A 288358-nucleotide genomic window follows, 5' to 3' on the forward strand; every position below is an offset into this window, starting at 1 on the left:
TCTTTGGAATTTGGCACCAAATTCTCCAAAACAAAGCACCCACTTTGTTATTGAAGTGTACCTTACTTGGGCACAGTGAACCCTAGCCGAGCACCGGCCGCGGATGTTGGTTGAAATTGTACCCCCACATTCTTTTCTTTCAGTTTACTCGAAGTCAAAACAAATCGAGTGCAAAACAAGTCCGGCGCCGTATGCCGCCAATACGGTGTCTCAATTTCAGAACATTCCAGCTAAGGTTCACCTGAGTTCAGAACCTTACCCGGCCAATTCGGCGCCTTGATTTCGAAACAAAATAAACAATCTTTGTTCCAGCGCGATCAATATGATGTCGCGGTTCTATATCATTCTTTCGGGTTTATTACCCATCGTTGTCCCAAGCGTAATTGAAATTGCATCACACCGACCGGACCTAACGCGGTGCAACACGATCGCACCCGGCCACCACCGGACGATGATGGGTTATAAAAACTAGGTCAGTAACGAATGGTGCGATTTTCGTTGCTTCCAATATGCCGCGCGTGAGGTAGGTAGACCCTACGATGAAAATTGAATCTAAAATCCTCCGGGCAGCTGTTGGGAATGTGAGGTGAAAATGCATTTTTGTTTCAGTTGAATTGACTTTGAATATCGGAAGGCGTGGGAATATTTAGGTCTTTGCACATGTGCAGAAGGTCCTGGGTTCAATTCCTGGCTCGTAGCATGTACAAACGTGTGTTCATAGCAATCGCTAGAATTAGAAATGGATTGCCAAAAAATCCGTTTCACAGTGTAAACCTGTCACATAATGCCTATAACTACCAAGCGAAATGAGTCGCTTTACAGTAATTCTCACACATTCTATCACTTTAAACCTGGCATCCACGCACCAATGCGCGAACTCCTATGCCGAAAATAAACATTTCCCAGCAACACCTCCGATAGCTGCATGACCATGTGCAGGCGCAGAGGACTTAACGGCCTGTTAGCAACAAGCAACTGCAATAATCATTTCCCTTCCCATCGCCACATTGACCCATTGTCGCCTAAAAAATAGATGACCATCTATACTCACACACTGAAGGTGCCTGTTGGTCCCAAACAGTTATCTCATTGGCTCTTCGTGTGAGTGTGTAGCTGTTCTGGCGATACTGGAGTAGCAACTACGGGCGATCAATCAAGCTCAAGCTCAATTTATAGATGCGCTAATAATGTTGCAAAAAAATCACATGAACAATCACTATACGGTCTTGTTCCATTTCGGCAGGTGTACTTATTTTAGGCATTTGCTGCTGTAACTAGTTTTTTTTATCTGTATTAACGAGATTTTTAGCCCTAGACTAGTTCATCTCGGGACCCATGCTTTAACTCCCTTTCGAAGGAAGAACTCACATTTTGTGAGTTTGTCGGAAAAGTCGATCCCAGCTCCTCGGCGTGATAGACTCGTGCTTTATCCATTACACCAGGTCCGCTTCACTGTAGCTAAGTTAGTTTAATAAATAATAACCCTATTTTTGGCCCTCGGTGAGATACGTCCAGTATTTAACTCTATACAAAAATTCAAATCAGTTGGTTTGAAATTGCCAACCAACGCAAACGGCTGACCCGCGAACTCAAGTTCAAACACCAGAAAAGCCATTCGATATCTGCGGTCGGATGCTCCTGCCTGGATGAATCATAAATTTTAGCATATTTTATTCATTATGAACAACCTTTTGACGGGCGGCGATTCGTTCTCCTCATTCCATTAAACTTCACGGTTTTTGTATTCGTCTGCTCTTTGAAGGAGGAATCTGCAAACAAATTCTTGGAAAATGCTCGAAGCAGAACGGGGAAGGGAAAACCAAATGCAAAACCGGTACATCATTACACTTCCACCAGCCAGCAGCCATTCGGCACACCTCGTCTGTTTACATAGGAGAAATGGGATTAAAATGCCTTCTCAAGCTTTTGTTTTCTTAAACATTATCACAATTTCAATTGCAAATATTACATGAACGTTTAGATAGTTATGCACAAATTGATCCTCCTCATCTACCTGTGACGAGTTTTCAGACTGTGAAGAACCTGGTCACAGCCTTTTTCTTCTAAAGATTCTTTGAACCCACCTCCCCACACACCAACCACATTACTGGGCACACTTCTTTTGTCGTCTCCCGGAGGGCAAGAAGTCATTGTTCGAAGGAACGCGATTTCTATCTTTCCTCTCTTTGCACACAGGAAGATTGCTCCCACGAGATGGTGTTTGTGTATGGGCTGGGCTCAAAGAGCTAGCCGGAGGAGTGGGACCTCTCGGCGGGATCTTCATTTGTCTTACTTTTATTGGCCCCAACTAGATGACCCCGGGCCGGGAGCTACGACGATACCCAATGCCATAAAGCGTATGAAATATAACCGGGTGTTAAAGCGTACACAAATGTGAGTTTTATGGGACGATGAACAAATCTTTTCGTTCTGGAGGAGGTTGGTTTGGGGGAGACCGTATGGTTGATGTCTTTCGGGATTATGGCTTTGCATGAGAAGTTGAAAGTATGAAAGAAAATTGAAATTTATGTGACTGCAAATCGGCTTTCAGCAATCGAGTTGGAGTAATCAAGACGAATGTTTCAAGAAATAATTTGGATCTCTAGAATAAACTCCGAGCAGTAGAAAGTAAATTGATGAGATTTCTTTTCAGCACAGGAATATTTTTGATTACTCTTGCAAATAATCACAATACCATAAGACACCAAATCAGCAGAACATACGTATCCCAAGTAACAATTATACTTTTGTGGCAATCCTGAAGTAATTTCTAAGATAGAATCATAAAACTTAGCAATAAAGCTCGTTGTTCTGCAAATCTGAGATAAAATAGGTATAAAACATCCATAAGACTAATCTGGCCCACTCTTCAGGAGATCTTCAAAGCTGCTTTTGAAGACTGCTTTGAAACTAGTTGTATTTATGTACATGCGCTGATGATTGATTATAAGAACTTCATGAAACTTTAACAAGAATATCTTGAGACATGTTGATCTTTTAGCTGTCTTTCTCAAAAGTGTCAACAGTGCATAATAAATAAAATCTTTTACCTAAGCATTATGCAGATGCAAACAAGTTTTGTTTCATGGATGAAATATTAATTGAACAGCGAATAAATTTTCATCGAATTGAAATGGCTAAAACATTTAAATTGCCTGACAGATCATTGATGACAGGGAATCGAAATTTTCCGTGCCATACCCATTTTTTCGTTGATATGCCACCCAAAACAAACGAAAATTACAAAGCGCCTCAAAAATAATATCAATCGAAGACATAAATTTCCTTTAAAAACAAAAGGCTACGCCACTTTTTCAATTCTTTCTAAGCATGGCTGCCGCTCCAAGCGAACAAAACTCATGCAGCCGCCATCAATAATTATTACCTTTAATCCAAACCCCATCAAAACAATGATGGAACCAAGTCACCTTGCATGAACGCTACAGCCTTTATTGAAGATTGTTTTTACTAGTTACGATCTTAAGGCAGATTTGTTCGTCTTAAATGAAACTTATTCGCTTTATACAAGAGTAACAGCCTTTGGCAATTGTTTGTTTACGTTTTCGATGCTAGAAAATTTTCTCTGTACATTTCGCGGTGTTTCGCGTCAAGATGTGCCAATTCTATTTTGTTTCCCTGTATTTTTGCTATTAATAATGAAGTGCTTCTTACTACAATTACACTATTTGGCATGAGCTTGAGCAGAGTCACAGTAAGTACCCATTTCATTTTCGATTCGCATAGCTTTGGCCTGTGTGACAAACTGATTGAAGGCAGGACGACAGCAGCCAGCTACTCGCATTTTTGATTGACCGTAAAATCATTATTTCGTTGACATGATTACTTTTTAGCACAAGAATGGCTAAATTATCAGTGAGCAAACATGTTTATGTGTTTATATTTGCATGAGAACGCGGTTTTTCAACCAATTTGTTACATTCATTATTTGGATTGGTAAATAGTTCGCTGTCTTATCATTATTTCGTATAGTTCTTGTTCCAGAGTAATGGCTCTAGCTCAAGAATAGAAGGCTTCAAGAAGTGTTTAAAGGAGGATTAGCCAGATGAAATGCACTTGAATAAACGAAGCATAAACTTTTAATAAAATATGTTGATGTTATGTGTTGAAAATAACTTCTAATACGCATTAAAATTTATTATAAGATTTAATGCTCTTGTAAATTCAGTTGTTTTATGCGCGAATTTCAAAATTAACTTGAAGACAACTTAAAAACCGCAAACGAGCGAAGATTGTTTTCTCTTGATAAAAACAACTATAAATGTTCCATGAATTGGTCATGCTGTGATAAAGCTTCCATAAAAATAATCAAATCTAAAAGGAATTGAAATTGTTACTTGGGAATGACTCGGTTACAGCATCGCACATTTTGCAATACTTCCCAATTTCATAACAGCAGCAACCAATTACTTCGACCCCAATCCGACGACCTTTCACTTCTTCCTCGACGTGGTAGCTCCACAGACAACAACCCTAGCTTAAGGTAGGTAAGTAGCCGCAAACAGCGAAATGGAAAAGATGAACACCCAGATACGGACTCTCCCTTCAAAACTCTAGTTACGCCGGGGTTTCGACAACAGTCGACAATGACGACGACGGGGTAATTGCCTTCGTCTTGATTCCTCTGTGCACGCGCAATGCATACCTACCTCCCTGACTGCATATGTTAGCCTAGGTCCACGGATGGCGGTAAAGCAAGTGAGGGCAATAGACCTGCGCCTGCGCGAGCCTTGTGATGTTGCAATAGGTCTCGTCTCGTCGTCAATATGCAGGTAACATGCTCTGCATACTTATTCCTCCTTACTTGCTGACGGTAGTTAGAGGTGCATACCTTTAGGTATTCGGTGTTCGACAAGTCGTCATTATCATCTTGAAAAAACCAACGGCGGAAAACGAAAGTGAATCTTTCCCATGTGTATGCGGCGAAGGTAGTCGCTTCCTTGCACGCCATAAGCAGGTAAAGCACCGCAACTATTTTTGTTTGATCGTTATTGTTGGAACAAGCATTTGTTGGCTAACACGTAACATCTTGATTAATGATTCGTCAAACAGATTCAGATCTTTTGAATTGATGCCATTAAGGGTAATTTTTATTAGCTCTTGGCCTGAGAGTCTTGCGTTTTTTGCACGACGATGATCTACATTCAAGTGTTGCGTTTTTGCCAATTTGTACATAAAAATCAAATAGAGTTGGTTCAACTATACAAGTGGAAAGGTGAACCCCTTCGCAAGGAGTGGATTAGCGAGGTCTCCTTTGAAGATATCGGAGACGGTGGAGGTAGCAGCGCATGTAGTGCCAGCGAGGGAAACCACATTTCCTCCCATACACTAGCATGGTGACTTTGCGTCCTCAAGCTTCAAACTTTGAAAATCATTGATTAAACCAGGCTTGTCCGCACTGAACGCATGAAAATTCTGCTCTTTTGATTTACACCACCAAAAACATCGTAATCATATAATTTTCCAATTTTATCTGATAGAAGGATGTTTGAATATCCTAAATGTCACTTTGAACTGTCAAAATATCGCACCGCAGTGCCGCACTGAGCGTACAAAGAGAAATTCACCGGGGTGAATTCACCCGGGTGAAATTCTCTTTGCGCGCACAGTGTGGCACTGCGGTGCAGTTTTTTGACAGTTCGAAATGACATTTAGGATATTCAAACATCCTTCTATCAGGCAAAATAGGAAGGTTACATATATACGATGGTTTTGGTGGTGTAAATCAAAAGAGCAGAATTTTCATGCGTTCAGTGCGGACAAGCCTGGATTAAACAAGGCCACGGGAAACTACGACAATGGCAGAACTCGTGAAGTCCAAGCTTCGGAATTCTACCTATGCGGAGGCTTTCACTTTCACGTGCAGCTTCAAAGTGTGGAACCCAGCCGGGCGGACCTGAAAAGGTCGTCCCGGATTGAAGGGAACAGAGGGCTGCGAACACTGATTGGTCCTCAGCAACCACAAGCTATGACGGCCCTTGGCCCATAGTTGAGCGGAAGAAAAAGAAGGAGAAACTGCAGGACGTGCAGAAGCGGAAGGACTTCTACCTCTTCTTCTTCTTGTCGTAATGTCCCCAATGGGATAAAGTATGCTTTTTAGCTTAGTGTTATATGAGCAGTCTTGTGCATTTGCGAGACGAACGCATTGATACGGTGGCTGCCGCCGCCACGCTCTTTCTTCGAAAATCTCCTGAGCAGCCGAACGCTTGTTAAGAGTCGTTGCGACGCAGAGCTATTTCACTCACTGCTGGGTGACTCTCATCTGAAAGGGCCAGGATGACGGCCAATTTTTTAAGTAGTATTGCATGGCGTAACAAACACAAACATAGCACGCCCTACCCGGGTAGAGGTGAATGGCAAACCAAAAACAAAAAAATAACAATTTTTATTGTCATAACTTATTTTGTCATTCATGAGTTCTTCATGAAGAGCTTGAAACAACATGTCAATAGCATTTTTTTCTGTTCGGAACATAAACCACTGCGACCAATATTTGATCTATTGTGGTATATCCTGTGTCCTTTGTATAGTGCATGTCGTATTACTTTATCACCATTGAGAAGTTATAAAGTATTCGGTTTTGTTACAGTGGTCATTTTCAACTTGATCGCAAGGGAGGATTCTGATTGATAGGTTCCGCTTTGAGCACGCTCCTTTTTCAGACAAAATCGGATCCCCTAACGATAAAGTCAAGAAATGATACCGATATTGTCCATGCATCGGAACCCTAGTCCTTACTGTTTCAAACTAGTGAACACCGAATATTAGATTAGGAATACTAATCCATTTGTCCTTGTTTTAAGATCTATCTCAGCCACACCTAAAACCGAGACCTATCACTTTCAACAAGGTGTGAAATGTAATAAGGACCAAAGTGTTTTCCTTTGATTACTAAGTTATGCTGTTCCACTAGTTGGAAGCGGTTAGGACTAGGGTTCGGTTTGGTAGATCTTTCACCGCAACGCAACCCAAAAAGGCGATCTACCCAAGCTACGGGCTCCGTTAAAGATCGAGCATATTTTAAACCCCCTCAACCATTCATCCTTCAGCACGGTCCGCCTGACACCTTGGATTGGGGTTAGGGCCTGTCCATAAACTACGTAGACTCTTAGGGTGGACGGGGGGGTCTGGCAAAAGTCTACGCTCCATACAAATTTTGAAAATTTTGTACGAACAATAGTCTACGAGGGGCAGGGGGGGGGGTTCTGAGATGGCCGAAAAAAGTCTACGTAGTTTATGGAAAGCGCCTTACCTGTTTGGTGGACTTTTACCACCGGAACAGGTGGTCCGAAGTGCTATTCTAAGCCGGCAGCTACACGGGCAATGTCAATAGCATAGTATGATATCTTATCAAAATATGCCATTCGCTTGTCATTTATCAAATTTGGAAGAATAACTACTGAATGTCCTATTTTGCTATCATAACAAATTTTGCAATTGGTGAGATATTGTTGACCTCTTACGAGTTTGATGAACCATCGCAGTTTTGGCACTTATTAACCCTAAAAGGGATACCTTCATGGCCTCAGTTTTGTCACCTCGCTGAGTGTGTTCCATCAAAGACGAGCTCTGAAAGGCGCCTGGGGTCCAATGGAATAACGAGCTATTATTCAGCACTAATATGGTGAAGTGCTGAATAATAGCTCGTTAAAATATTACAAGATCAAAACATAGAAAAAAAACAGAAAAAATGTCAGCATCCAGCATCGAACCTACGACCTTAGGGTTCACAGGCGGCGATGCTTACCACTCAACTGTGGCTCACTGTTGTAAATAGCAAGTGAATAAGGGCATGCTGTTCTTCGTTTCCACAGCTCAGAAAGGGGCACATGGCATTTCACTAACTTTGAGCCATATCTATGTGTGTATGCGTTTTTTTTTGTATTAACGTGTATTTTAACTTAAATGCTAATTCTTCACTTAACGGGTGTATGTGTTCCATTTCGTGCAGAAGAGCTAAACTTGTTCTTATATTTAAATTTTCAGCTATTTCGATAATAACAAAAACTGATATCATACACTCATGCAAATAAACCTAAGATTATCATAAGGTCTAACTTATGAAATAGCCTTTAAACAATTCATAACGGCTAGAACGATTTTCATAAGGTCAGTCTATGACGCAGAATCGACTCACAGTTTGGCTTTTATACACATTTAGCAACACGATATTCTCAAGCGTCGGTAGCTTCGTGGGTTGGGCACGAGCTCAGTGATCTCGACGTTCACAGATCGATTCCAGTCTGCATCATTCTGTGATTTTTCTGCTCTTTTATCTTATGTATTTAGGTCATAATGGTCCAATGCACGAATTTATGCTGGCCTGCTTACTCTCACGCGAAATTTGACGTTTGAGCGGTGCCGACACCGCTCAAACGTCATATTTCGCGTGAGAGTAAGCAGGCCAGAATAAATTCGTGCAGTGGACCATAAGCATGTTTAATTTCCATAAGGTATTCTTATGGAATCCATACTTTACAGTTATGGCTAAATTTCATAAGGTATTTTGATGAATTTCGGTAGTTGAACTCAACAATACGCGCAAGGTTATCCAAAAGGCAAGAGATGATAATTGGCAAAATTTTGTAGAATATCTTAAATCTGATTCGTCAGCATCTGATATCTGGCGCAAGGTGGTGGGTGCCTTGCAAGGCCGCTTTAAGATTCCGAAGATCCACATTAAATCGAATGGTATATACCAGTGCTGAAAAATTCATTTCGTCATATCTAAATTCAATCACCTACAGCTCATTTTGGAGGCTGAACCTGAGAATATGGCATATGAAAGACTTGTGCAGCTAGACCAATTCTGCTAGAAAGTCACGAAAAAACCGCTATTTTTCGAATATTTAACGTAAATGTCACGGGCTTCCTTTGAAAAATTCCAAATGATATTCACGGTGAATATCATTTAGCATTTTTCAAAGGTGGTCCGTGACATTTACCTTAAATATTCGAAAAATATCGGTTTTTCCGTGACTTTCTTGCAGAACTGCTCTAGCCGCACAAGTTTTTCATATACCATATTCTCAGGTTCAGCTTCTAAAATTAGCTGTAGGCGATTGAATTTAGATATGACGAAATGAAATTTTCAACACTGGTATATACTACAAAACTGCGGAGTTTTTAGCGGACCATTATCACTCAGCAGTTTCAAACACCACTTCATCTCAACCGAATCTTTCTACAACTCAACCGGCGCCAAGTAGCTCAGATGACAGATGACAAACTATCAGATGATGAAATTGATTTGGATACTGGTGACATTGTTGAGTTTACACTTGATGAACTTAATTGGGCTTTGACCAGATGAACGAGTAAGGTAACTGGAACTGATGGAATAGGATATCCCCTTCTTCAAAACTTATCATGCTCTTTGTTAACAACTTTCAACGCAGTGTGGAAGTCAGGTATAACTTCTGAGATTTGGAAGGAGTCAATCGTCGTGCCTATACCTAAAGCCAATCGGAAAGAAGGAAACCCAGAAGAATATTGACAAATTTCTTTGATAAACTGCATGGCAAAAGTTCTTGAGAGGCTTGTAAATAAAAGGTTAATGTGTTGTCTTTAAAAAAAAGGTGTTAACACCTTTGCCTTCCATGGAGATCTAGGGACTGCTGTATACTTTGCAGAATTTGAGGGGTCAATTGATAAACCACTTAAGGAAGGAAAGCATTGCGAGTTTTTGTCAGTTGATATATCTAATGCTTATGACAGCGTAGTGAAAAGCAGTTATCAATTAATTTAAAAAAGTGAATGCTGGGAAGACGAATAATAGAAAATTCAAGGTTAAAGTTCGCAGAATCAAATACTCGCAGCACAACGCGGGGAATTGCTCAAGGCTATTTTATATTATACGAATCAAAATAAAATCTACTATAGCGACTACTTTTACCCGCAGTAAAAGATACGCGTGAGATGGTCGCCTAAGAAAACAGACCTGTCAATCATAGCGCTCTTTGATAATTCTTGGGAAAAGGTCGCCACATGGCCGGGTGATGTGTTGACTACTGCGACTGCACGTGGCATTTGAACTGCGATTGAATTTGATCCATCATTGAAGGCCTTGGCAAATAGTCGCCATAATTGTGCTTTTCATGCTACGCACAATATTCGTTTCACTTTTCCTGATTTACAGACTGATTAGCATGAACCCTATTTTCAAGGTTGTACCAAACAATGTTCATGCTATGTTTGACGGATTAGATCAATCAATACGAACAGAAGAATATAATTAGAATTACGCTATGACATAGTAAACTAACGCATAGCTTTTTCTTATCGCCATATCAGAACGCTCCCCGATGTTCAAAATGTTCTGAGATGCTATTTAACTAAAGAGCACATAATATTGAAATGCCATACTCTGGGAAAAATCCAAATAACTATCACATACTAGGAAATATGAAAAGCATCTTGAAAAAATGATTCAAAACAAGAAGCAAAATATATAAAACTAGCTGTACCCGGCAAACTTTGTCTTGCCTACTGCGTTTTTCGAACTAAGTCCCCGGTCAAAATGTATGGAAAATCGTTTTTCAAAAACTCTAAAATTTTCCATGATTTTTGCCTCATAAACCTTCCTTGGGTGAAAACTAAGACGATCAAAACATCTAGATTAAGCAAAATTTTTATATTTTTTTTTTCAATAAAGCCAGACGCAAAACGTGATTAAAGCGTCCCTAAAAAAAAGTGGCCACACGTTCACTTCATAAGTGGATGGTAGTGGGTTCGATTCCAGCTCCGGCACTTGCATTTTTCGTCAGTTGTCTTCCCCCCCCCCCCCCCAGAGCGGCAGACACCTGACTATCTTCTGAGAAAATGCTCTAACGGACCCGGAAACTTGGGTATCGGCTAACGGCAACTCATAGTGGACCGCCAATCGGACTGGAAAGGAACAAGAGCCACACATCAATATCCTCGTGCTCACATTCTACCATGGACAGGGTAGAACAGTGACAGCAGTGCAAACGCAACCAGTTCGATATAGTAGAACTAGAATAGAATACTTTTAGGTGCTGTACGAAGTGTAAGTGCAGCTGCCAATTGGAATCGCTCACGCAGTGCCCTAGTGGACAAAATAGCTGTAAATTTGGTTAAATGGATGAAGAATAAAAAAAGTTAGTCTCCACAGCTATAGTGGCCCTGTCTCAGATGGTTTTCACCAGCACTGTGATGCTGTATGCCAGTAAGCACTGTACAACGCACGTTTGAAACCACCTGACATCTTTAAATTACAGTTTACTGTAGCCTTTGTTCAGTACGAAACAGGCATATGCCCAAGCAGCACCTGCAACATCATCCAGAATGTAGCTTTCTATGCTTTGGTCTAAATGAGTTGCACTAGAAGCACACAAAACTTCCATCTTGTCAGTTGAGTTGCATTTCAACTCCGAAATTCGTAAAGTTGCGGCTTTGTTTCATAGAAATCACAAATTACCACGTGTTTGACATCGATTCGTGGAGGCGGAGCTTACTTGTTGCTCACAAGTGATAATACAATCAGCTTACATTAAATGTGTTATGTAACATGCATGAAACATCTAACTCTGGTTTGTTTGTTCAGATTAGGTTCCAAATGCGTTACAGAAAACTTGAGCGTCTTTTCATTTTGACAGTTCTCTAACTTGTGACAAAGAAGGTGCAATAAAGTAACAAATGATTTCAGTAGCTTTTATGGTGCGTTGAGCATCGATTATCTCACAGAGCTCTTGGTGTAGTATGTAAGGTGAGTACATAATATTCTTGGTGTCCATGGTTCGAATCTGGACAAAATCTTTTCCCATTTTTTTTATCATTCCTCTTCGTTTATGTTGCATAAGAATTCAGAATCTGCGCTTTTTGGGTTTCAAAGAAGAAGCAATTTTGTTCTGTCGTCCGTATTACGGACAGTGAATAAATCGCAATAAGGTTGCTGTTACTGGCTTAGCAACAAGTCGTGTTGCTTGGGATGTACACGGCCAACCGATGATTCAACAGTGTACACCTTGTGCATTGTCCGATTCCCCCAATCTACATCATTTATTTAAAATTCGTTCCCAACCACTGCATTTTAGCGTTCTTCTGTGCCAACACCCGAAGCACAATGCATTTCATATGCAATGCATCAGAAATCCCTTTTGTGTCCATCCAATCCAGCATCCCGTGCACAGCTCCTTTCCAAGATGAACGAACACATGCAATCATTTGTAATTCCACGTCGCCGATGCTGAGCTGTTCGACATCTTTTACCATCGCCCCGAAAAAAAAATCTCCTTTTTTTCTTATCCCTTCATTGGATACTAAACAACCAACCATCATCGTCACGCAATGAATAACTCGAACTCGAAGGTATGCGATGTGAGCTCCAGAAGAGGAGAAGTCCTCGATGAAATACGACACCGACATCGATGAGATAATTGAGTTTCTGTCCCGAAAAAAAAGGGACACAAATTACCAGTTGCAGGCAGCACGACGAACGACGATGGTGACCACAACGACCAACGGGTTACACGACAGTGCAGTTCAATGACCCCATTCCAGTTCAAGATGGACCGCCCTCCCCAAAAAAGTACAGAGTTTGTTAAATTTTCTTACCTTTAAGGAATGTGCGTTGGGCTCCCTGCCGGTCGCCCCTGACGTGACCCCTATAGGTCCTCCGCGGAGTTCGAATGCTCGATCGACGATGGATACAGCAATCACACACAACAAGTTACTTCTCAGACAGTGGTTGGTTGACGCGACAGCTCCATCGGGGTTCCTGCGGGAAAACAGAGACAGAAGGATGTAATTTTAGTGATTTTCGGTTGACGCTGTGAGGTGCGACGCGACGGCTTGGCGACGCTGCATGAAATGATAATTATTTGGTGCTCAAAAATCCATTAAGAAGAGGAATCTTCAATAACAACCACCTTGTCATGTGCATCTACACCGAAGAAAGCAAATCACATCGGATGCTGGTGGTGCCCTCGCATATGGCTTGCCTCGCGTGTTTCTCCCAACCGACAGTAGCAGCAGCGTTTCGCATTTAATTTATGCGAATCGTGTCGTTCGTCCTGAAATTACTCATTCTGTGTGCGGGAGGAGGAAATTGAGACGGTCTATCGGTGGTGGTGCTTTAGCGACAAACGATGCTCTGCATATGATCCAATCTTTTCTAGGCCCGGTGGGCAAAAGACGACGATGCTACAGATGAAAAACACGTTCTACGTGGCAAATTGAAGAACAAATTGATTTAAGCGAAATGGAATAAAGTGGGATTCGAGAAGCTCTTGGTAGGTGGAAACACCTTTAAAAACCCTAATTAATCCACCTAGCGGTGATGGCGCCTTTCTCGTGCCTTCGAAACCCCATTTCAATAAAAATCAAGCGAAATGTTGATGTATATCGCACTTTTATACAATTAACAGAAATCCATTTCATGATACAAGAAATCATATCGTTTATCTGGCTTTTAATGTTTGAGCCTCAAAATCTTAAGAAAAAGACGCTATCTTGAATTTGAAGCTGCCATTTAGGATTTAAGATTGCCATCTTAGATGTTCTGGTCGCTATTTTTGGCGTCCAGGCATCTTCCCTACGAAAAATATACTTCATTAAACAGTCGCCATCTTGATTTTGGACCAACATCTTCCCAGCCAACCACATATCGTAAATCATTGTGTGGAAAAAATCGTATATTTTTATATATTGAATCAGAATTGTATAATATGTAATATGTATATTTGTTGACAATGATTGCGTAAAATCACATTTCATGCCAAATTAAATTTCAATTGCGATTTTGTTTCATATAGTCGTCTCCGATCATAAAAGGTGCGAGATACTATCGGTAGGATCGCACAGAATCGGATAGAATCGTGAAAAAAACATACATTCTTAGTGTCAAGCTGCAAGTTCGCTAGCATATATGATTTCTTTTTATCGTGGAAATCGTCGCTTCACATCGTATATGAATCTGCTAAATCGAGCTTGCTACCTAAAGGTATGATGGAAATCGGTGAAATCGTATACAACTTTAACAAAGTTGTACATTGATCGTTTGCGTCACACTTGCGTCGTATACCAAGTGAATGAAGTCGTAGAAATCGTACATTAATTTTTACAGTCGCATATGATTGTTACTGCACTTTTAATAGTTGAATCTTAATCTAGGAAATCGTTAATGGTTTTATTTACATATTTATGAGATGGAGAAAAAGAAAAAAAATGTATTCATCACAAATTTGTATTTTTAATGTTGTTGACACATTCCAACCATGGTAGCAATAATTTCAACCAAATATATAGGTTTTCATACTATCAGATGACTTACAATAAGTGATGTATAGATTCCAACAACGATGTGAATTCCGGACCTCTTGCACGGAACCACTTTTGGTGCCACTCAATGCACAACAACAACGCTCCCACCACAAGTCTCGCACCGTACCATGCTAATTTTTATTCGTTTCATGCCATCCACTTTGAACTCTCTATTTTCAACTTGGCAGTATAGCCAATAGAGATAACGCGCAGTTCCCAATCAAAGGACCTAAGTTCGATTCCCACTGAACACCAATTGTTTTTTTTTATTTTGAAAATCTTGAGTCGTATATTGGTACTCTCAATCGTAATAAGATCATGCATAATCGTATATATGGACGGATAAAATCGGCGAAATCGTTGAAATTTTTCGAGAAATCGTAAATTCTGTTGGATGGAATCGCAGTAATCGTATATATGTTTTGATATGGCCTCCACTTTAGTATGTATATGCCTGTTTCGTGCATTGAATACGATTTATTTGTTGCTATATATGTGTGACTATTTCAGTTGCAATTTCGATATAGCAACCAAATTGTTGGCTGGGTTGGATATTCAAGTCGCCATTTTTGGAATCCAGAAATCATCCCCATACCAAATATACCAAAAAAGCATTGTTTCAGGCCCTAAAACTCCATTAAAGAGCCGCGATTTTGAATTCGGAGCCGCCATCTTAAGTTTTAGTGGAGCTTCTGGGCTCCAGTGCTGATTTCCGCACAAAACTCGTCAACCATGATGTATCGCATGATGGGGCTAGTTCAGTTTTATATACGGCCAGTTCTACCGGTGCTGGTCCGGATCACTGAAATGGTCAGAACTTCGGAACGCCTTGGCCGATCTGGACCATTTTTAATAGCAAACAATTCCAGTCAGATTTAAGCTATAATCTGAAAAATCGGTTAATTTGAAGTGCCTTAAAAGTGAGTGAACTTATTTTGCGCACATACATACATAATCCTAATTCGTTGAACTGAGTTGATTGGTATATGCGACTTGATCCTCCGAGCCTTTTTTCGAAAAATCGTTTTTTGAGTGAACATATAGTTTTTTAGCTTAATTTGTGAACATTAAGTTTTTAACAAATAGATTTCAAGATTTTTTTGGTAGCAAATTTAATAATCTTTCAAATGCGATAAGTTTGACCATTTTCAAGTTATAGCCAGTTTGAGAGAAGCAAAGTCAAAAACATGTAAAGTTCAATTACTACGTAACGGTTTACATTTGACCATATGCGTAAAACATTTTTTTTTCACCGGTCTTAGTCTGTTTGCTTGCTAACGTTCATGAGGTTATCAAAAATCCTAGCTTTTCTCTGTCACATATATTTAGCCACTTTCGGAGGGACACCTGAACTGGTTACGGCACTACCGGCTGTCCCTAATGTGGTCCTTACCTATTTCTTTGATAACCAGTCATCAGGTTATCAAAAAAGCCGTTATTTGTTGTACCGCATGCATGGGTTAGGTACTCTTTTATATTTGGCCACATCCGTCGAGACCCCCGGAACCGGTTCCGGACAACTACCGATTCAGACATGGTCTGATACTGTTTCATGATAACCGTTCATCAGGTTATCGAAAATGCCGCTGTTTGATGTGTCGCATGCATGGGTTTGGTACTCTTTTAAATTTGGCCACTTCCGGTGGGACATCCGGAACTGGTTCCGGAACACTACCGGTTCAGATATGGTCTGATACTGTTTTCCTGCTTACCGTTTCTCAGGTTATCGAAAATGCCGCATGCATGGGTTTGGTTCACTTTTATATTTGGCCATTTCCAGCGCGACACCCGGAACTGGTTCCGGAATACAACCGGCTGTCTCTAATGTGGTCCTAACCTACTTCTTTGATAACCAGTCATCAGGTTATCAGAAAAGCCGTTATTTGTTGTATCGCATGCATGGGTTAGGTACTCTTTTTTATTTGGCCACATCCGCCGGGACCCCCGGAACCGGTTCCGGAACACTACTGGTTCAGATATGGACTAATATTGTTTTCCTGCTAACCGTTCATCAGGTTATCGAAAATGCCGCTGTTTGATGTGTCGCATGCATGGGTTTGGTACTCTTTTATATTTGGCCACTTCCGGTGGGATATCTGGAATCGGTTCCGGAACACCACCGGTTCAGATATGGTCTGATACTTTTTTCCTGATTACCGTTTCTCAGGTTATCGAAAATGCCGCTGTTTGATGTGTCGCATGCATGGGTTTGGTTCACTTTTATATTTGGCCATTTCTGGCGCGACACCCGGAACTGGTTCCGGAATACAACCGGCTGTCTCTAATGTGGTCCTAACCTATTTCTTTGATAACCAGTCATCAGGTTATCAGAAAAGCCGTTATTTGTTGTATCGCATGCATGGGTTAGGTACTCTTTTTTATTTGGCCACATCCGCCGGGACCCCCGGAACCGGTTCCGGAACAGTACCGGTTCAGATGTGGTCTGATAGTGTTTTCCTGCTAACTGTTCATCAGATTATCAAAAAAGTCGCTATTTGATATGTCGCATGCATGAGTTATGTTCAATTTGATATTTGGCCACTTCCGGCGGGAAACTCAGAACCGGTATCGGAACATTACCGATTCAGATATGGTCTGAGACTATTTTCCTGCTCATCGTTCATCAGATAATCGTAAATGCCGTGGTTTGATGGGTCGCATGCATGGGTTTGGTGCATGTTCATGTCTGTCCCCTTCCAGGGGTACCGATCCGGAACACCTAAATGGCCATAACTCCGGAACGGCTGGACCGATCCGAACCATTTTCAATAGGAACCAATGGGACCAGATTCTGCGTCGAATGAGCCATTGATCGTTAAAATCGGTTGATATTTACTGTCTAAAAGTGAGGTGACCTTTTTTGTACACATACACACACACACATACATACACACACACATACACACACACGGGCATCATCTCAACTCGTCGAGCTGAGTCGATTGGTATATGAAACTTGCCCCTCCGGGGGCTCTATCAAAATTTCATTTTTGGAGTGAACATCTAGCCTTTCGGTACACCTTGGTGTACGAGAAAGGCAAAAAGCAAACAACGTAGGATCATGTACCCTTGCTTGTATCATTTGAACAAGTGTACTTATTTTAATCACTTGCCGCTATAACTTAGTCAATTTCATATACCAATTGACATGTTTTTTGTATAGGGTAAGATACAGTACGTATTTCACCGTGTGTCAAACATTAAGTCATTAGTACACTCGTATCTTGACAACACTTATTTGCGTCGGGTTCTTTAAAAAAACATTGTTGATTCAATTAAAATTGTGCTGAAAAGATTCCAAACAGTCACAAATTTGCTGAGACAGTATTGTACACGAAACCGGAAGCTTAAACTGATAACTTAGCGGCCGTTCATAATCCACGTAGACTTTTTGGGGGAAGGGGTGAGGTTGAGTTTTGGCAAAGTCTATGCTTCAAAGAAATTTAAATATTGTTGTATGGACGAAAAGCACCTCCAGCATTTCTTGTGATTTCCTCCTGCAATCCCTGGTAACTTTTCTGAATTTCCACCGAAAATTCTTTCAGGAGTGTTCATTAGTAATTCTCAATCCTTTTAAAAATTTTACGACAGTTTTTCAGGAACTCTCCTTTTAATTCTTCCCCTTATCTCTTGAGATATTAATCCGATAATTTCTCCAACGTGGTGGACCTCTTGCGATGATTGAGGCGCATGACTATCACGCCGAAGACCTGGGAACAAATCCCACTCTCGACAAATTTACAAAATAAGTGTTCTTCCTTCATTAAAGAAGTAAAGCGTGGGCCTCAAGATAATCTAGCCCCGGGTAAAAATCTCTTTGATAAAGATAAAAGAAAATGTCCAGAAACTCTTTTGCATATTCCTGAAAGAATTTTGCTGTCGACTCTCTCAATTTTTTTTTGGAAATTCCTTCGAAAATTGTCTCAGGAATTTTTCCGTCATTATTGTATTGAGGAATGCTGTGACAATTTTTAAGAATTCCTCGATCATTTTTTCTTAACTTTCACCAAAAAGTTTATTCGAAAGCTTATTAAATAATAAATTCCCCAGCTGGTTCCTTCGGGAATGTTTAGGATTTTTTTTCTCAATTTTCTTCAAGTATTCTTGTCATTTTTCAAGAATTTCTATAGTAAAATTATAAAAAAAAATCCACTGGAAATTATTTAAAAAATACCACAATCCTTAGGATTGTTTTTATGAACTTTATCTGCATTTTTAATCGATTCCTTCAGCAATTTTTAATGAATTGTTTATACTGTTTTTTTTTATGTTATTAAAAATAGCCATTGTTTCACATTACAATTAAAATTAGGCCAAACGCGACCGATTACAGTTTCGGCCACTGCTACCGAGACCCTTCGTTGCAAAGTAACGGCCACCAACGCACATGTAATCAATCGGCTCGGCTTTTCAGCTAGTCACCGAGCCACTTGTTTTATCTAGTTAGTTTAGTTTGTTTTATCCAGCCGGTCGTGTATGTTCGTCGCTGTTCACTGTGCGGTCCATAGTGTAAGAGATCTGTGGGAGAAATAAATAGAAATTTGTGAGAATAAATTCATTTGATTAGTGCAACAAGTGAATACTTACCTAAAGTCAGGGATGCCATATACACAGATTTATCTGTACTTATTATACAGATTTTTAAGCTTCCATACAGATTTCGTTTTATATTAAATACAGATTATTGAGCTAGAAGGGCCATTTTATTTTTGTATGGGACACAGATTTTTCTCCCAAATTTTGTATGGGATACAGATTTTTGAAAATAGTAATACAGATTTTTCAAAAAATCATCTGGCATCCCTGCCTGAAGTAGAAGAAGCATCCAAAAGGTTCGGAATCTAGGTCGAACATCTGGAGTGAAGACTTGGTGTTCTGGATCTCTTGATTAGATCTTCCTGGCGATTTACTGCAACTTTCCTCCTTCATTCTGGAGTTGCTCGAACCTATTTCACCGAGCCAGGTACGGATTCCGACTTTGGTACAACAGCCATGTTTCTGATGAAATCATTTGCCAAATTTGAAACAAAAATATCCTGCAGGTCCTTAAGTATACTTCCTCCTGAAATTCTTCATGCAGTTTATTGAGACGTTCTTCCAACAACATTTTAGGAAAACCTTAAGCACTCTTTAAGCACAGTTTTAGGAAATCATTTGTGCAAGTCCACAAGGGATTCTCACAGTGATTCTTGTAGGAATTTATTATAAAATTTCTTTGACAGTCGTGACGGCAATTTCGGCAGAACTCCTCAGCAAGTCTTTCTGAAATTTTTGGTACTGTTCCTGCGCTTTTTTTATAAGTTCAACTCAGAATGCAAATCTGACAGTTAATTAAGGCTTCCCTTGAGGCTTCCTTTTGATTTATGAATTTTTTTGGAAAGTTCTTTCTGGTAATTTAAACAATGATTTCTCCGACAGTTTCCTTAACAACTGTTTCGGCTTTTTTTTTATTTTTCTTCAGAAGAAGTATTTCTTCTATAATTTCTTGAAGAACCTTCCTAATAATTTAGTATTTTTTTTTCAACAGTTATTTTGAGAACAATTGAGTTAGCCCACAATACTCTTAGTACAGTGGTCCTCAGCCCTACTGTCTCAGCGGGCCAAAATTTAAATTTATCAACACGGCTCCGGCCGCAATATTCATTTTGATCAAATTTGAATTTAATTTTTCAGGACACAAAAGACACCCTTTATATTTTACCGAAAGAGTTAACCTTATTTTGTAGAAACTTATGGCATCTTCACTCAACTATTTTCTTGTGGCAATTTTAGTGCAAGATTTTTTGTTTACTTTGATAACAACGTTTTTCTTTTAGTTGTTGCAATCTTTCAGCGGGCGATATTTTTATATATTTGAAAATCAGATCGCGAGCCGCTCTAAACCTTTTTGAGGGCCACACTAACACTAACAATTCACAAATGAGTGGCACAGATGTCATTTTATCGATTTCGAGATGAGCATAAGGTACACCGGGGCAAGTTGTAACGGGTGGGGCAAGATGAAACAGCGGGTTAACATGATGTTATTCAATGATGGTAAACAACTTGAATGACATAACACATAGTTTTTAATTCAAACAATCTTTAAACGATAGAAAAATTTTCAAATTGTATTTAAATCTATTCCAAAACTTTGCGTTTCATCTTGCCCCACCCGTTTCAACTTGCCCCGGTGTACCTTATAAAAAAGAAATCTTCAGATTTTAAACGTTTTTAAGATTATTTCTACAGTGGTTAGAATAATTACAACCAATCGGATAAAATTGGGTCGATTTTGAAACTCCATACATTTTGTTTGAGATGACAAGTTCATGAAAAACTTTAAACCTTATTTATCCAATTGTGGGTTTTTGCAACAAACATCCCTTAGCTTCTAATCCTCTCAAATATAAAACGTGAACTATTAGTGTTAATGTAATGTATGTTGTGACGGTTTCATCTTTAGAAATTCCTCAGACAATTCGAAAATGTGTAAAAAATTTGCATTCAGCTAAAATACACGAATCAAAAAAGAAATTTCTGCAGAAACTTATAATGGATTATTCGAAACAATTTCTAAAGATAATATCTGAAGAAATCCTAGAGCGATTCCCCAAAAAAAAATCAAAAGACTGCTTAAATCTTCAGCAAAAATTGTAGGAATTCTTAAACAATTTACCAGAGAAATAAAAAAAAAACGAAATGAACCATGAACAAAATCTCCGAAGGAATTCCCGAAAGAATCCCATAAGGATTTTTTAGAGAAATTTTTCCGTTTTTTTTTTCGGAAATTCCAGAATAAATTTCATCTAATATTAAAATAACTCAGACAATACGAAATATGTAAAGAATTAGCCTTAAATTAAAATACTCAAAAATAACATATTTCTGCAAAAAATCTGAAAAATTATTCGGAACAATTTCAAAAGCTTTGCCTAAAGAAACCCCAAAGCAATTTCCCGAACAAAAATCGAAGAAGGCTGCTTAATAAATTGTCGGAGGAATTTCCAAATAAATATCCGTTTCAATTCCTTAGGAAAGTTTCTTAGGAATTCTTAAACAATTTATCAGAGAATTCTTAAAAAAATTCCGATCGAAACCAAGGACAAAATGTCCGAAGATATTCCCAGAAGAATCCATAGAGGATTTACCAGAGAAATTCCGCCGAGAATTTTGCATTTTTTTTTTTAATTTGATACTAAATTTCATCGGATTTATCTTTAGAAATTCCTCAGATAATTCGAAATAGGTATGTAAATAATAAGCATTAAATTAAAATTCACGAATAAAACAGATGTTTCTGGAGGATTATTCGGAACAATTTCTGAAGATTTTTGCTGAATAAGGGGCTGTCCATAAACCACGTGGTCATTTTTTTGGGACTTTTCAACCCCCCCCCCCCCCCCCCCCCGCGTGGTCATTTGTCCATACAAAAAATTTTATTTGTCCATACAAAATGGTCATTGCCCGCCCCCCCCCCCCCCTCATGACCACGTGGTTTATGGACAGCCCCTAAATCCTGAATCAATTTCCCAAAAAAGTCCGCCTTGTATATTGCTGAAAGAACTTTCAAGTATATTGCTGTTGGAAATTCTGAAGCAAATTTCTTACCAGAGAATTCCCAAAAAAATACCAAAAGAAATCAATGACGATATTTCTAAAGGAATCCCGGAAAAAAAAAATCATTAAGGATTTCTCAAAGAAAACTGCCGGATTTTTTTTTCCACAGCCTTGTAATTCCTTCAAGATCTTCTCTGGCAATTTGTTCAGGGTTTTTGCCGAAAATTTCCGAGACAAAACTTTATATGCAGTTCTCCGTATTTTTTTTTTTTTTAGAAATTTAAGAATCCATTAGTTGGTTTAAGCATTTTACTGGCAATGTGACAAGATCAATTTATTTTGAAAAACCTGAAAATACCTGCAACAATTTCATTGGAGATTCATCCGGAAATTGCTTTTGTATTTCGCAGTTTATAAAAAAAATGTTTTCGGCATTTTTTTTTTTCAAAAATGTTTAAGGCATTAGCTTTTGCAATAGGACAGATCGGTGAAGTACTAGATTTGTAGTAATGAGCTGAATTTTAGTATGGTGAGAAGGTCAATTTCAATTCTCCGTTTCTGCAATGAAATGGTGCAAAAAGCGTGGGTATTATGATTCCTTGTCTAATTTGATGCTGTTTGAGCAAAACTTTGGGTAACAGTGTTATTATTTTCTCCATTCCTTGCAACATAAACAACATATTTATCCAAAGTTTTACTCAAACAGCATCAAATTAGGCAAGGAATCATAATACCCACGCTTTTTGTACCATTTCTTTGCAGAAACGGAGAATTGACCTTCTCACCATACTAAAATTCAGCTCATTACAACAATTCTAGTACTACACCAAACGTGCCCCATTCTCTGGCTTTTTTAAGGGTTCCCTCAGGAATTTTCTTTAGAAATTTTACACAATTTTTCCTAACGGAATTTCTCTAGAGTTTTTCCAAGACGTTTCAACTGCAATATCTTCAAAAATCCTTCCATGCTACTTTTTAAAAAGTTTCTCTGGAATTTGTTCTGTACATCTCTCGTATGTCTCTAACAAAATCAGGAGGTGTTTTCTCGCAAAATATGAATCCAGCATATCCTTAAGAAATACACCTGGATATGTCTTATGCAACTCTTCCGATGACTGCTCCAACATCCTATCCTATTCTTGGCGTAACGTCCTCACTGGGACAAAGCCCGCTTCTCAGCTTAGTGTTCTATGAGCACTTCCACAGTTTTTAACTGAGAGCTTCCTCTGTCAATGACCATTTTGCATGTGTAAAAAATGCTCTGAGCTATCAGAGTTTATAAAAAAACAATTTTATTTCACTTAGTTGATAGATTACAATAAATATCACTCACTTCACACTCGGAACTGACTCAAAACTTCTACCGCTAAACCTTTTATTATCTAAACCTATCGACTCAGCAAAACGGTCCCGGCCAAAGTCTGCGTCGATGTCTTCCGATCCGTCGTCGTCCACGTTGGTTGGGCGCGCGTTGCCACCTCGATTGGATAATTGGCTAGGTCATCACTTCCACGTTGCATCGATCGATGGGCCGATCGATGGTGTCTTCTGATTGGCTGGCATGTGGGCAAGTCTGTTCCTAACGCCTCCCCCCTCAAGTATCAAGCGTCCTCGTTTGATGTTTCAGGAGCTCGAATCTTGGCTCTGGGATGAGTTTCAGCCGCTTCTTCTCAGGATCCTTTCCTTCTGTTTGGGTATTGGAACCACCGGTTGCTTCTACTTCTCCTAGATTCTTTGCTCTAAGTAGCAGAGCGTCGACGTGGTTCTCCTTGGTATCCTTGTTGTGGGTTTTCTTGTAAAGAAAAGCAATGACGAAACAAAGAAATGTTAAAACCAGGAGGGCTAGGCCTCCAAATGTTACCCTCTTGTGTGTGCTGTTAAGAGAAAGTTGAATCTCGCTGAGTTCTTCCAGGTTTTGAATTCGCAGCATGAAGTTTTCCTCTTCGTTGTACGTGTAGTTTGCCTTCTGAAGAGGTTTGCTGTAAATTGGGATCAAGTAGTTTTCTTGGCTTATGACATCAATTTTACCGGAGAATGTGAAATTGCGTGCTCTGATTGTGCAATTCCCGATCTCTATTATAGTTGGTTCGGTAATTATTTTTGAATCCCCGCATGAATCATTCACCTCGATGTTTTCCGCAGTGTCAATAAGGATTACGCCGTCTATGACCTCTTTGACTTGGAATCTTTGTTTTGTACTTACGAGTGGGCACTTTGGTGTTTGATGTGTTAAGATATTGTAGATGCACTCGTCTTCAATAAGCTTGTTACCTTCGCAAATATCGCATTTTGTCGTTTGAGCGTAGATCAGATTGCCGTGTTTTGCCACCAGGTTTATGTCGGTTTCTATCCTCGAATCGTTGACCTTTAACGTGTGAAGCTCCAGCAGGTCGTAGTGGTGTTCGTCTAGTACTGGGGTCTTCACGAGTACCATCGCTTGTCCGCCGCTGATACCGATAGTTGCTGAGCAATACTGAAAGATTTCGTCAAAATAGTTAAGGGGGATGTTTTGCTTCCTAAGTTTCCCTGCGATAGCCTGCTTGTCATGTAACGAAAGAATATTCTTGTTTATGAGGCCTAATCTGGAGAACTCGATTTGTTCTTCTATGGATTCCAATATATGAATTATTTTGTCTGCATTCCAAATGAGATTAATGAACTCTAAGTCGGATCTAAGGTTTTGTACTGTGTTAAATTCTCTAGAGATTGTCGTACTAATTTTCCTTAACGAATCTGTAATGTTATTAAGTTTGCTTTTGTAAAGCTCGTTAATTTGGATTTGCTTGGTTTGGTTTTGTACTAACTTATTCTCCTGATCCTGCAATATTCCTAATCCTTCGTGTATGATCTCCAGATCCTCGTTATCGGGATTACCCGCAATAAATTTAATTGCTGTTCCAAGGACATTCATCAGTGCTCTCTTTGTTCTACGTGGGATTAAACTAGAAAGTTTTTCCTTAGCTATCGTTAACTTCTCCTGAAGGGTTTGCTCTAAATGTTCAACGGTTTTATATGAGTGTGTGATCTTTTCTATGTATTTGATGTTATCTTCAAGGGATACCAAATTAATCTTATGTAGCGTCCTTTCATATCCTGTCCTTATCCGTACTGTTTTTATTTTTATGGCGACCATGCCATTATTGTTCGATATTTCCTTGTATGTGGTCGCATTTACCAGGTGGATGAGAATTAGGGTAAATGATGATGGTTGGACCAACCAAAAAACTGATCATGGTTGGACCACTTTGAAAAAAAGCTGATTTTACCAATATTTTTTTGAAAATTGTCACGTATGTCACAATATTATTAAAACATATCCTCTTGTTCATTGAAATTACATCGACTTTCATTAAAATGTCTTTAAATCTTTTATATAATTCAGAATTTTGTCAAGGGCCATTTTGAGCACAATTAGGGCCCCAACATAACCCAATTTGTAGTGATTATTAGAAGACCTGTTCTTATCAAAACTAATAAACTTTTTGCTCTATACTATTGCGAAAATATGTAAACTTTATGCTGGCAAAATAAAAAAATATCATTTTCTATTGAAAATATCATTAATTACCGAATTAAGATGAACTGATTATTATCATAGTTGGACCAACGAATGATTTTAGTTGGACCGAACCGTTACCATGTTGGTTGCTACGGCCAGCTCTGTTTATTTACAGTTTTCATTGCGCAAAGAAAGCTTCATCACCGACCGGCAGGAGAAAAGGTTGTCTTCCGGCATTCCCGAACGATATCGCTGGATTAATTCGCCCGCAATTAACGGGCAAGATATGGACTGAGTTAAGTGTAGTGTTTTATAAATTGCGGATATCGAACGACACCCGCTACTCCGCTGCCATCCAGACCGGGATTCATGCGCTTCTAGGGAAAAATGAACGACTGCACTTTGTGCATCCATCCGGGAAAACACGGCGGAGAGAACACAAAATCTACACGGGAACTGCTATCTAGAGGCGACTGTGCTGGTGTTATGGACTGATTATGGATGTTCTGGACTCGTGCAAAATTACGCCGAGGAGAGAACGAGTAACGTTAAATCCAAAACAACTAACCCTGCTGCTAAAGGATGTAACACGGATGATCCGGTTGCGGTGAAAAACACTGCGCTGCTTGCTGTCCAAATTTAAGGCGCCATTCATATATTAAGTTGTTTGCGGAAATGAATGCACTGGAATGAAGTTTTTCCGTTATTCGCGGCATTGCAGTATGACTTCTGATCTTTCACAATGACGATTTGGGCTTCGGGAACGATGCTGTGCAAGTGAATTGTTAGAAGAATAAAAAATAAAATCCTTGAAATGTTACAAAATGTAAATATATTATCTCGTTTCATTTCATCGTCACTAACTTCATTAACCTGCGGCCTTCATACATTATTTCCATACTATGTACCCTAGAGAAGAGAAATCATACAAACACACATAAAAATCTATACCAAATAGTGTAGATAGTTCACAGCTTTCTCGTAAGCCATGTTATTATGTTCTTTTTATTAGTTTATATTGATATTACCTTCATTTAGTCTCGTTCATGTGTTTTTGCTAGTTGGTCCAACCATGATCAATATATTGGTCCAACCGCAATCAGCATTGGTCCAACCAACATCAAAATTTCCTGTTCAATAAAAACATTTTAAATAACAAAATATCAAGTAAATTTTGAAATCGCCGTCCTTTTCAGAAACTAGAAGAGTAGAGCTTTCCATCAATCTTTAGTTCATCATAAAAAATGTTTTGTTCATAGGAAAAAAACGACATGTATTTCCATCTCGTAGTGAAACACTACAAACTGGTCCAACCATCATCATTTACCCTAGTCTGGAAAGGAATATTTTTTTTTATTTGTTTAATGTTTTATAATGTTATGGTTTTTAGGATTTTATGTTTTTATTTTTTTAATCCGGTTTTTGTGTATTTTAATGTCGTTACTGTCTATGTATGTAAGCTCATTATTAGTTTTAACTGTTGAAATTTTATACGGGTCTTGATCTTTATTTAGTCTTTGACCGTTTTTAATAAATAGTTTATCATTTTGGTTTAGAGGTTTGGGGCTTTCATTATCCGAAAACTTTTTCTCGTGATTTATTTTTCTCTTATTAAGCTCGACTTTGACGGCCGATTGAATTTTATGAAAATGTTCTGCTATTTCTTCTTGGTTGGTAGAATTAGATGAATTGAAAACTACTTCCCGTGGTTTTTGATTAATTGTAGAATGAAAAGTATTATTGTAAATGTCCACCAAAACGTTCATTATTTCATTAATGCTTAGATCTTTGAATTTTGAATGAAGAGTCCGATAGAGTTCGATCAATGTAGAATGAAATCTCTCTACGATTCCATTAGAGCAAGAATTACTCGCGTGGTGGATCTCGATGTTTAAATTGTTAAGAAAACCGATAAAATCGATGGATTTAAAGGAAGGTTCTTGATCACAAACTATAGTTTTCGGTCTACCGAATTGCCTGATGTGTTCTGTAATTGCGTGCTTCATATCGACTATGGTCCTCGTTTGAAGCGCAATAATGTTTGCGAATTTTGAAAATGAATCAACTATAGTAAGCCATTTTTGTCCCTTCATGAAAAATACATCAATATGGATTCTATCGAAAACAGTGTCGCCAAAAGTACTTTTTTGTATTAGTTGTGGGGGCTTGCGATCGTATTTACTACGTTTGCAAGTGTCACAAGCGTTTATAAAAATTTTGAGCTTTCTGTCGAGCTCTGGAAAAAAGTATTTTTGGAGAATCTGTCGTTTATTTTCTTTCAATCCTCGATGACCATACTCGTGGGTCTTTGCGATTAAATCATCCTGGTCGTTTCCCCATCTGACGTCTTCTAAAAGTGTCTCTGAAATGAAAACTTTGAATATTCTATTAGCAGAGAAATGATTTTTGTAAGTTTCCTGTATAAGTTGTAAGAGAGAAACAGGGGCTTTGATACAATTGATTCCTTTGGGATTTAGGCATCTTTTGAATACGTTTACTATGTCGACTTCGGTATATTCTGGTTGAGTTATGAGGTATCTGTTATATTTTGGGAAAACAGCTTCGTGCGAATCGATGGTAATGTTGTCTATTCTGAATATTAACTGGGTTTTAAAGAAATTTATTGGCCTTTCTGTGCAATTAATGAAATAATCATCGCTAGTATCAGCAGAATGAATAGTCTCCAAATCCTCATCGTCATCAGCTGTATTAACATTTAATTCGTCCTTTGCTTGTATCCTCGATAAAGCGTCCGCTACGACATTTTGCTTTCCGGGTTTATAGACGATCTCATAGTCGAATTCGCTCAACTCCAACTTCCATCTAACGATTTTATCGTTAGAGTTGGTTAGTGAATAAATCAAAGGTTTATGGTCTGTTACAAGTTTAAATCTTCGACCATATAGATAGGATTTAAAATGTTTCACTGCCCAAACTATCGCTAAGAGTTCTTTCTCCGTGGTGCTATATCTTTCTTCTGTTACATTTAGCGTTCTTGATGCGAATGCTACTGGCCGATCTTTGCCTGGTGTACCTTGAGAAAGTACCGCTCCAATGGCGTAATCGCTCGCATCGGTCGTTAAAATAAACTCTTTCTCATAATCTGGGTAGATGAGTATCGGATCTCTTACGAGTATCTCCTTACATTTTTTGAAACATTCCTCCATTTCTGGAGTGATTTCAAATTCAACGTCTTTTCGGAGTAATTTTGTTAAAGGTTTCACTAGTTTAGCGAAATCTTTGATAAATCTCCTATAGTAGCCTAAGGTTCCAAGAAACTGTCTGATTTCTTTAACATTCTTAGGTACTGGCCATGCCCTTATAATTTTGATCTTGTCTTCATTTGGTAACACTCCGTCTTTGGTGACAGTGTGACCTAAAAATTGTACTTCATTTCTAAAGAATTCGCACTTATCAAGCTGAATCTTTAGTCCGGCTTCCTTTAACCGTTTCATAATCAAGTCAAGATGCATTTGATGTTCCTGTAGAGAAGTGGAAAATATAATAATATCGTCCATATAGACGAAACAGCAGACTCCGATTAAATCTCTGAGCATACAATCCATTACGCGTTGGAATGTTGCCGGAGCGTTCTTTAGTCCGAAAGGCATTCTGGTGAATTCGTATTTGCCTGAATTCACAGAAAACGCGGTTTTTTCAGTGTCCTCTTCATCTAATTGTATCTGATGGAAACCAGATGCCAGATCAATTGTGGAAAAATAACGGGCTCTACCTAATTTGTCCAATATATCGGTTATATCGGGTATTGGGTATTTATCATTAATGGTTTTTTCGTTTAGTTTTCTGTAATCGATAACCAATCGAAATTTCTTTTTCCCGGAGGCGTCTGCCTTTTTCGGTACAACCCATACAGGTGCAGTGTATGGAGAAATTGATTCTTTGATTATACCATCGTTCAACATTTTTTTCACTTGTTTTTGAATTTCCTGTTCAAAAATTTGTGGATATCTGTAAGATTTTACGTGGATCGGCAAATTATCGGTAGTTCTAATTTTGTGTTTTATTTTGTGCGTAAACGTAAGTTTTTCGTTTTCGTCGTAAAGAATTTCTAGGTTTTTACGGATTACCTGTTCGAGAGCTTTTTTCTCTTCGTCGTTCATATGCTCATTCCTAAGGCGGTAATCGACGTGCTTCTGAGAAAACTCGATGTTCGGTTTCTCTGCAATTTCACATTTATCCGGCCTGATATCAATTTGGTTCATATTTATCTCAAGAGGTATCTTTGAATGGTTTTGAATTGCTACCGTCGCCTTTCCATTTAAACTTCTGTAGATTCCCGGTAAAATTGAAAATTTACCGAAATTCCTTTCATCTGTGATTGTAAAATCTCCATCCTTTGAAGTTTTTAAAGTCAAATATTGAAATTCTTGTTCTGTTGTATTGATCTTTAGGTCGTTGAGGAATTTTTGTTTCAATTTAAATTCCTTTCTTCCGACTTTCAAGGTGTTTTTTGAAATATTCAGTTGAGCCTTTAGGTCTCTCAAGGATTCATATCCAATCAGACCATCGAAAAATTCATGGAATTTAAAAACGTAAAACTTCAGTTTCTTTTTAATCTGGAATGGATCAAATGAAACCGAATGTGTAATTTCATGAGCCCCTTTAATATTTGCCACCTTTACGCCTTTAACGACGTCGCAGTACTCTAGATTTACGCGGTCAGCAGAAATGTAATTCTTATTCGCGCCAGTGTCGATTAGGAATTTCAACTCGCCTTTAGTGGTGACGAAGGTAATGTACGGCAGAAAGTTGTTGTTATTTATTTGTTTGGATCGTCGCTTAGACCCTGGAGAAAATTTAGCTCCTCACCAATGAAGTAATCGTCCTCATCGGATTCCAAAGTGGTGTCGACGACCGGTGGGGTATCAAATTCTGGTTCGTCTGACTCTGGTTTACTGTCGTCACTTTTGCCGTTAGTATGTGCGTTGATTTGCATTTTTGAACGGGACGTTCTCATTGAGACGTCGTTGTCGATCAGCTGTTTTGATGTATGATTTTTAAATTGTCCAGAGTGACTGGAGGCTTGGTTGCTATTTGGATTATTAGATTGTGGTTTATTATATTGATTCGGATAGCCTGAAGGGCGTTTGGAAAAATGTTGTGGGGTATTAGGTTTTTGTTCCATTTTCTGTCTATAAGCAGCGTTGGAATACTGCATGGTTATGTTATAGGCTTCTTCCAAAGATTCGTGCCGATAACTTCTGACGTGCATGGATAACTTTTCCCCTAGACCGTCAATGAATCTCGTGAGAGTCATGAGGCCGATTAATTTATTTATCGCTTTCGTACTGGATTTATAGTCTTCCATTACCGAAGCGGTTGATTTAATTGCCGTATCTATGCTTTTGATTGTGTTATAGTATTCCGTTATCGTTTTGTTCCCCTGGCTGATGTAAAATAATGATTGGAAATGTGAGGCCAGATCTCTTCTGTCCCCGTAAGCATTCAATAACACATCTTTTATGTCCTCCCAAGTGTTTGGGTTACCCGCTGCTATTAGGATTTCCTTTGCATTGCCGATAATTTTGGATTTGATTGCACGAATTATCTGGGAATACGTAGGAGTATTTTTATGTTTTTCAAAAAGATTTAACGTGTCTTCCACGTCCTCAAGCCATGCTTGGGTTTCTTTTTTGTTGCCACTAAATGGGCTTAAAATTTTTATTGGATCAGGCGTTTGGTATGCCAAAAATGGATCCTCTGCTTTCGTTTGCAATCTCGCTATGGTGTCGAATAGCGATTGCTGGTTGTCCGTAAGCTGTTGAATGTGAGCAATAAGCTCCTCTTTCGTAAGCTCGTTGGCCATTGTTATGTTTCTATTCACGTTGAATAGCACGGCTCGTTTAGATTTCGCGTGTGTGTTAATTTTTGTAGTGGGTAATGAGATTTGAGCTCGATATTCGCTCTCGCTGCAAATATGATTTCAATACACCTTGTGAGCAGTTGGTTGCTCAAATAGAGAACACTAGAGCAGAAATTATATGAGTTCGATATTCGCTCTTACTTCAAACAAATTCCGTTAATGCACTTTTTTTCTTAATGCACATCAAAATAAAAATTATTTGGGTTCAATATTCGCTCTCCCCACAAATAGAATTTTCACTAATGCACTTTTTGTTTCACTTTGTAATAGTAGTAGTTAAATTGGTACTTACAAGATGATTCGTTTCATCAGGGAGTCCGAGTTAAGTTGGGATACGGGTTCCAAATGGCGGGAACAATCCTCCTATAGCCTCGAATCTTGGATATCCGCTCCACGATAGCTAATGCTGGACTACAGGTGCCCTCGGTTGTGCGTAGAACTGCTCCTCTTTAGAAACTTGATGAATGTGATAAACGATGTCCGCTCGGCTAACACTTCACTAAATTTCACCACTTGACTACAAGACTGCGCCAAAAATGCTCTGAGCTATCAGAGTTTATAAAAAAACAATTTTATTTCACTTAGTTGATAGATTACAATAAATATCACTCACTTCACACTCGGAACTGACTCAAAACTTCTACCGCTAAACCTTTTATTATCTAAACCTATCGACTCAGCAAAACGGTCCCGGCCAAAGTCTGCGTCGATGTCTTCCGATCCGTCGTCGTCCACGTTGGTTGGGCGCGCGTTGCCACCTCGATTGGATAATTGGCTAGGTCATCACTTCCACGTTGCATCGATCGATGGGCCGATCGATGGTGTCTTCTGATTGGCTGGCATGTGGGCAAGTCTGTTCCTAACGTGTATATCGTGTGGCAGGCACGAAGATACTCTATACCCAAGGAAGTCAAGAAAATTTCCTTTACGAAAAGATCCTGGACCGACCGGGAATCGAACCCGTCACCCTCAGCATGGTCATGCTGAATACCCGTGCGTTTACCGCCTCGGCTATATGGGCCCTTCATTGTCGGAAGCATTTGCATAAAAACTGTCGGACAAATTTATTGATAAACTACCGGGGGGATTCTTGGAAAACTATAGATGAAGTAATCCCTACAGCATTACCGGAGGAAATTCATAAAAAATCATGATGATTTTCTTCATGATTTTCTCAGAAAATTTCTTCAGGTATACTACCTGGAGTTCCTTAAGAAGTTTCTTTTGTATTTTCATTAACCTTTCAGGACGCGCGCCATCAAGCAATCGATACTACACCGCGATCGCACTGTATACGACGTGCAAGGTAGACGTGTGCGCCGAAGCAATTTTCACCGGCGGCGGCGCTTACAGTAATTTGAGGCAGCGGCGGCGGCGACGCCGGCGCCACGCCGTTTGCCGTATTTGGCGGCGGCGGCGGCGGCGTAATCGGCGTGACCTTTTTTTTTCAGTAAAATTTTAAAAACAATACAGAATAATTTGTTTCCTACATTTAAGTACAATTTTCATCTATTTTTTGTGAAAGTTTTAAACGTATATAAATCAGAAATTTTAATAAAAACTATCCTTGCAAGAGTTATGCTATAAATTTCAGAGAGAACCCTAAGGACGTTTACCAGAAAATTTACAAAGGATTCCTCTCTATAGAAATTTACAAAGTCGCACGTCTCTTCTAAGATATTCTTTTCTAAAACTAATTTTAAACCAGTTCTGTCATGGTAAAATCTGTTTTTTTTTTAGTTCTGTTAGGGTTCTTTTCTGGAATTCCTTGAGGGATTCTGTCGTGCGTTTCTTCAGGAATTCCTCCAGAAAATTCTCAATAGATTCTTCTAGAAGTTCCTGCAGGGGGCTTCCTGGAAGTTCCTCGGATATTCTTCCACGGGTGGGATCGCAAAATTCTTAAGAGATTCATAGAATTCTTCCTTCAGGTATTCTTTTAATTTTTTTTCCGGTGAACCTTAAAAATACCTTCAAAGATTCTTTCAGGAGTTCCTTGAGAAATCCCTTCAGGATTTATTTCTTGACTTTTCTCCAGGGATATCTCAAGAATATATCTTCTTAGAATTACTGCACAGCATTCTCCAGTTTCCCAGAATATTTCTTTTTCGATTCAGAACACTTCACAAGTTCTTCTAGGGGAATTGTATCAGATAGTTTTTCCACTAATACCATGCAGACATTGAGCAAGAAATGTTACGCATAGTCGCGTATCTTAAATTTTAAGGCAACCTCTGATACAGGGGAATTGTGGGTAAAATGAACAGGGGGGGGGGGGGGCAAAATGAACAGGGTGTTGTTTTACAGCAATTAGCGTATTTCTGCATGTTTTAACGATTGGATGCTGTGTGATAACGTAAAACATTATACTTCTGCTGACCTTGAACTTAAAAATTGAATAAACCACTTGATTATGACGAAAATGCCTAAAACCCCACAAAAAATATGCTCTGATGTAAAATTGAGCTTATCTGAATTAAGGTCCATTCGTATATTTTTCACAAATTAAGACATGTGTGATCCCATATTCCAATAATGTACTTTCAAAAGATAATATTCAGTAGAAAAAAAAATAGGTTACGCTTTCAATACAATTTTCAGAACAACTTTAAAACCAGAACGACTTGGGGGTAAAATGAACAGCTGGTTCAAACTTTACCCATTTTTTATAAAATTTTGACCAAACTCGGTATATTGAAATTAATAGCACATATTTTGACACAACTAGTGCAAAAAGTTAAGAAAAAAAGTATTTTGCGCTCATAAAATAAGATTTTTATCCAAAAAATCGCTTGTTTTAGTACATTTTTTACAAATAATTATTCCAGCACATTCCAAATTATTTATCAAAAGTATTAAAAGTGTTGCATATAAAGTTTGTATTAAATTTGTTGGCCTACACTTGAATATATCGAAATTATACATTTAAACTTGTTTTTGAAGACATGTTCATTTTACCCCCATCGAATGTTCATTTTACCCACTCTATTTTTTATGACTCTGTTTTCTTGCATGTTTTGTAATCGTAAATAATGTAAGAAAACTGTATTTTTTATTATTATTTTCTTTTAGAACTCTTTGAATATATTGCCATCTACAATATTACGGGGTGAAAAATAAAGATTTTGTCATATTTCTGTTGAAAACAACCACAAACGCTTAGGGTGTTCTTATTACCCCAAATTCCCCTACTTGAGAACCCCTACGGTTCAATACTATACACCTAGACCTAAACGAATAATAATTGAATAGAGATTGCCAGTATAGTGAGGAGGTGTCCCGCGACAGGTCACCGAAATTGTAAATTAGTGAAGGTAAATGTATTTAAATATGCTAATAAACTTTATTTTTAGCTTTTTAGCTAACTGAGACTGTAACCGTCGTGTTTGCTGTAAGATTCGTTATCCACAATAAACTCTCTCTCTCTCTTCTTGGCGTAACGTCCTCATTGGGACAAAGCCTTCTTCTCAGCTTAGTGTTCTATGAGCACTTCCACAGTTATTAACTGAGAGCTTCCTCTGCCAATGACCATTTTGCATGCGTATATCGTGTGGCAGGCACGAAGATACTTCTATGCCCAAGGAAGTCAAGGGAATTTCCTTTACGAAAAGATCCTGGACCGACCGGGAATCGAACCCGTCACCCTCAGCATGGTCATGCTGAATACCCGTGCGTTTACTGCCTCGGCTATATGGGCCCTTTCCACAATAAACACCTCCCGCAATAAATCCAGAATATGTCCAGGAGTTCTTCCAGGGTTTTTTCCAAATCATCCTGCAACAATTCATTAGGGGAATTATTTAAGAATTCTTTTAGTACCTTTGCAATTTCTGCACGAATTTCCGATGAATTGTTTTCAAGGATTGCTTCAGAAACTTCTTCATGATTCAATTCATAAATTCCTCAGAAAGTTACTTTAAAAATGCCTGCAGGGAATTTATCCGAAACTTCTCCAGTATTTCTTCCTGAACTTATTTCGAAAATCTCCCATAAAATTCTTCTACAAATTCCTAAAAAGACATCTTTTTTTCTCACCACTCTGTTGGGGAAATTAAACCACTGCGTCCAATTGATTAAACTTATGTGGTGAATCTCAGGAGCCCCCAGGGACTTTTCCAGGAGCTGCTCCAACGATTGTTTCTGAATTGTTTCAATAACATTAAATCTGATCAGAAATTTTTTGAACATTTCTATAGAAATTCTCGATGAATAACTCCTACATGTTTTATGTGATTCCATAAAATATTTCTGTAAATATCTGTGGAGTAATATCTCAAAGAATTCCCGGACGAATCTCTAACTGGGACTATTTCTGAAAGAACTGCAGAAGGGATTCCAATCAGAAACCATCTTGACATTTCTTCGGTAACCCCTGACGATATTTTAAACGGGAATCCTTGAAGAATTTCCGATGAAATTGCTGAAAAATGTTTAAGATAATCTCTTACTGACATTCATGAAAAATCCTTTAACTACTGAAGAAGTCTTAAGTGATATTTCAGAAGAAAATCTTCAGTATCTGTAGTAAGCTTTGAATGGAATCCATGGAGGAATTTCTGAAAGAATTCCTGGGGGAATTTTTGAATAAATTGTTTATCTAATTCCTGAAGATTATGCGAAAGAGTCCCAAGGAGCTTTCGGAAATAATTCTAGTAGAGTTCCTAAAGAAATTTCTGGAACCTCTCTAGCTTAGCTTACCCGAGCAAAGGCGGATAACAAAGTCTTATCACTTTGATAATATACTGTGTTATCGGAGTTATCATTTTGTTATTTTTGTTATCAACTTTTGCAATTGATGATAACCAGATGATAACAAATTTAGTTATCGATAATTTTGGTCTACCGCGATAACATAAAAATACAAAATGATAACAAAATTTGTTATCAGTTTCCAAACGCATATTTCAAAGCTTTCCCCAATCTGAGAGTCAGATGAACCTTGAATCTAAAAATAGATTCCGCTTTCCACCTTCAATGCGACTAGCGATGCTTTAAGTTACTCTCACTCTCACTGAGTCCCGTTGGTATAGGGAATATCGGTTGTGGTCGGCAATCACTCGATCAGGGTTCGAGACCCGCTGGACGCAATAGTTGAAAACATGGATTGTGAATTATACGAAACTTTTTCCAATTGCTGCCGATGTCGATAAAGAAGATTTTTACTATTTTCGTCGATAAAATAGCTCTGAATGATAACTAATTGATAACAAAACCAGTTATCAATCAGCTGTATTTTTTTCAAGTTGATAACTAAATGCAATTTTGAACAAAATATTGTATAACACAATCAGTTATCAACTTGAACTCATTGATAACTTAACTTCTTATCATGTTGATATTCGAGAAGTAAATTTTAGTTATCATTTTTGTCATGTTGACTCTTAATTGAACCTAAATGATAACAAACTTAGTTATCGCACAAATGATAACCAGGTAACAGAACTTGTTATCATTTTGTTATCCGCCTTTGCTCGGGTAGACTGACTGCAGATATCTATGGTTGCTACTCCGTGATTGACCCGAATCAATGACAGTTGCGCCATGAATCAACTGAATAATTGGCTGGGAGTGGTCAACATTCTCACTGTGTACGCTTCAGAGATTCAGACATTTCTGGAAACTCTCCTTTAGAAACCCTTGGTGGAATTTCTAAAAGGATTTACTGAAAAATATTTAGAAAAATTCCAAGAGAAATCTTTTACCAAAATTCATGGAGGATGTTCGAAAAAAATTCCCGGAGGAATTCATGAACATATTTTTAAGGAAATCCCTGAAGGGTTGTTTGGAGACATACTATATCTTCTGTAAAGGTTCCTAGAAATTTCCAAAGGAATATATGTAAAACTTTCTAGAAATTGTTACTGAAGATATTTCTAAATTTCTTGAAGAATCCGAAGAAAAATTCCTAATGGTATCTTTGGAAGAATTTCAGGAGGAATTACTGGTGAAATACGTAGAGGAATACCCGGAGGAACTCATGAGCTACATGATTGTTTTCAGAATTCAGAATGTCTACTGGAATTACAAAACAAAATCATGGAAGAACTTCTGAAGAATGCCCTGGGGACACTCCACGAAGTAATTTATAGAAGAAGACCGAAGGAAGAATTCCTGAACGAACCCTGGGATAACTGTGTAAATATAATTCTTGGAGTTATTTCTTAAGGGCGAAAGTCCGTAAGTTACGCCACGCTTGAAGGAGGGAGGGATTCCAAAGTGTGTGATAATTTCAGAGGTGTCCTATACAAAAACTTGTAGAGGTTTGACTGGGAAATTGACTTATTTCTCGTGGGATTTCGGCTTTCAGTCCAAGAAGAGCGTTGATTTTCTTATCTCATCGCCAACCTTTCGGATGGAAGAAAAAATGATACAAAAGATTCACAAGAACTTCATAAAACTACGCCTAATATGCACAAGAAAAAACAATAGAAAATGTTTAAAAATTATCACTTTTATTGCTATCAGGTTTAAATATGTGGTTCGTAAAATGTTGGTGAGTTGGTTGGTTTTCTCATCGGCGTGGGAAATTTCATTCGGCGGCGTGGAAAAATATGAACAGCGGCGCGCCGGGTCAATTTGACTGGCGGCGGCGGCGTGGAAAAATCGTCGGCGACGGCGGCGCGGCGCGGCGGCGCACACGTCTAGTGCAAGGTTCTTTGGTTGTGTTGTACTTTTTACAACAGCGTGCGTCCTGAAGGGTTGAAAGCTTCTCTAATAATTTGTTCAGGATTTTTCCAGAAATTCCACAGGTTCCTTCATGAATTGCTCCTATGTATTAAATAATTCGGAAATTCAATCATTTTTTTATAAATTCTTCCGATTTTTTCGAAGAATTGCTTTAAATCATTAATTATTAACATATTACCACAGTAATTATTAAAGAAATTGCTGGAGGAATCCCTCATAGAAATTCTGGATAAGTTTCTATTAAAGGTATTTCTACAGAAATTTCCGATGGAGTTTCTAACGGATGATTCTATTATTAGGTTCAACTTTTTTTTTCTTTTTTTTTCTAGACTTCTAATGTACGTCCTGTCACATTTTAAGAAAACGTCCGTCTGTCTTCTAACAAATGTTAGCTAAACGTTTCGGAAGGGAATTTAAGAAAAAACGCTGAAGAAATTTCGAAACAAATTGTTGTTCTTGCTGTCCCGAGGAAGTTTCCATAAGGATGTTAGAGAAATTTCCGAACAAATCACCAAATAAAACTTAAAAAGCCGAGGAATTCACAAGGAAATTTCAGAGAAACCCTCAGGTAATTTGTTGAGGAAATTCGCAAAGAGGTTAACGGAAGATTTCTCGAAATAATTGTCCAATTGAACTGCCTGAGAAATTTCCAAAGCAAATTGCGAAAGAATTCATAAATAAATTGTTGTAGATATTTCTAAACAAATTTATGCAATTCAGTATCATAATTTCTATTTTATATAACTCATTTCGATATCATAATGGTCAAGTTTTCTGAACTGGTTCATTATTCAACTTAAATGAGTTGCATAATGAAAAAGAGATGCATAATGAACATTATGCAACTCAAATGAGTTGTATATTGAAACAATCATTGCGTTAAATTTTGTATTTATGTAACTGGTTGCAAAACTCGATGTTTTCAGCACTCGGCAAGCCTCGTTGGATGACTCATACTGAACAAATCAACGTTTTGCAGCTCGTCACCTATTTCCGAGGTAAACTCTGAAAAAATGCCGAGAAATGCCCAAAACTTGTAGGATAAATTACTTAACTATAAGGTCGGAAGAATGTCTAAAGCAATTACCAACTAATAGAAGTAGTTGAAAGCCAGCATACGCTTTCGAAAAAAAGCTCTCGCAAACGGATATACAACGCAAAAATGTTGGTTGCCATTAAAATGTCGCAAGATTTTGGATAAACATTGTTGGAAGAAATTTTGGGATCAATTTCTAAGAGAATTTCCGGAGGAATTCTTGAAAGATTTTAGAGGCAATGTCTGAATAAATTGACGGAGGTTTTCATAAGGGCATTGGCGGAAGAAGTTTCAAAATATTTGTTGGACAAGTTTACAGATGAGTTTCCGGAAAGATTCTTGAAAAAACTGTAGGAGAAATCATTCCGGAAATCTTGGATAAAATGCTTCGAGAAAAGTGGAAAAACATCTCCAAAGACCGAATAAGATGATGTTTTTCTATACGCTCAGCGCTGCGCTGGAGTTAAACAACGCTCTATTCACAATATCAAGCTAATGTACCTACATACAGCTTCTGAAATGAGTTATAGACAGACGCGCCAACTTGGTCAAATTATTGGGGGGGCAAAGCCTGGTTTTTCTGATTTTTTGTATGGGAAAATCGAAAAATCGTCAAATATTGGGGGGGGGGGGGGGGCAAACCCATGCTTGCCCCCCCTAAGTTGGCGCCTATGGTTATAGATTATAGGCTATAATATACAATAAATCACTTTGAAGATGTCCTGTTCATCGAGAAGCATTGCGAATCCCACTCTTGAATCAGTTTCGTCCTCATGGGTCAGATAAGTCCGTTTTTGATGACTAAAAGCAATATGCCGAACCTTATGCTGAACGCTATGATTTTTCAAGGACAACGCGAGACCTCCACTTGTGAAAATCAATATGTTCCTTCAATTGATTCTTATGAACACTATAACCATATAGTGGTAGATTGGCACACATCCCCTGAAGAATTTCCACGGTAATGGCGTTCAACCTAAATCATAAAATGCAATAAAAACTGCTGATTGAGAATCAGACATTCGGTGATCCATACAGAAAATAACTTTGACTGGAAATATATCCGAACGGATTCCAATTTTCCCCGATACCACTTGTCCCGGCAGTAACAGCAGCAGTAAGCTTTTCCATCGAAATTTTACGACGAAGGTACGAATGTGATAACTGTCAACACTCAGCAACGTGGCGATGAAAAAAAAACTCATGCATGATTGAAAGCTGGGATTGGAATGAATGCGGCAAAACTGGCGAGAGTCGGCTTCCCGAGCAAATATCGGGGATTGTGGAGCACTTACTGAATGACTGCGGTGCGGTACTGTGGGATGGAATGCCTGGTGGTCAGGGGATTGGAAATCGTAAAATCAGAAGTTAGTTGACGTGATTTGATTTTCGAGTTTGAACGAAATAAGTGGTAGAGTGTGCCAGTAATTGGATGAAAATATGTGATCAATATTGTTTTTCATTGGCACTGAAGGTTTCATTTAACCAAGATTGGATCGGAGATGAAAAATGAAGGACAAGTGGTGAGCAAATGGTGTCGAAACATTTTCAATACTCGGTTATGTTAACATCAACTCAACTCTTAGTCCTCTAAAAACATCCCTTAATCTTCTCCAAGTAGCTCAAATTTGCTGTTACTGCATTTTTGTTCCCCATTTTCTCTCTAATTGACCGAAGTGTTTAACCGGAAAGCCGTAGACCAGTTGCTACCAAAGCCCGGCCTGCCATTTCGTTCTACAGGAAATTTCATTATCTCCTTCAAGCGAAGCGAGCCCATCTCGTCTCCCCCTAGATCCGCAGATAATCGTTTCCATAACGCCTCGCAAATTCCCACGCAAAATTATTTCCTCGTTTTCCATAAACAGCGGCAGCGGCCGGCAGAGGGTTGGTTATAAATTGTAATATTTATTCGGGCGCAACACAGCGCTGCGATTGGCGAGTTCGAAACCCACCCTCCTAGCGTTTTTGCTGGGGACCCCCATCAATTCGCCATGGTTGTAATCCGGTTTAAACGAGCGGATTACCAGCAGGAGTTGACCTAGGCCAGCGACCAGACGACGACACGCTACCGAAATTCATAACCGACCAATTTGTCTAGGGGGAGCTTATTTCTGGTTTAGACTGGCCCAAGAAGTGTTCATCTCTCAGAAGGAATGAAAAAATGAATGCTCGTCTTAAATAAATACTCCAACGACTTTCTCAAGTACATTTCAAGCATTTTTTTTAAATTTCTTCCTATGGTTATTAACTCTCTAATATCCAAATTTTTGATTTTGATCTATATATCATTTTTCGTCTTCTGAAATGGATTCAAACATGTTTTGGAAGATGAATCTTTTTAATTCTCGATTTTGTGAATTGCAGTTTTTGATTTTTCTAATTTTTATTTATGATCATTCCCACAATTTTACATTTTTCCTGGAAGCCTATTTGAGATACAGATTTTTTGAGAGGAAAACATTTTGAAATTTAATGATTAATGTTGAAATAGGGGAAATTACCTATTCTCGGCCGTTTTGTTCTCTTCGTCTTTGGGGTTTTTTTGAAACCTACTAAGCTGAATTATATGTCCAAGTTTCAGGCAATTTGACTGACAAAAACCCCCCATGACGAAGAGAACAAACCTGCCGATAATACCCATTGTCACCCTATTTTTATTGCTTTTTTCATTAAAATTTTTATTTTCCGTGTAACTATAAAGAAAAAAAATCGATTGTACAAGACTCCATTGAACTTTTTAACTATGATAGAATAATTTGGGAAACATTTAAAATATGTTAATTGTGGCGATTCAATACAAAATAAACAATGACTTCTGAAAGGTGGTAAAAACATCAATTTTACAATGATTTTTCAAAAATGTAGATACGTTTTAAAAGAAACCAAAAATCATTTTGAGATATACAGAACTATCCTTAATATGATGATGATGATGATGATGGTTTCCATTCATTGTAGCACGGTACTAAGCCCGATAGCAGTGGGCTGTCCATCCAATGTGATTTGACCAAGCAAAACATTATAATTATACAACCAAGATCATACAATTATATATAGTGCAAGCACTTCACATTGGAGGATGCCCCAATGAATGTGAAAAAGAAGAAGCTGTCATTCTCCACATAAAAGTTATAATAAGAAGTTGGCATCTCCACTCTTCCCAACCATTATGTTTCGACTGACAGCTCTTATTTCCCTCCACTCCCAAAAAAATAGTTGTTTTATACCAAATGTTCTAAAATACCTTGAATTAAAATAAAAAAATATAAAAATTGTTGTTTATTAAGAAAATAATTGTGTTTTCCCTATACAAAGTTTTACCCATACTTTCTGGGACACCCTATATTTCTGCTGTGAACAACTCATATTCAAAAGGATTTAGAGCAACCCGGAACCCGAAAAAAACAATTTGGTTTGAACTCGAAAACTTCAAAACGCTCTCTTGTTCCACTCTAACATTTGCTCTACATCTCACCCTTGTTAAGACAATACTTCAGAACTTTGGCTACTTTCATACATAGGTATTTGGGATGTGAATTTGAATGGATATTAATGGACATTTTCCTGGTAAAAACGCAAATGGCAAGGAAATGGTCTATAGGGAACAAAAAACTTGTCTGATTTGCCTGACTACCAATTAGTAAATAAGAGTTTGTGTTATAAGATACAATAAAAAAGAACTCTCTCACCAAGTTTTCAGTAGTAAACTCCGTCCAATGTCTTGGAAGAATGGGCTGCTAGTAAACATAGGTCCGTCAGTTCTCCTCAGTTCGCAGTCAGTTCACCTATGACACTTGTGACGAGCTTTTGAAACAGGCTACCAAATCCAAATAATCTTCAAGAAAACGTTCGTGCTCCCGAGGTACCACTTCACCTTCCTCTTCGTATTTTGTATTATTTTCAATTAATTTAAGGACTTCAGGAATTCACGGGGATTCAAGAAAAAATATTCAAGTTAAAAATGACAGGACTAGCGCAGCTTGAGAAAAATACGTCCGCTGGATGCAAAGCTTGCTTGGTTCATATACAGAACTATCCTTAATATCGGCCAAAACTATAAAAATTTTGAATGCCTACGGAACAGAAATTTAAAAAAAATGCTCAAACTTTACCCCGTCTAAAGGCGGAATTGGGTATTAGAAGGTTGAATAAGTTCTAGTGTAACGCATAATGCACAGATGCAAACGAAAAAGTTTTTCAATTTTTGTCATAATTTTTAATGAAATTGAATAATGGACACGGGGCGAAATATATCCACACTCTTAAACAATAGAAACTATCACGTGACGTTAATCTTGTGCAACCAACCCATTCCAACAGATACTCACAAACAATTCAATATTTATCTACTGGCTTTCAACTCGGTATAATAGTTGAGATCAGCAGACAGAGGTTCGAAGCCCAAATCATTGCAGAGATTGTTTGAGAAATTCCTCTGTAGGGTATTGGTTCCCTTTTTAAGCATGTGGCTCCCATTTCCATCCCACGAAAAACAAAGGGTTGAAGCGCTGTTTGTTTTGTTTCTTATTTTTGTATTTTTTGTTAGAAGTGAGCACCCATGAAAACAAAAAGAACGGAGTCAATCGGTGCCGTAATCGCTTGTATTCGAATAGGATGAAAATGGGAGCATGAGATTACTGATGGCACACATACCCTATATTTATACAGTATTTCTGTAGGCATTCGTTTGGAGAATCTATTGGAGATTACTTCAGAAAATCCAATAAAAATTTCTTCAGAATTTCTTAGAAATCATCTTTTCAAAATAAATTCTCTCTAAAATTAGCCCGAGTATTCAGCCAAAAATTTCCTCACGGATTTTTTCAAAAAATCTTTCATGGATTTATTGATCCGGATTTTTTGTTTTGTTTAGAAATTCCTCATCTTTCACAATTTCACAAACATTCCTACAGAAATTTCTTTAGACATTTATTCCATCTGTTTAAAAGCACATGTCTTACGGCAGAAGTTTCACGCATTCGATGTATTCGTTCAATACATGGCCTTTATGCCTATTTTCATCTTCTATAAATGCTCAAACTTTTTCGCAACCTAGCGAATACTATCATACCTATCATTATTTTCATTATCCACTTTGATCTCTACTCCCTGACTCTCTTAGTAGAAAAAGACAAATCTAGACCATTCTTGAGGGATTTTGTTTGTCTTTTTCAAGAAGTTATTGGAACAATCTCTGTAAGAGAAATGTCTTGAAGAAATATCTATTCGAATGTAAATATATCTTGGGCATTTCCTTTACACTATCTTGTGGAATTTCTAAAGGAGGCTTTAAAGAAATTTCTTTAGAAAAAAATCTGACAAAATTTTGGAGTATTTCTAAATATCGGATTCTCAATGTATCCGTAAATGATAGTCTAAAAAATCCATGTACTTATTATTAAGAAAGTTCATGGAAGGTTTTCCAGATGTTGGAAAAAAATGAATAAATTCGTAGACGAATTTCTGGAATAGTCTATGCATGATTTTTTGAAATGAATTCTTGAAATGTTTTCTAAGACAATTTCAGGAGGACGTTCTAAAGTCTCAAAGAATCCCTTGAAGATTTTGTGAAATAATTTCTGACTGTATTTCCTTAGGATTTCCTGGACGATTTTTTAAAGTAAATCTTTGAGGAATTTTCAATGGAGTCCCTGAAAGAATCCTTTTTTCTTTTTTTGTCTGTATTAACGAGATTTTTAACCCTAGGCTAGTTCATCTCGGGACCCACGCTTTACTTCCCTTCCGAAGGAAGAACCCACATTTGGTGAGTATGTCGGGAGTGGGATTCGATCCCAGGTCCTCGGCGTGACAGTCTTGTGTTCTAACCACCACACCAGGTCCGCTCCACAAAGAATCCTTGGTAGATTTTTTTCAGGAACTCGCGAAAGATTTTCATATGCTTTCGGAAAAACTGTGGGTGTGTTTTTAAAGTAATCGTTGGAGAAATTTTTAAAGCTCAGGAGGAAAATCTGGAGAGATTTCTGAAGCAATTATTGGTCGAATTTATAATGAAAGCCATGGGAGATCTAATGAAAGAACCCCTCGAAAAACTTGGGAAAGAATCCCTAGGGCAGTTTCTATCGGAATCCCGGCAGTAAATTATCGAATGGATCTCACCCCAGGTAACAATTTCAGGCTGTACAAACGTTTTTAAAATAGCCTTCATTTGAACAAAAGCTGGGCACAAGATGTACAATCCTTTATTCAGCTCCTTAACATTTAGGTGATTTTATTCAACCTTTAGCAGATTGAAAGTTCTTTGAAAGGCTGATTTAAGGCTAAATATGTGCTTAATCAGTAATGAATCAAATTTATTTATTGTGATTAAAAATTTTAAAAAATAATAATTTCGCAAGCTCAATTTCATTATTTGCGGTTTATTTACCGGAAGAGGTGTATTGGAATGTATACAATGTATGTATGTATGCCCACGAAAAGCTAGTATTTGAGACGTTTTCGGCTTTCCCGAATTTTATTATTTTTTGCTTAATTCCTACAACATTGATGTCAAAGAAACAAATAATCACAAAACATTGGAGAAAAAATGTCATTTTCAAAAATCCAACTTATTACGTATATTAGGGTGTTCTAGAACAAAATCTAGGTTTTTTCTGATGAAAAATGTGATAATTACATATGTTTCCTCTAATGTTATTGGCAAACGTTGTTCAGAGAACTTGTAGCAAACAAGCACATCTTCCTATTTCTGCCGGAAGAATTAATTTTCGACAAGTTTTACTGTAGTTATGATTTTTTGATGTTCAAAAACAGACGAAAAACACAAAATTGATTTGATGCACCTCTTAATTTCAATGGGTTTGGCTGAAATTTTGACCAGTTACTTCTTTTTGGATGCCAATCAAAATATGGGGGTGGACTTGAGAACCAGAGAACGTTTTCGAAAAAGTGGACAGGCTGTATACATTAATTTATGTGAAAAACTGGGAATTGAACTCCCCATTTATAGTCACTGACCTTAGCATCTAAACCATACACAATTGTATACAGATCCTCGAAAACGAGAGCATCACTTGTTGTGCCTGAATAATCAAGAACACCACTACCCATATTCACATAGTTGACGTAAGCACCACTGTAGTTTTCAACACACTTTTGAAATGTTAACAATGAAATTATGAAAGTTTAAGATTTTTTCACGTTGATATCTAGCTGGTGATTAGATCTTGTGCTCTATTAAATAAAACTGGTCTCAATTATGCGCATGTTATTGATTTTAGCTTGTGAATGCTGACATTGTCAATGGTGGTCACGTCAACTATGCGATTATGGGGAGACCAGTTGAACTGAGTGTCTGTATTGAGCCCGGAGAAGCGATGTGGACACTACGAAAACTTGATTGGGTCAGTTGTCAAAAGTTATTTGATTAAAGGCTGAACAACAGATGGATAATTGTGCAGGCTGGTTTATGTTTTAAAGCTGGTTACATAGATGAAGAATATTCTATTCAATTTTATATTCAGCCATTTATGCAGGTTGAGCAAGCCAAACATCATACCAATATTTAGCTGTCGTTGTTTTCAGCCACTGACACCATTAACCAGCCAATGTTCAGCTAATATTCTCACTGTTCAGCCTTCATTGTTACTTAAGACATTTCTTAAGTAATCTCAGAAGGTTTTCTGACAGAAATTCAGATTTCCAAAAAAAAATATCCCTGGAGCAATTTCCAAAGCAAACTCTGGAGAAAGTTTTCGAATAAATCTTTGGAAATCGTTTGAGAGAATTCTTATGAGAACTTCCGATGATTTTTTCGGAAAAAAAATCTAGCAAAGTCTTGAAAAAAACAGAGTAAATCTCTGAAGGATTTTCTTAAGAAATCCGTGGATTCTTCCAGAAACTCATTCACAACTTTCTTACACGAATCTTTGTGAAACTTTTGAAAGAGTCCCTAGTGAAATTTCTGGAGAAATTGAAGTTTCTGTGGGAATTAATGTAGAAATCCGTGAAAAAAATTCCAGGTAATCCCAGTGTAAATTTTTGAAAATAAAAAATTTTTCAAACATTTTCTGAAAAACTCTGGAATAGTTTCTGAAGGCATTGCTGAAAGCTTTATTAAAGGCATTTCTGGAGAAATTTTTGAATATAACTTAATCATTTTATGGCTTTATTTCTAGACTAACATTTGAAAAGGGCGGAACAACCATTGCAAATTCTCACTTGTTCCGTCTCTCCTGGACGTATTTCAAAATTTTTATGCAAACTTTTCCCGTAAACAGGTAGAGAAGAGTCAGATCTATCTGTTACTGGTAAAAGATTTCATGAATAATGGGGGGTAAGCCTAGGAGGGACGGGAGAAGCAGAAATTCGAAATGGCTGTTACGCCCATTTCAAATGTTAGTCTAGAAATAAAGCCATAAAATGATTAAGTTATATTCAAAAATTTCTCCAGAAATGCCTTTAATAAAGCTTTCAGCAATGCCTTCAGAAACTATTCCAGAGTTTTTCAGAAAATGTTTTAAAAAATTTTTTTTTTCAAAAATTTACACGGGGATTACCTGGAAATTTTTTCACGGATTTCTACATTAATTCCCATAGAAACTTCAATTTCTCCAGAAATTCCACTAGGGACTCTTTCAAAAGTTTCACAAAGATTTGTGTAAGAAAGTTGTGAATGAGTTTCTGGAAGAATCCACGGATTTCTTAAGAAAATCCTTCAGAGATTTACTCTGTTTTTTTCAAGACTTTGCTAGATTTTTTTTCCGAAAAAATCATCGGAAGTTCTCATAAGAATTCTCTCAAACGATTTCCAAAGATTTATTCAAAAACTTTCTCCAGAGTTTGCTTTGGAAATTGCTCCAGGGATATTTTTTTTGGAAATCTGAATTTCTGTCAGAAAACCTTCTGAGATTACTTAAGAAATGTCTTAAGTAACAATGAAGGCTGAACAGTGAGAATATTAGCTGAACATTGGCTGGTTAATGGTGTCAGTGGCTGAAAACAACGACAGCTAAATATTGGTATGATGTTTGGCTTGCTCAACCTGCATAAATGGCTGAATATAAAATTGAATAGAATATTCTTCATCTATGTAACCAGCTTTAAAACATAAACCAGCCTGCACAATAATCCATCTGTTGTTCAGCCTTTAATCAAATAACTTTTGACAACTGACCCAATCAAGTTTTCGTAGTGTCCACATCGCTTCTCCAGCCTCAATACAGACACTCAGTTCAACTCGTCTCCCCATAATCGCATAGTTGACGTGACCACCATTGACAATGTCAGCATTCACAAGCTAAAATCAATCACATGCGCATAATTGAGACCAGTTTTATTTAATAGAGCACAAGATCTAATCACCAGCTAGATATCAACGTGAAAAAATCTTAAACTTTCATAATTTCATTGTTAACATTTCAAGTGTGTGTTGAAAACTACAGTGGCGCTTACGTCAACTATGTGAATATGGGTAGCAGTGTTCTTGATTATTCAGACACAACAAGTGATGCTCTCGTTTTCGAGGATCTGTATACAATTGTGTGTGGTTTAGATGCTAAGGTCAGTGATTATAAATGGGGAGTTCAATTCCCAGTTTTTCACATAAATTAATGTATATAGCCTGTCCACTTTTTCGAAAATGTTCTCTGATTCTCAAGTCCACCCCCATATTTTGATTGGCATCCAAAAAGAAGTAACTGGTCAAAATTTCAGCCAAACCCATTGAAATTAAGTGGTGCAACAAATCGATTTTGTGTTTTTCGTCTGTTTTTGAACTTCAAAAAATCATAACTACAGTAAAACTTGTCGAAAATTATTTCTTACGGCAGAAATAGGAAGATATGCTTGTTTGCTACAAGTTCTCCGAACAACGTTTGCCAATAACATTAGAGGAAACATATGTAATTATCACATTTTTCATCAGAAAAACCTTAAAAAGTTGATGTTTTGATAGATTTTGTTCTAGAACACCCTAATATACGTAATAAGTTGGATTGAAAATGACATTTTTGTAATTGCGTTGCGTTTTCCCCTACTTTTGACTCGCGGTTGTAATGTTAAAACGGCCTACTTTTCTTCACTAAAATAAAAGTGCCGAAAAGTACTACTTTTCGGCACTCTTAAGAGTGCTAAAAAGTAGCACTTTTCGGCACCTTTGTCAGAACTCACTTTTCGATAACTTTCGAGGCTACCTTAGACGCAGCCGCTACTTCTACATCCTCTGATCAGCTCGAATACGAATCAGGACTATCCAGATTCAGATTAAGTCTGCAGATCAGGCGTAGAATCAGCAGCAGAAGCTATTTTTCCTCTTGCCCATGGTGCGGTATGACGACGACGGGAGTTTGCAAATTTCTGACACCTGCCTTATCATAGCCTACCTGATCAAACAAAAGCACCACGCTGATGAGCATGAATGTATATATGTACGACTCGTGCTGAAAAAATCGTCATTTTTCAACTTGTTGCATAAATAACTATTTTGCAATTACGTGCCATAAGATTGTACTTTTCGGCACTTTTGCAAGGTTACACTTTTCACAGGTTTTTCCAAAACACTAATGGCGTTCCGTAGTTTAAGTAATATCGATTCGATGGCTGCTTCTATGTCTGTTTGGCAGACCAAATCTGATTACAAGTGATTCCAATTCTGATTTGGTCAGCCAAACAGACGTTGAATGACAACCAGCAGTAGCGAACAACGCTTGTTTTTGACGCAACTCCGAGTACTTGTGATACATATGAACACAGCCTACCTGATTGAAAAAGGGTTTGTGCGCATGGATGCTTGCACGTGGTTTCTCTCTTGAGGCATGTGTGGCAGTCAGAAATGATCGTACTGAAGGGTATTTTTTATAATTGCAAAAAATGTTGTATGCAACTCGTTGCAAAACTCGATTTTTTCAGCACTCGTCGTATTTATCCAACTCGGCAAGCCTCGTTGGATAAATGTACAACTCGTGCTGAAAAAATCATCATTTTGCAACTTATTGCATAAATAACTATTTTTCTCCAATGTTTTGTGATTATTTGTTTCTTTGACATCAATGTTGTAGGAATTAAGCAAAAAATAATAAAATTCGGGAAAGCCGAAAACGTCCCAAATACTAGCATTTCGGGGGCATACATACATACATTGTATGTATACATTCCAATACACCTCTTCCGGTGAATAAAGCCGCAAATTGATTAATTACTGATTAAGCACATATTTAGCCTTAAACCAGCCTTCCAAAGAACTTCCAATCTGCTAAAGGTTGAATAAAATCACCAAAATTAAATGTTTAGGAGCTGAATAAAGGATTGTACTTCTTGTGCCCAGCTTTTGTTCAAATGAAGGCTATTTTAAAAACGTTTGTACAGCCTGAAACTGTTACCTGGGATGAGATCCATTCGATAATTTACTGCCGGGATTCCGATAGAAACTGCCCTAGGGATTCCTTCCCAAGTTTTTCGAGGGGTTCTTTCATTAGATCTCCCATGGCTTTCATAATAAATTCGACCAATAATTGCTTCAGAAATCTCTCCAGATTTTCCTCCTGAGCTTTACAAATTTCTCCAACAATTACTTTAAAAACACACCCACAGATTTTTTTGAATGCATATGAAAATCTTTCGCGAGTTCCTGAAAAAAATCTACCAAGGATTCTTTCAGGAACTCCATTGAAAATTCCTCAGAGATTTACATTAAAAAATCGTCCAGGAAATCCTAAGGAAATTCATTCAGAAATAATTTCACAAAATCTTCAAGGGATTCTTTTAGACTTTCTCCGTCCTCCTGAAATTGTCTTAGAAAATATTTCAAGAATCCCTTCAAAAAATCATGCATAGACTATTCCAGAAATTCGTCTACGAATTTATTCATTTTTTTTTTTCAACATCTAGAAAACCTTCCATGAACTTTCCTAATAATAAGTACATGGATTTTTTAGACTATCATTTACGGAAACATTGAGAATCCGATATTTAGAAATACTTCAAAATTTTGTCAGATTTTTTCTAAAGAAATTTCTCCAAAGCCTGCTTTAGAAATTCCACAAGAGATTGTAAAGGAAATGCCCAAGATATCTTTACATTCGTATAGATATTCAGTGCCGGATTTAGGCTTCGGGGGGCCCGGGGCAAACTTTCAAGAGTAGGCCCCCAAAAGCAAGATTTTAAATATATAAACCTTATATTAATTTTTTTGCCAATGTGGTGTAATTCTTTTTTTTTTTTAATTTTTACTGTTTTTTTGCGATAGCAATATTTTACGAGTACTTCAAGACTTAGACTGGAAAAAGTTAGGTCTTTAGGGGGCAACTGTAGCAATAAATTCTCGAAAACGTCGGTGAAACCCACTGCTCCGAGATGTTTTAGGAAGCTAGGTTTCCAAAATTGATCCGAATTTCCTAAATATCTCTTTTAATAATTATCATATCTTACCCATAAAAACATCTGTCCTCAACAAACTGAGCCAAATGGGTATTAATAGGTATAGGTGTTTTTAGAATATAATCGTATAATCAACAGAAGCATGCACAATCATTGTCAAATAAGTGATTGAATTGTTAAACTATCAGTGAAATGACATTTCTATTGATACACAATCATCGTTTAATTTACTCTGAAAACATTAATCTTTGGTTTTGTTAAAAAACGTTTTTAATTTTTCTACAGAACTCAATAAAAACTTTCAAGAGGTTTTAGAGAAACTTGTGTACACCAAAATAAACTCCTTTTTACCCAATTGATGAATATTGTATACCTCTCTGGAAAAACAATTGAATCGTTTAGTTGTTGTTTTATTATTTCAGTTGTTTTGCATTTATCAATAAATTGACAAAACAGTTTTATGGTTTTAGAATGGCAGCTCATAGTGAAGAAAATATCCCACAAAAATTGTAAATCCATTCAAAAAATAGTGCCAGTGCACCAAAAATCATGAAGTTTAGGATTTCGATTTATTCTCAAGTCAAATTTCAGATTATGAAATAATCTCGATACTTTTGGTAACCCAATTACAACTACTCTAGGACAACTGTATTTTATGTAAGTTTGTTGAACAAAATATATATAGTGCTTCGGGATTCTTGGGGGGCCCCCTCAATCGGGGGGCCCGGGGCACTTGCCCCCATTGCCCCCCCCCCCCCTTAAATCCGGGCCTGTAGATATTTCTTCAAGACATTTCTCTTACAGAGATTGTTCCAAGAACTTCTTGAAAAAGACAAACAAAATCCCTCAAGAATTCCTTCCGATTTTTTTCTACAGATTATTCAAGAGATTCTTATAAGGATTCTTACGGAAAGGCTGTAAGATATTCTTTCAGAGATTCCTGTAGAAATTTACACGGAAATTTTATCAGAAATTCTGCCGGGCATTCCACTATTTATTTTCTTAGAAATTCCTCCAGGATTTTCTCCAAGCGTACCTCTTGGAATTTCTAAATGGATTCCTCCAGGAATTCATTAAAAAATGGTTTAGGATTTTTATCAGGATATTTCACTAGGATTTTTTAAGTATCTCACGAGGTTTTGTTAGGTACTCCACCACGGGTTTCCAGGTGATAATTCAGGTATTCCTCTTGGAATTTCTTCAGAAAATCCATCTATGGATTCTCAAAATATTCCTGTTTTTTCAGTAATTCTTTCAGGAATCCATTTAGAATTTTCTTCAGACTTTTTTAAATTCCTTCTGAATTTCTTCAGAAATACTTTCGGAAATATCTTTAGAGACTTTATCAATATTCCTAGAGTTGCTTTAGAAATTTCAACAGAGATTTCTTCAAAAGTTGTTCCGTGGATTCTTTCCGAAGTTGTTCCAGCTGTAATTGCTCAAGCGGTTTCTACAAAGATTCCTCCAGGAATTCATCCATGGGAATGTACCACTGAAGAGGCGCTGAAATCGGAGAACCTTGACTAATTAGCTCTGATTTTACCATGACAGCACCGGCAATAATTTATCACACATCTGGTCAGTAATCTGCCCAAGCATTACAATGATCTTTTTATAGAATTTGCTACAAATTTTTGGAATGCAGTCAGCTGAGTACCCACCAATTATGTCACGCAAACATCGACCTTTTCTAACCCTTCCTCCCCCTATGTCACACTTTTAGTATGAGACCTTAAAACAATGGTATGAGTCGTCACGCTCTGCGTCTTCGACACATTAATGACAAATCCGATTCGCCTGGCTTCACTCTTTAGTGGGATGTACGTTTCCGCCATCGTCTCAAATTTACGAGCTATAGGGTAGGTAATCAAACTTTGAACCAAATTGCGGCTTTCTGAAGCAGTGCAAATTTTAAGTGTTTTTTTCTCCCACATGGAAATAATTTACTACGGCAAAATCGTATGTATATGAAAGCCACGGGTATCAGCTTTCTGTTAAATGGTAAAAAGTTTGTATTTGCACCGAATTTCATTGAAATATTTGATTTTTCATCAACAATGATTTTAATCTTAATTTGAACCATCGTAATCATAATTTGAACCAATTTTAATCTTAATTTGAACTACTGGCGGCAGCAGCTCGAGCAACTCACAAAACAGAACATTCCATGCCAAACAATGAAAAATCACATGAATCTGCTAATTCTCATACCTATTTTTCATTAGGCAGCGGAATCTCAACTCAGAATGTTCGAAATTGTTTAGGAATTTGAAAATTAAATTTGGATTTTTTCATCCCTCAAGAGTAAACAAAGCAACCACTAGCGCAATCTACAGACCAACACTAGAAGCTCACCCCCGTTTACTAGTTCAAATTTAGATTACAAATGGTTCAATTTAAGATAAAATTCTCCAAGTAAGAATCACTTAAATTTGATAATTTTATGACAAATAATGCGGAATATTATTCGGTTGGTCGATTCTACGATAAATAAGCTTTCATTTAACGTGTTCACATATTGCGTGTGATACAATGCATGAGCTGTACGAGTGCACCGAAAATGTGCTTTCTTTTGGGGGAAATGGGTGAAATCACAGTGATTTTTCAATTGCCTGTTTTCCATGACAAAAACGCTTTTTTCAATGCTTTTAAAGCCCATGTTATCAGGTTATATTACGAAAAGCTGTTTAGCATCTTTTTCGGGACAATATTTGCCTGAATAGTACGTCGTTTTAATGAATTTTGAAATGGTTCAAATTAAGATTACTATTTGACTAGTTCAAAGCTTGATTTCTTACCCTAATATAAATATCATCAGCGACACCAAGCAGCTGAACGGACTTCGTGAAAATCTTCCCACTCGTGTTTATCCGCGCTCTCATTATTACACCCTCTAACAAAATGTTTAACAGCAAGCACGAAAGACCATCACCTTGCCGTAACCCTCTGCGAGATTCAAAGAAACTCGAGAATGTCTTCTATACTCGAACTACGCACATCACTCGATCCATCGTTGCCCTGATCAATCGTATCAGTTTATCCGGGAATCCGTATTCGTGCATAACACAGCGTAACAAAAATTAACCTTTTGTCTGTCTCAAGAGCAAACTTATGTGTCTCCGAAGGATTTTGGGCCGCTGAATCCGAATTCGAGCACATATTGGCTCTAACACGTCACAATTTTGAGCTATACCTCAATTTATAGAGCAAAATATGCGATTTTGGGCTTTTTTGACTGCAAGCCATTAAGCAAGAAAATATTTTTTTAAGCAATCAAAAGGTTAACCCACCATCAGTCGCATCAAAAAAAGTTACACGAGCGGTCGCGTCGTGTACTCAGTACACGGCATACGCTTTCAATTATGGTTTATATGCTTTACTAGATACAATGTTGGTGTCTTCAGCAAAAATGTCCAACTGGATAATGCGTGTCTGATAGTGGGCATGTGGAACCGGTCAACACGATCTGGTCCTGTCCCGGGTGTCGGAATGGCCCTCGTGGGAACCTGTTTCGTGGACATTTCAGTTATGGCACCAAAACTAGGCATGCGACGGCTCTATCTTCATGATTTTCCATATCCATTATTTTGGTAACCATGAAAATGACCAGTAACCTCCCTGGCTAACCCGTGTCCACCGGAATGTGCCCTGGAGGAACCGGTTTCGTGGACATTTTGACCATGACACCAAAACTAGGCATGCGACGGCTCTATCTTCATGATTTTTCATATCCATCATCTTAGTAACCATGAAAATGACCAGTAGTCTCCCTGGCTAATCCGTGGCCACCGGAATGTGCCCTGGAGGAACCTGTTTCGAGGACATTTTGACCATGACACCAAAACTAGGCATGCGACGGCTCTATCTTCATGATTTTTCATATCCATCATCTTAGTCCCCATGAAAATGACCAGTGACCTCCCTGGCTAACCCGTGTCCACCGGAATGTGCCCTGGAGGAACCTGTTTCGAGGACATTTTGACCATGACACCAAAACTAGGCATGCGACGGCTCTATCTTCATGATTTTTCATATCCATCATCTTAGTAACCATGAAAATGACCAGTAACCTCCCTGGCTAACCCGTGGCCACCGGAATGTGCCCTGGAGGAACCTGTTTCGAGGACATTTTGACCATGACACCAAAACTAGGCATGCGACGGCTCTATCTTCATGATTTTTCATATCCATCATCTTAGTAACCATGAAAATGACCAGTAATCTCCCTGGCTAATCCGTGGCCACCGGAATGTGCCCTGGAGGAACCTGTTTCGAGGACATTTTGACCATGACACCAAAACTAGGCATGCGACGGCTCTATCTTCATGATTTTTCATATCCATCATCTTAGTAACCATGAAAATGACCAGTAACCTCCCTGGATAACCCGTGGCCACCGGAATGTGCCCTGGAGGAACCTGTTTCGAGGACATTTTGACCATGACACCAAAACTAGGCATGCGACGGCTCTATCTTCATGATTTTTCATATCCATCATCTTAGTAATCATGAAAATGACCAGTGACCTCCCTGGCTAACCCGTGGCCACCGGAATGTGCCCTGGGGGAACCTGTTTCGAGGACATTTTGACCATGACACGAAAACTAGGCATGCGACGGCTCTATCTTCATGACTTTTCATATCTATCATCTTAGTAACCATGAAAATGACCAGTGACCTCCCTTGCTAACCCGTGGCCTCCGGAATGTGCCCTGGGGGAACCTGTTTCGAGAACATTTTGACCATGACACCAAAACTAGGCATGCGACGGCTCTATCTTCATGATTTTTCATATCCATCATCTTAGTAATCATGAAAATGACCAGTGACCTCCCTGGCTAACCCGTGGCCACCGGAATGTGCCCTGGAGGAACCTGTTTCGTGGACATTTTGGCTTTGACGCCAAAACTAGGCATGCGACGGCTCTAGCTTCATGATTTTCCATATCCATCATCTAGGGTAAATCGCCAATTGTTACACACCTTAAAAACTCGCCAATTGTTGCACACCTCATAAGAAAAGCATGGAGTGTGCAACAATTAGCGAGGTTCCAAGGTGTGCAATAACTCTGTATGAGGCGGTCATGCTTATAATTTCGCTTATAGCATGGTGAATCCGTTAATTTGATACATATTTGCCTCCCAAAAGCGTTTTTGTATTGTATGAAAATATGTCCAATCTAGTTTTGTAATTTTCGAATAGAAAGAAATAAAAAATAGTTTTTTTTTTGCTTCACCGAGCCAAAATTTTAGTTTTGTGAATTTGGTTACCAACTGATTTGTAGACAGTCATACCTCGGTATAACGTAGCCTCGATATTACGTAACTCAGTATAACGTATCTTTTACCTCGATATAACGTAACTTTTTTATGATTCCAATATTTTGCTATTTAAATAATAAACGTGATTCACGGAATAGTCTTTATGATATTACGCTCCTTCTGGAACCAAGTCTACTAACCAGTTTAGCGATATACGAACACTTTCGCAGTTATATGACAGTTTTCGGTGTCAGTAATTTTGTTTAACTGCTAACTGCAACATGTTTACGTTTCACTTAACGAATGAAATTGAGTAACTGCAACGCCTGACAGATGTCGTAAAGCCATCAATTGACGTAAAATGAACGTGAACTCCATGCGACTGTTCATAGGCCAGAGGAACTTATTCACAGCATCAGTTACTTCTGCATTTCGTTATATGAAGATCCTGCTTTTTCTCTTCGTTTAATTCACCCACATTCATTCAATTCCTCCAGCCTATTAGGGCAAACATGACACATCATTTTGACGTTTGGCGGTGCGATAACTCCAAATTTGTTGAACTTACTGGACTTACAGGTAAAAAGCATTGCAGTTAAACCGTTTGCACCGACCGAACGTCTACTGTACTTATTCTTGACATATCATTCCTACTGAAACATAGCCTTCCAACTCCAAAAGACATGACAGTAGACAGAAGTGGAAGCAAATTCGGTTTCATGCGATACTGCGAGTTAGTCTTAGAAGAACCCTGCAGAAAATCGCTCAAGAAATTCTCTGATAAATCCCTAGATAAATTTCTTGATAAATTTCTGGCGAAATTTTGTGATACATCCCACAGATGAATTATTTCGGTGGAAATATTTCAAAAGTATTCTATTCTCCCTATCCTATCCTATCCTTTTTGACTTTTGAAGATAGGTATATAAAATACAACAATGAAAAAAAAATTAAACAAGGTTAAAAATCATTGTTGAGTGAATAACATAATTTGGGGGGTGGGGATCTAGGGGGGGATCTTTTTTGGCTTCGATATAACGTAACTTTGATATATCGTAACGAACATAAAAATGTTGTTACGTTATATCGAGTTATGAATGTATACTACTATTAGTTTGGGCGATCCACGGTACTCACAGCTGCTTAAGAATAGTGAAATGTAATGTATAAAAATTACTACTGAATTCGTCAGTAAATCATTGTCGTCAGTCAATCATAAAAAAAAACGTCCGAAGAGATCGTAAGGGGAAACATTTTTTGAAAAATCATAAACCAATCACACTAGCATCTAAATTTTACATTTACATCGTTTTCAACCATATAAGAATTGAACACAATCAACTAAATACATGTTGGATGGTAGAGTGATGAATGCAAACGACTGAAATTAGAAAAAAAAAATCAATAAACTTTATGTTACCACATTGATATCACAGTTGATTGTGGACAAAGGTTTAGACCTATGGTAGAACCACTGTGCAGCGTCCTTGCATTATAAGAAGTACGCAGTTCGCAAGATTTTTTGGCCTATCTCGATGCGTGGAAAATTCAGGTAAGGAATCGCTCGAGAAATGAGGAAGCTTTTGATTTTTTTATGACTCCAGTACGGAACTGAGAAGATACGTCAAATCAAATGAAGCTCTCTGTGTTGAAGTTCTTGGCCATTCCGGTAAAGAAAAAATAATGAACTGAACGGAAATTACTTGAGCGATACCTAGCATAAACCCGTGGCCACAGGAACATGTTTTGAGGACGGCTCTATCTTCATAATTTTTATATTCATTGTCTTGGTAACCATTACCCCCAGTTTCCACGAGTGTGACAGATAGGTCACTGGTCCTATTTTAATAACGAAGGTGAAAAACATGAGGAGCCATGGGCAAAATGTATTCGGAACAGGTTTCTTCAGGGCAAATTCCAGTGGCCAGAGGTTAACCAGAGAGATGACTGGAACTGTTCACAGTTACAAAGATGATGTACATGAAACATCATGACGATAGAAAACCACTATATCCACAGTTGTGAAGGCGTGATTATTCAGTATATGCATGCTGATGGTGACAGGTTCGATTCGCGGTTGGTACTGGAACTTTTTAATGGTTTTTTTCTTAGCTTTCTTCGTTATAGAGTATCTTTGTGCCTGCCACACGCTATACACATGCAAAATGATCATATGCAAAGGAAGCTCTCAGTTAATAACTGTGGAAGTGCTCATAGAACATAAAGCTGAGTATCAGGCTTTGCCCCAGTATGGACGTTACACAAAAAAGAAGATGAAGATCATGGAGATAGAGCCCATGCATGGCTGGTAGCCACGGGTTAACTAGAGAGGTCACTCGCAGTTTTTTTTCGGTTACAAAGATGATGGATATGGAAAATCATGAAAATAGAACCGTCGCATGCCTAGTTTTGGTGTCATGGTCAAAATGTCCTCGAAAAGGTTCCTCTAGGGCACATTCTGATGGCCACGGGTTAGCCAGGGAGGTCACTGGTCATTTTCGTGGTTACTAAGATGATGGGTATGAAAAATCATGACGATAGAGCCGTCGCATGCCTAGTTTTGAAGTTATGGTCAAAATGTCCTCGAAACAGGTTCCTCCAGGGCACATTCCGGTGGCCACGGGTTGGCCAGGGAGGTCACTGGTCATTTTCATGGTTACTGAAATAGTAGATATGGAAAATCATGAAGATAGAGCCGTCGCAAGCCTAGTTTTGGTGTCATGGTCAAAATGTCCTCGAAACAGGTTCCTCCAGGGCACATTCCGGTGGCCACGGGTTAGTCAGGGAGGTCACTGGTAATTTTCATGGTTACTAAAATAATGGATATGGAAAATCATGAAGATAGAGCCGTCACAAGCCTAGTTTTGGTGTCATGGTCAAAATGTCCTCGACACAGATTCCTCCAGGGCACATTCCGGTGGCCACGGGTTAGCCAGAGAGGTCACTGGTCAGGTTCAAGGCTACCAAGATGATGGTTATGAAAAATCATGAAGATAGAGCCGTCGCATGCCTAGTTTTGGTGTCATGGTCAAAATGTCCTCGTCACAGGTTCCTCCAGGGCCATTCCGGTGGCCACGGGTTAGTCAGGGAGGTCACTGGTCATTTTCGTGGTTACTAATATAATGGTTATGAAAAATCATAAAGATAGAGCCGTCGCATGCCTAGTTTTGGTGTCATGGTCAAAATGTCCTCGAAACAGGTTCCTCCAGGGCACATTCCGGTGGCCACGGGTTAGCCAGGGAGGTTACTGGTCATTTTCATGGTTACTAAGATGATGGATATGAAAAATCATGAAGATAGAGCCGTCGCATGCCTAGTTTTGGTGTCATGGTCAAAATGTCCTCGAAACAGGTTCCTCCAGGGCACATTCCGGTGGCCACGGGTTGGCCAGGGAGGTCACTGGTCATTTTCATGGTTACCAAAATAATGGATATGGAAAATCATGAAGATAGAGCAGTCGCATGCCTAGTTTTGGTGCCATAACTGAAATGTCCACGAAACAGGTTCCCACGAGGGCCATTCCGACACCCGGGACAGGACCAGATCGTGTTGACCGGTTCCACATGTCCACTACCAGACGCGCATTATCCAGTTGGACATTTTTGCTGAAGACACCAACATTGTATCTAGTAAAGCATATAAACCATAATTGAAAGCGTATGCCGTGTACTGAGTACACGACGCGACCGCTCGTGTAACGGTCTGGTTCACAAAAAAGTTACACCAGCGGTCGCGCCGGTGTACTGAGTACACATTCAAAATGTGAGGTTAGAATTACGTATTTTTCGAGTACTTTCCGTGCATTTTTTCATTTTTTTTCTGCCTTACTAACAAGAAGAAGAGTGGATCTTGGAATAGGACCAACACCCGGTTCAATTTGGTGCGAATTTCAATTATTTTTTTGCATTTTTCTGAGATGCGTGTACTCAATACACGCAAGCGACTGATGGTGGGTTAATTGGTCAATTAACATCTAAATTAACGACTCATGCAAAATATTTCGTTTTACCAAATCGAATTTGATAGTTTTAAGCGATTTATGTTAGGTACGATATTTCCCATACAAGTCACCCTCCAAAAGTTGTATGCAAGTTTTCATACTAATATAAAATGCTTAAAACTATCAAATTTGATTAGGTAAAACGAAATATTTTGCATGAGTCGTTAATTTAGATGTTAATTGACCAATTAACCTTTTGATTACTTAAAAAAAATATTGCCTTGCTTAATGGCTTGCAGTCAAAAAAGCCCAAAATCGCATATTTTGCCCCATAAATTGAGGTATAGCTCAAAATTGTGACGTGTTAGAGCAAATCTGAGCCCGGATTCGGATTCAGCGGCCCAAAATCCTTCGGAGACACATAAGTTTGCTCTTGAGACAAAAAAATGTTGCGCTGTGTAATTTGCCATAGCTGTTCTCGATCGATTGTATCATACGCCGATTTGAAATCGATGAACAAGTGATGTGTGGACACGGTGTATTCGCGGCATTTCTGCAACACCTGGCGGATGGCGAATATCTGGTCCGTTGCAGCACAATCACTCATGAATCCAGCCTGATATTGCCCCACGAACCCTCTTGCAATCGGTGATAGACGGCGGCATAAAATTTGAGAGAGTATCTTGTAGGCACCGCTCAGTAGTGTGATCGTGCGGTAGTTCCCGCAATCCAACTTATCGCCCTTTTTGTAGATGGGACATACGATACCTTCCATCCATTCCTCCGGTAATACTTCCTCCTCCCAAATCTTGGTAATGACCCAGTGTAGTGCTCTCACCAGTGCTTCTCCACCGTATTTTAGAAGCTCGCTTGATAGTTGATCTGCTCCAGCGGCTTTGTTGTTTTTCAACCGGCCAACCTCCTCCTCAATCTCTTGGTGGTCAGGGGCCGGAAGTCTTTCGTCCTGTGCACATACTCCTAGATCTGTTACCGCGCCACATTCGGTGTTTGCAACGTCGCCATTGATTTACCGTTAATTAGAACGTGGTCGATTTGGTTTTCTTTTTGATGGTCGGGTGATCTCCAGGTGGCTTTGTGGATATCTTTACGGGGGAAGAAGGTGCGTCGGACTACTACACGGGAGGCTGCAGAGTTTACGCATCGCTGCGTACTCTACATACCGTTTTATTTCTTTATCGTACTTGAAGTACTGAAGTTGACCTACCTTGTAAGTTTTGATTTCACCCTCATGGAATTTAAATACCATCTCTCGAATTATCAAGAAAACCGTGAACCAGTCTACTCCCAACGCAACAATTGGCTAGATTTTTCAGCCGGCAAGGCAAATTGAGGTTTTCGCATGAAAAACGTTCGAAAGCAAAAAAAAAAACAAAAGCACCTTGCTTCCGCTTCCAACTGAGATTACCTTCACTCCGAGGAGAGAAATACCGAGAAACTCTAAAGCCGGCTGGTTCTTTTGCGAATAAACAGCTTTCGAGTGGCAACAGAAACGACAGGAAAAAGCACCAGAGAATTATAGAATGTACCTCTAGCTAGCTACTCAACACTTGGAAGCAGCACAGACGTGCACGTGTCGAGATTTGGGCGATTTTTTTTTGGGAAAGGTTGCCGACACCAACCAAAAGGGTGGCACTGGGGAGCTTGCTTTGGATTTCCTTCTTTTTCTTGCATCAGTTGACGCTGATGGATAAAACGGATTTCAGCTTTCAGATTTCAGAATTTTTACCAGACTAAGGGAGCGAGGGTTTAAAGTTCAAATTTGACGAATTCCTGTGGGTGGCTAACTGGATGTGTGGAAAATCGTGTATGTGCGACATATTTAAGTTGCTATGTCATTTCCAAATCACTGTCTGGAAATGTAATGTGCTTTATCTACTTCAAAGCACTACATCCCAACTGTCTGAATTTTTCGTTCAATGTTCTTGACAGTTATTTAATTGCAGAGTTATTCGTTCTTAAAGTTACAAATTCCCAATCGTGTCCAATGTGGTAATCAAGAAGATACGTTCTATTCAAACATTCAGGTCATCCGTAAGATCGTTCCGAAAACATAAATTCTAATGAATGCTTCAGATAATCAACTTACCTTTTTGTAGCTATCAGCCGGACAGATTGTCGGATAATGTAGTCCCCTTTTCAAATTTTATTATACCGGACCTGAAAGAACGAAACGAAAAACAGCGAAGGGAAAAAGGGTTAGTTTACGTTCTATGAATAGTAAATACGGTCATTAAATTGATCTCCTATATTGGCTTTCAATTTGAACGATATTAGTTCGAGCTTGGAGCACAAGGCGAAACCATTCCCCGGGTGATTGTACAATGTTTGAATAATGAAACATTAGATTCAGGGAGAAAATCTTACAAAACAACTTCAGCTTAAGCACCGTGCCGGCAAACTTGTTCGTTCCGTCGTTGTCGTACCAGCAAGCAAAGCAGCCACCAGTCCAAGGAAGGGCGTATTCCTCGGATGGTTTGCCATAATTTAAAAGTTATTATAAATATTAAACGAGGTAATCACTTCGAAAGCTATTCCCCTGCCAGCACCGAGCTTCAATTATCATCCTTTGGGTGGTTAGCACGCTTCCAGTCAGTGGCAACAGCGGCAGCAGCAACAGCAGCAGCAGCATCAGCTAAACTAATAGACACGCGTTCCCTGAAGTTATCAACTCAATCCTGATGGGAGAAACAATAACTTGCAGCGAGACAACAGTGGCAAAAACAACAACAACACCGTGGAAGACAACTGCACAGCATACTTACTACACTACTATAGCAACCAACCATATCACAACGAGCTTTATTCTCCGGAAGGCATCTAGAATGCAGAATCTTTGCTATCTCTTTGGATGCGCTTACGTTGTCAACGTCTTGATGGTGAAACTTTCTCTAGATCGACGAAAGGGGTTGCACTGCAAGGGTTACCATCGGTTCCGATTTTGCAGGACATGTCCTGATTTTCGATTAATTTTGGCCAAAATTTCTTAACAAATCCGTTGAGTTTTACTCATACATGAAATGTACTGATTTTCTATGCTGTGTTGATGGGAGCCCTATGCATTGTTGATCCAAGAATTGGGTGGTTAACCATGTCCTAGCTCAATTCAATAAATTTTGGAAAATTTCCGAGTGATGTTCTGTATCAATATCATTTGAAATGTGTACATTTAATATCCTAAAGAAATCAATGATTGGATTTTTCGACGTTGAAGAGGCCGTTCAGGTTTGAACTTTGATTCAGATAACTTTTGTAGGGAAAAAGTCATCTTTAATTTTGTATAAATCAGGCCAAATATGTCTAAAGGTCTAATCTGCAAAAGAGAGGCTCTCTTTGGTTTCTCTCGCTCTCTCTCTTTCGTTAATTCTCAGCTGTTTATTTGTATTATGATTGTCTCCTTGCATTGAACGAAGGTCAAAACAATCATCTTTTGATTTGTACTGCAAAAATAGTTAAAAAGTGTACCATTACATTGCAATAATTTAAAGAGAAAGTGAACAAAGAGAGCCTCTCAAATGCAGATAGCACCTATTGAAATGTTCGGCCTGAAATGTCTCATCTTTCAATTGATGCAAAAATATAAAAAATCGGTGGATGCCAACATGGTGAAAAAAAGTGTGGGTATAAAAATTCAAGATGACGGCTAAAACTAACTTGGCCAATCCAACTTGTTTTAAACTGCATACTGCATACTGCAAACTTGTTTTATACTGCATTAAACTCTTTTAAAAAACATTTTGTTTTAATGTGGTTTTTGGAGAAACTTTCGAGTTACTTTCGAGCCAACAATTGCCCAAAATGGAGGAGTCCACAAAAATGGATGCGGCTCTAACTAACGGGGGGTCCATCAATTTGATCAACCAAATGCATTTTCCTTACTTTTTTGGTGTGGACTTCCAGAAAATCGCCACCCTGAGCATTTTTAAAGACAAGGTGTGAATTGTGGGCCGGTCACAGCGAGAGTTACTCATATCTTTTTTCGTTGTTGAGTTATCGGGCAAAATATGATAATTCCCTTTGGGATCTCAAAATATGACTAAAATATTCAATTTTTGATAGTTTTTCGTCAATAACTCAGAAACGAAAAGATCCTCAGCCTTGAGATACGGACTTCAAATTTTGGCATGATGGTTGTAAGCTAAAACGATTATTTTGCATTGTTTAACTTTTAGCATTTCTATTTTTTGCAAAAATTAGTGACGCCCTAGTGTCTGGCCATTTGGCCGAATGCCACCTGCCCAAATGATTATGATCAACACAATTTTGAGGTTCAGACAAACTCTGGGTAACATTCCAGCTACCAAGATAGTCATCAGAAATATTTGCTATTAAATCATAGGCTATTCTTTCTAGTTTAACCATAAGAGGATTACCAGGCGCTGAAACTGTAGATATTTTTGTCAAAGATTTTTTATTTTGAATCATAGGTTATTTTGGAGCTACTTATTTCGGCACTGCAGTCTTGGAGAATTAAAACGATAGTTTTAGATTTTTTTCCAACGTTTCGACTCGTATTAGAGTCTTCTGAAGAACGTTGGGAAAAATCTAAAACTATTGTTTTAATTCCCCAAGACTGCAGTGCCGAAATTAGTAGCTCTATAGATCGTAACAGTTCATCACTCCCTTTTCTGCGTTCGGCCAAATGGCGTTCTGCCAAATGGCATTCGGCCAAAGGACTCGGTACCCTTATGAAGATCCGTGAAGACTCATTCAGAGAAGAACTTATAAATAGTTAGGAAATCTCATATAAATCAATCCACATATTCCTTCCAAACTTATCCCATGGGCTCCTTCAGAAAATCCTCTAAGGATTTCTTTCAGAATATCTTCCATGGGTTCCTACAGAAAGTTTTCCAGGGTTTCTTTTATATAATAATCCATGCATTGCTATAGAAATTCCTGCACAATTCCATGAGTTTCCTCAGAAATTGCTTTTTCAGAAATCCCTTATGACATTCTTTGAATAAATTCTTCCAGTATATTTTATTGGAAAATCAAAAGTTCTGAATTCTTTAAAAAAAATCGCCAAAGATTTGTTTAGATTAACTTCCATATTTTCCTTCGAAAATTCTTTCAGGAATACCTTAAGCCTTCAGTACATGCTTTGCCAAGCGTGCATTGTTTCCGCACGCATAATCCAACAGGCCAACAGTAGTCTGAACATTGACAAAACATCTGAAATGTCAAGCGTATGCTTTGCTGTTGGTTGATGCGAGCGGAAAAGTTTGCACACTTGGCAAAGCGTGTACTGAAGGCTTTAAGATAATCATCCAAGGATTCATAAAACATGTTGCCAAAGTTTCCTTTAAAACTTATTTCATATTTTTTCCACATATTATATAAGAACATTTTTCATGAATTCTTTCCAAAATTGCACAGTGTATCTTCATTAATTACTCCTGGAATTAATTTATTAAAACTTTATAGAAGTACTTAAAAAAAACTTCCATGGAATCTTCACGAAATTTCATCAGAGCTTCCTTCAGGAATGTCCTAAACATTTTTATCAGAAACATCATCAAGGTTTTGGAAATTTTAACGTTTCAAAACGTTTTTAACGTTTCGGAAATTTGACCGTAGATTATTGCTTCTCCTGGGAAGTTCTCATAGGATTAGATCAGATATTCTTCTATAGTATCCTTTAGAAAATCCTCATGAAGGATTCAGAAGTTTTTCCAAGAATTCTTGCATAATTTCCTTCAGGGATCCAGAAGTTTTACATTTTTTTGTTCAGAAACTATTCCTGTGTTTCTTTCAGGAATTCTAAAAGATATTTCTTCACGAATTCTTACAGAGATTTCCTCGGAAATTTTTCCAGATATTTAATTAGAAATATCTGTAGGAACAACTTCAAAAATAACTTCCGAGGTTCATCATGAAAATTCATCAAGAATTCCTACATTATTTTTATTTGTAGCATTATTTCTTTCAGCGATACAGAGATTCTTTCAGGAGTTACAGTAGCATATCTCCGTATATGTCCCGAGAAATTCCTCAAGCATCAAGAGATTTTTCGGATTCCTCCAGGATTTTTTTTTTCAAGAAAAACCTACATATACTCTTTTCAATGGTTTCTACAGCAACTCTCCTAAAGAGACGAACCAGCCAAGGGCTGAAAGTCTCTAAAATAAAGACAAATCAATCAATCAATCAATCAATCAATCAGCAACTCTCCAGATTTTTTTCAATAAATTCTCCTGGAGTTCCACCAAGCATCTATCAAGCAGTTTTCCTAGATATTCCTCTATGAAAAAAAAATCAGAAATACCCTCACGGATTTTCACTGGTATAACACTGAAGTTTTTTTTTTCAAAAACCCCTACAAGGAATATTTCTTCAAAAATTCTTTCATGGTGTCGTTTACTTATTCTAATCCAGTGGTCACCAAACTGCGGCCCGCGGGCCGCATGCGGCCCTCGACAAGGTTTTGTGCGGCCCGCGAACTGATTTTGGAATATATTGGAAGTGGCCCACTCAAAGATTCCATAATGAAAATTAGAAATTTCACCATGGTTCAAAACATTAATGGGAATAAATATCAACTACTGATGAACTTTGCCATTATCCCGGAAAGTTTTTCAAAAGCTGTTAGATTTTTGAAAGTTTTACAAACTGTAAAATACTACTTTTTCGAATTTTGTTCCGAAAATATTCGAAACCCTTAAGGGGAAGCTTCATGGAAAACCTGGTAGAACCCGACTTTGGCGCACGTTTCGATTTTTTAAAAATTAATGGAAAGTGATATAAAAAATCTAAAAAAAATCAGTTTTTAGCTAAGATCCTAAGGATTATGTTCGTAAAAAAATATTTGATTTTACTCAAAATTTGAAAAAGTTGGACTCTCGAGAACACCAAAACTTTTGGTAGGAAAACCGCTCCCATGCCGCAAATTTTTGTGTTTGCACAACGATTTCTCCCGTAAAAATATGTTTTATCATATAACTATGTACGGTCATTTTGCTCAGAAACTAATAACGAGTCGAATGGTATATAAATATCAGGGGGTTTCATACAAAAATCTACATTGAGAGGCATTTGTATGAAAACATTTCCAAAATTATTGCGCGCCACCGTGATCGAACAGCAGCTAACGGTTTCTTGGCTGGCCTGCGGTGGGCACCCGTGCGAATGATGGGAAAGAACATGAAACGGTAAAATAATAGAAAAGATTTGTCGCTATGCTCACATGGAACAAATGCATAGTTCGCGGGTGTAATAAAGATGCTAGAACTAGGGGATAATTTGTATTGGTCAATATAGCATATTTTAACGTTTTTTCCGTTGTGTCACATTTTCTACACATAATGTTTAAGAAATAGCGAAGTAAGTTTTCAAGCCGGAACATGTGATGGTGATGTGCTATGTATAAAAGTATATTGTAAGTTTTGCTGATTTGTTAGACCATAATCGTCGCGACCAGCCGTCGCGTCGTGTGGCATAATTTGAGAAGGATAAATTAAAATACTCCTCATACGTCACTCCCAAATGATTTTTTTAATACAACACTAAGAGCAGAGTTGTTGACAAAATTCCTAAAAAAAAACATGTCAGAATTACTGACTTAATATTTTGAGAAATTCAAGAGGAGCCTGAATTACTTACTCTAGCAGGAAAACTTGAAAGAATCTTAATACTGTTCATTGAACAATTATGGTGGCTTTTATGATAAAAGATTTTTTTAAATTTTTATAGCGAATAAATGCGGAGGAAGATTATTTGTCGAATATATTCTGTCCGATTTAACTTTTAGTATTATACAGAAATAAAAAAAGAATGTGAAACATCTGTCGGGATTGTTCAATATATAGGGTATCATGCCATTTTGTCATACGGCTCCTATTTCCGCCGTACATATCCAAAACCGACAAAACCGACGCGATGTATATGTATGTATGGAAAACATAAAACTATTAAAATCTAAAGTCTTACCCCAAAAATATTTTATTGTTGACTCTCAGAAACTACTGTTAAATTTTGAGCGAAATCGGACAAGTCTACAAGTCTAAGGGGGCGCTCAACGGTCTGGAAGGCCGCCCCCCCCTGACCGAGCAACTATATTCTAACTTAACCGAAAAACTTAGATGATCAGAGCTGTTTTTGACTAGTAAAAGTAAAATTCTCCTGCATCCATGTATTTTTTTTAATGTATGCAGGAATTCCTTCGGAAATTCTTGGAGGAATATCTACGAAAATTCCTGAGGGTATTCCTTCGGAAATACCTGGAGGAATTCCTTTGGAAATTCATGAAGGAATTCCAACCAAAATTTCTGGAGGAGTTCCTTCGCAAATTCCTGGAAGAATTCCATCGGAAATTCCCGAAGGAATTCCTTCGGAAATTCCTGAAGAAATTCCTTCGGAAATTCCTGAAGGATTCCTTAGGAAATTCCTTGAGTAGTTCCTTGGGGAAATCTTGGATGAATACCTTCGGAGATACCTGGAGGATTTTTTTCAGAAATCCATAGAGAAATTCGTGAGGAAATCCTTAGGTGAATTCCTTACGAAATTCCTGGACAAAATAATTCCAAACGTCCTGGAGGAATGCTTTTGGAAATTCCTGGAGGAATTTCTTCGGAAATTGCTGGACTATTTTCATTGAAAATTCCTGGAGGAATTCCTTCGGAAAGTCGTGGAGGATTTTTTTGGAAATATTTTTTGGATTTTTTTTTTGGAAATTCTTGCAGGAATTCCTTCGGAAATTCCAGGACACTCCGAAGGACTTCTTCCAGAAATTTCGGAAGGAATTCCTTCGGAAACTGCTGAACGAATTTCATTGGAAATTCCAGGAGGAATTCCTTCGGAAATTCCTGCAATAATTTCTACGGCAATTTCCTTCGGAAATTGCTGGACGAATCCTTTTGGAAATTCGTGGAGGAATTCCTTCGGAAATTCCTGGAGAAATTCCTTCAAAAAATCCTGGAGGAATTTTTTCGGAAATTCTTTTTAGATTTTTTTTTGGAAATTCCTGGAGGAATACCGTCGGAAATTCCTAGCAGAATTGCTTCGGAAAATCCTGAAGGAATTCTTTCGGAAACTCCGGGAGAAATTCCTTCGGAAATTCCATTAGGAATTCCTTCAAAAAATTCCTGGAGGAATTCTTTCGGAAATTCCTGAAGGATTTCCATCGGAAATTGCTGGACGAATTCCATTCGAAATTCCTGGAGGAATGCCCTCCATAAATCTTGGAGGAATCCCTTCGCAAATCCTGGAAGAATTCCTTTGGAAATTTCTGGAGAAATTCCATCGGAAATTCCTGAAGGACTTCGTTCGGAAATTACATGCTTCGGAAATTCCTGAAGCAATTCCTTCAAAAAATCCTGGAGGAATTCCTTAAAAAATTCCAGAAGGAATTCCTTCCAAAACTCTTGGAGGAATCCCTTCGCAAATTCCTGGAAGAATTCCTTCGGAAATTCCTGAAGGAATTCGATCGGAAATTCCAAATTGCAGTTACAAGGAGTTCAAATTTCATCATTTAAAAAATAAAAATAAAAGTGAAGTATGAAATATGGGCGATTTACAGGAATGGTTCAATGGAAGAATCATATATGATTATAATCCTGAGGAATTCCTCAAGATATTGCTTCTGGAATTTCTTAACAAATGCCATCAAGAATTTGAATTTATCCAGCAGTTTACAGGTTCTCTGTCATGGATTTCGGACTTGTGGCAGAACTCGTCATTAGTAATTTGTTTAATATCACGAAAATAAAATTAAAATAATGTTCATTATGTTTTTTTTTTAAATTCCAAATATTCCAAAACAATCAAAGGAAGTATTGTCCAAACTTTTGGAATTTCGCTAAAAACTCTTTTTCCCCTTAGAATATTTTAGGGACTTCCTCTTAAATAACCTATTCTGAATTGACTACAAACACTTGCACACATTGCTCAGGAAATTATGTCTGCAGGTTTATTTTTATTGGTATCGTAAGAAATTACGCAAGAAAAACTTAAAAAAATCATCAAGAATTTCCAACAGTATCTCAGGCAGTTTTTCGGAATTTCTCTCGAGAACCCTTAGAAATCATTCTGAAGGGTTCAATTACTTCTCAGGAAATTCCTAAGCTGCAGTAAGAAAATTCATTCTATATTTTCTCAAAACTGGATCCAGGGGAATTACAAGAAATTTATCCGTGTTCGTGTCTTGGACTTCTGCACTGTAAGTTCTTCCACAACATTCTTAAAGAGGTCCATATTGTTCTAGCCAGCATCGCTATTGCTTATTTTTCGTATAACTTACAAGTAGCTAGTCTGAAATAATTTGCTCAAAACTATTAATACTAAGAACTACAAAACCTAAGTATTACTGTCATTACATCCTGTTTTTAATTTCCTACGATTTTCAGGATTTTTTCTAATGAAATAAAACCTCCTGATAACTACAGGTTGTTTGGTTCTTTGCTAATGTTCAATAATTTCAAAAAATCAAACAAACGAATTTTGTATTGAATCTTGATTTTATTGAAAATAAATTCTTAAATGTCTTGCGGCCCGCAGTCGCTTTTCAAAATTCAATTTTGGCCCGCAAAGCAGTTAGGCTGAGGACCACTGTTCTAATCCATTTCATCAGAAATAATTATCTCCAAAGACTCTTTCAATGTTTTATGGGTTTCTTTGGGAATTCCAGCATGGTATTTCCTCTAAAGTTCTTCTACGACATTTTTTCGGGAAATTGGGCATTTTTTATTATCGTACAAAGGGTATCAGATTTCCATGAAACTTTTTTTACAGGCAGGGCTCATGGATATATTAACAAAAAAAAATTGAGGAAAATTCAGGGTCGCCTCAGGTGGAATTTTTTTGTTTACCCCTGACACTACTTACTTTGAAAAATCAGAACTCAAGAACGAAGCATCGTAGAAACAAAGTTTTTTTTTTAATAAAAGCAAATTTTCTCAGAAATCAAAAACAAAAATATGAACTGGAAAACAGTTTCCCACAAAATTTTCCACAGTTGAGAGAATTCGTAAAGAAAGGCGGAAAACTATGCCCGAACTCGTGGGAAATTTTCGAAAAAATATTTTTGAGAAGGTTATTTCATAAGCTTTAATCGTTGAAATTTTTGGAATGCCCTTTTTTTCGTGTTTGAGTTATGGCCAATTTTGTTGAAAAATGTCCAAATGTGCCATAAAAGCCTTTTCTTTGAAAAATCATAACTCAAGAACGGAGCATCGTAGAAACAAAGTTTTTTAATGAAAATGAAAGCAAATTTTCTCAGGAATCCAAAAAAATACGAAGTGGAAAAAGTTTTCCACGACTTGAGCATGAGCATGAGCATGAGCAGCATAGATGACCTCACAATTCGTAGTTGCTACTCCGCGATTGACCAGAGCAATCGAAATTGCACAAGGAACCAATGAATAGGGCTTGGGACTAGCTTACTATTCTCAATGTGCACAGTTCGAGTGCTCTCAACTTTAATAAGGTCAATATCGGCGCCGGCCACGTCCTTACGGTCATCGAGGATAGAAGGGAATGTTAGTAAGACAAACGTTGTTATAAAGACCGTGAATCGCTGCATCTCCACGTTTGTCTCAGGAAGGAATTTTTTGTTAGTAGGGTAAGGTACATTGTCAGTCCGGGAGTCACCTATGGTTGGTGATATGATTTGACAATGGATCAATATACACGAACCGCCGTTAACAACCGACCACTTTTCGACGCAAAAACCAACCAAAAAGAAAATTCTATCGCGCGTCTCCACTCCACTAGGGAGCAGAAACCTTTAGTCTATTCCACACAGAAATACACTGAACCCAACTCACTTGTCGGCGCCCGGATTTTTTTTCTCGACCGGCGAGCCCGAACTAACATTTTTCACTCTTGTGTAAATGCAAAAAAAAATGAAAGAAAATATTTATTATCAACTAAAAGTGTATTGGGAACTAGCGCCGACGGGAAGCGTAAAATGCGGAACCGACTCGAGCCACTGACGCGTCCACTGAATTCCGAAAAAGCGGCCTGTACACTTTGCCTCCAAAAACTCACTCCGAAATGCTCACTTCCGAATAGGAAAGAAAAATAGAACCACCGAAGCAAAAGCGACATCGGCACCCGGACGAAATCCGATCACACACTGATGCACGCTGGGTCCGCCGCCGTCGAAATGCTCACTTCCGAATAGGGAAAAAGAAAAATAATCGAACGACCGAGGCAAAAACGCGCGGCACCGGTACCCGGAAGAAATCCTGGAAAAAGTTTTCCACGACTTCCTGGGAAAAAAATCACTGAAGCAATTTTTAAATCCCTGTTAGAATTCGTGGAAAAAAAATCATTAGGGAATATCTAAAAAAAATACACAGTAACTTCTTTTAATGCACACGACTGGAGGTGCATGAATAAAAAAGCAATAAAAAGAGAATATTTTGTGCATAAATTATATTATTGCTCTAATGAGAACATTTATTTTGCGAGAACAGGTCCAGGGCATTTCAAATGGGGAAAGGGGGGTTTTCAGGAAGTTCCCAGAGAGCACAAAAGAAGGGGTTCCAATGGGCTTCAGGAGTATTTGAGGGGGTTGTTTCAGGAGCCTTAAGGGCGTTTCAACAATTTTCTTTTGCGCTTCAGTAGGATTACGGGGTAACGTCAGTAACTCTGGCATCGACGGCCAGGAAACGTTTATAAGGGACAGCATAGAGAGGTTACAGGAGCATTTCCAGGGGTCCCAAGGGGTTTCAGGAGGTACCAGAAGATCTCAGGAGCGTGTCAAGGGATTTCAGAGGGGTACCTGGATGTCTCAGGGGCTTTTCAATGGGTTTTCAAAGGCCTTCCAGGGAATCCGATGGGGTACATGACGGCTCGGGGGGTTCTATGTGGCCTCAGGGTCGCTGCAAAAGTCTCAGGAGCGTTGCAAGGACCCTTGCATATGTTGTTAAGGTGGAGGCGATATGCGTACAATTCACATGCGCCCAAATGGAGGCATGCACGCATATCTATGGCCTCCACTTGATCATCTTATGTAATATCTTGTACGACTACTGGTTGTCTGGGGAGGATCCTGGAGGTCTCAAGGGCGCTTCATGGGTTTTCAGGAGCGTTTCAGGAAGCTTCAGGTGACATCAGGGACGCTTTTCATGGTGTTCCAAGCAAGTTCCAGAGTATTTCAGGGGCGTTTCAGGGGGTATCAGTAGATCTCAGGGGTGTTTCAAAAAGGTCCCAGTAGATCCCAGGGGCGTGTCAAGAGAATCCTCGGGAGTTTCAAGGAGTATCAGGAGGTCTCAGGGGCCCTTCAAGTGGTGCTAGGAGGATTTCAGGGGGCCTCAGGGACGCTTAAAAGGGTTTAAGGGATGACCCAGAGGGACTAAGGGGCGTTGCAGAAGGTATCATAACATCGCAGAAGCGTTTCAGGGGGTCTCACAGGAGTTTCAGAGATCATGTTGGACACTTCAAATGGTCTCATGGGGTTCCTAGGAAGATTCAGAGGGTCTCAGGGGCGTTTCAGGGGCTACCAGTAGACTCTGACACAACCTGGGACCCTATGAGAACGCCCCTGAAATATCCTGATATGCCCCTGAAACTCCCGCTCTCCCTTGAGGCCCCAGAAGTTCAATGGAACCTGAGACCCTTTGAAGAGTTCCTGAGGCCCCCTATAAACCCTGAGACCTCCTCGAACCTCTGAAACCTCCTGGAGCCCCCCTTTAAGCGCCCCTGATATCTCATTGTAGCCCCTGAAACTCCCCGAAAAAATCCTTCAGACCCTCTGGGACTCCCCTTGAAACCCATTAGACCACTTGAAGCGCTCCTAAGATCTTTGGTACTTTCTGAAGTATCCCTTAGGCCCTTTTAGACCCCTTAACGCGCCTCTAAGGCCACTTGAAACATTCCTGAAATCCCATCGGAACTCTTTGAAGGCTTTTGAAAACCCCTGAAATGCCCTTGAGACCTCCACATACTCCCTTGAAACCCGATGGGGCCGCATGAAACACCTCTGAAGTCCCCTGGTCTCTCTCTCTCTCTCTCTCTCCTTTTGGCGTAACGTCCTCATTGGGACAAAGCCTGCTTCTCAGCTTAGTGTTCTATGAGCACTTCCACACTTATTAACTGAGAGCTTCCTCTGCCAATGACCATTTTGCATGCGTATATCGTGTGGCAGGCACGAAGATACTCTATGCCCAAGGAAGTCAAGGAAATTTCCTTTACGAAAAGATCCTGGACCGACCGGGAATCGAACCCGTCACCCTCAGCATGGTCATGCTGAATACCCGTGCGTTTACCGCCTCGGCTATATGGGCCCCTGGTAGCTTCTCTGAAACCCATTGATACCAGATACTCTTGAAACGTCTCTGACATCTCCTGGTTACCCCTTCAAATGGTCATCGGTGTAGTTAGCTTATTATTTTTCTCACTTACTCTCTTAAACAAGCACTAGAAAGAGCGGGTTGCAAGAGGGGGCCTGTGCCCCCACTTTAATCCTTCTCTTTCTTGTGTTGTTTTAGCAGAGTGAGTGAGAAAAAAGAAAAACCTTGCTACGCCAATGGAAAGGCCCCTATTACCTCACTCTGCTCTCCCCTATAAACGACCCGTGGCGGCTGATGTCATAGTTAAGGTCTTTTTAGATATGACAAATATTTGGCCCAACAAATGACCAACACAAAGTGAATCATAGCAACCCTGCACACCTAGAAAAAATCATGTAATTTTAGGTGTCTTGAACCTGACATATACGAGCGTCTTCAAAGACCCAAATTTAGAGGTCAAAACAGGTCAAAGACGTAAATTGCAGGACTTATATTTTCTAAGCTTCTAGCAATCGCTAGAACCGATATGATAGATAAAAAATATAAAAGTAAAATATTGACACGCCTGGATTCGAACTCCGGATCTGCTGATTATGAGACACATCTTTTACCTCTCGGCTATTTCACCAAGTTAGAAGATGGCTGATGAATATGATACTGATTCTACGTTTCTGGTGAAGTGGATTTGTTGACATCTAACGCAACCAACCAGTACCTACATGATGCGCGTAAAATTGAGTCCAATTTGTGATTTAGTCTAGGAAATGTTTACGTTCTTTGATGGTTCTGTCTCCTGCAATTTTCAGAATTTTTAAGTGTGTGGATCAATGTCGCATTTCTATGGCAAATATTTGGCATAATGACAAACAGTGTAATGGCACCATTAACTATTTTTGGCTACGCAGTCATGAAATGAACAAACGACGCTATTTATTTGCCCAACGTTTCGACACGGGGTTTGTGTCTTCCTCAGGGGGTAAATCTTTGTGTCGTTATTTGTCCTACACACTTAGAAATTCTGAAATTTGCACGAAACGGAATCACCAAAGAATGTAAACGTTTTCAAGACTGAATCACAAATTGGACTCAATTTTACGCGCATTATGTAAATACTGGTTGGTTGCGTTAGATGTCAACAAATTCGTTTCACCAGAAACGTAGAATCAGTATCACGTTCATCAGCCACATTCTAACTCGGTGAAATAGTCGAGGGGTAAGAGATGTGGCTCACGATCAGAAGATCCGGTGTTCGAATCCATCCACGACATTATTTTACTTTTCCATGTTTTATCTGTCAAATCGCTTTTAGCGATTGCTAGACGCCAAAAAAAAAGTTTTATTTTGGGGTGTCTTGAAAGACGTAAATTTACGTGTTTCAACCTTTAAATTTGTGTTTTTGAAGATGCTCGTATATGTCAGGTTCAGGAAACTTAAAATTACATGATATTTTCTAGGTGTGTATGTAGCCAAAAATAAATTGTACCATACAGTCGATTCAATCCCAGTGTAATGGCACCTTTACCTCTTTTTATCCAAGACATGAAAAAGATGTATAAATTAAAAGTGCATAAAAATAACATGCATATATAGAGGTTTTAGTGTACCTAGGATATCTGTGATGAAAATCTTTATAGAATTTCATAGTAAACTACTGGAAGAAGTCTGTAAATAATTTCAAGCAACAACTCCTGGAGGAATTTCTGGTGAATTTTCCTTAGCAATTCCTAAAAGACCTCCTAGACATACCTCAGGAGAAGCGCTTCGAAGAATATTTTGTACAATGATGTCCCAAAAAATGAAAGGGAGTCCTGCTGATTTTTTTTACTGGAGAAATTCTACATGGAATCATTAGAGAAATACCTGAAGGAAGTAACCGAAGGAGGAACTGAAGAATCCTTTCCAGGTACTTCTAGAATAATTACTTGAAAACATCCTTAAAAAGTTCCAAGCAATAATGCTCTTGAAAATTTTCAGAAGGGTATAACTGTGACTCTGGCTTCTGAAAGAACTCCTAAAGCAATATCTGAATAGATCCTCATGGATAAAGAAGCAGTACCTGGAGAGGCTTCCGGAGAATGCCTAGGAATAATTCGTGGAGGGATTTTAGTTGAAATACCTGAGGAAAACTCAACAGTAATGCTTGTTGGAGTAATTCTCTAGAGGAATTCCAGCAAGAATTTCGAAAAAAAATTGAAAGCAATATTTCAAGAACCTCTGAAGTATTGTGTGGCATCGTGGTCGTGCGAATAGTGTCACCAAGCATTTAGTCGCATCGTGCTGAGGAGTGCGGGTTCGATTCGCGCTGCAGCTGTCAGGAAAAGTTTTCGACTGTGCCACTGGGCGTTGCATGCTAGTCCGTTGTCTAGTGTCGTGCTTCCTTCAAAAAGCGAAAAGCTCACTGGAAGCATTGAACGTGTCCGTGTCTTTAAAAAAAAGGTAATCTGCGAAGAAATGCCAGCTGAAAAAATCCTTCTATAATTTCTAGATGCAATCCTGCAAGAAACTGTTACGTAATTTGTGTCTGAACGATATTTTTTAAAGAATCTATAAATTGATTACGTGGAGGAAATCCGTAAAAAAATCCAACAAGAAAAAAATTCCAGAGGAATTCCTAGAGAAATCCTTAAGAAAAATTGCTGGAGGAAATTTTAATAGAAACTTTAAAGAAGTTCCTTCATAAATTTCTATTACGAATTTCCAAAGCAAATTTTTGAGGAATTTATTTTGTATCTCTGAAAGAATTCTTAGAAGAATACCTGGGAAAATTTGTGAAGAAACCCGTGGACTAATTCCAAAAAGAACAGCACTGCCCAAGGGGTTTCTTTCGGTAACTCCTGCATCAGTTCCTCCAGGAGTTTCGCTAGGAATTCCTCCAGAGACCCAAAATAAACCATATTTGGGATAACGGAATGACCAATCATGTACGCGTATGAGCAACGACAACAAATCACAAAATGATAATAAAAAAACAATCCCTTCTTTATAATAACATCCCATCTCAATCACAGTTAACGAGCTTAATATACAACTCCAAAAATAACAAATTTGTCGATCATCGTTTCGAATTACGTTGACTGATCAGTTCGACACACAAAGAACACCACTCCACCGCGCACCAATAACATCACGTCAAGTCAAGCCAGCCTATTCCACAACTTCTCCCGATAATGGGGTCTTGTCGACGCTTCCCACTAATGACCCACAAATTCCTCGTGTCAAAGTCAAAACCATCCAAGAAAGGAAAAAAATTCGAAATACTTCCACCGGGGTATCAATCAAGCCACAATCGACGCAAATCCCATCCTCACGTCTGTTCCTTATGCACTTGGGTGCGCATCCATTCAAACCGACACGAGAAAAGGAAGACGTTTCTGCTACAATTCCTCATTTGGGTTGCACATTGTTATATTGATGCGCATTACGCCCACTCACGAAATCGTGACGGAATTTATAGATGGCCAAAAATGGTGATGATGCTGGTCAGATCAGAAGGGGTGGGACGAGAGAATGAATCGGAGTCATCAGAGTGAGTTTTGTGAATGATGAGCGAGGTAAAAAATCAAGATTTTTCTCGTGGTCATAAAGAGTTCTATTGCCATTACTGCCATCGCAGCCACATGGGATGAAAGATGAGAAATGACAGACGGATTGACCGTTAGAAGTCGCAATGATTTTTGTTTTGGTGATCAGCTTCAGAATTCATTGGATCTTCTGACGCTTTGCAAACCAGTCTTTTTATGACTCTGGTTTTAACCATAATGATCAACTCCACCTCAGATTACGACACAAATGATGTTCGTGAAAACTTCATTTTACTACAATTCTTTTCTATCAACCAGGGATGGTAAAACTCACTTGCAAAGAGTTACATTCACTTGCTATTTTCTCAGCTCAGAAGCGTCCTATCAAGAAACGATGTATGGACGACTTTTGCCTTTTGGTTTCGTCCAAAAGTTTGCCGAATAGAGTATGGATCGCACATGCATACCAAAGTCGTGACAGAGCTGTGAAAGCGACTCTCCACGAAGTGAGTGTAATTCACATTCACCTTGTGGAGAGTCGCTTTCGCAGCACCCTCACGACTTCGGTATGCGTGTGCGACCCATACTCCATTCGGCAAACTTTTAGGCAAAACCAAAAGACAAAAGTCGTCCATATATCATTTCTTGATAGGATGCTTCTGAACTGAGAAAATAACAAATGAATGTAGCTCTTTGCAAGTGAGTGTTCCCATCCTTGCTATCAACTGATGTACAACCGAATGCTACCACCAGCACAACAACGGTTTTTCGATCGGATTGCAGTTGAACAGAGAGCAAGTCATACTTCATAACCTCATACCTACCACAGGACGAGCATGCAATGTAGTACCTTACACTCACTATTCAAACCACATTCCAATAACGATGTCGAAAGGACGTGAAAGCCCTTGAACAGGAAAGTGGTCTACAGCGCACTTGTCTCGCACAGTCGCACCGGTGCAGTACCGCCCCGGTGTAAAAGACTGCGATCGACCCAGGACGGGTTTACCCGCATCTGCAACATTGTTACATCCCAGCCGGTATCGGATCTGCTTTCCAACAACGATGGACGACGACGCGACAACGACGAGGACGGCATATGAAAAATGGCCCTTTCTGTCGGAAGAAAAGTGCTTTCGCTTCCTAGCTCCTCCGCTTTCAAGTCGACTGGCTGGCAGTGATAAACATATCTTGTTCGTGGGCCCTCTCAGAGTCTCAGGATGGCAACCGCGCAGGGGGCGAGGGAAAGACCTGACAACATTCCGGAAGCGAAGAAGGATTGCCATTTGCTGTAGCCATCATCAGCGTTGTCGACGCTACCGAATGCAATGGCTCGCTCTGTATCGATTTCAAAGATCATTTGTGCCCCATCGAGTGTGAAAACTGACGACGCGGCGGATGATGGTGGGTACTAGTACTATTGGATGGATGCTCTCGCCGACGGACGACGTTGGCTGGCTCTTGTCCGATTCTCGCATCAGTCAAGTCAGTCAGGCAGGAATAAACGAACTGCGGTGGAGAGCCCTCGACGCAAAACGGAAATTTCTGTTCTGAAAGCTGACGAGTGCTGGTGTTCGGAATAAGATGAATGCAGTTCGTAAGTTCTACTGGTACAGAAGATTGCGATATGGGGTTTGCCTTTTCCATGTTCTGTCGAGTAGAGTCGTGGAGAAGTTTCGAAAAAAAAGTACAAAAACGTGGTGTAGCTTGGCGAATGATTTTTCTTTACAAGTTTATCCGTTTGGAAATGATACTTCGACGTCAGAGGATACATGCAGCCTTCGTCATGAAACTTGTTTTATAACGTGATGAAATTTAACATGAAAAAGTGCTTTCCTATTTTAAGGTTTTCGGGTTGCTGTGATAACCTAGACGAGTTTTGAATATATCCAGACAAACATTTGACAATACTGAATCATTTCTGCAATGATTGAGAACTGTCCTGTCCTTGTGAATGCTGAGGGATGGAAACCCAGACAACCAAGGGTCACATGAGGATGAACGCAGAACATCGTATTATCGTATAAAGTAAAATTTTAAGTTACTATCGCATCTATACGACAGAAAGACAATTTTCTTCGCATATGATATTATTTTTGAACTTATTGCGATGCATCTGCTAAAATCATATAAAGTACAAATCGGCACCAACATTTCAGAAGGGCGTAACTGCATTTGGAAGTAATACCTTCTTTCAAAGCTGTAGGTCGTACTGCCTCCCTTACACTCAAACCACCGTGGTTGTCGGAAAGAGGAGAGATTTTCCCATCTGGTACTTGTTGTGAAAAACATGGAAATCATAACACATGATCCACAGCTTTAAAAGAAGGTGATGATTCCAAAAGCAGTTACGCCCTTTTGAAATGTATGTGTCGAAATATATTTTCTTAAGGTATGGTACTACGCCTGTAAGCGCAAGCTTCTGGCTAGTGTTGCTACGTCCATACTTGGGTATGGCGGCCCGGCGTGGGGCGCCGCGCTAAGTACTAAATGCTACCGACGGAAGCTGGAAAGTACTTACAGGCTTATGTGCCTGCGGGTTGCGAGCGCGTACCGTACCGTGTCACACGACGCTCTCTGCGTCATTACTGGTATGGTGCCTATCAGCATTCTTATCAGTGAGGACATGGAGTGCTTCGAAATGCGCGGCATAAGAGGCATACGCAGGACTGCCAGGATGGCCTCTATGGTCAAATGGCAGCGCGCGTGGAACAGTTCCACCAAAGGAAGGTGGACCCATAGGTTGATACCGAGGGTAGATAGTTGGATTGATAGGCGCCATGGGGAAGTTACATTCCACTTGACACAGGTCCTTACAGGTCATGGCTGCTTCCGACAGTATCTACACCGTTTCGAGCATGCGAATTCTCCCAAATGCCCAGTGTGCAATGGTTTAGAGGAAACGGTGGAACACGTTTTGTTCGTGTGCCCGCGTTTTCGCACAATGCGTGACCGCATGCTTGCCACATACGGGGAGGACACAACTGCGGACAACTTGGTCCAGAGGTGTGTAGGGATGAGTTTGGCTGGAACGCCGTTTCAAAGGCTATTACCCACATCGTCTGGGAGCTACAGAGGAGATGGCGCGTGGACTCGGAGAATGGCTAGTCCAGATGCAGTACAAGAGATGGTCCAGGGGTTCGGAGTCGGCTTCGTAGGTCATACCCGGTGCCCTGCGGTCGAGATCGACCCTTACAGCGATTAAGTGGCCGCGGAGAGGAAGTCCCGGTGGCGGTGCTGTCGTGGCGTCGGTCTACTGGGTTGGATCCGAGCCCGCGGTTGGAAAGGGGTCCCCGGCAAGGGTCGGGGTAGGTGAGACCCTGCTGTCTGTAACATTCGGGTGCATCTGATAGGTCCTGAAGGGTAGTGATACCCTTCCTTTGCGGGCAGGTCAGATCGGGTTGCACGTGGGCATTAGTTCTTGATGTCTGCAAAGCAGTTGGGCGCGGGCGCGGGCGGGGTTGACCCTGCCCGCCTTCCGAGAACAAAGGGTGTGGCAAGGACCACTCGGAAAACTGGCTAAGCGCCAGCATGTTACCGTGATGGACTCTCCAGAGCGTGTCATCGATGTTCATTGCTGCTTGGCTACGCAGCTAACCTTGAGGGTGCGATGTGCACTAGCCCCTCTCTGAAGCAATACCTTCTTGGTGGTTCCGGAGAGACGTAGGGTTTGGCGACCATAGGAATGTGTTTAGTGGGTACGAGGAGAGAGTAGTCCTGGCTTTTACTTTTGTTGTAAAAGACGGCCTCAGCCCCACACTACCCTGACCTTCCTGTTAGGGTGTCTGTTGAGCAGATTATCCCCCTATGGTTTAGAAGGAAAAAAAGGTATGGTACTACTGAAGGACTACCGGTTGGGCATCGTAGCGATGCAGGAGGTGCGGAGGGCTGCTTGAGTACAGTAAATGCAGCCATCCACGATGCAGCCGGATGCATCGTCGGGTACGTGGAGAGAAGTCAACAGAACGAATGATTCGGCGAGGAAAGCAGGACGATTTTGGAGGAGAAGAACGCAGCGCAGGCGGTAACTCGGCAGAAAGTAGGACGTTGCATGCTGAAGCGAAATCAGCGTCTAACAAAAAAAAAAACGCGACCTGAAAGAAGCAGAGCGCGAAGAAATGTAACTAATGTGCCCCGCCCAAGAAACACGGAAGTTTTACCAGAAGCTCAACGCATTCCGCAACGGCTTCGTGCTGTAAGCCGAAATATGCAGGGATAAGGAGAGATGCTTTTGACGGACGAACGTGAAGTGATCGGAAGGTGAAAGCACCTGAGGGATGCGGTGAGCGCATACATGGACGATCAAGGCAGCGGGAGAAATAACTACTATAGTACTAGTACAGCTGAGAGCAACGTTGCGTTAACGAGTCAATTCTCACGCTAACGGACGGTAAGGAAGCTATCCAATAGCCCAAGATCAATAAGTCAGCTCGTAAGGATGATATCGGAGCTGAACTCATCAAGATGGGCTCCGAAAAGTTGGCCAACAGCTTGCACCGGCTAATACATAGTTTAGATCTGGGAGACCGTACAGCTACCGGAGTATTGGAAGAAAGGGATCATTTGTCCCATCTACAAGAGAGATGGATTTCGAAAGAAGCGATAACAATTCTGAATGTCGCCTACAAAGTGATATCCCAGATCAGCTTGTCGACTTTCATCCAAAATACATGAGTTTGTGGAAATATATTAAGCCGGTTTAGTTGACGGCTGCTCAACAACGGACTAAATTGCCTCCGTGCAGTAAATTTTCTGAAAATGAGGTGGATAGCAGGTCCCAACGCATCAACTGTTCATCGACTTCAAGGCAGCGTACTACAGTATAAATCTGTCTGGTTCTTTCGAATCTCCTCGGGGCACCGACATGGTGATGGGCTCTCATGCCTGCTATTCAACATCACCTTGGCTTGGATGGTGTCATACGGCAAGCCGGGCAAACAGCCGCTGCTCGATGTTCACGAATTCCGACCAATTTGTCTGTTTTGCAAATAACATGGATATTGCTGCTAGAAGCTAGAACATTTGGAACAGTTGCATTTCTTTCTTTATCATTCCTACACCTCTGGACAACTTTTTTCTTAAATAATCGTTAAACGAAATTTTGAGTTACAGGGCGTAGCCCCTGTGAAATCAGGGTTTCTATAGTAAACCACCATATTTCATAACAGAAGCATGCCTTGAAGTCCCAAATAATAAAAAGTATCATAAATAATGCTACAATTTGATACTGTGCATTAATATTGACTGAATTTTGTATTAAAATTGGTCATTACGCGAATATATGGGCAGTATTCTTGAACCAGTAGGATACGGGCGTTATTGGTTACTATTATAACCAGAATAATAAACAGGGGGTGGCCAAAATGTTTGGGATTGGCAACTTTTTTTTCTCGCAAATAAGTTCAACATACTGTAATTTTTCATAGAGTGCAGCGAAAATTTTCAAATTTTGACTGTTTGACAAACTATCATATGTGCATCATTGGTACAAATTTGAGTTCGATTGGTTAATCTTTCGCGAAGCTAGAACCGTTCTCGTAAAACACTTTTTTAGACAACTTATTTTTGAACTGTCATGTCTCGGAAACCAGTGAACCAAATTTAATGAAAATTTGAACGTTCATCAACAATATATCAATGTTTCACAAGCTATTAAAACATAGAAACTTTTTGAACGCTGAAACAAGTTATCATGGATTGACACTTTTTGGATTTTTCTCGAAAAAAGGTATTTTTTTACATCAATGTCATTAAATTTTAGTTTTGATATCCAAAGATTTTCTACTTCAGTTTTCGAGATACCTCTCATAAGATATAAAAAAGCCTATTTGGTTTAAAGGAAAAAGGCATTTAGTATGTTTTGTGTGGTATTGTAAATTTGTCTTATTTTCCTCTATATGGATGAAAATGTCAAACCGGTATAATTTCATTCGTCGTGAGAAAATATTACATTTTGTGACGTCGTATCAAGTATATATATACTGTTGATAACGTTCAAAACTTCATTCAATTTGGTTCACTGGTTACCGAGATAAAGACTGGAACGCGCAAATTTTGGTTATACATTTTTTTTTCATAACTTTAGACTGCGTGCACCAAAACAGCTGGAACAGTAATGGTACATTGTATGTAGCTTATACCATAAAATTTTCATCTAAATCGGTTTAGTAATTGCAGAGATATTGTTGAATCCTGAGATCTGCAATTTGAGAGTTTTGTACAAAGTGCTCTCTAGTATTTTTTGGCAATTTAAGGACAGTAAAGCACAATTTTGATTATAGAACTACCAATACTGCTCCGATTCCTATGAAAATTTTACAGTAATACTATTATAAAAATATGTTCTTAGTAAAATTTTGAGCCATTTTGTATGTACACTTTCAAAGTTGTAGCAGTTTGAATATGAAAAAAACGGATCGGGTGCCATTTAAGAAAATATAACTTTGTAATAGCTAGATAAAACTGAATAAAATTTTTACACAACATTTTGACATGCACATTTTACCAATTATGCACATACACTACCCGTCATAAGTACGGACTCACAAAAAGTATTGCATCACCCTGACTCACCTCAGTATCTCCAAAACCTGAGGACTTACAAAGATGCTGTCTTCTGCGAAGTAATTCAGGAGCCCAAAAGCAACAACTTTTCTGAAGGCGGCATTTTTTAAGGTGATCTGGTTTCAGAGATATCGAGGTGATTCAGGGTAATGCAATATTGTTTCAATACTTTTTGTGAGTCCGTACTTATGACGGGTAGTGTATAATATGTAGCTTGACAAACAGTCAAAATTTGAGATTTTTTGATACACTCTATGAAAAGTAACAGCTTGTTGAACTTTTCTGTAAGAGAAAAACAAGTTGCCTATCCCAAACATTACTGCATTACTTGAGCGGTTCGCAGATGGCGAGTAAGGATGAAAGTATAACGCTAGTAACGCTTCCCGTGCAAATCAAATGAAGCTGTCACTTTACCGCGCGGAAAAATAGTCCGTGCTATTATTCCGTTAGGAAAAGTGACATTTTTCTCCTTATAGATCAGTTGTCAAAATTACTTGCGGAAAAAGGAGGCTTGGCAACACGAAACTTAGCTTTATCGTACACTCTCAAACTGAATTTCAAAAATAATGTTGGTCAAATTCGTCAGTTACGCACATTTGAAGGTCATAAGTGGTTGTAGTAGAATTATTATAAAACTTTGTTTCATTGTATCTAGGGATGTAGTACCGGTACCGGAAATATCGGTATTACCGACCAATTTTTGGTACCGAAATACCGGTACTGACTTAACTCTGGTACCGGTACTTTCTGTACTGTAAAATCTCTCCCGAAGTGCTAAAATCCTGCAATGGAAATAAAGGAAAATATTTAAAACCAAATACTTTGGCAAATAAACATTTAATATGAAACTTTTATGCAAATCCAGAATATCATAGCAATGAGTGGTTTTATGAACGTTAAATTTTGGAAACATAAAACTTGTTAGATTAGGGTTTCATCTTTTTTTTTTAAGTTTTTAGAATTCGTTGATAGCATCATCAAGGAAAAACAGGTTGTTACTTGTAAATTTTAGACTGGCCAAGATACTGCCTGTGAAACTGCGCAGAAGCTAAACAATAAGTTCCAAACACAATTTCATACTACTCATTTCTTTCTATCATTTTATCCATCTATTTTTTTTTTTTTTTGTTTAAATTAGAACTTTCTGGTTAGCTTTTATGACATCTCTGAAAACCAGAATTCACAATTGCCGGATAAATTGTACATATAATCTGTTCAAAAAGATTGTTCTTTATTTTAGTGAAAAATTTCCCAGTACCGGTATTTTACCGGTACTACCGTTACTGTAAGCCCCAGTACTGAAATACCGGTACTTACCAAAAGTGGTCGGTAATGCGACCCCTAATTTTATCATGCCTGTTCTTTAGTAACGTTGTTTGGCTATTTGTTAGAACTATTATTACAATTGATCATCCCAATCTTTGTTTTTGTATGTTTTCTAATTTTGTTTTGATAACGGCATTTACTAATAAAACTAACGAATGGCATTTTCCAGATGTACCATTAGCCTGGTACACGGTTTATAAGGGAAAACATAAAAAATGGAAAAACTCCAACTCCTGTATATTTTTTGCCTTTCTCGTACACCAAGGTGTACCGAAAGGCTATATGTTCACTCCAAACCGAAATTTTGGTAGAGCCCCCAGAGGGGCAAGTCTTATGTACCAATCGACTCAGCTCGACGAGTTGAGATGATGTCTGTGTGTATGTATGTGTGTGTGTATGTATGTGTGTGTGTGTGTGTGTGTGTGTGTGTGTATGTGTACAAAAAAGGTCACCTAACTTTTTGATAGTAAATATCAACCGATTTTAACGACCTACGGTTCATTCGACGCGGCATCTGGTCCCATTGTTTCCTATTGAAAATGGTTCGAATCGGTCCAGCCGTTCCGAAGTTATGGCCATATAGGTGTTCCGGACCGACACCCCTGGAAGAGGCCAGAAATGAAAATGCAACAAACCTACACATGCGACACATCAAACTGCGACATTTTCGATAACTTGATGAACGGTTAGCAGGAAAATAGTCTCAGACCATATCTAAACCGGTAGTGTTCCGGAACCGGTTCCGGAGAAGTGTCCCGCCAGAAGTGGCCAAATATAAAAGTGAACCAAACCCATGCATGCGACCCATCAAAGCGCGGCTTTTTTGATAACCTAATGAATGGTAAAGAATGGATAACCTAAAGAATAAAGCAAGAAAATAGTCTCAGAATAGTCAAAGACCGCAAAGTGATCTGTGATTGTGAAAAAAAAAGTTAAATCCTAGCTTGTATTTGTCGTCTTGATAATGATCGGCTTCCAGTGAAAAAATCTTCACTGGTCAAGCATTTAACTGAGAGGTCTGATATTTTTCCGCTCTGCCTATACGTTGAGCTTAACGTCTGAATATATGCCATAAATAAGTTTCCTAATTCAATTATGGCTTTGATCAAATTCTTGCTTTTCTATATAAAGTATTCTCAAGACTCAGGAACGCTCCGCTTTATGTCGACTGAAAGGTCATGAGTACACATTCGACGAGAAAGGCACTATCACCACTAGGTGGAATTATCTGGGTTTTTAAGTTCCATTTTGGTCCCATATCAACTGTGCAAAATTTCAGATCAATCGAAGAAATTATATTTTAGCACCCGCCATTCTTAGTTTTTCATACGATTTACTATGGAGAAAATTTACTTCTTTAAAGAAAAATCGATTGAAAACCCATTGATCCCTAAAAATAAGTCGTTGAATGATTTCTGTAGATAATTTCACGAGGAATCAGACCTCTGAAATCACAAAGCGATGCGACATTCGTGGAAAAAGTTATCAAGCCTTACCCGATCGATAAAATGACGAGATTTTATTATTTATTGTTATTCCTTACATGTTAAACAGCGTTGGCATGCCATTCAGTTATCAGTCAATAACTTTTTTCCGCATGCCTCAGATCGCTTTGAGGTCTTCAGAGGGTTTGTTCCTCGTAAAATTTCCAACAAAAACCATTCATCGATATATTTTTAGGGGCAACCTGTGGCGATTTTTCTTTGAAAAAGTGATTTTTCCCATAGTAAATCGTATGAAAACTTAAAACGGCTGGCGCTAAAATATAGTTTCTCCGATCAAGCTGAAATTTTGCACAGTTGATATGGGGCCAAAATGGAACTCAAAAAGTGTACAGGAGTAAAACGTCTTTTTGTGTCCCATGCTAATGTACCATTTTTACAGAATATTTTTTATAGAAGGCATATGTTCATTATTGTCTGTATTTCATATTCTTTACTGATACGCTGATATCACCCGCATAGAAATATACTTGCTAGTATAAGGGCGTTACTCATAATTTCGTCTAACGATTTTTTTTAATTTGTCCAGAGCAGAGGTGTAGGAATGATAAAGAAAGAGAATGGCGTTCCAGGTTTTGATGGTTTATATGTTTTGTATAATAACGGTAAATGAAGCACCGTGCACAATGCACCCTTAACTCCGCTGTAACTCTTCTGAAGCTTCTGGGATTCGATCCCAGATCCTCGGCGTGAAAAGCATGCAAACCACGTCCGCATCACCATCTCATTTGCCCCCTTCCGTTTTATATATTTCTGAAACCTATTTTTTTCCTCTCTCTTTGGACCTCTGAAATTCTCTTTCATCCTCATACAAGAAAAACTATTCAATACATTCCAAATACTCATTTGCTACCCTTTTGCACCTCTTGACCGCTCTTGAGGCCCATATTCCTCCCTTCTTGAAGCCATTTGAGTTTTTCTGGTGCTGATTCCACTATTTTTATATACAGCTTGGATTTTTACTCACATCACCTTACTCACATCGTAGAATATAACATACGCAGAATGTTAACCGAATAAAAAGCTCATCTGCCAGACACACGTGCAGACGACCAAATCCAATTTCCGGCGGTGAAAACTTCGTAGGAACGTTCTTTCCGTACCGCAGTTCCTGTTACGACGGAACGAGAGTAAGTATGCTACAACTTACAGATGTAAAAAACGAAGGTGGGTACCTCTTTGATTGAGCATATCATACCATGACATGGTACCTATGGCATATCATTTCGCGTTACATTATGGCACTTTCTCCCGGCATCGCGACGCGACATGTTGACATCGTCATCGTCGTCGTCTTCGTCGTCCCGCAATCATTTAGATATGCGTGGGTACCGACTTCGACGTGCAATCTAAGCATAAGTTTGTTGGTTGCGGTTCCCTTCTGGTTCCTTGTAAATTGCCAATCGATCGACCTTCTTTAGTGGTTTTGGGTGAAGGAAGCGAGACGAGAAGGTCACATACGATAGCCGAGCTGGAGACGCAGATTGAAAAAAAAAATCAATTTAATTTTCAACTCGTATACCTACTTTCGAAGCTGATCAATTTTGTTATACAGAACCATCATACAAACGGATCTGGCCATAGAGAAATCGGGTGCCATGGACAGAATGTCATGGCACTACTTTTAAAACTTTCAATGTTAAGAAACGATTTCATCTGACTACAATACCTATCTTATTACTTTGAATTCATAACAAATTATGTGATATAAGGTTGAACTTTGAACGAACTTTTGCCCCGCCCGAAAACTTGCTCCGTTGTACTCTACAAATAGGTATGTATGTACGACTATGAAATGGTTCACATACATATTTTCAAGTTCGCAAAAAAAACGGAGAAACCAGTTGCCGGAAGGAAACTAATTTTCTCCATCCCGAAATTGCACTTTTCGATTCTCTTGCAACATGTAACTCGGCAAATGGAACATCGTGTCTGCGGTTATCGGTTATCGACCAAAACGTACATATATGCAACATGTGACCTAAGCCACCACCCGAACCAGGCCATTGATTGGGTTCATTCGACAAACCAACAACCCCTGGCTGAGACAAGGAAGACCGGAGGACCAACATCGGATAATTAAGACACAAACAAACCCACCCTGGCCGCTTCCAATTTCTTTCGAACCATTTTTTCCATTTTAGGCCGGGCCACTAATTAAAGTGCCATTCGTCGGGGCGTCGTCGTCAGGCGGTTTGCAAAAACCAATCATTTCAAACTACAAGCATAAACGATTTCCTTTTCGTCGGTCGGATTTGGGCCCTGTGGCTAAATTGCGTGTTTAGTTTCTCCCTCAGACCACACGACGCGAGGGTGCTAAGGTGGCGGTACTGCGCTGGGGTCGTTGAAAGATGAGGCACGCGGCCGTGCGGTGGATGGTGGGTGGAAAGACACAATGGGTATTTTAATTGGCGAGGGCCTCATTTTCCGATGAAAGGTGATACTTGTTCGCACATTGACTGCCATAAACAGCCAATTTTAATTTCAAACGGCTCAATCACGGGTTACGAAACGACGCCGACGAGTCAGATCGGTCTGGCGGGTGTTGTTGGGTGCCCGGAGCTGGATGACGGCGCGGCATCAGAAGTAAACCGACCGAGCTGTGTTGCTTGGCTTATGTAACGAACGGTTTTGAGCGGTTAAACGGTTTGACACCTCGTTGAAAGAGGCGGCCGTGTCTGGAGTACTCACTTATGGTTGGGGTTTAGGTACTTGCGATGCGATGGTTTGTCGGTTGAAATCATGAATACTGCACACCTAGAAAATATCATGTAATTTTAGGTGTCCTGAACCTGACATATACGAGCATCATCAAAAACACAAATTTAGAGGTTCTAACATGTAAATTTACGTCTTTCAAGACACCCCAAAAAAAATTATTTTTTTAGCGTCTAGCAATCGCTAGAATCGATTTAACAGATAAAACATAGAAAAGAAAAATATTGTCATGCATGGGATTCGAACACCGAATCTGCTGATCGTGAGTCACATCTCTTACCTCTCAACTATTTCACCAAGTTAGAAGGTGGCTGATGAATGTGGTACTGATTCTACGTTTCTAGTGAAACGGATTTGTTGAGATCTTACGCAACCAACCAGCACTTACATGATGCGCGTAAAATTGAGTCCAATTTGTGATTCAGTCTTGAAACGTTTACGTTTTTTGGTGATTCCGTTTCGTGGAAATTTCAGAATTTCTAAGTGTGTGGATCGTGAGGTGTCAAATGGTGAGCAAAACTTGACTTAAATAATTGGATCTTTGTGAAAACAAGGAGGTAGAGAATTGAACGTAATCGAAACAATTGTTTGAATTTGATTTTATCTTGACCTGAAAAAATAGAGCAAATGCCTAACATGTTTGGGGGTGGAAGCTCAGTTAAAATATTAGGGGTATACTCACTAAATTGCTGCGTAAGCCATGATTTTCTGCTTATTTGAAATGTTTCATGATTATCAGAATGAAATAATCAAAGCCTGGGCGACTTGGTGATCGCGACGTTTAATCAGTTTAATCAGTTCACGCTGTTAGGTGAATCCCCCTAATATCTTCTGGGTGCCCATTGAAAACACTACCCTCGGCGAAGACTGGCGCTTCAGCCTACCTATTTAGCACTGTAGTTGGAAGAAATGCCAATGCAGAACTGGTAGCTTCCGGGAAGCCCAGCTCCCTGGGTTAGTGGGTTGGTGTCAGGCCCTGCAAGAAAGCCGTAAAAAAGACTAGCACCGGAAAATCAACAAGAGAAGAATGCGAACCGATACCAATGGCGACGCCCACAGCGACGGAAAGGGATTTGCGATTGGAAGCTCGGTACATGGAACTGCCTGTGGGATACACCCTATTGCATTACAAAATCCATCTATATTCCCATTCTCTAGCAAGCGTCACACTCGTCCGTCCACTCAGCGTGCGCTGATACTGGCGTGACTCTGCCTCTTTCTTGAATCAACCGTCGCCGGCGCAAGTAGTGCTTCAGTGAGCTCCTGCGTTGGGCGATTCCCGCGGAATGGAATTCCCAATTCCACACTGCCGATCTCTCAACTTCATTGGGAGCACCCGCACACTCGCCGATATACTGAAGAACCGCGGGTTCGGAATCGTAGCGCTGCAGGAGGTGTGTTGAACAGGATCTATGGTGCGAACGTTTAGAGGTAATCATACTATCTACCAGAGTTCGACAACACAGGTGAGCTGGGAACAGCTTTCATAGTGATGGGCGACATGCAGAGGTGCGTGATCGGATGGTGGCCCATCGACGAAAGAATGTGAAGGTTGAGGATCAAGGGCCGATTCTTCAACACCAGCATAATAAACGTGCACAACCCACAATCCGGAAGCACTGATGATGACAAAGACGCATTTTACGCGCAGCTCGAACGCTGCCCAAACCACGACGTCAAGATAATCACAGAAGATCCGAACGCTCAGGTAGGCCAGGAGGAGGAATTCAGACCGACGATTGGAAAGTTCAGCGCCCACCAGCTGACGAACGAAAATGGCCTACGCCTCATCGATTTCGCCGCCTCCAAGAACATGGCCATTCGTATCACCTTTTTCCAGCACAGCCTCCCGTATCGTTACACCTGGAGATCACCACAACAAACGGAATCGCAAATCGACCACGTTCTGATTGATGGACGGCACTTCTCCGACATTATCGACGTCAGGACCTATCGTGGCGTTAATATCGACTCTGATCACTACCTGGTGATGGTTAAACCAACAATCAATATGCAACTGGCGATTCGCCCGTGACGCCAGTTACATCAAATATCAACAACCCCAATCCTCCAGTGCATCATTTTTGAATGGAGCCTAGGAGGCGGTGCTTTTGGCGCTACGCTGGTAAATGTCAATCGTGTTTTCCCTGTTTTCCTTCACTTATTCCAAAATTCATATTCAGCGAAACGGTAAGCAAAAACCAACAGCGAGTTAGAGTTGATTTGTTTAAAATGAAAGGCCTCTTTTGACTCTCAGGTTCCAGGGGTACGACGCGGTCGGATGGCGCTTTCGGATCGCGACGCGACGTCTACACTGAATGAACCGGTCTTCCAGGAAGGTGGGAGATACAGATATTATTTGGCAGCCACCGGTTCACAGCGAATACTGTGAGCCCAACCAACCAAAAGTTCGGATTTCACTTGAAGAGCGGACTCAGAAGTTCGAATTTAGTTCAATTCTGGCTTCGTCGAACTTGATTCTCAAAAAAGTTACACATGTACCTATTGTTTATGAACTTGGAAGTACATGATCATGCTTTTGACTTCTCTTCAAAATGACATTAAAGTTGAAAAGAGGTTCAGAAAGAACTTACTTTGAACTTTAGAGCAAAGTTCAATCAAATTTTAATCGAACTCATGTTGGATTTTTGTGTTCCTACAAAGTTCAAATTTGGTTCAATTAGACATATAATATCAACTTGAAATATTCCGTTCCGAACTAGTTTCGAACTTGTTTTGAACTTACTACTTAAAGTTCGTATAAATATTAACCGTACCAAATCTGAACTTCACTTGAACTTCGGAGACAGCGGAGCTCGGGAGAAGTTCGCATTCAATTAAATCACTCGGAATCGAGCTCGTTGGCCACATCTTGCGCGAATTTCGCAAGTACACTTTGTTTCACTATTATATTTCATCAGTACCTACCTGCAATCGCCGAAAGGAATCCGTAATATGTAGCTAAAAGACTGCTTCCTTCTCGGCTCCCGTAGGGGACAACAATTCCGCAGGAGTTTATTTCTCGGCTGCGAATAAACCCTTGCAGCTTTGCTTCTTGACGATCTCTCTCACTTCCAGTGTGCGCGCGATGATAATCAACGCAATCACGGTCATTAAAAACTGATAAACTGGTGCCAACGACCGAATTAGGCACTAATTTATTGCTTTGCACTTTTACCACTTGCCGACCAAAACAAACTGAAAATGTCAAACTGTGCAAGTTCAAAAGAAGTTCCACGTAAACTTCTTTTGAACTTTGCGATTGATTCGGGTTCACGCAGACAACTTCAAGTTCAGAAAAAGTTCACATGCGAACCTGTTTGAGCTCTAATAAACGAAATCAGCACTTTGACTAAAATCCCTGAGTGCTCAACAACGCATGCATGGAGCATTGGTAAGGCACCGGCTTTCAACGAGGAAAACCCGAGTTCAAGTCTCATAGTAAGTAAAATACATAAAAATGTTAGAAATTGATCAATTAGGATTCCACAGGTACTAATATTTCTTTAATAATTAAACACTTTCGAGGGCAAATTTCATTTTTTTTTCAATTTTATCGAAGTTTATTTTTGAGCTGAAAAGCATTCCGTACAGCGGCACAAGTGTACTTTTTGTGAACTCAAGTTCGGTTAATTACTTAAAAAGTGGGCTGTATAGAATGCTATTCGTATTCCTTCGTATAGCTGATTAAGCCCTAACATGCCATTTTATCCGAACTTTTGGTTGCTTGGGAGGGCACCTTGGAGGGCCCGTAGCGCCACCGTAGGCCATACGTGCGGCAGATCTTTCCGCAGTACACGCGTCCGTCGTATCTTAACAGCTAACCCTCATTCCTCCCGACGTCTCCCCTCTCATCCCCATCGTCGTCTTTTCACTCCCCGTCTTTCCTAGCTTTTTAGTTTTCGCCCATATTAACGTCAACTACTACAGGAGAATAATGATACCGCGGATGCCGGGTATAAAGTATGATGAGATGATCATCGGACGGATACAAATCCTAGTAGTAGTAGCGTACGAAATCTGCATAATAACCATAGCTAGAACGTTTTGGTAACATTTTTTGTAATATATTTAATAATAATAAAAATGGTAGATCTTAGAAAAAAATGGGTTCCGCTTTGTGCTGCTTCTTAAACATCAGGCAAATACCGAAGGCCTTCATAAGCACTCATTTTGGCGCTGGAAGATTCCTGTGCCGCTACGAGGGGGACAGCCACATCGCTAAGAGGTGCTACTAGGACAGTTTTGGTTCGCTGATCGGTCATTAGACATCTCATTTCCAAAAACGAAAGGCATTTTTCGTAGTACATCGTCTACGGAATCCACTGAACCCCGTTGTTGATGAACAAAAAGCATTCGCTCTACAATACACGGCCTTCAATCGTTCAGTACGTCTAATTGTACGTCTCCGTCTGAGATCATGTGAAATTGTTCCAGGAGAAATCAATGTTTTCCGACGTTCATCAAACTCTTTTCTTCAGTATTTCAAAATAAACAAATAAAGAAACCTCGTTATCTTGGTTACGACATTTGTAAATTTTGTGTTTGCTTTGATATACCTAGTGGCGAAAACGGAGAACAAAAGCGTCGCCTCGGGCGAAATTATAAGCTGGCGAATATGCTGGGGGAACGACAGGGGTCATAAATTTGAACTCATTTGTTCCCCACATTTACATCTTAGTATTAAATCTATGGTTAAACTAAGTCCAAAACTCTCCGTTATTAGCAATGTACAGTACCGGCGCGGCGGCCGCCCCGGTACAATCTAGAGCGACTGAAGCAACCGGATGTCGCCACCGCATACGCGCAGAATCTCGAGGCCGCGTTGCCGAGCTCGATAAAACCCCTGCAGAGGACTGTTGGGTTGGAGTACAGTGAAAGCAGTAATAACGACGCAGCCGAGAGCACTATCAGGTACGTAGAACGATTGGTTCGACGAGGAGTGCAGAGCAGTTCTGGAGGAGAAGGATGCAGCGCGAGCGGTAATGCTGCAGCATGGAACCCGACAGAATGTGGAGCGATACAGACAGAAGTGGAAGCAGCAGACACGTCTCTTCCGGAAGAAAAAGCGCCGCCTGGAAGAAGCGGAGTGCGAGGAAATGGAACTGCTGTGCCGTTCACAAGAAACACGTAAGTTCTACCAGAAGCTCAACGCATCCCGCAAAGGCTACGTGCCGCAAGCCGAAATCTGCAGGGATAAGGACGGGAGCCTCTTGACGGTCAAACGTGAGGTGATCGAAAGGTGGAAGCAGCATTTCGACGAGCACCTGAATGGCGAAGAGAATGTAGGCACGGATGACCAAGGCAGCGTAGGAAATGACTATGTTGGTGCAGCAGAGGACGGGAACGAACCAATTCTCACACTGAGGGAAGTTAAGGATGCTATCCACCAGGTCAAAAACAACAAAGCGGCTGGTATGGATGGTATCGCAGCAGAACTCATCAAGATGGGCCCGGAAAAGTTGGCCACATGTCTGCACCAGTTAGTAGTCAAGATCTGGGAAACTGAACAGCTACCGGAGGAGTGGAAGCAAGGGATAATCTGTCCCATCCACAAGAAAGGCAACAAGTTAATGTGTGAGAGCTTTCGAGCGATCACCATTTTGAATACAAAGTGCTATCCCTGATAATTTTCCGTCGTCTGTCACCTAAAGTAAATGAGTTCGTGGGATGTTACCAAGCCGGCTTCATCGACGGCCGGTCGACAATGGACCAGATCTTCACCGTACGGCAAATCCTCGAGAAATGCCGTGAATACCATGTCCCCACGCACCACCTGTTCATCGACTTCAAAGCGGCATACGACAATATCGACCGCGCAGAGCTATGGAGAATCATGGACGAAAACGGCTTCCATGGGAAGCTGACTAGACTGATTGAAGCAACGATGGACGGTGTGCAGAACAGCGTAAGGATTTCGGGTGAACTATCCAGTTTATTCGAATCTCGACGGGAACTACGACAAGGTGATGGACTTTCCTGCCTACTATTCAACATCGCCCTGGAAGGTGTTATACGACGAGCCGGGCTCAACAGCCGGGGTGCGATCTTCACGAAATCCGGCCAATTTGTCTGTTTTGCGGATGACATGGATATTATTGCTAGAACATTTGGAACGGTGGCAGAACTGTACACTCATCTGAAACGTGAAGCAGCAAAGGTCGGACTGGTGGTGAATGTGGCTAAGACAAAGTACATGCTGGTAGGTGGGACTGAGCGAGACAGGACAAACCTTGGCTGCGATGTTACGATAGACGGGGATATTTTTGAGGTTGTAGTAGAATTCGTCTACCTCGGTTCTTTGCTAACGGCTGACAATAACGTGAGCCGTGAAATACGAAGGCGCATCATCAGTGGAAGTCGTGCCTACTATGGGCTCCAGAAGAAACTCCGGTCGAAAAAGATTCACCCACGCACCAAATGTACCATGTACAAGACGTTGATGGATTACGACTGTTCTTGGTGTATTCTTAGGAGAATTTCTTGGCTTTTCAGTCCGATTGTGAGATCAAAAACACCTTATGTTCTCTTACTCCGACGTTTCGATCCGTATCGGATCTTTTTCAAGGAATCGAGTTTTTGGTCGTTTTTTCGTCATGTAGATTTTTCAATCTTTCAACCGTCATTCGATACTCTAGTTTCCCGTCCGTTTTCATCCGGAAAACCGTAACTTAAATCACTAGGGATCGGGATTCGGACCTCTTTCGTTACTGTATGTCTACGTACAAGACGCTAATAAGACCGGTGGTTCTCTACGGACACAAGACATGGACGATGCTCGAGGAGGACCTTCAAGCACTCGTTCGACAGCGTGCTGGAGAACGGTGTGTGACGGATGAACCACGAGCTCGCTGCACTCTACGGTGAACCCAACATCCTGAAAGTGGCTAAAGCTGAACGGATACGGTGGGCAGGGCATGTTGCAAGAATGCCGGACAACAACCCTGCAAAGTTGGTGCTTGCTAACCATGCGGTTGGTACAAGAAGGCGTGGAGCGCAGAGAGGACGATGGGCGGACCAGTTGGGGCGTGATCTAGCGAGTGTTGAGCGTGACCGACGTTGGAGAGCTCCAGCTGCAAATCGGGCGGCAAATTGTTGTTTCAGTATTATCATGAAGAGTTATCAAGGAGTTCCCGAAATAATCTGGAATAATTTCCAATGGAAAAGGATGGGTTGAAAATTGGTTTTGTTATAATTAAATATATCCGTCCATTATTCCTAACGTTCTTTACAATTCAAATGTTAAGGTGAATATATGACGTAGCCACACCTCGGATTTTCAAGAGCACTAATCTGAAGAACCGAATGTCGGTTTGCGCTGAGAAGTTGATCGATTTGTCACCACCAACGGGTAACCAATGATCAACTTTTCAGGTCAAACCGGCATTCGGTTCTTCAGATTTGTGCTCTTGAAAATTTGACATCTGGCTTTGTCATATATTCACCTAAATTATATCATATGTCTAAATGCCAAACGTCATTTTTTTTTCATATAATTCAATATAAACTCAAAAGGCAATTTTACAGCAATTATTCTAGTTTTCTTAAGGTTTGCTTGAAAAACTTTTCCGAATTTTCCTTTATTTTTAGATTTTTTTTTTCTGTAATCCAACTAGAAAAAAAAAACTGCAGGGATTTTCATTCTCTTGCCTAGCTCATAGGTCCCCTAACGTTGGCACCCAGGGGAACAAGGGTTATCAAAAACCTTAACCAAAAACATAAAACATGACCTTTTACGGAAACAGAATCTATTATTTTTTACCCTCAGTATCATAAACGTGAATTGGTCAAATCTGACAATAAGAAAAATGTTGGGAAACTATTCCATCTGTTCAGCAGGGTAATCCGAATTTCCTCCTCCTCTTCTTGGCGTAACGTCCTCACTGGGACAAAGCCTGCTTCTCAGCTTAGTGTTCAATGAGCACTTCCACAGTTTTTAACTGAGAGCTTCCTCTGCCAATAACCATTTCGCATGTGTATATCGTGTGGCAGGCACGAAGATACTCTATGCCCAAGGAAGTCAAGGAAATTTCCTTTACGAAAAGATCCTGGACCGACCGGGAATCGAACCCGTCACCCTCAGCATGGTCATGCTGAATACCCGTGCGTTTACGAAATTATGCCTCGCATTCAATTTGGCAAGGCACGTACCCGTCATCCTCGCTGTTTGTTGCAAAAATCAATTCCACCTGCCCAAATATTTGCCATTGAATTCCCGAAAAATGGCGTCGACACGTACATTATTTACTCATAAACGCGTTCTACCGCTTCCACCTCAATTTGCGGTGCGGTGCGGGGGCAAAACGCATCTAAACGCCGCCGACTCACCGTTCGAAGAATGTATCAATTTTTATACCGGTGTGTGACCTCAGCCGGCATTGTTTGTTTTAGTTCAAGCCGGTCTTGGTGCCGAATTACCGAAACTTGTTCGCATTGACATTGCCGTTGCCATTGCCTATGTGTTATGTATGTATGTTTACCTTACAAAGCGTTAATTTGGGAGTGGGAAACCGTGTCTTTTTACAAACTCGTCAATTCCGCCAAGGTGGTTGTTCCCTCCGTAAATTGTAGGCGAACGGCGGCGATGATGGATGTCTCATTTGGTCGTGATTCATATTTGGATGATCAGCAGTTTCGAGAGTGATGAATGGTAGCAGTTGGGACTTTGCTGCACATGGTTCGTAAATTGGTTGGCAATAAATGAAGGAACGTGACACAATGTACCATGAACTTGAAATAAGATATTTAGGACCTTGTAATAACAATTAGTTGAAGTATAAACGTGTCATCGGATCAATGTATCGTGCCTCCAATAGAAAAACAAAATCTTAAATTTATTACCAATATTAAATAAAAAAAAATGTCACACATATAAGAACTGTTATTTTCTTTTTTTGGCAAAACGTCCCAACTAGAACAAAGCCTGTTTCTCAGCCAGTGTTCTACGAGCACATCCTGTATCATTGAGTAAAAGTGTTTGTACATTTTGTAACAGTCGAAGATTGAAAATTATGTGCCAAAGAATGCCAAGAAACATTCCGTCACGAAAAGTTTCTGTACCTCCCGGGGGCCCAACCCAACATGGTCTTCTTGAAAACTGCGCTTACCGCCTCTGTTATATGGATCCTATGCAACACCGCATATACCAATCTTGACTTACTTTTAGTACAACATTATCTGAAAAGAGAGAAAAGAGGACACAATTAATTATGTGCAAAGAATACTGTTACTGAATCAGACGAAACACAATCAATCATTCGAAACAAAGTCCAAGACAAACACCAAGTTAATTGAAACATAATTCACTCGCAATCTCTCCATCAAAGATAACAGCAGCTCGAGCAACACTTTCCCGCCACAAACGACAGACACTTTATCTACCGTTCTAGCATGTCTACCACCTCATTCGAATCGAACGAATACGTCCAATAATAGACCTATCAGACACACCCGTCCGCATCCATCACACCCCTGTCTGGCGTTGCTTCTAATGTCGTCGTCGGTCGTGGAAGAGATAATGTAAATACTAGCGGGTGGCCCAATTCTTCCGAAAACTCGACTCTCTGTATAGACAAACAATAACCCAACTTCATTCAACTAACGGTGGCGGCAAATGTGATCGAGTTCTCAAGATACTGATAGCGTCCTAGCCGTGGCTAACAGTGGTGATCAAAATTTATGCGCCAATACTGATTTTGTTGTAGGTATGTATAAAGCGTATAAAGCCCACACGAATTAAAAAAAAAAAAACAATAAAAATATGATGAAAAAAATTAAGTAACTCTCGAGCAGTAGCGTCTTCGGCCACCCTCAGCGACACCACGCACATGCTGTGTACCACAAGCGTGTACTGAGTACACGACACGACCGCTCCCGGGTTAACGACGTTTGAAATTCTACTTCAATTTCAGCGGGTACGAATGACGTTCCCTGTCATCTGCCGGGCACGTTTTTCAACAACTATTTACAAGTAGGGCAATCCTGAACGTTTGAGTTGAAAACTGGGCTTTGTAGTCGAGCGCAAAGTAGCGTCAGTTGTCTACGCATTTCGTAAGCCTTACAGTGTGGGTTCGATTCCCGTGAAACATCAAATTCTCCACTGGACCACTGGGGTGTTTCGTGTATTGTTCGATTCTTGATGTTAGTGATCATTCAATCTATGCAACTTCTGGTTGAAATTTTATGGTATCTTCTTCCATTACCACATCACCAGCATTTGTCAATGTGACTCAGCCCTTGACACCGGTGGTGTCAAGTAGAGTTCTGGAAATTCACCCAGGCTCACGAAAATGACGCCATGTTGCGCTGAAAAGGATTGTTGCTGATATAGCACTAAGAAGTGATGTTTGATTTTCTTATGTTGTATATAACGTCTATTAGGAGGAGCACTGCTTCTGTTGTAACTTAACATTTGTTCACCACTGTCCCCAAGTATGTTTGAACCAACCAGACACCTCTCTAACGATACAGAAGTTTCCCGCACATTAGGCAAACATTCGAGGGGCATTGTTAGCCGTTGTTAGTTTGCTTGCAATTTGGACGGAAGCCATCTTCCACGGGTTGCCCTGAGAGCGCACCGAGGGTGCCGCAAAAACATAAATCAACTCATGTGCGAATGTGGTGTACCGTAAGCAAGCATGCTAGTAGGAAGGTAGATAGATGCCTATTTATGTAGCGAAACTAGCAAAAGCCCGAGTTTATTGTCTTCCGAGTAGACTAGTTCTGGTGGCTTTATAGAACGGTTGTGTAGCAACAAATCTCCGGTAGATACACGGGTGAGACGTGGGCTATAATGTTCAATTAGGTACGCATGCTTAACAAAGAAATGTTGAAACCATGGGAAAATCTAGCTGGAAAGTTCGTCTGCTAAGTTCCGAAGGGGCGCAGTTTCATGGTAGTCCAACGTTGTCGACTTAAGGCTACAAGATTTTTTCAAAAAATGTTGTGTGGCTGAACGCTTATTTGACTGATAATTTGTTTCATCGGTGCAGCCTGGGATCAGCCTCCCTTACCCTTCAGCTCAGAAATGTGCTTTTTAATGATAATTATAGAAAATACTACAGATTTCTTGGCGAGGAACCCCTTATGTATAGTCCTGTCTGAGATACATTACCCACAAATTTCGTTAACCCTCTTCGTGCATTAGGGTCATTATGACCCCTAAACGTGCACTAGGTCAGCGAGGTGCGCGCAAGCTAATGCACGAAGAAGGTTAAACGAGTCTTTCATTTTCCTAGGTATGAAGCTTGCTAAGTCGATGTCTGACATCATTTTGAAATACATATTAAATAAGAACACACATTGATGTTAACTTGCAAACTTACAGGATTTTTTTTATGATTGTTTCAGGATGCACGTGCAAATACAGGTTGTAACTCGAAAACACCCAAGTAACTAATTGTTCACTCCTCAATGCTTCACACTCATCACTCTTGATTTTTCATTCATCTTTTCTCACTGCTAACTATTCAGTTCTGATATTTCACTGCTCACTTCGCGCTCTACACTTCTCATTGATTCACACTACTAACTCCACAGTACTCACTACTCTCTTCAGTGACCACTCCTCATGGTCACTCCCAACTTATACAGCTTACTTCTTGCTTCTTATCGCTTCATACTTCTCGTTCTTAATTTTTCATGCATCACTCTTCATTTCTTACTTTCCACTTCTGACTTTTCACTGCTAAGTTCGCAATTCTCACTTGTTCACACTCCTCACTGTTTACTTTTTAATGCTCACCAGTCACTGCTTACTTCCCAATCACTCCTCCTCACTCCTAATTACTCACTTTTTATTCCTCACTGTTCACATGCCGCAGTTCACCATTCATTATTTACAATTTAATTCACACTCTTCACTGTTGACTACTTATTTCTTTCATCTCACATGTCGTTTCTAACTCATTGCTGCTCACTTTCATTATTCTCTTCTCACTGATTTACACTCTTTACTGATTTTTTTGACTGTCCACTTCCCTATACTCATTCTACATGGCTAAATTCTAACTCCTCACTTTTCACTGCTTATACCTCGAGAAGTGAATAGTCTTCGCGATCCTCAATACTCACTTTTTACTGTGCACTAGACGTATGTGCCGAATCAAAATCCATCGGCGGCGGCGTTTATATTTATTTATTTAATAGAACATCATCTCAGAATACCCGAGTAGAAGGGAATAGTAATAGAATAATAAAATATGTTATTTTGGTAAAATTACTGAGCAACGGGTAAAGTTATTTTTAAGTTATTGGCATATCATATCATGTAATAAACTTGTTTGTCATAAGCAACAAAATAACAAAAATCATAACCAAAAATGATCCTGGAAGACTAGTTAAAAAACTCGTTTTGTTAGTTTCAATAACAACTTAACAATAGCGAAGAAGAACTTAAGAATAGCGAAACTGCTATTAATGATCAATTATGTGTGCAGTCTGAATAACCCAATAATAACTGAACTTGTGCTACAACAAAACTTGTTATTGAAATGCTATTTAAAGAAAATATTCCAATAACAAGATCATACCAAAAGGCTAAAATATAAACGACTCATAAGAAAGTGATCATTCGTCATAAATAATTCCAAAAGTCCCAGTGAAGAAACAGGGGTGTAAGCAGTAATAAATAACAAAAGTTCCATAAACAAATAGAAAAGTGCATAAATAAATCAAAAGATTCCATAAAGAATTGATTTTTGAGCAATTAAAAACGTCAAAAATGCAATGAATAATTCAACTGTTGCAATAAAAAAAAGCCAATTTTCCCACCAAAAAACTTCGAATTTTCCATAAATAAATCCGATTTTTCCATAATAAATTAGAAAATTCACAATAAAAAAATATCTTAAAAGCAATAAATAATTCAAAAAGTGCAATAACAAAAAAATAAATTATCAATAAATGTCGAAAAACGAGCAATAAACGTAAATGCATTTTGAGCCAAAAATTACATAGACCATGCGGCGAAGCCGCATAGAGGATTGAGGAACTGAGGCGGCAGAAGGCCGCCGAAGTTTCCGATATCCGATGCACCGCAACTGCATCGATTCGGTTCTAGGCAAACCATAGATTCAAGAATTTGCCCGGTATAATGCAAACATAGATGTTATCCCTTTTTTTAGGTCCGACGAGCGATAGCGAGTTCGGACAGCAAGCAATTGCTCGGTAAATTGCAATCATAGTTGCGCAAGCTTTTCAGTCGATTCAGTCATATAAGTGCGATTCAGCATTTCACTGTCTCATACTTTGCTGCATTTGTTTTTCATGGGTAATTTCGTCATTTTTTATTGCATTTTTTGAATTTTTTATTGCTTTTTCGATATTTTTTTATTGTGAATTTTCTAATTTATTATGGAAAAATCGGATTTATTTATGGAAAATTCGAAGTTATTTGGTGGGAAAATTGGCTTTTTTTATTGCAACAGTTGATTTATTCATTGCATTTTTGACGTTTTTAATTGCTCAAAAATCAATTATTTATGGAAACTTTTGATTTATTTATGCATTTTTCTATTTGTTTATGGAACTTTTGTTATTTATTACTGCTTACACCCCTGTTTCTTCACTGGGACTTTTCGAATTATTTATGGGAAAGTTTGTATTTATTATGGAACGTTTAATTGTCTGCCCATACCAAAATAAGATTGTCCAACAAAACTTGTTATGGAACGGTTATGCCTCAATAAGTTAATAATGACAAACCAAGATATAAAAACAGGATTTATAACTCGTTGTTATTATTTTGATATTCTCCTCTGGGTTTCAATCAAAACTGTCATCACAATAATTTTACTTAAAAAATTGGAGAGATTTTTCAAAAGACGTTCTCCATGATATTTTAAAAAGATTTTTCGAGGTGGATGTTTTAATGAACAGTTCTAAAACTCCTTATAGACAGGTTCTGTCCAGTGATGGTTACCCAAGGTTTCTTAATTCTAGCGCCACATATACTGGTACTTCCCCAAAGAAACAACTGCGATATTGAAACTTATGCACAATATTTGCAATATTTGCATTTTTCTAATCAGGACGATATTCTCTAGTTAATAAGCAAAATATCAATCCAAGGGCCAGAAAGTGTATGGTCTAGTAGGGGTGGTGGGGGTAAAGTGGACAGCCTAAGCATTCTGGTCGTTTCCCACGGAAATGCGGCAAAATTCATATGCTTTTCCGAGTAACATGGAAGGTAATGATATACTCTAGAAATCTTGTAAGGGGTTGCATTTAAAAAATATTGTTTTCTTTGATTATTTTCTTCACCAAATCGTGCATCAAAATAGCGTGAAAAAAATTGGTAGGGGTAAAATGGACAATCGATGGGGTAAAATTAACAAGTCGTTAAAAGTTATATAACAGCATATTGTTGCTATGTTTTTAAATTCAAACTATCAAATTTCATACGATACCTTTATTTTGTTGTTTTCAAACTTTTAATACAAACTTTGAAACACACTTAAAAAATTATTGTAAAAATAGTGTAAAAAACAAGCACTGTTTTGGATGAAAATTATATTTTGTTGATATAATATATTTTTTTATAACTTTTTACTTCAACTATCTCACGATAGGTATGACGGCTGATGATTCTGAAGTTTGCAAAAAGAAAAATGAAATTTTGGTGAAATTTGAACCGATTGTCCATTTTACCCCCACGGTCTGATTTTGTTAAAAAAAAATTTCAAAACTTTTTTTTTATCCAAAACTTTATTTTTTTTTTCGGTCAAATATATTCTTCTACATGGACTTTATTGGTTTAGGGTGTAAAACTTGTAATAATTTGAAAATAAATTACGAGAAAACCTTAGCAATTATAGGCAAATTTTACATAATTTCCTATTTTTCACGTGATTTTTAAAGTTTTTGTCATCTTGAAGAGGTTTATTTGATTTTAATGTTCAAGATCACCAAAAGTATAATGATTCATGCTTAGGCATTAGCTTCAATCGTTGAAACATTTTGAAAAACAATAAAAGTCATGAAACTGTACCCTGTCCATTTTACCCCCACCACCCCTAATCCGATTATTCCGGTACCGGCAAATTTCCAGATCACGCTAGCAGCACGTTCGGAAGCTCAAAATTCATGATTTTCAGGAATTCTTCCAAGGATTCCTTCAGAAATTCCTCCAAGAACTCCTCCAGGAATTCCTCCAGATATTCTTCCAAGATATCATCAAGGGTGTTCTTTAGGAATTCCGCCAGAGATTCCTTCAAAAATTCCTCAAAGGATTTCTCACAGCCATTCATCCAGGGATTCCTCCATAAATTCTTTCAGGGATTCCTACAGGAATTTTTTCGGACGTTCCTCGAAGAATTCCTCCAGAGATTCCCCGAGGAATTTCTCCGATGATTTTTTTTTTCAGGAAATCCTTCACGAATTCCTCCAAGAAATCCTCCAGGAATTCCTCCAGAGATTCCTCAAGAAATACCTTCAAGAAATCCTACATGGGTTCTTTCAGGTATTCCGCTAAGGGATTCGTCAGGAAATTCTCTAAGAAATCCTCCAGGAATTCCTCTAGGGATTCCATCAGCGATTCCGGCTAGGATTCCTCCAGAAATTCCTCTAGAGATTCAACTAGTAATACTTCCAGGATTTCCTCCAGAAATTCCTTCAAGGGTTCCTCCAGTAATTTCTTCAGGAAATCTAGAAGGAACTTCTGGACGAATCTCTAGAGGAATTTATGGAGCAATTCCTGGAGGAATCTCTGAAGAAATAGCTGTAGAAATCTTTAGAAAGAATACCAAGAGGAATTCCTGGAGGAATTCATGGAAGAACTCGACGAGGAGTCCCTGTAGGAATCCTTGAAGGAGTTCATGGAAGAATCCATGAAATAATTCCTGGAGAAATCCATGAAGGAATTTCTGGAGGAATCTTTGAAGGAATTCCTGGAAGAATCCAACGAGGAATCTCTGTAGGAATACTTGATGGAATTCCTGGAGGGATGCTTGAAAGAATTTCCGGAGAAATCATTGAAGAAATTCCTGGAGGAATGCTTGAAAGAATTCCTGAAGGAATCCCTGAAGGAATTCCCTGGAGGAATCCTTGAAGGAATTCCTGGAGGAATCCTTGCAGGAATTCCTGGAGGAATCTTTGAAGGATTTTTCTGGAGGAAATCTTGAAGGAATTCCTGGAGAGATCGTTCAAGCAATTTCTGGAGGAACCCTTGAAGGAATTCATGGAGGAACCCTTGAAGGAATCCCTGGAGAAATCCTTGAAGGAATTCCTGGAGGAATCTCCCTGAAGGAATTCCTGGAGGTATCCTGGAAGAAATTCCTGGAGGAATCTCCTTGAAGAAAATCCTGGAGGAATCCTTGAAGGAATTTTTGGAGGAATCCGTGAAGAATTTTCAGGAGGAGTCCTTGAAGGAATTCCTAGTGGAATCCTAGAAGGAATTCCAGGAGGAATCCCTGAAGGAATTCTTGGAGGTATTTTTCAACGAACTTCTTGAGGAATTTATGCAGGAATTCCTGCAGGATGTTTTAGAGGAATTTGGAAGCTTTTGGAGAAGTTCTTGGGGAATTCCTGGAAAATCTTTGAAGGAATTCCTTGACGAATACCTGGAGGAATCCCTAGAGGCGCTCCTGAAAAAATCTCTGTAGGAATTTCATGAGCAATTTCAAGAGGAATTCCGGGAGGAATACCTGAAAGAATCTTTGGAAAACTTCTTGGGGCAATTTCTGCCGGAATTTCTGAGGGAATTATTGGAAAAATCTCTGAAAGAATTCCTGGATGAGTCCCTGAAGGAGTTCCTAGAAGAATCCCTAGAAGCATTCCTGGATGAATACCTGGTGAAAATCTAGAAGGTATTTTTAAATCTACATTCTCTGTAGAAAGTTTTGTATTGTTTAGAGGAATTTCTGTAAGGATCTTAGGAGGAATTCCGGAATGTATCTCTGGAAGATTTGCTGGTGGTAAACCGAAGGAATTCTTCTGGGGGAATTTCTGGAGGTACCTTTGGAGGAATTCCTATAAAAATTGTATGCTTAGAATGTTCTCCAAATATGTTTCTTCATGTCACGTTCCAGTGGCCGCGTTTGAGCCAGTTTTATCAATGGTGCTTTTCCAGATTATCACTGTTATTTGTATGAAAAACCTTAAAGATAGAGCCGTCTAATCATGTGCTAATGTGATCAAAATTTTCGTCGACACTGTAGAAAAGTAAGCTCAGAGTTTCTCCAGCCTCTCCGGGTCTCACCGGCACCGGTTCCGGAATTTCTGGATATGGTCAATATGGTCATGCCCTAATTATCGCGCTGCTTTTTAGATTCTAGATGAAAAACCACGATATTTGAAACGTCGAAACGAGCTTCTACACTAAAATCTGTATATGTCCCCTGTGGGAACCTTCCGGAACCGATTACAGGGGCCCATGTCCCGGAATGGCCACGAATTAGTCACGGTCTGATTCTTGGAATTTATATCTTTCATTTAAGCCTAAGAGAATAGAAATCGGATCAAAAATGGATTTTTGGGAGTGTGTCAAAGTTATTGGCCATTATTGACCCCTTAATGCCAATTGTGTAACTTTTTCTTAATGCAGAGAGAACGTTAATGGGAAAAAGAATCTACCTTTAGGAGTTGCTTCGAGATTCCTTCTGAAATTTCTCCAAAAATGTTTCAAAGAATTTTGAATTTATTTCAGGAACTCTTTTCATGAATTTAGCAAGATTTCCTCCAAATATATCTTCAGAATTTTTTTTGGAATTTCCTTCAGGATTTGTTTTAAGATTTTTACAAAAATTCCTGTAGAAATTTCTCCAGAATTTTCTCAAGAAACTTCTCCCTTTTTTTTTCTTCCAGTTTTCATCCAGTCATTTCTTCAGAAAATTCAATTCCTACATATTTAAATTTAAACTCCTTCAGAAGTTTCATCAAAGAATACGCCAGCTATTTTTTCCGTAATTCTTCAAGAGATTCTTTTAGGAAATTTTCCAGAGGTTACTCCGAGTGTTCACCTCGCAATGTACCCAGATATACCTTCAGAAAATGAGTTTTTGTGTTTGCAGGAATACTTTCTGAAATATTTGTTGGAGCTCTTGGCGAGGTACCTTTCTGGAATTCTGCAGATTCTAACAGATGGTACTTCTAAAGGAGAAAGTTCTCACGAGATTCGTCTCAAAAGTTTCTCAAATATCCCTCCAGGGATTGCATCACTAACTTCAATTTGGATTCATTAAGGCCTTCCTAAGTGATTCATGCAGAAATTTTGCTGGGCATCCTTCAGAGATCTTAAAGTAGTACATTTTTTTAGGTTTCTATTGAAATCTATAACTCTCGGTATCTCTTATTTTTTTTATTTATTTTATTTATTTATTTACTGATCTCTTCAAAATTAAGAATGCTGTCTTTCGTTATATCCTTAAATATGCCGATACAGAAAAATCTGTATTGATACAGATTTCTGATAAAATAATCTGGCATCTCTGCTTCTGTGACAAATGTGTGACTTGGGTAATAAAGAAATTTTTTCAGGGATTTTCGTCCACTTATATGGTAAGTGGGGGCAAGATGGGCCAGTGCTGTTTTCACGAGTACAAGATATTTATGGAATCTTTTAATAATTTTCCCAGATCAACGACGTGGATACACAGAAAAGTGATATAGTTGTTTGAAAATTCTTTACGTTTCTTGGACAGAAAAAAATGAAATATTTTTTCGTTATACTCCTTATGCTATACTTTCCATATAACTACGTGTGATGCGTATGCGAGGCAGTTTTCGGCATGTTTGCATAGTTTCCGAAAATGCTTTAAAAACAATCCTTGAATTACTACTACTCTTGAATTTTTGAAAGTAAACGTCAAGCTTTCAGAAGAGGCGGAAAATCAGCATAGTGTGACGACTCATGCACAAATTTTAGAGGGTCCAAACAAACATTTTGCCGTAGGTGGCCGGGGGGTTTAACATGGACAATTCGTGGGCGTTCTTATCACAGCGGCAATTTTAGAAAGAATCCATAGAAGTTCTTTATAGAAATTCTTAGGAAAAATTATGAAATTTGGAAATTTTTTGAAGGAATCCTTGGAGAAATATATGTTAGAATGCCTAACTATTTATATCCCAGAAAAAATAGCTAAAAAAATGTCTGGAACCCGTTAACGGTTTTTGAAAGTTTTCCAAAGAAATTTCTGAAATAATCCATGGAAAAATTTCTTATGTATGGAAGGTTTTGGAAGAAAAAAATCTTGATTAAATTGCTGGAGGTTCTTATAAAGTAAGGAATGTCAAAATAAATTCAGAAGGAACCTGTGGAAAAGTGTCAAAATTGTGACGTTTTTAGAAAAAGTACTACTATACAAGTTTGTTGGAAACAGTTTAATACCTATTAAGCTTTTCAAATTAGTTAAAAACAAATGACTCAAACGATTGCCAAACGATTCAAAACATTATTGTAATAATCACTCCACACTGCTCACGTATCACTCCTAACTCCTAACACTGCCCCACAATCTTCACAATTCACTGGCTGTTCCTCACAGTTTACTTCAACTTCTCAATTTTCACTGCTCACTCCTTACTCCTTAATGCTCATTTCTCTCTTCCGCACTCCTGATCATTTGTGGAACAGATTAATATGCGTATAAGTTGAACATGGGACAGCTGTTGAGCTGCCTCATTTTCTTGGCGTAACGTCCCAACTGCGACAAAGCCTGCTTCTCAGATTACTTTTATATACTCTATTAACACAGAAACATAGACTTGAAGAGGGAAATTTCGAAAATTTGTATGGACGAAAGTGTACCAGGAGGGGGGGGGGGGTGGTTCTGAGATAGCCAAAATAAAGTCTATGTAATTTATGGACAGCGCCTTATGAGGACCGCAACAAACCTAGTAATGTCATACTTTCTGCTTTTCCACCAACAGATGCCGTTACTAATCAAACGGATCGCCATCTGTTGAGAGTTTGAACAGTTTTATTGTGGTAATAAATATTGCTAGAAGGATTACTTTGCGGAGAGTTTTGTTTACTCCTAAAATCTGGCTCTATAAATATCTTCAAGTATACTAAAAAAATATTTCAAACTGTGAGTTTTAGTTATTGCTGTAATAAAACCCTAATAAAAATCAAACAAAACCAATCAGCAATGAAATTGTTACTTGACAGTAGAAATTAGAAAGCAGCACAAAGGCAACCGGTTCGATATAGTAGAATAGAATACATTTGGGCGCTGCACAAAGTATAATTTTAATCTCCGTCCAGTAAAAAAGTTCTACCAAAAAGAGTTGTCCAAAGATACATCTCGAAATTGAAGATTGACGCCAACCATCTTCAGCGTCATCGCTACAACATCCATCATACTGCACTCAATTCCTCTACATCACTCACCTAAACCACAGTACGGACGGAAGACACTTACAACCAGCTGGAGATTGATGAACGCAGGGACAACCCTGTCGCCGCGCTGGCGATGTGACGACGTCGACGGAAGAAATCTTGCAATATCATCAACCTAGATTCCGGCATGTTCTTCCCTGCAGCAACAACAACCAATCTACACACCCTCTCGCAAACGTGAACATCACCCGCAGCTTGACAAAGTCACATGGCAGCACCGCGCATAACTTTCGCCATCCAACAGCAACAACCGTCATCATCATGACTGAGAGACGGACGGATGCGATTTCTTGTCCGCTTTTCTTTCATTGTTATCATTCTTCCGGAAATTTTCCAACCGCAATGAGAAACGGAACAAAGTCACACTTTATGAGAGCTGCGGCGAGCGAGCGAGCAAGGGAGAGACGAGTTCTATAGTGATGTAAAGCGTAATCAATGTGTTTTCTTTTGCGAACGGGGATTGAGTTTCATTTGCGAGGAAAGTAGCTGCTGGCGCAGTATTGAATCTCGTTCTATTTTCGACTCAACACGTCGGAAAGTAAAACTTTCTGACCATGTAACGTTGCGAACAACTATAAGGTTCAACTTGTTACAACTGTAATCATCCTTTCCCAGTAGAGTACCAGGAATCCTTTGTTTAAATCACATGCTGTAACACGCAGTTCTCCGGGAGAAAAACTTTTTATCGTACCTTTCGAGAAAACATCATCAACCAAGCTTGAAGCCAGAATGGATAGTTTCTCCGGAAAACATCTTCATCATGTGTTGTAAAAGCAGTAAAGCAGTTCTAGCTTCGAGTTATTAGAACATTCATGGTGGTTGGCACATTATTGTTGAAGAACTGTTACGTAATAACTGAAAAACAAATGTGAGTCAACAATCTCAAACAAATGCAAAACATGAACCTCAACCTTATAAGTTTCTACCTCATGCTGCCATGGGGCAGTTGATGACAAAGATCGCCATCTAAGAGTGGCTTGCTTGAAGGTGGGAGCTTCGAGCACATCAGGAACAATGCTAGTAAGTTCCTGATTATGGTGTACTGACTAACGCATCAATGGAATTGACAAACCAGATGGTATATGCTTAGAAAATTCATGCACAGGTGAGTTAGCGACGGAATTCTATCCTTTTAGTAGGGTCGAGTGACATCGACCTAAAACGGCAAGTGGGCTAATGTGGGTCCCGCATTACGGCCCATAAAACCGTAGCGAGGCCTGAAAGTACGTTCTCGACCTGTACCCAGTTTAGCCCAAGATTTAGACTGAGTGGGTGGAAGTAAGTTCAGATGAATGTGCGATTAGCGCTGAGCTCAATGCGGGCGGGGGGAGGGTTTATATCATAGCAAGGAAGTGCAACATGGCACCAAAACATCCTCTATGAAATTGGAAATTGCTCCTCCTGATTACAAGAATAAGGGGCCATCCATTAAGTACGTTACGGCCCTGGTGGAGGGGGGGGGGGGGGTTGTGAAAATGTCATAAGCAATGTCTCTCTCCTCTTTCTCTTCTTGGCGTAACGTCATCACTGGGACAAAGCCTGCTTCTCAGCTTAGTGTTCTATGAGCACTTCCACAGTTTTTAACTGAGAGCTTCCTCTGCCAATGACCATTTTTGCATGTGTATATCGTGTGGCAGGCACGAAGATACTCTATGCCCAAGGAAGTCAAGGAAATTTCCTTTACGAAAAGATCCTGGACCTGGGACTCGAACCCGTCACCCTCAGCATGGTCATGCTGAATACCCGTGCGTTTACCGCCTCGGCTATATGGGTGATAAGCAATGTATTAAGTATGTAAAAAACCCGTACGAAGGGCGGAGAGGGGGTCTGAAATTCACAACTTTAGGGTGACGTACTTAATGGATGCTCCCTAATAGAAATTTCTAGGGATTCCTTCAGAAATTCATCCTGCAATGTCTCCCTAATTTCTTCTTGTACTTCTTTAGAAATACCTCCAAGGATTTCTTCAAAAATGTATTGAAAGATTCCCCCTGGAAATCCTTTACGTATCCTTTTAAGACAAGTTCTAAAACCTAAAAGGTTTATTTTAGAAAATTTCACAGGATTGCGTCAGAAATTCCCCATTACTTTTAAATGAAATTCTTGGAATCTCCCTCAGCAATTCTTCGAAACATTCCTACAGAAATTAAAAGAAACATTCACGGATTTCTACAAAAAATCCTCCAAAATTTCATGAGAGAATTCACCAGGAATTTCTTTAGAAAGTCTTCAACAAAGTCAAAGAAACCTTGCGTTGATTCTTTTAAATCTTCGCCAACGTTTCGGCCCTTGTTGGGACGAAGTTACCATCGAGCGCCGGACCGGGATTCCAACGTAGCGGAAAAAAGTGAACGTTACACCCGAAAAATACGATCCTACGCAAGGAGTCCAATGCCTAACGAACCGATACCAAAGTGGAACAAAATTGACCCTTTCGCACCCAACGTTTAATGTTAAAAAAAAATTTGATTTGTTGATTTAGATCGAGCCCTAAAGAAGGTCGCAACAACGGCTGAAACGTTCGCAAAGATTTAAAAGAATCAATGCAAGGTTTCTTTGACTGTAATGCCGACAAATGTCTATGAACAACAATACCAGTCGTATCACCAACATTAGTCTTCAACAAAATCTTCAAGAAATTTTGGCAGAGATTTCTTCTAAGATTTATCGTGAGAGTTCCTTCAAGAATTATAGCAGAGCTTTCATTATAAAACCTTCCATGGATTCCTTTGAAAAATCCTTCAGGGTTTATTTTTCATAAAAGAATTCCATGAACTCCTTCCGAAAGTTCTCCAGGAATTGTTTTCTAAAATCATCCATGCATTGCTACAGGACTTCCTTCAGAGCTCCAGAAGCTTCCTCAGGAATAGCTCTATAGATTTTTTCAGATATCTCTCCTGAGATTCTTTCCGGACATTCTTGCAACGATTTATTTTAGAAAATCTGAAAGTTCTGAATCCTTGAGAAATTTCGCAAAGGGTTTCTTTAGAACAACTTTCCTCAAAAATTCTTTCAGAAATTTATGAAAAAATGTCAAAGTTTTATTTGGAAATTCCTTCAGAGTTGCCTTTAGAAAATCTTCCATGGAATGCTTCCAAACTTGCATAAAGAGTATACTTAGAAATTATTCTAGGAAATCATACGTAGAATTATTCAAGCATCCATTCATGGATTCTTTCAAAAAATATTCCAGGGAAACTATAAGAAATTTCTTAAGGGCTTCCTTTAGATATGACTATGATAATTTCTTCATAAATTTCACCAAGAATTCGTTTAACATGTTTTCCATGGATTTCTTCTGAAACTTCTTATGGGATTTTTTCTGAAATTCTTCCAGAATATACACTTTAGAATATATTACTGAAGGGATCAAAAGTTTCTTCTTGAGATCCAGAAGTTTCACATTTCTTTATTATTCAGATTTCTTCTCTGCATCCAGAGCTTCTTTCGAGAATTGTTTCAGAAATTCTTACAGCCAACAATTTTCCGCTGGAAATATTCCGAAGGTTTCCTCACGAAATCCTACTGGTATTTCTTCACGAACTCCTGCAGAGATTTCCGAGATTTCCTGGGGAATTTCTCTAGGGTATCATCCCAAGTAACAATTTCATTGCTGATTAGTTTTGTTTGATTTTTATTAGGGTTTTATTACAGCAATAATTAAAACTCGCAGTTTTATGACTGCTTTTATGAAAACCATTGATAAAATGTTTTATAGTCTACTTGAAGATATCCATAAAGACAGATTTTAAGAGTAAACAAAACTTTCCGATTTGTAAACCTTCTGGTAATCATTATTACCACAATAAAACTGTTAAAACTCTCAACAGATGGCGATCCGTACGATTAGTAACGACATCTGTTGGTGGAAAAGCAGAACTACGACATTTCTGGGTTTATTGCGGTCATCATAAAAGTAAACTTGCTTTCGTTTTATTTTCGCTGATTATGGTTGTCGCCATATTGAAGAATAAGCTAACGTGAATGAAAAATAGTTAATTTTGCTCAAATTAGCAATGAATTGATAGTTTGCCACCATTTTCATAACATGCTTACATAAATAAACTCTCTCTGCTGAGTTTTCTTGTGATTCGAGATAGTTTTACTAAATCCACAAATTGATTTATTTCATTCCAAGATGATAATATTCATTATTTTCGAAGCGCATTAATTTTATGATTCTGCAACCCCAATATTCACGGTAAATTCGAATGCGTATAAGCCTACCAGAACAATAACTACTAAAATATTACTTTGAAATTATCGCTTTCTACTTACGAATGATGTATCGTCCTGAACTTTACGTGCCATCGAAGAAGCTTCTCTGCATCTTGAGCTGTCATAGTTTTTGTTGAAAAAAAACAACAACAATCGAGAATGGGAAATTTTTCTACCAGGTTTAAAAACGGTTTTATTGCTACTCTTAATGCGGTTTGCAAAACCTCTCCGAGAGTGGTCCACTTAGCCGGAAGATGCTCTTAAAGAGGTTATCAAGAGGTTTTGATGTATAAATCAGTTTTATTGCGGGTTTTATAAAATTGGTCATGAAGAACTCTTGTAGAGCCAAACAAAACTTAAAATGTTACTTGGGATTGGCCATATCCACTGGAATTACTTCAGGGATTTATCCAGAAAATCCAGCAAGAACTCCTCAAGAGATTCTTGCATTGTTACTTCTAGCAGAACATACAAAGATTCTTTTAGGATACCATTTGGATTTTTTCCACAGAGTCAAAAAGTTCCAGAAATATTTTCTAGGAATATCTATAGCAGTTCCGTTGGGGTTTTTTTTTCAAGAAATTATTCGGATTCCTTCAGGGCGATTTAGGAAATCCTCCTGATACTGTATTGAAGAATTTCCCCCACGAAAGTTTCTCAAAAAAATCTCTTGGATATCTACCAAGCGTTTCCCGAGAAGTTTACTCTTGTATATCTCCAGGGATTTCTTCAGAAATTAAACTGCTAATTACTTCAAAAAATCCTTTAGAGATTCTTTCAAAGGTTTTATCAGGGATTCAGTATGAATTTCCTCACAAATTTTAGCAAGGGATTTCTTCAAAACTTCATCCATTTTGTTTATCATAAACTTCTCATTTAAAAAAATCATGCGAAAATTGCTCCAAGAGGTCCTCCAAGAATTCCTTGAGCAATTCCTTCAGAGATTCCTGCAGCAATTTCTATAAAGGTTCTTTATGAAGTTGCTCCTGTGGTTCCGTCAGAAATATCTCCTTAGTTTCCATCAATGATTATTCCTGAGGTTTTTGTTTCAGCAATTCTTCCAGAAATTGCACAATAAATTGCTGGAGGAATTTTTGAATTTCTGAAAAATTCTTCAGGGATTTTCTGAAGGAATCCCTGAAAGAACTCTAGAAGAAAGCTAAGGAGATGGGACCCCAATAGCCACAGCCGTAAAGGCGTTGAATACCCTTGATAAGCAGGCTTTATCCCAGTGGAAGCGTTACGCCAAGAAGAAGAAAAACCTATGGAGATTCATTAAAGAAATTCTTGAAAAAATTTTGGACTAAAATCCCTGAAGCTGGAATTCCTAGGAATCTTGAGGGAATACCAAAGCAATTTCCTGAGATATATTTAACCCTAAAAGGGATACCTGGGGTCCATTGGACCCCAGGCGCCTTTCCGAGCTCGTCTTTGATGGAACACACTCAGCGAGGTGACGAAACTGAGGCCATGAAGGTATCCCTTTTAGGGTTAAAGAAATCCCTAAAATAATTTTATGAGATACTTCTGAAGGAGTTCTGCAAATTATTCTAAGGAAAAACTCCTGCAGGAAGCTGAACCCAAACCATTGCAAAACTCCACCACAGTTGCTGTGGTAATCGAAGTCACATTCATTCAGATTCGGACATGCAAGCTTCCTTGCATGTGCGGAATACGCAGATTGCGACGAGACCGCGGAGCATGTGCTCTTTGAATACACACATTTCGTGGAGCAAAGGTCGAGTATGCTAGAGATATGCGGTAGAAATATCACTCCGGACAACATTGTTGAAAGAATGTGTACGGGCTCCCGAATCGTACTTGAACTACAGAGAAAATGGCGGGCCGACCAACAGCAAGTTGGGTTGGCCCGCCTCCTTTCCGGGAGCTTGAGTCCAAAGGGGAGGCGATAGTAAAACCTATGCCCAATCTTCCAGGGGAAAGAGGGCTACTCAAGGCGGTAGCGGGTGGAACGCTTACCAATAGAGAGTACTCACTCATGTACGGTCCCGCCCTCCTTTTCAAGTCATCCCTAACGTACTGCGAAGGTAAGGAAGAGAGAGAGTGAGGTTTTGGTGGGTCGACCTCCTTACCTTACTTACCGATCAGGCTAAGGCCGGGGTGGCCTCTGCTGTACATTGTAGCCGTCTCCATTCCACTCGGTCCATGGTTGTTTGTCTCCAGTTCCACACTCTGCGCTCCACGTGTTCTTGTACCGGTCGGATGACTCTCGAGAACCATTTTAGTCGGGTTGCTATCCGACAACCTGATGACGTGACCCGCCCACCGTAGCCTCCCGATTTTCGTGGTTTGGACGATGGTTGGTTCTCCCAGCAGCTGATAAAGCTCGTGGTTCATTCGCCTTCTCCAAGTCCCGTCTTCCATCTGCACTCCGCCGTAGATGGTACGCAGCACCTTCCGTTCGAAAACTCCAAGGGCGCGTTGGTCCTCTGCACGTAGGGTCCATGTTTCGTGCCCATAGAGGACGACCGGTCTAATCAACGTTTTGTAGATGGTTAACTTCGTGTTACGGCGAACTTTATTCGATCGTAGAGTTCTGCGGAGTCCAAAGTAAGAACGATTTCCTGACACAATGCGCCTCTGAATTTCTCTGCTGGTGTCATTGTCGGCGGTCACCAGTGAGCCCAAGTACACGAATTCTTCAACCGCCTCGATTTCATCAATGTCGGGTGGCGGGCGCGCTGATTCCTCCCTGGAGCCCTTTGCCATCATGTACTTTGTCTTCGACACATTAATGACTAATCCAATTCGTCTGGCTTCACTCTTTAGTCGGATATACGTTTTCGCCATCGTCTCAAATTTACGAGCAATAATATCAATATCATCAGCGGAACCAAGCAGCTGAACGAACTTTGTGAAAATCGTTCCACTCGTGTTTATCAACACGCTCCTTATTGCACCCTCTAACGCAATGTTGAACAGTAAGCACAAAAGACCATCACCTTGCCGTAACCCTCTGCGAGATTCGAAGGGACTCTAGAGTGTCCCTGATACTCGAACTACGCACATCACTCGATCCATCGTCGCCTTGATCAACCGTATCAGTTTATCCGGGAATCCGTATTCGTGCATAATCTGCCATAGCTGTTCTCGATCGATTGTATCATACGCCAATTTGAAATCGATGAACAAGTGATGTGTGGGCACGTTGTATGGGTCGTCCTCCACATAACCCGAAGATCCACCTCCTAGGTATCAGATCAGCAGAGAAAATGAATACCTAAGGAGTAAGTTGTAAGGAGGCCTTCAACTACCAAGAAAATCAAAAGCTGATGCTCATATTGTAGCATCTCATCATTTAAAGCTGTTTTCTAGGTTTTCCGCTAACGTCCATCAACTTCATAATCAAGGACTGCTGATTTCGTTAATGGAATCCATATCATCAACAACATGCCGGCAATCCAATCTCTTTTACCAGAAATCCGTTAATCACTTTCGCCAACCCATTAGTCCTGGGCCGTCATTAAGTTGTTTATCACACAAATCACATTCCAAGTAACATCCCACCCGAAATCCATAACTTCCGTTTCAGCTCAAGTGCGCCGTAGCCATGAAAACCATCCGCTTGTCTAGAGCCGGAAGCAATCATAAATCTGACCATGTTTGGCCCGCTTCGGTTCCTTCGTTACTCGACGACGACGGTCGGTAATGATGAAAAACGCCAAACATCTGACATTTAGCAAACGCGCTTCGTGGTAGAAAGCAACAACGACAGCTCGGTGCTCGATTTATCACAATTAAAGAAAAACATAACGATCTCCGGCTGCTGAACAACGGCAGCAGCATTTGGGTTTGGGAACATATCTTCCGGTTGGAGCAAGAGGCTTCCCACTAATGGGGTTTCTTTCCATTAAGCGTATTGTGTGCTGTGTTGGCGATTTTTCTTCTACCACCCACCCGTTGCATCCAGCATCAGCGTTATTCTGGGTCTTGCAAGGATTTCTTCGAGCGAGTTAAGAAATTCCATCCTTTGCTTGTGCTTCGTTATTCCTGCATCCCTTGCAAGATGTATGTTGCTCTAAGCAATCCCTAGTCGGTATACATAGGTGGAAGCGCCGCCGTCAAGAAGGTCGTTTATAAATCTCTCCTTCGTCTCGACTCCAACTAACCAGCTTACATGTGTGGCAGGGAAGCAGCTTCAACGGGGGTATCGGGATAAATTGCGCCAATGGGGTTGATTACTTCAGCGGCAGATTTGCGGTAGTATAAATGTAATCTGGGAAATGAGGACTTCACAACTAGATCCCCAATGATGACCTGGTGAAGGCGAAGACTGGCAATTGTCCAGGATTGCAAACTTTCATGACATATCACAAGACTCAAATCATGTAAGTTTAAGTATAATCAAGCCTTGATACGTTTTAGGCCGGACTCACCAGCGTTACCTACGAACCAAACGAATCATAAAGCACAATATTGCTTTAGTAACTTCCACCACTGCTCTCGGTCGTCCCATGAGAGATGACTGCCTTGGGGGGCTTCCGGCTAACTCAGGAGCAGCACAAAATAACAACACGTGCACACATACATGCATGCACTACACACACACAAACGTGTTGGCAAGGATGACGAACATACATCAAGTCGACGACGACGGTGATAGTGGATAGAGATGATGGGAACGAAATTGCCAGCGGGGGGTGAAGCTTTTAACACATAGCGCTTGATCCAATAAAGGCCAACATGATACCCATAGGGAGAAAAAAAAAGCTTTGTGATCCAGAAGGTGGATTGATGCAGCTAGGGAAGAGGCACAGAACAGACATGTATCTTCCAACAAATTTGAAGTTTCGAGGTGGAAGACATAAAATTGTCACTTGGAAAACTAGATTGGAATGATTTTACATGGAGAAATAAAAAAAACATCAGAGCGTGCTACGCCGCCTCCCTATGCTCGCTGTGGAGTAAAGCTTGACTTCCACCACCAGGTTCGCTAGTGTTCAGATATCAAGCGAGCAGCACTTTTCGTGACGAAGATTCACCCCCGGGAAGAGGTCAACTGGTTGCGCTCTGAGGCATTGTTTGCAGTTAATCTTGGTGTGAAAAAGCAACTGTGCAAAGGTTTTTGTTGCACCAGTGGTCTCTCCAGGGGTAAAATATTATTGGAGGATGGCTCAATGGAACTATTTCCTCAAGAACAAAAGCAGAATAAATTTGACAAAAAAGAAAACAACAATGGAAAAGGAGAAACAAAGACGGCATTTCTGTAGGGTGCATTGTTTGAAATCCAGATAGAATTTATAGCAAATCTGCTTACCAATATGCTAATTATTATTATTAAGCAAGCCCAACTGTGCACTATCTATGGTCCTCCGGAAAGTAGGGGGTTGGTGTCAAGCCCTACGAGCCAGCCGTAAAAAACCATTGTAACAGAAAATCAGCAACAGAATAATACGAACCGAGACCAACGGCAACGAACCCAGCGAAAAAAAGGACTTGCGATTGGAAACTCGGCACGTGGAACTGCCGATCTCTCAACTTCATTGGGAGCACCCGCATACTCGCCGATCTACTGAAGGACCGCGGGTTCGGCATAGTAGCGCTGCAGGAGGTGTGTTATACAGGATTCATGGTGCGAACGTTTAGATTAGAGGTAATCATACCATCTACCAGAGCTGCGGCAACACACGCGAGCTGGGAACAGCTTTTATCGTGATGGGTGATATGCAGAGGCGCGTGATCGGTTGGTGGCCGATCGATGAAAGAATGTGCAGGTTGAGGATTAAGGGCCGATTCTTCAACTTCAGCATAATAAATGTGCACAGCCCACTCTCCGGAAGTACTGATGATGACAAGGACGCATTTTACGCGCAGCTCGAACGCGAGTACGATCGCTTTCCAAGCAACGACGTCAAGATCATCATAGGAGTTTTGAACGCTCAGGTAGGCCAGGAGGAATTCAGATCGACGATTGGTAAGTTCAGCGCCCATCAGCAGACGAACGAAACGGCCTACAATTCATAGATTTCGCCGCCTCCAAAAATATGGCCATACGTAGCACCTTTTTCCATCACAGCCTCCCTTATCGTAACACCTGAAGATCACCACAGCAGACGGAATCTCAAATCGACCACGTTCTGATTGACGGATGGCACTTCTCCGAAATTATCGACGTCAGGACCTATCGTGGGGCCAACATCGACTCCGACCACTATCTGGTGATGGTCAAACTGCGCCCAAAACTCTTTTAAGAATTCCTTTAATAATTTTCGGATAAGCACTTGGAAGTTCTGGAGGAAATTTCTATAAATCCCTGAAGAAGTCTTCAAGAGAACTCCTCGCGTAATTTTCTTAGAAATTTCGAAGGTAATTCTTCTGAGCAATTTTTAGAATTCTTGGCAGAATCTTTTGAAAAACTCCTGGAGAATCTTTCGGAAAAACTCCTCGTGAAATCCTCGAAGAAATTTTCAGAGAAATCTTAAGATGAACTTCAGGACTAATGACCATAGGAAATTCTGAAGAAATCCTTTAAGGGATTTTATGCAGTATTCTTGAGGAATTTCTAGAGGATTCTTTGAAAATCCATGAAAGTTCCGTAGAAGAACATCCGGAGAAATTTCTGGAAGATTTTTGGAGTCATTTAAGGAAAAGTTTATGGTCAAATCTGTCGACGAATTTCTAGAAGAAATTCATGACAAAGTCACTTGATAAACATATAAGGAATTTTGGCGGAATCCTTAGAGAAATAAAAAGAGGAATTTTAGAAAAAAAAATATTGCAAAAAATTCTGGTGAAAGTCCTGTAGGAATCATCAGATTCCTCTGAAAATTATAGAAATTTTTTTGGAGGAATCCTTGTAGACCAGGAGGAATATTCGACATAATTCTTGAATCCAGGGAAAAATCAGAGGAATTAAAACAAAGTTTCCAGAAAAATTGTAATAATCTGTACAATTATTCCAATATCCCAAAAATTTTCTGCAAAGCTGTTGAGCATTCTAAAAAAAAACAAAACAAAAGTCACAAATTGCTATCGACGATCAAACTTTTTCAAGTACCGTCGTTGGGGGTGAGAATGGGTCAAAAAAGGATACTCAAAGATTGTTTGTTAAATAACAAATGCAGTTAAAGTCGGAATAACTTTTTATTTGGTATGTATACTCTTCCATATAGTAATGATAGTTTAGCGAGAAAGTATCACATTATATGCGTTGTCTACTAAACTACAAATGATTGAAAATTGACCCAATCTCACCCCTTAGAGGGGGTGAGAATGGGTCAAAGTATTTGAAGTCGCCTAACTTACGTTACAAGTTAATTTTATTGATCATATCTAGTAAACCTACTTAAAATACAATGTAACCATGACGAATAAAAACATAGGTATTTTTAAAATATGATTAATCCACCTAAAAGGGCTAACACAATCGAAAACATGGTTGAAATTTAATAAAATAAGGTTTGTATGTTGTATCAGCATTTTCAGCCACCATAATCATCCTTATTTAAAGTTTCAACCTCCATGAGAGGAGGGGTGGGGTGGGGGGATAACAATGAGGGAGGGGTGCATTGAAAGAGTTATTGAAAAAAATTGATATTTTTCGATGTTCGTTCGTCTTCTGATATTGTGTCATGTTACCGGTTTTATGGAACCGGTATTTCCTGGATGCCACTACCATCTGGTAGTTTCACGATATTTCCTTAAAATATAAAAAGGAGTGGAGAAGAAAAACGCTGTCAAGTCTACTTTGTGAGCTTACGATATTGCAGTACATCAAAGAGTAGCTGATGATCAGAGGAGCTGTCCAAACGCATGGATTTATTGTTATAAATGATTTTAGGCACTAAACGTATGAACACACTCGCTTGACACTTCCTCGACATACATATTTTCGAAAAAATCGTGCTTTTATGGAGATACCGTAAACATGGAACCACTCTAACGTCAAATGGGGACTGGATAACAAGTTGAATTTTTAGTTAAGGTTATGTGCACTCGATAACTTGCTTGACCCAATCTCACCCCCATTCTTAATATTTAGACAAAAGGTCGAAAATATTGAACTTTTAAATAAAAAGTGCATTGACAGCCCGCTTTTTTCGTTGTCTCAACCAGGTAATACCTACAGCTAACCACTTATAAGAAAATTTACAATTAGGTACTTGTGTGAAACATTACGAAGGAGAAATTTTTCCAGAGTGATTTACTAGTAGTTTCATCATATAAGTTTAGCCACAACTTCAACAAAAAACGATTATTGCTAAACATCTTATTCTACATCATGACGTGTGAAAACATCTTCTGTTTGAAATAATATAAAGTTTTCAATATAAATTGGCGATAAATAATGAGCTATTTCAAATTTTATGTTTCTCCGTTTTGACCCAATCTCACCCCCCAGACCCATTGTCACCCCCATCGACGGTACACGTGCTGATTTCAAAACCGTGCTCCGAAAACAATTAAAGTAGAACAGTTTATAAATTACAGGTGGAAATCGAAGCTTGTCGTATTTGATAATATAGAAATTACTTAAGTTCGGTTATCTTGTGACTTCAAATCTCTTAGAATGAATTAAAAGCTGTATATAGTATCTTTCGATCATTTGAAAATATTTCTTACGTCAGAGTGATGAACCTCATATTATTGGCGGGCTTGTGAGACAAAGCGAATAATTTTATACAATAAGTATTATAACTTATTTAGTAACGAGTTTGATGTCATAGCAAATTCTGCTCTCCGATTATTATCAATAACATATTAATACCAAAATTTGTTATTGAAATATTTTCCGAATTCACTGTTATTAAGTTGTTATTGAAACTCACAAAACAAGTTATTGAAATGGTTTCCTAGGAACATATTTTTGTTATGGAATTTGTTATTTTGCCGCTTATGACAGACAAGTTTATAACACAATATGTTATGGTAATAACTTAGAAATAATCGATTTTATTATTCAGTTATTTTGTTCAAATAACACAGCTCCTTATGCTGTTGTTATTCCCTTCTGCTCGGGCAGACATCTGAAACACCAAAGCAGAGAATTTTTTCACCAAAAACTTATACATCTCTACATAAATTGAGCTTATTAAAAATCATAATTGACCACACGGATTGCTGTACTGAAACTTTGCACTTTGAGTAAGTGTGTGGTATTGATTTGAACGCCTACACTCACAGTCTTACTTGAAACGAAACCTTCCAGAATAATAATAGTTTGTTGCTATGTGTATTGTTTTGCAAGCCATAAAGAGATTGCGTCGTTATGATAAAACTCTATCTTAGAGTGGATGGTTATTGAAGCACAGCGTAAAACATTGTAAAATTAACGCATGCACTAAAATCATTCTATTTTGGTTTCTCGCAAATTCCCGCAAAAAAGTCCGGTAGCATTTTTTTTTTAATTTTTATTATTGTGTATTTTAACTTAAGTTAATCCTACACTGGTCCGATAGCACCCGAAAAATAAGAGTCTCAACTAGCTTTCTAGATCGGTTGCATGTCGAATACGGTCGAATACTACTACTTTTTGAACAAATTGGCAAATAAACCGTAACATTTGAGTAAATAAAATTTTACTTTAAACTTAAAGATATCGCAATTTGTGCATCAAATCTGCAAAATGTACTGAATTTGCTGTTAGGAAATGTAGGTGTTATTTTTGTGGGGCACATTTTGCACCACAATTTACATTTTTCTTAATATTGGTTAAAATCGAGAATTTTCGCTTACAAGAAATTTCTCCATACAAAAAACGATACAATTTTGTTACAAATAAAAAAAATGAGTCGGTATACAATCAAGCATAGCCCAAACAATCATACATATATAAAAATTGATTTATCTAAAAAAAACAACTTTTTTGAATTTTGTCACGAAATTTTGATTTCTGGCCCATAGTGCAGAAGCTCAACGCATCCCGCAACGGCTTCGTGCCGCGAGCCGAAATATGCAGGGATAAAGACGGAGGCCTCTTGACGGACGGACGTGAGGTGATCGAAAGATGGAAGCACCTGAACGGCGTGGAGAACGTAGGCACGGGAGCCCACGGCAACGGAAGGAACGACGACGCCAGTGCAGCGGAGGACGGAAATGAACCAACTCCCACGCTGAGGGAAGTTAAGGATGCCATGCACCAGCTCAAAACCAACAAAGCAGCTGGTAAGGATGGTATCGCAGCTGAACTCATCAAGATGGGCCCAGAAAAGTTGGCCACCTGTCTGCATCGGCTAATAGTCAGGATCTGGGAAACCGAACAGCTACCGGAGGAGTGGAAGGAAGAGGTAATCTGCCCCATTTACAAGAAAGGCGACCATTTGGAATGTGAGAACTTCAGGGCGATCACTATTTTGAATGCTGCCTACAAAGTGCTATCCCAGATCATCTTCCGTCGTCTGTCACCTAAAACAAATGAGTTCGTGGGAAGTTATCAAGCCGGCCTCATCGACGGCCGGTCGACAACGGACCAGATCTTTACCGTACGGCAAGTTTTCCAGAAATGCCGTGAATACCAGGTCCCAACGCACCACCTGTTCATCGACTTCAAAGCGGCATACGATAATATCGACCGCGCAGAGCTATGGAGAATCATGGACGAAAACGGCTTTCCTGGGAAGCTGACTAGACTGATTAAAGCAACGATGGACGGTGTGCAAAACTGCGTAAGAGTTTCGGGTGAACTATCCAGTTCATTCGTATCTCGCCGGGGACTGCGACAAGGTGACGGACTCTCATGTCTACTCTTCAACATCGCGCTGGAAGGTGTGATGCGACGAGCCGGGCTCAACAGCCGCGGAACGATTTTCACAAAATCCGGTCAATTTGTGTGCTTTGCGGACGACATGGACATTATCGCTAGAACATTTGGAACAATGGCAGAGCTGTACACCCGCCTGAAACGCGAAGCAGCAAAGGTCGGACTGGTGGTGAATGCCTCAAAAACAAAGTACATGCTGGTAGGCGGAACCGAAAACGACCGGATCCGTCTGGGTAGTAATGTTACGATAGACGGGGATACTTTCGAGGTGGTGGAGGAATTCGTCTACCTCGGATTCTTACTGACGGCTGACAACAACGTGAGCCGAGAAATTCGGAGGCGCATCATCAGCGGAAGTCGGGCCTACTACGGGCTCCAGAAGAAACTGCGGTCGAAAAAGATTCACCCACGCACCAAATGCACCATGTACAAAACGCTAATAAGACCGGTAATCCTCTACGGGCACGAGACATGGACCATGCTCGAGGAGGACCTGCAAGCACTCGGAGTTTTCGAGCGACGCGTGCTAAGGACGATCTTCGGCGGTGTGCAGGAGAACGATGTGTGGCGGAGAAGGATGAACCACGAGCTCGCTGCACTTTACGGCGAACCCAGCATCCAGAAGGTGGCCAAAGCCGGAAGGATACGTTGGACAGGGCATGTTGCAAGAATGCCGGACAACAACCCTGCAAAGCTTTTGCCCCACAATTCGAACTTTTGCCCCACTATGGGTAAAATATGATTTCCAAATCTTTTTTGCAAAAAGTTATACATGCTAAAGCATCTTCAAAATATACCTAGTTACGCTCCAAAATAAAAGACCGAGTTCAATTTCATTACAATTCCAATCCATGCGTTGGAAGGACCATCACAAATTACATTTTTTTGATCAAAAATCAACATTTTGTCATAACTTTTCGAAACATTGATCAATTTTCATAATTTTTGGAATGAAAGATTCTTTTTCAAAAAGGTTTCGAACAACCTTGACACCCGAAAGAAATAATTTGAATTGCGCTCGAAAACTTCAAAAGAAACTCTTGCCCCACTCGAACTTTTGCTTCACTTTACTCTACTATTTTTGATTATGTCTTGTCTTAATGATGTTGAACAAATAAATGTATGTATGTATATGAATGCTTTTATAATTTCGCATGATATTCTTCCATAATTTTCTTATTTCCTCAAGAATATTGTCCATACATTCATACTTTCAGAAATGAGGGACCTAGCTGCTAAGGGTGTAAGAGACCATTTTGTCAATATAAAGCTGAGCATCTATCTATATATATAAAAATGCAGTGGCATACGTGGGACCGCGCATAACTTGCGTACGGATGGTCCGATTTGGGTCGTCTAAGTTTTAATCTGTTAGTTTTCACCCAAGGAAGGTTTATGAGGCCAAAAACATGGGGAAATTGAGAGTTTTTGAAAATCGGGTTTTCATACATTTTGAAAGAGGACTTGGGCGCTTGGCTAGGGACTTGAAACGTCAAAAACGCAGTAGGCAAGACAAAGTTTGCCGGGGACAGCTAGTATATATATAAAATGCAGTGGCATACGTGGGACCGCGCATAACTCGCAAACGGAACGTCGGATTTGAGTCATCTTGGTTTTGTTCTGTTAGTTTTCACCCAAGGAAGGTTTATGAGGCAAAAGACATGAAGATATTGAGAGTTTTTGAAAGTCGATCTTCCATACGTTTTGTGACCGGGGACTTGGTCTTGGACAGAAACTTGAAACGTCAAAAAACGCAGTAGGCAAGACAAAGTTTGCCGGGTACAGCTAGTATATCATAAATGTACAAATTCATGCAATGGCAGGCAAAGAAGGCCCTTCAAGTAACCCTCGAACGATCGCGCTGTTGTATTTTGCACAACACGTTGAAAAAATCTCGCTTTTTGTACTCAGCATTAGCGTGGTGCTGACGCAGGTAGTCAACCGCGCAAGTTACGGAAGGTTAATAGCAGTGGAAGTGCTCCAAGAACACTAAGTTGAAGATAGACAGGCCAAATTCCAATGCGAACGTCGATCCATAAAGAAGAATAAGAAGAAGAAGAAGAAGAAGTAGAAGAAGAAGGCACCTTTTTAAGCTTGTTTCTATAATGATTGAAAAAATACAATAAATCGGAGAACATTGGGTTGAATTCGAATCTCCATACATTTTGTATGGGATAGGAAATTTGTCAAAACTTTTCAACTTCATTTACTGGAAAGAGGGTTTTGCCAATTACAACCCTTTGCTTTTAACTCCCACAAATGTCTCCAAAACTATTTATCTGAATTTCTTCTGGAATTCTTTCAGAACTTTTTCAATATTTTTTTCTTAGAATCTTTTTAATGATTTATCCTGATATTTTTTCCATATATTCTTCCACTGATTTCTCTGAGAATTATTAAAGAAAACTCCTTTGAGATTTTTGTAGGGGCTTGCCAGGAATCTTGCTAAAAATTTCACTCGGCTTCATATTCTAAAGATGACCTTACAGTTGAGGTCGAAATACGTATTTGTCAAAGGATACAAATTCTTGGTGGAAATAAAAAGAAAAGTACTTAACCCTTATTTATCTGGAATTTTCTTTAAAAAATCCGCCTATATATGGGCCTCTTTTACAATATGCTCCATGGATTACTTATGATTTTTCCACTTTCTTTTTATAAATATATCCAGAAACTCCTCAGTACTCCGGATTTCCTTAAATAATCTTCCATTCTGGATTTCTGTTAAATATTCCTCCACGGAGGTTTTTAGAAATTTGGGAACAGAGAAGATTGTAATAATGTGTTTTAATCATATTAAAGGCGACCTCTAAATCAGGTGCCAACACTTGTTTGTTTTGATGTGAAATTGTAAAACGAGTTTTGAGCCATAGAGAGACGTTGATTTCTTCATGGAAGGTGATCAGTTTTTTTTTTCTGTTTCAATGATCAGAACTACACATTAATTTGCCATTTGCTCTAAAAGTTCTTGTATTGTTTTCTGCATTTAACTGATAAATTGCCACATGTTTTGGGTTATACTTTTCTCAATTTTTTTTATCAGTAATCGCTAATTTTTTTTTTTGAATCTTTAAATGTTCAGACATTATTGTTATAGTTTTGTTGAAAAAAAAATCGAACAAAATCGTAGCAGTTGTTTCTTTTTCAGAAAATTTATCATACTTTATGATGAGAAAAACTAAGACCGTCCTCCTCTTCTTGGCGTAACGTCCTCACTGGGACAAAGCCTGCTTCTCAGCTTAGTGTTCTATGAGCACTTCCACAGTTATTAACTGAGAGCTTCCTCTGCCAATGACCATTTTGCATGTGTATATCGTGTGGCAGGCACAAAGATACTCTATGCCCAAGGAAGTCAAGGAAATTTCCTTTACGAAAAGATCCTGGACCGACCGGGAGTCGAACCCGTCACCCTCAGCATGCTCATGCTGAATACCCGTGCGTTTACCGCCTCGGCTATATGGGCCCTCAAAACTAAGACCGATTGCACTCCATTTTAACTGGAAATGCAGTTGAAAAAAAAAATAGTACGTATTTTATTTTTTTTATTACGTAAATGGGAGCGTACCAATTTAGGGGGTGCCAAAAATTGGATACCATGAATAACTTGTCATAATGTCACCGTGACAGCACTAGCCCATTTTGCAGGTTTTCAGTATTCAAGACGTCCATTGGTCCATTGACCTTTTTTTTTGAGCATAGCATTATATACATATTGTATCGCAATTATGATTGTATGTTCACCAAAATGAGGTCGCTAAAGTTTCTAGATATTATTGTCTATTCTTCCATATTTCTACGTATATTCGAGCGTCGAGTATGACATAAAATCCATGCAGCTTAGACTAATAAATCCCTTTTAACGTGTACCGGAATTAATATTTACTAACCAGAACGAACGTTACGCTTGTAAAACTTAAGATCTATGTTTCGGAGCAAACAAAACGTCCTGTCATATCAATGGTTGAATTGATTGGGTTTTGTGAACCAGTTCGACGAATCACTCAGGTGTTCGTCATAGTGCTGCATCCACCTTTTAAATATTACTATTAAATCGTTTCAAACTCCTTATCTGTACCAACTCTCAGATTCAACAAAACTCTTCCCTACCCGATCAGAAAGGCATAACAAAATTATAACCGATTGAGTTATTTATTTCAAAAAATTTTCATAACAGAATGAGTTATAAAATTCGCCGGTTAGGTGTTAAAATAACAAAAATTATAACAAAAATTGCTCTAGCCATAACATAATTATAACAGGTCTTGATACAATTTTAACAAATTTATAACAACGTGAGATATAATAAATCTTGGAATGATCGAAAAATTATAACACATGTTGTTATAAATTAGATATAAATATATTGGGTAAAAATTGAGTTGGGTAAATTTTAACTCATTTTTTGGTTAATTTTTATTAAGAGTGTTATTTATTTTTAGCGAAAAGTTTTTTGTATAAAAAACTTGCCCCACTTAGTATGTAAAAAACCCACACCCAGACGGGAATCGAACCAAGGACGCCAGCCTTCAACTACAATCCGGCGCCTTTATCCATGAGGCCATTGCAGCACTTGAAGTGAGGGGAGGTTTAAGATCAAGTGGTTCTTCGTTTTGGTGGCTGGTCTATAAATAGACTTGTTTGTCCAACGCACAGGCGAGGGAAACTATGACGTCACATAAAAGTATTCTTGATACAATTGATCGCAATTACGTCATCTTAGGATATAATAACAAAAGTGGATATAATTTAGTTACAATTGTAACTCAAGAATGTGCTCTGCATTTTAGCATGTTTTGTCTCGTGATTCAAACCAGAAATAAATGTCGTATCTTCTTTAAAGTGGTAAAGATAGTCAATGGCTCTCAAGACATTGAAAAGAGTGGTACAGTAATATTCCGATTTTATCTCCCCCTTTCCATAAATGTTTTCAAACACTGTAAAAATCTATATGCGTTTTCAATATTTTGAACGTTGGAAAGCACGCATACAAACTTCATCCTGAAGAAGAGGGAGGAGATTTTCCCTAAAATGTAACAGGGCATTAATAAAAAATGAAGGTCTGACGCGTGGAGGGGGTGATAAAGTCGGAACATAACTGTATACAATTTCACCTTTTCTTGGCGCTAGCGAGATAATTATCTAATGTTTCTCACCTTAAAGGAAGTTCCTGCCTAGCAAAGATATGCAGTAGTCTTGTGATTGGAAATTACATCACTTCGTGGCGTTAGTATGCATTCCTGGAGTGTTTAAAGCCCAATTTAAACATTATATGGTACAAGAATTGACATACTAAAGCAACTTTGTGAGTTTTGCTTTGCCTCGTGATCTCATATAATGTTTTTATTTTCAGCAAAAATACTCACAACAAGCAATTTCCTCAAGTATTCCAAGCTACTAGGTACTTCACTAAATACTAAGTATTCCAACTTCGAACTTCGGTATTTGCCTTGGCATTTGCTCAATATGCATGACGATGTCCATCAACATATCGATAATATTCTGCTATTGATTGGTTTTTCAAAAGCTTTTAACAGGGTTTCTCATTTTGAACTGCTGCAGAGATTATCACATCTATTTGATTTCCGTTGAGATTCTGTGTCACTGAGTAAATCCTATTTGAATAACCGCTTTCAAATAGAGGAAGTTAAAGCAAATCATTCTAGCCCGATCGGTATTCCATCGGGAGTGCTACAAGGATCGGTTTCAGAACCATTGCTGTAAGCCTTATGTGCCAACGGCCTTCCAGCATCTTTGAAAGTATGTAATATCTATATTAGCTCAAAAAATCGTTTTTGCTCCACACCGCTTACTGGGGGAACAGGGTCGTTGAAATATGATGAAATTGGAGTCACGTAAAAATCACCAGTTGCGACGCCCTGATTGAACTATTTGATGGGCATCACTGCAATTAGCAGTGAAACATAGTAGCCATGATTTCTGTGTTCTATCTTTGGACCCATATACAGCAGCAATGTTGCCTGCTGGGAAGCTGGAGGATCACTGTTAAAGTTTCTCCAGTTCGATGAAAATCGATAACTAATTAATTAGCCGTCCGATTTCAAAGCGGTCTTCGGCAAAGTTGTAGCTAATAAAGTTGTCTATGAGTATCAGGTTTCAATTAATCATCTTAGACAGTTGGGAAAATGTTACGGTCGATTGAATGAAAAACGTCGTTTTCCCGTAGTAATTCCCATATAAACTTTGAAGGGCTTGTGCAGTCTCAATTTTCAACCAAATTAGCTCAAATTTTGGGAGGAGACATAGATTCTGGTTACAAATCGAATAAGCGGTGTGGAGCAAAAACGATTTTTTGAACCACGCTAATCTACATGTTTGCAGATGATCAGCAGCTGTATTTCTACTGAATTATTATGAACGTTAATTGTATGGCATATATTTAAGTCATGTTATTTTACAACGAACATTCACGATAAAATAATAGCATGAAACCAGCTCACCCATTTATGCGAATATGGCTTTGCTGCTGCCGAACCACCGCACACTACTCTATCAAAGTTTCTAATGGTAAACGATTGCAAAAATTATTACATCAGCTTGATTTCAGTAGAGATTTTGTATCATTGCTTTAATCCTATTTGAATACCGCTCTCAAATTGTAAGTGGATGTTAAACGAAATCATTCAAACATGATCAGTGGAGGATTGTGACACTTAAAACTTATTACAGGAATGTTGACAGTTTCGATGAAAATCATCCTTTTCAAATCCCTTTTGATGCCTCACTTATCATATAGATTGGAATTAATATTAAACGCTTCTGTAGCTGCATATAATTGTTTGAGATGTGTCTAGATACTCTAGTACTACTAGTAGCACTCGTGTCCTGAATAAAGGTAGCCAATATCAGTGGAGCACACTTAATTTTTTTAGCACTAATATATGTGTAACCCTAATAGACCAAATCCGTGGCGCTCAACGAGTGACTAAGACTTACATAGATCGAAAATCAGCTCGAGCAACCACTTACGCGAATATTTTGCAATAATTTCGGCATGGGAACCACGTTTGGTTTACAAATCACCTTGGAATACCAAAACATGTTGGTATTTGACAAAAATTGACGACAAACATGCCTAAAGGTCCAATCTGCAAAAGAGAGGCTCTCTTTGTTCTGATTCTCATTAAATTATCACGATGTCACATTTTTACAATTTGTTATGTGTAGATCAAAAAAGGGTTGCTTTACCTTCTGACATGAGAAAAATCCAAATTCATAAATACAAGTACGTTGTAATCAAAATAGAGGAGACTTAAAGAGAGTCTCTCATCTGCAGATAACCCCTATAGGCATGTTTGTCGTCAAATGGGAGCGTACGAGTAATTTTGAAATTTGTATAAATGTTAATCGTTCAATGAATGCCATGCAAAACTGTAAACATTGGTTCTCCGTGAGGAGTAGTGGCTGGCCCATATAGCCACAGCTGTAAGGGCGTGGGTAGGGTATCCAGCAAGACCACGCTGGGTGTGAAGAGTTCGATTTCCGGTGGGTCCAGGAACTTTGCATAAAGGAAATTTTCTTGCCTTCCTTGGGCATAGAGTATCTTCGTGCCTGCTGCACGATGCACACATGCAAAATGGTCATTGGCAGCGGCAGCTCTCAGTTAATAACTTAAGCTGAGAAGCTGGATTTGACCCAGTGGGGACGTTACGTCAAGACGAAGAATTAGTATGGGAGTGAAGAGTATGGCTGTACACCACAGAGCGGCGAAATTGCGCACCAAACACCACCTGTAACATATTCATTTGACATACACTTCATTTTCAAAACTATAACTGAGTTTGTTATAATGTTGATATAAAGATGATCAACATGAATTTATTTTGATTATAACTGATCTTGTTATAATTCTGATATAATTATATCAGGTTTTCAGATCAATTCTGTCAAATATATCTAAATATAACAAACGTTGATATATATATCAACCGTTGATATAATTTTGTTACATTTTTGTTATGCCTTTCTGATCGGGTATGCTTCCAATGCAATGTCAACCGCAAACCTGTCTTCCGGTAAAAGCTGATCTCAAATTAATTGCCTTCGTTCGCATGACACACTTTTGTACACAATAGATACACGTTGACCCGAGTTCAACAGGAAGTGAGAATGAACGCAGTCGACCTGACCTCCACCCACTTGCCCTGCATCCACTCCATGAAACACCGTGAGAAACTTGCAAACAATATCTCACATCGTTTGCGTGTGGGCATAAGATATAAAGTGCATTAAGCGTTTTACTGTCGCCAGAGTGTGTCACCTTCTCCGACTCACCGTACAATAAAAAAAAAAAAAACACGGAGCACTGACCAGCTCAATAAAAATTATCCGTGCCAGTCAGCCAGTCAGTGGCGTGTGGTTAGGCTTTGAACACGTTTTGCTTCGCCCGCAAATCAACCTTAATGCGGTGAACGTGCCTTATTGGTCATGTGACCACACAAAAAAGCCGACCTTCACAATCTAACCACGTAACTACCTATAAACAGATAGGTGTGCGAATTTCGTTTAAAATGTCATCAGTAATTGCACTTTTTATAGAACTTTTACGAACAATTTTGGACACGTTACGTGTCCGGTTTCGTCGCCAAGTACGGCCGGTGCGGCGAAGAGTGTACTTGCCGTAAAAGCCCTGAACCTAATGGATCCGAAAAGCACTCCTCGAGGACTCAATCGACGCGAGCCACGTGATTGTTTTAATTTGTTATTCCTCTCTCGAGTGTTTCTAATTGAATGACCCTGTACAGTGCACTACTGTCTGTATGCAGTCACTTCAAAAGGGCAGACCCAGCCAAGCTTTTAACAACAGCAGTCATCGGGACGGGATGCTGTGCTGCTCTGTGTGCTGGCTGCATCGCTCTCACAAACAAGCTTTTCCGGTGAATCCGTTGGGCCATACACGGAACGGAGGACAGACAGTCACTTTCAGCTGCAATGGAAAAAGTGGCTCTCGGTCGACCAGCACAATGATGATGACCGGGATCGAGTGCTTTGGAATGGGAGATGGGCTGTACCGGGATGCTGCTGCTGCTGATGGCGGTTTAATGATTCATTCGCCTGATCCAGGCAGCGAACAGCCAGTAAAGGCCGGGCTGGGTCCAGCCAAAGTAAGCTCTGGCGACGAACATTCGGCACATATCCTCTTCGTTGTCGGATGATGTGATGATACGCTAAATGTGAGAGGAAGGTGGTGGCGGATTGAAGGCTGATGCGATGAGCAAATGTTTTACGGTTGTTGAATGTTTGTGCTAAATTGCACTGAAAGGTTGTTATATCTCTCAAATCAATAGAGTAATAGTTATTTATGTAACAAGTTGCAAAAAGTTGATTTTTTCAGCACGAGTCGTACATAAATGGATAAATACGAAGCGTGTGAAAAAATCGAGTTTTGCAACGAGGTCCATACAAAATTTTATGCAATATTTTTTTCACAATGCAAATATTTTTCATTATGCAACTCATTTATGTTGCATAATGAACCAGTTCGGAAAAAATGGCCATTATAATACCGAAATAAGTTATATAAAATAAAAATTATAATACAGAATTGCATAATAGTTATTTATGAGACGAGTTGCAAAAAGTTGATTTTTTCAGCATGTTGATTCCGCTACGTCGACACTCCGTCGAGCCCCCGATGCCCCAGTTTCGACCACACCCGACGGCCATCAAAGGGATTGTTTCGTGCACGATAGACGTCAGACCCCGTAGGTAGAAACAATAGGGACACAGAACAAGCAAGTGAATGTGATGACATGCAGATCACTCTAGAAGCTAAAATTAAAATAATTTGGATTAAGTGAATTACTTATGCTCTAATGAAATGAATTCCAAGTGCTACTTATTATCTAACTGTTTAGATACCATGCAAGTAATTTAAACATCTAAATGGTGAAACTCGTGATCTATATGCTAGTTGTTTCTTATTGCAGTTTTTGAAGTAGCTTACTGGAATTGTACTACACATGAATTCGTAGATATATATAAAATTACAGATAAGGGTGAGACAGATTATTTGGCAAAATGCTTTGATTATATCTACATATATTTTTTCTTTAATAGCATAAATTTAAGGAAGTGCATTCAAAACTAGTAACTAGGATACATACACTTAAACACTAAATTGAACTACGACACTTGTCACAGGGTGAGCAACTTAACTATGTTTTATCAAAAACCATTATTTAACCGTTATATAACACGAATTATTGCAGGAAGAATTTATAAGTTGAAGAATCAACGCATCAACTAGAACGGTTGAGCGGTAACGAATTACTACAAGTAAAACGAAACATATTTATTATTGTCACCTACTAAAATTATGCTTTCTAGTAGGAATTTTGTAATTTATTCTTCGTATCATCTCACCAATAAATTCACATAATTGACTATTCGTCTGTTACCGCCCAACATCTTACAAAATTCTTGTAAGCATCTTCCAAGAACGCCAAGTATTAGACGACTGGTGCTAATCGGTAGCTGGACACCATGAGCACTACCAGTGGGAAGTCAGGAAACAGAACCGAACGCCAGGCTACTGAGGCAGCTGTAGTCACCGGAATCGACAGCCTTACTATCGTGGATAAAGCGAAAAGCGGAGCGAAGGATGCTGCGAATCAGGTAACTGGCGCAGAATGCGCAGCAGCTCTACAGCCTACAAAAACGGTCCTGAATCCCAAGGCAGATGATGCAGTCGGTGCCGTCGCCGAGGATCGTACGACGGGAACCAAGCCAAAGCAAGTAACTAATCCAAGGGCTGCAGTCCCTGTCGACCCTCAACAATTATCGACGGCTCCAGCCGGTACGACATTGTCCAGTATACGAGTCAGAGTCACTAGATTTAGCCATTGCGAAATGTGCAACGATCGCGACAATAGCAGGATGGTGCAATGCGATAATTGCAGTCTATGGTATCACTTTTCGTGCGTTGATGTGACTAGTGGTATAGCAGATTATAGCTGGGTCTGCCCTGCGTGTGCGGAAGAAAGCAGACAGCTGCACGGGACGTCAGCGCATTGTGAGATTCTACATCAAGATCCATCGTCCAATCAGTTGAGTTCTAAGAGGTCTCTTGGAAAAACGAGCAGCAAGCGAAGTGAGCAGCGAAGAATCGATCGTCGGCTACAGAAACTAGAAGAATTAAAGGAACTGGAAAAAAGGTTTTTAGAAGAAAAATATCGCATTCTGGACGAAGAAGACGACGACGTTGGAACGGTAACAAGCGATGATTCTATGGCCACCAACGAAATAGTAAAAATTCAAGGTTGGCTGAGAGAGACGGATCAATGTGGTGAGGGCGACTCTGGGCTTGTCGAAGAGGATGTGCGACCAAATCCTGCTATCGGCGGAAATACGGGCCATGAAACGCTTCATGGGTTTGCGCCAAATCAACGCTCTACGCCACGGAGTCAAATCAATCGTCAAGCACCAAGATCAGATTCGGCAGCGGCACGTGGTACCAATATGCAATCCCACCGAATGATGGATACTTTCAGTATATCCCGGTCCGAGCTGCGGTCTGGAACACGGATGCAGTCCTACCCGACAAGAACTCTAGGGTGCCCATCAGCAGCGAAAGTTCATTTTCAGCAACCTGCGCAGTCAGAGATAAGAAATCAACAGCATATTAGTTCCGGGTCAGATCGAATACAACGACGTGAACGCTACCCATCGTTAATCGACGAGCCAGAACATGACCAACATCTAGACGAAGATTCTTTATGCGTTCTAAATCGGAGTCAATTAGCGGCGCGGCAGGTCGTGCCCAAAGATCTTCCGGAATTCAGCGGGAATGCAGAGGATTGGCCTCTGTTTTATTCGACGTACAATTCTTCGACACACATGTGTGGTTTTTCTAACGAGGAAAACATGCTGCGTATTCGAAAATGCTTAAAAGGCAAAGCCCTCGAAGCCGTACGATGTCGGCTCCTTCATCCGACTAACGTTGCCGGTGTGATGTCTACGTTAAAAATGCTGTATGGTAGACCCGAAGCGATTGTGCACGCGTCGATTAGGAAGATCAGATCACTGCCAGCACCGCAAGTGGAGAAACTTGACACCTTGATCAACTTTGCGTTGACCATAGAAAATTTGGTCGCAACCATCGAAGCGTGTGGCGTTCAAGATTTCGTATACAATGCATCGTTGAAGTTTGAACTGATCGATCGGCTTCCCCCCGGTTTGAAATTGGATTGGGCGAAGCATTCCAGGAATAACCCAGCGCCAAACCTTACGGACTTCAGTTCTTGGTTATATGCAATCGCAGAAGACGCCAGCACCGTAATGCAAACTTCCAGTACCTCAGCCAGAAGCCGATGGACAAAAAGCGATGGATTCATCAACGTGCATGCTGACGCTGACTGTACAAATCTGCGATCATTACAAGCAGACAGGCCAGGATCGCAAAGTTCATCGTTAGTAGAACTACCAGAGTGTATCGTTTGCAAAAACGACTGCCAATCAGTGGCCAAATGCAAACGATTTACTGAACTCACTCTGGACGCTAAATGGGACGTAGTTAGAGAGGCGAAGCTATGCAGGAAATGCTTACGTAGACATAACGGAGTGTGTCGTCAGCAAAAACCGTGCGGTACCAGAGGATGCACCTTTCTACATCATCCCTTGTTACACAATGAGAGATCGCATGTTTCAAATGGACCATCGGAAACACCTGCCGACGCGTTTGGTAGTTGCAACATCCACATGACTCAAACCAATGAGATACTGTTCAGAATTGTACCGGTATTGATTCATGGACCTTCAAAAGTAATACGAACCTATGCGTTCATAGACGACGGGTCAGAGCTGACACTAATGGAACAAAGTCTCGCAGACGAAATAGGAGTTTGGGGCCCAAAGTCATCCCTGTGCCTTAAATGGACGGGGGGCACGAACCGAGTGGAAGACGAATCTCGAAAGGTTGCCGTGGAGATATCTGCTGTAGGATTCGACTCTAGGCGACACCAGTTGACAAATGTGCAGACAATTCACGACCTACAACTACGCCCGCAAACCATGGTGCTTTCTGAACTACAAGAACGATTCAGTTACCTTAGCGGATTACCAGTGGAGTCTTACATCAATGTCTGTCCTCGTATCCTTATCGGGCTGGATAATGCGTATCTCGGACATGTGCTGAAAAGTCGAGAAGGAAAACCACGCGAACCCATCGCCGTCAAAACGCAACTAGGATGGATAATCTATGGCAGTTGTAACCAAAAGCGGCGAAGCTCAAATTACGTCAATGTACACACCATAAAAGTTTGTGACTGTAATCCACAAACCGATGAAAACCTGCATCTTGCGATGAAAACCTATTTTGACCTTGACAGCCTGGGGATTTTAACTCCGAACAAGACTCTTCGATCGCCCGAAGAACAACGTGCCGTAGAACTCCTGGAAAAGCAGACCATACCTAAAGCAGGACGATATGAAGCGGGACTACTTTGGAAGTATGAAAACGTACGTCTTCCAAACAGCAAAGATATGGCATACAAGCGATGGCAATGTCTAGATAGACGAATGAATCAGGACAAGCAACTATCGGCAACTATCCAACAAAAAATGGCAGATTACGTGTCTAAAGGGTACGTGCGAAAGCTGACGGAACCTGAACTCAACGTTCGTCCAGCTCGCGAGTGGTACTTACCGGTCTTTCCAGTTATGAATCCCAACAAGCCGAATAAGGTTAGGCTGGTATGGGATGCAGCAGCCTGTGCATATGGAATATCACTCAATTCGTTACTTCTTAAAGGTCCAGATCTCCTTACGTCTCTCCTTACGGTGCTCATTCAATTTCGAGAATTCCGTATCGGAATATGCGGAGATATCCGTGAAATGTACTTGCAAATATTGCTTAGCAAAGATACTCGATTGCGCTTCTTCTGGAAAGAGAACGAACATGATACAAGTCCACAAGTCTTCGAAATGCTGGTATTGCCTTTTGGAGTTTCGTGTGCGCCGACTATAGCCCAATATGTTAAAAACATCAACGCCAAACAATTTGAACACGAGCTTCCTACGGCGGTTCGGGCAATAGTTGATCAACATTACGTCGATGACATGCTTTCGAGTGTCGAAACTGAAGGAGAAGCCATTGCCTTAGCAAGCAACGTAAAACAAATCCATGCAGCAGCCGGATTCGAAATGAGGAATTGGATTTCGAATTCTGCAACTCTTCTAGAAGCGCTGGACGAACCGAAAACGGAGGAAAAAGATCTAACAATAGCCGAAGAAGGTGTGACTGAGAAAGTGCTTGGATTATGGTGGAATACAAACACGGATTGCTTCACCTTTAAGGTATCGCCACGATATGATCCTGAGTTGATATCAGGAATGCGAATTCCGACCAAACGTGAAGTGTTGAGAACCCTAATGATGATATTTGATCCATTGGGGCTCATAGGTCACTTCCTTATGTTCCTTAAAGTGATTTTGCAAGAGATCTGGAGAACGTCTGTAACCTGGGACGATCCTATTGAGGAAATTCAATTTGAAAAGTGGTTGCAGTGGCTGAAAGTGTTGCCTGAGGTAGAAAAGGTGGAAGTTCCTCGGTGCTACAGGTCAACGATATCGATCGAAAGTGCTATGGAGGTGCAAATGCATGTATTTGTTGATGCGAGTGAAAATGGATTTGCAGCGGTAGTGTACCTCCGATTTCAGCAAGGCAACTTGACTGAAACTGCGTTGGTGGGATCTAAAACCAGAGTTGCTCCGTTAAAATTCTTATCGATTCCCCGTTCCGAACTTCAAGCTTGTGTTATTGGAGCCCGATTTTCCACCAGTATACTCAAATCGCTGACTGTAAAGGTAGACAGACGTTTCTTCTGGACCGACTCTAGCGACGTTATCAGTTGGATTAATAGCGACCATCGCCGGTATAGTCAATTTGTAGCCTTCCGGATCAGCGAGATACTTGACACTACCGAAATGCACGAATGGCAATGGCTCCGAACCCAATCCAATGTAGCCGACGAAGGAACGAAGTGGAAGCGGGTTCCTGACTTGAGGAATACTAGTCGATGGTTTACTGGACCTGATTTTTTGAAGAAACCAATCAACGAATGGCCGGTAGAGTTAGCGGCTCCAAAAGCGACCAATGAGGAACTTCGTCCACATCTACTCGTCCACGTTATAGTGCCCGGTCCTGTTATAGATCCAGAAAACTTTTCCCAGTGGACACCTCTAGTGCGACGGGTAGCATTAGTTTTCCGCTTCATTAGCAACGTAAGAATTTCTGATGCTGAGCAGCGAAGCAAAGGATCACTTACGACTTGCGAACTAGTACGAGCAGAAAGATATTTGTACCGTTTTGCACAATGCTGTGCATACGCGGATGAAATAGCAGTATTGACAAATAAGCGCGTATCAAACGGTAATGAGATGTCGGTACCAAAGAGTAGCCCAATATATCAGCTTTGTCCCTTCCTCGATGAACATGATGTCCTCCGTATGCGAGGCCGAACCGCCGCCTGTCCGTTCGTCGATCAACATGCTGTCAACCCAATCATTCTTCCAAGGAATCATCAAGTCACCCGACTGGTAGTGGGTCATTATCATCGAATGTATCACCACCAAAATCATAACACTGTCCTCAACGAGCTTCGACAGCGGTACGTCATATCACGTTTAAAGGCCACCTTCAACAAGATCCGTCGTGATTGCCAGCAGTGCAAGAATGATCGCATACGCCCTCTGGCACCCATTATGGGTAATTTGCCTGTGGCTCGTCTGGCCGCCTACAGCCCTCCATTTAGCCATATGGGTGTCGATTATTTTGGGCCTTTATCAGTCAGTGTTGGGCGCAGGTCTGAAAAGCGGTGGGTCCTCCTAGCAACTTGCCTTACCACGCGGGCTATCCATCTTCAAGTTGTGCACTCCATGACCACCAATTCCTGTATTATGGCTATAAGAAACGTTATGGCCAGAAGAGGTACACCTGCTGTTATTTACAGTGACAGAGGTACGAACTTTCAGGGAGCATGCTCAGAATTGGAGACCGCAATGAAGAACTTAGATAATGAGAGACTGGCAAAGGAATTCACCACTTCGAATACTACCTGGACGTTCATCCCTCCCGCATCTCCACACATGGGTGGAGCGTGGGAACGCTTGGTCAGAACGGTTAAGCAGAACTTAGACCGGATCAAACCTAGCGAAAGTATGCCACACGAAGTCCTGGAAAACATGCTTAATGAGGTTGAGAATATTATTAATTCTCGACCGTTGACGTCGATCCCTATCGATAATGATCAATCTCCAGTCTTGACGCCCAACCATTTTCTTTTGGGGTCAAGCAATGGGATGAGGTCATGGGTCCCGCTTGATGATAGTCCTAGAACACTGAAGAGCAGTTGGCATTTCTCCCAAATCTTGGCCAATCGTTTTTGGAAGCTTTGGCTACAGGATTACCTGCCATCAATCACCCGCCGAACCAAATGGTTTACAGAAACCAAGCCAATCAAGGTCAACGATATTGTTATAATAGTGGATCCTAAGCTTGCCCGGAACTGCTGGCCTAAGGGGAGGGTAATAGGTATCAAGAAGAGTACAGATGGACAAGTACGGAGCGCTACAGTGCAAACTTCCAGTGGCATATACGAACGACCAACAGTTAAGCTCGCCGTGCTTGACGTAGGCGTCGAAGAAAATGCGCATCCAGACGACCAGGAGCGCATTCTGGGGGGCGCTGTTGATTCCGCTACGTCGACACTCCGTCGAGCCCCCGATGCCCCAGTTTCGACCACACCCGACGGCCATCAAAGGGATTGTTTCGTGCACGATAGACGTCAGACCCCGTAGGTAGAAACAATAGGGACACAGAACAAGCAAGTGAATGTGATGACATGCAGATCACTCTAGAAGCTAAAATTAAAATAATTTGGATTAAGTGAATTACTTATGCTCTAATGAAATGAATTCCAAGTGCTACTTATTATCTAACTGTTTAGATACCATGCAAGTAATTTAAACATCTAAATGGTGAAACTCGTGATCTATATGCTAGTTGTTTCTTATTGCAGTTTTTGAAGTAGCTTACTGGAATTGTACTACACATGAATTCGTAGATATATATAAAATTACAGATAAGGGTGAGACAGATTATTTGGCAAAATGCTTTGATTATATCTACATATATTTTTTCTTTAATAGCATAAATTTAAGGAAGTGCATTCAAAACTAGTAACTAGGATACATACACTTAAACACTAAATTGAACTACGACACTTGTCACAGGGTGAGCAACTTAACTATGTTTTATCAAAAACCATTATTTAACCGTTATATAACACGAATTATTGCAGGAAGAATTTATAAGTTGAAGAATCAACGCATCAACTAGAACGGTTGAGCGGTAACGAATTACTACAAGTAAAACGAAACATATTTATTATTGTCACCTACTAAAATTATGCTTTCTTGTAGGAATTTTGTAATTTATTCTTCGTATCATCTCACCAATAAATTCACATAATTGACTATTCGTCTATTACCGCCCAACACAGCACGAGTCGTACATTTATCCAACGAAGGCTTGCCGAATTGGATACTTACGAAGAGTGCTGAAAAAATCATGAACATGATGAGTTGCATTATGAACATTATGCAACTATTTTCCATTATGCAACTCATTTCAGTTGTATTATGAACCGGTACGGAAAAGTGGATCATTATGATACTGAAATTAGTAGCATAAAATAGAAATTATGACACTGAATTGCTTAAAAATATAATTTCGATCTAAAAAGTATAGATTCTTCCATATAATAGATTTATGTTGGTTATGCTGGTTAAACTAAAATTGATAACTCGTTCTTTTCGATTGCGATCTGTATCAATACAGATTTATCTGTATCGCCGTATTTGGGAGTATAGCAGACAGCGAGAGTCCTAGATTTCAATAGAAACTAACAAAAATGTACTACTTTTTGACGTTTTTAATTTTTTATTGGCATTTCTGTTTCTAAAACATGTGTAAAAATGTACAAATTATTATCTCTTTTTTTGAAGTTCAAGTAGCAATTTATAAAGTTTTCATCAAATTTATTGAAAATAACTTCAAATTTCATGCTTTCTGGATAAATCTGTATCACATTTCAAAAATCTATATTTTTCTGTACTCTGTATCTTGTATGTATAGAAGGTCAAAAATCTGTATAATACAGAAAAATCTGTATATCTGGCATCTCTGGTGGCAATACACACTACTCATTTTGACTATGCTGCAGATTAATAGTTGGAGACTTTTTCAGCTTTTCAGCCTGACAAAGCTGAGAACTCAGTAAAACAAAAACATTTTCGAAGAACACTGTGCGAAGTACGATTGTATTAGTGCCTAATGTAATCAGTCAGACATCGTCCTGTCGATGGGCAACGTCGAGCTGGAAACCGGTCGATTTAACGATAATATTTGGGTTATTCAGATTCTGACAAGCAATTAAAAATATTAGTTTGTTTCAACCAATCCGGCGGTTGAATCAAACCAACATTTTATTTTGAGAAAAAACAACAAAGATATTAGTTTAAACATTACTAAGTAATTGGGTTGTTTCATTTTACTTGCCGAACCCAGCGCATGGTCATCCAGAAACCTCCGACGTTTTGCAAATATTAGATTAGATAGTATTTGTCCACGTGTACGAGAGTTTAATACATACGAAAAAAATTTCAATATCTGATTTCCAAATTGTAATAAGGTAGGACAAATAATATTTTTCACTAGCTCGGTTGAGTTGTTTTTTTAAGCGAGTATTTCTTAAGTCGCCGACACCGTTCTAGAAAAGCGACTTATCAAGTTAAGGCCGTGAAATATTTACCCGGCTCCGGCATTACCTGCATCTGCATACATATTGACCCGAAGGAATTCAAATTGTTAAAACCGATTTTCCGAAAACGACAACCCTCTACAGACAACTTTAAATGATGGTCCTTTTTATATGCCTGTCTTGTTAGAATATCGGTGTCTTTAGCAAAGTGTTTGGGTAGGTAATTTGATCACATATACATATATCAAGATCCAAACTACATAGAAATATAGTGCCTTCTGCAAAATTGTTAATTGGATTAAGTGCTCACTAAAAATTTCAAGCATAGATGGCGCTACTAACTGATAAAACTTCATATTTCAAAAATCTCAGGATCTGATTACCTAGAAAGATTGTTTTTGGCAAGGAGTTACAGATTATGTATCGTTTGATTCGGAACTCAAAATATATATACACTGTGGTGCATAATTGATCGGACAAACGCCGTTTTTCATACACAATGGCCAAGTTTCGAATGCTGTAACTTTGGTTTGCGTTAATGGATTGAGCTCAATTTTTGATATGGAACTACTGATATGCTGAATTTTACGCATACGAAGTACAAAAAGTTTTCGTTCACAGGTTTGGGCGTGACAAGGCGTTCAAAATGAGCAAAAGTGATCGGACAGCGGCACGCTTGTAAATCAAAGGGGTACCCCATACAAACTTTAAATGCATTTTAAAAATAGTGTAGGTGGCGTTACTGAGCATCCACATTTTATATCTCATTTATCTCAGGATACTGATGACTTGGAAAGATGTAGTCTTCGGAAAAACTGTTGAGTAGGCCAAGTACTTCCAGATGATGGGCCATTTATTTTGTAACTTCACACATAGATAACGCTTGTGAGCATGCAAATGTTATGCCATATATCTCAGGATTCCGATCACCAGGATACACGGAGTCTTCGACAAAGTTATTTGGTAGGTAATAGACTTACAGATGATGGGCTGACCAATTCGGAACTTCACATATAGGTGGCTCATTTATAGTTGTGGATTTGTTAAGAGGAAACAAACCATCATCGTTTTTTCAAAAAAAAAAAAACAAAACAAAAGCAGTTTTCTCGCTTAAAATCAAACAGATTCCAATGAAAATTTATCACTGTACTCCATTTACGATCTGGATAACAGTGAAATATATTTCATCGATGGTTTGGAAATTTTGGAGGAAAAAACTGCTTTTGCCTTAAGCAAGTGGCAGGTAAGGCATGCCGTGCAGAAACTGCGCCAATTTACACTTAAGTTTCAGTGAACTTCTCTATTCGAGTTCGCCTTACAAAAGCGATAGATAGAAAAACGTACACTAAATAAACACAGATTGTTTGTGCGGATGGCAGTGCTGCATGAGAGTGAGTACTCGAAAATTGTAATTCCAGTTTCAATTTTTGCGGGCACGCATTTCAAGACATCGTTGTTTTTAAGTCAAAATTGCCCATAACATTTGAGTGACAAGACCTAGCAACATGCAATATTCAGAACAAATATGCGTCATTACTTGATCTTCAAATGCTACGAAGCTCACATCTTCGAAAAAAATCAAATAAAAAAGTTATTGCAAAAAAAAACATTTTTGGGGGGCTCACCCTAAGTAAAAACTTAAAATTGACCTACTATGTTCAAATTAAGAGCTAGATAAACGGTGTATTCGGCAAAGTTGCTCGAAATAGCATTGCCTACCACTTTGCTGAAGAACTCGATCGCGTATGACTTAAAATTAAAAAGTTCTATTCCAGATTTGAGTTAAGACGAGGACCCCCCTAATCAATTTTTTTAGAAAAGATGCAGTAAACAAATGCAAACAACTTCTCTGAAGACACCAAACGCCTAAAATTAACGAAAACAGAGATATGGATTTTTTTTTCCTGCTAAAACGTGGATTCGTGTATCAGTGTATCCCAAAACCGATAAGAGGCATCACATCCTTTGATATCAGAGACAAACAGACATAACACTGACGACATTCCCGCCCCAAATATTTCAGGGATTTGATTCGATTAGAGTGTTGGTGTGTTCGGCAATATTGTTAAGCTGGTCAAAGACTTACAGTTGATAGATCACTTGATTCAAAATTCCACCAATAGACGGCGCTAGAGAACTTACGAAATGCATTTTTGAATAACTCAGGATCCTGTTTAGCTAGAAAATGATTTCTTCGGTGAACCTGTTAGATAAGTTGGAGGCTTTCAATTTATTTAACATTTAATGCGGGATTCCGTCACTGGGTGGTACTAGTAAAACAAATGCAATAACTTGCATATGATTGGAATCTCTAAATATGTGTTCAACCAGCTGTAACTGTTTACCCTTTAGTCATATTTCAATCGAGCCAAATGGTAATCAAGGACTAATATATCAGTAATAAATGTCTGAAATTTCATTTAATTTGGTTCACTTAACCCTAAGATATAGTGGTCTAATGAACGATAATGAAATTTGATGTATTTCATTAGAAACACTCTAGCTTCATGAAGATCCAATCAATCAAACCCAAAATTATACCACCTATAGCTAGCTAGTTTGAGATCTAATCGTATTTTTTTTAGAATTTTTGATGCATTTAAGAAAAATTACTGCTTCTAGAGCATTTTCTAGCTAATAACTGAAACATGCATGCTTTTGAAAATTTGTAACTAGCAGAGTTATCCCTCTATGGTTGGCTTTTCGGTCCGGATAGCGCAACCTAGCTCTCTTAGTAATCAGGATCCTGAAATATAATTACATATATCTCAGGACCCCGATTTTGAAGTGATGGTGTCTTCGGCGAAGTTGTTTGACCTTTACCACCTACAGATGATTCGAAGTTCTCACACTGGAGTAGCATGCCATCTCTGTCAAGCGGTTCCCTATTTGTATGCTTTCGACTTGGCTTTCGACTTATCAAATAAGTTTGCCGAAGACATTGTATCTGTTCGGAAGATCGGGAGATTCCTGTATCGCCGAGCAGAACGGCAGCCCTTCGTAAGAGATGGGATGAACCTGCTGCAGTTGCTGTCAGATGTGAGAGACGCCAGATAAGGTTCAGTGGAACCGTAAGTATGTGTGAAAATAAGAAGAACATCTAGTACACAATTATCGAAGAAACACGTTCAAAACTAAAATCCTAAAATTAACTTCAATTTGGCTGCTTAATCTACCTTGAATTCGTAATTTTTTATACCGAAAGTGCAGTATTCGCAATTAGAGAACGGCCAAGATTATTCGTATGTAATGCTTATGAAAAATACTTTGAATTATATCTAAACATTTGTTTCTACCTAGATGCTTTATTTGATAACCTACGTCGCCACACTACTGAATTAGATAACCTATTGTTGATCTTAAAGGACTATTACTAAGTAAGTAGAAAAACCTATGGTAAGTTGCAGTAAAAATGTATAAACTTATGATCTACTTAAAAACTAATAATAAAACTCCTTCAGCTTTAAGCTGTCTGAACCGGACCGCTAAAAGGAAGTTGCAGTTCTTAAAATCCGAACAGTATATGTATGTAATCAAGATACATGCTTTCTACAGCTTTCAGGATTGCGTGTGTAGAATACTCAATCTATATATATAAAAATGCAGTGGCATACGTGGGACCGCGTATAACTTGCGAACGGCTGGTCAGATTTGGGTCGTCTAAGTTTTGTTCTGTTAGTTTTCACCCAAGGAAGGTTTATGAGGCCAAAAACATTGGAAAATTAGGAGTTTTTGAAAATCGGGGTTTCGTACATTTTGAACGGGGACTTGGGCGCTTGGGTAGGGACTTGAAACGTTAAAAAACGCAGTAGGCAAGACAAAGTTTGCCGGGGACAGCTAGTTTTTGATAAAATTCATCATCCTTAAAAAGAAAACATCATGATTTTTTTTTAGTTCGTCAAACTGTCTTTGTGAATATTTTAGAAAAAGTTTCCAGGAGAATTACGAATTTGGCTTTCCTCTAGGAGTGGTTTGGAAAACGCAGGAGCGAGACATTCGCTAAACCTCCTTTCAATTTTTAGGGTGAACCACTATCAAAACCCCAACCGCAACCCCCAAGAGTCACAATTGGAGGAACAAGATTTCAGTATAAAACACCTTTATAAAAAAAATTCGGCTGCGTCGAGTCGTAGCTTAACTCAAATTGAATTTACATGGCATTATTGTTTACGAAATATGAGTGTCAAATAAAAAAAAGGATCATTGATCGTCGAAAATCCCTCCCACAGTAGATTTCCACACGCAAAAAAAAATCCGTTCCGATATACGTGCACTCCCAGTCACGGCAACGGGAACAAACGGGAACTATGCATAGCAACGATAACAACAATAAGAAATGTACACCGTGAACTAGATGTCACGGTTTCTAGAACGCCCATACTGACAGCTGGAACTAGTTCCAGTTCACGGTGTATATTTGCTTGTTCTCATATTTGCGTTTGTTTGTTCACGTTTATCAGAACGGTTTTCTGAGCGTGCAGCAATGCCACTGTACCCAATTATTTCGGTTTCGTTTACTTAATTCATATTTTTTCTAAAAATTTTCATGGGGCCCCAGATGTTTTGACAATTCTTAAAGGGAGCCGCCATCTCAAAAAGGTTGGGAACCCCTGTATTACGTGATGCAAAGATGGCCAAGGAAGTCAAGGAAATTTATATTACGAAAAGCTCCTGGATAGACCGGGAACTACCCACCCAACTACCCTTAGCATAGTCTAGCTGGATACCCACGTATATGCCGCTTCGACATTATGAACCCTTCTTATATTACCCTACTAGGTAAATTACTCGCGACTTTCTGCGTTCCTCTGGGAATCTCTGTGCCATTGTGTTGTTATTGCTGTTATTGTTGTTGTCGCACACCACCAGATGCGGGAGTATGGGGGCAGATAACGGTTGTTCAAGGTCCGAGAAGCTGCAAGCTTGTGTACACAACAGCAACACATAGTCAGTAATGACAATGGCGCTTTTCTGTGCTGCCAGGAATTGGATCTCCGGTTTAGGTAGGGAGTGGTTGGAGTGTGAAAGATTGGTTTGATGCGAAGGGTTGCGATGCGAGAGGCTGACATTGCGGAAAAATGGGGCACTGCAGAGTGGTTTATGGCTCGAAAGGAGGGTAACAATGGATTGCTGTTTTTGACACGGTTAGTAGAAAGGTGCGAACACATTTCAGATCGATCATCGACGGTACAGACTGCAAAATTTAATGGAAATTTATGACCTGGTATCAGTGTCATCACGTTTCAATAGAATGGATTTTCTTTGAACTGAATTGCATTTAACGCAAATCAATTCAGCTTAGCTTCACCGAGAAAACAATCCTGTTATCATAAATTTTGAACTCAATCAGTTCTAATCTAGAAAAGCATCAGCAATAAAAATCATGGTCCGGCAGTTTATGCAAATGTTGTTCTTCGGTAGGAGAATGTTCTCATGAAAAATATTATGCTGTCATCAAGAAGAGCCATCTGAGTTCATCATCGAGATCCAGTCAAGGTTCAACATACGCACGAAACGCCCAACAAATTGCTGAAGAGGCCCTGACTGGGAGCAGAACTGAACTCCATCTGGCCGAGTCATCAAACAGTTCTGATGGGCTTCCAAGTCCGACATGATGTGCAAAACTTGGGGCCAGCCATGCACACACAATCCTGCTAAGAAATAACATTCCTATTATTATTCATCAGCATGCTTTCAGATTCAGTTTTATGGCCGAGAAGGGTAGAGGAGGACCGTAACAAAGCAAGACGGGAACCCAAACGATACTTATCTTGCATAAGCCAAAAACCTGTTTCTGACACTAGGCTTCCTAAACTAACAAATCGCGCTGCTCGCACAGACCTGCAGACGCTTCATCATCCGTCGTCGTTCGCGCTTTGGAGCGCCGAGGTCAATGCGACCTTCCGAGGCTCAGCATGTTGGGACCCACCGCACCGACGAATACCTAAACCGTACCTACATATTGCGCACCTGAAACATTCTATCGAGTGACACCCGAAAATTGCATTTTTCGTGTCGTGCTGTGATCGGTGGCCAGCAGTCGCGTTGTGGCACAATTCCGTCCGTCTGTTGGTCATCAGGTTACGAAATTTCAATCAAATCCTCCCCTCCGGCAGTAATGGTTGAGTTCAAGGTATTGCAGCAGGCAGCAGCTCATACCTACCTATCAGGTGGCAGAGCAGCTCAGCAGCGGTGGTGTTGATTGAGGTGAAATGATACGCACAATGGTTTATGTTCCCATGGGTCTCCCGTCAACGCAACAACGGCAGCAACGCGAGTAGAAATTCATGAATGCTGTGCTGATAACGACCTGGTGGTGGTTGGATGTAGAGCCAGGTGGGTATAATTACTCACTATTCCCTTACTAGCAGCTGTTTGGTGATTGGACGGTGTTTTAGTGACTTTCAGGTTTTTTGGTTGACCTTATTCTATCGATAGGCGGTCGGCAAAATGATCCTTTCGGTGAAATGACCCGGAACCGAAATTTGAATTTATCATTTACAAATATGTCAGATTTTCATACTTATGTTTCTTGGGACTTTCAGAAAGGTTTCGAAGAGGTTCCCGGGGGTTCCAGGGGGCTTTCAAGAAGTTTGATATGTTTCAAAGTCAGAGCTTCCAATGAATCTTGTTAGAAGGGTTCCGAAGGGATTTTTGTTGATTGAGTTGACACCTCTGCAAGCCCTTAAGATCCCCAGGAAATCCATGGAAAACTCGAAACCTTCCGGAACCCCTTGAAACGCTCTTTGAATTATTCTGAAAGCGCTAGAAACCCCTTTGGAACGTATTTGACCCTTCTGAAACTCCCTGAGATCCCAGGAACACTTCTGGAACGCGCTGAAACCTCAGGAACACTTCTGGATTGTTTTAAAACACAGGAGTGTTCTTTCCGGCAACCTCATGAAAGCCCATGGAACGCTCCTAAATTCCACAAGAACATCCACAGTTAAAATTTTAATGTAATTTTATTTTGATGCACATATTTGGAGCATCGAAATAAACGCAAAATTTAATCGCATTTTAAATTTACACGACCACAAAAAAGAGGTGGTCATGTAAATTTACACGTCGTTGAGTATTACTCGCAGCATAGCGCAAGAGCTCTTGTTCAAGAGACATCGGTGTTCTGCGTATTTTATTTAATGATGTTTTGGACACGAATTCACATTTGTGTTTGCTGGTAAATTCACTGTGCGCTATTTATTGCCAATAATTAAATTACATTGAACCTTCATCGCCGTTGTTTGGGTTGGTTGGGAGACGGTAGAACTCCGGTGCCAGCTAGACTTGATGGCTGAGACACTGGTAGTTGCAATAATATATTCAACATTGTTGTAATCAGAGCTTCTTAGGAATTGAAATTGTTTCACCTGTAGGAACACCTCCAATCTAAAGATACGATGCAAACTTGAGCACGCTGTCTGCGTTTTTGTTTTCAACGAAGTCACTGTACTTTTACACGTTCGTTGAAATTTCGAGCTCTTTCGATAGAATAATAAGTGCTCGACGATATAAAATTCTGTTGGCGTTGAAAACTGCATGATGGTGTGAAATTGTATAAATGAATGCTCAAAATTGTATATTTTTTCAAACAATAACTTTTTATTTTTTTTTGTCTTTATTATAGAGACTTTTAGCCTGGGGCTGGTTCGTCTCTCATACAATAACTTTTTGCATTGGAAATTACTCAATTTTCAATCAAATTTTGTTTTAAAGTTGTGTAAATTCACAACGTTCATGATTTACATGCCGCTTAAATTTCAACATTTTTTTCTGTGTCCCTGGAACGCCCCCGAAACCATTTGAAAACCTCTGAAACGCCTCTGAAACTCTCTGGCATACCCTTGAAACCCCTTGGAATATCCCTGTAATCCTTGGAATAGCACTGCAATCACCTGAAACGCCCCTGAAACATTAAAAAAACTGAAACGTAAAATCTGTTTATCTTTATCAACAAGATATTTAACCCGGGGCTAGTTCATCTCGGAACCCAGAGTTTTCTTCCCTTCCAAAGGAAGAACTCACATTTTGTGAGTATACTGCGAATGACATTCCTAGCTAACACAAAGTCTTATATGATGTTGAATAGGATGCTAAAGTGGAGGCCATTTAGGTCCATGCTTCCAGTTAACCGCGTGTAAAGTATGTGTATATCGCCTCTACTTATGCATCCTATTCAACATTACATGCGATCGTGTGTTGACTGGGTTTGATCCCAGGTTCTTGGTGTGATAGTCTGGTGCTTTAGCCGTCACACATTGAACGCGACACGAGACAGGACACAACACTTATAGTTCTTACTACAAAATAAAAGGATTTGATTACATAGGGCACTAATACTGCGAACAGTATTCGTCAAAATATGTAGTTGAAATTTCACTGAATGCTCAGCTTTGTCAAGTTGAAGAGAGGAGAGTTGATTGGAGTATCGTCTTTGTCCATAAGAGAACGATCAGCTGTGGCGATGTACATGGACTCCTAAGTGTTCAGTTGAGCAGCTAGTCTGATGTTTTTCACCAGATTTGTATTTTGCAAATCTGGAGCATGGTCCAGATATCGTCGGTTTCCTGCAATAGGGGCACAACTCAAAAAATGTGAATTTTCAGAATGAGCGTTTGAAAATTGGCAATCTTGAAGCACATCCTACAAGTTCACTTATTTCTCTCATTATTAGACAAAAGTGTACGAATTTTGATTGTTGTATCATGGAAAGGGACTGAAGGACTATCTCTTTCATAAATTTTAGATTACTATTTTTCATCGACTATTGAAAAAGTTGACTGATTTTGAGTTGTGCCTTTACTGCGGAAAATTGGTGAAAATGCAAAAATCTAGCGTTTCTCATCGAATTTCGGAACGGGTCTTTGCTTGGGTCTTTGTCAGATAAAGGTTTGCATGGTTTTTCATCATTTGCCATCAAAACCTCAAAAATGACAAATTTTGAGTTGTGCCCCTATTGCAGGAAACCGACGATATGTAATGTCATACTTGACCTGCTGGTTAGCTCGTTTTTGAGGTCCTGCAGTGTGTTTTGTATTACTTTTACACAACACCTGTAATCCGTGGTGACCTGAACATGGTCAGTTAGTTTAGCATAGAACGGAAGACTAACTTCTTCCCTCTCTGGCTTCAGAGTTGAGGCATTCCGTCTTGATTGAAAAATTGCGAAACTGGTGTAAAACGTAAGAAGAGCTGCTCAACTGAACGCTAGGGAGTCCATGTACATCGCCACAGCTGAACGTTCTCTTATGAACGAAAATGATGCCCCAATCGACTCTCCCTTCTTCAACTTGACAAAGCTGAGAATTCAGTTAAATTTCAAGAATTTCGACGAATACACACAGTATGATGATATTAGTGCCTTACGTAATCAGTCGGACATCGTCCTGTCGTTGGAAAACGTCGAAACTGAAATCGGACGACTTAAAAGGTAAATTTAATACTTTTTATTTTGTTATAAAAACTATAAGTGTTGTGTCCTGTCTCACGTCGCGTTCTATATGTATTGTCGTGGATCTTAAGTTAGCACAATCTTCAAGAAATTGAACCATCGCACCAGGAAAGGCAAATGAAACCCGCTCATTCACTCTGGATCATCCCTTTAAGAACCCACGGGAGCGCCCCAGAAACCCTGCGGAACATCTCGAAACCCTTTAGAATGCTACTGAAACTGCCTGTAACGCCTCTGAAACGCCCTGGAATATCCCTGAGACTCCTTGAACCGTCCACAAAAAACCCCTGGAACATCTTTGAAACCCCATGAAAATCTCTGAAACGGATCTGAAACCTCTTGAAACCCCCGGAACGTGCCTAAAATCATTTGATACTCCCCGGAACGCTTCTGAAACTACTTCAAACGCAAAAAAAAAACACATCTGTGGCCCCTTTGAAAACCCGTGGAACACTCCTAAAACCCTTTGGAACAACACTGAAATCCCTTTCAAGCGCCTAAAACTCCCCTGAAACCCCATGAAACATTCCTACTATTCAATTAACATCCTTGTAACGCCTTTGAAACCCTTTACAAACCCCATTGAATACCTCTGAAACCCCTGAATAGCCCTGAAATCGCCTGGAATACCCCCGAAACAGCTCGAAAACCGCTTGAACACCTCATTGTCCCAATAGTTATCATATCTATACTGCATGGTTGTTGTGCTAGAAACTCTGTTAATCAGCCGCTATCTTGAAACTTGGTGCGCCATTTTGGGTTTTGTGCACATCATTTTTGGACTCCGAACAAATTCGTCAACCATGAACAAGATCGGAACCACTAAAAGCACATCGCTTCAGAGAGAAGCTAGTGCACATCGCACCCTTAAGGCCAGCTGCGAAGCCTGCAGCAACAAACATCGATGACACGCTTTGGGAAGTCCACGAAGGTAGCATGCTGGCGCTTAGCCAGCTTCCCAAGTGGTTCTTACCAATTCCTTTGTTCTCGGAAGGCAGGCAGGGGTGACACCACGCCTGCAAAGCAAGTATCAAAAACTGATACCGCGTGCACAGTGATATGATCTTCCCGAAGGCAAGGCCCTATCAACCAGCACACAAGAAAGACATGCCGACATGGGGCATCTACCTTGCCTCGACCTTGCCAAGAAACCCTCTCCAACCGCGGGCCCGGATCTAGCCCAGTAGGCTAACACACCAGGGATTAAAGTTCTAGGGCCTGATGAAATAGGACTACCAGGTGGCTGAGCAGCAATTTGGCAAGATCATCGACTTTATGATCGACACGAGTCTACGAAGTCCAACATTACCCAAGTAACCAGTAAGCATTTAAAATAGCATTCCTTCAGCATTATAATAGCCTCTACGACAAGGCGTTTAATGCTAATTAGCCGTATATGCGCCTATAGTGCTAGCTTGCAGGTTTTGGCAAAATAACGGGCTGTCTTAGTGCTATCCCTTCAGGAACGTCGTGACGAAATGTCAAAGAAGCGTAACGCCTCGTCGAGCAAAAAAAAAAGAAAAATAGATTGACGTCTGCTTCTTGTCTCTCAGCCTGCTTCCCCGCTTCATCGTCCTTCCATATTCCAGCCGGTGCTAGGTGGTACTTTTTTGCTGATTTTTGTAGTGATGTAGGTTTGAACTTACGATCCGGAGATTGATTAATCATATCTGCTTCGGATTCTGCTGCTCCTGATCCACGATGCTAAAGCTGTCCCGGTGGCGTGCGTTGATTTAATCGCCAATATAAAGAATGATTCGATAACAGCTTCAGATTCAACATCCAAAACTTGTGTTCATTGAGATATTTCATTGTGGTAGAGCATTACGATCCCTTCTTTTAAATATCTGTGGAATATGATTGTTTCTTCCCTCTTTCAAACAATCCTATGATCCACCAAAGCATCCACCTATTCGGCACATATTTTCCGACGGAATGATAAATAATTGGCGATTTTTTGATGGACAAGTCCAATCCAATCCAGCTGCAGTAATGTTTTCTTTTGTGCTTTTGGATGAGTAGGGGAAAATGAAGAAACAAATAAGATGCACAAATTTGTAAACAGAAGCATAGGCTCTGTAAAAGAGAGACAAAATGTGTTGCCAAATGCGTAACATATCTCCCAACCTTTTTGCTCCTAATATTTAAAGAGCAGTTGAAAAGCATTCTGTATTCTCCCAAGTGAAACTACTTCAAGCAGTTGAAATGCTAATTAACAGCCGAAAGCTTTTGAGCAGCACAGCTTATGCTAACTCAAGGCAGCTATGCATTCGAACTGCTTATGTAGGGCAGCAAGCAGTTTAAATGCGTAATACGGGCTGATATACGGCTTATTCAAATGCTTAGTGGTTACCTGGGTAGTAAGGACCTGAAAACGGTTCTGTTACGACTTAATAAGTCGATACACGATGCCAAGCAGAATCACGTGAGACTCGTGAAGACTGCAGCAGCGGCGAAACCGGTGAAAGTAAAGGTTACAAAGTCTACCCAGATGGAGGCCCTCACTTTCGCAGGAAGTCCAAAAGGTGTGGCAGATGCGGCTGCTTTGGATAAGCCCTCGCTGAAGCGGGCGAGGCAGCCGTCAGGTAAGGAGCTGTCAGGCGGAGCCCGCTAGGCTAGGCGGATACGCGTAGGTTGGCAGTAATGCCGGCAAGTCGGACCCTAACCAGGCGTCCCGAAAAGATGGGACGGGTGAGTCTGAAAAGGCCGGCCCGTCCCGGATTGAAGGGAACAAGAGGTTGCGACCATTGTAAAGTCCTCAGCAACCACAATTTAAGACGGGTCAGGGGGAGACCCCCTTGGACCATAGTTAACCCGGGAGCGGTCGCGTCGTCGTATACTGAGTACACGCACCATGAAAAAACGCTTGTGGAACACAGCGTGTACGTGGTGTCGAGGGTGGCCGCAGACGCGCCTGCTTGAGGGCTAAGCCTAACGTGGAAACCGCGTCACGGCACTGCGGCAACAGTGCGACGTTCAGGTGGCCACCGCAGCTGTAAGGTGATGGAAGGAGCCGGCAGGAACACAGGTAGCTTTGGTTCAGCTACCTCTGGCGGACGTAAATAAGTCCATTGAAGTTCATTTTTCATTTATTTAGTTCACATCAAATTCATGATAATACTGAATCAACAATTTGCCGCCATAATACTCGATTTGCAGCTGCAGCTCTCCATCCTCGGTCACGCCCAACACTCGCCAGATCACGCTCCACCTGGTCCGCCCATCGTGCTCTCTGCGCTCCACGCCTTCTTGTACCAACCGGATGGTTAGCAAACACCAACTTTGCAGGGTTGTTGTCCGACATTCTTGCAACATGCCCTGCCCACCGTATCCTTCCAGCTTTGGCCACTTTCTGGATACTGTGTTCGCCGTAAAGTGCAGCGAGCAAGTCCATTGAAGTAGGGAAGCTGAAAATGGGCTGGTCAGTATTCCAACTGATTTTTTACCGGAGGTTTGCTTCCGGTGTCTGGAACCAGGACACAGGGCATGGGGCTGCAATGGCCCTGATAGGAGCAAGCTGTGCAGGCGATGCGGTGGCGAAGGCCATAAGGCACAAAGCTGTACGAGTCCATCCACGTGTTTGATTTGTTCCGGGTAATCTGTGATCAAACGGGTTGTCTAAGATGTCTGGCCTTCAGAAGAGCCGTAATTAACAAATCCCAGTGCTGGTAACGCAGCTGAACCTGAATCACTGTGACGCAGTTCAGCAACAGCTTTGTCAGACGGTTTCTGAGTGGGGGACGGATATCGGCCATCAGGACGAAGAGTAAATATCTCTCCCAGGAGTTGGTGTCTACTATCTATGAGGGCTTCGTGGTAAACGGAGTGGGGTGGCCGATCGAGCAATTCACGCTGTTGCTTGACTGTAATGACAACCGTGCTAACAGGGCGAAGGCGAGTGGTGATAACGGGTGACTTTAATGTCTGGACCGTGGAATGGGGAAGCCGTTTCACGAATCAGCAGGGTCAGATCCTGCTAGAAACACTGGCCACACTAGATGTCGACCAGGCTAGTGTCGGTACCAAGAGTACCTTTAGTCGAAACGGTGCGGAGTCGATAATTGCCGTTACTTTTTGTAGTACTGGCTCAACAAATAGTGATCACAGTAATCACATCACATCACATCATACTTCGACGACAAGGTATTTAGGGAGGCACTCCGACGTGAGTGAAACCTACTCGGTTTAAGCGGGGACAAGTTGGTAGCGCTGCTCTCGCGTGCGTGCGATGCGACAATGCCCACTTCCCAGGCAAGTCCACCCTAGAAATGGGAGACCTATTGAGGCTTATTGATGGACTTCAGCGATTGCGTACGGGCTGGGCGGCGGATGCAGGAACAGTAAAAAGGACGGCGTGGAAGACCGAGATAAGGGATGCATGCTTTGGAGGGTCTTTATCAGAGTGCGAATCCGTGAGGTGATACAGGATCGTGATGGCCAAGACAAGAAGTGTAATGGCTCCTACAGAGCAGTTTCCGGAGATACTGGAGAAAATCCTACTTTCATGGGATCGCTGGGGGTCACTGGTAAGGAACTTGCGAGTATTGCAAAGTCCTTTAGCATAGGGAAGCCCCATGATCGGCTATCACCTATATTGTCTCGGAACTGCAAAGTACTGCTACCAAAAGGTCGTCGAAGCAGATCAAACCGGTGCCCAGCGGTTAAACTCTAGCGGACAGTTGGCCACGCGGAAGACTCTCTTGTATATCAGTTTCGTGGCGGCAGCATATTAGGTTGAGCCCAAGCTCACGACATGGAAAGTGGGTCATCAGAAAGGTCCGGAGTATACGGACCCATGCCGACACGTCCTTCTGCGGTGTAGGTTAATAGGACCTTTGCTAGGGGAGCACAAAACTGCATTGCAAGCACACATTGCTATCGATACTGTAACACGTCGAGCTGAGTCGATGACCCTCTTTGGGTTGTTTACAAAATTTGGAGTGATCATAGAGATTTTTGGTACACGTTGGTAAACGTTAATAAGAGTCGTTTCACTAAACATGAAGTAATTTCCAATTGGATGCAATTTACAAATCAATAGTCATTCAAATTGCAAAAACATATTTCGCACAATCTACCCTCGAGGTAGTAAGCTCTTCAGTAGTAAGATAAACAAAATTGATCCAATTTTCGATCTGCCCGTTGAAATTGCTAATCGACAAACACACACATCAATTTAAAGGCCCTACATCTCTGATCTGCTGACTAGCATACTCAGCAAAAAACAAGCCAAATAGCCTCCTCAAGCAAATTGGATCGAAGCGGAGCAAAACAAAATCACAACATATTTATAAAATAGAAACAAAACCAAACGGGCGCCCGCCAGCCGCTGCCTTTGCTGCCACTTCGGCAGTTCTATTTCGAAAGATGGTGCCCCCAAGATGCGATGAATCAATTATAGATGCCAGTGTAGCTAGTCGGCTTGGTCGCGCGCGGTTAGGTTAGGCTAGACTCGATTCTGCTAATTGAATGATCACAAGCTGGTGTTGGCTCCACCAGTCAGTACTCTGGACTGATTTGGCTGTTTTGCTAAAATGTTTTCGCTAACTCGTGACTTTGAGGCGCTTTGTTGTGGGGTGATTCTTCTTTTATTTTTGACTGACTTAATTTCCAAAGTTTCCCAAAATGGACAAGCCGTTAAGTGGTGAGGAGATAGAAAATGCTCTCTCTCTCTCTGTTAGCTGTCAGAACGAAAATCGTGATTGATTTAACCTCTGGGGGCGCTTATTAATTCCACAGCCGCCGGTCTCACGGCTTCCATCAACGCTTCCATCCGCATGGCTGTTACGACCGATGCAGAGGGTGTCGTCGATGGTGTGGAGATCCGCACGGTGCGGTAATGCCATTGACATTTGGGTTGAACTCTGCGCCGGGGCAAGTGCGATCTGGCTGGCCTGTATTCAACGAGGGAGGCATACGAATGTGCTAGCTGGAAGAAAGCATGGCGATGCACAGTGAGTTATATCTTCCATTCAAATATAAAATTTTCTACAGATTTCATTAGTTTGCACCCACTGTGGCAACAGTCGAAAAACAGACACTGACCGCATCGTCTCGATAACGGACAGTAATAAACGCAGGCCGATAGCATCGTTTTTAAACAATTAACTCCAATTAATGGTATTACATGTGTGCTTTGCTTCGCTTCGGCCTCTTAGGGAGGGATGCTCAAGAAATGTGAATCATTTATTCAAGTGAAAAATAGAACAATACGAACCGGAGTCACTTGGCATTCGATGGAAAGCCAATCAGAGATTCTTCGTCGTCGCCGTCGGGCCGGTGCAATAAAATCGTGCAATATTGCACCGTTTGTCGCCCGTTGATCGATCGTGTGACTCAATAGGAAATGGGCACTAATGACTCAATAGTGTTATTTTTAGCCCCGATATGGAATATAAATTAATTCCCATAACTGCACTGTGCAGCACAGGCATGCAATAACAATTGATGGGGCCAATTCAGCCATAGTATAGGTAACGTGAGGTGTTCCGCAGCTTCGTGGCGCTCAAAGAAGGCAAGTGCATTTTTTTTTTGCCCAGCCATCCAAGCCAATACACCTATCAGTTTCCATGGCGCGAATAAACCGTAACCAGTGAGCTGGGTAGGCGAGATGCGAGAGAGCGCGCGGAATGCATAAAGAACCCTGAATAAGCGAAGTTCAATCGCATCAAGCAAGTTCGCTGCTACAAGACAAGCGAAGCATAGTGCCCGTGAATATGCCCCGGGGTTGATGCTGATGCACCGTCACGAAACGTATAGCCGACCAGCACGACTTGGTATCAATAGCGACGATGACGACGACGACGACGACGACGGTGAAGAAAAGCTGTGAATGCAGTGGTTGCCAAACTACGGATCAAAACTAAGGCATAGAGTATCTTCGTATGTGTTAGGTTATTTTTGTGGAAAATGAAGAAACATATAGATTCGAGAGGTATCTTTGACCTCAGACGAATTTTCAAAAAAAAAAATCCCTGCAGGAACCCGCAAATGAGCAAATTCCTGAGGAAATTGCTCATGAATATCAAGAAGTAATTTCTGGAGGAGTCTCTGAAAGAGTTACTTTAGGAGTTTCAGAAGTTTCTGGAGGAATCCTGGAAGGAGTTCCTACAAAAATTCCTCCAGCTATATCAAAAGCAATTCCACAAAGAATACCAGGGAAAATCCCAGGAGATTTTCATGGAGAAATCCATTAAAACAGAATTAACTCCAAGAAAAACCCTTGACGAATTTTCTAGAGAATTTGCCCAAGAAATTTCTGAATGTTTTCAAGGAGAATTTCTTGGAGAAATCAATGAAGGAAGTTTTGGAGGAATCACACATTTAAAACTACTCCTCAATAAATTACAGGAAAAATCGCTCAAGGAACTGCAGAAGAAATCCCTCCAACAATTTCAGTAGGAATCCCTAAAAATATTCCTGGAGGAATTTCGCTACAAATTTCTGGAGGAAACCCTGAAGTGTTCCTGTATGAGTTCCTGCCGGAATTCCTGGGTTTTCCTGAAGCGATTTCTGGGAAAAATATCCTGAATTAGTTTCGGGAGAAATCTTGTAAACATCTTTGAAGATATCCCCAGAGAAATCCATGAAGGAGTTCTAGGAGAAGTCTTTGAATACATTCCTGAAGAAATATCTCCATTAATTTCACGAGAAATCCCTGACGAAATTCCAGGAGGAACCCCTCCGAAAAAACTCCCACAGAAGTCCCGAAGAAATCCCTGAAAGAGTTATTGCAGGAATCCCTTTAGGTGAAACGTCAAAAGATCCTATTTAAATTTTTTAACAAATTTTAGAGGCACAAACCTGACTAATAAAGCATCAAACCAAGCCGCACTTGTTTACCTGACTTTGCTCACTTGCAGAAAAAGGCAGTTTTACCAAATCGAGCGCATTTGTTTACGAGGTTTTAAGATTGGTGCTCTTGAAAACGTGAATAGGGGTCCAAGTCGGCCATTGTGACAGCCATATTTGTATCTTCTGATGTTTCTCCTTAAGGAGTTCTTGAAGGAATCTCCCAAGAAATTACAGGAAAAATTTCTCCAGCAGCTTCAGAAGAAGCTTCAAAGAACTCCTGAAAAATCTATGAAGGATTCCTAGAATAAATTTCTGGAAACATCCTGGAGGAATCTTTGAAAAAAATCCTGAAGAGATCTCTGAATAAAAAATCCCTCAAGAAACTGCAGAGGATATCATTCGAAGAGCTTTAAGAGAATTCCAGGAGCAATCCCTAAAAAGGTCCTTAGAGGAACCTTTGACGAAAGCGCTGGTGAAATCTCTAATGAAATTTCTCGAGGAATCACTGAAAAGTCCTTCAAAGAGTTCCTGGGGAAATCTCTGATGGAGTTTTTGAAGGAATCTCCGAAGGAATTGCTAAAAAAATCTTTCCGGTAATTTTAGGGGAAATTTCCTTAAGAAATCAAGGAAAATCCATGAAAATTTCAAGAACTAATATTGGAATTAATTTTTGAAATTTTTCACGGATTTCACACTTCCTAGATGAATTCTTAAAGGGAATCTTGCAAGAAATTCCAAAAAAATCAAGGAACTCCAGGCGAAACATCTCTAATAATTCTAAGGGAAATTTCTGAGGGGATTGCCTAGAAAGGAAGAGCTTTTATAAATCCATGAAGGAGTTCCGGGAGAAATCCATGATGGAGTTCGTGGATAAATATCTCCAGCAATTATAAAAGAAATTCCTCAAATAAATCCCTGGAGCAATTTCTGGAGGAACTCAAGAAGTAATTCCTAAAGGAACCCCTAAAGGAATCCCTAATGGATCCTTTAAGGAGTTTGTGAATAAATTTCTCAAGTAATTCTAGGAAAACTTCCATGCAGAATTCTAGGAAGGAATTCCTGCAGGAACCCCTGAAAAGTTCCTGTAGAAAGAAGAATTTGGAGAAATTCCCCAAGAAGAAATTTATCGTGGATCTTAAGAAGAAATCCTTGAAGAAATCCTAGGAGGAGTTCCTGGAATTATCACAGGAATTCCTGGAGAAACCCTTTAAGATGTTTTTGGAAAAAATCTTCAAGTATCTTCAAGAAAATTCCTTTGCAGTGCAGAATTCCAGAAGGAACCTTTAATAGAATTCCTGGACAAATTTTTTGGGCGAATCCCTGAAGGAACTGCTAGAGGATATTTCTGGGGGAATCCCAAAAGAAATTCCTGGAGGATTTCTGAATAAACTTCTAGAGGAATACTTAAATTAACGGAGAAACCTTTAACAGAACTTTTAGAGGAATGTTCGAAGGAACTCCTGCATAACCCATATGTATCTTTTGATATTTCCTCTAGAGTTTCTTACGGAGTTCTCGGACTCATGTTGAAATTCATCCACGAGTTGTTTTGTTTTTCTTCCGCAATTCCTGCAGAAGATGATCCGATTCTCCACAATTTCCTAAGGAAAGTTTTCCAGAAATCTAATTTTCTAAAATGCCTCCAAATATTAACCCTAAAAGGGATACCTTCATGGCCTCAGTTTCGTCACCTCGCTGAGTGTGTTCCATCAAAGACGAGCTCTCAAAGGCGCCTGGGATCCAATGGACCCCAGGTATCCCTTTTAGGGTTAAATCCCTTTTCTTTTGAAAGTTTTTTTTTTCTGAGGTTCCTCCAAAAGTGATTCTAGGATGCTTTCAGGAGTTCCTTTGGATATTTTTCCAAAAAATCCTGCTGGGATTTATCCATAAATTTCTCCACGAGTTCATTATGTGATTCCTACAGTAATTCTTTTTGATATTTGTGCACAGCAGAAGTTCCGTCTGGAACTTTGATTTTGGATACTTTCAAGAAATTTTGCTGGATTCTATATTAATTTATCTGTGGAATTTCTTCAGGGTTGTTTACTGTCTTTCCTCCAAGAGATCCTTCTGGGAGTCCTGCAGAAGTTGCTTCTGAGAGTCTCCCTGTAGTTGCTGTTGGGAATCCTCCAGGAGCATTCATTCATTTATTTAGTTCAACATCAAATTCATGATAACACTGAATCAACAATTTGTCGCCATAATACTCGATTTGCAGCTGCAGCTCTCCAACGTCGGTCACGTCCATCTCTCGCCAGATCACGCTCCACCTGGTCCGTCCATCGTGCTCTCTGCGCTCCACGCCTTCTTGTAGCAACCGGATGGTTAGCAAACACCAACTTTGCAGGGTTGTTGTCCGGCATTTTTGCAACATGCCCTGCCCACCGTATCCGTCCAGCTTTAGCCACTTTCAGGATGTTGGGTTCACCGTAAAGTGCAGTAAGCTCGTGGTTTATCCTTCTCAGCCACATACCGTTCTCCTGCACGCCACCAAAGCACGCGTCGCTCGAAAACTCCGAGAACTTGCAGGTCCTCCTCGAGCATCGTGCATGTCTCTTGTCCGTAGAGAACCACCGGTTTTATAAGCGTCTTGTACATGGTACATTTGGTGCGGGGGTGAATCTTTTTCGACCGCAGTTTCTTCTGAAGCCCGCAGTAGACTCGACTTCCACTGATGATGAGCCTTCGTATTTCACGGTTCACGTTATTATCAGCCGTTAGCAAAGAACCGAGGTAGACGAATTCTTCTACAACCTCAAAAATATCCCCGTCTATCGTAACATCGCAGCCAAGGTTTGTCGTGTCTCGCTCAGTCCCAGTGCTTAGCCGCATTCACCACCAGACCGACCTTTGCTGCTTCACGTTTCAGGCGGGTGTACAGTTCTACCACCGTTCCAAAAGTTCTAGCAATAATATCCATGTCATCCGCAGAACAGACAAATTGGCCGGATTTCGTGAACATCGTACCCCGGTTGTTAAGCCAGGGCGATGTTGAACAGTAGGCAGGAAAGTCCATCACCATGTCGTAGTCCCCGTCGAGATTCGAATGAACTGGATAGTTCACCCGAAATCCTTTCGCTGTTCTGCACACCGTCCATCGTTGCTCTTATCAGTCTGGTAAGCTTCCCGGAAAAGCTGTTCTCGTTCATGATTTTCAATAGCTCTGTGCGGTCGATACTGTCGTATGCCGCCTTGAAGTCGATGAACAAACCTGGTATTCACGGCATTTCTGGAGTATTTGCTGTACGGTGAAGATCTGATCCATTGTCGACCGGCCGTCGATGAAACCGGCTAAGTAACTTCCCACGAAATCATTTACTTTAGGTGAAAGGCGATGGAAGATGATCTGGGATGACACTTTGTAGACGACATTCTAAATCGCGATCGCTCGAAAGTTCTCACAAATTAACTTGTCGGTTTTCTTGTGGATGGGGCAGATTATCTCTTCCTTCCACTCCTCCGGTAGCTGTTCGGTAGCTGATGAATTCTGCTGCAATACCGTCCTTACCAGCTGCACATTGTTGTTTTTGAGCTGGTGGATGTCATCCTTAACTTCCCTTGATCCTCCGTGCTTAAATTCTCTTCACCATCCAGGTGCTCGTCGAAGTGCTTCTTCCAACTTTCGATCACCTCACGTTTGTCCGTCAAGAGGCTCCCGTCCTTATCTCCGCAGATTTCGGCTTGCGGCACGAAGCCTTCGCGGGATGCGTTGAGCTTCTTGTAGAACCAAGGATAGAACATACGTGTTTCTTGTGAACGGCACAGCAGTTCCATTTCCTCGAACTTCGCCTCTTCCATGCGGCGCTTTTTCTCGCGGAAGAGACAGGTCTGCTGCTTCCGCTTCTGTCTGTATCGCTCCACATTCTGTCGGGTTCCATGCTGCAGCATTACCGCCCGCGCTGCGTCCGTTTCCTCCGGAACCGCACTGCACTCCTCGTCGAACCAATTGTTTCGTCGACTCCGTTCTCCGTTAGAGAAAGTTTCAACTGCCTTCAGGGGCTTCACTGGGAGTTTATTGGGGTTTCCAGGGCGTTCCAGTGGGTTTAAGGAGATTGTCAACTAGATTAAAAGGCATTATAGAGGGCATTCAAAAATATGCGTTTCAGAAGGGCTCTGAGCGTCCCTAGAACCCTCTTAAACTTATTACAACTCCCCTGAAGTCCACCAAAATATACCTGACTCCATCCGAGAACCCCTGAACCCTACGGAAACATACTTTAATGCTTCCAAATCCCACTGTTAATCCTTAGAAACTCACTGAAATGCCTTCAAAACCCCCCTGAAACCCAGTCAAACTCACAGTTACGCTCCAGAAACCCTCTGAAATTCTCCGAACCCAACAAAAGCAAGTTATCCATGAACTATGGTCGTAACCAATTACAACAAGTTCCCCAGTCTATTGAGCAGGAATGTCTGAATACGCAAGGTTTGCAAAAAAAAACACTCAAATGTGCAAAGAAGGTCAAATAGAGACTTCTCATTTGACACATGCCAATCAGTCAACTTATGACAAATTCTATACAAGCAGAATTAGGTTATGTGCTGTTCTATGTTAGGTTATCCATGAACAATACTACCCAGCAAATACACGATCGTAAATGATATTGCATAGGATGCAAAAGTGGAGGCGATATACATACACTTTACACGAGGGTAAATGGAAGCATGTACGCATATGGCCTCCGCTTTAGCATCCTATGTAACATCATATAAGACTTCATGTTAGCTAGATAGTTACCTAAGTATTCAATCAAACTGAAGCACCTTAAACTAATATTTGAGTTACTTCAGATGATGAAATTATCATAGCAACATTGTCAAAAACCAGCAGAAATATGCTGAAAACAATATGCAACAACTAACTTGAAAGTATCCACAAGGAAAGGTTCAACCTACTGTTGACGTTATCCTAGGGGATAACGCCCTGTTGACGTTTTGTTCAAGGGACGACACGCGAAATTACCACAAAATAACCTTTACAGAAGTTACCCTACAAAAATAAATGTTTTTTTTTTTAAGGAGAGCCACTTCGGCTCCACTATTTCATTAACTTCTGCAAAAGTAAAGACTGCACCCATTCGCGGCAGGTGGCGGCAGCATTACGATGAGCACCTCAATGGCGACGTTGCAAGTACAAAAGGTGGCGTGGTAACCCGGTCAGAAAGGCATAACAAAAATGTAACAAATTTATATCAGCGGTTGATAGATATATCAACGTTTGTTATATTTAGATATATTTGACAAAAAGGATTTGAAACCCAGATTTAATTATATCAGAACTATAACAAAGTCAGTTATAATACAAATTAATTTATTTTGATCATCTTCATATGAACATTATAACAAACTCAGTTATAATTTTGAAAATGCAGTTTATATCAAATGAACATTTTACAAGTGGTGTTTGGTACGCAGTTACGCCGCTGTGTGGTGCTACTGTGCTTGTAAAATACAGGATTTTTGACAAGTTTGAATCATGATCCAGACCTTTAAGAAAATTCAGGTTACTCATTAAATTTATTTATTGACATACTTGTAGATTGAGGATTATCCCTTATTGGAAGTTCAAAATCGATTTCTTGATTATCTAGGTTCAAATTCATTAACACAAATTGAAATTCAAACCTTAAATAAACTAATGTAGTATTTTTGACATGTTTGAATCATGATCTAAACCTTTAAGAAAGCCCAGGTAGATATTGCCGCGTTAATCTTGGATTCTCAGCCAGCTGCGTTCGAAACGCGCAGTATTAGATCGCGCTAGACCGCGCACCTATGGTTTGTACACGGTGTGCACCTTGTCTAAAACTGTTTTTGCAGCCGCCGGGTGGGAGCTGTCACGTATAATCAGCCGCCTTGTACAAATCAAACGGGCGCAATGTTTCCGCGATAAACTGCGGCTGGTTAACGTTGAACAATTCGTCATTAAAGTGTAGAATAACTTACCTTACCGGTCAGGCTATGGCCGGGGTGGCCTCTGCTGTACATAGTAGCCGCCTCCATTCCACTCGGTCCATGGTTGCTTGTCTCCAGTTCTAAACGTATTTCGACTGTATGGTTGATACTCGAAGAGATGGCTTTCCAGTCTTGACAAAAATAAAAATACTGCTATTTTATCTTGTCCAAAATAGCAGTATTTTTATTTTTGTCAAGACTGGAAAGCCATCTCTTCGAGTGTCTCCAGTTCCGCACTCTGCGTAGGGTCCGCAGATCGTCCTCCACTTGGTCGATCCACCTAGCTCGCTGCGCTCCACGTCTTCTTGTACCGGTCGGATGACTCTCGAGAACCATTTTAGTCGGGTTGCTATCCGACATCCTGATGACGTGACCCGCCCACCGTAGCCTCCCGATTTTCGCGGTATGGACTATGGTTGGTTCTCTCAGCAGCTGATGCAGCTCGTGGTTCATTCGCCTTCTCCAAGTCCCGTCTTCCATCTGCACTCCGCCGTAGATGGTACGCAACACCTTCCGTTCGAAAACTCCAAGGGCGCGTTGGTCCTCTGCACGTAGGGTCCATGTTTCGTGCCCATAGAGGACGACCGGTCTAATCAGCGTTTTGTAGATGGTTAACTTCGTGTTACGGCGAACTTTATTCGATCGTAGAGTTCTGCGGAGTCCAAAGTAAGAACGATTTCCTGCCACAATGCGCCTCTGAATTTCTCTGCTGGTGTCGTTGTCGGCGGTCACCAGTGAGCCCAAGTACACGAATTCTTCAACCGCCTCGATTTCATCACCGTCGATATGAATTCGGGGTGGCGGGCGCGGTGATTCCTCCCTGGAGCCCTTTGCCAGCATGTACTTTGTCTTCGACACATTAATGACTAGTCCGATTCGCCTGGCTTCACTCTTTAGTCGGATGTACGTTTCCGCCATCGTCTCAAATTTACGAGCAATAATATCAATATCATCGGCGGAACCAAGCAGCTGAACGGATTTCGTGAAAATCGTCCCACTCGTGTTTATCCCCGCTCTTCTTATTACACCCTCCAAAGCAATGTTGAACAGCAAGCACGAAAGACCATCACCTTGCCGTAGCCCTCTGCGAGATTCGAAGGGACTCGAGAGTGTCCCTGATACTCGAACTACGCACATCACTCGATCCATCGTCGCCTTGATCAACCGTATCAGTTTATCCGGGAATCCGTATTCGTGCATAATCTGCCATAGCTGTTCTCGATCGATTGTATCATACGCCGATTTGAAATCGATGAACAAGTGATATGTGGGCACGTTGTATTCGCGGCATTTCTGCAACACCTGGCGGATGGCGAACATCTGGTCCGTTGTAGCGCGTTCACCCATAAATCCAGCCTGATATTGCCCCACGAACTCTCTTGCAATTGGTGATAGACGGCGGCATAAGATTTGAGAGAGTATCTTGTAGGCAGCGCTCAGTAGTGTGATCGCGCGGTGATTCCCGCAATCCAACTTGTCGCCCTTTTTGTAGATGGGACACACGATACCTTCCATCCATTCCTCCGGTAATACTTCCTCCTCCCAAATCTTGGTAATGACCCAGTGTAGTGCTCTCACCAGTGCTTCTCCACCGTATTTTAGAAGCTCGCTTGGTAGTTGATCTGCTCCAGCGGCTTTGTTGTTTTTCAACCGGCCAACCTCCTCCTCAATCTCTTGAAGGTCAGGGGCCGGAAGTCTTTCGTCCTGTGCACATACTCCTAGATCTGTTACCACGCCACCTTCGGTACTTGCAACGTCGCCATTGAGGTGCTCATCGTAATGCTGCCGCCACCTCTCGACCACCTCACGCTCGCTCGTGAGAATATTCCCCTGATTATCTCGGCACATGTCGGCTTGTGGCACAAAGCCTCTGCGCGAGCGGTTCAGCTTCTCGTAGAACTTTCGTGTGTCCTTAGCGCGGTACAGCTCTTCCATCGCTTCGCGATCTCGTTCTTCCTGCTGGCGCTTCTTCATCCGGAAGACTGAGTTCTGCCTGTTCCGCGCCTGTTTGTAACGTGCCTCATTCGCTCTCGTACGGTGTTGCAGCATTCTCGCCCATGCTGCATTCTTCTCGTTTTTCAACTGTTCACATTCGCCGTCGTACCAGTCGTTTCTGTGATTCGGAGTCGCGAAGCCTAGTGCTGTAGCCGAGGTACTACCTATGGCGGATCGGATGTCCCTCCAGCCATCTTCAAGTGTAGCTGCGCCAAGCTGCTCTTCCGTTGGTAGGGCCACTGCTAACTGCTGCGCGTAGTCTTGAGCCACTTCTACGTTACGAAGTTGCTCGATGTTGAACCGCGGCGTTCGACTTCGACGCGTGGTGATAACTGTCGAAAGTTTTGAGCGCATGCATACAGCGACTAAGTAGTGATCCGAATCTATATTCGCACTGCGGTATGTGCGGACGTTGGTTATATCCGAGAAGAATTTACCGTCGATTAGAACGTGGTCGATTTGATTTTCTGTTTGTTGGTCGGGTGATCTCCAGGTGGCTTTGTGGATATCTTTGCGGGGGAAGAAGGTGCTTCGGACTACCATACAACGGGAGGCTGCAAAGTTTACGCATCGCTGGCCGTTATCATTCGATACGGCGTGCAGGCTATTTCGCCCGATTACCGGTCTGTACATTTCCTCCCTTCCTACCTGCGCGTTCATGTCGCCGACAACGATTTTCACGTCACGCGGGGAGCACCCATCGTATGTTTGCTCTAACTGCGCGTAGAACGCTTCTTTCTCGTCATCGGGTCTCCCTTCGTGTGGGCAGTGGACGTTGATGATGCTGTAGTTGAAGAAACGGCCCTTAACTCTCAACATGCACATCCTTGCGTTGATCGGCTGCCACCCGATCACACGTTGTCGCATCTTGGCCAACACTATAAATCCTGTTCCCAGTTCATTGGTGGTGCCACAGGTTTGGTAGAAGGTAGCCGCTCGATGCCCGCTTTTCCACACTTTCTGTCCAGTCCAACAAAGTTCCTGCAACGCCACGATGTCGAAGTTGCGGGGATGTAGTTCGTCGTAGATTATCCTGTCACATCCTGCGAAACCTAGTGACTTGCAATTCCATGTTCCAAATTTCCAATCGTAGTCCTTATTTCGTCGCGTGGGTCTTTGCCGATTGTATCGAGTCGTGTTTTCTCCTATGTTATTCGCAATGGGGATTTTTACGGGTGGCTTATTGGGCCTACGCCAACACTCCTGTCTCGCCGGAGGGCCATCGTGCCAGTTCTGTTTAACGTCCCAACCAACACTGGGACGACCACGCTGATGGGGTTACCACCTTGGATCTAGCTGGGCGTGGTACAGCGTTTCTTACTCAGCCGCTGGATGCCAGAACAGACGCTGTTTGAGCCGCACCTCCTTGGTGAACAGACACTCGGATCGTACCTCCTCAATCTAGCTGATGTCAGAAGGACAACAGTGCCCAGGCTGCACTACCAGCTAAGCACACAACTCTTAGCTGGCGGTCTTTGTCATCGCTTGACCCGTGGAAGCATGAGGTAGGAACTTGTGAGGACCAGAGCTATATTGGACGCTCTCCTTATCGACTCACCGTTTTGCAGCCCAAAGTGTAGAATAAGCTTAGTGTTAAAATACACATTAGTAAAAACAACAAAAAAATCGTGATTGAAATCATCGTCATCATCAAATATTTGAAAGCAGTTTTTTCGATCAAAACAAAAGTCTTTGCTATGAAAATATATTCACTGTACTCTATGAAAGTTTTTATCCTGAAATTAGAAGTTTTATTATTGTTATTGAATTAACATGATACAACTGGATCAATTAGTCGTCTGCAAATGAAAATCACCTTAGTTTTTGAAGAATTGATTGATTACAAATTATTTGTGGAACTTTGAAATTTATTTCTAGTTGAGACACGTTTCATTGCCATGCAATTAACGTCCATATTAATTCAGTAGAAATACAGCTTCCTATGATCTGCAAACATGTGGTGTGGGTATTACATACTTTCAAAGATGAAAGAAGGCTGTTGATAAATAAGGCTAACATCAATGGTCCTGAAACCGATCCTTGTAGCTCTCTCGATAGAGTACCGATCAGGCTTCAATGATTTCCTTCAACTTCCACAATTTGAAAGCGGTTATTCAAATAGGATTTACTCAATAAAACAGAATCTCAACTGAAATCATATAGATGTGATAACCTGTGCAGTAGTTCAAAATAAGAAACTCTATTAAAAGCTTTTGGAAAACCAACCAATAGCAGAAGGCTATTTCTTTTTTACCGATATGGACATCGTCATGCATCTTGAGCAAATGCCGAAGCAAATGCCGAACAGGTGTTTTCAACTAGTGGAAGAATTTCTTGTTTAAACTCTTTTTTGCTGAAAATGAAAACATTATATGAGGTCACGAGGCAAATCAAACTCCACAGAATTGCATCAGTATGTCAATTCTTGTACCATGTAATGTTAAAATTGTGCATTAAATACTTTATTTTTTAATTCACAAGCCATCTAAATCTGACAATCTCACAGAAATGCACACTAACGCCACACAGCAGTGAAATTTGTAACCACCAGACTACCGCATAACTTTGCCATAGGCAAGAAGTTCCTTGATGATGAGGAACATTAGATAATTATTTAATAACATATGTCAAAATGTTCTAATTTATTTGCTCGCAAGCACAAAGAGAAGGTGAAATTGTATGCCACTCTTTCCACTGTTTAAGAGCCATTAACTATCTCTACAACTTTGATGAAGATACGACATTTATTTCTGGTCTGAATCATGAGGTAAAGCATGCCAAAATGCAGAGCCAATTCTTCAGTTACAATTATAACTAAATTATAACCACTTTTGTTATTATATCCTAAGATGACGTAATTGCGATAGTGGAGTGTTCTTGATACAACACTTTTATGTGACGTCATATTTTCTCTCCCCTGTACGTTGGACAAATAAGTCTATTTATAGACCAGCCGCCAAAACGAAGAACCACTTGATCATATACCGCCCTTCACTTCAAGTGCTGCAATGGCCTCATTGATAAAGGCGCCGGATTGCAGGTGAAGGTTGGCGTCCTTGGTTCGATTCCCGTCTGGGTGTGGGCTTTTTATATACTACGTGGGGCAAGTTTTTTTATACAAAAAACTTTGCGCTTAAAATAAATAACACTCTTAATCAAAATTACCCAAAAAATGAGTTAAATTTTACCCAACTTAATTTTTACCCAATATATTTATATCTAATTTATAACAAAATGTGTTATAATTTATTGATCATTCCAATATTTTTTATATCTCACTTTGTTATAAATTTGTTAAAATTGTATCAACACCTGTTATAATTATGTTATGGCTAGAGCAATTTCAGTTATATTTTGTGTTATTTTAACACCTAACCGGCGATTTTTATAACTCATTCTGTTATGAAAAATCTTTGAAATAAATAACTCAATCGGTTATAATTTTGTAATGCCTTTCTGATCGGGAACAGATCTAGGAGTATGTGCACAGGACGAAAGACTCCCGGCCCCTGACCTCCAAGAGATTGAGCAGGAGGTTGGCCAGTTGAAAAACAACAAAGCCGCTGCAGCCGCGGCGTATGATACAATCGATAGAGAACAGCTATGGCAGATTATGCACGAATATGGATTCCCGGATAAACTTTTACGGTTGATCAAGGCGACGATGGATCGAGTGATGTGCGTAGTTCGAGTATCAGGGACACTCTCGAGTCCCTTCGAATCTCGCAGAGGATTACGGCAAGGTGATGGTCTTTCGTGCTTGCTGTTCAACATTGCTTTAGAGGGGGGTGTAATTAGGAGAGCGGGGATAAACACGAGTGGAACGATTTTCACGAAGTCCGTTCAGCTGCTTGATGATATTGATATTATTGCTCGTAAATTTGAGAGGAAACGTACATCCGACTAAAGAATGAAGCCAGGCGAATCGAATTAGTCATTAATGTGTCGAAGACAAAGTACCTGATGGCAAAGGGCTCCAGGGAGGAATCACCGCACCCGCCACACCGAATTTATATCGACGGTGATGAAATCGAGGCGGTTGAAAAATTCGTGTACTTGGGTTCACTGGTGAGCGCAGAGAACGACACCAGCAGAGAAATTCAGAGGCGCATTGTGGCAGGAAACCGTGCCTACTTTGGACTCCGCAGAACTCTACGATCGAATAAAGTTCGCCGTAACACGAAGTTAACAATCTACAAACGAAGCATGGATCCTACGTGCAGAGGACCAACGCGCCCTTGGAGTTTTCGAACGGAAGATGTTGCGTACCATCTACGGCGGAGTGCAGATGGAAGACCGGACTTGGAGAAGGCGAATGAACCACGAACTGCATCAGCTGCTGAGAAAATCAACCATCGTCCACACCACGCAAATCGGGAGGCTATGTTGGGCGGGTCACGTCATCAGGATGTCGGATACCTACCCGAATCAAATGGTTCTCGAGAGTCATCCGACCGGTACAAGAAGACGTGGCAGCGAGCTAGGTGGGTCGACCAAGTGGAGGACGATCTGCGGACCCTAAACAGAGTGCGGAGCTGGAGACAAACAGCCATGGACCGAGTGGAATGGAGACGGCTACTATGTACAGCAGAGGCCACCCCGGCCTTAGCCTGATCGGTAAGGTAGGTAAGTTCAGAGTTAATATATGTTATTCATGTCAATGTAATTTATGGATCACCGTATAGTATACACTACTAACTTGAATTGGGAACCACTGCACCCAAAGGGATCTCTTGGGAAGAACGGACAGTTATTGGATCCGACCGACCATCACCACCGCCAAGAAGTAGCATCGCTTGCCACCGCGACCGCACATCTCCGAACGTTTAAACTTCAGGGCCAAGCGATGCGGTCGGTCATGTGAATACATATTTCCATCCACGGCGATCCAGCCAGTTAGCCCAGAAGCGATGCTAGTGTGCCAAAAGACAACCAAGCAACGATGAAGGGCAGCTGGGCTGGCTGGGAACTGCGCGTTGATGCTTACATGCTGCATACCACATCACATCAGTGATCAGTGTCGTCGTCGTCGCCATCGTCAGTTGGTTGGTTAGATGGTGGCTTGATGGCGGCCAGCACCATTGAAGATGACGACGGCGCACACTGGGGCAGGATTGAAAATACACGGAAAAAACCTCTAGCTCGTCGAGATGTCGAGATACGCACTTGGTGTCTTCAGAGAAAATATTTCTATGAACAAGGTCGATATTCTGAACGGTAGTATATTTTTCTTACGTTATTCGCATAAAAGTCCTATAAGCCATTTTGGCCATCTTTCATTTTAGCGGTATGGTGTCTTCGGCAAAGTTGTTCGGCTATTTATGCTAAAAAAGTTTGCCGAAGACGTCAAATTTCCAAAGCCTACTGTTCTTGAGATATTAGTCGTTTTAGAAAATACCTACCTAAAATCGAGTTTTTACATTAAATTACGTTTGTAAACAAATTTAATGTCCGTTTTCGAGTTATAATAATGAAAAATACTAAAATAAAACATATGTAAAATAAATTAGTTGGAAAAAACAAAATATGCATTGATTTTTCATAGAAAGTTCCTGAAAATCACGCAAAATGTATATAGGACGTTCTTGCAGTCGGGCAAGTTCGGGCAAGTTTTTTCATCGGCGATCACCTAAAAAATACATAAGCTTTCATGTAATTTTTTTTCACCGACATGATATTTGATGATTTTTTTTAAATAGCGTTCAAAGTTTACTGTTTTGTGTGAATTAGTACAACATTTTTGCACATATTTTACCATGTTGTATGTTGCCAAGTGAACCATGAGAAGTATAAATGCAATCTAGTTACAGGTTTAGTCATTTTTAAGCTCCAAACAAATTGTAAAACACAAAAATGTCCTAAACTCGCCATTTAGCCTTGGTTTTATCATTATCTTATATAATTTTATTTAATAGAATTATTTTTTATGTGTTCAATGATCTAAAAACTCACTTTTATTGGCGTTTAGAACATTTTTGTGTTTTACAATTTGTTTGGAGCTTAAATATGACTAAACCTGTAAGTAGATTGCATTTATACTTCTCATGGTTCACTTGGCAACATACAACATGGTAAAATATGTGCAAAAATGTTGTACTAATTCACACAAAACAGTAAACTTTGAACGCTATTTAAAAAAAATCATCAAATATCATGTCGGTGAAAAAAATTTACTTGAAAGCTTATGTATTTTTTAGGTGATCGCCGATGAAAAAACTTGCCCGAACTTGCCCGATTGCAAGAACGTCCTATATACATTTTGCGTGATTTTCAGGAACTTTCTATGAAAAATCAATGCATATTTTGTTTTTTTCCAACTAATTTATTTTACATATGTTTTATTTTAGTATTTTTCATTATTATAACTCGAAAACGGACATTTAATTTGTTTACAAACGTAATTTAATGAAAAAACTCGATTTTAGGTAGGTATTTTATAAAACGACTAATATCTCAAGAACAGTAGGCTTTGGAAATTTGACGTCTTCGGCAAACTTTTTTAGCATAAATAGCCGAACAACTTTGCCGAAGACACCATACCGCTAAAATGAAAGATGGCCAAAATGGCTTATAGGACTTTTATGCGAATAACGTAAGAAAAATATACTACCGTTCAGAATATCGACCTTGTTCATAGAAATATTTTCTCTGAAGACACCAAGTGCGTATCTCGACATCTCGACGAGCTAGAGGTTTTTTCCGTGTATTTTCAATCCTGCCCCAGTGTGCGGCGATGCTTCATTAGCATATGGGAATGTGTACGACGACGACGTTCCGTGCGGTCGAAGGTACCTACATAGAGATATGGATGTGCTAAAAAAAGAACCACAATGAAGGCAACGGATGGGGCCGCATCGCCGCATAGCTGGACATCATATTCCGCACGTTCTTAATTAAAACTCATCAGCATAAACGCACTCTTGGGAGTGGTTTCCATCATTCGGCGTGCAAGTTACGGTGTACGCGAAGAATGCACTGGGGACAAATGGTAGCTGCTGAATGAGTAGCTGTATGTAGTGCCATTGAAAAACTTGTTCTCCGAGTAGTGTGAGATGAAGAACACGATAGCACATAATTGTCTTCCGAGTACAATTTCGACCATGTCTTGATTGAAGATTACACAAATAATAAACATATGCTTTGTAGAAGTTAATTTGATTTCATTGCTCATAGTAGCTCAATATTCAAATATACACCGACTACACGATAATGGGTCGCCCACAGTTAATGAATCACCTGATGACGAAATCACAAGGTAACAATATCACAAAACCTCCAAAAAGTACTTTTGCTGATAGAGAACAATATAAAAACCTGAAGATTCATGTTTCTGAAGTCAGTTTCACTGAATAAGCGTTTACCGAGTACTCAAAAATGCAGTTGTGCTTGGACAGTTACATACCTATCAAATGATACGAAGCTCCATAACCTGACTCACAGCTATCATGAAAACAGACGAATCAGCTTGCTGAATATTCGCCATGATAGCTGAGTCCGCAGTGGCCAGTCAATGCTTTGACCAGAATGCTGTAATTCTGCTTAGACAGATTTTTAAGATACTTCGCCACCCTTGGAGATGGCTCAGTACAATACAATTTTGTTTGACGACATGACTCCAAACTTTTCCAATATTGTCTGTGTTGAGTGGCAGCCCAGGTCTGAAGCTTTATCCAACACTTCGATATCGGAATAGCTGGCTCAGAGCCAATGAAGTCATGTGATGCTCCAGTACGAGCTAACTCATCAGCCAATTCATTTCCAGCGACGGAAGAATGGCCAGGTACCCATACAAGGTGAACAGCGTTTGCTGAATTCAGCTCCTCGATTTGAGTTCGACAAGCGATAACTATCTTCGACCTGGAGTTGGCCGAAGCAAGTGCTTCAATAGCAGACTTGCTATCTGAACAGAAGTATATTACTTTGCCCATTACGTGCTGCTGAAGTGCTGATTGCATTCCGCACATAAGAGCAAAGATTTCGGCCTGAAAAACGGTGCAGTGTCTACCAAGTGAATAAGACTGATGCAGCCTTAGCTCACGAGAATAAACACCAGCACCTGCTCGACCTTCGAGAAGGGATCCATCAGTGTAACATACGATGCCGTCTGAAATACTTCTTTCCAGATATCCAGATGTCTACTCTTCTACTCTTCTTCCGGGAAGGGAATTTCGTGGAAAATGTCCTATATGGAAAATTACAAGGAATTGTAAGATCACTTGGTACAAGGACAACTTTGTCCCAATTAACCAAATGTGGAAACAACGAGATGTGTGTTGAACTACGGTTCACAGGAGTTTCCTCTAGTAAACCGAGTACCCATAGGCGGTAAGTGCAAGAAAGTGCTTCTTGTTTGAGATGAATGTGTAGTAGGGCAACGTCAAAAAGAATTTCGAGCGCTGCCGTAGGAAATGAAGAGAACGCTCCAGACATCGCCATTAAGCACATCCTTTGGAGATAGCCTAACTTTGATTGGACCGTTCTCATTTCACCCTTTTGCCACCACACAAGACATCCATAGGCCAATATTGGCCGAACAACAGTTGTGTAGATCAATTTGACATACCTGGGTTTAAGACCCCAAGTTGTACCAAAGGTTCGCCGGCATTGCCCGAAGGCCATACAAGCTTTCTTGATTCTGAACTCAATGTGAGGTGTCCAGGAAAGCTTGGAATCAAGAATGACTCCAACGTACTTTAGCTGTTCAGTCACATCGATTCCAGTATCAAAGAGACGCAAAGGTCGATGGCCATTACGGTTTCGACTTTCCGTATAAAAAACAATAAATGTTTTACTCGGATTAACCGAAAGGCCATATTGGCGACACCAACCCTCAACTACCTGAAGGGCGCTTTGCATCAGGTCGAAAAGGGTGGTGATACACATACCAACTAACAATGCTAGGTTGTCGTCGGCAAAACCATACGTAGGAAAACCGCCATTATTGAGTTGCCTCAATAGCGTATCTGCAACGAGATTCCACAAAAGCGGTGACAAGACTCCCCCTTGGGGGCATCCACAAACACTCAATTTCCTAATCCCTGCTAGACGCAATGCCGAGAAGAGGTATCGATTTTTGAGCATTTTGAAATCATTGGAGATATGCCATGACTCTGTGCGGCTTCCAATATGGCATCCAAAGGCACATTGTCAAAGGCACCTTCGATATCTAAGAAAACACCCAGACAAGACTACTTTTGAGCGAATGCTTTCTCGATGTCGTAAACAACCTTGTGTAAAAGAGTCACAGTGGACTTACCAGATTGGTAGGCATGTTGGTTCACATGAAGAGGCACGTTGGTCAGATGAACATGACGGATGTGATGATCCACAATGCGTTCTAAGCATTTCAGAAGAAAAGAGGCCAAACTGATTGGTCTGAAACTCTTTGCTTCTTCATACGACGCACGACCCACTTTCGGAATAAACTTCACAGTAATATCCCGCCAGGATTTGGGAATATACCCTGTAGCAAAACTGCAAACAAGTATTTTTTCAAAACATGTTTGAAATGATCAAATTCCTTTTGAAGCAAAATAGGATAAATCCCATCTGCCCCAGGAGATTTGAAAAGAGCAAAACTATTTGATGCCCACTTAATCGATTCTATAGTTATGGTACTCGAGCCGAAGTTAAAAAATCATAACTATAAGAAAAGAGGATCTATGACATTTGGTCGAAAGACATTTGGTCGAATGACGTTTGGTCGAATGACATTTAGTCGAAAGTAAATTTGGTCGAACGGACATTTGGTCGAATGGACATTTGGTCGAAACCCATTTTGTGGAAGAAGAAGCATATGACATTTAGTCGAATGAACAATTCGTCGAATGGACATCTGGTCGAAAGGCACTAACTGATGAATAGAGTTTTGAGTGGAAAATAATATTCAGCATCTTTGTTCGCTTTCAGTTCAAATGCAGCACTGCGTTAAAGAACAGCCTATGTTTGAAAGAAGGAAAAATCTCTGATGAAAAATTCTGCAGCCATAAGATCCAAATACAAAGCGGAAGAGCAGCTTGTGTTCAAAAGGAGAAATTTCTTCTAAAACATTCAGATGTTGGTAAAGGAAAACGCAATGAAATGATTAAACGTGAAATAATAGCCTATGTTTCAAAGAAGGAAAAATACACGATAAAAAGACAGCAGTTATAATATTCAAACACAGTAGAAATACGAAACTTGAAAGAACAGGATATGTTGAAAAGAAGGAGAAACCTTTGATGGAAAAGCCAGTATGTTCTACACAAAAACGCAATGAAATGATGAAACTTGAAAGAAGAGCCGATATTAAAAATAATGAGAAATCTTCGATAGAAAATCAACTACTTCAACAATGCCAATGAAAAATACACTGCACTAAAATATTTGCTATTTATTGTTTAATATTATTAAATACGATTAAATTGATATACGACCAAACGTACTTTCAACCAAATAAGTTCAGTATGTAACATATAAATTATGATACCGAAATCTATATTATTTTTCACTCAAATCTCTTTCATCAGTTAGTACCTTTCGACCAGATGTCCATTCGACGAATTGTCCATTCGACTAAATGTCATATGCTTCTTCTTCCACAAAATGGGTTTCGACCAAATGTCCATTCGACTAAATGTCCTTTCGACCAAATGTACTTTCGACCAAATGTCATTCGACCAAACGTCATTCGACCAAATGTCATTCGACCAAATGTCCTAAAGCCTCTTTCATCAGTTAGTACCTTTCGACCAGATGTCCATTCGACGAATTGTCCATTCGACTAAATGTCATATGCTTCTTCTTCCACAAAATGGGTTTCGACCAAATGTCCATTCGACTAAATGTCCTTTCGACCAAATGTACTTTCGACCAAATGTCATTCGACCAAACGTCATTCGACCAAATGTCATTCGACCAAATGTCCTAAAGCCAAGAAAAGACATCAGGTTCATCCGAAGATGTAATTTCCACACATTCGGGGAAGTGTGTGTTGAATAAGCATTCCAGAACTTCCTCATGAAAGGAAGTAAAACCGCCATTTGGTAAACGAAGCTCGTTCACTCGGAAATCCTTAGTTTTCGCAAGGATTTTGTTTAACCGAATGACTTCACTGAAACTTTAGGCCTTGCGAGCAGACCTAAAAGCCTCCGATCCAACCAAACGTCGTCTGTTCTAACTCTTTCTACATTGTTTCCTGAGTCTCGCCATATCAGAGTTCCATCGAGGGGTTCCTTTTTTGGTTATCACAGCCCCTAGAGGGCAAGCTTCTTCAAAAGCTTTCATGATGAAGGTCGTTGTAGTATCAACGGCATCTTCAATATCACTTGGAGTGTCAATGGATGGTGAGTGTCCTTGTAACTAAATCAGTAAAGAGATCCCAGTTAGTTGACCGGAGATTCTTGAAACACAAAGTTCGCGGATAATATTCAAATGATCAAGATTCTTTATCTGACACATGCCAATTGGTCAACTAGTGACTAAATCTACTAAGAGCAAAGCGTTATGTCTAACACTTCCTCTCTGGCAGATACCATGAAGCTTGGTCGATTGCTTATGTTAAGTAATCCAATATCTGTACTACTTAAGTATCAAACTGGAGCCTCTCAAGTAATGGTCTGAGCTGCCCCAGATGATATGGTGAGCATTAGCATCACTGCCAACCGCGGAAGGCCATTTTAAGGGCAATTTGCGATGACTTGTTTGAAAACATTCGTAGGGGATGGTTCACCGTGCGGTAAATAAGCCGAACCAAAGGCATATTTCCTACAGAGGTTTTCAGCAGATACATCAATTATGACAGCACATACATCTCTGGTGATTAATTCAGAGACAAGTATAACAACAAGCATTGTTGTCAAGCACACACGCTCGAGGCATGGCACGCGAGTGTGCTATTTTATTTTTACTGAAAGTATCAAACATCGGCTTCATAAGATAGAAAATCTTCTTACGAAAGTAAGGTTCTTAGACTAAGACCACTTGGGCTGTGCCATTTTGTATTAATCTCTATAGATTGATCGTTGCTGTTATTTTTTGCTAAATATTGATCTGAGCATCACCATGAGTGCTCAATATTGAAAATAGATAATTAAAATTATTGGGTAAGGTAAAATTAAAAGCTTAAAATAAAGAAGTTCTACAAAAATAGACTAACTTCGTATTCCGCCAAACACTAGATAACAAATTGAATAGGCACAATCGTCTCACAAACAGAACGTGTCATTCCTTCACCACCGAGTGGGAAACAAACCTACACCCGATGGCGTGCGCCACCAACATCACGAGCACATAATTCCCTTTCCTTCGAACCTTTGTTGGATTATATTCATCAAGAACTTAAAGAAATAACTTTGGATTCAGCCACATTCACTGTCTCCATTATTTCATAGCCCTCTTCTTGAAACAAAATCTTCAATAATTAAGCCGAAACATATATATTTCACTCAATACCATAAAGCAACCCTCCATTAATCCAGATGCAAAAACTTTTGACCTCCCTTTCCGTAAATCCACCCAAATTCAATTAATTTGCCAAAGTTACAATCCGTACTTACCGGCTGGTTGGCGTTCCTCGCCGATCTCATGAACAGAAGGTTAATCCGCTCGATCCGTTCGGACGTTCGGCAAGCTCAACTTTTAACTGTGCAATCCTCGCTTTTTGGGGTCACCAGTCTGCTCGTTTCCCAATAAAATGCTTAACGACTCCCGATACTCGCATCAATTAAATTTCACCATAGAAACCCCTCCCGGACTGAAATCCGAGCTGCGTTGTTTTGCCACAACTAACAATCGTGCACCGATTGGGAAAAACTTTTATATGACTTGGTTTAGAGCGAACATGAACATGAACTCTTCTCGTAAAATTTTTCACTGCCGTGTGCTAAGATTGCGCTCCGCTCACTAGTTATATCTTCCTTTTTTACGATTTGCCAACAATTGTATGATTTTCAGATAGTTGCACTCGATGAAATTTCACTTAGGGGCAATAAATTTTCTTCGAAAATAGTTGACTCCTAGAATTTATTTGCTCTCGGGAGCCAGACTTTTCTGCACTTAAATTTCGCTTACATCGGCACAACAACAAGCTTTTCACTACTGTTTCACCCACACCCCCGGAACACTAACTCTGCACACTGATGTTGATGATGCTGACACTCACTGCGCTGGTAACCAACGACGAGAACGATTAAGTTGACAGCGAATAAATCTTTTTCACTTCGCCAGACTTATTGCAGCAGCTAGAACGTATCGTCCGGGACATAAATCTAAATTCTTCGCATTAACTCGGAACCCGGCTTCACACACATGCACGTAACCTTCACTTTCTTCACATGGAAAAAAATGAGAGCTCCAAACTTCCTTTGTGTCGTCTCGAAAAAAAAACTTCGGTTTTTTTGCAACAGTTTGATGATAACAGTTATTTTTTATACACACAGCATTACACTTTACAGAGATGCAAACGAGGACGACGACGTTTGCGCTGGAAATATGGACTATGTACGTTGAATATTTGCTCTGAAGACGATGAGAAGCTTGGCAGCTAATAATGGGATGTCACATACTAGGAGCAATCCGTTTTACGTTCCGATCGAGTCCTGTGAACAATAAAGAATTTGCAATTATAAATCTTGTAGAATGGTGTAAACTTCTTAAACTTTAACTTAAAGTTATTGGTGCAATTACAAACTACGATTAGCCATCTGTTCAAGATTTTCTAGTTTATGTATTTCCAGATTTTGATAAAGCTTCAATTGTGTATAAAATGCATAATTATGAAATTTATTAGCAGCCATTCCATGAAAAAAGAATAGACTCGAAAATACAACAAAAAGATTCGATATTGCTCAAATTCGGAAGGATCTTTACCAAAAAATAATCAGATCCGTATTTTTTTTTTGTTTCACCATTGCATTGAGGTGGCTTTGAAAATAGAGTGGTCATTTTTTTATTTTCAAACCGTCATAAGTTTTGAACCGATAGACCGATTTACAATATTTTTTCACAAATGGAAAGATTATTAGATCTTGATATTAGAAAATAAAATTGCAAAAAAATATTAGTAAACTTGAAATTGCCAAATCGGTCAAAATGTCTTATATGATTCACACCAAGACTTACACAATATTGGACCAAACGGACTATATTTTTAATTTTTTTTAACGATTTTTTTACAAAGCATATCGAAAAATTAGAGATGAGGGGATAAGATGCAAAGGGGTGTAAGTAACAAAAACCCACTTTCGAGTAAATGAGGTTTAAAGTTTTTCACCAATTTTTCATCCCATATAAGGCGTATACAAATTTAATTTTGACTTTTTGTCTCCCCCCACCCCCACCTTCAAAAATTTTTAGCAGGATTTTGCATTTTGAGGGGGCAGATAAAAAAATATTTAACAAAATATCGGGTCTAGCTAAAAATTCTTTAAGAAATCCGATGAGTTTTTAATAATTTTCAGATTAAATTCTTTATTATTTTTATCCCCCCCCCTCGACCAGCCCATAAGTGGTGGGACAAAAAGTGAAATAAATATTTGTAACGGCCTAAATTGTGGAAAGTTTGGACCTAATTTTCTCCGCGTTATTGTTATGTTTCTAAGTATCGTAGAAACAATCTTAAAAATCTCCTAAAAACTAGAAATCTGGATATGCTCAGCTCAAAATTGACAAAATGGTTACTTACACCCCTTTGTATCTGGGGCCCTCAAATGTTCTCCAGGCCGTTTTTGAGCCGATTTTTTTTTTAATTTCAAATATTGTGCTCATTTGCTAATAGAATGACCATGCGCCTCCATACCTTTAAAATAGCCGTTTATTTGATTTCTTATTTATTTATTTTTTATCATCCGAATTCACCTGCTGCAAAGTAATAATCCTCATGAATTTCTTCAGGCATTCCTTCAGAAGTTCCTATTGAATTCCTCCATAAATTCCTTCTGAGTTTCCTACGGAAGTTTTTTCTAAGATTTTCCTAAAGTTCTATCTGAGACTCATTTTGGAGCTCATGTTGGAATTCCTCCAGGAGTGCTTTCAAAGGTTGATCTAAGAGTTCTTTCTACGATTTCTCCAAATGTTCGTTCAGGGATTCCCAGGAGTTCATACTAAAATTACTCCAAAAGCTTCTTTTGGTGTCCTCTAGGAGTTCATTCTATGAATCCTCATGAAGCTTTTTTTGATGCGTCAAGAAGTTCCTTTTAGGATTTCCTTTTATGAGAATTCCTCCAGCAGTTCCTTCTGGAAATTCTTCAAAAGTTTCTTCTGTGATTTTCTCAAGGAGTTCTTTCTGAGATTCCTCAAGAAGTTTCTTGAAGTCTTTTGTTGATTTCCCAAAACCTCCTTCGAGGATTCGCTCAAAAGTCTCTTTACGAATACCCCCTTGGAGTTTCTTCTGGGATTCCTCAAATATTTTCCAAGATTTACCAAGAGTAACTTCTGGGATTCTTCCAAGAGTTGCTTCAAAGTTTCCTCCTCCTGGAAATTTCAACCGTGATTTCTTCCGGTATTTCGGATCTCCTTCCTTTTACTATTTCTTCAAGAGCCTTTTGTGATTCTTCAAGGAGTTTCTTCTAATATTCCGAAGTTTTTTATGAGATTCCTAAAAAGTTTCCATCTTGAATGCATTCAGGAGCACCAGGATCCTTCTGAAATTATTTTAGTGATTCCTTTAGAAATTCTTTCCGAAAGGTTCCTTAAGGGAACGGTTTTTTTTTAATGTCTTCAGTACAACTTTTTCCGGAAATCCCAGAAGGATTCCCGTAGAAATGTAATCACAGAAGCAGCTTTTGCAGCAAACCCAAAACGAACATCAGAGGAATTAATACAAAACTGTTGGAGGAATTCTATAAAAAAAAACAATGATGTTTATCGAAGGAAGAACGCCGGAAGACGATTCCTAAGTAATACCAGAGGTTCCTAAAAGAATTCCGGAATAAGTTTTGAAAGAATCTCACAAGAAATTTTTCCTGGATGAAACCAAGAAAGAATTCCTGGAATGTATGGAAGAAACTCCTTAAGCAATTCCAGCAAGAACTTCTGGGGGGAACCTGGAAAATTTTCAGGGTGAAATTCCTGATAGGATCCCACAAGGAACTTCTGGTGTAATCTTCGGAAAAAAATGCTGAAGGAATCCCTGAAAAAAGTATGGGAGATTTTCATGAAGGAATGTAGAAAGAGTTCCAGGTGGAATCCCGATAAGAGTTGATCAAAAAATCTTGCAAGAAATTCTTGGCGGAATCCAGAAAACATCTCCTGTCTACAATCCAAGAAAGAAAAAAGTATACATAGTTTAAGCTTTAATAGTTTTCCGTCACACTTGCTTAAAAGAGCCATGATGCTCATTGAAAGGTGCAGAATTACTTCTAACAAGTAAAAGATTGATTGTCAATTGCAGTTAACGAAAACATGAGTGTGTGTTTGCCTGTTGAAGGAAAATTCTTGGTTTTTTTAGGCGATATCGCCTCCTCTGGACTTTTCCCTGGTTTAAAAAAGAGAAATGAATGAAACCTTTCAAGCTAATATCGCATCAGAAAGCGTCTTCTTTTTAAAGATAACACAGCGCAACATTTTTTTTGTCTCAAGAACAAATTTATGTGTCTCCGAAGGATTTTGGGCCGCTGAATCCAAATCCGGGCTCAGATTTGCTCTAATACGTCACAATTTTGAGCTATACCTCAATTTACAGGGCAAAATATGCGATTTTTGGCTTTTTTGACTGCAAGCCATTAAGCATGGAAATATTTTTTTTAAGCAATCAAAGGGTTAATTGGTCAATTAACATCTATATTAACGACTCATGCAAAATATTTCGATTTACCTAATCAAATTTGATAGATAAGCATTTTATGTTAGTATGAAAACTTGCATGCAACTTTTGGAGGATGAGTTGTATGGGAAATATCGTACCTAACATAAATCGCTTATAACTATCAAATTCGATTTGATAAAACGAAATATTTTGCATGAGTCATTAATTTAGATGTTAATTGACCAATTAACCCTTTGATTGCTTAAAAAAAATATTTCCATGCTTAATTGCTTGCAGTCAAAAAAGTCCAAAATCGCCTATTTTGCCGTATAAATTGAGGTATAGCTCAAAATTCTGACGTGTTGGAGCAAATCTGAGCCCAGATTCAGATTCAGGGGTCCAAAATCTGTCAGAGACACATAAGTTTGCTCTTGAGACAGACCAAAAGTACATTTTTGTTACGCTGTTAACTCAAGAAATATCCCCAGGGATTCAGAGATCTATCCAGGGTTTATTATAGAAATTTTACTTGGTATTCTTTCTCTTGGGATTCCTGCTAAGATTCCTCTAGGGATTTTTCAAGTGATTGCTTTACCGATTCTTCCATAGATTTTCCATGTATTCCTTAATGATTTACCCTAGAAAATTGCTTCAATTCTTTCTCTGAGTTTATAGAGATTTCCCAGGGATTTCTCTTAAAATACCTCAATGAATTTCTCCAAGGATTTGTCTAGGTATTCCTGCTTCAAGTACTCGTTCAGAAATTCCGCTTCAGATACGTTAGATTTCACCGATTAATTTCCCTTGGGGTCCGTTCAAAAATTCCTTTTGGAATTCATCTAGGAACACTTCCTAGAATAATCCCAGGTTTTTTTTTGCAGGGATTTGTACGCGAATTTCTGCTAGGATCTATCCAGCCGTTCTCTTGCGATTCCTTGAGGAATTCTGATGTGTAATCTTCAAGGAAAGTTTCCAGAGTTTTTTTTCAGAAAGTCTTGTTGAAATTTGTCAAGAAACCTCCTTCTTCGCCAGAAATACTAGTAAAAATTTCTCTTGCAATTCCTGCTGGGTTTCTTTGAGAGATTGCTCTGGGATACCACCGGGAACATCTAGCTGGACTCCTTCAAGGTTTTCACTAGGCTTTCTCCAGAAGTCTATCCATGAATCAATCAAGATTCTGTAAATGTAATCAATGTAGTGCTCTTTCCGGATATATTAGCTGGCCAGTATGTCTGGAATTGACGTAAAAATTTCAATCATTTGAGGGCAAAGCGCGTTTTATTGACGAATTGACAGATACATTTGTGAAAACAAAAATCACTTGGTTTGGTGAGATTCGTACCGACAACTCCATGTCAGTTGTCCGGCAATTTAACCAACTTAGCCAAAAAGCAAAATACGATTTTATGGAATAGAAAGTCAAATTGGATTCAAGCTACTACATTAACTGTGTTCATTGGCCACGAGAATACGAGCAATGAACATCTAAAGCTGAAAGTAGAGATAAAGTTGTGAAAGACGGACGCGGTTACTCCCAAATCCCATTGTTTTCTCATCTAACAATAACTCCCACTACTGTGCAGAATTATTCTCTTTCCTCTGCCCTCCACTCGCCACTATTATGACTGATCAAACAGTATTGTAATGATTAAAATTGATTTGAAAAAGTCAAAATATAAATATCCCGATTTCGTCAACTTGAAGTTCAACCAGAGTGTTAGTTGAGTGTATTTTTTAATAACTTTATATTGATTAATTATATTCGATCGATTACACTGCTCGACAAAATTTAACAAAATTTAGTGTTATGGGATGAAAAAAAAATAACAGGGGTTTGGGATCCTAGAAGTGTCATAGTGAAAGAATTTTTGAAAAATATTGGACCGGGCCTTCACAGTTTAAAACCGAAGTTTGTATGGAGAACTTGGGGTGTTCAATTGATATGTGCATTAGAACGTGCCGTGCATATTTTTAAGCGTTTTCTGTATTTGGGTTAGATTCGTTATTGTTTAACGCCTAAAAATATGAACTATGAACAGCGCGTTCTAATGCACATATCAATTGAACACCCCAAGTTCTCCATACAAACTTCGGTTTTAAACTGTGAAGGCCCGATCCAATATTTTTCAAAAATTCTTTCACTATGATACTTGTAGGGTCCCAAACCCCTGTTATTTTTTTCTCATCCCATAACAAAATTTATTGTTGAACGGTTTTATTTACAATTTTTTACCGACTCCTCAACATCGATTTTAAAGTTATGCAAGTTTCCAGATTCAACATGAATTTCAAGGTTTCTTGTTCAACTCAATCAAAATGGAACCTAGATCTGAATATTTTCGAAAACCGGTTTTGTATCAATCTCGAAACCAACCGAGATCTCCCAGAGAACTGAGTGCATATCGAAAGTAACAATAGGACACAAAATCAAAATTAGACAAATCTTGCAAAGACAGACAAAAAAAGCGTATCTTGTGGAATACTGAAAGAAATTCTAAAACAAAAACAACTTAGAAACCAATTTTTTTCTACATAAAAATTCCCATTCTATGCCTTTTGAGTGAACATTCGTATTGGACTAACTTATTTTGACTGAGTATGTTAAACAATCACAAATATATTTACCTAATTATGCCGAGCTTGTGGTAATCTGTCTCAAAATTTTGGGCAAGCCTGTACTAGTCCCTAGCTGTTCAAGTCTAAAATGTTAGACAAGAAGATCGTTGTTGTGATAGTGTTGTTCATCATCTGTTAATTTCAACTGCTATTCCATTTCTCTCGTTGCTTATTGGCGGTTCTATCCACCATTTAATGCGATTTTTGTTCCATACCTTTCTCTTCCTCCCAATTTAAAAAGTGTAAGATTTGTGAAAAAAAAGTCAATGAAAAGATTATTATATAAAGTCATGCAGTGGTTCATCCTAGAAAATTGCATCAAAAACTAGAAAATAAAATTAAAAATATGAAAAAAAAAATACGATTGAGAAGTGTTGACAGACCTTGGCAAAAACCCGCTGAAACTCCCTGGAATCCCTAAAACAACACCATGTAACATTAGGGTGGCCCACACTTATATGAAAAACAAAAATTTCGAAAATGCCAAGTCTTACCTCCTAAATCAGTTGTTTTGAACTCCCAGAAACTACGTTAAAAATTTGAGCAAAATCGGTTGAGCCTAAGGGGGCGTTTTGAACGCTTGAAGTTTGTATGGGAAAACTTGGCCAAATGTATGCAGAAATTTTAAGTTTTCGAATTTAGCCGCTAGGTGGCGCTGTAAGCGTTCAATAAATAAAGCCTTTGGTATTTTTGTAGGTGACTATATACCAAACAACTTTGTCGAAGACCTCAAAGTGATCCAACGTCTGTGAAAAAAGTTATACCCTAGGCAAAGTGAGGCAAAGAATTGAGATTTCATTATTGATATTATTCCTTTACATGTACTGGAAAAATATTAATAATGTTTCACCTCACCTTACCTAGGGTATAACTTTTTTCACAGACGTTGGATCACTTTGCGGTCTTCGACAAAGTTGTTTGGCATATAGTCACCTACGATAATACCAAAGGGTTTGATTATTGAACAATTACAGCGCCACCTAGCGGCAAAATTCGAAAACTTAAAATTTCTGCATACATTTGGCCAAGTTTTCCCATACAAACTTCAAGCGTTTTGAGCGCCCCCTTAGGCTCAACCGATTTTGCTCAAATTTTGAACGTAGCTTCTGGGAGTCCAAAACAACTAATTTATGAGGTAAGACTTGGCATTTTTCGAAATTTTTGTTTTTCATATAAGTGTGGGCCACTTTAATGTAACATCCTTAAATGCTCTTTAGGCAAACTGTTCCACTGCTTCCTTTAGCCTCCAAAGGTTTCTAACACTTCCTAAAAGGCCCTTAAATCCCCCAGAAAAATTCCTTAATCAACCCTGTAAGCCCCTGAAACCAACCCCAAAAATACTCTGAAAGATCGTGATTCAGCCCTAAAAATTTCTGACAAGCCTTGAAACTCTCCTGGAAAACCCTGATGCTCCCTAAACTAGCTCAAAACCCTCCATCAAATTCTCATAAGGCGCTGTCCATAAACTACGTAGACTCCGTAGTTTTTGTTCATACAAAAAATTTGAAAATTTGTATGGAGCGTAGACTTCGGCCTAAACCCCCATAGAGTCTACGTAGTTTATGGACAGGCCCTAAATGTCACGTAAACCCTTGAAACCATTGAACCATTGAAACGCCAAAGGTACCTCTCAAAGCCCACTGAAACTCATTGAAATACAATAAAATACCTCCAAAGAATCCACCGGAACCTCCTTGACATTTTCTTAAACAACCTGAAAAAGTTTAATGCCCTCTGGATCCCCTTTGAAATCTTAAGAAGCCTTTGCAACGATTCTGTAAGTTCCATGTAACCCCCAGACCATTCTGGAACTCTGAAAACTCCCAAAAAATCCTCCTGGAACTCATTTTCAAAACTTTCTGAGACCCTATATCGCTCCCTTTTAATACTTTGCCTCTCTTACATAGATCAACCTGGTAAGTTCCTTTTTGCTCTTCAATTTAAACGTCCCGCCGAGCCCTGTCACCATGGGCACCGTCAATATTGCATTTTCTTATATAGAGTCTGGTTGTCTGGTTTGGGCAAGCAGGCCTATTTTGGGCACTAACTGCGCTCTATCTAAGACGATTTTGTACGCAGTGGCTAGGAGAGGTCATGCGGGGTTTCAGAGGGATTTAAGGAAGCGGGAGGGAACTCAAAGGTGCTTCAAGGCGTTTCAGGGCATTTCAGGTTGTAGGTCGGGTTCTAGAAGTCTTACATACTTTCAGGTGAGATGCACGGGGGTTTCAGAAGCATTTTACCCAAGTAACATCTTCAACCAAATAGACTAGGAGAGGTTCATAGAAACATCATAAAATCATAATAAATAGTATACTTATTGTAAATATATTTTATAACTATTCTCAAAATCTCTACAAGACTAATTGGTCATCAAAATTTTACTTGGACGATTCAGAAGGTTGTAGAGTGGTTTTCGGGGGCTTCATTGTCTCTCATGCAAGTTGCACGAGGGCTCAGGGAATTTCAAGGCATTTCAAAGCGTGCATTTTCAGGGGCTTTCTAGGCTCTCAGTTGCGCTTTACGGGAGTTACAGGGGAGGGGGGGATTTAGAAGCAGTTCAAATGACCTATACTCAAAAAAGTTCTTGGAAACAGATATTGAACTCACTGCTTGGTAGTACATAGTTACATGAGACTGTACAAGCATGAATTTTATTCCAAGTTATGCGTGCGTGTAGATCCGGTGACTTTGCCGAAATTGGGAACAACCCCTTTCTTGGTGCCACTTCTGTGCACGAGCCTTTCTCGAGGTGGCCCTAGAGATTCTCAAAAGTCAATGTACATATGAAGAACAACTACATTTACTGTTATAGATTCAGACAGCAATGACAGTTTAGGTGGCCTGGAAAAAAAGGGGATTGTAACAGAAGGCTGAATGCACAAAAGGCTGAATACGAAAGGCTGAATTCAAGGAAGTGTAACATAAGGCTGAAATTACAAAAGGCTGAAAATTGAAAAGGCTGAAAATACAAAAATGCTTATCTAAGTTTTAGCACTTCTTCCTTTTCTTGGAGTAACGCCCGAAATGAGATCGAGCCTGCTTCTCAGCTTTGGCATATCGTATAACAGGCAAGAAGATACTCAATGCTATAGGGAGTCAAGAACATTTTTATAATGAAAAGTTCTTGATCCAAAAGCGAATCGTACGCGTAACCCTCAGCATGGGCCCTAGTTTCGAAACTGAGGTTATAGTGAAAAGGTTAATCGTGCATAGCAACGAGCACAAAAAGAAATTGGTAATGTTAATATCGTTAATTTATCCTTCTTTAAACATGAGCTTTTCTTTCGAGTCATGTTGTTTGGAGATTGTTGCATTACGGCTACTAAAACAATATCATCATAGATTTTTCCTTCCTTGAAATATATGATATTTTTTATTGAAAAATACTGTCTAAGTAGTGTAGGCGTTCAATAATTCATAGCGTTATGGCCAGTCGTAAAACTTTCCGATTCAGAGCATAGTAACTAAGGCATATTCCCCCAATCGTCAATCGTCAAGCTCAAGCCAAACCAATGCGAATTCCACAGCTGAGTTATCGACCAACAAGCAAATTTTCAAATAGATCGTAAAATCAATGAATGTATGTAATTATTCCCAACTGGAGTGATCTGTTTGTCTGCGTTGTTAGTATTGAGGTTAGCCTTTAGGCAGTTGCGTTGGAAAACTAGTCGAATCACTATTTCAGCCTTATATTATTTCAGCCTTTTGATTTATTCAGTCTTCTGTAATTTCAGCCTTTCGTGTTTCAGCCTTTTATTATTTCAGCCTTTCGTAATTCAGCCTTTTGTGCGTAACCCAAAAAATGTATATATTACAGCCATTCTGCAGAATCTTTTTTGTTTATTTATTCGTTAAGATTTGAAGAAAGGTTGAACCAATTTGAGGAAGGGTGGTCCAAAAACCATTTTTTTACTTTCAAATTAAAAAAAAAAATGAACCAGTTGGCCGTATTGAAATATATAACATCCTTTTTTGTTAGAAGCGAGCACCCATGAAAACAAAAAGAACGAAATCAATCGGTGCCATAATCGCTTGTTTTCGAATACCCTATTCTGATTCTGAACTGAATGAAGAATGATAAAAAAAACAAGAACAGGTATCTCCATTGGTCCCGAGACCATAGCAACATGAAAAAAAACTGAAATATTTACATATTTATTACATCTGAACACATTTTTTAACCCTGTTAGGTTTTTCGCTCCATGATGGCGTAGTGCAGGTTAAGCGTGCCTATCTGGATCAAATTTGTTCCAACATCCTACTGGGATTAAGATAGACTGGTTCACAATATTAAAAAAAATAAAACTAAAAATTAAAAAAAAAATAAAACTCTCAACTAGTTGTTCAGAGTTGTTAAAAGTCCAAAATGGCCGACTTTGGCACGTACTCACAATTTGGAGCGAACAAGTCTCTTCGTAAACAAAAACAGCGCACCTGATCTTCGTGTTTTAAGCTTATTACAAGTAAGCAAGAACAAAATAAAAAACTGTTGTTTGAAGCTTAATTCTTGAAATTGGTGCATCTGAAATTCTTATGCTCTGTTGAAGTAGGATTTCAAGACATTTATCCTTCAACGTAACTTTTTTATATTTTTGTTATTTGCTGTTTGAAAGAAAGGCATTATTGATAGACTAAATATGTGAAGTTGCATCCCTCCTGGAACCAAGCCTGTTCCCTAGCGTGTTATGTGACCACTTACGCGCTTTTATGAGAATATTCTGTGTAAAAATGGATTTCTCGCTGTTTTATATTGTGTGAGAGGCACATGCTCAGAGAAATCCAATAAATTTCCTCTACCAAGAAATAAGAAATCCTGTATTGTACCATGAATTGACGGGCCGATTCCTGCAGGTATACATGATGAACACTACAGGAATTCTTGGAGCAATATTGAAATTTTCTGGAGGGACATGTGGAGGAATTTCTGGAAAACTCCTGCATCCCAACGAAGAAATTCCTGAAACGATGAATTTCTGTAGGAATCCCAGAAAGATTCATGGTGTAATCCCAGCCAGATTTTTTAGAAGGATCATAGGTGAAATGGAGAAATTGGAGAAGAAATTTCTGTAGGAACTCCAGGAAGGAATTCAAGCAGGAATTTCTGGATTAATCCATGCACAAATTTCTGAAGGAATACTATCAAGGATACGAAATAATAGCAATTTTTTTCGGAGGAATTCCTGAAAGAATCCCTTGAAAAAAATCTCTGGGGTAATTCCCTCCACAATCCTAAGAAGAACCCCTGGAGAACTCATAGGAGTTTCTGGAGGAATTTGAGGACGAACTTCATGAGAAATGTCAGGGGTAGAAAGGTGAATCCCCGAATAAATCCTGGAGCATTTTCAGCAGGCATTCCAGGAGGAATCGTTACAGGAATAACTGGAAGAAATCCAGCAGAAATTTCTTTATCTATCAAAGAAGAAAACAAGTCGAAGAAATGTTCACTACAAGAAGTTAGACTGACTGGGAATCGATCCCATTACACTCAACATGGGCTAGCTGAATACCAGCGCGCTTACTACTTCTGCTATAAGGACTGTTCAATTTATAAAACGGACAACTTGCTTGTACGATATCTTTTTTATTTTTCAATAAAATCATTATCAGTTTTTTGCATAACTTTCTATAGCTATTCTCAAATGTAGGAAAAATATAACATTAAGCAAAATGTTCTTTATTGTGTAACTGAAGCGATTTTCGTAAAACATCAATAAAAACCCATTTCTCAAAATTCGACATAACTTTCCACATACTAAACATGCATATTTTCATGAAGTTTTTAATGTATTGGAATCTTATACTATTCTACTAAAGGAAAAGCTCAATAGTTGGTTAGTAATAATGCACCAAGCCAGCATTCAGCTTGATAAAGTGAGTTGCCTTGTTTACAAAGAAATTATTAAAAAATATTTATTTAAGTCCTGTGATGCAATAGCACAACGGATTCGGCTTAAAATTTGTCCAGAGTAGTATAATATTGTTTTCTGAATGATGCAGAAGAAAGAACTACTTTAACTGCATTCTTCATAAAAAAAATAATCCGTTAAGATGGTCATTGTAAAAAATTGCATTCTTTTTGCTTCATTGATGCAAATTTTCGACTCTAGCGAATCTTGTTATTATTTATTTTCAACAAAGTTGATCCTATGTTATTGTACACCTTATTTAATAACAATCAGATGTAAACAATTTTATTTCCAACATCAATGATATGTAAAATTTGCATTAGGTTGCATTGTTATTTGGAAGAACCTTCAAAGAACGAGTCTGTTTTGATTACTGTGCTTGTAATGGCGCACAGTAACCAAACCAGCAATGCTATTAAGAAGCAGTTTTCTACATTTGAAGCCACATCATTCCTTTTTTCGACTGGATGGATAAAAAAATTGTTTATTGAATATTTTCATGTACTTTTTGCTTTACAATTGAATTTTAATCAAAAAATCGAATCTCACTTGAGACTTTAATATTTCAACAACTAATTTTCCAATTGAGTTTAAACTTCACCAGAATGTTCATTACTCATGCTGCTGCAGCATGGCACATACTTATCTGATATTTTAAACAATATACCATATGTGAACAGTAATTTTATATATATTTTCAATTTTCAGCAATAGGAAAATTCACCTCATTTAACACCTGGCCGATTTTCTATTAATTAAAACTATTTTTATTCGATTCAAAAATCACTACTATAATAAAAGATGATGTACTGAACAACGAAGCAAGGGTGGTTAAATTTGAACTACGCGTCTTCATTTTATAGCCTTGTGAAGTTGTCCGTTTTATAAATTGAACAGTCCTTATGAGCCCTCAAAGTTCTACGTCTGTTTTAACCAAAATTACAAGACACACAGTATTAGAAAATAAAAATTTGTTTTCAAATTCTTAAGCAAAATTGTTCTTAAATGTTATCAAAACAAAAAAAACATTAGAATTATTTTTTAAAGAATTGTTCAAAAATTGATAAGAATATTCTTCTGTTGCCAATAATTTCACTTGGAAATTTCTTCAAATCCCCCTATTAATTCCATTAAGGATCGTTTTCTTCACCTCGACTCGGCTTACCGGTAAGCCAAGCCAAGCTTATTCTTATAGTTAAACCAGGTTTAATGCTTAAGCCAGGGTGAAGAAATCACATCTAAATCTCTCCAAATAGTCGACCCAAACACCCTTCCTCTATTATTTCTCCAAATTCTGCTTGAAATAAAAAAGTAAAGCCCCTCCAGATTATTTTTACTAGTTTTAGGTAAAAAAAATGAAAATACCATTATCAAGTTTTTTTAGGCTGGAATTGTATCAGAAAACCTGGAAATACCCAATGAAATTTTATTTTCATAATTATGCAGACAACACAAAGTTAAAAATTAAATAAATGTGAAGGAAATACATATGAGCTGATTAATAATAGTTACCTTATTATCTTAATTGTGGAAAGGATTTACAGAATGTCCTCGAGTAGTCCTCGATTAGTAATCGTGTAATTTCCAATGGGTGAAAGAAGATCCCCAATTGCTAACAGATCACAAAACATGTATCACTCGAATCGAAATTTCAGATTTAAACTCGGCTTGGTTTCTGACACTTTTATTCAAATATGAACAGGTATTTCTTTTTTCCGGAACTAATGCTCAGCAATTTACACTTGGCCAAACTCGATCAAATTCACTTTCTTCGATTTATCAGCAACTCGTTACGATACGAAGGAATAGGTGTCTTCTCACACGAGGTTCTTCACGATTCTTTTGAAAATCTTCAGGAAGCAGATGGCTATAATGGGTATAAAACCGTTTGTTTTTCGTTCTCCTAATCGAGAAACAACATTCACTACCCAAAAAAAACCCCCAACACACGCACGCACTTAACTCGGATCAAAACGACGAGAAAAAGCACTACCCAAGCTTCAAGCACAATTCCACCCGCTCACGTTTTTAACTTTTTGGGGCACATTCGCGCCACACATCCGAGCCACCCTGAACAGGATCTTCCGGGAGGATGCGTGAGATGCGGAAACGACAGCAGCAGTAGAACACAATCAGAATCCACCACCAGTTGTGGGATACCCAGCACAGCACAGTACAGCACAAAGACCCACGTGAGGAGTACAAAAACACCCGGCGAACGAACCGCGCGAACCGTCAGCGACAGAGTCTCCAACGAGAATGATGTGTGAACCGCTGGCCATGGACAGGATTCCCCCCATGCACTGCCGTGTCGTCGGGGCTGTAAGGTAAGGGCCGAACCAACCACCACGCTGTTGCTGCAGTCGAACGGCGCGGTGCTGGCTCTGGCTGATGTGCTTTTGCGATGGGGAGCGCTAAAGCGATGACCGAGAGAGGAGAATTTTGGGCCGTGCTCTGAGCACAATCTACGAAAACTTGAAGCGGAGAGAATTGCATTCTCAGCATGTTTTTGTTTATGGTCAATCGGCAGGCAGTGTTTACAATCGCGATGGCTCTTTAAAACATTGGTGACGTCATGTATTGGTTACAGTGAGTTTTGTGCTTGCGCGGTCCAAAGTTTTCGCAGGAGGATTACAAAATGTTTCGGCCTGGGAAGGAAAAAAAACTTCTGTGAAACCACTTTCTCGCTTCTATAATTTAATAATTAGTATTGGTTATTGGTTTCTTTTTTATGCATTTGAAACTGGAATATCCCGGATAGGTGTGCAAGACTAGATTTGAAAGATTTCTGCCACAGGTCTTCAGTGTGTGAGTGTTGAAGATATTCAGTTTTAGGCGAAAATGACACCTGCTATGTCAGGCTGTAAGTCAATATGGAATAAGGAAAGGAAGTGATGATTAGGCTGCGGCTTTTTTTTTTGAAAAGTTGTTGAAACCTGGAATGTGTAAGCTCTTCTGGATTCGAGATTGAGATTTAGAGATGGCACATTCGCCTCAAAATTGAGTTTTCAAGAAGCAAAAAGGTTCTTTCGCTTCAAGTGCCATCACTTTTTAAATTTTCAACCGATTTTCAAACTTTTTCATGAATCTCTCAAAACATGATTTGACATAATGTTTTCCCAAAGTCACGCAAAATATGAGTTTTATAGATTTAATTTAATAATGTTTCTTCTTTTACCAAAAAAAATACTTTAGGACCCGGTCAAATCTTTCAGCGTGCTTTTGTAGATATTTTTATTACCTTAACATGCTGTTAATAAGAAAAACAAGAATTTTGAAAAAAATTAAATAGTTTTCATGCTTCGTTTCGAGCTTAAAGTGAGAGCCCTAAACTTCAAATTTTTGAGTATTCTGATTTTTTTTTTCATGTTCTAAATGCGAGGAATTTTTTCTGTTTTTTTTTAAATCAATTACTGTGTTCCATTTTCCTAACTATGATGCTTAGTTACTGGTTTGGAGTAAACACTAGCAAAATATCATCCTAAACTCCGAGTTAACATGGAAAATCAAGTTTCAAGGCATGTTTTGGCAGTGTTTCGTGAAAAGTATTATGAAATGAACACTTTGACTAATAGTTTGTTCAGAACAAAGATAGGCCATAGAAACATTTACAAAAGCACACGAAAAGAATTGAAATTGGTCAAGTGGTTAAAAAATTATTGCCCGAGCAGAAGGGAATAACAACAGCATAAGGAGCTGCGATATTTGGGTAAATAACTGAATCATAGAATCGATGAATTTCATGTTATTAACATAACATTATTGTGTTGTAAACTTGTCTGTCATAAGCGGAAAAATAACAAATATCATAACAAAAAAATGTTCTTGGAAAACCATTTTAATAACTTGTTTTGTTAGTTTCAATAACAACTTAATAACAGTGCATTTGGAAAATATTTTATTAAAAAATTTAGATAATAATATGTTATTGATAATAACACTAGTTTACAGAATAAAACGAAAGTCGTGAACTTCTGTCAACGACCAAAATTTTTGAAGCATAATTTAGCGCTGATTTCGAAACCGTGCTTCAAAAAATTTAAAGTAGAACAGTTTTTGAGTTTTAGCTCAATATCGAGTTTTACAACTTTTTAAAATATGGAATTTACTAAAAATCAAATATCTTTCGTTTTGTTCAACCAATTTTATATCTTTTTCCATAAATTAAAAGCTGAATATCATATTATTCGATCATCTGAATACAGGTTTTGCGTCAGATTGATGAAATTCAAGATATTGGCGAGTTTTGGGGACGATCTCCTTAAATTTTAGCAAAATTTCCAAAAATATACGAAGAAATGTATTTTTTTCAATGAGGAAAAAACAATTTAAAAATTCTTTCTCAACGTTTATTTGACATATCATATGTAGGCGAGTTACAGTAAAAAAATTAGCTCAATCGGAGCATTGGTTACGGAGACTGAGATGTTTCAAGTGAGCGACATTGCTTAAAAATAGAACAAAAATCGATTTCAAATCATCAACCTTGTATGGAAAGTCGAAAAAATTTCCGCTCTACTGTAATTTTTTTCCTTCGCGTTTTCGAATTCAGGGCATGATTCTACACCAAGAACGATCATCAACTTACCGAGTTCAAAAATGCTGTAAACTAGTGTAATCGGAAAGCAAAATATGTTATGGTATCAAAATCGTAACTAATTAAATTATGATACTAATTATATAAAATTATTCACTTTGTCTCACAAACCCACCAATAGCATGCGCAACAATACTTTAAATGATTGAAAAAAGCTATATTCATATTCAGATTCAGAATGAATTAATCAGTCTAAAAGAATGTAAAAAAACTTCCAGAAATTTCTCTGAGAGTTCTTTCACGAAATCATTCACAGATTTAAAAAAAAATCCTCTAGATATACCTCCAGAATTATGAACGGAATCCCTTCAAGGATTTCTTCAGAATTTCTGGTGATTATTTGTCCCGAATTTCATCTTGAGATGTCTCTGAAAATTTCTTTGAGAATCCAGGATTTTTTTTCGAAGAATTCTGCAGGAGTTTTTCAAAAGATTTTGCCAAGAATTCTAATAATTGTTCAGAAGAATTACTTTTGGAATTTCTACGAAGATAGTGTCAGGAGTTCTTTTGAAGACTCCAGGGTATCGAAGGGTTTCTCCAGAACTTCTAAGTGTTCCAAAAATGGAGCAAAACAAAAATACAGGTAATTATTATCGAATTGTTGCTTTGATTTCGAAACTTGTTACTGTTGTGCTATTGTTGATAAGTTGATCAATAGTACATCAATAACAAAACTTGTAGTTCAACAAAATATGTTATTGAAATGTACCTTAGTGAATGTATATCAATAGCTTGATTATAACAAAATGAGATTGTCCTACAAAATTTGTTATTGAAAAGCTATTCCTTGATAATTAAATAATAACAAAACAAGGTAGAAAAACAGGTTATATGATTTTGTAGTTATTAATTTGATATTTTCCTCTGCTCGGGTGGGCACTGAAGTTATTTTTTTGTAAAAAGAAGAAAAAATAAATTAAATCTTTTAAAACTCATACTTTGCGAACTTTGGCAAAAATGAAAAAAATAGTGTTCTACAAGTTTTTTTAGAAATTTAATTTTTGATTCATAAAGAAGATTGAAAATCGGTTGCAAATTGAAAACGTTACGGCTTCAGTGAAAACACCTTTTTACTGTTCCAAAACTCAACTTTGAGGCGATTGTGTGACATCTAAATTTCAATATTTTTGGTTCAAACTCAGAGGTTTCTCTTTTTATGCCATTCGAATGCAGAAGAGCTTACGAATTCCAGGTTTCAACAACTTTTCAAGCCTAGTGATGATGGCAATCGTTAGAAGACAGGCAGACCATTGAGTGCTCTGCCGCTGCACAAGTTCTTGTTGGGAGTCAAAGTGTTTTTGGAAAATAACGGTGTGACAGGCAGAGGGTTCACGTTTGTGCGTAGTTACCAAGTAAGGTGAGAGCGAGCATTAAAGCTCAACGCACGAATTGTATAGTCGCGAAATTTTCTTCACCTAACTTTCAAAAAGAGCGTGTAAAATAAACTAATTTTCTACTCACTCTGATTGCGCCTAACACAGAATATTTAAGGACAGACTTGTTAGAATCCCAAAATGGCAGCCACAATGGCCAACTTAGGCACCTACTCACGATTTTTAGAACACAAATCTCTTCGTAAACAAAACCAGCGCATTCGAGCTTCTTATTTCAAGCTTATTACAAGTGAGCAAGAACAGAATAATGAAATTCACTTTTGTTTAAAGCTTGCTTCTTGAGATTTGTGCGTCTGAAGTTTTGATGCACTGTTGAAACGGGATTTCAAGACGTTTGTCCTTAAATTAATGTTGCGAGAACCACCCTAGTGTGTGGTTTCTCACGTCCATTAGAATTCAGCACACAATCGAAATAAAGTGTTTGTAGTTCAGTGAACTGTAGTTCACTGTACCGGGATTGAAAGTGAACCGTCGTTGCTCTATGTGCGTAAATACCCTCAAAGCGCAAATTTTCGGTAATACCAATCCGTGTGATCAATTATGAATTTCAAATAACTTAACGTACATATGAATTGCGATGAGTTTGCGAGCATGATTCCCACACCGGAACTGCGTAGATGATTGCGGGAGTAATAATCTACATATATACACTTTATCTTCCCTAGAGAGGAGTGATCTTCGGCAAATGAGCGAGTATAGGACTTTACCTACTTTCAACTATTGATTTCTTCACATGCGAGCGGAAACTAACTCATCGTCGAACAGAAGACCAAGATAGGGAACTTCGGTGGATCCCTCAAGCTTTGTACCATTTTTGACCATGGTGCAAATCAGAGGAGGTTTAAATTTGGGGAAACATGATTGTTTAGATTTTGGTGGCATTGATTGCCACTTCGCGAGGCATCCTTCCCTTGGCGGTGATGGATGTGTCATCCGCGAACAGGAACAACTTGTAACCCTCACAAAGGGAAGGGATGTCGGATGTGTATATGCCGTACAACAGCTGTTGAGGCGATTGAGGATGACTTTTTTAAAACAACTTACTCAACGCTGAAAAGGGGCTGATTGGACGTTAACTTGAAGGACCTGTTGTTTCCTTAGCGGGTTGCTTGTCTTGACGGCTGTTCGAGTCCGTATGAAGTTGATCATCAATATTAACTTCTTTTCTCGATCAGCCTAGATAGCTGTGTAGTGTCGGTAGCGATTGTCTCAATTGGCTAAGAATAACACTACGGACCGCCTGTTCCGGTGGTAAGAATCCACCAAAAGGTGACCCCTAATTCATGGTGTGATGCGGCTTCATGCTTACCGTGCCTAGGAATGAATGGCTAGGGGGTCTAATAAAAACCTAACCGCTAACGGAGCCTGTGGAGTACCAGGGCGGGCTCCACAGTATGCACAGTAAACTCGCGTGTCATGCCTCGAGCCTGTGTGCTTGTCAACAACGCAATAGTTGCTACACTCATCTCTGAACTAAACACCAGAGATGTATGTGCTATCACAATTGATGTATCTGTTGGAAACCTCAACAGGAAATACGTCTACTGTTCTGTGTATTTACCGCATTATGAACCATCCCCTACGGATGCTTTCAAACAAATCATCGCATACTGCACTTCAAAAGGCCTTCCGCTAATTGTTGGCAGTGATGCTAATGCTCAGCATATCATCTGGGGCAGCTCAGACATTGACTTGAGAGGCTCCAGTTTGATGGAGTACTTAAGTAGTACAGATCTTGCATTACTTAACATAGGCAACCGCCTAACCTTCATGGTATCTGATAGAGAGGAAGTGTTAGATATAACACTTAGCTCTAGCAGAATTAGTCACGAGCTGACCAATTGGCATGTGTCAGATGAAGAATCTTTATCTGACCATCGCTATATCTTTTTTGAACATTTAAATGTTACTTCGCAAACATTGCGTTTCAGGAATCCTCGGTCAACAAACTGGGATCTTTATACTGATTTGGTTGCAGCCAAATTTCATGGATATTCACCATCCATTGACACTCCAAGTGATTTAGATGATGCCGTTGATACTACAACGACCTTCATCATGGAAGCTTTTGAAGAAGCATGTCCTCTACGGTCTGTGAAGATCACAAGAGGAACCCCTTGGTGGAACTCTGATCTGGCGAAACTCAGGAAACAATGTAGAAAGTGTTGGAACAGACGACGTTCGGCTGGTTCGGAGGCTTTCAGGTCGGCTCGCAAGGCCTACAGGAAAGCTCTCCGGTCTGCTGAACGATCCGGCTGGAAAAACCTTTGTACAAATGTTTCCAGCTTGAGTGAAGTCAGTCGGTTAAACAAAATCCTTGCGAAATCTAAGGATTTCCGGGTGAACGAACTTCGTTTGCCAAATGGCGATCTGACTACCTCTGATGAGGAAGTTCTGGAATGCTTATTCAGCACACACTTCCCTGGATGTGTGGATATTACATCTTCGGATGATCCTGATGTCTTTTCTTGTAGTTATGTTTCTTTAGCTTCGGCTTGGAGTATTGTAACTATAGAATCGATTTAGTGGGCACTAAATAGCTTTGCTCCTTTCAAATCTCCTGGGGCAGATGGGATTTATCCTATTTTGCTTCAGAAGGGATTTGATTATTTCAAACATGTTTTGAAAAAAACTACTTGTTGCAGTTTTGCTACAGGGTATATTCCCAAATCCTGGAGGGATATTACTGTAAAGTTTATTCCGAAAGTGGGTCGTGCGTCGTATGAAGAAGCAAAGAGTTTCAGACCTATCAGTTTGACCTCTTTTCTTCTGAAATGCTTAGAACGCATTGTGGATCATCACATCCGTGATGTTCATCTGGCCAACGTGCCTCTTCATGTGAACCAACATGCCTACCAATCTGGTAAGTCCACTGTGACTCTTTTACACAAGGTTGTTTACGATATCGAGAAAGCATTCGCTCAAAAGCAATCTTTTTTGGGTGTTTTCTTAGATATCGAGGGTGCCTTTGACAAACGTGCCTTTCGATGCCATATTGGAAGCTGCACGGAGTCATGGTATATCTCCAATGATTTCCAATTGGATTCACCAAATGCTCAAAAACCGATATCTCTTCTCGACATTGCGTCTAGCAGGGATTAGGAAATTGAGTGTTTGTGGATGCCCCCAAGGGGGAGTCTTATCACCGCTTTTGTGGAATCTCGTAGCAGATACGCTATTGAGGCAACTCAATAATAGCGGTTTTCCTACTTATGGTTTTGCCGACGACTACCTAACATTGTTAGTTGGTATGTGCATCAGCACCCTTTTCGACCTGATGCAAAACGCCCTTCAGGTAGTTTAGGGTTGGTGTCGCCAATATGGCCTTTCGGTTAATCCGAGTAAAACATCTATTGTTCTTTTCACGGAAAGGCGAAACCGTAATGGCGTTCGACCTTTGCGTCTCTTTGATTCTGAAATCGATGTGACTGAACAGGTAAAGTACGATGGAGTCATTCTTGATTCCAAGCTTTCCTGGACACCTCACATTGAGTTCAGAATCAAGAAAGCTTGTATGGCTTTCGGGCAATGCCGGCGTACTTTTGGTACAACTTGGGGTCTAAAACCCAAGTATATCAAGTTGTGTAAACTGTGGTTCGGCCAATATTGGCTTATGGATATCTTGTGTGGTGGCAAAAGGGCGAAGTGAGAACGGTCCAATCAAAATTAGGCCATCTCCAAAGGATGTGCTTAATGGCGATGTCTGGAGCGTTCTCTTCAACTCCCACGGCAGCGCTCGAAGTTCTCTTTGACGTTGCCCCACTACACATTCATCTCAAACAAGAAGCACTTTCTTGCACTTACCGGTTACGGGTATTCGGTCTACTAGAGGAAACTCCTGTGAACCGCAAATCAACACACACCTCGTTGTTTCCACTTTTGGTGAATTGGGACAAAATTGACCTTGCTCCAAGTCATCTTACAATTGCGTGTAATTTTCCATATAGGACATTTTCCACGAAATTCCCTTCCCGGGAAGAGTGGACATCTGGTTATCTGGAAAAAAATATTTCAGAAGGCATCGTATGTTACACTGATGGCTCCCTTCTAAAGGTCGAGCAGGTACTGGTGTTTATTATCGTGAGCTAAGGCTGTATCAGTCTTACTCATTTGGTAGACACTGCACCGTTTTTCAAGCCGAAATCTTTGCTCTTATGTGTGGAGTGCATTCAGCACTTTAGCAGCACGTAATGGGCAAAGTAATATACTTCTGTTCAGATAGCCAGGCTGCTATTAAAGCACTTGCTTCGGCCAACTCCAGGTCGAAGATAGTTATCGCTTGTCGAACTCAAATCGAGGAGCTGAATTCAGCAAACGCTGTTCACCTTCTATGGGTACCTGGTCATTCTTCCATCGCTGGAAATGAATTGGCTGATGAGTTAGCTCGCTCTGGAGCATCACATGACTTCATTGGCCCTGAACCAACTATTCCGATATCGAAGTGTTGGATTAAGCTTCAGATTCACACCTGGGCTGTCACTCAACACAGACAATATTGGAATAGTTTGGAGTCATGTCCTCAAACCAAATTGTATAGTGCTGAGCCATCTCTACGGGTGGCGAAGTATCTAACTAATCTGTCTAAGCAGAATTGCAGCATGCTGGTCAAAGCATTGACTGGCCACTGCCGACTCAGCTATCACGTGGCGAATATTCAGCAAGCTGATTCATTTGCCTGTGATAGCTGTGAATCCGATTATGGAACTTCATATCATTTGATATATAACTGTCCAGTTTTTGCGCAACTGCGTTTCCGAGTATTCGGTAAACAATGATTAAGTGAAACTGACTTCAGAAACCTGAATATTCAGGATATTCTGTTGTTCTTAACCCGCTGTGGTAAAGAGCTATAGGCTCTCTTTCGCTTTATGTGTTATTACAGTGCCCTTTTCAGGGCGCTGTTTGAACCCATTGTGGTACGCTTGTGCGTTAGTACCCTCTTCCAGGGTATTTTTCCTATTTCCCTACCTGTCATTATCCCCATCCAAATCCTTTTTCCTTCCTTTTCCCTCAGGTAGATGATGAAATAGGCTGTTATTTTGGTGATGGCACAAATGGCCCAAATGGAGGATAACGTGCCTCTGGAGCCGGCCTTCTGATACCTGATACCAACGCTGAAAAGGGGCTGTTGTTTCCTTCGCGGGTTGCGGGTCGGGATGATTTTGACTATCTTCCAGGAACTTGCGCTGAGCAAATCTCCTGAGAAGTCACCCTATCCTCAGGTGCAATTACACAGGGGGGAGACATCAATGTCGTTAACGCACTACGCAGCCTGATTCTCGAGCGAACTTCTGATTTTTGAACCTAGCAGATGTGATGAAGCAATGCGGTCATCAACCACGTTAGCCTTTTTCCATTGGAGTAATTAGCAATGATTCACAGGCCTTCAAAAGACTTAAGACCTTGGCTTCCTTCCAGTGTGGTTTAGAACGATCAACGAGATTATTGACAATACTTTCAAAGTTTTTGTTATGGATTGTGACCTTTCTGGAAGCGATCTGCCTATTCAGATTGGCCATATCACTTTTCCGTCCTCTAGAGAAGAATCAGCCAAGGGCTGAATTAATAGTTTGGTGTGGGCATCATTAACGACAAACTTACCATCAACATGAACATGAACTCGCCGGACGCGCGCCTCGTCGGCCATGGATATGGCCCGTTGTGATCCCTCCAAGGCTCGGTCGATGTCCTCCACGGTGTCCAGCGATTAGTTCTAGTCTACGTTCCGGTCCATCATTCGAGCAAAGACTACCCAGTTTACATGGTAGTAGTCCTATCGCTGGTACGTTGGTGCCGAATTTGCGTTGGTCTTGACTTCAGCCGGTGTGGTTGGTGATCCGCGCTGAGTTCGTTGTGTGTCGATGGATTGAAGAGGTTGAAAAGGAAAATGTCCAAAGTCGAGGGACTTCCTGCATAGGAGAAGGAGGTCGGTTTGTTCGGATGGTGCACCACGTACAGTCCTTGTAGTGCATGATGGAACAGCAGTTGGCCATCGGAAGTCTCGCTGGTAGTTGCCCCTTGGTGCTTGGCGGGAATTCAACTCTCCATCGACGACGTAATGGGAGCTGGTTCGTGTGATGGCTGTCAAGTCGTTTTTGAGCTGTATTCCCAGTCCATTGCCATCAGTGGACTGTCGAGGACAGTAGACAGCGATTACTCCACCTCCACATCAAGGGTCTCGATGACGGAAGAGCGAAGGTAAGGAACTGTCGAGAACTTGATCCCTTTCTTGATTGCAATCCCAACGCCGAACCCCCTGGAGCCGATGTCATCTAACCGGATGATGTTGTAGTCCGGCAGAAAGAAACTTTCGCCGGGTTTGAGGTTAGTCTCGGAGAAGAAGCATACATCGATGTCCTGCTTAACCTTCCATTATATAAAAACCTTGATCATTAGCAACTGCGTAACCAGGATGACAAGTTTCTCGTTCGAGAATTTGTCGTTTGCCTCGCTTGGTGGTTGATTGTGGTGGGTGACTGTGGATTTGGGGGTGCCTATGTGGCCAAGTTGGTGTCGCTTGCGAGCGGGATGCTTAAGCCGTGTTCACCATCACCTTCGTGCCGATGTGCGAGAGCTTGTATCCCGCTACGACACTATGCTAATGAGCCTGTCTAGCGGGACTTTCTTGATCACCAGCGGGACCACTTTATCTTTTCCGCGGGCTGCTCCGCCGTTTGGTTCGTAGTGGAGTTACCTTGGTGTTGGGTTGCGACTTCCGGATCATCGCCGAAGCCGCCCAGATCATTATCGTTGACCGCTGTTCCACCGGTCTGTACCGATTGCGGGACAACAGCGAGTCGACGTTGGAAGCAAAGTCGTTGCTTAGCTACTTCTTCATTGTTCCCTAAGAGATAAAAAAAATATTTAAAACGATTGACACTATTTCAAAGAAAAACTATTTGATACCGCAACACTGCCGTGAATCGCATATCTGCCCCATTCGCATAGGAGAAATCCAGCAAATGCGATCTCTCTAAAATAAAAGCTCTCATTTTTGAGTAGCGCCCATGCCGCACAGGGACTGTGTTGGAAACACACATTTTTTTAAATTGCTCTTACGCTCACATTTTTGCAAAATATCAATATTTTTCGGTATTTGAAGGTGGTTTATAAACCCAGTGAGGTTGCCATGTCGAAATTATTGCAAAATACATGCTCATGTGAGCGTACGAGCAATTTAAAAAAAATGTGTGTTTCGAACACAGTCATGTGCGGCATGGATGTTTACTAAAAATGTGCAGGCCGAACACATTTTTGAGCGTAGCCGTTTTTGCGTGATTCACGGTAGAACACTTCTTATAGATGTTGTCTGTAGAGCAAAATTACCAAAGGTGAACCAAACAAGAAATGGAAAAGCAAAATAAAAAGCATCAAAACAGAGAGGAAGAGATCGAAACTTCTCTCGTCGATGCTCTGAAGCATCGAAAAATAAATACCAGCGTTCACCATTATTATTAAAAGAGTGCGGTGAGGTGTTTGGGGTGTCGGACAGGTGGTTGCTCCTAAACTCCGAATTCCATCCATGACGTCATAAACATACTCTCGCTCTCTCTTTTCTCTAAAATTTAAAATCTCACAATGTGACTGCCGACTGCCGAGGTAGCTTTGCCATTTTACTTGCTTTTGCTGGTAAAGTCTCAGCATAAGAGAGCAAGAAATCGCAACTTTGTAAAGAGACCGGTGTTATTTCCACTCTTCTGTGTGCAGCCCGAAAGTCAGTGAACGATTCGAACCTCAGCAGCTATCAGAGCTCTGCTTCGGTATTCCTATGGTGGAGATGGAGAGTGGCAAGTGCATTGAGCGAAACCAGTTTCGATGTTTCGATGCAACCAAATGACCGCAAATTTCGGCTGATACACAGGTACAAAGGAGTAGATCCGGTTGACCGGTGTGCCAAAATTTTCCTCTTTCGCCTTAACTGGTTTGCCTTTTTCGTTTTTGGGAAAACGTGTGTTGCAGAAACTCAAGTTGGACGCTCCTTTTTACCATTTGTCATACTGAGACACTTATTGGCGACGTTACATTCGTTCAGGCATATCCCACTTGGTAAATCTAATTTTATAACCGAATTGAGTTCTAGTTCTAGAAATAGATGGGATCGCGTGTCCTAAACCAATTCAAGGCTCATTAGCTCAAATCGGAGCCGGTGGCATAATTTTGTTGCAATTTTCCCACGACTCATGCTTAGAATTATGAGTACGTATACAGCGCGGCGCATACCCGACCTAACCTAAGTCTGCTCATTAGTTATTCAACTGATTGCGGATAATGTGACAAAACAAATTCCCCTACCATTAGAAGGCAGCTAAGGTAGAGACATGCTGTTCCCAGCTAGTTTTCACGTGACTTGCAATTCAGAGACCAAGTCGTTCGTATCATCGTCAGCGTGGTACATAGTTGCTTCAATGGCAACATGTGCCTAAGCCGTGACTAACGTAGAATAGAGCATCTCAGCAGGGATGGCAGATGTGAGTGCCTGGATAAATTAGTGAATATATTTCGAAATCTCTTCGTCTTTAATAAGAATGCTTTTCTATATATGGAAAAGTCAATGTATGTATATTTGTATGTTTGTATGTTTGTATGTTTGTATGTTTGTATGTTTGTATGTTTGTATGTTTGTATGTTTGTATGTTTGTATGTTTGTATGTTTGTATGTTTGTATGTTTGTATGTTTGTATGTTTGTATGTTTGTATGTTTGTATGTTTGTATGTTTGTATGTTTGTATGTTTGTATGTTTGTATGTTTGTATGTTTGTATGTTTGTATGTTTGTATGTTTGTATGTTTGTATGTTTGTATGTTTGTATGTTTGTATGTTTGTATGTTTGTATGTTTGTATGTTTGTATGTTTGTATGTTTGTATGTTTGTATGTTTGTATGTTTGTATGTTTGTATGTTTGTATGTTTGTATGTTTGTATGTTTGTATGTTTGTATGTTTGTATGATTGTATGGATACTATACTGATAGGAAAAAAAATCATCTGGCATCCTTGCATCTAATTATATACAATGATGCATCTTAGAGCATCTAGGTATAAAACATGCCGAATCGAAGTCTAGAACCGCGATTCACCCAACTTGTATTCCACAAGTGCCGCATCAGTTACACACACGTTGGTTGGTTATGCACCTGCACCATCTTCATTCATTTTCTCAGAGCGTGAAGCGTAACTTGGTTTATGGTCGGCGGTCGCTGGTTGTTGCTTAGCGGTGAATGGTTAGCCGCTAAATAGTTGCTCGAGTTGGTCGTCACCGTCATCACCATCGTGAGCGCGGGAAGTGTCAACCACGAGAACGTCGTCACCGTTGCGTTGCCGTTGATGGGAAATATTCTAGGTCCCAACTCCCAACAACAGCTCGATGGAGTGCTTGTTTTGCATTTGCGCCCAATCAAGATGAGGCTTAGTGGCTGGTGGTGATGGCGATAACCGAGATGATGGGTTGTCATCGTGCCGTGTGTTCTAACGATAGCTGGTAGGTAGTCAGTCATTCGATGAGTGCCGATGGGAGAGACTCAATCCAAATAATTGATCGATTACCGGTTTGAAGTGTGCAATCTAACTAATGGATGTGATTGCTTCGCTGCAACAGATATCTAATTAGGGAGGGGATCCATTGAGTAGAATGGCATTTAAATAATTACGATGGACGATAGGAATATGTAGATTTATTGGTGATATGGAATCTGTTCACAGTAATTAATTAGTTACCCTGAGAACAAGATTGGTAGATGTATGTTCTTAATCTGAATGATGGGAATATACATTGGAACAGCTTTCAGTCAGGAAGTGCATCGATGAAAGGAAGACAAGGCGATCTTTATTGAAGCGTTGGGTAGAAAAAATGACTAAATTTCAATGTCGTATGCATTTTGAATTGCCATTTTCATTCATTTTCTATCAGCATCTATAAGCGAAACCGTCTGTAAGTTTGAACATTACATTAATATTGTCACCCTAATGTGTGACGCATGCTAAGGCAGAGAAAATCCCTATGATCGGTATTCGTTGATCCGCAAAAGAGCACCATCGGTATTGACACTTGTCCGTATAAAAACAAAGCTGTAATATTTACAGAGAATGCTTACTTTCCTCTTGTCCGCCCCGGTGTTCCTCATCCTACTCTACAACGATGAAAAATAAATAAGGTAAAGCGGCAGATTGTTGTTTCCACTTTCCACCAGATTCAATTCAGCTCCAATTAAATATTACATGCAACAATATCCCACTGCACTCCGAGAGGGCATTCCCTATCAGCGACCGGCGAGCGTCCCTATATGCACAACACCATCAGCCATCAGCCGACATGTAATCTCATCAATATGTGCACGTTCAATTGAACCGTTTCAGCATATGAACTGTAATGTGGAATCACTTTGGAAGGTATGTCCTATTCACCGTATTCTTTCTGGTTTGACCACCTTCGCTAGACATAAATTCGTAAAAAAATGTACCCCAGCTGTTCAGCCCAACTTGTCGCATTACAGCTTCCTTTTTTATAGAATGAGAAAGTCTGCTGATCAGATACCCAAGAGGTCAGTCCTTGGGTTATGTGGGGGTCGGCCCACAAAAACCTTATTATCTCTCTTTCCTTACTTTCACGTTAGGCCCGTTAGGGATAACTTCGAGAAGGGGGGTACCGTACATATCCTCTATTAGTAAGCGTTCCACCAGCTACCGCCGTAAACTGTCCTCTCTCCCCAGAAAGCTCTGGTCCTGGCTGGTACTGTAGACTACCGGTTGGACTCAAGCTCCCGGATGGGAAGGGGGGCAACTTAACTTGCTGTTGATCGGCCCACATGCTCCGCGGTCTCGTCGCAGTCTGCGCTTTCCGGACATGCGGGGGAGCCTGCATGTCCGAATCTGTGCAGATGCCACCTAAAGCACTCATGGCCTGACAGAAATTGGGTCACCATGGGGCCTGCTCGTCCATTTAGACACGCTCGGTATGAGCCTGTATGTCCAAGTACCCTTGTTTGTGGAATCCCATTGCTTCTTCCACTTCAACATAGACGATGTTCTGGCGATCCGTCACGCGCTTTTTATGCCGCGTCGTTCTGCGCACTCTTCGTCCTCTGCCGCTACTAGTACTATGTGCTGACCACCCTAAGGCACATCAGCCTGTGGGTACACTCGAGTCACTTCACGTTTTGGTTGACCACTAGCGCGCTCAACCATGCAGCGGCGCCATACCGTAGTATGAAGACCGCTACTATCGCGAGCAACTTGCGCTTACTCGAGAATATTGCCGAACTATTTGACATTATCTTTGACCGGAAGAATGGATGGAAGGTATCGTGTGTCCAATCTACAAGAAGGGCGACAAGTTGGATTGCGGGAACTACCGCGCGATCACACTACTGAGCGCTGCCTACAAGATACTCTCTCAAATTTTATGCCGCCGACTATCACCGATTGCAAGAGAGTTCGTGGGGCAATATCAGGCTGGATTTATGGGTGAACGCGCTACAACGGACCAGATGTTCGCCATCCGCCAGGTGTTGCAGAAATGCCGCGAATACAACGTGCCCACACATCACTTGTTTATCGATTTCAAATCGGCGTATGCTACAATCGATCGAGAACAGCTATGGCAGATTATGCACGAATACGGATTCCCGGATAAACTGATACGATTGATCAAGGCGACGATGGATCGAGTGATGTGCGTAGTTCGAGTATCAGGGAGTCCCTTCGAATCTCGCAGAGGTTTACGGCAAGGTGATGGTCTTTCGTGCTTGCTGTTCAATATTGCTTTGGAGGGTGTAATAAGGAGAGCGGGGATAAACACGAGTGGGACGATTTTCACGAAGTCCGTTCAGCTGCTTGAATTCGCCGATGATATTGATATTATTGCTCGTAAATTTGAGACGATGGCGGAAACGTACATCCGACTAAAGAATGAAGCCAGGCGAATCGGATTAGTCATTAATGTGTCGAAGACAGAGTACATAATGGCAAAGGGCTCCAGGGAGGAATCACCGCGCCCGCCACCCCGAATTCATATCGACGGTGATGAAATCAAGGCGGTTGAAGAATTCGTGTACTTGGGCGCCGTCAACGACACCAGCAGAGAAATTCAGAGGCGCATTGTGGCAGGAAATCGTGCTTATTTTGGACTCCGCAGAACTCTACGATCGAATAAAGTTCGCCGTAACACGAAGTTAACCATCTACAAAACGCTGATTAGACCGGCCGTCCTCTATGGGCACGAAACATGAACCCTACGTGCCGAGGACCAACGTGCCCTTGGAGTTTTCGAACGGAAGGTGTTGCGTACCATCTACGGCGGAGTGCAGATGGAAGACGGGACTTGGAGAAGGCGAATGAACCACGAGCTGCATCAGCTGCTGAGAGAACCAACCATCGTTCATACAGCGAAAATCGGAAGGCTACGGTGGGCGGGTCACGTCATCAGGATGTCGGATAGCAACCCGACTAAAATGGTTCTCGAGAATCATCCGACCGGTACAAGAAGACGTAGAGCGCAGCGAGCTAGGTGGGTTGACCATGTGGAGGACGATCTGCGGACCCTACGCAGAGTGCGGAACTGGAGACAAACAGCCATGGACCGAGTGGAATGGAGGCGGCTACTATGTACAGCAGAGGCCACCCCGGCCTTAGCCTGATCGGTAAGGTAAGTAAGCCAACTGTCTAGACCTCATCCAGTCCTCCACTACGCCAATTGCGTGCGTTGCTGTCAGTTCCACTTGCGCTATCGACTCGCCGTATACCAAGAGGATCATCAGTAAATCCGATCAGCTTCACGCCCGGTGGTAGTTTGAGCCTCAATACGCTATCATACGCCGCTTTCCATAATACCGGGCCCAGTATGAAAGCTTGAGGTACCCCCGCGGTGATGTTTTAGCTCCTCTCGCCTTCCTCGATGTCATAGATTAGCACCCTATTCTGGAAGTAACTCTCCAGTATCCGACATAGGCTAACTGGGACTCTCTCTCTCTCTCTTCTTGGCGTAACGTCCTCACTGGGACAAAGCCTGCTTCTCAGCTTAGTGTTCTATGAGCACTTCCACAGTTATTAACTGAGAGCTTCCTCTGCCAATGACCATTTTGCATGCGTATATCGTGTGGCAGGCACGAAGATACTCTATGCCCAAGGAAGTCAAGGAAATTTCCTTTACGAAAAGATCCTGGACCGACCGGGAATCGAACCCGTCACCCTCAGCATGGTCATGCTGAATACCCGTGCGTTTACCGCCTCGGCTATATGGGCCCTAGGTGGTGTATGGCGCACTCGATGCCGGCCCAGCTGGCGCTGGTGAACGCATTCTTCACGTGCAGCGTGATGACCGCACAATAGCGGATTCCTGTTCGCTTCTTTGGAGCGCTATCTCGGCCGTTTTGGTTACAGCCCTAATAGTGATCACCGTCGAACAACCCTTCCGGAAATCAAACTGGTTATCCAAGAGGTCAAAGTTATCGGGTTTCTAGGTATTGACAGCCTCGACAAAATGATCCGTTCTACATAACAGTTTCCCGGCAGTGTCCAAAAGGCAGAAAGGTCTATATGCCGACGTGTCGCCAGAAGGCTTCCCGGGTTTGAGCAGTAAACCAATATGTGCCTTTTCCGTCTCTACGGAAACTCGCCTCTGTCTAGGCATATCTGCTTAGCCATTCTGAACATGTCAGGGCGAGTCTCAATGGTCGCCTTGATGGCTACTGCCGGGATACCTTCCGAACTTGGAGCCTCGTTCAACTTGAGCGACTCGCTATTGCGATGATCTCGTCGTTCGTCACCGGAGTGACGTCACCTTTGGGCGGTTTGGCCATAGGGGACGGGGCGGTTGGTCTTGTATCGTAGCTCGGAAACACGTTTCCACGATTTTCTGCTGCTTACCGCGGGAGCGCCCTTCGTTTTGGCCATGACTACTCTACAAGAATCAACCCAAGGGGTCGTATTGGCAGCTTAGCACAGATTTTCGAAGCACGCCCGCTTACGTACCTTAATCTCTTTGTTTAGTGCCAGTTTAATCGTCCTGCATTTTACCCTCATCGGTGCAAGCTCTTTATATCCTCCCCCTAGCTCTTAGGCAGGATGCACGGAGTTCTGCGATTTCTGGACACCACTAGTATACCGGTTTGCGTCCATTTCTGGATAAGGATCTCCTTGTCATTGCGGCGTCACATGAACGGCATAGGGTTCCGACTATCCAGCGATGATCTGATAGATTGTCGGAATAACCCTCCATAAACAATCGCTCCACAAATGCCGGCTTATAATCGCCAGATGGTCACTGTGCGTGTATCCATCGTCGACCCTCTAGTCCGAGCTAGGTGAGTAGGTCGGCTCCAGAAGCACGTTCTCCTCCATTTGGGAACCAGTCTGAGCTACACAGATAAAAATAATGAGATTTACACGTCATGTAAACTCCATTTTAGTCATGTAAATATATTGTTATGATGGTTTACATGATATATCATGTAAGTTTATGTTATATGTCATGTAAACACTCAGAGCCATGCTGAATTACATGACATATAATGGAAATTTACATGAAATTTCATTACTTTTACATGATATGTCATGTAAACTTCTGTGATAACCCACGCTCCAATTATGTGCATCATATGTCACAGAATTTTACACTCTTTTTTCGATCTGTGTAGGGTTGAAACCCGGGCTCCAGAAGGTCACGTAAATGATGAACTCTGCACCGTTCCTATTGTAGGTTTTTGTCTACTACGCTCGCGACATCTCCGTTAGAATAGCATTGGCTAACTACACAGATCGAAAAAAGAGTGAAAAATTATGTGACATATGTTTCACATGGTTGGAGCTTGAGATATCACAGAAGTTTACATGACATATCATGTAAAAGTAATAAAATATCATGTAAACTTCCATTATATGTCATGTAATTCAGCCTGACTCTGTGTGTTTACATGACATATAACAGAAATTTACATGATATATCATGTAAACCATCATAACACTAAGTTAACATGACTAAACTGAAGTTTACATGACGTGTAAATCTCATCATTTTAATCTGTGTATGTACGAGTGTAGCCCAGTCTCTCGCGTTAGTCGAGCGGCTACCCCACACAATCGCCCAGGTGTCGATAACCATGGGACTCAATTGCACTAGTGTTCTACTTCTTCTTCTTTATGGCTCTACGTCCCCACTGGAAGTTGGCCTGCCTCACTTCAACTTAGTGTTCTTTGAGCACTTCCACAGTTATTAATTGAAGGGCTATCTTTGCCTGCCATTGCATGGATTTGTACATTGTGTGGCAAGTACAATGATACACTATGCCCAGGGAGTCGAGAAAATTTTTCTGACTGGAAGGGGAATCGAACCCGCCGTCTCCGGATTGGCGATCCATAGCCTTAACCACTAGGCTAACCGGAGACCCCAATTGCACTAGTGTGCTGATAGCGAAACTAGCATAGACGAGAACTGGTCTATCGACTACCTGGGGCGAGAATAACAACTGGGTAACTCTCGCTGAGACCGTCCCACTATTTACACCATGTCTTCAAAAATGTTTAAGGTGGCGATTTTCTGAAAGTCCTCCCCAAAAACGTAAGGAAAATGCATTTGGTTAATCAAATTGGTGGACCCCCCGTTAGTTAGAGCCACAAGCATTTTGGCGGACCCCTCGATTTTTGTCAATTGTTGGTTCATTTAAACCGTTATAACTCGAAAGTTTCGCCAGAAACCACCTAAAAACTATAGGTTGTTGAAAAGAGAGAAGATAGGGCTACTATTTACAGTTATAAAAAGTTGGGTCGGCCATATTGATTTTGGCCGCCATCTTGGATTTTTATACCAAAACTGTTTTTTCACCATGTTGGCAACCACCGATTTTGCGTCAATCGAAATCGGGGACATATTTACACAACATATCAAAAATTTAGAAATGTATCTTTTTCCTATCAAAAGTTATCTGCACTTTTGTGAATCACTTTTGTTAATCCACTTTTGCGCACTGGGCCAGGTGCCGATTGTTTACATAAATGCAGCGTTATTTCACAGTGTTTACGAACATTTATTCTAAATCTGAATCCACTAATGAAAAGTTGAAAGTTTCAGCTTTTCAAAACACCAAAAAAGTTTAAAAAGCAATGCCCGCATCGTTGAGAAACAGTTAAAAATGAGAACGATCCTCCGATTTGACCTTATTTTGCTGCAGGTGCGTTTGTGTATACAAGCAGGCGCCAACTTTGATGCTGTTGCGTGTCATTGCCGGTGCGCATGGAAATGTATGGAGAAAACGTGTCATGATTCACAAAAGTGCAGATAACTTTTGATAGGAAAAAGATACATCTCTAAATTTTTGATATGTTGTGTAAATATGTCCCCGATTTCGATTGACGCAAAAATTTTGAAAATCGGTGGTTGCCAACATGGTGAAAAAACAGTTTTGGTATAAAAATCCAAGATGGCGGCCAAAATCAATATGGCCGACCCAACTTTTTATAACTGTAAATAGTAGCCCTATCTTCTCTCTTTTCAACAACCTATAGTTTTTAGGTGGTTTCTGGCGAAACTTTCGAGTTATAACGGTTTAAATGAACCAACAATTGACAAAAATCGAGGGGTCCGCCAAAATGCTTGTGGCTCTAACTAACGGGGGGTCCACCAATTTGATTAACCAAATGCATTTTCCTTACGTTTTTGGGGAGGACTTTCAGAAAATCGCCACCTTAAACATTTTTGAAGACATGGTGTAAATAGTGGGACGGTCTCAGCGAGAGTTACCCAACTGCAGTAGTGCACCCCGTTGATCTTCACTATTGCGAAAACCTCGTGCGACGTGGAAATTATTCCCTGAATCGGAAAACGACCAGTTGTACAGATCGTCGCTAGCTTGGCCTTAGCTGCTACCCAGATTCTGGTGCATCCACCTCGCACTGCGGCTTAAGTGCGGCTGCAAGTTCCTCTGCGTTGGTAATCTCGTCCAGGTTTTTTTCACTGGACAGTCGCCTTCGCCGTTAGGGCTTTCACCTGCACTTTTTCGCCTAACACCTCTTCAGCTAGTGCCTTATATGAGGTGAGAAACGATTTTCACTTCGTATGGCCCTCAGCACCTCGGCGTTTGTATCCGCCTCAGTTTTGAAGACCAGTGCGTTGCTCCGTTTTCGCTTATGGGCTGGTTTCACTTTACTCAACTCCTGCTTTCCTACCGTAATCCAAGGGTTCTCCTTCCCTTGGTTCGGTTGCCCCCCTGGGGCTTGGATTCTCTGCCCCTGGCACGTTTCGCAACCGACTTGGGAGCCTGGTTCGTGGGCTGGCCGTCCCTTCCTTCCGTTTTGGCTTTCCGTCCGCCTCCTCCGGAAGCTACTTGGTCCGCGTCTGTCAGCCATGCAGCACAAGCCGTAGCCGTAGGGCGGTTTGACCTCTCCGCTACGGCTCCAGCGAGCTGCGCGGTCTCATGCGCCCTTGTCGTGTTGTCAGCAAAGAAGAGTCTTTCCGTATGGGTGGACCGCTTTTCCCTGCTCGCGTATGCCGTACTATGCTCTTTGGCCAGGAGATCATAGGGTATCGCGCCACTTGGGCGGTGGCTTCTATATTCGTCTGTTTTCCACTATAACTCAGTCAATTTTAAACCAATTGACTTGAAATGTTGTACACTGGTAGATACTATACCTATCTCACCACATTCCAAAAGTTGTGCCAATTGGATCAAATTTGACTGAGTTACTATAACGAAAAAAAAACAGCCGGATATAGAAGCCACCGCCCAAGTGACGCGATTCCCTATTCCTCCTTGGTTAGAGCCAGCGATTTACGGAGCTTCAGTAGGCCCTGTTTCAGGTTCTTGCTAATGGTAGACCGCCCGCTCGTGTAGCCGATCAGATCGTCCAGCTGTTCGGCAACTACCAACTGTGGCATCCTAGAGAATGTGAGTTCCTTGAATACGAGGGATGACGTGTAGAGGTGTGCGCCGATTTGAAATCTGTCGGCGGCGGCGTTTTGCATTTTTTTGGCCGGAATTCAAGATGAAATTTTTAGAGGAATTTCCGAACAAACTCCTCCTCTCCTCTTCTTGGCGTAACGTCCTCACTGGGACAAAGCCTGCTTCTCAGCTTAGTGTTCTATGAGCACTTCCACAGTTTTTAACTGAGAGCTTCCTCTGCCAATGACCATTTTGCATGTGTATATCGTGTGGCAGGCACGAAGATACTCTATGCCCAAGGAAGTCAAGGAAATTTCCTTTACGAAAAGATCCTGGACCAACCGGGAATCGAACCCGTCACCCTCAGCATGGTCATGCTGAATACCCGTGCGTTTACCGCCTCGGCTATATGGGCCCTCAAACTCTAGAACTCATAGAGGCATTTCCGTAGGTTCACCTAAAGGAATTCCCGGATGAACTCCTAAACGAATTTCTAAAAGAACATCTAAAAGAATCCTCTGATGAACTCTTAGAGGGACGTTTGGGGAAACTCCTGGAAGAATTCCGGAAACAAATCTTAGAAGAATTCTTAAAGAAATTGCCGGATGAATTTCTAGAGGAATTGCCGGAGGAACTCTCAGTGGAACTCACGGAGGTACTCTTAGAAGAATTCTCGGAGAAATACTTTCAAAGCAACTAGTAACGTAATTGCCGGGGGAACTTTCGGAGGAATTTCCGGAAAAACTCCTAGAAAAATTGCCGAAAAAATTTCAACAGAAATTCAAGAAGGAACTCGTAGAGCAATTACCAGATGAGTTCCCGGATAAACTTTTATAGGAATTCCTGGAGGTACTCCCAATGAAATTCCTGGATCAACTTCCACATAAATACCTTAGAGAAGGTCTAGACTAGATAAATTCTCGATGGAAATCCTAGAAGAATTGCCAAGAAATTCGTGAAGAAATTCCTGGGAGAACTCCTAGAGGAACGTTCGGAAAAACTCCTGGATGTATTCCCGGAACTTTAGAGGAATTTCCGTAAGAACTTCTAGAGGAATTTCCGGGGGAATTCTTAAAGGGATTCTCGGAGGAAACACCTGGCATACCCAGTGCAACTACTAGAAAGAAAAAAAAAACTAATAAAGCAACTCGTAGTGAAATTGTCTGGATAACTCATTCCTGCTAAAACTCGTGAAGGTGTTCTCGAAGATATTCGAATTCCCGTAAGCACTCCTAGAGGAATTCCCGGAAGAATTTTTAGAGAATGTCACGGTGAAACTCCTAGTGTAATTCCCGGAAAAAATCGGTAAGGAATCCCCGAAGGAACTCGTAGAAGAATTCCCAGAGGTATTCTTGAAGGAAATCCTAGAGAAATTCTCACAGGAACTTCTAGAGGAATGTTCGGAGAAACTTCTGGAAGAACTTCCGGAAGAACTTCTAAAGAAATTCCTGGAAGAAATCCAGGAGGAACTGCTACAAAAATTGCCGGAGAACTCCCAGAAGAATTCTTGGAACAACTTTTAGAGGAATTACAGGAGAAACTCCTAGAGGAATTATCGGAGGAAATTTCTGGTATTCCCAGTGCAATTTCTATGAACTCTTGAAGGAATTCCCGTAAAAAATCGGTAAGGAATTCCCGGATAAACTCGTTGAAGAACTCGTGGAGGAATCCCGGAGATGCTCCTAGAGGAATTGCCAGACGAGCTCCTAAAGGAATTCCCAGGAAGAACTTTTGCAGGAATTCCCGGAGGATCACATAAAAGAATACCCGGAGTAACTCTTATAGGAATTTCTAGAAGAAATACTTACTACAAAAAGTCCCAGTGATACTTCTGTAGCAATGGTCGGAGAAACTCCTAGAGGATGTTTCGGAGGAAACCCTCGGAATTCCCGAAGGACCATCTAGAGTTCCCGGAGGAACTCCTAGCGGAATTCTTGGTGAAACTGCTGGAAGAATCCTCAAAAGAGTTGCAGGAGAAAATTTCATCTCTTCTGGAGATGAACACTACAAAAACGTTTTTTAGAATCACTAGCATTTTCTTCAATCTTCGGAATCCCTAGATTCTTTCTTCAGCCATCGGTTATCTTCAGGAACCCCCGATATCTTTGTGAACTCGATTTAGTTCAAAGGGCTTTAACTTTCAAAACATCGTTGACGCGACATGCGAAGTTTAGAATTGAAAACAACTTCCCGTAGAACCACCGTTGTAAACTGCTATGTTTGCAGATGACTCCAATTGCTTGAAATACTGTAATGAAATAGGGTAATTTTCCAATTGTTGCACAGCTAAAAACTCGCCTATTGTTGCACACTCCATGTTAATCTTATGAGGTGAGCAACAATTTGCGAATTTTTAGCCGTGCAACAATTGGAAAATTACCCTAAATCAAGAAATAATATAATTTATCAAAGCGTTTTTGAGATCGGTGTAGAAAATTGGAGTTCGGCGGCGTGAGCGGCGGCGCGCCGAAAAATAATCGGCGGCGACGGCGTGAACCGAAAATCGGCGGCGGCGCTAGAGTTGAGACGCACGAGTAGCTTGTCACGAATGTGCTGCACAGCACGGGATTTAGGAGACTTGTAGTAGTAATATAAAGTAGCGGCCGGCGCTGCGCGAACGGGTTCAACACCGCTCCGTCTGCAGTTCCGTTTTCTATCACTTGGTTTATAAATATTCATTGCTGTTGGGTCCCTCTTAGAGCCGCTATCACTCATTTCCAATGAAGTAGTCGCCAATGATCCTGGTGGTTATCTATGCAAGCAGGGACCCGAGGGTTGGCTCAGGTCCATATGGGGACTGAGCTCTGAACCGGATCAGCGCTAATCAGGAGCGTTCAACTGAACATACTTCCTCCCAGTTAATGGCTGGCCACAGATCAGGAACGTACTTTAAGACCACGCCACGGTTTTATGGGACGGAAGACAGCGCCGACATTACCCCGCTTCAGCTTAGTGTTACCCAACCCTAGTAAGAGGATAGAATGCCGAATCTACCAGCGTGTACTATCTCAGTTACCAATTTCAAAGCGAGACCTGTCTACCATAATCAAGAACTTACTGGCGTCGTTCCTGATATACCCGAGGCACTCCTAGCTAGGCTGGGGAACTTTGGAAGCGATGTCATGTCGCATGTTCAGAGTTTCTTGCGGACGTGTGGAATTTCTGAAAAGCCCAGCAGAGCCCACTACTGAGCCCTCGCCACGGCTAGGCTTACTCCACTTGAGCTATCTGCATACACCGGCGCTTGGTCACCTCCCGGTGGTGCCATGTATTTATGTACTTTAAAAAAGTATTCAACGCAACTCCGCTTTACAGTTGAGTACCCCCAGATCACCGAGCAATGAAACGCGATGAGATCCAAACTTAAATTGATTTAATATTTGATGTTGTTTACATAACACATGTCCTTTACATTGCTGCTTCCGGCTTCCATCTACCGATTAAATCAATTCAACCGATACCGTTTTCTGACGTGGATTCCACAAATAGATAATATTGGAATTTGATTATAATTTACGCCACTCGGTCGGCAGTAAATTACAAGCATTTTTCAAATGCTTCGCAGATCAAACCTTTCAAAGAGACATTCGCCAAAGTGATGTCGGTTGATCGGCTGAAACCGTTGACACATTGTCGACACAAACAGATTTGTTTTTTTTTTTGTTTCGGATATGTCTCCCCAAGCGAGTTTTGCTGGGATCAGTTTGTTTACCATCCAATTGACGAGTGGAACCAACACACCGCTGCCGGTCGATAGGAATACTAACAATCGTCACGTTCGCGTCTGAGCAGTAGCCAGCAGCGGTTTGTCTTTTCAAATGTGTTTTTAATGTAACAGTCCGATTACAAAACAAGGTTTGCCTTTATATTTTGTTAAGGCCGGTAGAATCACGTGTGTTCGGTTCTGAGAAAATTATGGCTCATCGAAGGCACGTGGAAGCTGTTGTCGGTACGGTGGCTGGATTGGCGGCGATGATCTCACCGACTGGGGCGCTTACCGATTGTGGCGTTGATTGGAGTAACACAATTTATCACGATTGATTTATGCCGCCATTTGTGGAATTATATTGCGTACTTACCTGAACGCAGTGCCGGATTTTGGCTTCGGGGGGCCCGGGGCAAACCCCATAAAGTGGGCCTCCAAAAACAAAATTTTCAATATCTAAACTCAAATTGTTCACTCCTGATTTCCTTAAAAAGTATACATTCTCCAATGCAATTCTCCAAAATTTAGACAGATTATTGAAATAAATGAAAAAAATGTTTCGATCGTTTATTAAAATATTTTTGCTAAAATGTAAAGATGCCGCACATATTTACAGCGTAGATGTATTTACATATATTTTAAACTTTCATCTAATTTCAATAAGATTTGTGAAAATGTTACAACTTGGCGTTCAGTTCGGATTGCAATATTCTACGAGTGAAAAAAGTTAGGACTCTAGGGGGCAACTGTAGCAGTAACATTAGGAAAACATATTGTTCCGAGATGTTTTTCAAAACTGTCCTGAATTTCCCGAGCATCTCCAGAAATCGTTATCTTCTCTTTTCCAAGATAACATCTGTCCTCAGCGAACTGATGCAGATGAGTATTAAGTAGTTGTTTGTAAGACACGCTTTTTTGTTGTAATTTTAAAGTCCTAGTTTTTCTACTGAACAACAATAATTTCCGAGGGGTTTTATAGAAACTCACGTATACCAAAATTTAAAACTGGACTCGTTTTACCTGATTATTGAATACTGTAATACATGCCTCTCTACATTGTTTAGCAATTAAAATATAGTTTTTAACTTAACATTCTTCGTGCATTAGCTTGCGCTCACCACGCTGATCTAGTGCACGTTCAGGGGTCATAATGACCCCAATGCACGACGAGGATTAAGGCGAAAATGGATCCATTTTCTCACTTTTTGGTTTTTGATTTTTAATAAAATAACGAAGCAATATTTTCAAAATCGGTTTTCGTACATATGTAGAATATGGAACTAGGTATTTCCTGAATTTTTCCATGTGGAAATAGTTTTTCGTTTTTGCAGAAACCATTTTCAAACAAAATTGCTCAAAAAAATGATTTCTGCAAAAACGAAAAACTTTTTCCACCAGGGAAAAATTTAGGAGATACCTTGATCCATACTCTACATGTGTACGAAAAGCGATTTTGAAAATATTGCTTCGTTATTTTATTAAAAATCAAAAACCAAAAAAATGAGGAAATGCTTCCAGTTTCGCCTTAATCAAGAGAGCAATATTTTTGCACCAAATATTATGAAACTTGGGATTGCGGCGTGAAATTACACTGCTCGGCAAAATTTTACAAAATTTGGTGTTATGGGATGAGAAAAAAAATAACAGGGGTTCGGAAACCTAGAAGTGTCATAGTGAAAGAATTTTTGAAAAATATTGGACCGGGCCTTCACAGTTCAAAACCGAAGTTTGTATGGAGAACTTGGGGTGTTCAATTGATATGTGCATTAGAACGCGCTGTGCATATTTTTAGGCGTTTTCGGTATTTGTGCTAGTTTCGTTATTGTCTAACGCCTAAACATATGCACAGCGCGTTCTAATGCACATATCAATTGAACACCCCAAGTTCTCCATACAAACTTCGGTTTTGAACTGTCAAGGCCTGGTCCAATATTTTTCAAAAATTCTTTCACTATGACACTTCTAGGGTCCCGAATCCCTGTTATTTTTTTTCTCATCCCATAACAAAATTTAGTGTTGAACGGTGTTATCAAATATTATGAACATTTGGATTTTCAAGTGAAAATTCAGATTGTGAAATAATCTGGATCCTTTTAAGAACCCAATTATAACTACTCAAGGACATGTATGACATATAATCGTCTATTGGAATACATTTTATATAGTGCTTCAGGATTCTGGGGAGGCCCCCCTGATCGGGGGGCCCGGGGCACTTGCCCCCTTTGCCCCCCCTTAAATCCGGGCCTGCCTGAACGGGGACCACCTACCCTCTACTTAAAAGCTAAGTCTTTGTTTATGGTGTCTGAGTTCAATTATTAGCATGATTCACAATTGCAAAAAAGGTAAATTTGTTTTTGAATGCTCTTAGTTGATAAATATCAAATTAAAACACATGTAAAAAAAATAGGCAGATTAAAGTTCTCACCAAAGAATTTAACAGAACTTTAGAATCTTTCTGAAATGATTTTACTGAAACTCTATTTTGGTACTATTCCTGCAATTATATCGCATGGTAGCTAACAATAAATTTGAAACGCAATGACTGTCGGCACAAACGCTAATCAAATCAACTCTTCCAACCGCGACGACGGTTCTCGTGTATCCCAATTTGCAGACCATGATTCGAATGCACAAAACCCTCATGACCATCGCTATAATGGTGGCCTGGCCACGCACACGAACATCAAAGAGCACTGTTGATTTATTCAGCCTGGAGCCATCCACATTATTTAGTGAGGTAAAAAGAGCAACTCGACACCAACATTTCAAAAGGGCGTAACTGCTTTTGGAATCATCACCTTCTTTTAAAGCTGTGGATCATGTGTTATGATTTCCATGTTTTTCACAACAAGTACCAGATGGGAAAAACTCTCCTCTTTCCGACAACCACGGTGGTTTGAGTGTAAGGGAGGCAGTACGACCTACAGCTTTGAAAGAAGGTATTACTTCCAAATGCAGTTACGCCCTTTTGAAATGTTGGTGCCGAACTATTTTAATAATGATACACGCGTTGTGCGGTCGAATAAAACTAATCGATTAATTAGCACTTTTAACTGGGATTCAAATATGCGCACCCGCCGGGTGTCGATTAGCCAAAAGCCACAATACTACCGCTGCCGCTACCACGTGCTAATGATATACATACCTACATTATAAGCACAGGAATGAGCGAGGAATCATTTCGATAGTCATTTTAATGCGACGTTAGATTATTAAAATAAATACTGCTCAAAATCTATGTTAAAAGGATTTAACCTTGGTATAGTGTAACGACTATCGCTTCTGATTCGCAGGACGAGCCAGAAATTGTATTGAAGGTCTATAGAATCTCTGGCCCGTCACTTTTCTCCCACGATGTATCGAGAAAGTATTAAGAAATTTATTTTCACAAATGTAGGAACACGAAAAATTGAAGTTTTAACATCTTTTGCAATATTGTTTGCCAGAAAACAACAGTTTATGCATATGGAACATAAAAATCTGAGGTTTGATGGACAGAGCGTGGTTGATGAGGACCATCTATAAAAACTGAGATGGAGGTGACTGCGCAGCAGCTTCACTCCATCATTGACTTTGTGTTCTCGAAGTTTAATTGAGCAAGGACCTTGGTGAGCCTTTGTAAGTCAATTATGGTGGCTAGGCAGGACCACGAAAAACTTGTGGCAACTACGGGGCAGCGGCAGAACCCGTGAAGTTGAAGGTTCAAGGGTAGCCTAAAATGTGCGGCGGGAACAGTTGCTAGTGACAAGTAACCGCAGAAACATGTGAGGTAGCCGTCAGGTGAGGAGCTACCAGGCGGTGCCCGCCAGGCTACACGCGGTTTTAACCCCGAAAGTCGGCAAACCGAAAGTAATGAGCCCCAGTAATGGTACATAGTATGTAGCTTATATCACAAAATTTTCATCAAAATCGGTTTGGTATTTGCGGAGATGTTGTGAATCCTGAAAACTGCAATTTTAAATTTTGGTGCAAAGAGGATTCACAAATAAGAACACATTTTTACTGTTTTATTTATGAAGCCAGAGATACTAAACCGATTACAATGAAAATTTTTCTGTATGTGAAGTATGCATATCAAAATGTTGTGTAAAAATTTAATTCAATTTGATCCAGCCGTTACAAAGTTATATTTGCTTAAGTGACACCCGGTCAGTTTTTTTTTCATATTCAAACTGCTACAACTTTGAAAGTATTCATACAAAATGGCTCAAAATTTAAGTAAGAACATATTTTCATAATAGTATTATACTGTAAAATTTTGATAAAAATTGGAGCAGTATTGGTAGTTCTATAATCAAAATTGTGCTTTACTGACCTTAAATTTCCGAAAATTTACTATGGAGCGCCTTTGTACAAAATTTTAAAAAGGTAGGTCGATGGTTTTATCTATATATCAACCAACACTTAATCGATTTTGATGAAAATTTTATGGTATAAGCTACATATAATGTAGCATCACTGGTCTAAAAATCAGCTGTTTTGGTGTTCGCAGTCTAAAGTTATGAAAAAAATTGTGTGACCAAATTTTGACCATATCATCCTTTACGTAGCTTTCTACTAAAATAAATATTTTTTCTACTTTCTACTAATCATTATCCTGTAAATAAAAAAAAAATATATGTATTGCATGATCTGTTTTTTTTTTTCATCACCTTAATGTAAATAACAAATAATAAACATAAATGCCGGATTCTCTTCATAAGATATGCAGCTATCGGACGCAACAACTGTATCTGAGAAAATGTTTTTGAAGTCCTGCGTAAAGAATAATGAATAATGATAGAATAATGTGTATCAAAATCAATTTCGCTCAAGTGCTTTCAACGATCAATAGTTTGCTGCTTGTTATAGGGCAACAGGAGAAGGATAACACTTTCACAGGAATTCCTACTGGGAATCCCAGAAAAAGCTTCTGAAAACATCCCAAAAGGATTTGGAGGAATCTCAAACAAAATCCCTCAAGGAACTTCTAGAAGAATTTGAGAAGAAGCTCTTAGAGGAATCTTGAAAGGAAATCATAGAGAAATTCCAAAAAAAAATCCGTGAGGAGTTCCTGGAGCAATTCTAGATGGAATTTTTAAATAAATCTTGAATAAACTCCTGGAAGAATCTCATAATGAGCTGTTTGTAGAGTCTCAGAAGGAACTCGTGGTGTTATTTCTAAAGAAATCACGGAAGAAATTATTGAAGGAATCCCGGAAGAAATTGCTGAATAACTTTTGGGGAATCCCGGAAGATATCCAGATAGAAATCCTGGTGAAACCCTCTAAAGAAAATCCTAAAGGAATTCCAAAAGGAGTGAATGGAGGGATGCCGGAAAAAGTTCCTGGAGGAGTCCTGTGAAAAAATCCTAGATAAATCCTAGAAGGAAGTCCTTGAGGAATCCCAGAAGAAATCCCAGGAGAATCCAGGAATGAATTCTTGAAGGAATCCTAAAAAGAACTCCTGGAGGAATCCCAGAAACAACTCCTAAAGGGGTTTTGAAAGAATGCCGGAGGGGTTTCCTACAGAGATCTCGGAATAAATATCCAAATGAATTCCTGAAGGATACCTAGAAGGAACTCCTGGAGGAATCCCGAAAGGGACTTCTTCAGGAAACCCAGAAAAAAGTTTTGATGGAATCTCAAAGGAAATTCCGTTTGAAATCCCTGAAGAGATGTTCGAAGAATCTGCTGGTGAAACAGAGGAGAAGAAAACTTTGAAAGAACTCTCTAAGCAAACCATGGATAAACTTTGAGAACAACCTTAGAAAAAAAAAACTCCCGGAGGAATCCCAGAAGGAACTTTTAGTGGAATCGAAGAAGGAACTGCGGAAAGAATCTCAAATCTCAAATGGAATCCCAATGGAAATTCTTGGAGAAATGCCAAAAGGAAGTGCTGGATTAATTAAAATGGGAGGAATTCTCAAAAATGCGAATCCCAAAAGAAACTCCTTGAGGAATTCCAGAATGAACTGCTGAAAGAATTTTAGAAGAAACTTCTTCAGGGTGCTTCAAATGTCATGGTGAATTTTATTCAAATGAAATCAAATGATTGATACTCTTAACAGATTTGTTAGTGAGCAAACTAATGTCTTCGAAAGAGTTCCTAGGTTAATATGGTATTGAACTGTATTGGGAGCATCTACTTACTGTTCTTCGGTATTAAGCAGAATGATGGCTGGTTTATTGATTCATTAGTTTTGGTGATATTCTCCTCTGGTTGCACATATGGTCTTGATGTTGGCGATGTAAACCTGGCAGTCGGAAATGTTATTTTTTCATTCTGTATTAACGAGATATTTAGGCCTTTTTCATCTCGGGACCCACGCTTTACTTCCCTTCCGAAGGAAGAACTCACATTTGGCGGGATTCGATCCAAGGTCCTCGGCGTGATAGTCACGTGCTTTAACCATCACACCAGTTCCGCTCCACAGTCAGCAATGTTTTCTTGCTATTTTTTTTCATAATATTCGTCAAACATAAAAGTTAAAATTGAAATAAGGGGCTGTCCATAAACCACGTGGTCATTGGGGGGAGGTTCGGCCAATGACCATTTTGTATGGACAAATAAAAAAAATTGTATTGACAAATGACCACCCGGGGGGGGGGGGGGGGGTTGAAAAGTCCCAAAAAAATGACCACGTGGTTTATGGACAGCCCCTAAGAACTATGTTTCGAGTTTTTTTTTTTTGTTTTACTTGCTTTTTGACATGAAATTTCTGTTGGTGGGGGGGGGTGGTTGGTGGTATCCATATTTGTGACAAAATGCTACGAGGGGGAGGGGGTATTAAAAATCGCTTAAAAAGCTACGGCATTTTTGGACGCCCCCTAACGCTGCTGATCCTGAAACACCGTAATGCGTCCAGCAACTGCTGTGTCAGGCATTTTCTGAATGAGCGACGGATATCGCAATCATATTGGGTCACGGATGGGTCCAGAAAAATGGGTGAATACCCATTTAGGAGTTGGTGTTTACTACCTACGAGGGCTTCGTGATCGCCAAAGCAAACGGGGTCTTCTTCTGTAGCTGTTATGCGCCTTCTCGGTGTTCGACCGAGCAGTTCACGCAGATCTTGGACTGTATGACGACCGTGCTGACAGAGCGAAGGCCTAGGCCGTGGAATTGGGAAGCCGTTTTACAAACCAGTGGGGTCAGATCCTGTCAGAGGTACAGGCATTGCTAGATGTTGATCTGGCTGATGTCGGGACCAAAAGTTCATTTAGCCAGAACGGAGCGGAGTCGATTATCGACGTTACCTTTTGTAATCCTGATCTAACAAGTAGTTCGAACTGGAAGGTAGACGATGGCTACAATCACAGCGATCACCTGGTGGTTCGCTACAGTATCGACTACAACAACAGCAGTTAGGCTATTTGACAGCCGGTAGAGGAAGAGGCGGACAGGCCAAGGCCAAGCCCTCGTAGCTGGAAGACATCATACTTGAACGAAGGGGTATTTAGGGTTGGGGCAGCAGGGACTATAGTCCCGGGGCCTGATAAACACCCCCCCACCCTACCCCCCCCCCCCCCCCCGGTGGTCACCAGCAAAGAATAGGATTATTACGCCCAATTCAAGGTGTCAAGCGATCAGTGCCGAAGAATGAGTGATCGAGGGGGTGAGAAACATGCTGTTAAATATGCAGGGCTCTGGCGTGGTGGACCTCTTTTCCCGTGCTACTCATGGGATTCAAAATGAGTCAACAAAAATCAGAAATCGAGCGGTGCCGGTAACGGTGAGGCTAACCCCTCCGCAAGAACTGGGTTGGCTAGGTCTCCGTTGAGGAGAAGTTCAGGAGCAGGAAACTGCGCACGCAGCTCCTGCGTGAAAGATCCGATTCATTCCCCGGCTAGCCTACCGAATGAGATAGTGGACGGAGCGTGTTTGATGAGGGCCATCAACCAATAAAGAAGTGGACTGTCTGCTATAGAGAGGTACCTGAGCAGCAGCTTGGCAAGATCATTGACTTTGCGTCCACGAAGTCTAACATAACCATGGATCTTAAAATGGACCTGTTGCGACTTCGTAAGTCGATGGATGATGCCAAGAGAGATCACAAGAGACTCGCGAAAACTGCAGCAGCGGCAGAACCGGTAATAGCAAAGGTTACGAAGTCTAACCAGACGGAGGCTTTCGCTTTCGCAGGAAGCCCAAAAGATGTGGCGGATGCCGCTGTTTTTTATAAGCACTCGCAGAAGCAGATGAGGCAGCCGTCAGGTGAGGAGCTGTCTAGCAGTGCCCGCAAGGCTAGGCCAATATTAACCCCTCAGGTCGACAGTAATGCCAGCAAGTCGAACCCCAGCCATGCGGGAGCTGCGGAAAGCTGGAGAGGGTGGGCCTGAAAAGGCTGACCCGTCCCGGATGAAAGGAAACAGGGCGTTTCGACCGTTGTCAGGCCCTCGGCAACTACAGGGTAGGCGATAGGGTGAACCAAGATGAGGACCCCCCTTGGATGAAAGTCGAGCGTAAGAGGAAGAAGAAGAAGCCGCAGGTCGCGGAAGTCAGAGGCACCAAACCAAGTATGCATAAGGCAGCATCCATTTATTACGTAACGCTAAAATCGACAATTTTCGACCCCCCGTAACGCTTTTTTGTATGAAAACCCGAAAGTTTTTGTATGGACCGTAACGCTCGGCCATACTCCCCCCCTCCCCCTAGAGCCCGAGAAAGGCGACGCGCTCGTTATCAAGACCAAACAGTTGAAGTCAGTGCTGCAATTTTTCGACAGGCCTCAATGATAGCGATATTTTGCTTTTTTTCATTTTCTCCGTTTTGGTTTTCCTGTCATTGTTATTTTCCGATAAGCAACACGGGAGCGAAATGAAATAAGTGCTCACACTCGCACGCTGCAGCGTGCTGAAAGCGAGAGCTGACAGGGCTAAATTTCCATTCAATTTTCTGTAGTTGAGTGTTTTCACCTGTGGTAGCCTATAGGGCACTCACTCTCACAAGCCACCGCTTGAGACTTATGGCCTTTCAGTATGAGTAGTGTGTGGATGATTGGGAATTGATCTTGTTGGGTCGCTCACGAATGGAGCTCTCGGACTCTGTCATTTCTCACATCGAGGAACTGAAAACGACCGCCGCAGTCATTCATTTTCGGCTGAAAAACAGGCACTGAGACTGATATTTTGCAGGATTGGTCGAAGTACTCTGACGTCTTGAAGGCGATGCGAAGCAACACCAAGTTCGTGGATCTGGGAGCCGACGTGCGCAGTACTCAGACGTACTCGTACAGGTCAAATGATCCTCGAGCTCAAGCGTGACAAGGAGCGTAAGGGCGCCGCCTACAAAAGTCTGGCGGAAAAGGTCCTTGGCGAAGGTTTCGAGGCGAGGGCTCTTACATCGGAGGCGACGCTGAAGGTAAAAAAACCTTGACGAAGACACTGACGCCGAAGAGCTCGTCACGGCATTGTAGCAACAGTGCGAGGTGTAGGTGGCCACCGCAGCCGTTCGGCTACGGAAGGGCTCGGCAGAGACATATCCACAGGTCGCGAATGGGCGAATGTAGAGAGCACGAAATTAAGAAGAGCAAATTGACCGACAGGTGGTGTTCGCCGCTGCAAAAGTCACTCTGAAGACCGCTATTAAAGGGCAAGCAAAAAAAGCCTGTTTTGGGGGTCTCTGTCAGAGCGCTATGTATAATGGCTCCTACAGAGCAGTCTCCAGAGATGTTGGAGGGGATCATCGATGGCCTTTTTCTGCGCCATGACCCTAGTCCTTGACCTTCTTTCGTAGGACAACTGGGGACAGGGACTGAGAATGGATCAACGATGCGGAACTTGCGGGTATAGCAAAGTCCCTTAGTGCAGGTAAGGCCCCAGGTTCAGACGGAGTTCCGAACCTTGATCGACACGGCGAGAAAGGTGCCCGAAAAGATCATCCTCAACCAAATGTTGAGGCACATCGATGATGTAAATGGTCTCTCGCACAACCAGTTCAGCTTCCGGAAGGAAATACGCTATCTTGTCGGTTTCAAAGACCGCTGGAATAGGGTTTCAGTGTAAAAGGAGGGGCATTCACTGTTGTGCAAGATGTAGAGAACGCGTTCAATAGCGGCAGTCGGGAGGCTATTGCCGATGCGCTCCTACGTCTGTTGAAACCCGGGTATCTGAACAAGATTCTCGGAAGCTACTCCCAGAATCGAATAATAGTTTAGAAAACAGAGCTGGGTCGGAAGTCCTTTCACATAACCTCAAGAGTCCCGCGAGGTCCTGGGACCGGTTTTATGGAATTTCATGTACAACGAGATGTTGAGGTTAAAAATGGTCGGTGGAAGTAGCGATCGTCGGCTTCGCTAGCGACATTACGCTGAAGGTCTACGGCGCATCGATCGATAAAATGAAATTGACTGCAGCCAACTCGATCGCAGTTGTGGAGGAGTCGATGAGCTTCAGGAAACTAAAATAAGCTCTGTCAAACACTTGGGGGTGATGATCGACGATAAGCTTACCTTCGGTAGCCCCGTTGATTACCATGCAAAAGAGCCTCCATAGCCATAGTGGCACCGTGGCACTGTCCCGGATGATCTACAGTTGCTCTACGGTGTATGCCTATCGGTATCCAAAGAGTGTTTCGCAATGCGTGGCACAAGAGGCATACACATGATTGTCACGTTGGCCTGCATGGTCAAATGGCAGCGCGTGTGGGATAGTTCCACCAAAGGAAGGTGAACCCACAGGTTGATCCCATTAGTAGATATGTAGTTGGGTTAATAGCCGCCATGGGGAAGTAACATTCCACATGGCCCAGGTTCTTTTGGACCATGGTTGATTCCGACAGTATCTATTTACATCGCTTCGGTCATGTGTGTTCTTCCGAATGACCAGTTTGTCCTGGTCGCCACATGAAAAGAGGGCACAACTCCAGACAATTTTGTCCGGAGGATGTATAATGACTAGTTCGGCCGGAATGCCATTTCATCGGCTGTCACCCACATCGCCTTAGTGCTACAGAGGAAGTGGCGCGAGGACCCGGAGAATGGCTAGTCCAGACGCTATACAAGAGGTGGTGTACGAAGGTCATGCCGCGCCGGTGCCCTGCGGTCGAAATCGACTCTTACAGCGATTAAGTGGACGTGGTGAGAACATCCTGGTAGCGTTGCTTGCTTGGATCTGAGGCCGTGTTCCAGGGATAGGTGGAAGATCTACTGTCAACAACTCCTTCTGGTACTAGCTGAAAGGGCCTGAGCCTTCGAATCGTGTTGCAGGCAAGTATCAGTTCTTGATTCTTGCAGAATAGCTGGGCGCGGGCGTGATAGTTGACAATGCCCGCCTTCCGAGGACAAAGTGGTAAGGACCACTAGGGAAACTGGCTAAGCGTCAGCATGCTACCTTGGTTGACTTCCCAAAGCGACTCATCTAGGTTCGTTGATGCAGGCTACGTAGCTGAACTTGTTAGTGCGATGTACACTAGCCCCTCTCTGAAGCAATGCCTTCTTGGTGGTTAGAAAGCTCCACCACATGTGTTTTGACTAGGAGGGCTGCTGAACAGATGGAACAGTTTCCCTTTACACGCTTTTTAGTCGTAGCTTCTGAGCTACGCATCAATCCAGCAATATGAACACCATTATGAACTCACCCCACGATGCGTACCTCTCTGAACCGTACATGTGTAATATTTATGCAAACTCCCTTTCGGAACCTATTATGCACTGCCGGAGTATGAGCTTTCTAACGACTTCTAGGTGGGTACCTGAATAAAAATCTACACACACACACACACACTTTGCGCTTCGTGGGAACCATGCAGCAATCACATATCACGGAAATTTATGCGCTTATGCTCATACATTATTTCACGCTGCTTCGCGTTCGCGTTGTCCCTGCCATCATTCTCGCTCCGGCTTGCGTGATGCGGTGCGGTACCGGACCGGACCGGGTGGTTGGCTAGCGGGTCACCCTTTTTCCAGGCCACCGCAACTCGTTGCGGATTTGCCCGAGATTGGCGCGCCGCCATTGTTAGTTGTTTTTGTTCCCGGGGCTACTACTACGTTGGTACGTACGTGTGTCAGCATTGCCACATAATTTGCTAGCACTTTTGCGCTTTTGCCGGCTCTGCTGCTGCTCTGTCGGTCTATTTATGCCTCCGATGACTTCTAGTTTCGGAGTTAGTAGTACAAACGAGCTGCTGTTGGTTGTTAGCTGCCGTCATATGCGAGTGCATTCGTAAGCCGCACGCTTTACATCTATTCGCATTCAGGAGCTAGACCGCGTACAGCTTAGTGGGGACATGATGCAGTTATGTTTCTGTTTAATGGTGTGAACTTTTTGTCACCCCTCGCACTTTCTCGGTGTGGTTCTGTGGGGCAGAAGAAAAGTGGCTTGCAGCAATCGAGCATAAATAAACTGAAATTAACTCGGCTGCGGGGATTTGCTGGCTGCGGTCGGCTTTGACTGTAAGAAAATAGGGCATGCGACACGAGGGAAGATCAAACTACTACTTGGGTGATTTATTTGAACATTAAATTACAACTCATAAAGCACTGCTGGAGCTAAGACTATGCTAAGGGTGGCTTAGTACGAATTCTGATCTGAAGTCCGAAACAGAATCTTTTCTAATTAGAATACTTACTTACTACTTTCAGTCCTGAGCACCCACGGTGGTGCAGAAGGCCGAATTGAAAGATCTCCATCCTGGGCGATTGCGTGACCAGGTCAAATTTCGGTAGACTTGCATTATTTTGTTATTGAGGCTGCGCCTCCATGAGCCTCTGGGTCTGCCTCTGCTGCGATATCCAGCTGGGTTCCAATCCAATCTAATGCTTGCTTGTAGATTTCGTTTCCGCCCCTGCGTAGAATGTGGCATTGTGGCTGACCTACTTACACGTTGAAGATCCAATTGTGTGGCCACCATGCACGAATCATATACCGCAGGCATCTATTGGTGAAGACCTGCAGCCGTTGAGTGTTCTCCGCTGATACACATCAGGTTTCACTAGCGTATAGCAGCACAGATTTCACGTTCGAATTGAAAATTCGGATTTTGGTGCGTCGACTAATCTGGTTGTTCTTCCATGCATTCGAAAAAGCAGCCCTCGTCTTCTTGACCCATGCACCTATGTCAATCTTGGTGCTGCCATCGGTTGCCATTTGACTATCAAGATATTGGAAGCTTTCAACAATCTCCACTGATTGCCCAGCTACCGTAAAACTGGAAGGGTTAACCGTGTTTACATCCATCGATTTGGTCTTGTTGACGTTGATGGTAAGACCTGCCTCTGAGGAGCGATTGGCAAGATCATTGAGCTTGCTCTGCATATCAGAGCGCCGTTGAGCTAGGTGAGCAACGTCGTCAGCCAGTTCGAAGTCATTTAGGTGATCCATGGTAATGGGCTGCCAAAGCAATCCACGATTTGGTTCACGGTCAATCGCATATACCAGGATCTCATCGATCACGATGAGGAACAGTAGCGGTGATTGGATACATCCTCGCCCCACTCCAACAACGACCCGGATGGGATCGGACAAAACACCGTTGTGCAGTACACTGCACTAAAATACCCTGTACTGTGCTTCAATGAGGCCGATGAGTTTCTCAGACACACCCTTACGCCTGAGGGCTTCCCACATGTTTTCGTGATTGAGACGGACGAAAACGTTTTTGTAATCAATGAACACAAAGTAGAGAGACTCTTGGAATTCATTGATTTGCTCCAGGATGATACGGGCATTATGGTTCACACAGCATCGTCCGGCACGGAATCCTGCTTGCTGCCGTCAGAGAGTTGCGTCAATCTTCTGCTGTATCCGGTTAAGGCTCACTTTGCAGAGGACTTTGAGAACGATGCACAGTAACATGATGCCCCACCAATTATCGCATTCAGTCAGGTTCTCCTTTTTGGGTATCTTTACTAAGACGCCTTGCATGCAGTCGACCGGAAATGTCGTGGTTTCCCATTTATTGTAGAATAATTGGTGCAGCAGTTGTGCAGATACTACGGGGTCAGCATTAAGTATCTCAGCAGATATCCAAAGTAACATTTTGATGACCATTTGGTTTTATGATGGTTCTTACAACCTCTTCTAGGATTCTTGACTTAAAAATATTACTTGGGATGTGATCGACCCTCGGGGTTATGTTCGATTTCATCCTACGAATGACTGTTTCTCTCTCCCGCACTGATGAAGCTTCGGTGTTGACACGGACAACATTGGCGGATCATGTTGAGGTGTTGATGGCATGATCGAAACTTTAAAAAGGTTTTCAAAGTGCACGAACAAGCGTTTCAACTGATCAGCCAGGTCGGTCAATAACTGTCCAGATGTGTTTTTCACGGGTATCGTAGCATACATCTTAGTCACACTAAAACGACGTGAAACATCGTAGAGGAGACGAATGTCGCCGGTATTTGCGGCTTTCTCGCCCTCGTCGGCTAGAGAGTCCTCCCACGCTCTTTTGTCCTGCCTACATGAGCGCTTCACTTTCTTCTCAAGGGCCGAATAGCGCTGACGGGCGACGGCTTTGGCTCCTCGTGTTTTCGCTCGCTTTATCGCGACTTTGACGTTCCTTTCCGCTCCTTTATCTTCCTCCAGGTATCATCTGTGATCCACTGCTTTCCTCGGGTGCATAGTTCATCCAAATTATTCTCGTCGGTGGCGATGAAAGCGTTTTTGATGGGGATCCATTGATCTTCTATGCTTCCACCTTCCGGAATATCCACAGCACGATTCTCGTGCTCCTCGACAAAGGACCTTTTCACCGCAGCGTCTTCCAGTCGGCGTGTGTTGAACCGACGCCCGATTTTCTCCTCCTGTTGATAAATCCTAGCAATGCGCAGTCGGATCTCGCCGATTAAAAGGTGATGATCGGACATAATGTCGACACTACGTTTGTTCTTCACAACAAGAATGTAATGAAATCAAATGTTGGTAAACTTTTTCGTCGATATCATTTATTGGAATGGTACCTGACCAGTATAATCAAAAAACACCCAACTAATTAACTTAAAGTGTATAAAAAATGGCAACAAACCAAGTGTTCTACAGTATGATCCTTCTGGCGAACCAACTGCGATTCGGCTCGTTCGACATTTGTTTTGTGTTGGTTCGTCGATCCGGGAAATCGTGAACCGTTCTCTCTTTTTGGGTTCGCGAGCACGTGAGCAAAGATTGTGTTTGATGCGAATCAAAAAACACGTAGAGCGCATGATGCTTTCCACCACTGAACCCATGTCACTTTGTGCACTGGTCGATGAGAAAACAGCGATCCCCCAATCACCATGTCTTTGTTGTCACAAAACTTTGCAAACAGCTCTCCATTTTCACTTCTTTCTCCGAGATCATGGCATCCAATGACGTGCTCATAGTCCGAGTTGTTGGAACCAACCTTCGCGTTGAAGTCGCCCATAAGGATCTTGATATCATCCTTCGGAATCTTATCCACGACAGCATTCAGTTTTACTGTAAAAGTTTTCTTTGTCTTGCAACTGATATGACGCCGTCCACAAATAACGTAACGTTCAAGGAAGAGGTGGAAGTACCACCGAGTGTTACGGTCCACACAAAAAATTTAGAACTTTTATTCAGAAAAGCTTACCGGAAGAGGTGGGGGTGTTAAAACATGACGTTTTGAAATGATCAAACAAAAACAAACAAATTTTGAATTTATTTTGTTACAAAAATCATAGCAAGTATTACAATAAATGTGTTACGAAATTATGTTATATACATTTAATGTGCATAATGTAACAAATTTTGTTATTGTTTTGTTTTCAAAATAATAACAAATTTTGTTACAATTTTGTTATGGTTATTCGCCTATTAAAATCCTCACAGCAAAATTATATCAAATTCTGTTATTTTTAACAACGGTTGTTATAATTTTGCTATTATCTTGTTATGTGCTTCTGATCAGGTAGTGCTTCCATCCCAATTTCATCATATATAGCCAGAAGAAAGATTTTGCCGGGGCCTGTGACACAAGTGGTAACACGCTCGTTTCATAAGCGGATGACCCTTTTATCAGTAGTTCTTTCCTTCGAGAGTTGCTGAAACTGACCCTCTTTTGAATCTACGACTCTAACTCAATAGTATCTTACCAGAAATACATCCACAATCTCCTCGAACCATGATCCTAAATATTCGAAAAGACATTGAAGCTTCAAAATAGTTTTATTGTATTCTACCACAGCAATCGATAAACTTTGCGCTTACGATCCTTAGAGGAATTTCTGGAGAAATACCTAAAAAAAATCCCTGTAGGCATACCTAGAGGATTCCCCGAAGCAATTTCTGGAGGAACCCCAGGAGGTTCCAAGAAACCTCTGGGCAAATTCCTGGCGGAATCCCAGGAGGAGTTCCCTGAGAAATCCCTAAAGGAATTATTGGGGAAATTCCGTGGAACTAGCCCCGGAAGAATACCTGGAGGAATTCCTGAATGAGTGCCTGAAGAAACTTCTGGAAAAAAAATTTGCTGGAATCCCAGGAGGAATTCCTGGAGGAATCACTAGAGGAATTCTGGGAGGAATCCCTTGAGAAATTTCTGAAGAAATTCCTTGACAAATTCCTAGAAGTGCCAGAAGAATTTCTGGAGGAATTCCAGGAGAAAATCTAGGTAGAATTTCTGGAGAAATCACTGGAGGAATCATCGGAGGAATCCATGGAGGAATCTATGGGAGAATCTTTACCTGGTAAATTCAATGAGAAATTCTTGGATATATTCTTGGAAATCTGGAAGAATTCCCCGAGGAATCCTTGGGAAATTCTTGGAGGAATTCCTGAAAGAATTTCTGAAGCAATCCCTGGAGGATTTCTGGATCAATTTGTGCGGAAATTCCTGGAGGAACTCCTAAAGAAATACCTGGAGTAATTCCTGGGTGAAATTCTGGAGGAATGCCTGGAGGAACTTCAGGAAGCACTCCTGGCGAAACTCCTGGAGAAATGCCTGGATGAAAACCTGGAATAACTCCATGATAAATTCCGGGAGGAATTCCTGGGGGAATTTCTGAAGGAATCCCTGGAGGAGTCTCAGGTAAGAGGACACTCACTTGTTGTTTTCTCTGCTCAAAAGCATGCAATCTAGGAACGATGTATGGACAACTTTTGCCTTGTGGTTTTGTCTAAAAGTTAGCCGAATTAAGTAGGGGTCTCACAAGCATATCGAAGTCGTAAGAGAGTTGCTACTCTCCACGAGGTGAATGGAAATTACACTCACCTCGTTAAGAATCGCTTTCACAGCTCTGTCACGACTTTGGTATGAGTGTGCGACCTATACTTTATTCGGCAAACTTTTAGACAAAACCGCAAGAAAAAAGTCATCCATACATCGTTTCTTGATTGCACGCTTCTGAGCTGAGAAAATATCAAGTGAGAGTAACTCTTTCCAAGTGAGTGTAGTGTTCTCACCCTTGCTTGAGATTTCTCCAGGAATTCCTTCAGAAATGCCTTCAGGAGTTTCTCCCGGAATTTATCCAGGAGTTATTCCAGGTAGTCCTTTGTAAATGAGTGTTTTCATCTCTGATCAGGAGGAATTCATGCAGGAATCCCAGGAGTAATTCTTGGAATAAGTCTTGGATAAACTCTCCGGGAGGTATTCCTGGAGAAGTCCCTAAATGATATCCTGGAAGATTCCCAGGAGGAATCTCTATGGAAATCCCTGGATGAACTCCTGGAGGAATGCCTGGAGGAATGCCTGGAGAAAATCCTGATGACATGCCTGTAGAAATTCCTGGAGGAATCTGTAGAGAAATTCCTTGACAAATCTCTATAAGAATTCCTGGAGGAAACCCTGCATAAGTTCTATGAGGTATCGCTAGAGAAATCCCTGGAGGAATTCCTGGAGTACTTCCTGAAGTATTTCCTGGGGGAATCACTGGAGCATTTACAAGAGAAATTCCAGGATGAATTCTTGGGAGAATTCCTGAAGAAATCCAAGGAGCAACTCCTCAGGAAATTCTATAAGGAGTATCTAAAAAATCCCATGAGAAAGTAATGAAGAAATTGCTAAAATTTCTGAGGAAATCCTGAAGAAATCCTTCACCGAGTACGTAGAGAAGCTCTTGGAGGAATTCCTCCAGCAGCTCCTGAAGGATTCCCAGGAGAAATTCATGAAGAAACCCCAGGAGGAATCTCGTAAGCAACCCTCAGAAGCATTTCTAAGGGAATCTCTAAACAGTTCCTGGTGGAAGTCTAGGATAATTCCTGGAGGAGTTTCTGAAAGCATTCCAAGAGAAACTCCTGGAAGAGTTCCAAAAAAGAGTTCTTGTAGGCGTTTTTATTACAATTCCTGTTCCTGAAAGAATCACAGAAGGTTTTTTTTGGAGAAATTTCTGAATAAACCTGATGAGGAATCCCGGAAGCAATCCTATGAGGAATGAGCTTTCTTATTGAATTCCTGGAATAATTTCTGTAGGAATCCCTGAATTAAAAAAACTGAAGAAATCCATGCCTGTAGTAATTTCTGGACGAATTATTGAAGGAATACTTGGATGGACTCCTAAAGGATTTAAGTACACAATTTTTAAACAATTCCTGGATTGATTTTTCAATAATCTCTAGTAAATTTTCTGAAAGAATATCTGGAAGGCATTCCTGCAGAAATACTTCGCGTAAATCCAGATGGAATTATTGGAGCAACCTCTAGTGGAATTCTGGAAGAAATATATGGACAAATTACTGAAGAAATCTCTGAAGGATTGCCTGCAGAAATCCCGTAAAAGATCTCTGGAGAAATTCTTGAAGGAAACCTCGATAAAAGCACTGCAACAATCACAGGATAAATTCCAAAAAAAAACTAGGATCAAATCTAAAACAGTCATTTTGATTCCTCAAAACTGTAATGCCCATATGCATTTTCACAAATCAGGCATACTTCAAAATCAACTCAAACCAGGCCCCCTCCAGAAAAAAAAAATCATAGCTACGTTAATGATCAACAAAGAGTGGTGCAGAGTGACAAGAACAGAAGAGAAACTAATCCTTCACAGCAACAAACGACAAGAGCGAATGATTGCTTAAGCGCAGGATAGCATGGATCGGAACGACATGCGGACGTTCTATGTAATTGTCAGTGGTGCACGGTACAAGACTGCTCCAGTGCCCACCGACTGCAATGTGGAAAGGAAATTTGCTGACAAACAAATCAATTGTGGCAGCAAAGTGGGAGGAGCACTTCGAAGATTTGTTGAATGATAATATTGATAGTATACCCAGAGAATATAAGTAACATAGGTAATGATGACCAACAAGTGGAGTCACGGACACTAGATGAGGTTACTCCATACCGCTTATTTAAATTGACTCCAGATTCCATGCCTTCTCAAAAATGTGAGCTGATTTGGTTGAAAATTGAGAGTGCACAAGCCCTACAAAGTATGTATGGGAATTACTATGGGAAGCTTGTGCACTGTCAATTTTCAACCAAATCAGCTCAATTTTTGGGAAAAGGCTCAGCATCTGGTTCCTAATCGAATAAGCAGTGTGGAGCAGAACAATTTTTTGAACCACGCTATTACACAGCCAAAAAGGTAGGTAACCGCTGCGTGTATTGCCCTATTTCATTATGATCTTGGTTGAACTTGGGTTGAACATATGGTTCAACAAAACGCAGTAGGCACTAGGACACAGTATTTACAATGCAACGTTTGTCTATCTAGATCAGCTAGGTAGTCCAAAAAGGTCCAAAAGACCGAAACACAAAAAATAACTAGGAATGGCTTCTGAAACTTCCAAAGTATCGACGAAAATACCTAAGCTCAACAAAAAGGTCGGAAACAAATGCGTGAAGGAAACGAAAAGCGCAAAATCATCCAATGCTGTCAAATCAACCTCTCGAATGTGGTCCTACTTCAGCAAACGGCAACCGGAAAGCATTGCGATACTCGATAAGCAGATGAGCAAGAACTCCCATCAACTTGGCCAAATTCCTGCCTACCTGAAAGAACGCAGTAGGACTTTCACAATCAACGAAGAAGATGTTTCAGCATATATTTCCATCCCAAAAAGTTGTGCAGCTTTGGAAGTTATTCCTACACATACTGATCAAAATGAAGCCAAAAATTCTGATACAAAAATTCTTCAGAAGTCAGACATGTCACGATCAGTCAGCTGCGCGAAAACTCAAACAACCGTTTCAATTTTCGATAAATTCACTGTGGAACACCAGAAGGATCTAGAAAAGTGCGCCGAATCTCGAAAAGAACTCGAAGTCCAGATCGATGACCTACGGCAAATACTGCATAAACCGAAGCTCAACAATCATCCTCCCTTCAATATCGAAAGCGATAGTGTAATACCTTTTCTGAATGTATTTTTGCAGTGTGTATCTAATCATCAAGTTTCTGCAAAGGTGAAATATACAAATTAGGCTTCAATTTCAGTTCCAAAAACAAAATAAAGCGGATTTTTCTTTCAGAAACATCGTAACCACCAGAAACAGGAGGAAGAAATTCAAAATCTGGTGTCCACCATTGGTCATTTGGACTTCAAAAGTGCTCAGAATCGAAACATGATTCAAGCATTGAGAGTTCAGAACAGACGATATAGGAAACAGGTTGAACTACTGGACTTCTACGCTCAACGGTATTCTCAAAAGAACAAATTCCTGAAGCAAGAATTGGCAAATCTGAAGTAGACTCAAATTATTGTAGATTTGTCCGGAGTTTTTACGCAGATCTGAATAAAGTATGACGAACCAAAGTCGTGCCAATCAATATTCCCCCCAGGTTCACCGGGTAACATTCCGATAAACTATAAAAACTGCGGTGCAAACTGATTACCGAACATTTTTCTCCTCGTCGAGTCATACGTAACAACAAACGGGTACACGGGCAGAGATAAAGAGCTACTTTCTTCTCGCAAATTATCACCAACTTCCAGCAGCAGGTTCGAAGTTGTTCGTACGAGTTTTAAACTTTGCTCCTACAGATTGTTGCGGAGTGTGGTTGGCAAGTGTCTTGCAGCCCGAGGTGATTGCATGATAGCGCGTCAAAGTCTCGCAGATGAAATTGCAACCGAAAGGGAGCAGTCGTCGTCAGTCGAGTGGTTGGTGATCTGCTGCTATCAGATCTGTTTCACCACCCGGCAGGGGAGCTCTATCCTGCTGGGACTGGTGACGGCGGCGATGGTTACAACTATCTGGGAGCTGGGTAATACTGGGTTGCGTAGAGTGTTCATTACATTAGATACAGTATAATTAGATTATTCAATAATGTCGAAACCTCAGAAGCATTTAAAAAATGTATGACAGTTTTGATTTATCTTCATCATGTCTAGTAAGAATACGTTTCTCTTAAAATCAACAGCAATCATTAAAATGATGACATCACATTTCCCGGCATTTCGGTTCTGAGTCTATGTATTAATTAACGTAAATTAATTTTCCGTAAGGAACAAATCACATTTCAGAAGATAGGTCATTTCGGGAAGTACATTCTGGGAAACGTAACTCCGGAAAATGTATTACGATCATTCAAAATAGTTATTTTCATACCTAAACCGAAAGTTGACTGGATCTTCTACTCTGGTTTGGCTACATTAACTTTTGTTTTCGTTTAACCCGTAAACACCCGGGACGATCTACTTTTGGTAGAAATGCAATATCTTTTTTGTTTTAAAACATTTTACCCCGGAATTTTTTTTATAGTCAAGGGGAATAGTTGTGCTAAGAAATGCATGGTACCTCCCCCCTTTGCACCCTCCCCCCTTTTGCAGGGAGGGGAAAATACGTGGCTTTTTTTGTATTTTTTATAATTTGTACATGTTTTTGCTCAAATTTCATCGTTTTGCTAATCATCAATAGTTTTCACTGATCCTAGACATGCAATGTATTACTACCTATCATAGTCTGTGGAAGTTTTGATCCCAGAGCTATTCTAAGGCCTCCAAAGTACTCCGAAGTTTGTGGCACAAATCCAACATTCTCAACCAAATTTTATACACGATGAATGATCACAGAACATTGTTTACAGTACTCAAAAAGCCTGAAAGCACCCCTAGAAAATTTATGGTACAGGAATTGGGTGATCTAGGTCATCCAAACTACTCTGGAAATCATTTTCTTAAGATCTAAAACATCTACCATCGCATCGTTTGTGTTCACTCTGTTCAAGAAATTTAGTCACGTTGATGTCCATTAGACCTCAAAATGCTATTAACAACTTGATATTGTGGTAGTTGGATATTCCGTGAAATACAAATGGCCTCCAATAAACTTTGCAGTTTGGCTTACGATATCTACATACTGTCTCATGCTTTAGTTGTGAAACATTTTCGTGGAATGTAGTCTATAGCGCAGATGGAACCTCAGTGCACATCTATAATGCTTTTGGTATATTCATGGGATATTCCAGGCTTTCCAAACTATTCTGGAGTTAGGAACTTCAAGGTCTTCAGGTTCTACTCTTGTTTTTCTTCACTCTATCGGCATAATTCCTTCACGATTGTGTCTGTTGTACCTCATTATATTACGAGTATCTGTATTTGTTGCTAGTTGGGTGTCCACTGGCATATAAATGGACCCAATGTATTTTGAAGTATGGGTCGCAATATCTGTAAATCTTGGGATATTTCTATTTTAGCGAATGCTTGCAGAATATAATCTACGCTACTCTTAGAACCTCAGAGTGCAATTCTGATAACAAAGCAACATTCACTTGGTGATCTAGGTCATCCAAACTATTCTGGAATTAAGACCTTCAAGCTCTACAAGCTCTACTCTTGTATATCTTTATTTTATCGATGTACTTCTTCCACGATTACCTCTGTTGTATCTCATAATTTGTTGAGTATTTGTGTTACTTGCGCATCCACTTACATACAAATGTTCTTTATGGTATTTGGAAGTGTCGGAAATTACCCAAGAATTTCTCTAGGCGTTCCTCGGAAATTCCTCCAGGAGTCCCACAGAAATGCATCGTGATGTTATCCGAGAATATCTCTACGAGTTCCTAGGGAATGTCCCAGGGCTTCCCGTGAAATTCTTCAGGAGCTTCCCTGCAGTTTCTCGAAATTTTCACCAGGAGCTTTGCTCTCATTCCTTCAGGAGTTCCTCAGGAATTACTTTAAGAACCTTTCGAAAAATCATGCAGGAGTTCCTCGAGAATTCCTCTGAAACTCCCTCAGGAATTCCTCCGAAAAATTCCCCAAGGATTCCACGGGAGTCCCCCAAAGGATTTCTCCAGACTTTCCCTTCATCAAGGAAGTTTTCCCAAGAGTTCCTCCAGAAATTTCTCCTGGAATTCCTCCAGAAAGTTTTCCAGGAATTTCTCCCTGAATATTCCTAAGAATTTCTCTAGGGATTCCCCCAGCGGTTTTTCTAGTAGTTCTTCCAGGGATTCCTTCAAGGATTCCTTCAGGAATATACCCAGGGATTCCTGCATGGATTCCTCCATGGATTCAGCCAGGAATTCATTCAAGCATTCCTCCAGGAATTCCTCCAGAGCTCCTTCAGAAAATCTTCCAAGATTTCCTCCAGCAATTAATTCAGGGATTTCTCCAGGATTCAAGGGATTCTTCCAGAAATTTCTCCAGGGTTTCCTCCAGAGTTTCCTCCAGCACTTCCCCCAGAAATTTCTCCGAAAATTCCTTCAGAAGTAATTTCTCCAAGAATTCATCCAGAAATTCCTCCAAGACATCTGCCTAGAATTCTTCCAAGAATCCCTCCAGAAATTCCAAAAACTCCTACTGAACCTTCCCCAAGAATTTTACCAGAGAACCCTCTAAGATATCTGCCAATAATCCCTTCAGGAGTTTCACCAGAAAATCCTCCAGGGATTTTTTAAGAAATGCCTTTAAAAATTCATTTGAAAAATCCTCCAGAAATTCCTTTATGAATACCTCCTAAATTCTTCAAGAAACCTCCAGAAATTCATTAAGAAAATACTTTTGGGACACCTCCAGGGATTCCACCGAGAATTCCTTCAAGGATCCGAGACTTCTTCCAAGAATCCCTCCAACATTTCTCGAGGAAACACTCCAAGGATTTCTGCAAAACTTTCTCCAAAAATTCCTCCAGGAATTTCTCCGAATATTCCTCCAAGAATCCGTCCAGGATTTTTTTTAGAAATTCTTTCAAGATGTCCAACAGGAACTCTAATAAGTATTTCTCCAAGACCTGCCTTAATATTTATGCCAAAATTCCTCCAAGAATTCGTCCTGGAATTTGGCCAGGGAATCCTTTATAAATTTCTCTAGGAATACCTCCAGGGTTTTTCAATAAATACCTTCAGAAATTCCTCCAGAAATGCCTACTGGATTATCCCCGGGAATTCCTCCAAGAATTCCTTCAGGATATCCTCCAAGAATTCGTCCAGGAATTTCTCCAAGACATCCACCAAGAACTCCTTCAACAATCCCTTCTAGAATTTCTTTCCATGAATTCCTTCAGGAAAACCTCCAAGAAATCTTTCAAGAATTCCTCCAAGAATCTCTCTAGGAATTTCTTCAGGAATTCCTTGAAGATTTTTTTCAGGAACTCCTCCAAGAATTCCTACAAGAATACTTCCAGGATTTTTTTCAAGAATTCCTTGAAAAAAATTCTGGAGAATACCCTGGAGGAATTCCTGGGGTACTTTCTGCAAGAATTCATGTAGTAATTTGTGAAGGATTTTTTAAAAGATTTTCCCAGGGAAATTCTTAGAGGAATTCCTTAAGGATTTCCTTGAGCTGCGAGGAAATTTAGAATTTATTTTTTTTTTCAATTTTTATTTTTTGGAGGAATTTTTGGAGGATTGAGGAATTCATGAATTATTTCCTGTAGGAATTCATGGAGTAATTCCGAATTTACACGAGTTATTTCCCGCAAAAACTAGAACTGAAGGAATTTCTGGAGAAATTCCTGTAGTAATTCTTACAGAAATTGCTGTTGAAATTCCCGCAGTTATTCCTGGAGGAATTCGTAGAATATTTCTTGAAGGAATTCCTGGGGTGTTTCCCGGAACAATTCCTAGACGGTTTCCTGTAGTAATTCCAGAAGGAATTCGTAGAGTAATTCCTGGAGAAATTCCTGGAGTAATTCCTGATAGTATTTGCTGGAGGAATTTCTGGAATATATCCTGGAGTATATCCAGGATGAATTCCTGGAGGAATGACTGATGGAATTCCTGAAGTAATTTAAGGAGGAATCCCTGTGAGGAATTCCGGGAAGAACCCCTGTTTTCCAACATTGCTGGAGGTATACTGAGATAAGTTTGTGGAGGAATTCCTGGAGGTATTCCTGGAGGAACTCCTAGAAGAATTTCTGGAGGACATCGTGGAGGAATTTCTGAAGGAATCCCTTGATGAATTCATACATAAATTTACAGTTATTCATGAAGAAATTCCTGGAGGTATTCCTGGAAGAAATTCTGGATAAAATACATGGGAAAATTACCCGGAGAAATTCTCTGGAGGAATTCCTGGAGTATTCCCTGCAATAATTCCTGGAGGAAACTCTGGAGGAGTCCCTGGTCAAAATCTGGAAGGAATTCCAGGAGAAATTTCTGGAGGAACTCTTGTGAAAATTTCCTTGATGAGTTTTTAGGGAAGTCCTGGAGAAATCTTTGGGGGACTCCCGTGGAATCCTCGGGGAATTTCTGGAGGAATTCCCGAGGAACTCCTGCAGGATTTTTCGAAAAGTTCTTGAAGTAATTCCTGAGGAACTCTCCTGAAGGAATGAGAGCATAGCTCCTGGTTAAATTTTCGAGAAACTGCAGGAAAACTCCTGAAGAATTTCACGGAAAGCCCTGGGGCATTCCCTAGGAACTCGTAGATGTTCTCGGAGAACATCACGATTTCTAAAGGGCTCCTGGAGGAATTTCCGAGGAACGCCTAGAGGAATTCTTGGGTAATTTCCAACATTTTCAAATACTATAAAGAACATTTGTATGTAAGTGGATGCACAAGCAACACAAAGAAATACTCAAAACATTATGAGATACAACATAGGTAATCGTGTAAGAATAACATCGATAAAATAAAGAGATACCAGAGTGTTAAGCGTGAAGGTCTTAATTCCAGAATAGTTTGGATGACCTAGATCACCAAGTGGATGATGCTAAGTTATCAGAATTGCATTCTGAGGTTCTAAGAGTAGCGTAGATTATATTCCGCGAGCATTCACTACAATAGAAATATCCAAAGATTTACAGATATTGCGACCCATACTTCAAATTACATTGGGTCCATTTGTATGCCAGTGGACACCCAAATATCAACAAATAGAGATACTCCCAATATTATAAGGTGCAACAGATACAATCGTGAAAGAATCAAGCCATTAGAGTAAAGAAAAACAAGAGTAGAGCCTGTAGACCTTGAAGTTCCTAACTCCAGAATAGTTTGGAAAGCCTGGAATATCCCATGAATGTACCAAAAGCATTATATATGTGCACTGAGGTTCCATCTGCACTATAGACTACATTCCACGAAAATGTTTCACAACTAATGCATGAGACAGTATGTAGATATCGTAAGCCAAACTCCAAAGTTTATTGGAGGCCATTTGTATTTCACGGAATATCCAACTACCACAATATCAAGTTGCTTATAGCATTTTGAGGTCTAATGGACATCAACGTGACTGAATTTCTTGAACAGAGTGAACACAAACGATGCGATGGTAGATGTTTTAGATCTTAAGAAAATGATTTCCAGAGTAGTTTGGATGACCTAGATCACCCAATTCCTGTACCATAAATTTTCTAGGGGTGCTTTCAGGCTTTTTGAGTACTGTAGACAATGTTCTGTAATCATTCATCGTGTATAAAATTTGGTTGAGAATGTTGGATTTGTGTCACAAATTTCGGAGTACTTTGGAGGCCTTAGAATAGCTCTGGCATCAAAACTTCAATAGAGTATGATAGGTAGTAATACATTGCATGTCTAGGATCAGTGAAAACTATTGATGATTAGCAAAACGATGAAATTTGAGCAAAAACATGTACAAATTATAAAAAATACAAAAAAAGGCCACGTATTTTCCCCTCCCTGCAAAAGGGGGGAGGGTGCAAAGGGGGGAGGTACCATGCATTTCTTAGCACAACTATTCCCCTTGACTATAAAAAAAAATTCCGGGTTAAAATGTTTTAAAACAAAAAAGATATTGCATTACTACCAAAAGTAGATCGTCCCGGGTGTTTACGGGTTAACCCTTTGAAGCTGAAAATTTTTCAAGCGCTAGTATGGATTTTTTTTCCACGTTGTTTTGTAGGTTTGACGGTCAATAGCATAAAAACGGTAGAATATTATGCAGAATATTTTTTCTGGATATCCTGGGTCATCCAAACTATTCTTGAGTTTAGATCCTTGAGTCTATGGGTGAAACGGTAACTTCTCATTATGCAAAGCTATGATTTGTAATCTATCATATCCAGTAAATCTTCTGAAAGTTCAATAGACAGTATCTGATCAGTCGGGATAACCTAGGTCATCCAAATTGTTCTTGAGTTTAAATCCTTAAGTCTACGGGTGTAACGATTACTTCTTTCATTACACAAGTTAACAAAATAAAACGAAAGTCGTGAACTTCTGTCAACGACCAAAATTTTTGAAGCACAATTTAGTGCTGATTTCGAAACCGACCTTCAAAAAATTTTAAGTAGAACCGTTTTTGAGTTATAGCTCAATATCGAGTTTTGCAACTTTTCAAAATATGTAATTTACTAAAATCCAAATATATTGCGTTTTGTTCAACCAATTTCAAATCTTTTTCCATAAATTGAAAGCTGAATACAATACCATTCGGTCATCTGAATGCAGGTTTTGCGTCAGATTGACGAAATTCAAGATATTGACGAGTTTTAGGGACGATCTTCTTAAATTTTAGCAAAATTCCCAAAAAATTTTGAAGAAATGTATTTTTTTCAATAAGAAAAACCCAACTTAAAAATTCTTTCTCGACGTTTATTTGACATATCATATGTAGGCGAGTTACAGTAGAAATTTCAGCTTAATCGGAGCATTGATTACGGAGAATGAGATGTTTGAAGTGAGCGACTTTGCTTAAAAATAAAACAAAAATCGATTTCATATCCTCAACCTTGTATGGAAAGTCGAAAAAATTTCCGCTCTACTGTAATTTTTTTCTTTCGCGTTTTCGAACTCAGGGCATGATTCTACACCAAAAATGATCATCAGCTTACCGAGTTCAAAAATGCTGTAAACTAGTGTTATATGTACAAAGCAACGATTTGTTCTCTATCATGTCCAGTAAGTCTTCAGAAAGTTACAGTGGTTCTTTTTATCAGATAAGCTTCATAACAGTAAGGAAGTCCAAAATATCCCAAAAATATACACTCCCGATCAAAAGTTTGGGGTCACCCCCCTCAAAAACATGTAATTTTTTTATGCCCATATCTCCGCCAATTTGCGTCCGATTTCAAATCCAAACTTTGGAACTTTTTCAAAAAAAAAAATGTATGTAAACTTAACTCAAAGTTGCGAATTTTTCTAAAAAATGAATATAAACTTACGGCAGTGTCGCTGGAAATTGGGTACAGTGTATTATGTAAAACTGCTTAACGTAGTGGCAAAAGCTATTATCACAAGTGTAGACCTGAAGCTATGGTCTCCGGAGAAGTGTTGTTGATCTGGAATATCTCAAAACTATCTTGAAATGACTCATGCTATGCCAGAGGGATTACAGATTACAGTTCAAAGTTTATTTTGAGAATAACTACTGTTATTATCAAGAGCTAAACTTCAGGAAGTTTGGACGACCTCAATGTTTCAAAGGTTCATATTTATAAATAATAGACTTCAGGCTGGTCCAGTCACCGCGATCGATTATGAAACGTTATTCAGTATGTCAGATATAGCTAATGTAACGAGTGTAGACCAGAAGTTCTGAACTCAAAGATAGTTCGGCTGACTTGGAACATTCCCATAGTTCCTGAAGTTATGAATAGTTCTGAAGTTCTAAGATAGTTTGGCAGACCTGGAATACATACTGATATAGTGTCTCTAAATGACATTTAAGATTTCAGTAACTGCACGGATCTCAGCAGATTATGCTATGCCATTAGTTATGGTGAAAACACATAAAGTTTTTCTTGTAGATTTGAAGGACTTCAGTAAAGAACAGTTTGGACGACCCTAAATGTCCCATTTTTTTATAAGCTAGTAGACTTCAGATTGCTCCAGTAACTGCGATTGATTATGCAGCGTACTGAGTACAGTATAACAGATATGGATACTGTTACGAGTGTAGACCTGAAGTTCTAAACTCCAAGGTAGTTTGGCTGACCTGGAATATCCCTGTGGTGTCTCTAAATGACATTTAAGTTTTCAAGAGCTTCGCGGGTCCCAGCAGATTATGCAATATTATTATTTATGGAGAAAACAAAAAAGTGTTTCTTGTAGATTTTATGGACTTCATTACAGAACAGTTTAAACAAACCTGAGTGTCCGGGAGGTTTCTAAAAAAGTAGACTTCATATTGATCTAGTAGCCACGGATAAATATGCAACGTTACTCAGTATAATATACTGTTACGAGTGTAGACCTGAAGTCCTGAACTCCAAGGTAGTTTGGCTGACCTGAAATATCCCTGTAGTGTCTCTTAATAACATTTGAGATTTCTAGAGCTTCGAGGATCACAGCAGATTATGCAATACTATTATTTATGGTGAAAATAAATAAAACTATTCTTGTAGATTTAAAGAACTTTATTATAGAACAGTTTCGACGAACCTGAATATCCCAAAGTGAACCGCAGTGTATCATTCAAGTGAAATTCAAAAATTAATTATTCAAAAGTTTTCTCCCATCAATCCTTTTTACTGTATTCGTATATTGATTCTATCGCCTGTTGGTGGAAGTTATTCCATCAAAAGCAACGTTCCAATATCGGTTGGCAAGCACGAAGCATCGTTCTAAATTTTATTCTAATTTTATAGTCGAAAATTGATATCGATCAGCGTATGCAAAACAAAACAAAGCCCCGTTTATTCTATCACGATCGCATAAAAACGTTGTTATTCAGGGATGTCAGATGCCTTTCTGGTACCTTCAACCTGGATCATCTAAGCTTCTATATCCGTCACTCCCCCATATCGGGTTCTAAAAACACCCACCCCCCGTTCCAAAAAGTGCTAATCTCATCGAACGTTTACTTTCACACAACATCACACGAAATCGAAAGTTGACATCCCAAAACTGACGGCAACTCAACGCATCAACAGCCACAACAACGAAACTGATAAACACGCAGTTTTGTCCACGGTCGTCCCGCATCTCCCAAAGGCTGGTCACGTTTTGTCGATTAGGCGTCGCGTCGTCGTACATATAGTGCTTATTCGTAGTGCCGCCGCCACCACCGTGCCGTGTGGAGGTGATTTATTTTCGATTCAATTCATGCGTGCTCTTGGCCTATTGGATGGACGAACGCACACGACGACGTGGGGGGTAGCGTTAATTTATTGACACAAATTTGCGATTTTTTACGTGGATAGCATGAAGCTTGTGCTTGAACTTGAATTTTTAGTTAGCTATTAAAGGACTGAAAGCTATTAAAGTCACTGCTGTCATGGTAGCATACACCCCAAATATTTTTGACAGTGCCTATACCATCAATTTGAAAAAAAAAATGTCATGCCAAACGCATCCAGCAAAACTAATTATGTTTTGAATTTCAGCACAAACTGCTGAAAAATCCAGCAATTTGTACTGATAACCAGCAAGATTGTGCTTGATTTCAGCAAAAGATTGTTGAAAATTCAAATGGTTTTTGTTTTGTTATAAGCGTTTGGTGTGTATGGGTACCCAGTTAGCCTAGTGGTTAAGGCTATGGGTCACCAATCCGGAGACGGCGGGTTCGATTCCCGTTCCGGTCGGGAAAATTTTCTCGACTCCCTGGGCATAGTGTATCATTGTACTTGCCTCACAATATACAAATTCATGCAATGGCAGGCAAAGGAAGCCCTTCAATTAATAACTGTGGAAGTGCTCAAAGAACACTAAGTTGAAGCGAGGCAGGCCAAGTCCCAAGGGACGTAGAGCCAAAAAGAAGAAGAAGAAGTGTATGAGCAGAATAGGGGCTGTCCATTTATTACGTAAGGGAATTTTATTGATTTTTCAACTCACCCTCCGCTCTTCTGAGAATTTTAGTATGAGAACCCAAATATTTTTGTATAGAGCATACGATTTCTCAAAATTTCGAAAAACATCCCTGGAATCAAATATAATATATTTAAAATCTTTGCTGGAATGTATATAATAAACTTCTGAAAAAACTGAGGAATTTTTGGAATTATTTTTAAAAAAGCCCTAGAAAAATCTTTTTTTGTATTCCTGGTAGAATTCGTGAAAGATTTCAAAATAGATTTTGAAAACAAATTCCTGGAACAATTTTTAAAAGAATACCATGGAATCTTTTCAGAGAAAGATCTGAAGCAATTCTCCTAGAATTCTGATCAAAAATATCTAGAAGATAAACTAAAGATAACCCATAGGAATTTCTGAATGTGTGCCTTAAGAAATTTCTTAAGAAGGCAAAAGAAGAGTACTTGAATGAATTTATGAAAAACTTCCACAAGAATTCTAAGAGATTTTTTAGAAGATTGTGGGATTTCTGAAAGACTTCTGTATGTGAATTTCTGAAGAAATCAATGGTAACTCTTCCGAATGAACGTTTCCTGGAGAAATTTTTGATAGAATTAATGATAGAATTTATGTGCAAACGCATGGAAGGCTTTCTAGAGGAAACCTAGAAAACAAAATCTGGAAGAATTTCAAGATTAATTTTTGAAGGATACATACATACATACATACATTCATTTGTGCAACATCATTAAGACAAGACATAATCAACAATAGTACGCCACAATACTCGGTTTGTGGCTGCCGCTCTCTATCCTCGGTCGCGCCCAATGCTCGCCAAGTCACGCTCCACCTGGTCCGCCAATCGTGCTCTCTGCGCTCCACGCCTTCTTGTGCCAACCGGATCAGTTGCAAACACCAGCTTTGCAGGGTTGTTGTCCGGCATTCTTGCAACATGCCTTGCCCTCCGTATTCTTCCGACTTTGGCCAACTTCTGGATGCTGGGTTCGCCGTAAAGTGCAGCGAGCTCGTGGTTCATCCTTCTTCGTGACACACCGTTCTCCAGCACACCGCCGAAGATCGTTCTTAGCACGCGTCGCTCGAAAACTCCGAGTGCATGTAGGTCCTCCTCGAGCATGGTCCATGTCTCGTGCCCGTAGAGGATCACCGGTCTTATTAGCGTTTTGGACATGGTGCATTTGGTGCGTGGGTGAATCTTTTTCGACCGCAGTTTCTTCTGGAGCCCGTAGTAGGCCCGACTTCCGCTGATGATGCGCCTCCGAATTTCACGGCTCATGTTGTTGTCAGCCGTCAGTAAGGATCCGAGGTAGACGAATTCCTCCACCACCTCGAAAGTATCCCCGTCTATCGTAACATTACTACCCAGACGGATCCGGTCGTGTTCGGTTCCGCCTACCAGCATGTACTTTGTTTTTGAGGCATTCACCACCAGTCCGACCTTTGCTGCTTCGCGTTTCAGGCGGGTGTACAGTTCTGCCACCGTTCCAAATGTTCTAGCGATAATGTCCATGTCGTCCGCAAAGCACACAAATTGACCGGATTTTGTGAAAATCGTTCCCCGGCTGTTGAGCCCGGCTCGTCGCATCACACCTTCCAGAGCGATGTTGAAGAGTAGGCATGAGAGTCCGTCACCTTGTCGCAGTCCCCGGCGAGATTCGAATGAACTGGATAGATCACCCGAAACCCTTACGCAGTTTTGCACACCGTCCATCGTTGCTTTAATCAGTCTAGTCAGCTTCCCAGGAAAGCCGTTTTCGTCCATGATTCTCCATAGCTCTGCGCGGTCGATATCGTCGTATGCCGCTTTGAAGTCGATGAACAGGTGATGCGTTGGGACCTGGTATTCACGGCATTTCTGGAGGATTTGCCGTACAGTAAAGATCTGGTCCGTTGTCGACCGGCCGTCGATGAAGCCGGCTTGATAACTTCCCACGAACTCATTTGTTTTAGGTGACAGACGACGGAAGATGATCTGGGATAGCACTTTGTAGGCAGCATTCAAAATAGTGATCGCCCTGAAGTTCTCACATTCCAAATGGTCGCCTTTCTTGTGAATGGGGCAGATTACCCCTTCCTTCCACTCCTCCGGTAGCTGTTCGGTTTCCCAGATCCTGACTATCAACCGATGCAGACAGGTGGCCAACTTTTCTGGACCCATCTTGATGAGTTCAGCTGCGATACCATCCTTACCAGCTGCTTTGTTGGTTTTGAGCTGGTGAATGGCATCCTTAACTTCCCTCAGCGTGGGAGTTGGTTCATTTCCGTCCTCCGCTGCACTGGCGTCGTCGTTTCTTCCGTTGCCGTGGGCTCCCGTGCCTACGTTCTCCACGCCGTTCAGGTGCTGATCGAAGTGCTGCTTCCACCTTTCGATCACCTCACGTCCGTCCGTCAAGAGGCCTCCGTCTTTATCCCTGCATATTTCGGCTCGCGGCACGAAGCCGTTGCGGGATGCGTTGAGCTTCTGATAGAACTTCCGTGTTTCTTGGGAACGGCACAGCAGTTCCATTTCTTCACACTCCGCTTCTTTCAGGCGGCGCTTTTTCTCCCGAAAGAGGCGGGTCTGCTGTTTCCGCTTCTGTTTATAACGTTCCACGTTCTGTCGAGTCCCTTGCTGCAGCATTACCGCCCTCGCTGCGTTCTTCTCCTCCAAAACCGTTCTGCACTCTTCGTCGAACCATTCGTTCCGTCGATTCCGTTCCACGTACCCGATGGTGCTCTCTGCTGCGTCGTTGAAGGATACACCAGATAAATTCGAGAATGAATTCAACGAATATTTTCATAAAGACATCTCTGGAGGATTTGTGAAGGCATATCTGGGAGCAATTTCGGAAACAATCCGTAGAAAAAGTTTTTGGAAAAAATCCGTAGGAATCTCTAGAAGAAGTCCTGAGGGGCATTGAAATGAATCTCCACAAGATTTTCCTTAAGATTCTTTGGAGGATTTTTTTAGGAAGTCCTGAGAGAATTTTCTCATGGAAGAATCTCCAGAAGAATTTTTGAAGAATAGGACTCCAGAGAAAAATGTGAATCAATTCATGTAAGATTGTTTAAAGGAAACCATAAAAAAAATTGAAGGAATCATGGGAGATTTGATGAAAGGAACCTTTGGAGGGTTTTAAGGAAACTCTGGGGGTTATTTCGAAAAAAAAAAATAAAAGAATTTCTACTGGACTTTTTGGGAAAAAAAACATCTGTAGGAATCTCTAGAGGAATTCCTGATGGATTTCTTGGGAAAAATGTTGTAAGGGATCCTGGGAGAATATTCTTTAAAAAAAAAATGATAGAATTTCTCAAAGAATTGCTCGAATCATTTCTTAAGGAATCCATCGAAGATTTTCCAGAAGACCTTAGAGATTTTCCATTGCAGAAATAACTGAAGAAATGTATGAGATTTTCTAAATAAATCTCGGGATGTGCTTGGATTGTGAGTGATTTCACGTGCTCCTAGTTCAGTTGAGGTTTTAAAGCTAATTTCATCCAATCGGACCGCTTACTACTGGTCATAGTGTTTCCTAGACGCTGCTACTAGTGATCGATATCGAGTGCAGTTTGTAGACCGAAGATCCAAGACGGAATTGGTGCAAATTGAATCGTTGCAGTCCAATATCAAGCGCTTCTGGAAGCCATAACGAAAGTTGAGTTACCATCCATTGTTCATTCACTTGTCAATCTGATGAACCTCCTCTGTCTCTCATCGCAAGTGAGCAAATACTGTAAGCCGTCAATCATGACAGTGTCCACAAAGCATACGATCCACAACAACACAACAAACAATGATCAAAACACATCAACAAAAGCCGTCGTCAACACGTATCAAGAATTGCTGCATCGAATGCAACTGATGTTTGACGATTCATATCGAAGAATCGATGCTGTACTATCATCCTTTACTGATGCCACCATGTCCACAACGATTCCGCCATCCGATGAGGTTGAAGACGTGCAAGTGATGGTGCCAGCGTGCTCGACGGATATGGTCTTTACTAATACCAGCTGCGCTATCACTGGTGCTGACCACAAGCAGCTCTCGAACCAAGTACCTGCTGGTGTGCTGCCTTCAGATCCGGATCAAGACGAACCCCTCTGCACAACATACGTGATCGCCGAGCATCGCACACCGGTTCAAAGTTTCAGATTAAAATCACTGTTTCCACGGAATTCTGAAACTCCGTACGGTTTTACATCGTGTACATATCTACTGCGAGACCGTCAACAAATGGATATTGTAACACTATGTTATCTGGAAGCGTGCGATGCCGATCCAAGAAGGAAACACCGGAAACTCCACACTGGATCTATCGTCTCTCGTCGAAAGGTGGCAGAGCCATACACACTGTCATCAAGTAAAATCAATACCCTTCCTGAAAAGATACTCGTTTTCCTTCACTCAATTTTCCATGATTCCTTTCCATGATTTTCCATGTTTATTCCCCTCCTGAAAGTTAAACCCTATCCATTAAAATATTTCTTTTCCCTTGCTTTGTTTTCCATGACTCCTTTCCTAAGCTGTCCATGTTTTATTCCCTCCTAAAAGTCATGGGGATCAATTTGGGGGATTGGGATTGCCAACTGGATGCTGTTTCTGCTGATGTTCTGCTGCTGGACTTACTGCTGACCTACTAATGATGGTGCCCATGTTGTTGCTGCTGTTGTTGCTGTGATTACAGTGGTTATGTAGTTATTATTTTCTATCGTTCATCATAATTGAATCCTAATCAACTGAACTATTGCACTCTGTAAATGAAAGTATTGTTGAATATTTTGGTAGCCTAAAATGCGCTTTCAAGCACATTTTTCTTTTGTAACTTTAAATACTTGTTCCAGTTTGCTAACCATTTTCGTGATTTCTCTGCGATCTTTTTCCATTGATGTTGGCTGATTCGTTTCATAACAATGTTCGTACAAATGAGAGTTTTTCGCATATTCCTCGTGCTGTAATGCTCTCAGCACTTCATCGTAATAATATCAATATTTGTCATGTTAATATTCAGAGTCTATGCGCTCGTCAGATGAGTAAATTTAATGAGTTCAAGTTGTGTTTCAGCAATAGCAATATTGATATTATATGCTTGACAGAAACATGGTTATCTGAAGATATTCCGAATGAGTTAGTTGCTGTTGATGGCTATAAACTGTACCGAAATGATCGTAAATATAGCAGAGGAGGTGGAATTGCTGTCTACTGCAAACAAGATTTATGTTGCAAGATCATTTCTGTTTCGGAGGTGGTTGCAGATACTGATGGTGTTGATAAAACAGAATTTATTTTTGCTGAAATAAGCCACAATGCAGACAAATTTTTATTAGGAACTTTTTATAATCCACCTAGGGGGGACTGCGCTGCTAAACTGGAAGAGAAGTTGTTCGAACTTTCTCTACGATATCAAAACACTGTTTTAATAGGTGATTTCAATACTGATTTTATTAAACCGAGTACTAAACGTTATCGTATGCAGGGCGTGCTGGATAGTTTTGGATTGATGTGTGTTAATAATGAACCTACTCATTATTATTCTTCTGGCTGCTCATTAATAGATTTACTATTAACTAATAACGCAAATTTTGTATCTAACTTCAACCAAGTAAGTGCTTCTGGTTTCTCGAAGCACGATTTAATCTTTGCTTCATTGGACATTGATCGTCGTAGTAACAATACTGATTTAACAAGATACAGAGATTACAAATCTATTGACAATTTATCTTTGAGAAACACCTTGCTTGCTATCGATTGGTCAAATTTATACTCAATTGATGACCCTGACATTGCTTTAGACATTTTGAATGTCCGGTTAGCTGATTTGTATAATTCTTTTGTACCAGTCCGTGTACATAAACGATCGTGTAACAAAAACTGGTTTAATAATGATATTTTACATGCCATGATTGAGCGAGACTTGGCATATAGATCTTGGATTGCTAACAGAAATGATTTTAGTCACAACCAATATAAAAGATTACGTAACCGAGTGACGCACCTGATTAACGTAGCGAAAGCGAATTATGTCTCTAGAACGGTGAGCGGTGCCAATTCTTGTAAGCAACTATGGTCTAGGTTGAAAAGTCTCAATGTTACTAATGATCATGAAAATAATTTGCACTATTCAAACACCAAGGAGGAAATCAATGAATATTTCGCAAATAACTTTTCTAGTGATTCTTCCCATGTTCCATTTATGCCGCAAATTCCAAATGGTTTTAATTTTGAAGTAACTAACGATTGTGAAGTAATCAATGCGATAGCAACAATAAAGTCTAATGCAATAGGCTTAGATGGAATTCCAATTGAGTTTATTAAGCATATTCTTCCCCTAGTAGTTTCTCACATAACTTATGTCTTTAACCTTATTATCAAAACGTCAAAGTTTCCAAAGAGTTGGAAAACTGTTAAAGTTATTCCTATCTCTAAGAAAGCTGGAAGGACAGATTTAAATAATCTGCGTCCTATCAGTATTCTGTGTGCCCTCTCCAAAGCTTTTGAAAAAATATTGAAATCTCAAATCAAAACTTTCTTGGATAATTTCGATCTTTTAAGAACCATTTTAGTCGGGTTGCTATCCGACATCCTGATACGTGACACGCCCACCGTAGCCTCCCGATTTTCGCGGTATGGACGATGGTTGGTTCTCCCAGCAGCTGATACAGCTCGTGGTTCATTCGCCTTCTCCAAGTCCCGTCTTCCATCTGCACTCCGCCGTAGATGGTACGCAACACCTTCCGTTCGAAAACTCCAAGGGCGCGTTGGTCCTCTGCACGTAGGGTCCATGTTTCGTGCCCATAGAGGACGACCGGTCTAATCAACGTTTTGTAGATGGTTAACTTCGTGTTACGGCGAACCTTATTCGATCGTAGAGTTCTGCGGAGTCCAAAGTAGGCACGATTTCCTGCCACAATGCGCCTCTGAATTTCTCTGCTGGTGTCGTTGTCGTCGGTCACCAGTGAGCCCAAGTACACGAATTCTTCAACCGCCTCGATTTCATCACCGTCGATATGAATTCGGGGTGGCGGGCGCGGTGATTCCTCCCTGGAGCCCTTTGCCATCATGTACTTTGTCTTTGACACATTAATGACTAATCCGATTCGCCTGGCTTCACTCCTTAGTCAGATGTACGTTTCCGCCATCGTCTCAAATTTACGAGCAATAATATCAATATCATCGGCGAAACCAAGCAGCTGAACGGACTTCGTGAAAATCGTCCCACTCGTGTTTATCCCCGCTCTCCTTATTACACCTTCTAACGCAATGTTGAACAGCAATCACGAAAGACCATCACCTTGCCGTAACCCTCTGCGAGATTCGAAGGGACTCGAGAGTGTCCCTGATATTCGAACTACGCACATCACTCGATCCATCGTCGCCTTGATCAATCGTATCAGTTTATTTCGATCGATTGTATCATACGCCGATTTGAAATCGATAAACAAGTGATGTGTGGACACGTTATATTCGCGGCATTTCTGCAACACCTGGCGGATGGCGAACATCTGGTCCGTTGTAGCGCGTTCACCCATAAATCCAGCCTGATATTGCCCCACGAACTCTCTTGCAATCGGTGATAGACGGCGGCATAACATTTGAGAGAGTATCTTGTAGGCAGCGTGTAAGTAGCGTGTAAGAATAAAAACGTTAAAACGTATACCGCGTGTGCAAGTGAAACCTAACCTCCGAAATCCTCGAACACAATAATGCATAATTTGCAATAGAAATATTCTCCATTCTTCTACGCTTGTTAAGAGTAAGCAGTGGGGGTTTTTTTTATTACCGAACAGTTTGGGCCGAAAAGTCTCCGATTTTCATGAAAATTTCACCAGAGCTAGAGTTCGTGGATATATGACCATATATAGAATTTAAAAAAATCATAGTGTACTATTTTCCCGAAAAACGCTAGATGAAATTTCACGATTTTCCAAAATTTTCTAAGACACTCCAAACCTAAAAAAAAATCATATCTCAAAAACTATGCACCGTAGAACAAACTTTTTTTAGTGAAATCGACGCCAAATTACCTCAGCAATTTAATAAAAATACATTTAAAAAAATCAGAAAAATTTCCACCATAGAGTAAAATCGTAAAAAAATGCTGATAAAAGTACCGTCTGTACACAGATCGAAAAAAAGAATGTAAAATTCTTTGACATATGATGTACATAATTGGAGCATGGGATGTCACATTAGTTTACATGACATATCATGTAAATAGATTCAAGTTATTTCGTAGTTTATCTGGAGGTTATAATTGGAAAAATGAAATTTTTCAATGTTGTACGTCATATGGCCGGGGTTCTGCTAAACTGAACTAAACGCCAAAAAGATAATTTCGAGATAATTAAGCTTAAAGTTCAACCAATCACAAATAAACAACAGCGGAGATTATTTGAAACTTTTCCGTACACATGTAACTTACGAGCCTTTATTAATCATCAGAAATTAAAAATACATGTAAATTATTTGGAATCATTGATATAATTACATTTTATTTCTTGGTACTTTGCACTCAGTTCACTCTGGCTGATCAAAAACATTAGAAAATGGTTTATAGTTCAGTTTGGCTGAATGTGTTTTTTTTTGTTTTAGGGAAAACCAGTTAACCAGTGAAAAAAATCTCGATTTTTCATCGTCTATCAAGTTGAAATCGATATCATTCACAATCCTTTACATGAATCAAAAAGGACGCCTATAGTATGGTAGCACGAAGGTCTCAAAATAGTTTGAAATATGAACTTTTCTTCATAAGCGGAGCATGTGGAGGCACAGATCAAGAGTGTTTATGTCAAACGATGTCCTTGCATGCCCTGAGGTCCTGAGATGTGAATGTGGAGCATTTTGTGTACTTCAAATTAATGATGGTCGAAGAAAACCATGAAAATGTTCTGCCAAAGTGCACAAAGTACAAAAAAGTTTTCAAAAATATGAAAGAGATTCGAACTTGGATCATCTGAGTGATAACCAAGCGCGTTACCTCTAGGTCATATTACCTTGCTGAAGGTCAGTCGTTAAGACTCAATCAAGTTCTAAACATTCTTCTCATGGATGGTTTTTGTGAAAACGCCATTTTTCGACCAGCCAAAGCGAACCAAGTGTTTGATTTTTTTCAAGTTTTATTAATCTAATTAGGCTTGTTGTTCAATGACGGCTCCTGTGTTAAATTACCAGTATGAGGTGTATCGACATAACGCTGGTATTAAAAACCAGTTAGTTTTTGTATTGTTGAGAATAAATTGATTCTAAAATGCTGTGGACTTGGTTTGGTCTGGCTGAATGTGATTTGGAAAAATGGCAATCAGCGCCATCGAAACATAATTGGTTCCTCCCACACCCATATTTCTAATAACGTGTTCATTTCTCTCATAGATTGTTTCTGTGAGTCGGTTAGAACAGTGCTTCCCAAACTGTGCGCCGCGAACCTTTCCCAGGTGCGCCGCAGGATTTTGGCTTTTGTGACGAAACAAAAAAAAACGCTTTATTTGTATTCCGGAACACCTTTATTTTTTTTTTTTTATTAGTAAAACTAGTGTCGCTCACATTTTTTCAATCTTTCCTGACTCTTCGATTGTTCCATAGGACTTCTGGTATCGTTTTTAACATATCAATTGAAACCACATTTTAAAATTTCAAGTTTTTGAAATTGTTTTTCTTAATTTCTCAAGTTTCAGCTTAGCTTTTGATTTTACTAGGGTAGAAGCTTCAGTTTTGGCCATAGTGCGGCATTGAGCCTGTTACGATCTAAATCGACGTAAATTTATTTTTTACTAGTAGATCCTAATACAATATGATGATTACAGCTGTGAAAACCACACGTTTTGATTAAAAACTAGAAGAAAAAAATAAATTTCCTTAAAAAATCTGCTCCCATATATCTATTTTGGATTATTGGTTATTTTTATAAAAATGATTTCCCTTAGACTGGCCAAAACCGGTGCCTGCACCCTATAACTTGTCCAAAGATTTGAATTTCAAGAACATTATTTACGTTCTTTTCAGAATAATTACAAGGTCTTCGGAACAGCTTAGTGGCATGCAGGTTTGCCGATCTGGTAGTGTTAGCTCTTCACACGCTTTGACCTTTTTGAACCAGACTGTTTCATCAGTACTGCCGCAACCTCGCAGAACTCGAATAAGTTTGTTATGCTCGGTTTCATGAATAGGGTTATATATGACCAATCCAGGGCCAAAGGGTTAAGTTGAAATTTATAAAAATAAGTTCAATCAAAGTCCACTTGGCAGGTCTTTACAATCTCTTCATGTGTCCCAGTTTGCCGATATTTTCCAAAACAAATAAAAGTGTTGCTTTGCAATTTCCTTTGATCAAGTTCTGTGTAGTTATTTTCATTCAATAAGAATTCTTTAATTATTGCAAACGCTTTAGAATTTTTGGCTGAATTGTTGAAATTCAGCAGCTGAGTTTCTTCTTATTTTTAAAACTTTTATGATGAAATCAACATGATTTTCGAAATCTTACAAATATTTAAACTATCCTTGAGAAATTAATTTAAAAAAAATATTAAGTTTTCTAAATATTGAATTCTGAAAACATGATATTAGAGAAATGTTTCACGATTTTGTCTTGCACTCTGTAAAGTGAAAGTTGCCCAAAATTTAAAAAAAAAACTTTGGTGCGCCGCGACATTTTTGGAAATGTCAAAGGGCGCCGCGATAGCAAAAAGTTTGGGAACCTCTGGGTTAGAAGTTTGAAATCTGACGGCAATGAGGAGAACTTGAAATGTTCATCACCTGGACCAAAACTTGCTGATTCTATCGAATGGTTTACAGTTCACTCTGGTTGGATGCAAAATGATGTTTTGTATGTTCCGCCAAACAGAAATTTTGAATTTTCTCTACAAAGAGCTGTCAGAATGATTGGATTTTTACATGGAAGGAAGAGCATCATTTTCTTCACTTAATGGTTAAGAAAACTCAATTTTTCAAAAAATGGTCTTTGGTTCGGTTTAGCAGAACCCTGACCATATCGAAGTAAAATGTACGTAATATCGAATTCGCTATATCGAGGGTACGATATATCGAGTGTACGTTATATCGAAGATTACCTGTATTATATTTTACAGAGCTGTAACGCTCCGTTTTTATTTTCAATATTTTATGGTTTTTATTTTTGCAAACAAATTTCAGTGAAAACATCCATAAGGCGTGTTCTTGTTGTGTCGCATCGAATTTTATTGCTTGATAAATGGATGCTATCTCAATCTCATCTTACAAATCAATTCTACCAACTGTCACAACAGCACAATGATAAATCAAACTCTTCCAGAACAAATTATCGTTCTTATGTAATGTTTCATATCCTACATAAATCAACACCCCACAATTTTGGCTATCATTTTCTGTGTCCCTATTTTTGGCTGTCTATCTCCGAAGGCAGTAACATTCTCAGCCTTTCGCTCGACTGTTTTGTCACGGAATGTCAAATAGCCTCTCTTCCTCCAACTATCCGTCCTGCATACCAGTAAAGAATATAGAAGAACCTTCCGGTTGGATCACTGTTCCTTTCGTCGCACATTTCCGGCCTTCGCTCGTTCATTTCATTCGTCAGCGTCGCACATGGCCAATGCTGCAATGATAGCGCCAGGCTAAGGCCAGAGAAAAATGTCCGACGATAGCGATGACAGGACGTGACCGTAAGGACAACATACCGAGGCGAGGAGGTGACCCACGCCTTCTGCCCTCTACTGACCCAGTGTCAGTAGTATAGTGGCTTGGATTGAATTGCGGGTATGTGGCCCCTCTTCATCGTCGACGTCGACGTCGTTTTTATCAACTACCTACGTCTACTATCGAGTGTGAGCGTTGAGTGAACGAACATCCGTATGACTTCAGGCTATCGCAATGCCACCACCAGATGGGGTCCAGTGAGGCGGTAGAGGATATTGTCCCAGGATCGGGAAAATGCTTCTGTCGGTTGCAATAAATTTGCATATAATCAAGTGCACGCTTCCGGTCTATGTTTCCGTTTAGCATACATATATATTGCAGGGTCCGAGGTGTATTCTTTGTTACTTTTCATGACCATGTGAGTTTATTTTGCGGATAGAATGTGTGCGAGGGATTTGCTCCAGTATTTGAAATAGATTTGATGACCTTGGCCGCCAGATAAGGGATGTGCATAACGGCTTTTGTGGTGTTTTCTTTGATATTTTTATAGTATACCGTCAGTGGAGTGTCATTGGGCATAAATTGCATAGTCCATCCCTTTGTGGGTCGTTACAACAATATTTTAGATCTAAATCAATTTTAAATTCCTTAAACAGGTTCATTTTAATTTTATTCCAGATTGTTTAATGTATAAATACTAAAATATTAATTTTTGACAATGATAAAGCTTAATTGAAATCTAAATCCACCTCTTGTGTGACATTGGGCCAAACACTCAACTATTAAATATAGCTAGCCTAATGTTTGAAAAGGAACTATCTGCTTTCATAGGCATAGCTAGAAGGGAAACCTGTGGGCCATTCATTTTCTGGATAAATTTCGGAAGGAAACCCTGGGAGAATTCCGAAAGAGTCTTCTCTTGGTAAAAAAAAATCCTAGAGAAATGTCTGAAAGCGCTTTTAGATGTAAGTACTTATGTTTAAAGTAGTTCACACTGACTTATTCCTTATATTCCTAAAAGAATTGCAGGACGAATTTTTGAAGAAACTCCTTTGTAGGAGCTGCAGGGGAAATTCTCGAAGGAATTTCTCCAGAAATTTCCAGGTAATTCTGGTAAAATTCTTGGGTGAATTTCTGAAAAAGATGATGAACGGATTCTGGAGTGAATCATGAAGGAATCCCTGGATGAATTCCTGGAGGAATCCTTAGTGCAAAATATTGGAAGAATTTCTGAAGGAATTTCTTGAAGAATCCCGGGAGGATATCCTTGACAAACTTCTGGAGGAATCTTTGGTTGAATTCTTAGAGGAATTTCGAGACGAATTCTTGGAGAAATCTAGGAAACCCCTGAAGCAATTCCAGGAAAAACCCCTCCCTTGGCGTCATTTCTGTGCACGGGCCTGCCTGGATGAATCTCTGGAGGAATTCTTACGGAAATGTCTGAAGGAAACTCTGTAGAATCCCTGGAGGAATTCCCGAAGAAATTTCCGTAGGGATCCCTGGAGGAATTTCTGAAAGAATAAATGTATGAATTCCTGTATGACTTCTGGGATGAATCCCTTGAGAAATTTCTCAAGAAATCTCTTGAGGAATTCTTAGAATAAATCGTAGATAAATTTCAAGAGGAATTTCTGGAGAAATCTTAAGGAAATTTCTGAAGGAATCCTTGGAGGAATTCTTGGAGAAATCTCTGAAGGAATTCCTGGAAGAATCCCTGAAGCAATTCATGGAAAAATCTCTAGAGAGAATTCTGGAGGAACTCCTGGACAAATTCCTGGCGTAATCCCTGAAGAAGTTCTTGGATGAAATTCAGTAGGAACAATTAAAGAAATCTCCAGAGGAATTCCGGGAGGATTTTCTGGAGAAATTTCTGATAAACTCTCTTTATGAATTCCAGGAGGGTTTCCTGGAAGAATCCTTGAAGAATTTTCTGGAAGATTTGCTAGAGAAATCCTTGGGTAAATCCCTGGGAAAATTCGTGGAGAAATTTCTGGAGGAATCCCTGAAGCAATTCCTGAAAGGATCTCTGGAGGAATTCCTGGATGAATTCCTGAAAAACTCCTGAAGGTATTCCGGGAGAATTTCCAGGAAGAATCTCTGAAGAAATGCCTAGAAGATTTCCTGTAGAAATTCCTGGAGGAATTGTTAACATAATTTCTGAAGAATGTCCAGGAGCAATTCCTGGAAAAATTCCAGGAGGAATTCCCGACGAAACTCTTGGGGTAATTCTTAATGGAATTCCTGGATGAATTCTTTGAGAAAACCCTGGAGAAATGTCTGGAGGAATTTCTAGAGGTATTTATGTGGGGATTGCTAAAGGAATCCCTGGAGGAATTTCTAGAGTAAATCTTGAATTACTGGATAAATTTCGGGAGGAATCTTTAGAGGAATTCTTTTTGTTGAAGTACATCGAAGTAGTCTTGAAATCAGTTAATCTAAGTAGTCGTAATTTGATTGTCAGAAAAATAAATTTATTCCTTAAGTTACCGTAGAACAAGCTACACGCGTTTTCCCTACTCTAAGAGGTTATGGGCCCAGATACAGCTAAGAGTTTTTACGGTGAGGAAACCGAGCACTATGGACTCAAAACTCAGTATAGAAAAACTGACGAACGAAAACTATCCCCAATGGTCATTTGAAGCGGAGATGTTACTGGAGCGTGAAGATCTTTGGAAGCATGTCGTGGATGCGGTTCCGGACCCGGTCACAACAGCGTGGACAGCGGGGGACAGGAAGGCGCGTGCGACGATCGCTTTACTGGTCGAGAAACGTCAACATCCGCTGATTCGAGATGCCAAGACTGCTAGAGAAACCTGGAATCGACTCAAGGAACAGCACCAGAAGACCACCATGTGTTCAAGAGTGTCGCTCATCTGCCAAGTCTGTGACAAGAAGCTTTCAGAGGGAGGAGACCTTGAAGCACACGTCTACGAGCTGGAAGAGCTGTTTTCAAGACTCCAAGGAGCAGGTAAAGATTTGGGAGAAGACGTTCAAGTGGCAATCCTGTTGCGGAGTCTTCCGGCTTCGTACGAAAGCGTCCGAACGGCCCTACTGGTATTGAAGGACGACGAGTTGAAGATGCCTTTTGTCAAAGGGAAAATTCTGGACTATGCTCGGAAGCTGCAAGAAAAGGAAGTTATCGTTGGAGAATCTGCATTCAAGGTGGAAACCAAGAAGCTAACTTGCCATTTCTGCGGAGCGAAAGGGCATAAGAAGAAGGACTGTCCGGCATTCAACAAATCTGGCCATCAAGACAGAGCTCAAGATAGAACCGGAAGCAAGTTTGCAAAGCCGAAGAATAAATCTGGTAAGGATAAGTCATACGCTTTCGTTTTGGACGCGGCTGATAAGAAGAAAGTCGACTGGATTATAGACTCCGGCGCAACGTCCCATGTGTGCTGCGACAGAAGCTTTTTCGACGGCCTGAAGTCATGCACAGAGAAGAGTGTTTTTCTGGCAAACGGCAAAGAAGTCAAAGTTCAAGCAACTGGATCTGTGACAATTTTTTGCATCGATTCCAACGGTGGTCGGACAATTGTCACGCTGTCTGATGTAATGTATGTTCCCGGATTGGAGATGAATCTGGTGTCGGTGAGTAAGCTGATTGAAAAAGGAGCCAACATCCAATTTGGAACGAGCGGGTGTCAAGTTCTCTTCAAGAAGGAAGTTGTTGCTGTAGCATTGAAACATGGAGGCCTGTATCGACTGAAGATCTACGACGAACGAACGCTGGCTGTCGGGCAGGACCATACGAAAGACTGCAAGCATACGTGGCACAGACGCCTGGGACACCGCAAGGATGCAGCCATTCAGCAGATCGTCGGTAAGGACTTGGCGACTGGTATTCAGGTGCGTGACTGTGGAATTCAAGAAGCCTGCGAACCGTGTCTCGAAGGGAAACAAACTCGAAAACCATTTGCGAGAATCACAGAAAAGAAGTCGGTTGATGTGCTGGACCTACTACACACGGATGTTTGCGGTCCCATGGAATCGTTCTCGTTAAGCGGATTCAAGTACTTCGTCACAATAATTGATGACCACAGCCGGTTCTGTGTACTCTACTTCTTGAAGAACAAGTCAGAGGTTCCAGCGAAAATTCAAGAATATGTGGAAATGGTCAAGACGCAGCATGGACGAGTTCCGAAAGCTATTAGGTCGGATAACGGTGGAGAGTACATCAGTGGAAATTTGCGAAAGTTCTACAAGCAGAACGGGATTCTAGCGCAGTACACGACAAGTTTTTCTCCGCAATCCAATGGCGTCGCAGAACGTAGAAACCGCTACCTTTCCGAAATGACGAGGTGCATGCTTGCTGATGCGAAACTTGATAATCGATTCTGGGCGGAGGCAATGAATACGGCAGTCTACCTTCAAAACGTTCTTCCTTCAAGATCCATTGATGTTACCCCTCATAAACTATGGTATGGATACAAACCGGACATGAAGCATCTACGTGTTTTTGGATCCCAAGCTTATGTGCACATTCCCAAACAACGACGCAAAAAGCTGAGCCCTGTTTCCCAAAAGATGACGTTTGTTGGGTATTCTCCGGACCATAACGGCGCTGCCATAGTGCCGCTTCAAAGTGAGAGTGGGAGTGCGCGTCCAAAGGATTTTCGTGGATTTGCTGTTGTTGATATTCTTTTTTGCGGCTTCGCACACGCGCACTCCCACTCTCACGCGTTACTATAACGGCACCCTAAGGCGTGGAGGTTCCTGGACATGAAGTCGCTGAAGCTGGTTGTTAGCAGAGATGTGGATTTTTTGGAACTGAATTGCAACGGAATCAACATGAAACCCACTCAGGACAACGGGAAGAAACCGGATATATGGGAATATGATCTGTTCCAAAGAACTCAGGAGGCTGATGACATCCAAGATCCTGGTGATGAAGTTCTCGAACCGTTTGATGCTGATGACAACTATCAAGAGGATTTCGAATCAGCTGCGGAAGCGGAATCATCGTTTGACTCAACGTTGGATCAAGATGCCGATGTCACCATAGCACCGCGACGATCAGACCGATCTACCAGAGGAGTTCCACCACTTCGATATCCAGAAATCACCGGTGCTGTTGTTGATCTGCAAAACGAACCAATGACGTATATGGAAGCAATAAGCGGACCCGAGCGTACCAAATGGCTCACTGCGATGCAGGAAGAACTGGACTCATTGGCAGAAAACCGAACTTGGGATTTGACGGAGCTACCACCCGGAAGAAAAGCTGTTGGAAATCGCTGGATTTTCAAGCGGAAAACTAACGAGCATAGTGAAGTTGTCCGCTACAAAGCTAGTCTCGTAGCTCAAGGGTTTTCGCAACGTTATGGATTGGACTACGAGGAAGTTTTCTCTCCGGTTGTTAAGCAAGCTACATTTCGAACTCTGTTGATTGTTGTCGCTCGCGAAAAACTTCTGGTGAAGCACGTGGATATAAAAACAGCATACTTGTACGGTGAACTGCAAGAAATTATATACATGAAGTTGCCCCAAGGTATGGAACGATCCAATTCAAATACGGTTTGCCGATTGAGGAAAAGTTTGTACGGCCTTAAGCAAGCTGGCCGCGTGTGGAACCATACGCTGGATGAAGTACTCACGAAAATGGGCTTCGTTGGATCTACGGCGGATCCATGCTTATACAAACGGACGACGAAGAGGCGGAATACTTTCATCGTGGTGTACGTTGACGATATGGTACTGGCATGCAGCACCGAAGAGGAATTCCAAGAAATCATCACTGCTTTGAAGACCAAGTTTAAAATATCCCTGCTTGGAGATTTGAAGCTATTCCTGGGCATGCATGTGGAGCACAACGGCGAATTCTACCTGGTAAGTCAGACCGCCTATATTTCGAAACTGACCGAGAAGGTTGGACTGAAATCTGCCAAGCCATCGGCCATTCCCATGGATCCAGGGTATATGCAACGAAAGGAGGAGGAATCTGAAGCACTTCCAAGAAACGATGAGTACCAAAGCCTTGTTGGAGCATTACTATTCGTATCCGTGATGACCAGACCAGACATCGCTATTGCTGCTTCAATTCTTGGAAGAAAAGTGAGCAACCCTACAAACGCTGACTGGACAGAGGCCAAAAGAGTGGTACGGTACTTGTATGCCACTCGGGAATTGCGGCTACATTTTGGTGCAAACATTGACTACCTGAAGTGTTTTGTGGATGCCGACTGGGCAGGCGACACCAAAGATCGGAAGTCGAATTCTGGATACTTGATTTTCTTTGGAGGAGGATTGATCTCGTGGGGTGCTCGCAAACAAAATTGCGTTGCGCTCTCATCCACCGAAGCTGAGTTTGTTGCTGTAGCAGAGGCTTGTCAAGAACTACTGTGGCTGCAGAAACTACTTGATGATTTTGGAGAGAAGAACCAACAGATCACGGTATTTGAAGACAACCAAAGTTGCATTCGACAATTGGAAGGAGAAAGGATCGAGAAGCGTTCAAAACATATAGATACCAAATACGCTTTTACGAAGGATTTGAGGAGGAAAGAAGTTATCAACGTGGAATACTGCCAATCAGCTGAACAAACAGCAGATATGATGACAAAACCACTATCAAAAATCAAGCTGCAGACATTCAGAAGTGCTGCTGGATTGAAACCATTCAAGAATACTACGTTTGAGGAGGAGTGTTGAAGTACATCGAAGTAGTCTTGAAATCAGTTAATCTAAGTAGTCGTAATTTGATTGTCAGAAAAATATATTTATTCCTTAAGTTACCGTAGAACAAGCTACACGCGTTTTCCCTACTCTAAGACTTTTTACATTTCTGAAAACAAAACCTTGAGAAATTTCTGCAGGAATCCCTGGGGCATTGCTTGGAGAAATTGTTGGAAAAATCCCTGGAAGAATCCCTGAAACAATTCCTGGAGAAACATCTGGAGGACTTCCTGAAAGAATGTCTGGAGATATTTCCGAAGGACTTCCTGGAGCAATCTTCGAAGGATATCCTGGTGAAGTACCGGAGAAATTCCTGGAGGAATTCCAGAAACAATTCCTGAAGGAATCTTTGGATAAATACCTGGAAGAATGCCTGGATGAAGACTTGAAAATTTTCTGAAGGTACCCAGGTTAACAATATGATGCGGTATAAACGTTTAAGCAACTACATATTTAAAATCAGCATTCATTTGAACAAAAGCTGAGCACAAGAGGCAGGGCCGGATTTAAGAGGGGGGGGGGGGGGGGCCTCGGGCCCCCACAAAAACCATTTTTGGCTGCTAACATTAGCTTTATTTTTCATATTGCTCAAGTACTGTTCGAAAATAAGAAAAAAACATTTTTGGTCATTTCTCCACGGGGCCTCCACATCCACTCGGGCCCCAGGCCCCCACAATCCTTAATCCGGGCCTGACAAGAGGTACAATCCTTTATTCAGCTCCTAAACATCTAATTTTGGTGATTTTAATCAAACTTTAGCTGATTTGAGGTTCTTGGAAGGCTGTTTTAAGACCTAATATATGCGCTTAATCAGTAATCAATCAAATTTATCAACTCCTTCCTGAGCCTATTTTTACCATAAGCTGCTTCTATTTTCAGAAGTGATGTTTAGGGATCCATAAATTAATCTGTGGGAAAACTGAGAATTGAACTCGGACCTACTGATTTATAGTCACTCACCTTAGCACCTACACCACACACAAGTGTATACGTATACTCGAAAACAAGAGTTTTACTTGTTGTATCTCAACAGTCAAGAAAATAAGTTGAATTATGCCTGTATTAAGGCTGAAAAAGCGATGTGGATTTCATGGGTCAGCTTGGGTCAGCTGTCAAAAAATATTTGCTTAACCCGTAGGCTACGGGGCTTACAACAAAATTTCAAACCGCTGTCAAAGACGCAAACATCAATATTTTTCAATGAAATTTTGAGGTTCACTTCACTATTAGTTGTAGTTTCAATATGCTGGGAGCCACAAAAATTGGAGCCACGAGGACAATTTTATTCCGGTGGACGTCTGGGTCAGGAGAGGTAAAAATTGCATAACCTTCCTTTTAGCAAGGCCCCATTAGTTGGAATTCAAATGAATTCATCTGAAAAGTTGTTAGTTCTATGTATTATTGTATATTACGTCAGGCCTGGGGGTTAAGAAGTATATAGGTGGTGTAGAACTTTTTCCAGGCCTCCAAAATATTTTCAATTTTGAGTCTCATTTCAATGCGCTTGTAAAAGATTTTGAGGCACGCAAGAAGTAGATTTTTCTGTCCTAAGCTGGGTCTTTAGCATATTGAATTAAACTATAAGTAAAACTTGATGGTAACATACTGTTTTCGTTAGAAAAATCATGTTTTTCATGAAAGTAACACGATTTTACAAGAAATTGCCTACTTTTAGGCGTTTAATGTTTCACAAAAGGTACCGCATTTATCGCCTAAAAGTAGGCAATTTCTTGTAAAATTGTCTTACTTTTGTGGAAAACATGATTTTTCTAACAAAAACAGTGTGTTACCATCAAGTTTTACTTATGGTTAAATTAAATATGCTTATGACCCAGCTTAGGACAGAAAAATCTACTTCTTGCGTGCCTCAAAATCTTTTACAAGCGCATTGAAATGAGACTCAAAATTGAAAATATTTTGGAGGCCTAGAAAAAGTTCTACACCACCTATATACTACTTAACCCCCAGGCCTGACGTAATATACAATAATACATAGAACTAACAACTTTTCCGATGAATTCATTTGAATTCCAACTAATGGGGCCTTGCTAAAAGGAAGGTTATGCATTTTTTACCCCTCTTGACCCAGACGTCCACCGGAAAAAAACTGTCCTCGTGGCTCCAACTTTTGAGGCTCCCAGCATAATTGAAACTATAACTAATAGCGAAGTAATCCTCAAAATTTCATTGAAAAATATTAATGTTTGCGTCTTTGGCAGCGGTTTGAAATTTTATTGTAAGCCCCGTAGCCTACGGGTTAAAGGCTGAACAACTGATGATTAATTCTGCATGTTGGTGTATGATTTAAGAAATTTCAAGAGGAATTCCTAAGGGAATCCCTAAACAGTTCCTTGAGGCACTGGATTAATTCATGGAGGAGTTCCTTAAAGAATACAAGGAGGAAATCCTGAAGGAATTTCAAGAAGAGTTCCTCGGAGAGTCTTTGGAGGATTTTTTTTTTAAATAAGTTGTTTCTGAAATCATCACACAAGGAATTCCCGAGTGAAGCCCTTGAGAAATTCTTGAAGGATTCCCTGGAAGAATTCCTGGAGGAATCCCAAGAAGAACTCCTGGAGTAAGCCCAGGAAAAAATTCTGAAGAAATCGCGAAGGAACTCCTTGAGAAATCCTTCAATTCCTGAAGGAATCCCAGCAGGAGTTCCTGAAGAAACCCCAGATGGAATCCAGAAAGCAATACCAAAGGGGATCCCTAAACATTTCCTGGAGGAAATACTGGATTTATTTCTGGAGATATTCCTGAAAGAATTCCAAGACAAATTATAAAGAGATCCTAAGAGGATTTTTTTAAATAATTTCTGGAGCTGTTCTTGAAAGAATCACTGAAGAAATTCTCGGGTGAATCCCTGGTGGAATTCTTGGAGGAAAGCCTGGAAGAATTCCTGAAGATATCCCGGAAGCAATCCCATTTTTCAAGAAATCCCAGGAAAACTTTCTTAACAAATTCCTGAAAGAATTTCTGTAGGAATGCCTAGAAAAAATCTGAAGGAATCCATGTCTGCAATAATTTCAAGACGAATGGTTGTAGGAATCTTTGGATGGACTACCAAAAGAATGTTTTGTACACTGGATTGATTTTTAGATAATCTCTGGCAAAATTTTCTGAAAAAGTTTCTGGAAGACATTCCTGCTAAAATAGGTAGGTACTTCAAATTATTCCAGATTGAGTTATTGGAGCAATATCTAGTGGAATTCTTGAAGCAATAAACATTTTTATGCTGGCCATTACCGCAATCCGTCTTTCAGTGTATACATTTAGCCAGTATAAAATAACACCACAGACAAACAAACGTGAAAGTTTGACCACATTCATTGTAAAAGAATCAATATCCCACTATAATACATCCACTTTCCCTCCAATATAACTCCAACTAGCATTCTCAAAAGACGGAAGTAATGTATGTTTATCATCTACCTAGTATGATTGTCTCAGTGTTGGCAATAATTCGATGTTGAACTATATAAATGATATGATATGATATGATAAATGGCATGAGCCATATAATTAGTAATGTGCTCCATAAAAAAAATAGTGGAGTAAGATTATCAATCCGGCATAAAAAGACAGCATTAAGAAGAAAGCAGTTTTAAAGCATTCTTGAAGCCCGCCCTTCGAAGTGTCAAGTTACACATTGATCAGCATATCAATCTGAAAGGGAAAGTGCTTGCATCATTAAACGGCACCGCTCGCCAGAGCAAGTTGGAACCGCAGCAAAAAAAAAGCCATCCAATTCTCCAACCCATAAGATAGTGTACTGTCGCGCCGTCGGTCATATGTAATGCATTGATTATTTTAATGATTTTCATTCCTGCGGTGTGAGGTCGAGCAACGCGAGAGGTCGGTCGGGTGCGTCACCGTTGAACCGATCATAAATCTTCCGCCTTTCGCCGACATTCGTCGTCGTCGTCATCGTCGGAAGAAAGCCATTGTTATTGGGCATCAGCATCTGTCGGGTTTTGTTTATCGCAATTTTTGCATCGACTGGGCGGAAAGGCGAGGTGAATGTTGACGCGACTGTTGACTGGAGATTGCCACATAAAACATAAACACACGTGTGGGTTGCACTATTAGTGTTAACGGCTTTGTCTTCATGGTTGAGCCTATAAGACTCAGGGGCTCACAAAGTGGTGACATAACTCTTCTGTACCTTCTCGAGATGCTCTCGAGGTGACACTCAAGTTCGGGGTTAAAGGTGTCAATTGTGTAGGTACGATCATGGGAAAGTAAACGTTCAACAGTCCCTTTCGATTAGAAATGAGAAAGCTAAGCCCTTCACAGTAAAACTACACACCTAGAAAATATCATGTAATTTTAAGTGTCCTGAACCTGACATATACGAGCATCTTCAAAAACACGAATTTAGAGGTTAAAACATGTAAATTTACGTCTTTAAAGACACCCCAAAATAGAACTTATTTTTTCTTAGCGTCTAGCAATCGCTAGAACCGATTTGACAGATAAAACATAGAAGTAAAATATTGTCATGCATGGATTTGATCTCCGGATCTGCTGATCGTGAGCCACATCTCTTACCTCTCGGCCATTTCACCGAGTTAGAGGGTGGTTGATGAACGTGATACTGATTCTACGTTTCTGGTAAATCGGATTTGTTGACATCTAACGCAACCAACAAGCACTTACATGATGCGCGTAAAATTGAGTCCAATTTGTGATTCAGTCTTGAAAACGTTTACGTTTTCTGGTGATTCCGCTTCGTGCAAATTTCAGAATTTCTAAGTGTGTACCGAAACAAGTTTCCAATTTCCATAAGTTTCCCAAATCTGACCCATAGGAATCTGCAACGATTTAGAACGGCATTAGTCTTCCCTTCCAGAGCCAATTTATACGATAAACGTGCACAGTAACATAAATATTCGGTTCTCTGTTTCGACATTGCGACATACCGAAGAGAAAGGGCGCAACCCAACTAGAGCAACGTTTGCACAAACCATTTACCTTGTGGGACCAGCCCATAAATTTGACTGCTTAGATATGCACAAGTTATTATCCCTTCTCCGATTTGCATTCACATTGTGTTGTAAACCGACATGCATAAATACAGGGGATGGCCAAAATGTTTGGGATAGGCAACTTTTTTTCTCCCTCAAAAAAAATCAACATGCTGTAACTTTTCATAGAGTGCATCAAAAAATCTCAAATTTTGACTGTTTGTCAACCTATTATATGTGCATCATTGGTACAAATTTGGGCTCGATTGATTAATATTTCGCAAAGTTAGAACCGTTCGGGTAAAACACTATTTTTTAGACATCTCATTTTTGAACTGTCATATCTCGGAAACCAGTGAACCGAATTGAATGAATTTTTTAACGTTTATCAAAAATATATTGATACTTAATACGACGTTATAAAATGTTATATTTTCTCAAGGCGAATTAAGTTATACCGGGTTGAAATTTTTACCCATATAGAGGAAAATAAGTCAAATTTACAATACCACACAAAAATTATTAAATGTGTTTTCCTTCAATCTAAATAGGCTCTAATATATCTGATTAGAGATAATTTGAGAACAGAAGTGGAAAATCTTTGGATATCAACACTAAAATTTATTGACATTGATGTGAAAAAATTACATTTTTTCGAGAAAAATCCAAAAAGTGTCAATCTATGATAACTTTTTTCAATGTTTAAAAAGTACCTATGCTTTAATAGTTTGTGAAGCATTTACATATTGTTAGTGTACGTTCAAAATTTCATTCAATTCGGTTCACTGGTTTCCGAGATATGACAGCTCAAAAATGAGTTGTCTGAAAAATAGTGTTTTATCCGAACGGTTCTAACTTTGCGAAAGATTTATCAACCGAGCCCAAATTTGTACCAATGGTGCACATATAATAGGTTGACAAACAGTCAAAATTTGAGATTTTTTGATGCGCTCTATAAAAAGTTATAGCATGTTGAACTTTTTTGTGAGAGAAAAAAAGTTGCCTATCCCAAACATTTTTGCCATCCCCTGTACATCCTTCCAGATGGCAACCCACCCGTGGATGATGGATTGATACCTTCCTGGATATTTTGAGGTATGTATGTTGATGTTGTGTTGTACTGCGGTGACCCTCATCAATTTAACTGGTCAACTGGGGATCACATTTCAACGCGGATTTCAACAAATGAATTCCAAAGTGTTTCCACTCCGGAACTGCGTATCGAATGTAATGTTAATCGCCTGTGCACAAGCAATTCCCTCGCCCATTTGGCTCACCTCGTTTGAAGTTACAGGCATACCTATGTCAAACCCTCCACGAGGACCAATGCCAGACAGCTGAGAGGTCAAAAATGTTTGTCTCGCGCATTGCCGTAACCTGTTTCAAGCTGTGAATCATTCGCTATCGAACACCTCACATCACCACATCAAGGGTAGATTCCATTCCATGGCCTATCGACAAATCAAAAGTTTTACCCAATCAATGCCTTGAAGTGTTTGACATTGACGTGTCGGACGCGAGAAAACGGATAGTCTGAAGGGCCACTTCGGTTCAAGATTGTATACCTGCGATACGATGGGGTTATATAACCACTACGGCGCGGCAATGTGTTGCCCGTTATGCCATCCAAGACGAATCCTTGGATGGGAAATTAAAACAGGGTATGGGACCATTTGAGTAGAGGGTTCAATTTCCGCTAACAACTCAGTTGGTTTTATATCAATTGACTTGAATTGAAAAACATCAAAGCCGCTGGAGCAGATCAACTACCAAGCGAGCTTCTAAAATACGGTGGAGATGCACTGGTGAAAGCACTACACTGGGTCATTAGCAAGATTTGGGAGGAGCAAGTATTACCGGAGGAGTGGATGGAAGGTATCGTGTGTCCCATCCCAACTACAAAAAGGGCGACAAGTTGGAATGCGGGAACTATCGCGTGATCACACAGCTGAGCGCTGCCTACAGGGCACTTTCTCAAATTGTATGCCGCCGTCTATCACCGATTGCAAGAGAGTTTATGGTGCAACATCAGGCTGGATTCATGGTTGAACGCGCTACAACGGACCAGATGTTCTCCATCTGCCAGGTGTTGCAGAGATGCCGCGAATACAACGTGCCCAGGGCAGGGACACTCTCGAGTCCCTTCGAATCTCGCAGAGGGTTACGGCAAGGTGATGGTCTTTCGTGCTTGCTGTTCAACATTGCTTTAGAGGGTGTAATTAGGAGAGCGGGGATAAACACGAGTGGAACGATTTTCACGAAGTCCGGTCAGCTGTTTGGTTTCGCTGATGATATTGATATTATTGCTCGTAAATTTGAGACGAAGGCGGAAACGTACATCCAACTAAAGAGTGAAGCCAGGCGAATCGGATTAGTCATTAATGTGTCGAAGACAAAGTACATGATGGCAAAGGGCTCCAGGGAAGAATCACCGCACCCGCCACCCCGAATTTCTACACTGAAAGACGGCTTGCGGTTGAAATTACTATTCTGAGGGTCAACGTAAATGCACAACGCCACTTGATTTGTGCAGACTGAATTTCGTTTCAATTCAACAGATTAATGTTTTCAAATTTACCATGGACCCGATTTATAACTGAAAAAAGTTTCTGTTGGCAACCGGATTCGAACCAAGAATCTTGAGATCACCAGGCTCGCACGCTACCACTCGGCTATCGAACCGGTTGATATGAGAGGGAACATAATGCACATAAGAAGCGTTTATGGGTTAAAGATCATGTTTTGCCATAGTAAATTTGAAAACATTTTTGTGCTTGTCATAACCGCAAGCCGTCTTTCAGTGTATCGACGGTGATGAAATCGAGGCGGTTGAAGAATTCGTGTACTTGGGTGTGAAATCTGCTAACTTGCTCCCAACAATCACCCAGCATACTGCGCACTGTGAATGCACAACCGATTACTTTGCGCGCCTACTTAGGACTGTGTTGAGTGCTTGAGTGGATAGAGACTATCACCAGTACAGCAATGACAGCTGCTGTTTAGGCTGGCCCAAACCATAGGCTGGCCCATACCACACATCTCCCCTCTTCTCTCATATAAAAAATGTTAAAAACAGTGAATAATTGAGGAATAATGATGCCACATTTTTGCACGGCAGCTGATATGCTGAAACATTTAGAAAAAAAATCATCCCAGGCATCACATATAAAAAAAAAGATCCATTTAAATTCTATCAACTACAGTCCCGATTCGCTGTATGATTTTTTGAATTCCTCATACCACTACTGTTAAAATAAACATGATTATCAACTGCGGCTCATAGAGCATTAGCGCAGTTGCTATTCCCAAGAGAGCGACTGGCATCAATGTACCCAGACGCAATGACGTCATATTTTCTGTTACCACATGTTATACCTTGGTTATACCGTCTATGTTTAAGCAATCCAATTGATTTTGACTGCAAATAATCCCATTGAGAGGGAACAGGAATACCATCTACGTGCATTTTTCATTTTCTGAGACACTGGTTTCATCAGCAATTTAATTAAACATAATCGCACTCATCATTTGACAGAACATCATATTGTTGCATTATGGTCACCTTTTTCCTAGGCTGAATTCATTCAATGCATGGTCATCCCGAGAAACATGAAATATCTTTTCGTTATGCGTGGTCATCCCGAGCAACATGCAAATGCTTTTTGTTATGCGTGGTCATCCCGAGCTACACGCGAATTCACATTTTCCTCAGACTGACTTCATTCAACGCATGGTCATCCCGAGCAACATGCAAATGCTTTTCGTTATGCGTGGTCATCCCGAGCAACACGCGAATTCACCTTTTCCTTAGACTGAGCTCATTCAATACATGGTCATCCCGAACAACATGTAATTCTTTCCTCTATGCGTGGTCATTCCGAGCTACACGCGAATTCACTTTTTCCTTCGGCCGAATTGATTCAATGCATGGTCATCCCGAGCAACATGCAAATTCATTTCGTTATGCGTGGTCATCCCGAGCTACATGCGACTTCACCTTTTCCTTAGGCTGAATTCATTCAATGCATGGTCATCCCGAGCAACATGCAAATTGTCCATTACTTTTAACTGATTTGAAATCCATTACGTATTTTGCATACATCCTAAAGTATTTTACATACGTTCAAACACCTAAATTGCAATGTTTTTAGGTGAAAAGTCCACTAAGTGCCATAATTTACAGTAATCGCACTTTTGCGAGTCAAAACAAAATATCAACAGTAATTCGATGTTTTCTCATGCACTTCGATGTTTTCCAAATGCACATTCGCAACTACTGACAGGCTTTTAAACCACCGACGAACCGACGTGACAGTGGCGATTCAAAACTGTCCCCCCCAAATTTAACGGTCGACCAGCAAAGCGAGCGATCGCTTCTGTCAAATCAGCGCAAACGCGAACCGTTTCCTATATCAACACACGGGGGTTTGGCGTCGAGCTATGCCATCATCGCGAGGCGTTATAGAGGTGGGGCGATAGTGTTCGGCTGTTTTTCATCATGGCGTCGCGGACAACAAATTTGAATTTATTTGTTCTAGCTGTCACGTCGGTTCGTCGGTGTTTAAACCTCTGAACGCTTCCGGAAAATTTGGTTTCATGGTTTTGATGGTATCCGTGTTTTCTCATAACTTTAATCTTTAACCAAAAAATTTGAAACCCAAAATGTCATAATTCTGGTGTTTTAGAACTCAAAATTCATTCGATGTTCAAATGGAGTTTGTTTGTTAAAGACGAGCTGTCCTTCTAACTATTGAGCTGTCACCACATCAACGGGAATCTAAGCTGTTTTGCTTATCTGACTATCAAAACAAAGGTATTGGACTGCAAAAAAGTTGTACAACACCTGGAGAAATGTGCTCTTTCGACCAAGCTATAGAAAACAAAAGTTTTTCAATCGCCAATCAACCCAATTGTTGAAATCGTATGGAAACAGCCGCGGCCACCCATGCACCCTAGTGCACTTTGAAAATGAACCACTCAGGCACAAAGAAAAGAAGTGTTGAAATAAACAAAACATAAACTTGCCGAATTTTGTTTAATGTTTGCCGAGCAGAATAGTTTTGATCCGGGCTGCTAATGCCGTTTTTCTTTATTATCCAGTTCCAACCTGGGTTGGAACTGGATCAGATCACAGTTTCAACCCCAACCCGACTTCGGTTTCGCTTGTACTAAAGTTTGTTTGACGTTGTTTGTTTACACATTTTCCGCCAATCCAGTTCCAACCCAGGTTCAAAAAGAAAAACGGCATAAGTATCAGTCTCTGTGCCTGTTTTTTTTTCAACCGAAAATGAACAATGACAACAACAATGACCGGCAAACCAATACGGAGAAAATGAAAAAAAAAAAATTAGAGGGGCGTGTACAAGACACAACCGCATGACGTAAACTACGTAAAGCAGTTTGTTATTGGTTGAATCAATAGTTTGAATCAATAAAAATAATCATATCATAAGGTCGTTTTCAGCGGTCGCGTTCTATTCCAAATTCTGACATTTGGATAGACCAAATCTAAATTTTAGATCTCCACCGGGGCGTTCTAAATTCCATTTTCGAACAGTCCCGGTCTAAAAAAAAAATAAAACTGTGCTACGCGCAGTTCCATAGGCCACTGCATGAAAATCTCTCCTTCTCTTTCACTCTTACAGAAATTTTGTAAACAACAAGGCCAAGAAACGTCAAAATCCCATACAAAATCAAAACAGTGCAGTGCCCTATTTCGCGCAACATTTGGAACAGAAACCGACCCGTTCCAAATTGTTTGACAGTTGTTGTTTGTTGTCGTTTTTCGCTGCCCGTCGTCGTCGTTCAACTATAGGTGTTCAATGTTTTTGGTAAGTTTAATCACTTTTATTGGTTTTTCGATGAAATAAATTCATTTATTTTGCAGAAACTGGGTCAAATAAAGGGAAACCCCCTAATTATGCTATCTTTCACGGAATAATAGTAACTGAGTTTCATTATTTCTTCTGACGACGATTATCAGACACTTCAAAATAGCAATTAAGGCTATTTATGGCATCATCAGCATCGGCAGCCATGTTTGATATGTGGCTCGAAAATTTCAAAGTGGTAATTCTCAGCCTCAAAAACGAATATTCGTATGAAAAAGTATCATCTTATACGCTCACTCGTATATTAGATGTTATCTTTCAAACATACCTTGTGCCATCTTTCAGACACATCTCACGTCATCTTTTCAGACATACTAAGTATCATCTTTCAGACACATCTGACGTCATCTTTCAGACATACCTAATTCCATCTTTTAGACACATCTCATGTGGTCTTTCAGACACATCTAGTATCATTTTTCAGACACATCTGATGTCATCTTTCAGACATATTTAGTGGCATCTTTCAGAAACATCTGATGTTATCTTTCAGACATACCTTGTGCCATCTTTCAGACACATCTTATGTCATCTTTTCAGACATACTAAGTGTCATTTTTCAGACACATCTGATGTCAGCTTTCAGACATACCTAGTGCCATCTTTCAGATACATCTCATGCCATCTTTCAGACATATCAAGTGTCATCTTTCAGACACATCTGATGTCATCTTTAAGACATACCTAGTTTCATCTTTCAGACACATCTCATGCCATCTTTCAAGCATATCAAGTATCACCTTTCAGACACATCTGATGTCATCTTTCAGACATATCGAGTGTCATCTTTCAGACGCACTTCATGCCATCTTTCAGGCATATCAAGTGTTATCTTTCAGACACATCTGATGTCATCTTTCAGACATATCGAGTGTCATCTTTCAGACATACCAAGTGCCATCTTTCAGACATACCAAGTGTCATCTTTCAGACACATCTTATGCCATCTTTCAGGCATATCAAGTGTCATATTTCAGACACCTCTGATGTCATCTTACAAACATATCGAGTGTCATCTTTCAGACACATTTCTTGCCATCTTTCAGGCATATCAAGTGCCTTCTTTCAGACACATCTGATGTCATCTTTCAGACATATCGAGTGTCATCTTTCAGACGCATTTCATGCCATCTTTCAGGCATATCAAGTGTTATCTTTCAGACACATCTGATGTCATCTTTCAGACATATTGAGTGTCATCTTCCAGACATACCAAGTGCCATCTTTCAGACACACCAAGTGCCATCTTTCAGACACATCTCATGCCATCTTTCAGGCATATCAAGTGTCATGTTTAAGACACCTCTGATGTCAACTTACAAACATATCAAGTGCCTTCTTTCAGACACCTCTGATGTCATCTTTCAGACATACGCAGTGCCATCTTTCAAACACATCTCATGCCATCTTTCAGGCATATCAAGTGTCATCTTTCAGACACATATGATGTCATCTTTCAGACACATTTCATGCCATCTTTCAGACATATCTCATGCCATCTTTCAGGCATATCAAGTGTCATCTTTCAGACACATATGATGTCATCTTTCAGACATATCGAGTGTCATCTTTCAGACACATTTCATGCCATCTGTCAGACATATCAAGTGTCATCTTTCAGACACTCCTGATGTCATCTTTCAGACATACCTAGTGCCATCTTTCAGACACATATCATGCCGTCTTTCAGACATGTCTAGTGTAATCTTACAGACCAACCAGAAAATATTCCAAAGGTTCAATCAGTATCCCTTGTCACAGCTTTGTCTATTCACAATCTTCGATCTCAAAACTTTTTTTGGATTGAGGTTTTCAAACTCAATGTTTACAATCTCCGATCTCAAAACTTTCTTGGATTGTGGTTTTCAAGTTCAATGATCAGAATAAACCATCAAAACCAGAAAATATTCCAATATTTCTATCAGTATTCCTTGACACAGGTTTTTCCATTTACAATCTCCGATCCCAAAACTTTCTTGGATTGAGGTTTTCAAGCTCAATGATCCCAATAAGGCATCGAAACCAGAAAATATTCCAATATTTCTATCAGTATTCCTTGTCACAGGTTTGTCTATTCACAATCTCCGATCTCAAAACTTTCTTGGATTGAGGTTTTCAAGCTCAATGATCCCAATAAAGCATCGAAACCAGAAAATATTCCAATATTTCTATCAGTATTCCTTGTCACAGGTTTGTCTATTCACAATCTCGGATCTCAAAACTTTCTTGGATTGAGGTTTTCAAGCTCAATGATCCCAATAAAGCATCGAAACCAGAAAATATTCCAATATTTCTATCAGTATTCCTTGTCACAGGTTTGTCTATTCACAATCTCCGATCCCAAAACTTTCTTGGATTGAGGTTTTCAAGCTCAATGATCCCAATAAAGCATCGAAACCAGAAAATATTCCAATATTTCTATCAGTATTCCTTGTCATAGGTTTGTCCATTAACAATCTCCGATCCCAAAACTTTCTTGGATTGAGGTTTTCAAGCTCAATGATCCCAATAAAGCATCGAAACCAGAAAATATTCCAATATTTCTATCAGTATTCCTTGTCACAGGTTTGTCTATTCACAATCTCCGATCCCAAAACTTTCTTGGATTGAGGTTTTCAAGCTCAATGATCCCAATAAAGCATCAAAACCACAAAATATTCCAATATTTCTATCAGTATTCCTTGTCACAGGTTTGTCCATTAACAATCTCCGATCCCAAAACTTTCTTGGATTGAGGTTTTCAAGCTCAATGATCCCAATAAAGCATCAAAACCAGAAAATATTCCAATATTTCTATTAGTATTCCTTGTCACAGGTTTGTCTATTCACAATCTCCGATCTCAAAACTTTCTTGGATTGAGGTTTTCAAGCTCAATGATCCCAATAAAGCATCAAAACCAGAAAATATTCCAATATTTCTTTCAGTATTCCTTGTCATAGGTTTGTCTATTCACAATCTCCGATCTCAAAACTTTCTTGGATTGAGGTTTTCAAGCTCAATGATCCCAATAAAGTATCAAAACCAGAACATATTTCATTTTTTCAATCAGTATTCCTTGTCATAGGTTTGTCCATTAACAATCTCCGATCCCAAAACTTTCTTGGATTGAGGTTTTCAAGCTCAATGATCCCAATAAAGCATCAAAATCAGAAACTAGTCCAATGTTTCAATCAGTATTCCATGTCACAGGTTTGTCTATTCACAATCTCCGATCTCAAAACTTTCTTGGATTGAGGTTTTCAAGCTCAATGATCCCAATAAAGTATCAAAACCACAAAATATTTCATTTTTTCAATCAGTATTCCTTGTCACAGGTTTGTCCATTAACAATCTCCGATCCCAAAACTTTCTTGGATTGAGGTTTTCAAGCTCAATGATCCCAATAAAGCATCAAAACCAGAAACTAGTCCAATGTTTCAATCAGTATTCCTTGTCACAGGTTTGTCTATTCACAATCTCCGATCTCAAAACTTTCTTGGATTGAGGTTTTCAAGCTCAATGATCCCAATAAAGCATCAAAACCAGAAAATTTTTCATTGTTTCTATCAGCATTCCTTGTCACAGGTTTGTCTATTCACAATCTCGGATCCCAAAACTTTCTTGGATTGAGGTTTTTAAACTAAATGATCCCAATAAAACATCGAAACCAGAAAATATTCAAATATTTCTATCAGTATTCCTTGTCACAGGTTTGCCTATTCACAATCTCCGATCTCAAAACTTTCTTGGATTAAGGTTTTCAGGCTCAATGATCCCAATAAAGCATCAAAAATAGAAAATATTCCAATATTTCTATCAGTATTCCTTGTCATAGGTTTGTCTATTCACAATCTCGGATCTCAAAACTTTCTTGGATTGAGGTTTTCAAGCTCAATGATCCCAATAAAGCATCGAAACCAGAAAATATTCCAATATTTCTATCAGTATTCCTTGTCATAGGTTTGTCTATTCTCAATCTCGGATCTCAAAACTTTCTTGGATTGAGGTTTTCAAGCTCAATGATCCCATTAAAGCATCGAAACCAGAAAATATTCCAATATTTCTATCAGTATTCCTTGTCATAGGTTTGTCTATTCATAATCTCGGATCTCAAAACTTTCTTGGATTGAGGTTTTCAAGCTCAATGATCCCAATAAAGCATCGAAACCAGAAAATATTCCCTTATTTCTATTAGTATTCCTTGTCACAGATTTGTCTATTCACAATCTCCGATCTCAAAACTTTCTTGGATTAAGGTTTTCAAACTCAATGATCCCAATAAAGCATCGAAACCAGAAAATATTCCAATATTTCTATCAGTATGCCTTGTCATAGGTTTGTCTATTCACAATCTCGGATCTCAAAACTTTCTTGGATTGAGGTTTTCAAGCTCAATGATCCCAATAAAGCATCGAAACCAGAAAATATTCCAATATTTCTATCAGTATTCCTTGTCACAGGTTTGTCTATTCACAATCTCCGATCTCAAAACTTTCTTGGATTGAGGTTTTCAAGCTCAATGATCCCAATAAAGCATCGAAACCAGAAAATATTCCAATATTTCTATCAGTATTCCTTGTCATAGGTTTGTCTATTCTCAATCTCGGATCTCAAAACTTTCTTGGATTGAGGTTTTCAAGCTCAATGATCCCAATAAAGCATCGAAACCAGAAAATATTCCAATATTTCTATCAGTATTCCTTGTCATAGGTTTGTCTATTTACAATCCCCGATCTCAAAACTTTCTAGCTCAATGTTCCCAATAAAGCATCAAAACCAGAAAATATTCCAATATTTCTATCAGTATTCCTTGTCATAGGTTTGTCTATTCACAATCTCGGATCTCAAAACTTTCTTGGATTGAGGTTTTCAAGCTCAATGATCCCAATAAAGCATCGAAACCAGAAAATATTCCAATATTTCTATCAGTATTCCTTGTCATAGGTTTGTCTATTCTCAATCTCGGATCTCAAAACTTTCTTGGATTGAGGTTTTCAAGCTCAATGATCCCATTAAAGCATCGAAACCAGAAAATATTCCAATATTTCTATCAGTATTCCTTGTCATAGGTTTGTCTATTCATAATCTCGGATCTCAAAACTTTCTTGGATTGAGGTTTTCAAGCTCAATGATCCCAATAAAGCATCGAAACCAGAAAATATTCCCTTATTTCTATTAGTATTCCTTGTCACAGATTTGTCTATTCACAATCTCCGATCTCAAAACTTTCTTGGATTAAGGTTTTCAAACTCAATGATCCCAATAAAGCATCGAAACCAGAAAATATTCCAATATTTCTATCAGTATGCCTTGTCATAGGTTTGTCTATTCACAATCTCGGATCTCAAAACTTTCTTGGATTGAGGTTTTCAAGCTCAATGATCCCAATAAAGCATCGAAACCAGAAAATATTCCAATATTTCTATCAGTATTCCTTGTCACAGGTTTGTCTATTCACAATCTCCGATCTCAAAACTTTCTTGGATTGAGGTTTTCAAGCTCAATGATCCCAATAAAGCATCGAAACCAGAAAATATTCCAATATTTCTATCAGTATTCCTTGTCATAGGTTTGTCTATTCTCAATCTCGGATCTCAAAACTTTCTTGGATTGAGGTTTTCAAGCTCAATGATCCCAATAAAGCATCGAAACCAGAAAATATTCCAATATTTCTATCAGTATTCCTTGTCATAGGTTTGTCTATTTACAATCCCCGATCTCAAAACTTTCTAGCTCAATGTTCCCAATAAAGCATCAAAACCAGAAAATATTCCAATATTTCTATCAGTATTCCTTGTCATAGGTTTGTCTATTCACAATCCTGATCTCAAAACTTTCTTATACTGAGGTTTTCAAGCTCAATGTTCCCA

General features: G+C 40.3%; 2 protein-coding genes and 2 long non-coding RNA genes across 10 annotated transcripts; 3 read left to right on the forward strand and 1 right to left on the reverse strand.

Moving 5' to 3' along the window:
• Positions 1–11997: 11997 nt before the first annotated feature.
• LOC134287851 (uncharacterized) lies at positions 11998–183080 on the reverse strand. Its single transcript, XR_009997588.1, has 4 exons — positions 182147–183080; positions 99521–99537; positions 62585–62655; positions 11998–12757 (listed from the first exon to the last, which is right to left on the reverse strand). It is a non-coding gene; the product is annotated as an uncharacterized LOC134287851 (long non-coding RNA).
• On the forward strand, positions 135255–136048 carry LOC134287849 (uncharacterized). The gene is made up of 3 exons (XR_009997587.1): positions 135255–135798; positions 135866–135932; positions 135987–136048. It is a non-coding gene; the product is annotated as an uncharacterized LOC134287849 (long non-coding RNA).
• On the forward strand, positions 136065–143151 carry LOC134283936 (uncharacterized). 7 transcript variants are annotated; one of them, XM_062850892.1, is made up of 3 exons: positions 136065–142887; positions 142955–143021; positions 143076–143151. In XM_062850892.1, exon 1 carries the CDS (start codon positions 136140–136142, stop codon positions 142449–142451), a length of 6312 nt encoding a protein of 2103 aa, XP_062706876.1. In that variant the 5' UTR covers positions 136065–136139; the 3' UTR covers positions 142452–142887; positions 142955–143021; positions 143076–143151. The 7 variants fall into 7 exon arrangements, with proteins under 7 accessions (XP_062706876.1, XP_062706878.1, XP_062706877.1 ...); XM_062850894.1 differs by having other exon boundaries at positions 136065–142741; positions 142803–142887; positions 142955–143146; XM_062850893.1 differs by having other exon boundaries at positions 136065–142611; positions 142673–142741; positions 142803–143146.
• A 58911-nt stretch (positions 183081–241991) lies between the features above and the next one.
• Positions 241992–243026, forward strand: LOC115259145 (uncharacterized). Its single transcript, XM_062848095.1, has one exon. It carries the CDS (start codon positions 242047–242049, stop codon positions 242698–242700), a length of 654 nt encoding a protein of 217 aa, XP_062704079.1. The 5' UTR covers positions 241992–242046; the 3' UTR covers positions 242701–243026.
• The last annotated feature ends 45332 nt before the right edge of the window (positions 243027–288358 follow it).

This window comes from Aedes albopictus, chromosome 2 (genome assembly GCF_035046485.1).
Source record: "Aedes albopictus strain Foshan chromosome 2, AalbF5, whole genome shotgun sequence".
NCBI lineage: Eukaryota > Metazoa > Arthropoda > Insecta > Diptera > Culicidae > Aedes > Aedes albopictus.

Coding starts and splice junctions, on each gene's coding strand:
- LOC134283936 (XM_062850888.1), top strand. CDS start 136,140: ATGAGCACTACCAGTGGGAAGTCAGGAAACAGAACCGAACGCCAGGCT.
- LOC115259145 (XM_062848095.1), top strand. CDS start 242,047: ATGGCTTCTGAAACTTCCAAAGTATCGACGAAAATACCTAAGCTCAAC.